The sequence below is a fragment of the Anas platyrhynchos genome, chromosome Z (genome assembly GCF_047663525.1).
Source record: "Anas platyrhynchos isolate ZD024472 breed Pekin duck chromosome Z, IASCAAS_PekinDuck_T2T, whole genome shotgun sequence".
Taxonomy (NCBI): domain Eukaryota; kingdom Metazoa; phylum Chordata; class Aves; order Anseriformes; family Anatidae; genus Anas; species Anas platyrhynchos.
Genome location: NC_092621.1, coordinates 61,124,832 through 61,413,189, shown reverse-complemented (window position 1 = coordinate 61,413,189; position 288,358 = coordinate 61,124,832). Strand labels below are relative to the sequence as shown.

The window sequence follows — 288,358 nt, the reverse complement described above, 5'->3', positions numbered from 1 at the left end:
ATACCAATAATTATTTATATATTGTTTATTTCAAAATAAACAACAACAACAAATCAATGAGGTACCTAAACAATATGGACAGTGTTTTTCCTTTCCTTTCCTTTCCTTTCCTTTCCTTTCCTTTCCTTTCCTTTCCTTTCCTTTCCTTTCCTTTCCTTTCCTTTCCTTTCCTTTCCTTTCCTTTCCTTTCCTTTCCTTTCCTTTCCTTTCCTTTCCTTTCCTTTCCTTTCCTTTCCTTTCCTTTCCTTTCCTTTCCTTTCCTTTCCTTTCCTTTCCTTTCCTTTCCTTTCCTTTCCTTTCCTTTCCTTTCCTTTCCTTTCCTTTCCTTTCCTTTCCTTTCCTTTCCATGTGTGTTTTATCCTTATTATTTTTATTTATTCAATTAGAGACAGGAACTGGTAGTACAAACACTCTGAATCATTGTTATATGATTTCTTTGACAGATCTTTGACAGACCTTACCAGGATTAATTCTCTAGCCCTCAGAGAAGAGACTAGAGACCCTGCTTCTATCTTCAGCCTGTGTGTGTGTCCTGGCTAGCTCATATCTGCAGAACAAGAGTGCGCAGAAGGCTCCCTATGATCCAATTGATTTCAGCCTTTAGAGTGGGGAACCTATAAGAGGAAGCCATGGCTGAGAGACAATGAACAGCACTCACCAAGCTTGTGCCCTGATAGGCTATAAGTATGTGTTTCTAGGACTGCATGAAAGGATCAAGACTGCTGAGCAAACCTGGTTCAATCTGAACAAGAAAAAATAAAATACAAAGTATGAGACAACATTAGCCAGCGTTGCAGACAGAATCCCAGGGAAATCAATTCTCTTTTACTAAGCAGCATCCAAAATAGCAGTTCTGATTTTATACAGTTTTTCACAAAATTGTAATACTCTTAAACACAGATGGGATTAGAATCTATGAGTTAGAGCTCAAACCTGCAGGGTACTCAGGCTTCCTTTGGTAACATCCTGAACAGTAAATGAAACAGGGCCAGGGTCCCACAAGTACTGACACATGTTAATTCACAATGTTAAACTCTCAGCATACTCCACAGAAAAGTTTTGATATTTTTCAGCTTTTATCATGTTATCAGACAGTTACTGGGTGCAGTCTGGGGACTAGGTCATGCCAGGGATTGTTTTTAAAAGGTCTTTACAACATTGCCACAAGGTTCTGAAGAAGAGATATTGGCTGTTGTTTTTTTATTATTATTATTATTATTATTATTATTATTATTATTATTATTATTATTATTATTATTATTATTATTATTATTTAAAGGTGTGAGCAATGCTTTGCCACCTGGTTGTTCCAGAACCAGACAATGGTCCCTGGTGTCCAGTCTTTAGCCTTAGAGTCTACTACACCCATACAGTGTAGAGACAACCCTCCAGTTGTCTCTGCAGACCACATCCAGGATCCTGCAACACTTTGCTCAGATGTCAGTGTCCCACATCAGGCCATTTAATTATGCAGTCCATGCTACTGTGTCCCAGTGTCCCAGTTAACTGTCAGTACCAATATAATCCAAAGTTTAACTCTACTGACACATTGACTTAACTTTCTGCAATATTTGATTACCCTGTAAGATATTTTTATGATATTCATAGCTGGGCTTCAAATTCCATGTTAAATTTCTGATGACACTCATGATACTTCTGTTAACCAAGAAATTACGTCTTTCTGTCTTCTGTTTATTCTTCAAACTTCAGTGCTTTTGATTTTTTATTATTATTTTTATTTTATTTTATTTTATTTTATTTTATTTTATTTTATTTTATTTTATTTTATTTTATTTTATTTTATTTTATTTTATTTTATTTTATTTTATTTTATTTTATTTATGGGGGCACAGCACACCTAAATCTCATTTTTTTTCTCCCCTATTTTACCACTCATATTGCACAAACTAATACGAAATATTCTATTCCTATATGCTTTGTTTTATTCTTAGGAGCCAAATATTTTTTTAAAAACATGTTTACCCAAATCAAGTGTCATAACTTCTAGTCCTATACATTAAAATCTCCCCATTAGTAATTCAGCAAGCATACATTTCTAGACTATATGGTGTTGTTTGATAAGACAGCAGGAAAGAAGCTATTTTCTGATTTAAAGATAGTTTATCTTCTTTGACAGTTTTCATACCAGTTTAAAAATAATGTATCTTGGAAAATACTGACTTCTCAAATAATGAACAGATTGTGGTTGGCAGAGAGAGTATCTAAATATTATTAATATCATAACTTTTTGTATGCTTATCAGGGTCAATTACCAGATAAATTACCAGAACTTAGTTTAGTTGTTAACTTATATATCACAAAGTTAAGCCTTAAACAACACTGCTTGTATGGTACTGAGAAGCCATAGATAGCTACTGTTTCTTCTGATGCTGAATGTTCAAGGTGTCAAAGAACATTCTCCAGAGAAAGGATTGCCAAAACTGATATATTCTACTGGTCATGTGCATTAGGGCTATTTCAAAGAACGTGCTGGTGCATAAATGAGTTCATTTATGCAAACTTCCTTTTCAGTCTCTTTTGTCTGATCATTTCTCCAGTCTTCTCCAAGCACAGTCAAATTTAGAATGCACAAAACTCAGGTATAATGCATTTTTAGAGTATTTAAAAGGCCAGTGAAAATTCATTTACATAACTTATTTTTTCTTCTGATAAATATTGCTTTATTTTTTGTTGTTGTTATTCATGAATTATCTCAGATCAGATTAAAACAGCCAATACCAGCCATGTAATCATTCTTTACTGTTGTTCTTGTTTATTTCAAATCATGAAGCCTTTGTGGGGTTTACATTAATTAGCAACATATATTATTTCTGTTTTTCTTATGCTAAGTTGTATACATTTTCCTATGTTTAAGATTAATCTTTAAATTATTCTGTGCCTGTCTGGTCACAAAGTGGCAATACTTGGTATTCAGTTACTCCATGCCTAAAGACACATGGGAGCTCTACTGCCACTGGCTAATATCTCCTTCAATTTTATATAAAACTTATGGTGTTGCTGGCTCTGCTGTCTTACACAGCCAGAAGCTGCTGGAACTCATTAAGGCTGCCATGTGAGATGAAAACAGCCAGCCTTCATGTGCTGGAGCATGCAATTCCTTGGTTTTCTGCACATCGGCATGTCTCTGACTAGCAGTGTTCAGACCAAAGAGCTACCAGATCTTTGCGTAAGGTTTCATGGACTGTTTTACGATTACTGAAGACACCAAGAAGCTTGCATGTTCTCTTTTGAAGACAACAAATTGTTTTCAGTGAGAAACACTGCCTACAGTAATGCTGCTGCTGTCTCAGCTGGGAGCCAGGGCCATGTTTTATACCTAATGTCCCACATTTGATAGGTCAGGTTAAACATTCACGTGTAACTGCAAATATATTTTGGTTAAGGAACAATTGCTTAATGAAAACTCAAAGGGGTCACCAGAGGTACCTAAGAAGTTCTTGCACTTTTTTACGGCTCGGTATTGATAAATTTTATTGCCAGTTTGGATGACAGCATGTAAGATTCTTCATTAGGCCATCAATTCACGAGTGTCTGCCTTTCAGACTTGGATGCAAGGACAAATTAAATGGACATGAAAAGAATATCATCATACCATGGGATGAAGGTTTTTAGTGGTCCTTCACAGCCAATAGAGATAGCAAAGGACTCTCAGAATCACAATTGCAATTCTGTCATCATGAATGGACATTCACTCTTGGGACCCAGATAATCAAGCTTTAAGTGTATGACAACCCATCACTAGATTGAGCACAGTTTTCAGACAAAGTAGTAGCTGGCAGCTCATAGTTTGTTGATAATTGGACTTTGGATAATTGGATAATTTGGAATAAAAAGAGTCACAGTAGCTCCCATACTCTGTAATACCAAGAGCCCACTTAGGTAGTTTCATGGAGATGGCACAACACAATGAAACTAAGTGCATCAGGAGTCTCCTTGATCCCCACACTGTCATACACATAAGTAGCTGTTTTCCCTACAAAAATACTTAAATCTGGAGCTAGTTTATGAAGCATAGCAGTTGGTAGCATAACCTGCCTTACATCAGAAAAAATGATGTAATCATAAACAAAAATTATGTAAAGAGGCTAAAAAAAAACAGATGCTTATCTGGTTCATTTGCCTCATTTATGAGGGAAGGTCTCCATCAGGCATGTAAATAGAGAAAAGCACTGCCCAGTAAAGCAGTTCCTGACAAAGTCTTGTGAAAATCCGTACAACAGCTACAAAATATTTAGTTTTGTTTTGTTTTGAGGTGAAGACTGAGCATACTCCTGTGTTACTCTGATGTTACTCTTATTTGTAGACCTCTACCTGCCTTTGAAATCACACTGAGAACAGGATGTGTATAGGCTACAAATGTAAGGGAGAATCAGAAGCAAAGAATACAAAGCACAGAGATGCTGAAAATTAGCCTGACTCTTTTACCTATTGAGAGATGCTGAACCCAACAATTGCATTTCAAACTTCAATTGCTACAATATACTCACCTTTTGCCATTATTCTTAGCACAAACCATCTACAGTATCGCCTGGAGAGTCATTCCAACAAAGCAGCTCAAACTTAGCTTCTAGAGCTCCCTTGACATTTTTTTTTTTTCTTTTAATTACACATTACTACTGATTTATGTTTGTTTGTTTGTTTTCTACATGCTGTTACTTTTTCACCTGTCAACATTTCTTGCCCGGTCTTTGATGTGTTCCTCCAGTTCCTCAATTTTTTTTTTCTGATATTTTTCTCTGTCTTGTATTACTGAATGATATTTTGATCTTGGATCGTTATGGTCTTGATCCAAATTAATTTCCATGCCAGTTTTTCCTCAGTCTCATTAGTAGTCATTATCATTTCTAAACTCGTTACTTTTGATTAGTCTTCTATGTGACTTTTTTTTTTTTTCCCTGCCTGTATACTTTGTTTAGATTGATATTTTAGGGTATTTTATTCATTTTATTCAGCTGACATTGTGGGATTTATGGCTTCTGTCTTTTCATAAGCATAAGCCGAATGATTTTATTTACCCTTTCTTTACCCATTAGTTATCAGATGAAGATATTCTAGTGTTTTTAATTTCTCTTCCAGAGTTACGCATCTTTAATCCATCTGTTTCTCTGCTGTATTTTGGTTTCTCCAATATAATTTTACATGGACTGCTATCACATTCTTTCTTTCTCAGATAAATACAATCTTGACAAATAAAGCTTCTGAAAATTGCCCAGACTGACATCACACTCCTTTCACTATAAACTCTTGTTCAGAATATATTTCTCTCCAAATGAAACTATAAGAAAAAGCCTGTAGTGCAGTTATGAAATAACTATTTGTCAGGAGAAGTGCAGACAAAATTCAGAAAATGAGATGGGTCTTGATTCAGCTACTGTTGGGCAAATGCACTGCTGTTGCCTACACCTCTAGGAGATTCTAGCTAATGTACCATTTTAACACCCAGTCAGCACTTGATACCAGATAATTTTTTTAATAGTCATTAATTAATTGTTCATGTCCTAGATTCTATAGAGAAATACATCTAAATGTATTTCTTTCCAGTATATTTTCCTATTATAATTTATGATAGAATATGAGAGTGAACAAGTTTTGCTTTCTCCATTTTCTCCCATAGAACTACCTTTTCAATTTCTTTCTTTATCCTTTTCCGCTCACAAAGTCAGCTTCAAAATCTGTTCCAGCCATAATATTATTTTGTCTATGTAATCTATTTCTCTTACGCATTTTCATTTGCTTTAAAACAAAACAAAATAAACCACCACTAAAGCAATCCTACATTCTTAAAAGGAGCACTAGAATCAGATAAGCTCATCCTTCTTTATTTCATTTTGCTGTCCTTTATCACCCACCGTCATCATCACCTTAATAGTATTTGGTTTGTCAGCTCATTTGGAGAGAGACAGACTTTTCTGTCTTCTGTACAACATCTAGTACCTACTGCTGTTAAATGAGAAAGCCATCAACCTGTGACTGCATGGTAGTAAACAGTTTTCTAAGTTATTTTCTTACTCTGTTGTAAAGTAGTAATTCTTGTAAAGATAGGTTGTACTGTTGACATTTTCTTGAAAGACACCAAGGGTTAGGAGATGACATATAAACTATAGACAAACCTACTTTTCTTGTCTAGTTGGAATCTTTTATAGTATTGTCATCCCTAGTGGTATTTCACGAAGTCTTCCTCTCCCATGACAGAGCTGAGCCATGCTGAGCCATTACATTTTCTCTGCCTTAAGGCTAATAAATAAATAAATAAATATAATAAATAAATAAGAAAAAAAAAAAAAAAAAAAAGGTAATCAAAACCCAAAACTTCAATTTGTTTTCTATAAAGGACAATGGAGAAATACAAATGCTTTGATTCTGATTGCATTTTAATTAGGTATGCCTCACTTAAATATGCCTGGAACACATTACTGGCATATTACCATAAATAAAAAATAAAAAAAAAAAAAAAAAAGAAGTCGAATTTCTCTAGTTTTTTATTGAAGAAGGTGCGGGTTTTCCTCAGGAAAATTCTGAAAATACAGTCTAATAAATACTATAAAAAGATATTGTTAAACTCTCGTGATGTTTTCTGTTCTGTTCCATATTAGCCATTTCTTTCTAACTCAGTTAAACTTCAGAACCAATGAAGAGTGTTATTTTATATGCAGTGAAACTCTTGGCACTGAGTTTACAGATCATCTTCCTCAAAGCGTCTTCTTCCAAATCAGAATTTCAAATGGGTTCACATTAAAGACCGAATTCAGACTGGTGAGGTTTCCTGTAATTAACTGTGATAACACAGGGGATGTTGAATGCCCTTTAAAACAGAGCTGTAGGGTTGCAGCTGCCTTTCTGGGATGTAGTACAGTTTAGTCATTGTAAGGTACATTATGATTTAACACAGAAAAAAGCACTTTCAAAAGATTGGCATGTGATGTGGCAAAATTCAATCAGAAAAACAAACATATAACTGAGTCTTCTTATGCTTTTTTAAAGCACGCTTCTGGTGCTTTTTAAGAGCACCAGAAAACACATTGCCATTGTTAGAGTTTGGCTAGGAGGTTACATATTTGAATTTTGCTAACTATGAATAAGGTTTACAAAAAGACAGAAATAACATCTCAGCTTCCACTTAGTGTCTCACAAACAGGAGACTAGGTATGAAACAAAGCAGTCTAATTACTGATTGCAGAAAAATGGTTTCTTTACCTTGCAGCTTCCACCTCCCCTGCTTACACCAGATTGCCCTCAGTTTATGCTTCAGTCTTATCAAATCCCAAACTATTGCCCTTCTTTCTGACTTGTGGCTCCCCATCCAGAATTAACAACAAGTTACAGGATTAACTTGCAATTAAAATGATAGGTGAACTCTTTTATTCTATCAAAAAATCATGGAGCTGTAACAATAAAATCTGTAAATACCATCCACAGGGAGAGCTAGAGAGTACACTGAGAATTCAGAAGTAAAAATAAGGAGCTCACACAATATATTTGCTGGCATTTAAGCCCAGGACACCCTGAGCATGAATTTTAAGAAAACTGTCAAAAAAGAAGGTGTATCTGCTGCAGAGACAACCTCACAAAATGGGAGCAGGCTGATAGTAAAACATAAACTATCAATAACAGATGGATTAATTGACCATAATGCACTGTTCCATTAATGCCTGGGGACAGCAGCAATGCCTTGAGGAAATGCCTTGAGGTTCTTACTCTAATGAAGAAGTGTGTAAAAAGTTTCTCTCCTGCATTTTCCTCACAAGAGTACCCTTCCCTGCCTCAGGAGGCTGAAGAGAAAATGAGTTATAATGTTTGGCTACCGTTTAGAGTGAAAGGTATCAAAAGAGATACAAATTCTAAAGCCCAAACTGCTTTTTCTAGCTCATTTTCAATGCAGTCTTGATTACACTTATGTGGAATTTCTAGGCACTAAACTGCAGTGATCTGTGTTTTGTTGAATATATGTGTATATATATGTAAAGGATTATCTATGTTGATGCAACAATACCTTCCTGTGAGAATGGTCAGTCAAATTCATAGAAAAAACATTATGCAAATTCTTTTCCTTAAACTCTAGAAGTATTTTTTTCTCACATGGTTTTTGGTTGTTGTTTTTTTTTTTTTTTTCTTTTGTTGTTGTTTTCAGGAGGTATTAAGATTTAAGGTATTGTCCCTTCCATTAGTGACTGGGTTAGTGGTTTAAAGGAAGTGATGCATAAGATGCCTGTCAGTTTACTTGAAATCAGGAAGAAACCCTGCATATTTAAGGCAGCACCAGTATCTGATATGAAGTTAACATTGCTATGTGGATTGGGAGAAAAAAAAATTGAGGCAGACAATGTCTCAATTATGCACTCAGCCCAGAAGAATATCTAAAATTATTTTTTCTCTTTCTTTTAGTTTATTTATTTCCTGCACTTCTTTTTCCTCAGTCACAAAAATACTTACATACAGGTTTTCTTTTTTCTTTTCTTTTCTTTTCTTTTCTTTTCTTTTCTTTTCTTTTCTTTTCTTTTCTTTTCTTTTCTTTTCTTTTCTTTTCTTTTCTTTTCTTTTCTTTTCTTTTCTTTTCTTTTCTTTTCTTTTCTTTTCTTTTCTTTTCTTTTCTTCTCTTCTCTTCTCTTCTCTTCTCTTCTCTTCTCTTCTCTTCTCTTCTCTTCTCTTCTCTTCTCTTCTCTTCTCTTCTCTTTTCTGGGTTGTATGTCTATTTTTTACTCTGCGATATCTTTCTCTTCTTTGACTATCACAGTCATGATTATTATGAAAATCCTCATTTTTTTTTCTCTGTTGCATAATTCTGTTTCATATTACACGAAGGACACGCAGTAGGAACACCAAAAGTGCAATTATATATTTCAAATGGTTATTCAAATAGAGCTGCACATTTTAATAGAAATTTTATTTAAAAAGGGGACAGATATATAGAGACAAAAATAGAAGTCTACACAATAATTTAGTGGAATGAAATAGTATTCTGCCTTGAAATGCTTTGCAGGTTCATTATCCAAAAACTAGCTAAGGAAAGTTTACAAGAAATAAGCTTCCCAAAGCATTAGAAGTTGTACATGCAACATCTTATAAAAACATTTTGAAGTGAATCACACAAATAGAATTTTACCTCTTTTCACTTATAAACCTGGTAAAAACAGCAAACCACATATCTTAAAACCTTTCTTTGGCATTATGTTATTATGCGATGAGATTTATTTATTTATTTATTTTAGTTTAAAATTGAAAAGAAGGAAGAGGAAGAGGAATTGACAAAGAAAAGCATGACTATTAGAAACTGAAGCAATTTCAGACAGTATGACCATGTTTTTAAAGGGTCAAACAAACCCTGAAATGCATTATCCCTTATCATTCTGTTCTTTCTTACAATCTATCATTTTGACAAACACACAATCTGTCTTCATTTTTCTGAATGGTGGATATTGCCTGCACCCAATGAGTTCTCAGTCTACCAAAGCAGCAAAAGCCAAAGCATCTGTGGAAAATTTTCAAGCATAGATGAGTAGGGCTGCCATAGCTGCAGTATGTGCAGAAGGGAACATATGTGCACCTGCTAAGAACCCTGGAACACTCTCCCCTGTGGGGAGGCTGGGTCCTCTGTGCCATCTCCAAGTACACCACTTCTTTCACATGTTGATAGGCCTGCAATATGTGCTGACTGCTCTTTGTCTCAAGTGAAGTGTCCCGTGCTCTTTCTCCATTCATTTTTTTCACCTCTTCCAATCTTGTTGATCTTGTTGATTCCCATCATTGATGGGGAAAAAACAAACAAACAAACAAACAAAAAAAACAGCACTAGTAGAAGTAGGGGTTCTGCATGATGGAAAAGAACTAAGAAAGGATTTGGGAGAACATGACAATAGGCTTTGACATGGAAAGATTCAAAGTGTAGAAAAATAAATAATCTTTTTTTTTTTTTTCCCATCAACTTTGAGATCTTTCCTTTAATTCCTCACTCACTCAGCCTTCTTAACAGGATAATAAATTTTATCTTGCATGCCACACCTAATTCATTACAATTTATTCACGAGCTATTTGGCTTGAAGGTCACACTCAGAGAGTGGTGCTTAATGGCTCTATGTCCAGGTGGAGGCTGGTGATGACTGGTGTCCCTGAGAGGTCCAACTTGTGACCTGTGCTCTTTAATACATGTATCTTTATCAGTGACAAAGACAGTGGGATCAAGTGCACCCCCAACAAATCTGCAGATGCCATCAACATGAGTGGGGCAGTGATACCAAAGAAGGAAGGGATGCCATCCAAAGGGACCTGGACAAGCTTGAGAAGTTGGTCCATGTGAACTGCATGAGGTTCAAAAAGTCCACGTGCAAGGTGCTGCACCTGGGCCAGGGCAATCCCAGACGTGAGACTAGCAGAAGAACTCAACAAGAAGAACCCTGCAGAGAAGGACTTGGGGGTTCTGGTGGATGAAAAGCTCAACATGAACCAACAGTGTGTGCTTGCAGCCCAGAAGGCCAATTGCATCCTGGGCTGCATCATAAGAGGAGAGAACAGGAGAGGAGATATTGATAAAACAAGGAGGAACGGTTTTAACCTAGAAGAGATTTTATTTAGATTAGATTTGTTTATTTATTTATTAAATACAATATATATATATATATTATTTTATTTATGACATTTAGATTTATTTAGATTAGCTGTTAAGAGGAAATTCTTCATTGTAAGGGTGGTGAAGCACTGGAACAGTTTGCACAGAGAAACTGTGGATGCCCCATCCCTGAAGGCTTTCAAGGCCAGGTTTGATCAGGGGTCTTGGCCAACCTGATCTAGTGGGTGGCATCCCTGTCCATAGCAGAGTTGTTGGAACTAGGTCATCTTTAAGGTGCCTTCCAACTAAGCCATTTTATGATGAGATATGATTCTATAATATTAATTGTCCTCTAGGACACCAGTCACTCCTATATTTTTTCCTCATTCTTCACAAACAATCAGGTGCACAAATGAGATAATTTTATCCATGGTAGGAGTGAACTTGGCACATGCATACATCTTCACAAAAATCCTTGTGCGCCCATGTATGCATGTATATACATTTGATGAGAGCAATTGCATTTTTATTATTACATATCCCAGTATCAATTTGAATTAAACTATTACACACTATATACACACACAATACTTTTAATGTATTAGAATCTAAAGTCTCAGGCAAAAACTGCAGTTAATTAAAAGACATTAATGTTTTAAATATTTTGTCATAGTTCATAGAGTTCCTAATTTTCCTTGATGATCTATTTTAATGGTTCATGAGTTATTTCTTCTCTTATTAATTGTTTCAATTATTAAAACATGAGATAAAGAATTTCCAAAGCCATAAAAACTCTACTCTGATTTTTCAGATTGTTGCTCTTAAGAGTCTATGATTTAAGCATTCAGAAGTATTTGAATGTCTAAAGTGGCATCCCAGTTTTCAAAACTATAAATGAATAAAGTACGAAACTGCAGCATAAGCTGAGATGTAGGTAGCTAACATGTTTATGCATTTTTGCCAGTCTTGTTATGGTCAGTCTAAATGCTTTTATAATATAGTCTTGTGAAGTTAACTTTAGTGTTTTTTGTTTTGTTTTTAAGAGGATTCTTCTTAAAAGACAGTGCAATTATAGGAGATGATGACTATATAACTCATGACCTTACGATACTTACTCCTTGTACAAATTAGGTATTTCAAATTTATTACTTACAGTTTTCAAAAACATTGCAGCTTTAAAGATTAGGTTGCCTTTTTTCTTTCTTTCTTTATTCTTTATTACAAAAACACTCATCAACATGTCCAACTGCTATGCAAAATGCAAACTACTCAAAGAGCACTGGTATAAACAAGATAACAGGCATTTGTACTCAAAGTTCAATTATTTCATTGTTCACCTATTCTGAATAAAACCAAAATATTCTAATTACACTGTATTGCAGTAACATCAATGGCTAAAATAACTATGTGTTATTTTCAGTTGAGCTTTACAAACTTCAAACAAATTGATACTTGCATGACACATCTATGTTACACAGAAAACAAAACTTCGGCTGTCTTAGACAATTTATTTCAAAGAAAATGATGTCACATATGAGAAGATAAATACATGTTGGGGAAAAACATGTGGCTGACATGACTTAAGAAAAGAGAAAATAGCTTTTAAAGTATCCATGCAGTAAATAAATACTATTAATATTTTAATAGAGGAGATCATAAAATGGTGAATAATGATGCAGAAATAGTAGAGTCAATACCTCTGCTCAGGATCTGGAAACAAGAACAGTGCTTTATAAATGTCTCTTTACAGGGATGACAGTTTGTTCAATCCATTAATATCTACGGAAAAGTATTAAAGAAAATGTACTAGAATTAGACAGTTTTACATCAGCAGTCGTGTAACTTTCACACACACATTGATAGATAAACAATAAAGACTTTTGTGGACTTCTCTCACTTACATTACATTCTGAGATATCAGAGGCACTCTGGAGGTTTTAGAAAATATTATGAATGCTCCAATGGGAAAATGTGTTTAATCATGCTGGGAAAAATCATGGAAAATATAGAATGGAATTCTATCAATTAAAAATTAAATGAGAGAAATATAATCAAGGGCAACTGATACCATCTAAGAGAAAAAAGCTCCGGTAAATCAAATCAGATTCAATCTTTGTAAGATTAGAATTTTCACTGGTGAATTTATTGCACAAGTATAACGTTTATGAGGCTCTTGACTTCAGATCTATGATCCGTTCATTAAAAAAATAAAGTTACACGGTACCAGGAAAGCATCCATTAAAAAGATCAAGAATTAGATTTTTGATTAGTTGAAAAAACAACTGGCGGTAAATGAACAGTATTAAATGGGCTAGAGGTAAGTAGTATAAAAACCTACATTGCTAAGCATGATTTAGAAATATGCATTAAACAGAACTAAAAAAGTCAATGAGATTGACTTAGTCATAAGACTAGTAGACAAAGCTAAGGCCAAGCTCTGGAACTGACACACAATGCTTTTTAAGAGAGAAATGAAAACTCTCTTCCTTCTCTTGCCCCTCAAAATGGAGGTCATATCTATACAATGAGAAACTACTTCCTGATAGTAGCAAGTTTGAAAAAGAAATTCAGAATCATTGCAGACAAATAAAAAAAGTGTTTCCAGAAAAACATAGACATGATGTAGGTTAATATCTCAAAGGAACCAGAATGGAGGAGGAATAATGAAAAGCAGTGGTGATTTTATGCTTCTAGAGAGAACTGGTGAGATTGATGCTGGCAAACTACCTCCTGTTCTGAATACTGCACAGAGTTCATTTTTAAAATATAATTTTTTTAAACAAAACAAAACAAAACAAAAAAAACAGCTGATATGGAAAAAAAAAATACTAAATTATTCCAGGCTGCAGAAAATTCAGGTGAGCGAGGACTTAAAAATATCAGTCCATTTATCTTATATATATTTAAAAAAAAAAAAAAAAAAAAAAAAAGACTGACAGGCAGGTAGCTTGATTACAGTGTATAAGCAACCTCACAAGGAAGTAAAGAACTCTTTAATCTAGCAGGGATAGATAGAAACCAGTGGATAGAAAAGGAAGGCAGACAAATTCAAAATAGGAATAAGATAAAAAATTTAAAAGTGTAAGTGATTAACATCTGGAACAAACTCCCAAAGGGACTGGTAGATTGCCCATTACTTGGTGCTCTCAAATCAAATCTAGGCACCTTTCCAGAAAATGTACTTAGTCTGGAGTCATTGTTTGAAATTTAATGTCATGTAATGTACAGGACATATGTGACTAGATGATCTAATGGTCTCTCTCCTAGCTTTAAAATCTGTCAATCAAAGATAAGGCTGTAAAATATTGTCACACAAAATTGGATTTTATCCCTCTTTTTACCACACAGCATGCCTAGATAATGTCTAGCAAATCACTTGATTCAAAATATCTATAAATAGTTGCTAACAATTTACCATTTGTTACTTGGATCCCCATCATACAGTCTTGTATACAGATGCTTACTAGCACAACCAAAGTTAGTGAGAGCAATATAGGGAACTGACAGGGTGCCACATAGCACAGTCTGAACACCAGCCTCTAGGAGTTCAGAAGTAATTGATCTTACCTGTTTGCCCCTCATGTAAACGGCACATTTCCTCCCCGTCTAAGTTTCAAGAAAATAAACCAATACACATGAACATTATCACATTGAATATCAAAGAAAAGCCTATAAGAAAAATAGTGATTTTCTTGCTCACACAAAAGTGTCAACAGAGTTCAATAAGTAAGGCATGAAAACATACATTTCATAATGAAGTATAATGAGAGAAGAAACATCCAGTTAATTTACAGATGATTTCAGTCAATGAAAAAGGCAAGGAATCTATGGATAATATACAGTTACAAAAGAATATATTAAAAATAAGACCAGATGCAACAAAAAATTAAAGTTGTATCACTTTACAGAATTATTATTATTATTATTATTATTATTATTATTATTGTTGTTGTTGTTGTTGTTGTTGTTGCTATAACTGTTGTTGTTATTGCTAATATTTGGCACAAATATAGCTCCATCTTTGGTGAATTTCACACTGTCTTGACTGTAATTGGTTAAATGGCCTGTCCTCCAAGTCTGCAGAATTGACAGGAAAGCTATAAAAACAGAAATATTAAATGGACCCAACTAAGCTGCCTAGGACAAAAAAAAAAAAAAAAAAAAAAAAAAAAAAAAAAAAAGTGGTCCAACTATTCCCAGTACAACACCATAAAGAGATAAAAATTACAGAAATTCAGGTACAAGATGTTTCAATAACATAGTACCTGATGACCTATGCACCTTGTGGCTGTAGTTGGAGAAACCTCTAAATCCTGATAAAAATCCTATAGCTCTTGGATACACTACAGTGGATAAGTACAAAAAATCCTATAGCTCTTGGATACACTGCAGTGGATAAGTACAAGACCTGAGGGGGCACCAGCTACCTCTCATGATGCCTTAAATGTTAAAGCAGGAAAGAGGAATATTAGCCCACCATCATTGCTCTGTCTGAACAACACATAAACTGGCACATTGCCACCTGTTTTTCCTTGAATATACTTCTTCTGCAAAGCTTCAGGTGATGGCTAAAACATCCTTTTCCCATGCTTCAGTTCTAACCAGAATACTCTAGAGATCAACCTTAGCTTCCCAAAGAGTAAGTAGGATGCATATGCATAAGCTAATACAGGTTTACAAAGACCACTGAATAGATCATGAGCTAATGAGTAGTGGCTTCCAACTTGTTCAAACAAGGGTGTATGGTGAAATCTAAACTGTTTTCTCAGTATTTGTTTTTGTCTATTTTGTATACAGATAAAACTCGGGCACAGCAAATTTAAATGAATTGCTAGATCTTACATGGCAGTTTAGGGGCAGAGACAAGAAGAGATTTAAACATGGTGCAAGTTTTCATCAAACTATGAAGGAAGAGTTTGCCTTTTACTAAATTTGGGGACAAACTTAATCCATTTGCATTTAGCTATCATTCCTTAACCATGTAAGGAATTGTCTATAGGGTAAGATTTTGCTTGCATCCTGTGCTCATGTATCTTACTTGCCATGCCCACTGATATAGATGTGAATTTAAATTTCATTGTTTTAACTCAACTCTTACATAGATATCAGTAATATAATAAAATTGCATTATTTTCAGTCAGCTATGTTGTCTGTAAGTGGGTGGGATCCCATATGGCTTCACCTGAAGACAAATATAAAAGCTTCTAGTACTGTTCTCTAAAACTGATTCTGAAGTCATGGTAGTATATCTCTGTCTATCCTCTTGTGGGTGAGTTTATTACTGCCATTTTATCAGGAAATCATATGTTTAGGAGCCATCCTTATAGGGACAACAAATAATAATTACTATAACATCAAAAAAGATCCGATTTTAATGCATACACTTGAATACTCTTGCTGAAATTGCAAATTGTGCTTAAGAAGCATTCTGACAGAGCCCAGGTTAGTTGTTCAAATTCAAATCTCCTTCAACTTCTGTCCTGGAAAAACAATGGTATATGTAGACAAAGAGTGTAAGGATGAGTAAGGATGGTCCTGTAGCCACTTTTAAGAACAATCAGTGAAATTATGGCAAACACAAGTGTACAGACAACACGGGCTGCTAGTGCACGCGTTACAATGTGTGGGTGACACCCAGAAGAGTAAAAGCAGGGAAGACCGCAGCTCTTTTCTTGTATACAACCATTCTCTCATTCCCCCTTCCTCAAAGAAAACAAGGGAAAAAAATTGATGGAAAGGGCTTAAGGTTTGAGATAAGGATAAGGAGATCACTCAGCAAACAACATCTCAGGCAAAACATACTCAGCGTAAGGGAGGTTGATATATTTTATTGCCTGTCACAAGCAGGCTAGAACAGTGAGAAACTAAAAGCAAACTAAAACCACCTTCCCCCCATTCACCCTCTTCCACCTCCTCCCTTGAGCAGTGCAGGGGAACGAGGATTGGGGCTGTGGTCAGTCCCTAACTCTTCATCCCCACCACTTCCTCACAGTCCCTCTCTGCCCCTGCTCCCCATGGGGTCCCTCCCAGGGATGCCGTCCTTCCCCAACTGAGCCTGTGGGGGCTGCCCACAGGCAGCAGCTCCTCAAGCACTGCTCACACACGGCTCCGTCCCACGGGGTCCATCCATCCCCCAGGAGCAAACTGCTCCAGCTCGGGTCCCACGCGGGTGGGGGCAGCTCCCCCCAGACACCCTGCTCCTGCGTGGGCTCCTCTCCACGGGCTGCAGCTCCGGCCCGGGGCCTGCTCCTGCGGGGGCTCTCCATGGGCCGCAGCCTCCTCCAGGCCACATCCACCTGCTCCAGCGGGGGCTCCTCCACCCATGGGGGGGCTGCAGCGTGGAGATCTGCTCCATGGGGGACCCATGGGCTGCAGGGGGACAGCCTGCTCCACCAGGGGCCTCTCCCTGCACAGCCCGCAGGGGAACTGCTGCTGCCTGCCTGCCTGCAGCACCTCCTGCCCTCCTGCGGCACTTCTCTTGGGAGCTGCAGGGCTGCTTCTCTCACGCTTTCACAATCCTCTCTCTCTCGGCTGCTGTTGCACAGCAGTATTTTCCCCCCTTCCTTAAATCTGCTCCCCCGTAGCCCACCCAGCAGCACTCCCTGCCTCGGCTCTGGCCAGCAGCAGCTCCTTTTTGGAGCCATCTGGAGCTGGCTCTGCTCTGATGCTGACAAGATGGGGCTGCATTCATTTCCAAACTGGCTGTCATAAAGGCCTTCACCTTTGCATTACATTGAGGCAGCGGTGATCTCAGCCTTATTGTATTGCTCTGCGTAATGTAGCTCCCAAAAGAGATCCCAAGGTCCAGAACAGACATGGAAAGAACTGGGGGGTTGTAAGGAAAACAATTGTATTCCATCCTACAGCAACACCAGAGCTGTCTGGAGAGTTTAGGAGTCATCTGAATTTTGTTATTTGTGTTTGATCTGAACTAAGGAAGAAAGGACCAGTTACTAGAAAAGAATGCATGCCTGACAATGATACAACCAGATGGGAGGCTGTTTGATCTGGGTCTGTGGGTTTTTGGATCTGTATGCTGTTGAGGAGATTGTTGGAATTCTGATTACAGAATCAAGAACCTCCAGAAAGTGCAGGACGCCAGTGCTGGAGAGCACGGCTCACACTTTGACACTTCCTGGGACTGCCTAGCACATTAACAGGTCTCGGCCCCAAATGGCTGTGCTTCAAAAAGGTTTCCCTCTCTCAAGCATTTGCTGCTCTGCACTTCCTTCTCTTTCACTGGAGAGTCAGATCAATTGGTTGCTTTGCACTTGGACATGTTCCTTGGAAAGCTGCTTAAACTCTCTTCAAACCCTGGACTACCTGGGAATTGATTGCTTCCTCTCACTGGCACTGATGCTGTAGCTGGATCACTCGAAATCCCATTTGACTGCTTCTGCTTCCTGAGCAGGTGACAGAAACTTTCACAACCAGAGAGCAGAGAAGAAGGAGTTGGAGTTCTGCATAGGGGAAATATTTGGAAGTTTTGAAGATGTTTCCCCTGCTCAGCTGCCAACCCTACGTTAACCAATCACCTGATCTTTTGCATTCCAGTGTGAGGAAGGTTTTAGCAATTCGTGTCAATAGAGAGCTTGAAGGGAAATGCGTTCCTTTCATACATTGGAAACTTTGATTCTTGCCCTGTTTTGAAGACATTGAGCCATTTATAACACCAGCAAAAGTCTCCAATCAGTTAGGAAGGAAAGTTAGTTCTGAAAATACTCAGTCACCTCTGTGCATGCCAAACCCTTAATGGCACTGTGCAAAACGCAGATTGCTGTGATGAATCGCGTTGTGGAATGAATGGCAACATACAAATTTGGCTCCAGATCCAAAATGTCACTTCTTTGGCCATTTTATTTAGGGTAGCACTCCCCTCCCCTCCCGTTCCCTCCCTGGCCCATTCCTTACTTCCCACCAATACCCACCCCCTCCCTCCCCTCCCCTCCCCTCCCCTCCCCTAAACTCCCCTCCCCTAAACTCCCCTCCCCTCCCCTCCCCTAAACTCCCCTCCCCTAAACTCCCCTCCCCTAAACTCCTCTTCCCTAAACTCCCCTCCCCTAAACTCCCCTAAACTCCCCTAAACTCCCCTCCCCTAAACTCCCCTAAACTCCCCTCCCCTAAACTCCCCTAATCTCCCCTCCCCTCCCCTAAACTCCCCTCCCCTAAACTCCCCTACACTCCCCTCCCCTAAACTACCCTAAAGTCCCCTGCCCTAAACTCCCCTCCCCTCCCCTAAACTCCCCTAAACTCCCCTCCCCTAAACTCCCCTAAACTCCCCTAAACTCCCCTCCCCTAAACTCCCCTCCCCTAAACTCGCCTACACTCCACTCCACTCCCCTCCCCTATGCTCCTCTACAGTTCCCTCCTCTACACTCCCCTCCCTACACTATCCTCCGCTACACTCCCCTCCCCTACACTCCCCTCCCTACACTATCCTCCGCTACACTCCCCTCCCCTACACTCCCCTACACTCCCCTTAACTCCCCTTCCCTAAACTCCCCTTCCCTAAACTCCCCTCCCCTAAACTCCTCTCCCCTCCCCTAAACTCCCCTAAACTCCCCTCCCCTAAACTCCCCTCCCCTCCCCTAAACTCCCCTCCCTTAAACTCCCCTACACTCCCCTACACTACACTCCCCCAAACCCCCCTACACTACACTCCCCTGCACTCCGCTCCTCTATGCTCATCTCCCCTGCACTCCCCTCCCCTGCACTCCCCTCCCTACACTATCCTCCCCTACACTCCCCTCCCCTATCCTCCCCTACACTCCCCTCACTGTCCTACACTATCCCAACGCTATCCTACACTAGCCTACTCTCCCCTACTATGCCCTACATGCCCCTGCCCTGCCCTGCCCTTCCCTCCCCTTCCCTCCCCTTCCCTCCCTTTCCCTCCCCTTCCCTCCCTTTCCCTCTCCTTCCCTCCCATTCCCTCCCTTTCCCTCCCCTTCCCTCCCCTTCCCTCCCTTCTTGTCCTTTTCTTTCCCCCTCTCTTCTCTTCTCCCCTCTTCTTCTCCCCTCTTCTCCTTCCTTTCACGGATCTGAACGCAGAAGGGGGAGAAGCGTAACTCCAGATCGCTTCAGTCGCTCTGGCAGCTTGTGTCACTGGCTGATCCATGGGAATCCATCAGCAGCAATCGGAAGCGTTCCAGCTGCTGTGGGACCAGTCAGGGAACAGTCTCAAACTGGGAAACGCTGACTTCCTTCCGCGGCTCAGACAGGTGACTTTCAATTTCGCCCTGGCTGGGTTCCGTCCCCTTGCTCTGTCCCCACCTACACTGCAGTTTGGTTTAGAAGCAGCAGCACGGTTTGGCAGTAGTTCCACTACTTCCATTTTCGGTGATTTGGCTTGGCTCGCCAAGTGGTTTCTGTCAACAGAACACAAGAAGGAGATTTTGGTTAGAAACAACTACATGAGGAGCTCCTTTCCACATGGGCAATGAATATTTATCCTTTCCTAATGGAGACTACAGTGGAAGAGATAAGGACAGATCATTCCGAGAGATTTTTCAGAGAATTGTCCCTTGGGGGTGCTTAGTCCAGAGGACCAGAGTTAATCTGTCCAAAGTACACCATGGAAGCACTCTGAATTACTTCCTAACAGAAGCATGGCCTTACCATGTCTGATACGGCTTTGGCTGGTTTCAGTGTTCTTCTTCACTTAATAAATACCTAAATTAAGTACTGTCCTATCAAGCAAATACCTTATTCTCTTGCTATCTCTGAGTTGATGGAAGACCCAAGACACTTGGCTCTTCACATCATTGGAAGAACCAAGTGTACTTCCAATATTCACAGCTTCAGAGGAAATGGAGATGAGGTTGAGAGTGGATGAAAAACACCAAGTGTTCTTCCCATCTTCACAGCTTCTAAGCAACTGGAGATGAGGCTGTGCAAGAACCAAACAAACTGCTGATCCAGAAGCAGCCTAAAGACTGTCTTTAAGCAGGGCCTTGCATTCTTCATCTTTATACCCTTACTTGCCTTCAAGGGCACGATCGTTATCTTATTGACTTCCTACCACTACAGTAACGCACCTGCTTCTCTCACAAAAGTTACGGGTGGGAACTGGAAAGATTCACCAGCATTCTGTATTTCACTCCTCATCTCAATTCTCTTTTGGCCTGCGAAGCTTTTCAGATCAGAGATGAAGATCAGATGTAATCTGGAGTTTGGGATACTGCAAAGGAAAAGAAGAATCATCCTGAGAACTCTTTTCAACCTCACTTGCAAGCGCCAAAGTCAAGAATACCAAAAGGAAAAAGGATGCCACTTGATCATGGTAAGCATAAATTTGAGCACAGGTCTCCTCTAACTGAAGCGAGGTTAAACAGGTTCCAAACAAGGTTAAGGAGCACACCCACAATCATTTCCATAAAACTGTGTTTTCAAACAAATGGTTGAAAGATTTAGATTTTCTTACAAGCGACGAATGAAAAAGAAAGAAAGAAAAGAAAATTACCAGGACATGCAGTCTAGCTTACTCTAGCTTACTTTGCCTAGTTCAGAATCTGCGTCTTGGGTCACAATCAGGAAGCAGCATTGTGCAGAAATGCCAAAGCCTCCCCAAACTTGTTCTATCTTCATCAACAAGGGCTTTGATACTGCTGCCTCCTCAGCAACATCGGCAATTGACTAGGAAAGTTGGTGTCCAGCAGGTCAAATCAGGACTAGGAAATCCCTCTTGCCACAACTGCACACTTGCACCACAGTTGGCAGGTCAGAGCGATGGACAGAGAAGCATCTAGAAGAGTGTTAGAAAACAGACTTTAGAACAGATTTCCATCAGCCCAGGAACAATTACTTGCTCATCCCTTCAGACCGAACTCTAAGTAGAAGCAGGTGATCCCAAGCTGCATTCCTGACATCTATGCTGCAAAGTCATCAAATGTGACATGTTATTCTACCAGTCTGTAATGAACATAAACAAGAGTTTGAGTTGAGGATGTTGGTTTAGAATCAAGCTCAAAGTGTTAGTCCTTTGATATGTTTTTGTCTGCAAGTGTTTCCACTGTTTCCCAGACAATGTCTCCAGCAAGCTAGCTGTTTGTTTCATTTGTTCTGTTCTGTTTTGTTCTGTTCTGTTTTGTTTTCTCAGTAAGGTTTCTTAGAGAGATAAGATTGAAGTGATCGTATTGCATGCCCATCCATCCCTCCCCTTTGCTTGTCCAGAGCTTTTACCTCGTCTACCACGATGCATGAACTTGGTCATAGGCACAGTTGTTTCAAAGACATTCTGCTGCTAGACCTGTTGTGAAAACAGAGAGCTAAGTATTTGGACGAGAACATGCTTCCACCTGCACTATGACCTCCACAACTAGATGTGGAGCCATATCAGCCAGAAGGAAGTTTCCTTCACAGCTGCTGCTTCTTACACTATCTGGACTCTTACTTTTACTCTTACTTGCCTTTCCTGCATTAGCACAAAAAAAAAAAAAAAAAAAAAAAAAAAAAAAAAAAATTTGGGAGATTACCTTTGCCATCTGATGTCTTCGTTTCCAGAAACTACCCTGAATCACCTTTATGAGAACTGTCCACACTGCGAGCATGGGTGTTGCAGTCAGGCCAGATACGTCCCTTCTACGTCAATAACCAAATCTGTCAAGTTAAGAACATGGAATTAATGAAAAGGAAATCCTTCTATTTTGATCTGAGTTCACTTTTTTTTTTTTTTTTTTTTTTTTTTTTTTTTTTTTTTTTTTTTTCTAGACCAAGAAGAACCAGCAAAAGTCGGGTGAAAAATGAAATGAAAAATGTTAAGGCCAGGCAGCTTGCTCACTGCAAGTGCTAATCTGAAAGCAGATGGAGTGCATCTTCATACACTCCGTCCTGAGACACTCCACTCAACAGGCCAGCCCAGCTGATGAAGTGCATTGCTGTCCTGAAGTTTCATGTGATGGGCTACTTTCAAGTCTCTTGTTTATGCTGTAGTACTTGAGGTCTATGGCAGGACCACAGCACACTCTTATTTGTCTACCCTTCTTTCTTGATCGTGTGTGGGAAAGAGAGAACGTGCAGAGGCCCTCAGCCACATGTTGCACCTGTCACTCTGTGCAGCTACATCACTGAGCCAAAGTACCAAACTTCATGCTTGTGAAAGGAGTTTACACAAACTACAGAAATCTAAAAGGAAGCATCCAAACACTTACAGAAGGGTGGGCCCTCTCGATGCACCTCCACGTGGGATCCACAAGTCCTCACGTGGTTTCATCCAGCACACTTCTCTGTCCCTCCTCGCTCAACTTGCTCAGAGGCAGCTGTTCCCAAGGTGTCACAGTGACATCATTCAATTCTGTTTCTGAAGTCATCACCGTAGGCCCCTGGCAGCGGCAACACAACACTCTCTGTTGCTAATGCAAATGTCTCAGAAACAAGTAGAGAAGTACCACTCTCCCCAAGCTGACTTGAATTGGAGTAGTTCCAAAATTATTCTCTGTCCCCCTACATCTGGGGAAGGTGTGTGAGAAATCTTTTCCTTAAGAAAGGATTACAAGCCAAAAAAAGCTTGCTTCTGATACGTTCCCCTTACTTTTAGAGCTGTTCACCTTTGATTTCCAAGGAAGAAAAAAGAAGGTGAAATCAACAATTCTCCTCCTCCGAGTTGGGAATAGGAAATAAGCCCAATTATTTAGGAAGCCTGAAAAAGGAAACTCTACATTTCCTTGTTAAACACCTTGTTGCTTCTGAAAACTTTTCCAGTCCTTTGCAGCTGCAGTGCTTTTCGGTGGGTGGGCAGCCGAGCTCCATCACGGCCACTCTCTCCCTCCCCCTCCTCAAAGAGAAAGGGAGAGAAAATACGATGCAAAGGGCTCAAGGGTTGAGACAAGGACAGGGAGATGGCTCAACAAGGATCGTGATGGGCAAAGCAGACTCAGCATAGGGAGACAGGAAGATTTCCGGCCTAACTACTACTACTCCCAGGCTAGACAAGTGAGAACCAAAGGAAAGAAACCAAAACCACCTTCCTTCCCCCCATCTGAGCTCTTCCAGCTCCTCCCCCCGTGCAGCGCAGGGGAACAGGGGGACTGGACTGGGGGTTGTGGTCAGTCTGTAGCACTTCATCTCCACCACTCCTTCTCGGTCCCTCTCTGCCCCTGCTCCACGTGGGCTCCTCTCCACGGGCTGCAGCTGCGGCCCGGGGCCTGCTCCTGCGGGGGCTCTCCATGGGCCGCAGCCTCCTCCAGGCCACATCCACCTGCTCCAGCGGGGGCTCCTCCACCCATGGGGGGGCTGCAGCGTGGAGATCTGCTCCATGGGAGACCCATGGGCTGCAGGGGGACAGCCTGCTCCACCAGGGGCCTCTCCCTGCACAGCCCGCAGGGGAACTGCTGCTGCCTGCCTGCAGCAGCTCCTACTGCACTGATCTTGGGGTCTGTCCAGCAGCAGGTCCCTTTTGGAGCAGCTGGAGCTGGCTCTGCTCTGACATGGGGCAGCTGCTGGGCTCCGCTCACAGAGACCACACCTGTAACCACCTGCTATCAAACCCTTGCCACATAAACTCAATACATTAGAATAACAAAAGCTTTTCACCAGTCCTAGTTCCACTGCAATCTGTTCAAGTTAAATATATATATATATATATATATGTATGTTCAAATATCATCACTGAAATTTTTCTAATGTGGGAGTGTGGTCATTTGTTTCGCTCCTGGTTTTTAATGGCTTGACGGTGTTTGTGGCTTTTTATAACTTGACAGAAATATCTCTGTTTTTATTGTAAAGTAATATCTGTGCAAAGTGCATTTGATGGGCTAAAAACATATCTTGACTAATTTTTTTACAATCAGTACCACAATACCTTAAACATTTTCTCACACCTTGGCAGACTTTAAGAAAAGACTAGGCCCACAGTGGAGCTGACAACACACCAGTTGTTTTCTCTGCTAATTTAGGTCTCTTCTAAAAGATATTTTAACCTCATTTGTTACAATTAATTAAGTCTATTTGTTCATAATGATCATCCCAAGACTCTTGATGGCAATGTAGAAAATGACTGAGGAATTCAGGTGCCAAGTGTGAGGTTAGAATTATAAAGCATTCTCTTAGATCCCCATCATTTATTTATTTACTTATTTATTTCAAAAGAAAATCTTGAGATGATTATATGTATGTGTTTGACTACATGTTTCTATCAGGAATAACTGTGAACACATCCAAAATGCCTAAACAATTGTATTAGAAAAGGCACAAGATAAAATTAGTTGTATCAGCCATCTGTATCAACCACAGAAACTTCCCTTCCTATTTCCTTTACTCCCCTCCTCCTACATGTCCAATGCCAGAAGGATACATATTCTGGTTTATCAATCAGAACTTCCCCAACTCATTTATTCAGTCCCCTTTTGTCTATTTAGAATATGTTACACCAAGGTAGAATCAGCTAATTTGATTCTCACTGCATCTGCTCTTTTTTGTTGCAGTTTTTTCATTATTCCTTCATTTGTTTCCTTTGTCCCATAACAGGTGCCTTATGTGAGGGATTTAGCTATTAGAGGCATAAGATGCAAGATGGCACGAGTGTAACATTTCAAAATCAGATAGTAATGACATTATGCAAGAGACTCGCATGACCTTTTTTTTTTTTTTTTTTCTAGCTACAGCATGCACACCTTCATAGCAAAACTTAAAAAGGATATATACTGTCTCCTACCTTTTCTCTAGCACTGAAGCATTGAACTACCTAGTTACCCTGTTATTCTGCCTCATTCATCTATAAAATGACATCATGCAGCAAAAAGAGAGAGAGATAAATTAAATTGGAAGTTCTAATATAGTAAGTGGTCCCAGTTTCCTGGTATTCATAATTTTTACTTCCATGGCAGTTGCAGTCCAACAGCAGAAAGTGGAATCTCAGAAGAATAAGAAAGTCCTTTATTAGGAGGTATAGTGATATTTTATATGAGGCAGCCACCATGTATAGACATAGTGGGCTTGCTCAATATAAGGAAAACAGAAAAAAGAAAAAAGAAAAAAAAAAAAAAAAAAAAAGGAAATAATGAGCTCTAGTGTCCCTTCTTGCCTTTTTAGGTTGTTACAGTCATGATGTGATAAAACATGCTCATGTGGGAATTAAACACATAATCTTGTTATCAGAAATAACATCTGGTTTGCCTTGTTCTCAGGTCCCAGAGGGTTAATTTATTTGCTTTTGTTCAGAAATGGAAGAAAGACCTGCATTTGAAACAGCAGCTGGAAAATGATCTTCTGGATAGTTACAAAAGTAGTTGCAGTGAGAAATCACTCAAAAATCCATGTTTCTGGGACCTTAGTGTTCCTGGATATCTCTGTCTGCCAAGAAGCACTGACAGGCTGCAAATGCACTTGGCTTGAGACCTCCCTCTGGAGAGCACAAGTCATTGTATAGTTCCTTCACATATATCAATCTTTATTCCTTAGTCTTTGGCATGTTACATTGCATGCATGGCCCCATAGCAGTAAAGGCATGCCCTAGGGAACAGATGTGTTCAGCGAAATGATATTAAAAAATCCCCAACTATTTCTGGAGATGCAAATTCTATGTCTATTACTAAACCAAAGAGAAACTGTGAAAACAGGAATTGGAATTTCAAAGACATAACAGCAAGTGTCACAATGCCAGTACTGATGCTGTAAACCTACATAGAGCAAGCTGGTGAAAAGCAGAAGCAAATACAACGGTTAGATATACTTCCTGATTTTAAATTTGTACATTGTTCTCTTTTAAACACTAAAGATACATGAAAATGAAGAGGAAGAAGAAACACTGGTGCACATGAAACATATCACCCGCTTGTTATAACAATCACCATTTTAATACAAATGGAGATTAAATAAATAAATCCAAAATCTATGTAAACTGTTCAGGAAAAAATAATTCCACTTACAGCTCTGTCTTATTGAGCTTAGGAAGTACAGCAGCTGCAATATTTATTTAACTCTGTATTTTCAAATAGTACAACAGGCTGGTTAGCCAGCCAAATGGAGTCAACATTGGGTATCAGCTCACCTGCTCAGCTGTCCGCTCATGGGACATTGCAGAACTCTTCTCTTCTTTGCTATGATTATGAAGGCATTAGTAAATACAATGAAAGCTGATGTGTGTGTATATATACATATATATATATATATATGTAATATTTTGTTTGTTTATTTGTTTGTTTGTTTTTCCTCTTTGGTAGGACATGTTAGGACCTTTCTTACCTGCCTGTTCTGACGGAGGCAATGTAAAATATTACCTGAGTGTGAGTGTGGCTGAAGTTTTTGAGGTTGTCTTAGATTCAGTTAAGCAATGCTGCAGAAAGATAAAAAAAAAAAAAAAAAAAAAAAAAAAAAAGTACTGCAAATTTTTAAAGCTTTAAAAAGGGAAAAACAAATAACCAACCAAACAAAAACTAGCAACACATAGAATAATAACATTAATAATCTTTAACAATAAGTAGCATTGTTTGTGTCCACTGCAGCACAAATCATAGACAGGAACCTACACCTGAAAGCTGCCATGGAGAAAGCCTTGAGGTTGTCTAGATTAAAGACTTCCTTTTACAGGTACAAAATTAATCTGTTGTTCAAGGGCAAGGAATAAAAATTAAACAAAGCTACAGGTACAAAATTGTCAAGTATGGCCAGCCACTGCCCTGCCCATTACACGATCACGATGAACAGAACACAGACTGGGACAATCCCTGTTGTCACAACTGTCCTGATCCCCTTTATGGTCTGAAAAAATCCAAGGACAGTCACTTCACCCTTGTGTCTCCAGATGGCTGCAACAGAGCAACACTTACCTTGTCTTTTAATTCAAGATAGCAGAAGCAAGCAGCAGAGCCCCATACTACACTTAAAGTAAAACAGCTGTAACTGTTTCATATTATCTTGTACATAATTAATAATAATAAACCAACAAAACAAACAAACATGATGAGGTAGTCTTAGGGGTTGCATGCGACAGGCATTTTTCAGAACGATATGGGTCCACAGAAAGGTGAGAAGCAAGGGCCATTTTGCACATGAAGGCTGACTGGCCACAGTGCTATATGGACGTGATCAGTGCATTTTATAAGTTGAGCTCTCTTCAATAGAAACATGATGCAGACTACTAGTGCACTGTTAACAAAAGCAGAACTGTAACTGCATTTTTCTAAATTTACCTATGCCAATGCAGTCCCATATTGATTTTGCTACATCATGAAAATAAACCATAAGCATAAAGCTATACTGACTGTTTTTGCAACAGTAGCAGATTAAATAAAGGCTATTTCTGGAATTGTTTGCATGTTACCTGTGCTACCTACTTGTTAGTACCAAAGTAAACAATCACAGTATCTTTAATCTGTATGAAAAAGAAAATGATGAGAGTGTAGGGGGGGATGACTGTACAAGGAAAACATTTGCAGAATAGAAAATTTAAAAGATGACAAAGTACATCCTGACTTTTTACTCTAAATAATAATAAAAAAATGAGAAGTAAAAAAAAAAAAAAAAAAAGGGACTTTTAACATTTTACAAGGCTTTCTTCTTCAAAAAAAAAAAAAAAGTAAATATCGCAATTCATAACAAGACACTTGACATACACACATACACGTGCATTTTCTTTGCTGTATTTAATGAAGAATCACTTCCATAGGTGCTTTCCAGCTTGAATATGTGCCCCCACCTTTTCTAGCCCTTTGAACCATATTCCTGTGCAGTTTAGGTAGAATAAACACAAACATAGGGTTCGAAATTTAATGGAGAGCAAAAGTTGTCCCCAAGACTATGCACGAAAGAGAAACAGAGATTAATGCAATGAAATTTCAGGGCTTTCAGCATTTCTTCAACAGAAAAAGTAAAGCTCATGACGAAACAGGAAGACTAGTTAACATACCTCTAAAGTATTTTCCTAAAAAAAAAAATGTTCCTACAACTGATCTCTTGTGACTCACCTTCACCATGCCATTATTTGTTTTATTTCATCTGATCTGGATGCAGTATTATATTGTTTGCTATATTAGCAGTCACCTTTGTCACATGGGTTTTTCTCCCTTCCATACATGGAAAGAAGGAATGTAATTATGTCTTCAATATCTGAAGCAAGCTAATTAAAATAGAAGCATTTTGTTTTCATATACGTATCAGTACAAAAAATAAATAAATAAATAAATAAATAAATTAAAAAGACATCTGCTTTTTCTTCTGTGAAAATCTTCCCATAACTGCACATTTCTAAGCAGAAACATAGCTCACATTTCACTAAATCACAGTTTCAGTTTCAGACTGTAGTGGGATTCGAAGACTGCACTCAGCTCTAGAGAACACTCAGGCTCCATCCCCTACTGAAACCATGTTTGAAAAGCATGCAATTCTAGAAGAAATTCTGTAAGAAAACCCTGTAAGAGCTCAAAAGACCAAAAATGATGTAAATTTCCACAGATGAGATCTGCACACCATGTTGTACCCTCACTGGGGGCTTGTTCAGTGCTGTGTGTTTTTAGTTTACCAGTGTCTGAAGTGTCTGATAGCCCAGCTGAAGTGCCTCTACACCAATGCACACAACATGGGAAAGAAGCAGGAGGATGTGAAAACAATAGTGCAGTTAGAAAACCATGACATGATTGCTACCACAGAAGTGTGGTGGGATGGATCACACAACTGTTACACTGGAACAGAGGGCTACAAACTCTTCAGAAAAGATGGACAGGGAAGGAGTGTGCGTGCTCCTCTCTATGTTATGGAAGGAATTGACAGCAAAGAGATGCTTCTGAGAAACAGTCATGGATGGGTTGACAACTTGTGTGTAATAGTTAAGGGCTGGATCAATAATGGACACCTTGAAGTTGGGGTCTACTACAGGTCACCTGATTAAATAGAGCCCATGGATGAGACCTTGCTTCAGCTACAGGGTGCATCACGCTCGCATGCTCTTATTGTGATGGGGGACTTTAAACACCCAGATGTCTGCTGGAAAAGAAGCACAGCAGAGACTCCAGGAGACTCCTGGAATGTGTTGAGGATAACATCCTGGTCCAGGCATTAGACAAACCAACAAAAGGAGAAATGTTAACTGGACCTGGTGCTCACCAGTGTACAAGAATTCATTATAAAAGGTTAAGAACCGAGACAGTGTGGGCTGCAGCAACCATGCTCTGGTTGAGTTTGTGATCTCAAGGAATATGGGCCTGGCAAGGATCAAAGCCAGGACCCCAAACACCAAAGAGCAAACAGCAAAGAGTTGTTTAAAGACTGGTGGATAAGATCCCCTGGGACACTGCCCTTAGGAACGAAGTTGCTGATCAGAGTTAACAACTTTAGGGACACTTTTCTTAGAGTGCAAGAGCTCTCCATCCCTGTGTGTAAGAAATCAAGCAGGGAAGACAAGAAACCAGGATGGCTGAGCAAGGCCTGCTGGTCAAACTGAGGTGCAAGAAGGAAATGCACAGGCAGTGGAAGCAGAGACATGTGGCCTGGGAAGAGTACAAGGATGCTGCCCAGATGTGCAGGGATGGGTTCGGGAAAGCCAGGGCACAGGGGAACTGAGCTTGGCAAGGCATGCAAAGAATAACAAGAAGGGATTCTACAGGTACATTGGTCGGAAAAGAAAGGCCAAGGAGCGTGTCCCCCCTCTGATAAATGAGAAGGGAGAACTGGTAACGATAGGCATAGAGAAGGATGAGATAGTCGATGAGTTCTTTGCCTCAGTTTTCGCTGGCAGTAAAGCTTCTCGTGTCTCTCAAGTCCTTGAACCTCTAGGCAGAGGCAGAGGAAGCGAAGTCCCTCCCACTATAAGCCAAGAGCAGGTTCAAGATCACCTGATGAAAGCGAACAGGTACAAGTCTACAGGACTCAATGCCATGCATCCCAGGGTCCTGAGGGAACTGGCTGATGTTATTGCCAAGCCTCTCTCCATCCTATTTGAAAAATCGTGTCAATCAGGTGAACACCCTGGTAATCAGAAAAAGGGAAGCATCACTCTCATTTTCAAAAAGGGCACAAAGGAAGCCCCAGGCAACACACCAGTGAGCCCCACCTCAGTGCCTGGGAAGATCATGGAACAAATTCTCCTGGAAGCAATGTTAAGTGCACATACAAGATGAAGAGGTGGCCTGAGACAGCTAGCATGATTTCACCAAGGGCAAACCATGCCTGACCAATCTGGTGTACTTCTATGATGGAGAGACTGCATCAGTTGACAAGAGAAGATCAACCGATGCAATCTACCTGGCCTTCTGTAAGGTCATTGACATAGTCCACATGACATCCTGATCTCCAAATTGGAGAGAGATGGATTCAATGGTTCACCTGTTTTTTGGATAAGTAATTGTCTGAATGGCCACATCCAGAGTTGCAGTCAACAGCTTATGTCCAGGTAGAGGCCGTTGACGGGAGATGTATCCCTCAGGGGTCCAACCTGTGACCTGTGCCCTTTAATATCTTTATCAATGACGAAGACAGTGGGATCAAGTGCACCCCCAACAAATCTGCAGATGACATCAACATGAGTGGGGCAGTGATACCAAAGAAGGAAGGGATGCCATCCAAAGGGACCTGGACAAGCTTGAGAAGTTGGTCCATGTGAACTGCATGAGGTTCAAAAAGTCCACGTGCAAGGTGCTGCACCTGGGCCAGGGTAATCCCAGACATGAGACTAGGAGAAGAACTCAACGAGAAGATCCCTGCAGAGAAGGACTTGAGGGTTCTGGTGGACAAAAAGCTCAACATGAGACAGGAGTGCCTGCCTGCAGCCCAGAAGACCAACTGCATCCTGGGCTGCAACAAAGGAGGAGTGGCCAGCAGGTCTGGAGAAGTGATTTTCTCCCTCTGTTCTTGTGAAGCCCCACTGGGAGTGCTGCATCCAGGTCTGGGGTCCCCAGCACAAGGATGGGGACCTATTAGAGTAGGTCCCGAAGAGGGTCACAAAGACGATCAAGAGGCTGGAGCGCGTCTCCCATGAAGAAAGGTTGAGAGAGCTGGGGATGTGCAGCCTGGAAATGAGAAAGCCCCAGTGAGACCCCGTTGCAGCCTTTCAGTACTTAAAGAAGGTTTATATAAAAGAAGATGAGAATGACTTTTTACATGGGCTGATATTGATAGGACAAGAGGGGATGGTTTTAAACTGAAAGAGGAGAGATTTAGTTTAGATATTAGGAGGAAATTCTTCACTGTAAGGGTGATGAGGCACTGGAACAGGTTGGCCAGAGAAGCTGAGGATGCCGCATCCCTGGAGGTATTCAAGGCCAGGCTGGATCTTATTTATCTTATCCAAGGGCTGGCTTATCTTAATAACAGACTTGTGACCAGAATTATTTGCCATCTTTTGTGGATCCCTGGATAGCTGAACAAATAGACAGAAGTAGCTATGTAAAAGTTATGATTGGAAGAGCTTACTTAGTTCTTTTCTGATTTGCTATTCCCCATAACACAAAAATGATATCATCATTTTTAAAGTGCATATATCTGCTGTACATGGAAAGAAATGTTAAAGCTATTAGCAAAAGAACACAGTTTTGCAAAGGTTTGCAGGTTTGCTTGAAAATGTAGAAATAAACTTTTTATTTCCAGACCAACAAGAGTGCATAAGCCACTGAACAAGCATTTGGTTATGGAAAAGGAAATAAGTTGCCATTCTAGAAACCAAAGAACCCAGTGTGCCTAAGGTAAAGAAAACAGGTCAGCAGAAACATGTTTATCAACAGCTGTGTAGTGGAATTGTGACACAGAAAGAATGAACAAAGACCCTGCTCATAAATTGTTTAGACTGTTATAGTGAACTTGAGCAAAATGTTTACTTTTGAGAGTCTGCTTTCATTACATATCTTAACCTTAAAGAAAATTTCTTTTCACCTGATGAATTCTCTGGGTAAATCTAATTCTTTTGCATAGTGGTGATACATAACATTTCATATCTGTTCTGATTTCTTCCATGGGTGCCTACTATGTGTTGATAGTTAAATGATTCTCAAAATTATAGGTATTGTTAGAAAAATATACTAGGATTTTTGAAAAGCATCTGTATCACTGAGTTGAAAAACGCTGTATAGATTTATCATTCCACCTGGTCCAATCTGCTGTAGAGCACCAAAATTATGAAAGTAAATTCTTTATACCACAGTATCGAGGAAGTGCAGCACCTTCCAAAAAGATGATGTAATGAAGCTGTGTTATATAATTAAAAGTGGTCTACACTTACTCTCCCATGAATTCACAGACACAATTTAGTTCACAGTGTATATTTTGTATGAAGAATAATCCCCCCAAGAAATAAAAGTGCTCTCCCTTGTTGGTGTATTTGTTTACGGAATTCAAACTCTTCCACTTTGAGCAAAAGTCAGTTGCTGTTTTGGCCTTACAATACACATCTGAAATTGCTGTCACATATCTATGTCTAACAATGACCTCCCCTTCAAGACATCTCCTTTCACCTGAAAACAGCATGTAAGTAACTGGCATGTTTTTGTAACTGCTCTTCAGCTGCAGGTTCCTCAGAGGAGTATATTGTTATGAAGTAGTCATCTTCAGCTTTATGTTCCATCACAAGCAAATTCTCTGTGTCAAAGACCTAGAAATAAGACTATCTTTAGTCTTATATCCACAGTACTCAAATATCTGTATGATGTATGCAAAGAACTAAATACTAAGGAAAATGTTTCCATTTTATGAATCGTCCTACTTGTCAAATGTAACTGGATTTGGAAAGGTTGGAGAGTGGGAAGTAAATAGAGCCCATGGGATAATGATGAGGGCTGAAAAATAAAAATGTAAGTAAGGCTAAACAAATTCAAAACAGTATTTCAGCAAGTCATCTCAAGTTAGTGGCTCTGAATGAAGAGAATGGATTTAATCCTTTTAAATTATAGCTTGAGCTTTTGAAATGTTCTAGTATCAACTGTTTGTATTTAACACTTTAGTAACAATGCAAATATGTTATTTATTTATTTATTTTAAGTCAATATGAGCCTGAGGGCAATAACCCATGCTTTAATATGTACTGAGCATAGAAAGGATTTGTGTTCTAGTTATGTTTAGATTAGCTGAAAGTTTTAAATCATTAAGAAATGAGTAGCTCAATCCTGAAATCCTTCCTCAAGCAAAATTAGTAACAAAGAAGGTGAAGACTTTGTCCAATTCTAAAATGAGGATAGTACATCACAAACATAACATAAGCTTACAGTACAGTTGTGCTAAGCTTTTTTTGTGAAAGGACAGTTTTGTTGTTTTTGTTTTGTTTTGTTGCTTTAGTTGTCGTTGTTGTGGTTGCTGTTTTTATTACTTGAAAGAATAAAGTATTTAAATCCCTGAATTTAGACAATATAATGCATGAATAAACCCAGAATTCTCTGAGGATTTTTATACATTTTTTTACTATAATTTGGGATCAGTCTTTGAAATAGGTTGTTTTTGTATTCTTTTAATTAACAGGCAATTCGCTCATATTCATACTTTCCTAGAACTTGAACTTCACTATAATAAATTCTGCAAAAACAAAGTTAATTCCTGGAGAAATTCTTATGTTGAAGTGCAATACAAATTGGTTATTTACTTACCAACTAAATGTCACAAATTTTGAAGTTCTGAGATAATGGACAAACACAAAACAAGCGTTTTTCTTACTTGGCATGAGGGCTCACTTTGGTGTTGTCACTACAGATAAAATTCTCTTTCAGAACAAATTTTTTGTAGAATTCGGTCATAATTATACAATTTTAATAATTATTATTGCACATTTTTAAAATGTAATTCTGATTTTTCTATTTCCAGAATGTTAACTATATCCAGACTTTTCAAGAGCATTCAAGCTATAGACAAAGTTGTCTTTAATAACACAGAGGTCCAAAGCAGAAAGGAAAGAGTTCAATGATCTCATCTCAATCAAGGCAACTGTCATGAGATACTTCAGAAAATGTGATTATTAGAACCAATTTGAACAAACAGATACTGTATAACCAGCTAAAAGACAATATAGTAGTTTTGTAGGCTATAAATAAGTAAGTAAATCTGGAAAATAAAAAAGTGATTTTGCATTAAGCTGTATGGGAAACATACTACCTGACCATTGCTAAAAAGATCTGTTTGGTTTAGAAATTTAGTGCTAGGTAGGTTTGGAGAACTGCTGTTCTTTCCAAAGCCGTTTTCCATTCTGTGATATGAAGCTGTTCATTCAAGAAGATACAAACTAGCTGAGCCAAAGAATGTCTAAATAATGAGTATATTCACAAAATACTCTAAAACTGGATTAGCATAAAATATATGCTGTGCCATTCATACTGTGATCATGTTTGTTTATTCAAATTTTACCATATGGCAGCAGCAGAGACATTACAGTAATCCATGGACTAGAACACAGCTGTTTCTTCCCATCCTTTAAGCTCAATAAAAATTATATTTGTAAAGGCCTAGCAATTACATTCATGCTAAAAGATATTAAATTATGCATGACAAAAAATAAAGACATGCTATAAATAACGAATCAGTTTTATCACAACAATTCAGTTAATATTTATAAGGCACCAAATATCTTCCAAGAATAAGAGCTCAGCAAAAACAAAGGTGGTTCCCTTATGACACAAGCTTTGCTGTATCCTCACAGATAATATAACCATGAAGATGAAATATAATGCATGTAAATGATTGGATGTGGTCAGTCCCTATCTGTAAAATCCTGATAATCTTCAATTATCAAATTCTACTTTGTAAAATGTCAAAAGCATTTGTAGTCTTAATTGTTAAAAAGTAAGCAAAATAAAAGAACTGGCAATACATATCCAGTTTTTCAAAAAAAAAAAAAAAAACGAGCTTTGTCCTATTTTACATAATTATAATTTTGGCTCATTATGTTTCAAAAAGTGTCAGTGAATCCAATTGTTGTAGAAATGACTTGTGGATATTTTGTGTAGACTGCCCAGGAGATCCCCTGCAAAGCATGTTGCTTGGGTTGGGCCAATAATAGGAAAAAATATGGAAATAGCAATGCCAAGGGGCAATCTCATCAAAGACTCACATCAGAGAGGCCTGGACAGGTCTGCAGTAGGCCTTCTGCTAACATGAGTTTATCAGTCAAGTTTCATAGTTCCTAGCAAACCAAATCATGTTTAGAAAGCATATAGAACCACAACACTCCTTTCTGAAAATATAAAAGCTATAGTATAGTATACATATAGTATAGTATAGCATAGCTTTACCTTAGGTAAACAAGTTAATTCAAATTATTTCATCTGATACATCTGATAACAAAACAAAATAGCAGCTATTGATGATATAGTCTTTGAGAATATCTGTCACAGAAAAGACACCTGAAGACTCATGGTGCATCAGAAGCAAATGATGGAATAAAGTTCCTGGGGACATGGCATGTTAATAGACGGTTGCTCTAGAAATGGAAGTACCTAGCTGCTGTGCAGCTTCATGTAATATTTAAAATTAATTCATGGCCTGTTTACCTTCTTTTTGCTTTAGTATAATCTCTAGGATTCAGTATTTGATGTCTTTGTATCCACTCTCAATCATCTAAACAAAGTGAGCTCTTATAAACTCAGGAGAAAGGTTTCCTGCTACCCCAGCTATCTAAGGACCCCTCATCTATACCAGTGTAACTTTCATTCATTTGTTTTTGACTACAGAAACCTGATCTGAACATGAAATCAAGAAAAGGCCTCTCACCCAAGCCCTGAATAACAACTTTATTATTTTTCTCTTTCCTAAAAATTCTTCTCCCTGTTACCTTAGGGTAATACTTGCCTTTTTCAAGACTGGTTCCTGCTGACAATTGACAGTTATTCTATGATCAGTCAGGATGTCCAGCTACTTACTCACTTTTTTTTTTCCAAATGATGAAACCCTATTATATGGCAAAACCTTCTCTTATGGATTCCCAATGCAGGCATCAATAAATGGCCTTAGGCATCCTGATTTTCAGGAATATGACAAAAATCTACAAAATCCAGAACTGTACAGTAAAAATGGGTAAATTACTGAAAATATCCCAATCTGAGGTATCAGCTGAACTCTTAACACCAGGAGAAGCATGCTGTTGGCTTTGTTCTGTTTACTGAGCTTACTTCTAGACAGTCAGGAGCTTGAAGATGTGAAAATTTCCACCAGATGACTGGAAACGTAATGCCAACAAGTGTCTTCACCCATAGCATGCAAAATTTTTAACTTTATTCTTGAAAAAATGTGCAGGGCATAGCACAATACAGTGGTACAGATGGTGTGGCTCACAGTGATACTCCAAGGTGTTTGGAGTTTATTCATACAAATAACAGTTTCTTGCCTTCAACAGGCTTACTTTGTCACCATTCAACAGTAACTAAAGTATAATCATGATATTTTTGTTGGGTGTATGAGAACAGTCAAAGTGCTTTTACATAAAGGCAAAAGATTTCTGGTATTCCAGCAAATTTAAAGTAATGCAGCATCAAGAACCAAAGATTGCAGCAAGACAATCAATGATCAAAGAAAGAACAGAAAAGAGACTAAAGGACAACAGTCTGTATGCAAGCGCAGTACATTAATATTATGTAGATAAAACAAATGAAGAATTAAATGTATTATTATTGATTTTATGTATTATTATTGATATTATTATTGTTATATAACAATACTGCCACTTCAAATAAATAAATAAATAAATAAATAAATAAAATACTTGCACAGTCCAGCTCCATAGAAAACTAAAAAAATACACCCTAATTTCAGCACTAGGAACACATTTTTAAGCGAGAAAGAGATAAAGATGACTCTAAATAAAAAGATAGTAAACCAATCAGGAAAGTGTATGGAGAATAAACAAAAACTATAGACAGTGATTATTTGTTCAAAAGTTAAAATACAGTATTTTAGCTGTTTTTGTCAAAGTGGTGGATGCAAACCCTTAAGTATAACAGAGACAGAGCACTGAATTCTGAGGGACAATATGGCAGAGGGACAAAAGGCTCTCTAATACACTGCCATAAAAGATGAGTACTTATGGTGCTGTCGCTTCATCAGCAAGGAAGGAACAAGTCTTAAGTACAACCACAGCCTGCTTTAAAAAAGCTTTTAAAACCCACAGAGCCAGTTTAAAGTCAGTCTGCAACACCACAGTCAGCTAAATTAAAACAGGTCAAGTATAATGCGTTCACAATTGCACAAGCCAGAAACAAGCACACTGCTCCATTCTAGGCAATCTGGGAGTGGTGGAGTCATTGTGTTTCTAGGAAGAAATGAGTCTTCCAGTCAAGTGATTGGCTTTATAATAATTTCAAGAGATCATTAAACTGCTTGCACACATGGAATCCGTGTGTGACAACTAGCACATGGCAAATGAAACAGGAAGTTAAAAGAAATATGCAAATTCTGAATGAAACTCACCACCCTGATAGTACCATCTTTAGAGAAGATGACACTTTTCAGGCTTGCAAAGAGTGTCAAAATAGTCTCCTCAAACTCACTTGTGAGGAATATGATGAGGTGAACCACAAAAAATAAGTAAAATAAATTCCAGTCCAATTAGACAAATTCTATCTTTGAATGAACAAGTAATATTTTGCAGTCCTTCCTGTCATACACAACAGATTAAAACTTCAAAAGTCCACAAAAAAATAAGTTGTGTCATGCTTCCCAAAAAAATCACTGTTCCATGCATGTCCTGAGTTACTCAGATCAAAGTAAAGGAGTAGATGGCAATGATGCTTTTTTGTAGAACAGGCACTGAAACACATGAGAATGTTAGCTTTCCTTTCTCCTCATTTCCAGCTGATGTATGAACATGAGAAAAGGCAGAAGGACAAGGTATTTGTTGTTCCTTCTCTTATATGCGGTGAGTACGAGTACACATTAGGAAAGAAGAATGAATATACCTACAAAAAAACGGTAAGAACACACAGATTATATGCTGGTGAAAAAAAGGATAAGAGAAAAACACCCAGCTTTCAGGGCTTTTTTTTCTTTTTTTTTAATTATTATTATTTTTCTTTACCATAGGTTACATGGCATTAAAAATAATATAGTTAAAAGAAGCAAATAAAAGCTAAGGTTTGTGAGAGGAGTGAGGATAAATTAGAGGGAAGGAAAAGAAAGTAAAGAAAAACAAACAAACAAACAAAAAAGCAAACTAAAAGGACAAAACCTGCTTTTAAGAGAGGTATTGTGGCTAAAATGTTATAATAATTAAAAAGGAGTATCTCCATTAACTCAAATAATAGAGGTGTATGAGGTGTATACTTTGATTGCTGAAGTGTTCAAGTTTTCATCTCTGTGGACAATTCTGTTATCTAGATTTCTGGCATGACTATATTTGCACCTAGTTTGATGAAAAGAAAAAAAAAAATCTTTGCCAGAAAAAAAATAAAACAATAAAAGAGCCTCTTAAGCCAATACAAAACAAACAAATAAACAACCTGAGACTGTGAATTATCTGTTATTAATTTAAAAAAAAAAAAAGTGAGAGAAAAAAATACCAGTGAATATGCATGAGAAAGTCATCCCTTGTATCCTAAAAAGGTGTGCTATTTTAAATAACATATGTTTTTAATTTGATATTATAAAAGTATGTATCAAACATCAGACATTCTACTGCTGTCTGTGCGTATTTATTTTAAAATATTTCTGCACTCTGAGTAGATGGTTCATCTTTTGCTTTCTCTCCTCCAGCAGGAATGTCACCTTTTATTTCCTAATGGACAATAACTCACGAGCAGTCACAAGTAACATGCAGACATAGAGATGATTTACTTAATTAAGGCTTCAGAAATTTCAGATCCTTCTGAGAAGCTGTTTGGTTGCCACTTTGAAGAATCATATAATATCTGAGTTGGAAGCGACACATAAGGATCATTGAGTCCAACTCTTGGCTCCACAGGTCTACCCAAAAATTCAGACCATGTGACTAAGTGCACAGTCCAAATGTTTTTTGAACAGGCTTGATGCTATGACTACATCCCTGGGGAGCCTGTTCCAGTGGATGACCACTGTCTTGGTGAAGAACCTTTTCTTTATATCCAGCCTGAACCTCCCCTGTCGCTGCTTGACACCATTCCCTCAGGTCCTATTTCTGGTCACTAAAGAGAATAGATCAGCAACTGCCCCTCCACTCCCCCTCACAAGGAAGCTGTAGACTGCGATGAGGTCTCCCCTCAGCCTTCTCTTTTCCAGGCTGAACAGTCCAAGCGACCTCTGCCACTCCTCGTACACCTTCTCCACTAGGCTCTTCACCATCTTTGTAGCCCTTCTCTGGACACTCTCCGATAGCTTCATGTCCCCCCCCCTACTGCGGTGCCCAGAACCACACACAGTACCCAACGTGAGGCTGCACAAGCACAGAGCAGAGCAGGACAATCACCTCCTTCAACCAATCAGCAATGCCATGCCCGATGCAACCCAGGCCAGGCCAGCCCTTGGGGCTGCTGGTGCACATTGCCGGACCACATCCAGACTGCTACTAACCAAAACCCCCAGATCCCTCTCTGCAGGGCTGCTCTCCAGCATTTCACCCCCATTCTGTACGCACAGCCAGGGTTGCCCCTTCCCAGTTGTAAGACCCAGCACCTGCTCTTGCCAAACTGCATGCAGCTGGCAGCTGCCCAGGCCCTCCAATCCACCCAGGTCTCTCTGCAAGGCCCTTCCACTCTCAACAGAGTCAAGAACTCCTCCCAGCCTAGTATCATCAGCAAATCTATTCAAAACACCTTGTAATCCTACATTGTTTATGAAAACATTGAAAAGAACTGGCTCCAAAATGGAGCCCTGGGGGACCCCAATGGTGACTGGCTACCAGCCCGATGCAATTCCACACCTTGAGCCCTACCCATCAGCCAATTGCTCACCCATCATATGATGTCCCTATCCAGCCATATGCTGGACATTCTGTCCAGTAGGATCCTATGAGAAACTGTATCGAAAGCTTTCCTGAAATCCAAAAAGATTATATCAGCTGGCTTCCCTTGAATCACTAGATGGATGATCTTATAAACGGAAATCAGATTTGCTAAACAAACCTACCCCTCGTGAACCCACACGTTGTCTGTGACATATGACTGCATTGTCCCTTAGGTGTGTTTCAATAACTCCCACGATATTTTTCTCCATAATTTCACCAGGCACTCACATGAGACTGACAGGCCTGTAGTTACCAGGGTCTTCTTTTGCCCATCTTGAAAACTGGCACAGCATTTGCCAGCTTCTAATCAACTGGGACCAATCCAGGCTCCCAAGACTGTTGAAAAAGAATTGAGAGAGGGAATAGGGAATACAGGGTTATGATATACTTTTACTGGGCACTCCTGCATGCAGGACACATTCAATCTGAATAATTTGTCAATGGGTACCTGCAGTGGCCAGTGAGGAATCTCAAAGAAACATGCAAGTTTGTGGAGGAACTGTTGGACAAGCTTCTCTGTGTCTGCCAGACACTTTCCAAAAACAAGTTCATGCTGCGGCTGCATCACCCATTGGTGTGGGCAGTACTTTCGGTGCCACTGAGAACGACACCATCTACCACCTGCTCATGCCCCTGAACCCACCTTCTGAGCACACCTTACCCTTGGAGCTGGGCACCAAAGGGCAGACACCAGCGAGGAACTCCTGCTTCTGCGTGGAGCTGCAGTGCATGTGCACATGGGAGCGTCTGGTGGGGGGCATGCTGTGCTTCCTCTGCCATCCTGAGGATGAGCTGCGACATCAGGACTCCAGCCTCCTAGACACCCTCTGCAGCAGCTCCTACTTGGATGTACAGAAAACGGCAAAGTGATTCCAGGAGCTGATGACAGAAGCCTGGGTGGCTATGCCTCAGTCATCCGAACTCCAGCTAATGGTGCTGCCCTTCACCTGCTTCTGCAAGCTCAGGCTGACCAATGTCCTCAAGAAAATCCTCTCCATCAAGTTGATGCTTGGGGTGCAGCAAGACAACTTGGACACCTTCTTGAGCTTCGAGTATGCAGAGGCCATTGTTAGCTGCAGCGTGAGGTTGCCACAGAGCTGCACTATACAGTTCTTTAGGACACACCTAGGCATGCTTGGGGGAACCTTCCACCTCAGACACCTGCAGTTCTGTGTCTATATCCTGTTAGGTGCCAACTTTGCCACCCATGCCTTGAAGACAGCTGTCAATCACCTCCTGACCACCATCCCCTTGGCAAGCATGCACAGAAGGGATTTCCAGCCCACAGCCATCAATGATTACAGTGGCTAAAAAAAAAGATGACTAACAGACACCCTGCTTGCCACATGCCCCAGAGCTGAGCATGCTGGACATGGAGAAAATGCTGCTCAGTCAGCAGTGGGAATTGCTCCTCCATGTTCTCTTCACAGCAAAACCACCCTTGGGGGACGCACACCCCATGCAGCTGAAGAGGCCACTGCAGGGAGACTCCTCTTTCCAGCTGGACAGTGACAACCTGGTCTCCCAGGGATCGCCCATTCACTCCGGGAGCTTTGACCTCTGCAAAAATGCCAATATATTGCTTACTTGAACAAATGCTTTGTCTGTGAGTGTCTGTACCACACTTGGTCAGGAAATGCAGGCATGATGTGCTTACAGCTTGGCTGCCACATTTTGATGAGGAGCTGATTCCTTGGGCTCCAGCTGCACTCATTCTGGAGCTAGAGATCTGCTGCTTGTCCTTGCTCCTCCAGTTGGGCAACGAGAATAGCTCAGCACACTCCACAATGCCACGTGTTGCTGGTGTGCTGTATGGAATCTGAAGGGGGGACTTGGGCAACGTAAGGAAAACCATGCCCTGGGAGCCCAATGGCATTGCCCAGGATGACCGTGGGGAGGCAGATGTCACACTCTCCATGTGGGGAGACCCCTGCACAGGGAACGCCTGGGCTCTGTCTACACTGGCTGCAGCACCAGCACGAGCCTCAGGCACAAGCCAACACAGAGCAGCAGCTGGAGGTGCGGCTAACGCATGTGAGAAACAAAGTTGTGTTGTTGCAGTAGAAGGTGATTTTGCAGTGGAAAACTCCACTAACCCTGCATATTCAAAAGTGATTGTGCTGCTATGACAGTGGCACAGCAGTGGGGAGTATGTTAAGCATGTAAGGGGAAGGTGCCACTGTCCCAAAGTAAAGAGTAGAGCTAAGAAAAACAGGATGAGATTAAGGATGTCAGTAATGTGAGGGTTAAGCAATGCATTTAAAATTGACGAGTGCTCAAACACTACTGAATTATAAGAAAAACATGCTGGACAGCATTGACATGACACAAACACAAGCACCGTCAAACATGACAATAAATCACTCATCACAGGAAAAGAGCAAGAAATGTTTAATGCAAGCAGATGCTTTTGTGATTGATATGCAGCCCTGGTCTTCACCAAGAAATACAGTGAATAGGAAACAATGTGAAGTTTGCTGTCACCAAGGAAGAGAATGCATGTCCTGCAACTGTGAATGAAGCAATTAGACTATCTATTGCACACACATTTATGGATACCAGCTCTCTACAAATACTGGTAGGATTAATGCTGTCTTTAGAATGACAGATCTACTTCCTTTTTTTTGCACAGCATGTGCATGCAGAATTTCTTTTAAAATGTGAACATTGTTTTTTGTTTGTTAATATCTTCATTTATAAAATTTCACATTAAAAAAATAAATAAAATGACATCTCCATAAGGGAGCAACAGAAAATTACTTTAAATCTTTAAGTGATTCAATACTACCCTCTTTGATGCACTTACAGCTTCCTTACCTAGAAATGCTTCAGCTATTTCTCTCCTCCTAAAGTGTCACTTTAGTAGCCAGTATAGTAGCTTATGAAATTCTTCAGACCAGGATGAAAGGCTGCAATTTTTGGATACAAGGTATCCAAACAAAATGTTGTTCATCTACAGTTCTACAAAAACAAACAAGCAAACAAACAAAACTCAGGTATCAAGATCCAGGGTTACAGGTAATTCCAAGTACTTTAAATCTTTGCAACTTTGGCCTTGTATGGTTAGGATATCTGGTCCATAAAAATCTTCCATAGAGAGGTTGTGGAACTTCCATTCTTGGATGATTTCCCAAATTCAATGGGATAATGTCATGAACAACAAGCTTAAACTCGGAAGGTATCCCCATTTTGTGTTGGCTAGATGGGACCTATATGTCTCTTCCAAATTAAATCATTTTATGATCTTAAATTAGTTTTGAAAACAGAACTGACTACTGAATCACATAAGGGTTTTTGTTTTTTCCACAAGTTTGTACAGTTTATGGATATGAAGGTTCCTGCATCTTAATCTGGTCAGATAGGCATTGCTGAAATAATGAAAAGAGTTTACTTCTAATTTTTTTTTTTTTTTTTTTTTTTTTTTTTTTTATGATGATCCTGGATTATCTCCAGACTCTAATCAACAGAAAATGAATGAGTCATAAGACTGGATGCTCTGCATCATCATTAAATTCAGCTTCAAATTCATCTCAACTCAGTGGTAATTCATAGATTTTTACCATCAGAAGTCTGCTTAGCAGTCTGAATAGAAATGGATTAGCCACGCAGTTGCCACACATCCATGCTACATAAATACACTTTCCTTGGTAGATTCAACACTCACTCCTATATCTCAACAAATATAGAATACTTTATTTAGAGATTGCCATTTCAGCCTTTTGTTGCACAAGGAAACCAGCCAAAAGTTTAAACCTTTGCTGCATTTTGTTGTGTGTTTTCAGCAAATAAACAGAACATTCCAGCCTCTGGGGATATTGATCTATTCACAGGCACTAAATTCATTTTAAAAAAAGACAGTATAAGAGCTTTTCCACACTGAATAACTATGCAAAGCTGTGAAAATCAAAGAAAATTAAATTTGAAGAGTAAAGTGTCTCTTGATACTTACAAGCTGAACTACCAACAGAGATAGCCCCATTTATTTGCCAAGAGGAAAATAGATTCTACAGTGGTGGAAAAAATGCTATAGCAAAGGTGGGAAAGGGAGGAAAATTAATAATTCTTATTGATACTTATAGCTGAAAAAGTGTAGGGGGGTTGTGTGTTTTTTAGAAGTCTTAAACATAAGACTACAACAGTAAATCATCACATTGTCTGGCCTTTTCAGTTAATTAAAAAAAAAGTGGGGGGGAGGAGGGAGGGAGGGAGGGAGAGGGAGAAAAAAGATTCCACTTAGTGATGTATTCCACTTGGCTGAACAATTTAATTTAACCTTGATTTAGGACTAAAATCTGACCCCTTCTTAAAATCAGATATTTGTAAACCTGAATTTGGTAACTACCCTTATGAATCTAGCAGAAATTTCAATGAAATCCAAAAATGCTGGATTATGGAAAAGGCACATAACTATACTTGAAAGAATGAACGACAGGTGTGGTATACAAACTACTAGTTCTGAGTAATTATTTGCAATGTTTAATTTCATTATTTTTATACGGTATTAGTTCAAGTACAACGTCATGAAGAAATTTGAATTGTTTAAATTTGTTGACTATACTTAAATTTGAAAAGTATTCTGTGGATTTGGTCTGATTATAATATAGAATAGGAGTCAATAGGGTGGTACAGGTTTAAGTGGAGGTTTATTTGTCCTCCTCTCACTAGCAAAGATGTTCAAAACATCTGGTGGAAAACTGCAAACGTGATATGGCATTTACAGATCTGCCTGAACCTGCATTGTTGGCAGTCTAGAAATCAGCATAATTTAGCATACAATCTAAGCATTTTTGCTACAGAAACAACAGAAAAAATAAAATCCCAGATCAATTTCACTGTGATTTTAGGGTAGGAAACTACAGCATTTTATTACTGCAGAAGCTGAAAAGGTAAAATTCTATGACATACTTAAAATTTAAATTATGGTTTGAGTTCATCCTGTATCAAACACAAAGCAACTTTACAAAAGTATTCTAAGGTACATCTCCTATCAGAATAAGAATTGGATACATTTATCAAAGCAAACATTTTGTACAGAGGTCACACTTTGAAAGTTCATTCTACCTTTGGAGATGTCATCAGTTCCAGTGGTATCCTCCTTTTAACTATATGGATTCTCTCGCAAACCAAGAGAAGGAACAAAAAGAGAATTAACCTTTTAAGCGCAGCCACTGTATGTCAAATCAGTCACCTTTCAGTGAATTACAATGAGTGTACCAGCAATTGAATCAAAGTTATCACCTCATAAATCATACCAGGATCAAGTCAATGTCAGATACACTGCATGGCTGAGTAGTTATTTCCCCCGGTAAATTAAAATCCTGATATCCTACAGCTGCTAACATTTACAAAAGCAATTATATTTAGAACTGAACTGGAATAACTTGCTGGGAAAACTCCTGATATAGTAGTTTTTTAGGAAGTCATTATAATCTCCCTTAGAGGGAAAACACTAAGAGCACTGGATTTTTCACCAATCCAGATCTAATACTACTTCTAACAAGGCCACCATGCTCTATAGAGCAAATTGCTAAGTAACAAATACTTCACTCTTATCTGGCAAGTCTTTTTGCTTCATAAGGTGTACTGTAAAATAAATAGATTAGTGGAAATGCATTTGCTGAGTCTTAAAAAAAGATTTGAGTTTACAAATACTAATTTAGCACAATAAAATAATGATGTCTAATCACACATATGTAACACACACAATAAGATTGCCACAATGGTCTTTATAACTCTTCAAATTTTGAATAGTGTATTTTCCAGACTGAATATTAAAAATGTGCAATTTGATTTGATAATCTAATAATTCATATTTTTATACATTTAAAGTTCAAGTAGTATGGTTTTTCATTATATATAACTCTACAGCATATATCATCTTGTACATTCAAGAGAAATGGATTAAAATAATTTGAAAAGGTCCAGATAATTCTATATTACCCTTATTGATAGAGTGTTGCAAATTTGTGTAATGAAATTTTATACTTACTACATTTGTACTTGATTGTGATTTACTGCAAAAAAGTTATCTAGGTCACTCTAATCTATTTTTTCAATTGTTTCAAAACTAAATATTTTTTTCCAAATCAGAATGAAAACTAGTGTTAAAAAATGCAGTATAGTTTGGGAAATAAAAATCCTTCATCCTATACAACTATTCAAGAGACATCAGTTTGAGGTAATATTCTTAATACCTTCATCATAAGTACTTTTTGTACAAAAAAAGCATACTCTCATTTATATTTTATTTACCACAAAGCTTTTTTTTCTATAATACTTAGCTCAAATATCTAAAGGTGACGCCCTCAGAAACTAGGTCTACTACATTATTCCATTCTCCAAAATGTCAGAAACAGCTGAGTATGAATCAATTACTTTCTGCAGCACAGTTAAAATATTGTACTTTCAAAGAAAAGAAAGTGAACATTCCAAAATAAAAATCCAAATGACAAATAACTGAGATTATCTTAAATCTGCAAGAATTATTATTTTTTTAAATTTTATTTATTTATTTATTTATTTATTTTGAGACAGAGAAATTTCAACTGTAGAGCTGAATGGACAAATACTGATGCATGTGTTTTGACCATCCAAACACATGAAGGAAGTGATGAATTTCAAGTAGGGTAAGCCATTATTTTAACTGCTGGTTACAATAAACTGAATTATGAAGTTGCTGGGAACTCTTTTGTCAGATTTCTCTCCCCTAATATGAATGTGTTGTCTGTTGCAGTGAGAAAAGAACAATAGTTTATGTAGATAACATCCACACGTCTTCTGATTATTAATGTGGACGGTTTTGAAGGTGAAAGCACATAGCAAATGGCAGCAAGAACTTAAGAAAGGGGGCATTAAGAAAATTTCACAAACCATAGTGATGTAATCCCATTTCTTTCCAGGCCACTAGCCCTATAAATTGGGAATAGTTTCCTAAGTCATAAATTTTACATCCTGTGGTGAACTAACAGCTTACATTTCCATTTAAATCCTGCACAGCAGAAATGGTATTCATGCTTATAGGGCAAAAAAACACTGATCCAGCATAAGTGATTTCCAGGATGTAAGAAGCTAGTAGGAAAGCAGACCAACCCAAGCTCTAAGCATAGAATTTTAAGCTTAAATTTTAACCACCTTTCAAAACCTTGCTATAGGTGGAATGAGTGGAATGGGTTTTGGCAATAACACGAAGATCTTCAAATTAACCTTTAAGTGAAAAGAGTTAAAAGAAGGCATTCAATAGAGTACACGGCTGGTCTAGTTTTACTTTATTTATTTAATTATGCGTACGTGCAAGGGAAATCTTCCAGAAGTGAATCTCTAAGGTAGCCAAGTCAGTAAAGGAAACCTCAGGTAGATAAGTGACAATACAGAGACATTGTAAGCATTGAAACCAACATTAGAGCATACCAGAATGACAGCTTTAGGTATATTAATAATCTTCAGGTTTTGGTGAACTTTTTTTTTTCTTCTGAATCTCTCTGAAGATTATATATGTCATTAAATCTTTTCAAACCAAAACAGCATCAGATCAAAGGTATCTAACATGTAAAGCATGAGAAATTCAAGCACATAATTCTATTAAGTGTTTCATAATGTCTAAAATCAGAAGATCAATCTTGCTCTCAGAAAATGCTGATTCCTCAACATCTGAGTGCTTCTTTTAATTAGGAGGTGAAACATTCTTCTATTTTTATAAAGTTGGTATAAAGAAAATACTAAGTCTGATGTCTCTCAAACAATAGTAGGTGGCAGCCTAAAAGAGTTAGGGATTTTCAGAGGGCATATTTACTGAAGCCAACCTCATATCCAAGAAAAACATAATATATGTTTTGTAACGCACAATTTATTTGATAAATTTTCCTGTTTTCTTGCAAATTGGCCACTAATAAATGGCAATGTACTCAGACATTCATTATTCAAAATTATTGGTGAACAGTCAGCTAATAATTTCTCATTGGCACATTGTTTAGAACACTTCATTTGTATTGTGTCATTCATGTATATAACAGACATTATATTATCTGTTTCCCAGCAGAACAACTTGCATAAATAACCATTACCTGTGTGAACTTAAGTTATACATCTCAGTGTTACACTCAACATAAGAATGCTATCTGTGTAGAACAAAATTTATTTTGAGTGAATATTCAAGTTAATTGTTAAGCTTCTCTTGAATATTTCATATACAACCAGATGACTTAACTGAAAATTAATATTCATCAAATATTGATCAGCAGTTTTACAGTATGCATCACATTTTATAGACAAAGCTGGAAATGAAAAGACCATTCTTTTCAAGTTGGGAATCATTAGATGAGAAAGCACAGCCTGCATCTCAAACAATAAATATGTACACAGACATATATTTTCCTCCACAGAGGTAAGCAAACATTAACATAAATTATTCCAGAGGTATACTCATAAATTCAAAAATTAAAGTTTAATGAACTTAGGAAAATTATACCTATATTTCTTTCAAGTATATAAGGAAAAAATGAAAACATTCTCATTTATTAAGAAAGGACCAGAGTGTTACAAAGAATCTTTATTTATCACTGATGTATCTTTGTTTTTTATTGAATCAGTTTAGAAAGAAAATGTTTTACTTTTTAAGACATAATCCAAAACAATTTTTTGAAGACTAATTTCTTAGTACAGACTTTTGCATCATATTTTTCAAAAAAATCTATCCTACTGGCCAAAACTCATCAATTTAAAGTGTTTTTGTTTGCAAGTTTTGTGGTTGTTGCTGCTGTTTTTATTAAAGCACTGCATTTGTTATCACTTTGTTTCTCATAACTGTATGCTGAAACAAATTCGGGTCCAAAGAAGGGCGACGAAGCTGGTGAGGGGCCTGGAGAGCAAGTCCTATGAGGAGCGGCTGAAGGAGCTGGGCTTGTTCAGCCTAGAGAAGAGGAGGCTCAGGGGTGACCTTATTGCTCTGTATAAGTACATTAAAGGAGGCTGTAGAGAGGTGGGGGTTGGCCTGTTCTCCCATGTGCCTGGTGACAGGACGAGGGGGAATGGGCTAAAGTTATGCCAGGGGAGTTTTAGGTTAGATGTTAGGAAGAATTTCTTTACTGAAAGGGTTGTGAGGCGCTGGAACAGGCTGCCCAGGGAGGTGGTGGAGTCACCATCCCCGGAAGTCTTCAAAAGACGTTTAGATGTAGAGCTTAGGGATATGGTTTAGTGGGGACTGTTAGTGTTAGGTTAGAGGTTGGACTCGATGATCTTGAGGTCTCTTCCAACCTAGAAATTCTGTGATTCTGTGAAATACAACAGATGAATAACTGGCCGTTGAAATGTTTAATGTATTTACTTTTCAATTGCAGCCCTCAAAAATTAATTATACTTTGAAATTATTAGGTTTTGATAAAAACTAACTCCAAAATTTTAATGTTTCAAACATTTAAATCCATTAACATTTCAATATGCAAACACAAGTTGGACTATTATAACTTCCACAAGGATGAAACATTCAAATTTTCATTCATCAGTGTCATTCATACTAGGAATATCCACATCTGAAAAACAGATACCAGGTTACTAACATGGGAGAGAATGTGAATATGAACTGCAAACCTAAGGTTAAAGAGATTAAATAATACTATTTAAGTGATGTACTAAGGAATTCTGAACAAACCTAACAAGGAAGTAGATAAATTCCAAAGCGTTGAAGTAGGCTATTGATCAGTCCAAATGCCTGGTTTGTTTGTCAGTTTTTACATTCATCTATTTTTTATGTTCATATATCATAAACATAGAAGGATCAGTGCCTTTGTGTCTCTGATCATAAACAATTCAAACTAACCTTGTTAGGGCCCTGTATACTTCTGGATAATTTAGAAGAGTGTTTCTGTGCATAATTCAGTATCCCTGAGCATCTCATAATGAAAAATTAATTACAACTGCTATTGAATGACAGTATTTCAACTTTTTTTTTTTTTTTTTTACACTGAAACAAGTACTCTATCTTTTTGTACACAAGAATTGCATTTTTTTTTTTTCTTACAAATATTACTGGATTCTAGGGAAATATCCAATAAAACCCATTTATAACTACCTTAGTTCTGACAAGCTTAACCACTGAAGACATAAGTTTCTAAGCAGGTTGTCTGCCTTCAGTCAAACAATTTGAAAAATTTCAGGTTTTACTGTTACTCAGAGTGAGGCTAACAACCAAAGCAGAGGGGACAGAAGAGGGAAAGATATTGCATGAAAAGCTGCTGGAAATAAGCTGAAACACAAATGTAAATGGTAGAACATGGGGTAGCAAGGGATGTGAAGATAGAGATCTTAGATAAAGTAAGAGATAGGGTCCAGCAGCCAGGAAAGAGCTGCTTACTGGAATAACAGTAAGTTGGCATGTAGTTGGCATGTAGAGACAGGAAGAAGACAGACTGATGCAGAAGTAGGGTCCATAAGCATTACAGAACCCACAACTTGTATAAAAAAAAGCTTCAGAGGCCTGCTGCTCATTCCTCTGCATTTGTCAGCATGTATCTATGACATTAACTAGAAACAAACAAACAAAAAAATTCATCACTCTTCAGTGCCAGTTTGTCCATGGAGGATCTACCATTTCCATCAGTTGGCAGTGGTACAAACAAATATGCATATTAGCCTTTACACTGCACACGATCACTTTTATTTTGAGTATTATTGAGTATCGCAGCTATAAAATTGCTCCTTCCTCATCCAAAAAAACTATTAAATTAATTGTCTTCTTTTCAACTCTTCTGTTTACAAAAGTGAAAATTAAAATAAGTTTCAAAGTAAAAATTAACAGAAATGATAGTTGCAGAGGATCATCTCATTAATAATATCTGTGCCTACACAACATACCTGCTACCTTATTTGCATTGATAGAATTACAGAATGGATTGGGTTGGAAGGGAACTCAAAGATCAACTAGTTCCAACCCCTTTGCCATGGGCAGGGATGTCACCCACTAGATCAGGCTGCTCAGGGTCTCATGAAACCTGGTCTTGAACACCTCCTAAACACCTATTCTTCTTGTCTACTTAAGAGTTGGAACAGAAATTGTCTTTTTTTTTTGCCTTTTTTTTTTTCCTTTGCAGAATGAGGGTTTGCTCTTGGTTAAAGTAATAACAAATAGATGACTCGCTATACCTACACACACACATATTTTCTGTGCATAGCTGTGGTAAAATTATATCCAGATTCTTCATTAATGTTTTTGCAGTAGTAAATAAACACCTCTATGACTGGCAACTTCATATGCAGAAGACTGCTGACAAAAACTTGTATGAAATGAGACTGTATGCCTTTTCCTTCATCAACACACATTAAATCACCAGCACTAGATGAACCCTTAAATCTTTGATGCTTTTTACCTCAAAGAACCTCAGGATAAACAAAGTCTAAGCTTACTGTCATTTGCTTCATTCATGACATGTTTTTCTAAAACTGGGTAAATGGCCCCACATTCAGCTATTTCCCTATAGTACATGTTCCTATTGGATCCTGTCCTGACTCCTGACTAACCAGGGAAACCAGATTCAAACAAAGACTGGGTTGGCACTGTCTTCATGTCTGATCTGCATGAGGCAATAGGGTGAAGAACATTGAAGAATATTGTAGAGTCTAGGAATGTCAATGACCTGCAACTCCACAAATATATAAAAGTGCATATTGTGCTTTCATATTGGCTTTAATGTTCTAATATCCTGATAATACATTTCTTCATGGGGTATCTAACCTAGCCACAAATTAAGCAGATGCTTCAGGCAAAGCTAGTTCATGTGCATTGCCATGTAACTGTGAAAGCCAATTTAGATGCTTTGTGATCTGTATATGCTCTGACTTTCAGCTGCTTAATACAATCTTCCAACACTCATCACCTCACCACAAGCAGCCAAACCACAAAGACAATTTGTATCTTTCCAGACAAGTGCTTCACCTTAGCTACCAAATTAGTCACAATTAGATCTCAGCAGAGATAATCAGGCTTCTGTTTTTCCAGATATGAATATGTAGTGTGCCATTTCAAGTCCAAACCTTCATAACACTGCTTGGCCTCAGCCTACACAGCATTGTTTTTGTCTGTCACTCTTGAAAACTCCAGGCATTCAGCCCCACAATAAGCCCAGCTGGCCAGTATTTGGTTGCAGTTATGCAAGCAAGAAAATGCCTTAAACTTGAATGCAGGCTTTTGTTTTGGCAATTATTCACTGAGCAAGCTGATACAATTTTAATAAATATTGAAGTGATTAAAGTGTAAGAAAACTGATATTTGCAATGACAAGATCAAATGGATTAATATGGGTTGCAATAATAAATTATCAAAATTAGCAAATAACCTTATCAAAGAGCAGTTTCTCAACTATAAGAATACTGGCATTTTTCCTGACTGACCTCAAATTAATGTTTAAATGAATGCATTTGCATAATACATTACACAGCGCATACACAGAGTTACTAACAGCTTGTTGAAACCATCCTGTTTTCTCACATAGGCAGAAGCAGAACAGCAGCTGTTTGCATACAAAGCTCCCCACACAGTACTCCCTTACCACATCTGGATGCAACTGATTTGTCTTATTCTAAAAGACAGAGATAGGGGTGACTTGTTGATTAATTCAGTTCATTTCTAAGTATATTTGTTTCATTAATTGCATACAAATAATGACATTTGTGTATTTGACCTATTAAGTGATAAAGGTATTCTAACATGTATCTCATTTTTTGTTGATTATTATTGCAGTGTAATAGGCAATGTTCTGCAACATGAAGTACAGAAACATTCCTCATTGATAAGAAATGTGCAATTTATTGTTTTCACAAGTCTCTGTATTACCACTGTGTTTCTTCATTTTCACAGAATCACAGAATCACAGAATTTCTAGGTTGGAAGAGACCTCAAGGTCATCGAGTCCAACCTCTGACCTAACACTAACAGTCCCCACTAAACCATATCCCTAAGCTCTACATCTAAACGTCTTTTAAAGACTTCCAGGGATGGTGACTCCACCACATCCCTGGGCAGCCTGTTCCAGTGTCTAACAACCCTTTCGGTAAAGAAGTTCTTCCTAACATCTAACCTAAAACTCCCCTGGCACAACTTAAGCCCATTCCCCCTCATCCTGTCACCAGGCACGTGGGAGAACAGACCAAAATTTTCCTTGAATACTGCTGACAATTTCCTTTGCTCTTGAAATTTGTCCTTCATGCATGCGTTTGACATGCTGTTCTCTACCACTGCTGGGTGCTGGGCTCCTGAGGGCAGCAGGGCCATGCTGGTGTTGGGCAGTAGCTGCAAGGGCAGCATCCACACCTCCTCAGTTGCTCAGTCCCTATAGACCTGTCACTTCAGAGCTGGGCTAATAATTAAAGAAAGAGGGAAAATTCAAAGAAGAATTTTCCCTTTCCCTCCCCAAAAATGGCAGCAACAAACTCCATGCCTGAGCAATATGTATCTATGTCCAGAAGGAAACTTCGCATGCCCCACACTGCTCATCTCCCTTTAGTCAGGCAAGTAGCACCACACCTTCCCAAGCAGTACTTCCTCAGCCCAGGGAAAGCTCTTACATTCCTCCTTCAGACAATGTCTCTATATGTGCTTCAGACTCTGCATGTCCAGAGGCATCTTCAGTTCCTGGAAGATGCCATGGAGCGCCATCACTTCCCCTCAGACAGCTGAGCCCCTCTCAGCACTGCAGAAGCCTACCTCTTCTGGGCTGGCTAAGCCCTTGTCTAGTGGGGGCGTCTCTGCTGGCTCTGGAGACCACTGTTCCAGCTCTGGGACCTCCATGCCATGCAGAGTACTAGGAGGCTCTTTTCTGATAGCTGATTCCTCAGGTGCTTGCCCTGTTAGGCCAGGCATGACCTGCCTTTCTCAGTGGGTGCCAGGGCAAGTCAATGGCAGTGGTGATTGAGGAAATGCATGCCTTACAGTGTGCATATCCATCCAGTAAGGGAGAATTTCACCTCATTCTGTGGGATTCACAGGATGAAGTTTATTAAAGCTCCAAAACAAACAAGTGTGTCTTAAGGCAGAATGTACAGACTGACTAGCCAAGAGATGTTTAAAATGTCTTATGACATCTTCACAGCTCCTTTTGCCAAACAAAGAGGAATAAAAAATATAAAAGGAAAAGATGTGTGTGCAAACAAAACATTACAATTCATGCTGAAACTTCCATTAGGTCACAGAATCACAACACGGAGAAATGGCTTTAAACTAAAAGAGGCTAGATTTAGATTAGGTATTTGTAAGAAATTCTTTATTTCAGAGGTACACAACAGAGAAGGTTTGGATGTCCCGTCCCTGGAAGTGTCCAAGGCCATGTTGGATGGGGTTCTGAGCAACCTGGTGTGTCCCTGGATGTGTCCCTGCCCATGGCAGTGGGATTGGAACTAGATGGTCTTGAAGTCCCTTCTAACCCAAACCATTCTATGATTCTGTGATTCTGTGATTCTATGATGGTATGAAATGCCCCAGGTTACAACTGAAGTTTCTGCTCATGCAACTCTTAATGAATATAAAGTATGATATAGTTTAAATGTATGATCACATATAATTTTTTCCTACCGACCTATGATTTATTCACCACACAGAATGGATGGTACTTACTTCAAAAGCAGCTGTTCAATATTTTATTTTTCCTTCATTGTTTGCATGTAGTTATAACATTTTCAAGCCCTGCTCTGAAGACAGAATCTCTAATTTCCCTTTGGGCTCCTTTAGGGCAATCAGCATTAAATACCTAAAACTCTGAGTGAGTGCATTTATTTATTTTCATCAGACCCTTATACAATGAGTATTTGATTAACACAGTTTAGCAGACAAGCCAATTCCTCAGCCCCACAAGAATTTACCCAGTGTAGCCTAGTGCTATCCCTAGCCCTTGGGCCCCTGTCTTTTGGCTACTTTCTCCTTCTGGTCCAGGGGTCTATGCAGGGGTCTTCCCTGATGACATGCAGCTGGTTATGAAAGATCTGAATGTAGCAAATCTATAAATTTTCCCAGTTATTATCTTAACCTACTGAAATCCCTTTTTTTTCTGCACATTGAGGACACTATCAGAATCACTGGTCTCACTCGGGCTTGAGCTGTTGCTTTTCATTTCTTATGGGTATGATAAAGGCACTTCCTCGTAGCTGGAGACTTAGGCAAAGTTGCTTTGCATCTGATGTGTTTTAACAGACATTTAATAAACAGAATTAATAAACTAACCTTTTAAAGCTTTTAAAGTATAAATAAAATAAAATAAAATAAAATAAAATAAAATAAAATAAAATAAAATAAAATAAAATAAAATAAAATAAAATCTTGAAAGGGACAGACATTTCCAGTCAGGCCTCACTTTGTACTTTGGCATACAGCAGAAAGTTCAGACCCCTTTTAATAGTTTTGAGAGTTTTCATATTCAAGACAGGAAAAGGTCTATATCAGAGATGTGAGGATATGATAAGAGTTTATTCCTTATTCATGAGAAAGTGACTGCTCACTGTTTCTTGCCATTAAGCCACAACTAGATCCTCTTTATTATTTAGTAAGAAGAGGTCAACTTTCAATAGTCTTCAGGGCATTAAAGATGTTCCCTCCCATTACTGCTTTGACTTTTGTCTCAGAAGCACAGAGAGCTGGGAGGCTCTGGTACAACCCAGTCAACATTTCTGTCTTTGGCTATTTCTGTAAAAGTCTCACTGCACCACAGCACAGATCCAATGCAAACAATGCCACGGGTCACCTCAACAGTCCACTATGTAATTAAGGGCTCGATCTGATAAGCTTGGAAATAACGTTATTTCCATATGAGGAGACATTTCTAAAACCCTTGTGTATTGGGATTACATGGCAAAGGTTTGGTAGCAGGGGACTGCAAGGGTGGCCTCTGTGAGCAGAGTCCAGCATCTGCCCCATGTCAGAGCAGAGCCAGCTCCAGCTGCTCCAAACAAGGACCCACCACTGGCCAGAGCTGAGCCAGGAAGCAATGCTGGGTGGGCCTCTGGGAGAGCAGAGTTAAGGTAGGGAAAAATACTGCTGTGCTACAGCAGCTGGGAGAGAGGGGTGAGAAGCAGCCCTGAAGACCCGAAGGTCAGTGCCGCAGGAGGGCAGGAGGTGCTGCAGGCAGGCAGGCAGCAGCAGTTCCCCTGCGGGCTGTGCAGGGAGAGGCCCCTGGTGGAGCAGGCTGTCCCCCTGCAGCCCATGGGTCCCCCATGGAGCAGATCTCCACGCTGCAGCCCCCCCATGGGTGGAGGAGCCCCCGCTGGAGCAGGTGGATGTGGCCTGGAGGAGGCTGCGGCCCATGGAGAGCCCCCGCAGGAGCAGGCCCCGGGCCGGAGCTGCAGCCCGTGGAGAGGAGCCCACATGGAGCAGGGGCAGAGAGGGACCGAGAAGGAGTGGTGGAGATGAAGTGCTACAGACTGACCACAACCCCCCGTCCAGTCCCCCTGTTCCCCTGCGCTGCACGGGGGGAGGAGCTGGAAGAGCTCAGATGGGGGGAAGGAAGGTGGTTTTGGTTTCTTTCCTTTGGTTCTCACTTGTCTAGCCTGGGAGTAGTAGTAGTTAGGCCGGAAATCTTCCTGTCTCCCTATGCTGAGTCTGCTTTGCCCATCACGATCCTTGTTGAGCGATCTCCCTGTCCTTGTCTCAACCCTTGAGCCCTTTGCATCGTATTTTCTCTCCCTTTCTCTTTGAGGAGGGGGAGGGAGAGAGTGGCCGTGATGGAGCTCGGCTGCCCACCCACCGAAAAGCACTGCAGCTGCAAAGGACTGGAAAAGTTTTCAGAAGCAACAAGGTGTTTAACAAGGAAATGTAGAGTTTCCTTTTTCAGGCTTCCTAAATAATTGGGCTTATTTCATATTCCCAACTCGGAGGAGGAGAATTGTTGATTTCACCTTCTTTTTTCTTCCTTGGAAATCAAAGGTGAACAGCTCTAAAAGTAAGGGGAACGTATCAGAAGCAAGCTTTTTTTTGCTTGTAAGCCTTTCTTAAGGAAAAGATTGATCACACACCTTCCACAGATGTAGGGGGGCAGAGAATAATTTTGGAACTACTCCAATTAAAGTCAGCTTGGGGAGAGTGGTACTTCTCTACTTGTTTCTGAGACATTTGCATTAGCAACAGAGAGTGTTGTGTTGCCGCTGCCAGGGGCCTACGGTGATGACTTCAGCAACAGAATTGAATGATGTCACTGTGACACCTTGGGAACAGCTGCCTCTGAGCAAGTTGAGCGAGGAGGGACAGAGAAGTGTGCTGGATGAAACCACGTGAGGACTTGTGGATCCCACGTGGAGGTGCATCGAGAGGGCCCACCCTTCTGTAAGTGTTTGGACGCTTCCTTTTAGTCTTCTGTAGTTTGTGTAAAGTCCTTTCACAAGCATGAAGTTTGGTACTTTGGCTCAGTGATGTAGCTGCACAGAGTGACAGGTGCAACATGTGGCTGAGGGCCTCTGCACGTTCTCTCTTTCCCACACACGATCAAGAAAGAAGGGTAGACAAATAAGAGTGTGCTGTGGTCCTGCCATAGACCTCAAGTACTACAGCATAAACAAGAGACTTGAAAGTAGCCCATCACATTAAACTTCAGGACAGCAATGCACTTCATCAGCTGCTCTGGCCTGTTGAGTGGAGTGTCTCAGGACGGAGTGGATGAAGATGCACTCCATCTGCTTTCAGATTAGCACTTGCAGTGAGCAAGCTGCCTGGCCTTAACATTTTTCATTTCATTTTTCACCCGACTTTTGCTGGTTCTTCTTGGTCTAGAAAAAAAAAAAAAAAAAAAAGTGAACTCAGATCAAAATAGAAGGATTTCCTTTTCATTAATTCCATGTTCTTAACTTGACAGATTTGGTTATTGACGTAGAAGGGACGTATCTGGCCTGACTGCAACACCCATGCTCGCAGTGTGGACAGTTCTCATAAAGCTGATTCAGGGTAGTTTCTGGAAACGAAGACATCAGATGGCAAAGGTAATCTCCCAAATTTTTTTTTTTTTTTTTTTTTTTTTTTTTTTTTTTTTGTGCTAATGCAGGAAAGGCAAGTAAGAGTAAAAGTAAGAGTCCAGATAGTGTAAGAAGCAGCAGCTGTGAAGGAAACTTCCTTCTGGCTGATATGGCTCCACATCTAGTTGTGGAGGTCATAGTGCAGGTGGAAGCATGTTCTCGTCCAAATACTTAGCTCTCTGTTTTCACAACAGGTCTAGCAGCAGAATGTCTTTGAAACAACTGTGCCTATGACCAAGTTCATGCATCGTGGTAGACGAGGTAAAAGCTCTGGACAAGCAAAGGGGAGGGATGGATGGGCATGCAATACGATCACTTCAATCTTATCTCTCTAAGAAACCTTACTGAGAAAACAAAACAGAACAGAAAAAAACAGAACAGAACAAAACAGAACAGAACAAATGAAACAAACAGCTAGCTTGCTGGAGACATTGTCTGGGAAACAGTGAAAACACTTGCAGACAAAAACATATCAAAGGACTAACACTTTGAGCTTGATTCTAAACCAACATCCTCAACTCCAACTCTTGTTTATGTTCATTACAGACTGGTAGAATAACATGTCACGTTTGATGACTTTGCAGCATAGATGTCAGGAATGCAGCTTGGGATCACCTGCTTCTACTTAGAGTTCGGTCTGAAGGGATGAGCAAGTAATTGTTCCTGGGCTGATGGAAATCTGTTCTAAAGTCTGTTTTCTAACACTCTTCTAGATGCTTCTCTGTCCATCGCTCTGACCTGCCAACTCTGGTGCAAGTGTGCAGTTGTGGCAAGAGGGATTTCCTAGTCCTGATTTGACCTGGTGGACACCAACTTTCCTAGTCAATTGCCGATGTTGCTGAGGAGGCAGCAGTATCAAAGCCCTTGTTGATGAAGATAGAACAAGTCTGGGGAGGCTTTGGCATTTCTGCACAATGCTGCTTCCTGATTGTGACCCAAGACGCAGATTCTGAACTAGGCAAAGTAAGCTAGAGTAAGCTAGACTGCATGTCCTGGTCATTTTCTTTTCTTTCTTTATTTTTCATTCGTCGCTCGTAAGAAAATCTAAATCTTTCAACCATTTGTTTGAAAACACAGTTTTATGGAAATGATTGTGGGTGTGCTCCTTAACCTTGTTTGGAACCTGTTTAACCTCGCTTCAGTTAGAGGAGACCTGTGCTCAAATTTATGCTTACCATGATCAAGTGGCATCCTTTTTCCTTTTGGTATTCTTGACTTTGGCGCTTGCAAGTGAGGTTGAAAAGAGTTCTCAGGATGATTCTTCTTTTCCTTTGCAGTATCCCAAACTCCAGATTACATCTGATCTTCATCTCTGATCTGAAAAGCTTCGCAGGCCAAAAGAGAATTGAGATGAGGAGTGAAATACAGAATGCTGGTGAATCTTTCCAGTTCCCACCCGTAAGTTTTGTGAGAGAAGCAGGTGCGTTGCTGTAGTGGTAGGAAGTCAATAAGATAACGATCGTGCCCTTGAAGGCAAGTAAGGGTATAAAGATGAAGAATGCAAGGCCCTGCTTAAAGACAGTCTTTAGGCTGCTTCTGGATCAGCAGTTTGTTTGGTTCTTGCACAGCCTCATCTCCACTTGCTTAGAAGCTGTGAAGATGGGAAGAACACTTGGTGTTTTTCATCCACTCTCAACCTCATCTCCATTTCCTCCGAAGCTGTGAATATTGGAAGTACACTTGGTTCTTCCAATGATGTGAAGAGCCAAGTGTCTTGGGTCTTCCATCAACTCAGAGATAGCAAGAGAATAAGGTATTTGCTTGATAGGACAGTACTTAATTTAGGTATTTATGAAGTGAAGAAGAACACTGAAACCAGCCAAAGCCGTATCAGACATGGTAAGGCCATGCTTCTGTTAGGAAGTAATTCAGAGTGCTTCCATGGTGTACTTTGGACAGATGAACTCTGGTCCTCTGGACTAAGCACCCCCAAGGGACAATTCTCTGAAAAATCTCTCGGAATGATCTGTCCTTATCTCTTCCACTGTAGTCTCCATTAGGAAAGGATAAATATTCATTGCCCATGTGGAAAGGAGCTCCTCATATAGTTGTTTCTAACCAAAATCTCCTTCTTGTGTTCTGTTGACAGAAACCACTTGGCGAGCCAAGCCAAATCACCAAAAATGGAAGTAGTGGAACTACTGCCAAACCGTGCTGCTGCTTCTAAACCAAACTGCAGTGTAGGTGGGGACAGAGCAAGGGGACACAACCCAGCCAGGGCGAAATTGAAAGTCACCTGTCTGAGCCGTGGAAGGAAGTCAGCGTTTCCCAGTTTGAGACTGTTCCCTGACTGGTCCCACAGCAGCTGGAACGCTTCCGATTGCTGCTGATGGATTCCCATGGATCAGCCAGTGACACAAGCTGCCAGAGCGACTGAAGCGATCTGGAGTTACGCTTCTCCCCCTTCTGCGTTCAGATCCGTGAAAGGAAGGAGAAGAGGGGAGAAGAAGAGGGGAGAAGAGAAGAGAGGGGGAAAGAAAAGGACAAGAAGGGAGGGAAGGGGAGGGAAGGGGAGGGAAGGGGAGGGAAGGGGAGGGAAAAGGAGGGAAGGGGAGGGAATGGGAGGGAAGGGCAGGGCAGGGCAGGGGCATGTAGGGCATTGTAGGGGAGAGTAGGCTAGTGTAGGATAGTGTTGGGATAGTGTAGGATAGTGAGGGGAGTGTAGGGGAGTGTAGGGGAGGGGAGTGTAGGGGAGGATAGTGTAGGGAGGGGAGTGCAGGGGAGGGGAGTGCAGGGGAGTGTAGTGTAGGGGGGTTTGGGGGAGTGTAGTGTAGGGGAATGTAGGGGAGGGGAGTTTAGGGGAGTATAAGGGAGCGGAGTCTAGGGAAGGGGAGTGTAGGGGAGGGGAGTGTAGGGGAGGATAGTGTAGGGAGGGGAGTGTAGAGGAGGGAAGTGTAGAGGAGCATAGGGGAGTGGAGTGTAGGGGAGTTTAGGGGAGGGGAGTTTAGGGGAGGGGAGGGGAGTTTAGGGGAGTTTAGGGGAGGGGAGAGGAGTTTAGGGGAGGGGAGTTTAGGGGAGGGGAGTTTAGGGGAGGGGAGGGGAGTTTAGGGGAGGGGAGTTTAGGAGAGTTTAGGGGAGGGGAGGGGAGGAGAGGGGAGGAAAGTTTAGGGGAGTTTAGGGGAGGGGAGTTTAGGGGAGGGGAGTTTAGGGGAGGGGAGGGGAGTTTAGGGGCGTTTAGGGGAGTTTAGGGGAGGGGAGTTTAGGGGAGGGGAGGGGAGTTTAGGGGAGGGGAGTTTAGGGGAGGGGAGTTTAGGGGAGGGAAGGGGAGTTTAGGGGAGGGAAGTTTAGGGGAGGGGAGGGGAGTTTAGGGGAGTTTAGGGGAGTTTAGGGGAGGGGAGAGGAGGGGAGGGGAGGAGAGGGGAGGGGAGGGGAGGGGAGGGGAGGGGAGGAGAGGGGAGGGGAGGGGAGGGGAGGGGAGGGGAGGGGAGGGGGTGGGTATTGGTGGGAAGTAAGGAATGGGCCAGGGAGGGAATGGGAGGGGAGGGGAGTGCTACCCTAAATAAAATGGCCAAAAAGTGACATTTTGGATCTGGAGCCAAATATGTATGTTGCCATTCATTCCACAACGCGATTCAGCACTGCAATCTGCGTTTTGCACAGTGCCATTAAGGGTTTGGCATGCACAGAGGTGACTGAGTATTTTCAGAACTAACTTTCCTTCCTAACTGATTGGAGACTTTTGCTGGTGTTATAAATGGCTCAGTCTTCCAAATAGGGCGAGAATCAAAGTTTCCAATGTATGAAAGGAACGCATTTCCCTTCAAGCTCTCTATTGACACGAATTGCTAAAACCTTCCTCACACTGGAATGCAAAAGATCAGGTGATTGGTTAACGTAGGGTTGGCAGCTGAGCAGGGGAAACATCTTCAAAACTTCCAAATATTTCCCCTATGCACAACTCCAACTCCTTCTTCTCTGCTCTCTGGTTGTGAAAGTTTCTGTCACCTGCTCAGGAAGCAGAAGCAGTCAAATGGGATTTCGAGGGATCCAGCTACAGCATCAGTGCCAGTTAGAGGAAGCAATCAATTCCCAGGTAGTCCAGGGTTTGAAGAGAGTTTAAGCAGCTTTCCAAGGAACATGTCCAAGTGCAAAGCAACCAATTGATCTGACTGTCCAGTGAAAGAAAAGGAAGTGAGAGCAGCAAATGCTTGAGAGAGGGAAACCTTTTTGAAGCACAGCCATTTTGGGCCGAGACCTGTTAATGTGCTAGGCAGTCCCAGGAAGCGTCAAAGTGTGAGCCGTGCTCTCCAGCACTGGCGTCCTGCACTTTCTGGAGGTTCTTGATTCTGTAATCAGAATTCCAACAATCTCCTCAACAGCATACAGATCCAAAACCCACAGACCCAGATCAAGCAGCCTCCCATCTGGTTGTATCATTGTCAGGCATGCATTCTTTTCTAGTAACTGGTCCTTTCTTCCTTAGTTCAGATCAAACACAAATAACAAAATTCAGATGACTCCTAAACTCTCCAGACAGCTCTGGTGTTGCTGTAGGATGGAATACAATTGTTTTCCTTACAACCCCCCAGTTCTTTCCATGTCTGTTCTGGACCTTGGGATCTCTTTTGGGAGCTACATTACGCAGAGAACTACAATAAGGCTGAGATCACCGCTGCCTCAATGTAATGCAAAGGTGAAGGCCTTTATGACAGCCAGTTTGGAAATGAATGCAGCCCCATCTTGTCAGCATCAGAGCAGAGCCAGCTCCAGATGGCTCCAAAAAGGACCTGCTGCTGGCCAGAGCCGAGGCAGGGAGTGCTGCTGGGTGGGCTTCGGGGGAGCAGATTTAAGGAAGGGGGGAAAATACTGCTGTGCAACAGCAGCTGGGAGAGAGGCTTGTGAAAGCGTGAGAGAAGCAGCCCTGCAGCTCCCAAGAGAAGTGCCGCAGGAGGGCAGGAGGTGCTGCAGGCAGGCAGGCAGCAGCAGTTCCCCTGCGGGCTGTGCAGGGAGAGGCCCCTGGTGGAGCAGGCTGTCCCCCTGCAGCCCATGGGTCCCCCATGGAGCAGATCTCCACGCTGCAGCCCCCCCCATGGGTGGAGGAGCCCCCGGTGGAGCAGGTGGATGTGGCCTGGAGGAGGCTGCGGCCCATGGAGAGCCCCCGCAGGAGCAGGCCCCGGGCCAGAGCTGAGGCCCACGCAGGAGCAGGGCTCAACCCTTGAGCCCTTTCTATTGTATTTGATACCTCATTTCCTTTGATGACAGGGAATGAGAAAGGAGCTGTGGTGAATTTCAGATGTCCAGCAGGGCAAAACCACCACAACTTGCTCTGATACATGTTGAATCCCCTGTACGGATTATAAAACAGTTCCTTAAAAACCCTCCATTTTTTTACACCAGTGAAGTTCTGATACATAACTAAAGTCAAGATAATCTTTGTAACTTAAAACTGTACAGTTTTAAGGAGTGATCAGGTCTCTTGTGGCTTTTGGAGCTGAGGGGGACTGTGCCTCCATTTTGACAAGATTATTTTGAATTCTTCAGTGTTCTTGCAGCTGCTCTTTGTTTGCCACTGCTCACAAGTGTCCTAACTATGCTTTCTTTTCCATCATCTAGATCATAATAAAAATATTGACTAGAACATCACTGAGGACAGTCCCCAGAAGAATCATATTCAATACATCCTTTCATTCAGGCAATGAAACATCAATAATTCTAGTGAATTTCTGATCCGTCTGGAAATCCTATCCTTCAGAAAAAGTGCTCTGAAGTATTTGGCCATATGATCTCTACAGTCACTGCTAGCTTTGCAGCATTCCACATCATGCAACACACAGCACAAAATAATTTCTATCATTCTAACATTTGAAAGAAAGTAAGGTGTTAGAGATCAGAAAACATTTGGCGTACAGAGGCAACACTATCCACAAGTGGTTGTGGTTGTAGTTTACTGTCTTGAGCTAGGCTGCTTCTCAGGGTGGAATTCAATATTTCAGAATAGAACTCTCTGCTGCAAACTGGTGACTAATCTGCTAGGCTGCCTGGAAAAGTGGGCAGCATTGATCAGCTGAACAGCATGTGGCTTTTTCTGTGATGCTGCTCACAGCCTGGTAGATAATGGTTTCATCTACATTAATACTTTCCTAAATAATCATACTTTCCTAAAACTACAGCTGCCAGAATACTTTGAGTAGCTTACACACATGTTTATTTTAACACAGGAATTAATTCCCAAGGCTTATTTGTAAAGTAGCATCATCAGTCCTGGTGAACTAGGAGTGACAGTCCCTGTGTGTGCTCCTGTCTAGGCAGCAAGAAAAAATGCATGTCCATTTGTTCCTCCCTGCTACATACGTTTTCTTCTCCCAGATTTACAACACCAGCTTTCACCTAACCATCACCTGCACTCATCACAAACTATTAGTCCTCCTTGCTTGCTCATGCAGGCGTAGTTGTTCCAGGCTCTGTATCTCCTTCTGCCTTGCTGGTCCACTTCTGACATACATCCTGGAGACCTGTGGGCCAGGGAGCTGGCAGCTCCAGTGCTAAGCTAAGCTCCTGCACTCAGGGAAGCAGGCAAGAGCTGCTGCAAGGAGCCCCTCGAAGTCTTTCTTGAGCTGCTTGTCTGTTAGTCATCATTGAATCAGCAAGGAGTCTGTAACATGGTGATTACTAAATGCATGTGCTAATGTATAGGACTGCAGATACAGGAAACATCCCTGCACAAGTCAAGTCTGCTGTGAAAATCCACTGAGACCAAGACGTGAGTAGATCTGGTGTCCCATGGTTGTGTTTGTTATATGTTGGAAGAATACCACCAGCCAAGTAGATAGTCATCTGGGCAGATGGCTAAAGAATTTTCATCCCAGGGAAAGATACCAACCATCAAACTGGAAAACTGAACAAGGTTCAATAGAATAAAAGGTTCCCACAGAAGAGAAAGGGAAAAAGAATTGAAAAAATGAAAGGAAATGAGGTTGGGAAAAGAAGAGAAATGAGGTGGGAAAACACAGGGCCAAGAATTTGGCCCCTGCAATAGGTCAGGATGGAATTAGTTTTCCTTGAAAATTTATGTGCAAGTGAAAAAGAATTAACCATGCATCAAAATTAAACAGACAGGTTGTGTCAACAAGTATTTTTCACAGGCAAAAATAACTGGTATCCTGGATAAGGAAAATACTCCAGGTTTCTTCTCTTTGGAATTCAGAGGAGGAATTTGATGCATCGCCATGCAGGAAGTTATTAGATCAAGTGAGAAAGGTGGAAAATACTCAAGAATAGTGAAGGGATCAGGTTTTGCTGGAAAGGAAGATAACAAGCCAAAAAGCATCCTGTACAGGTGGGATTAGTGGACTCCCTGGAAGTTTTAGAAGCCAGTTCCAGGATCTCCAGGAGCCAGAGCCAAATATTTTTGTTGATGATTGACATAGTATGTTGTTGTGTGCTCATGAAATGGAGTTTGGAGACATTCTCTGTAGAGAAGGGGAAACAACTGCATCGTAAAGAAACCAGATAAAGTACAAGTGACTTTTGTTACTGTGCAACTGCTTACAGAGTTCCAACCTGGCAAGAACTTGCATAGTTTTATTAATTTGAGTAAGGGATGGGAGGGGGGGGGATGCTTATGACAGAAATATATAGAAGTTATAACACTGTTGATGGATTTTATTTATTTATTTATTTATTTATTAGTGAAGTCACAAATCACAGAAATGTATGAATTATTGTCCAGTTTTAAAAACAAAGATCAGCCATGCAATTTTCCTACAGATTTCAGCAAAAGCTCAAGATTATTCCTTTAGGGAGAATAAATGAACATGCCAGAAACATGCACCGATTTAAATTTCTTCACATCTACCACTGGAGGCATTTGTATACCTCAGGCTAGAATGACAGAATGATCAGCAACATGACTCTTCAGCTGTGATCTGGGTAGGTATTTGGAGTCATGTGAGATTAGGAACATTACTGTTTCCTTCCCTCCTCTTCACTGCAAATGTACTGGGTTAGGGTTTAAATGTGCAAATATTCACTTACACATGTGAAAATAAAGAGCAGAAAGGCCATTTCAGGTTCTAAATAAGGTATAGAGAAAGGAAGGTATGATTAGAAAGGAAGGTATAATTAGATGATCTTGCCTTGTACCATTTCCTTTCCAAATGCTGTCTCATGTAATTCAAAAATGTATGTATCACATACATCCACACACACATTTCCAGGGTGAAAAAGTTCATGAGAGATCCAGAACCCTTGATGTGGTCATGCCTTATAATGTTAGGTAGTGTAGAAGAATCTCTTGCACCACATCGCAGAGGTAGGATGTATTTTAGCACTTGTATCAGTTTGTGGTAGTATTTTCTATTTGAAAAGTTTGATCACAGCAATACCTGTGATGGCTGAACAGTTTATAGTTTTGAGCTATGGACCTGACCATATTATAGCTTAAAGTATGGAAATATAGTAGCAAAGACAAAAATGAAATGTATATATACATACAATTATTAATTTAGAATCATAAAATCACAGAATATCATAAGTAGGAAGGGACCCACAAGGATCATCAAATCCAACTCCTGGCTCAACTAGACCACACAAAAATCTGACCCTGTGTCAGAGAGCATTGTCCAAACGCTTCTTGAGCTCCAGCAGGCTCAGTGCTGTGACCACTGCCCTGGGGAGCCTGTCCCAGTGCCCAATCACCGGTGCAGAACTTTTCTCCCTAACCCCCAGCCTGACCCTCCCCTGTCCCAGCTCCATGCCGTCCCCTCGGGTCCTGTCACTGTCCCCAGAGAGCAGAGCTCAGCACCTGCCCCTCCGCTCCCCTCGTGAGGGAGCTGCAGGCCACCATGAGGCCTCCCCTCGGCCTGCTCTGCTCTGGGCTGAACAAACCAAGGGACCTCAGACGCTCCTCATGTGTCTTCCCCTCCAGACCCTTCACCATCATCATAGCTTTACTTTGGACACCCTCTAATAGTTTTATGTCTTTATGTTGAGGTGCCCCAAACTGCACACAGTGCTCAAGATGAGGCCGCACCAGCACAGAGTAGAGTAGGACAATCCTTTCCCTCGACTAGCTGGCAGTGCAGTGCCTGATGCACCCTAGGGTATGGTTGGCCCTTTTGGCTGCCAGGGCTCGCTGCTAGTTCATATTCAACTTGCTCTTAACCAGAACCCCCAGATCGCTTTCTGCAGGGCTGCTCTCCAGCACCTTATCCCCCAGCTGTAAATATAGCTAGGGTTGCCCCTTCCCAGGTGCAGAATCTGGCCCTTGCTCTTGTTTAACTTCATGTGGTTGATGATTGCTCTGCTCATTAATTTGTCAAGATCTCTTTCTTGCCTTCAAGGGAGTCAGCAGCTCATCCCAGTTTAGTGTTGTCCACAAACTTAGAATACCTTCAAGTCATTTATGAATACATTCAAGACACTTACACAGAATCACAGAATCACAGAATTTCTAGGTTGGAAGAGACCTCAAGATCATCGAGTCCAACCTCTAACCTAACACTAACAGTCCCCACTAAACCATACAAAAACATTAAAGAAAATTGGTCCTAAGGTGGAACCCTGGGGAACCCCACTAGTAACTGGTCATGAGCCTGATGCAACCCCATTTACTATAATGCTTTTAAGCCTTATTTATCAGCCAATTGTTCACCCATCACATTATGGATTTGTCTTGCTGTATGATGAGCATTTTGTCCAGAAGTACATGTATATTGTGAGAATCAGTATTGAAAGCTTTGCTGAAATCCAAAAATATTACATCAGCTGGCTTCCCTTGGTAAACTAGGTGGGTAACCTTGTCATAAAAGGAAATTTAATTTGATAAGGACTTTCTCCTCATGAACCCATGTTGGCCGTGACCAAGGATCACATTGTCTTTCAGGTGTTTTTCAGTAACTCCCAAAATAATTTTACCAAGCACTGAAGTGAGACTGACAGGCCTGTAATTACCAGGGTCTTCTCTCTTGCCCTTCTTGAAAACTGGGACAACATTTTCTACCTCCCTGTCAAATGAGGCCTCTCCAAATTCCCAAGACCTTTGAAAAACAACTGGGAGAGGTCTCACAATGACATCAGCCAGCTCTCTCACTAACGTGGGATAAATCCCATCAGGTCCCATAGATTTATATGCATCCAGATGGATCAGCAAATCACACACAAGTTCAGAGTTGACTAGGAGTCTGTCATTGCCACAATCACTGTCCTCCAGCTCAGGGCTCTGGGGGTCTCAGGGCCAAACATAGGTGTTGAAGACAGAGGCAAAGAAGTCATTAAACATCGCTGCTTTATTTTCACCCTTGTTTGTGAAGCGACCATCCTTATCAAGTAACAGACTGAAGTTATCTGTGGTCCTCCTTTTGCTGTTAACATATTTCAAAATGTCCTTTTTGTTGCTCCCGTACTGTCCTTAGCCTAGCACGCAATGTTACATGGATTTCACAAATTTTGCTGCTTCTTGTCTCAGGTTGAGGATTTGTTGTGAATTATGTTGTTTTAAAAACAATAAATGTTCAAGTTACCTTATAACAGAAGTACCAGGGAACACATATTAGTTACTTCAGAAGTTAATAATTTTCCAGTAAAAACATTTATTTTAAAACTGCTAGTTGAGCCTTAATTGCTTCACATGAAGCAACACAATTTCAATTACCTTTCACCACATCTAAGATGTCTCCTAAGGGAACCCAGAGGAACTCCTGGACAACTGGAACCTAGAGAGGCCAGGCTCTTATCTTTGGCTCACAGGTAGCCCCAGTGGTAGGCTCATTCTGAAGCTGGACCTGTGATAGGCTGTGATTCCCAAATAGTTGGGTAATCCCAGCCTCGCAGCACTCCTGCCAATCCTCCCAAGTAGATTCCAGTAGCTTTGCAAGTAGATTTGTCTGGTAAGTGGTGCCAGGTAACCTCACGTTGATACTCATTTTGTTGTTGCTGTTGTCATTTTGTTTGTTTTCCTCCTAGTAAGCAGAGCAAAGTCCAGGGTGCTTGCAGTTCACAGGAAATCTACTAGCAAATCTAAAGCATCCCTCATTGTTAACGATGAATTTATGTTAACCAAGTCTTTCTTCTGATTTTCTGACATTTGATCCTGAGACTATATCTGAGGGAGTAGCAACTTTCCATCTATGGTCACTGAAATTGTAAAGGAACGGTTCTATCGGTTCTATTTAGGGCCAGTCCTGTTCAATATTTTTATCAATGATCTAGATGGGGGAGTGGAATGCATCCTCAGCAAGTTTGCTGCCAATAAACTAATAAACTGGGAGATGTTGTTGACTGTCTCAAGGTATGAGAGGACTTGCAGATGCATTTAGGTAGATCAGAGCACTGGGCAATCAGCATGAGCACAAATCTCAACAGAGGAAAATGCCAGGTGCTGCACCTAGGAAGAAGCAATGCCAGACACAGCACAGACTGGGAGATGAGAGGCTGGAGAGCAGCTCAGCAGAAAGGGACTTAGGGTTCTGGTGACAGCAGGCTCAGCATGAGCCAGCAGCATGCCCTGGCAGCCAAGAGGGCAAACCATGTTTTGTGGTGCCTTAAACACAATATAGCCAGATGGTTAAAAGATGCAATGCTTCCACTACATTTAGCATTGGTGCAACTTCACCTTGAATATTGCATGCAGTTCTTGTCTCTGCAGTATAAAAAGGAGTTTAAGATACTTGAAAGGATCCAGAAAAGGACAACAAAGCAGGTAAAAGTGCTGGAAGGTATGTCCTGTGAGAAGAGGCTGAGGACACCTGGGTTGTCTGGTTTGGAAAAAAGATTTTATTAATCTATTATTTTCTCTTCAGTTCTATTCTTCACCTCTCTCATTTACAAGAAATTAGCCAAGAGGAACCTAGATGCAACTTGCTGATCACAGTGTTCCTGTATCTCCTTAGTTTCAGTGAGCAGAACTTTTCCAGCCATTGCTTCTAGAAGAGCCTAAGCCTTTGCAGCAAGCAGACAAAGCACTTTATTTGGGTCTCACAGTCTCAGAGTATGGGCATCTATATCAGGAACTCAGGAATTGTATAGTATTTTCTGCTTTGGTCTCAATCACAGGAAGCCTGCCTCATCTTTCTGCTTTTTTTTTCTCCTGTTTGGATTTCTTTTCTTATTTTTCTCATCAGTTTTACTTTCCACAGCTTGTGCTCTCAAATATTCTTTAACTGGATTTTAAATTTTCTACCAATTCATACAGAAGAGTTTATGTTGTTTAGTCAGTTGCTCTCAGACTTGTGACAAGGAGTTTTAGTCCTCTGGGCCTCTACTCATAAATTTTATTTCTTGCTTTGTTGTACCATCAAATTTTTCTTTTGATAAGCCATTTGAACAACAGACATATCCGTACTATTTAGTATGTCAGCCGTATTTAAAATGCAAATCCATAAATTCTCCTGTCAAACTACCAAACACACCATAATATAAATCCCACATGCAGCAATATAAAAATGAAAGCCATTCTAATTCGAATGAATAACATAATAGTACAATGAACTCTGGGGGCAGGAAGGGATAAACATGAAATGGTCGTAATGTCACATCCTCAGGTTCCCTATAGTAATAAAACCTTGCCATTAGCAGGCAGTCAGAAACATGCTTGAACAGTGTTAGGGAAGTAGCCACCAGTTAGATTGCAGCCACTGTATTAATAACAGTCTGCCCTCACATGACTACAAAAAAGAAAAGGTCTTCCAGAATTTCTGAGCATACCTGAAAGGTCACAGCATAAAGCACACAGCATAAAAAGTCAAATGCACAGAAAGGAGATATTCTTCTTCTCCTTCTAACTTTGTTCTGTGCCACGACAAACATCCTGTATTTGATCTGCAATTTGTAAAGCTCCTTTGACATCTTGGTTGTGAATACTTGCTGTGAGTTTCACAGCTGCACTCAAGGCAGAAATTAACACCCTCAATGTCAGGCAGCTGTGGGGACGACTTATATACTTCTATCATCACTTACCTGTAGAGTATTCCTCTGAAAAATCTTTATTCTGCAGATAACGTGTATAAGCAAATCATTTTAATTTACTTTTCAATCTAACATTTCTAATGCTACTTGCTTTGTTAGATTGCAGCCTAAAACTGCCTTGATCAGTAAAGGATTTTCAGTAACTCTGGCCATGCTCTGAACCAGGTCCCCAGGCTGAACAGCTGCAGAACTTAATCTAGCTTCTCAGTAATGAATTCATTCACCTCATTCATATGCAAGTCATGCATAAGTACCACAACTTTAAAGTAAGACCAAACCCAATCTTTTTAAATGGAGTGAATGTACAGTAGACTTAAACTGAAGAAGCTTGCATAGAATTCACAAAGGATTTTCTGTGTTAGTGAATAAGCTGCACACAGTGCAGTTAGGAAAATTTCTTTCAGTGTTGCTACCTAATTCTCTTTCTTGCCTACAAAATGATATTGGTCACTGCTGTCCCTTGGGCAAAGGGATGAACTATCAACAGTCCCTTTTAATCTGGGGCCCTCTCAGGGTGTCTGTAGTGCAGCCATAGATATGTATCTTGCTTCCTATTTGCCCACTGCAATCTAATCTGGATGCTGAAGTGGCAAATCAGCCTTTCTCTGAGAGTCTTCCAAATGGTTGTCAATGCTTCCCTGCAACATCTGTCTCGCACAGTGCATTTCAGCTGAGCAAACGGCCTTGTAGAGAACTTGGGTCTGGTGCAGCAAAACCCACATAAGGAGGATCTGTGCACCAAGTACGTATATAGCATACTCCAGGGTGTACTTGGAGAGCCTTCAAGCCTAAAGTTTTCTTATATTTATCAGTAGGGAAGATAAAGCTCAAGGAGTAATGGTGGGAAATCGATAGGAAAACTGTGCTAATACAGAAATCCCAATATTGGAATATTTGGTCCTTCTGGTGGGGATTATATTGTTATATTCATGTGTCACAAGATGCTCTGTATAAGTGTAATGGATAGATCAATCAAGATTCTTTTAGCATGGGCTGTGCTAAATATAATCCTCAAATACCATTCTGTTCAGTCCTAGAGATATGTCTATCCATTTGAAATTTATCTTTCCTCTTTTTATTGGTGCCATTAGTTGAGATTCTCATTTGCACCTCTTGTAAATCCATAGCATGTTGAGTGGTATAAATCACTTCATTGTTTTGCATAGCCTTTGTATTGGACTACATATACTATTCTTAAAAGGATGTATTAAAGGTTTGTTAAAAAATAACAGATATACATCAGAATGCCTTTGTCACTTTAGATGCTAATGCATTAAGAACAGTGTTTTTCTTTAAATACCATTTTTTGAAGAGTAGTAATTTCTTGACCTCATAAGAATGTAATTTTGTAAATTGGGTTCTCTGCTTTGTGGAAGACTTTTCTGCAGTTTTTATTTCACAGCTAAAGCTATCTACTTGAGAAAACCCTGAATTAAGGTCACTAACCTGCCATTAGAAGAATTATATTTATTTAGTCCATTCCATGTGTGTGAGTACTGCTTTGTTGTTTGTTCCTAAAAGGCTCTAACGTAGTATTGCTAAGTGCCACATTTATACTTGTTTTTTCCCTATTTTTGTCTCAATTTTAGTGCTTCACATATTTAAACAACTGTTTGAACAAATACTGAAATGGAAAGTCATTGTCATTCCGACAGGATTCAGCAGTGTCTGTATAGCTTTTGTTTGTCAGAAGTGCTACTGTTGCCAGGATACTCTGAGGGAAGATGTCAAAAGACAACATGCTGAAAGGACAGACTATCTGGACTATCCTGAAGTCTGCCCCTTGCATACTAACAAATTTAGAGGCTGCTCCTTTTCTCACTGACTTTAACAAGAACAAAATTGGGCTGCTCGTTTCACTTAGGGACAAGCTAGAAAGGATCCCATGAGGCATTGTTAAATTTCTGACCACAAATGCAGCTAAGATAATATCTCTGCTTCCAATAGCTTCTGTACTTTCTCTTGATATAGCTAAATCATCCCTGCTACAAGCTTATAGGAGTTGTTTGCCTCTGCAACAGGTTCTACTGTATAGTGTTTTCCTGAGGCAAGATCTCTAGAAATGTAGCTTTAAGACCTTCTATAATTGTGCAGATTCTGATCAGGTTTGGTTACTAGTCCCAGACAAAATTTAGTCTCTGATATTGTGCCCTCATTCCAATGGGCAGGTTTATACACTTACACAACTTTCTCAAAGACCTAGTGACTTCAAAGTTAAATTAGCCTAATTCAATTTAGAAAGATAACATGAATATAACTGACAGAAACAAAATTAAACTATTAATATAGCTTTTATAAGAATATGCGTGGACCATCTTCTCCTGAAAGAGGACAACCGGATTTCTTTATCAAAGTGATACCTGCAGCTCAGATGTAGCCAGCCATTCTCATAGTTAAAACTGGCAAATTTCAGTGTAAATCAGTGCTACAGCTGGTCTTTCCTGCAGCTGGTGCACAGCAGAGACAAAAAGAAGACAGGTGTAGCTGTGCTCTCATAGCCACTGATCTATATTCAGCAGTCCGTACAGCTGGTCCCCATTCATTTTCCCTTTACCTAAAAACTTCCCCAGTGCTGCTAAACCTATCTGCCTTCATCTATTGCTCCCTCTCACACTCACAAAAATGCCCTCTCACAACACATACAATGAACATCCTCCTGCCTGGGACTACTGCTGACCTCCCACCCCATAATGCAGTCCCACAGCCACTTCGTAAAGTCTGCGGCTACTGCACATTCCTTCTGTGCTGGCACAGTCACATTTCATGCTTGCTAAATGAGAAACTTTCACATTGCTCCTTCACCTTTTCAGAAAATGAGCCCCTAATTGCATGCACTCCTCTTGTTCTCTGATGAAGGCAGAGGCTATAAAGCAGTATGTGTGCAGCAGGCCATTTCTTGATAGGTTGGCTGCCCCTGCAGTCACCAGTGGTTACAGACCTGATTCACCTCATCACTCCTATGTGCCTGCATTATAAGGCTGTCAGCAGAATAACCTTGATGTGTGCACACCTCTGAAACAGACTGCAAGCTGAGAGAGCATACAGTGTGTATACTGTGTCAACCCCAGGCTTCCCAGGCGCTCACGTGTTCTTCTTCTGCAGCTTCTTGTTGAGTAGCGAGGGGTGGACACCATGCAGTGTTGTCAGTGTCATCAAAACAGATTTCAGAAACAGAATACAGATGTTACTAGAGGATGCCCTTGAGATGCACTGTTTGCTTGGTGGGGAGGCACCTTTCCTTGTTTTGATCATAGGCAAGTATTTTTGTTTCAGACAGAAACCACAGGTTTCTTCATCGTCTGTGGAGAAAACATAGCCTGAGCTACAAGAGCTTATCACAGGCTGTGTGAAAATGTTTAAGGGCACATGTAGTAAACCAAAAAGGTGAAACTAGAATAATATGAAGACTACTATATTTTTATTCTGTTTTTATGGCCGGTATATTGAAACAAATCTATTTACTTGAATTCTCTTGAGGGAGTCAGAATCAGTTGTTTCAGTATCAGCCCCCTCTCTATTTAAATACAGCACTAGCATTCAAGAGGGTGATTTGTTAGTACATATCTCTGATTCACTATCAAACACAATCATAGCACCAAAAATAATGTTGTCATAAGTGTTCATTCAAACCCCATTGAAAAGAGTAGAAAGATTCATTCTGCTCAGTGAACTTTTGTGAGACCCTTCGTAACCAAAAATAAGATTTTTTTAAGCATCCTACTATGTGCTATTCCAGCCTTATTATACAGTTTATTCAGTATGGCAAATGACATCCAAAATATAAGAAGATAAGGCAGTGTGCACGCAGAGGCCGTTCATTAACATTTAAATGTAACTCATTTCTTATATAAACAGTTTAAGATTTGGGATTGGTCAAAACATTGTTTTGAGATATTAAAAAATAGGTACTGAAGCTTGTAAAGTACATTTAAAAGGGTAATTTTAATTTTAAATGGTTTCTTTTTCAGTGTTCATTAAAAATCCAGTCCAAAGAAGTACAGAATTAGGTGTGTAAAATATATTGCGGAAGCTGAATAGTGATTCTTTTGCAACCAATTTGTCACATCAAAGCACCTCCACCGTAAAGATCACTGGACTACCATGACATTAAACAGCCATACTATCATGAGTCTTAAGTTAGTAGTTGGAATGAATATTCTGTGTACTCTTTTTGTTCTCATATAATGGCCACACAAAACAAGGGACTTTGCTTTGACTGTGGTGTCAGTGAATTCAGTTTCTTGATGCTGACCTGAAAGGCTTCAGGCTGTCTTATGAAATGCAATTTTTTTCAGTAAAGGATTTAACCATTAGTGTATGACTTGACCAAAATTATATAAGATAACTTGGAGAGCTGCTGCATTGACTGAGCACAAATGTCTGTGAAATTTGACCTAAAAAATGTCAGTGTAACTTCCTATAAATGTTGGAACAGAACTACACTTTGTGCATCTGGCACTTACAGGCTCAAATCTTACGACTGCTAGATGGTTACTAGCCCCTTGTAGATGTGAACATTTTCAGAAACTCTGGTTGCAGGTGGCAAGATTTATTATTATTGGATGCCAAATTACAGAGATAAACACAGAAAGGTTTGAAATTAAGAATCTCAGATTGCTCCAAGGTTGCAAAAATAAACAAATCATAGTCCAAACACCAAACTGGAGGAGTTCTTGTGCTTCATTTATTGCAACCCCTGCTATATTTAGAAATTAAAATTGGAAGGAAAATAATTTGTTTGTGTATACCTAAGGGTATGTCTTTATCATGGAATGATGCATGTTGCAGTAACCCGTGGGCAAATGTGGCGTAAGCTAGCATCAGAAACAACTGGTTTAGTCCCTTCAGTTCAACACAGTGCCAAAGCTCATGAGCACTGTGCTGTGTGTGGTGTGGACAGTCTATCATGCACTCAGCTAGCACCTGGGGCCCTGTAGTTTGTACTAATGTCCTTCATAGACATAACCAAAAGGCACTCAGTGTCTTAAATCATGTACAGTTGAAGATATAAAACCTGACTTTTATGCAAATGTCATTCTGAGAAGAGAAACACTGTACCAGTGCTTTCAAAGCCAAACATCATTATTGCCATGCTCAACTTATAGTATAGTACATTTATAGTTCAGTCTACTGATTACAGTGACTCATGGCAAATAGTAAATGATAGATGACTGAAAAAAAAAAAAAAAAAAAAAAAAAAAAAAAAGAAGAAAAAAGATTAATAAATAAATAATAAAAAAGAACAAAATAAAATGGGCACAATTATCAGAAAGCTTGTTTTATGTAGCTTCATGTCTTAATTATTTTGTTCTACCACAACAATTTATAGTGTGGTGTGAGTATGTCAATCTCTGTGTAGTGTACACCAACTCCTCCAATCTTGTACATGTTTAGGAATGCTGAAGCCTATCCAGCACAAGAAGGAAAAAAGGGAAAAAGGGAAAAAGTGAAAAAAGGGAAGGGAAGGGAAGGGAAGGGAAGGGAAGGGAAGGGAAGGGAAGGGAAGGGAAGGGAAGGGAAGGGAAGGGAAGGGAAGGGAAGGGAAGGGAAGGGAAGGGAAGGGAAGGGAAGGGAAGGGAAGGGAAGGGAAGGGAAGGGAAGGGAAGGGAAGGGAAGGGAAGGGAAGGGAAGGGAAGGGAAGGGAAGGGAAGGGAAGGGAAGGGAAGGGAAGGGAAGGGAAGGGAAGGGAAGGGAAGGGAAGGGAACTTAAAACCAAATCTTGAAGATAAAACTTATGCTTATATTGGGTACTTGGAAAAAATATATTGTACAAATAAAATTTAACAGAATTTGCTGGCTAAATGTGCAGGTTACTGTCAGATACCTTTCTATAATGATCTTTTCCTGCATCCCCAAGGATATGCATTAGTCTTCTGAATTCCCTATTAAAAACACCCTGCAAAAGCTTAAGTGACAGATTTCTGAAGCAAGATCAAGCAGAAAATGAGAAACTTAAGTTTTTGCTTTGTTTTTAGTGTGCTATGAATTTTCGCATCCTTAAAATCTGGACCAGGAATAAATTTTACACTGGATAAATGCATACTATTAAGTATCATGCTCCAAGCTAAACCTAAGAAAGATTTTAAAAAAATACAGAGTGCATAATGTCAGATTGGAAGTGGAGAGATGACTTCAGCAGCATGAAATAAGGCCTTCAAGTTGCCTTGGATAGGCATCTTTGTTACCTTTCCACAGATGCTGATTTTATAGCATTTTTAAAATACAAATCATGGCATTCTTGAAGTGCTATGGTAGTTCACCCATGTTTCTCATGAGTCTCTCACCATCTGATCTTTCATTTTCAGTCCTTATTGCTTTCAAAACTCACAGCTCTGTCTCTTCCCTGGGTTGCCTTTACACACATTAGCAGCTTTCAGATACCATTTCCACACCTTCTTTTGCCCCTTCCTTTTCAACTGGGGTGACACTGTTTCAAAATTGCCTATATTCCTTCTGTACTTGCTGCCCTCTTATCCTTCCTCCATGCTTTCACTGTTTTTCTTCCTCCCCTTTTACATGCTGCCCTATATCCTTCTCTCTAAGTTTCTGGAATGCACTCAGAACATTCAGAGCAATTAGCATGATTCCTAATTGCTGCTTCTGAGGAACTGAGTCATTCATGACCTCTCAGCTTGCTTCTGTCTGATACTGCCATTCCTGGATCCTTGTGTCACACATTTATTCCAAGACCACCTCATTTTCCTCTTATAGACCATAATTTGGCTGCTTCATCTCTTTCCACATCCTGCCATCTCTGGCTCCATAGCTCCTCTCCTTTTCAGAACAGCATCCCAAAAAACTCTTTCCTCCCTTTGTTCTCATTTCTCAAACAGGGTGTACCTGTTTTCAACCTGTTTCATCAACCTGTTTTCTGGAATTAAACTACTTGCTTTCCTTTTTTTTTTTTTTTTTTTGTGTCTGTGTGTCTGTGTGTCTGTGTGTCTGTGTGTCTGTGTGTTTCTGTGTGTGTGTTTTTGGTTTTTGGTTGTTTGGTTGTTTGGTTGCTTTTTATCTTTTCTGATAATTTATTGAACTCCCAGATGATGTCAATGTTCATACAAATGATCAATCCAACCAATGCTCTGCATGTTTCTACACTCTTATATTTTAATCCACCCAGATTCCACATCCATCCAGAAAGATATTATTTGATTTCCTTCTTCACCAGGTGCTACTTTAACTAAGCTCTCTTTCTATACAGTTCTCCTTTCTAATCAATCCTCAATTTTATTTATTTATTTATTTATTTGTTTGTTTATCACAGTAGCTACTGGTATCACTTTTTTGTGCTGTTAATATTCTGTTGCTTTCTGTCAATAATTATTGTTCTCCACTCAATTCTTCCCTTTTCTTCTGTGTGAAGACTGTTTCTCTCAGTGTGTCACATTTCTCTGTCCAAAACTTCTACTCACCTCTTGCCCATTGGAAGATCCATATTAGTCGTTATGTAGCAGGCACCTCTTATGCTTTACTGTTGCCCTTAACATTTCTTTGGAAATCCTTTAACCAATGGAGATTTTTCTGCCTTCTTCCGGATTTGCTTGACCAAGCATTTTTCCAAGAGTGTGATTGAAACCTCAAAAGCTGGCACTCTAAAACTTAGCAGTAAAAGATTGCAGTCTCTAGATATAGTTGCATACAGGTAGAAACTGAGGAGAAAAGTGACTAAGAATTGCTTCTAGGATTTTGTCCATATGCACAGAATAACCGGAGTCATTTCCACTCCCTCCCTCTGACAGGGAATCTGCAAAAAGATCAAAACAAATAAAAATACTGCAATTTTCTTGCTTCTGGTTCTCAGTTACTGGTATAATAGAAATATTGGCTGAATCCACTGCAGCCTCCATATATGAGAATGCAAGCATGCCAATAGCTTTTGAAGGAGAATTCATGTTATCTGTCTATGTGTGAGCAAAGAAAATAATTCAGATGGACAATATGGAAATAGTGAGTGATCTGACAAGTCTGTGGAGTGTCTACGATCAGGAAGAAGAATCAAGTTCTATGCAATAATCACAGTCTGTTCTTTTAATGTAAGTATAAAAGACATTGTTTCTCCACTTCTCAGAAGTAAAATTTCATGAATCAGCTCAATTTTTTAGAGAAGATGTGCGTTCTTATGCAGGTAGTGCAGTACCTCATTTTTAGACATAAGGCTCTCATTGATTTTAATGACTCTAGGCCCAAGAACTTGCTTGCAAGAACCAGTGTTTCAAACACAACTCTGGTAACTCAATTTGAGTACCTCATTTTGATATTAAGTTAGTAGATTCATAAGAAGTCTCCATGTGATATTTATTCTTGTCATTTTAGGTGAGTTCTAATGTGTGTTTGTGAGATCCAATCAAGTTATCAAGGAAATCTAATCAATTTCTCTGACAAACGTACTCTGGGTTCACATTCACTATAGACTCTGGGCACACAGTCCTGTATCTGCTGTAGGTCCTATCTGTCATTGAGTTGCCTGTGACTGGAGCTTAGGCTGAAGTTTCATCACTTTTTGATGAGCTTTTTTGACCTGTTTGTTAGGACTGCTTTGTAAAGCTTGCCAACACAATTAGAATTAAAGCTCAATCAAAAACTACAAATGTATTAAAGTTTTTGGCACTATATAATGACTTTTGATAGTTAGAAACTTAGTGATTACTTTCAAAGAAGAATTCAGAATCTTATTGAGCCCCTTGTTTGAGAACAGTAATTATAACAATACCGCCTGCTGGGTAACTTTCATCAGTCTGTTTATTAATTTCCATTACTTTGCCTGGAAGCTGAATCCTTTTCTCATCTCAGAGGGGCACATCATTTTGTATTGTATTACAAATATAATATGCATTTTTGGAATATCTTCTGAAGACCTTTTATGACAATAACTATTTTTTGGCATTCGGAACATTTTCAATTGGTGTGTCTCAAAAGGCTCATAAACATAAATGAATTAAAGCTCACAAAACTTTGTAAATACGAACTTTCTATTTTGTATTAGAGAACACTGACTTAAAAGAAGTTTAGTGACTTCTCTAAGATTTCACAAAAATACAAATCTTCAGTTTTCTGTCCCAATTTTTTGATTCTTTGACCAATCTCCTCAATTGTGATCACTATGTAATATAAATTTTCATCCTTTTGAAACATTTTATCACTGGCAGAAAACAAGATACACTTGAGTATTTTGTTTAATGTTTCTCAGTTTCTAGGAAGTCAATCCCTTAAAGATTTATATGTCAGAGAACAAAGAAGAACACAGAGATGGAAAAAAATACTTAGAAGGCCTCTTGAGACAGCTGGAAGGTCATCATCATCATCATCACTTTGGTAGAGAATGCAATCTTGGTTTCTCATATTCCTCTGCAAGAAATAGCCTCTTTACTGAATACATTGGTTCTCATAGTTATTTTTTCACTCTGAAATGTTCTCTTCCCCAGTCAAATCGTGATCCGACAGTTCAGATTTTTACACCAGTAAAGCCTCTAAGTACCTTTTTTCATCTATATAAAAGTGCATAACTTTACAATGCTTTACCATCAAGGGTACAAACATTCAGTCTCTTCTGCAGAAAAGTGTTGTTCTACATTGAAAAGTCCCTTCCAAATCTCTATGGAAAACTGCTAATTTCTACATTCATAAGAGATTTAGTGTTGTAAGGCATCAATTAAATAGTGATAACAGGTTTATATAGCACTAGATCATTAAACACATTCAGTTTATCAGCTTTCTTCCTGAATTAGAAAAACAGACCCAAGCCATAAAGGTAGTGATATCATTTATTCAGCAATTTGACAGACCACGTTTCCATACAATTTATATGCAGTAAAGCTTTCTTGCACAAGAGAAGTCAATTTCTGGTCAACAATGTCTCTGAAAAGAAGACAAAGAGACTCGTGCACTTTTCAAGTTTGCAGTGCTGCCTACAAAATGCAGATGTCCCTTGTGGTAATTAGTTTACACCCTGAAGCAAGAAGCTTGATTACCCCTGCATAATTAAGTTAGCTATGGCTACAAATGTAATTAATGGTCTGAATGTTACCCAGTCTTCAAAAGAAAAAAAAAGTAACATTGTGAGTCAGGGATCTCCCCAGGCTTATACAGTGTACATAGCATAAAGAATTTTGTTTAATATCTGATGCCATTTGTTATCACCATGTGCACATTTCTTCTTGAATTAGGGACTTTAAACTACTTTTACCACTGTAGGTATGTAATATCTAAATTAGTGGTAATCAAAGTCAGATTGAACTCTGCTCATAATTGCACTCACTGATATTAATGACTTAGAAAAGATTTCCTCTGACTGCTGCTTTTTGTGTAAATTTTACTACAGACCAAGTGGTCAGTAGAAAAATCTGGATATGTGACCATAACTAGGTAGTAGTATTGTTTGGATTATATCTAGGCAGATCTGAAGAGACAGTCATCTAGTATGCTGAAGTCTAATATGTAGGCATATCATGATATCCAAAACCTACACATGTAGTAGCTACCAAAACTTGCAGATACCTGAAGTTCTCAAGAGGCTGTTTTCTGCCAGTGGGCATCATTTACATGCTGGCATCAGTAACACAGCCAAAATCAAAACTTCTCACACTTCTCATGCAAGACATCTCTTACCCTCTTTCTCTTGCAGTGTACTATTTGAAGCATGGCTTCAAAACACAGTTAGTGAATTGGGTTAAAGAAATATAACAGCAAGATACCAAACTTTTCTTTCTGCCTGTACTGTATCAAGTGTATCGGTGGTTAGGGCAAGCAAATTAGTATGATCATAGTACTGACTTGAGTGATGTGTATTCATCATGCAGAAAACTTTTAGAGGAGAGAATCCTCATCCAATCCCTATTAAAGCATGTAGTTTAATAAGAGCAACTTTAGACATGTAAATGCCATGCTGCTTCTGAACTCACAGGTACTACATTATTCAAAAAGAGTTTGCCAAAACTGTTTTAAATTAGCTAACCCTGGGCAGTGACTGACTGCAGGAATCTTTCATAGACTGCTGCAAATATATAATGCTGCCCCATAACAGAGAGATAAGCCAGTGTACAGCACTTGTATCTTGGAAGAAGACCTTGCTTATTTGGCATCAGAAGAGTAGTTTTCCAGTGACCAGGTATTTGAAACTGATTTGTCCCTTCTTGTGCTATGTTTTTTTGGCTGAGATATGGCTATTAGTGATAACTCAGCTTAAAGCAATATTTTTATAGAAGGGCATAAAGTAGCGAAACTTTCCAAATCTTTATAGAAATATGATCCAATTAGGATTGCTTTATAATTACATCAGAAATTATTTTGAAGTTTTCTCTCAGGTAAATAGGAACAGTATTCTCACTGTAGATGCAGCTACTAAGTTTGTATTTCCTAAGTGGATTTAATTTTCAAAGTAAACAAGCCCGGAGTAGGAAAGCTGTCTGCTTTAGTTTAGCAAGGCTTCTCCTCTTCATCAAAGTTTAGTTTAATTCACCTTTCTTGATACTGCATAGGAACAAATTTGATGTTATTAAACACTTAATATTTCTAGAAAAGAAACATCCCCTTGCTTCCAGGTAGAAGGAGAGACTAAATACTCCTTTGAAAATAAATTATTTCCTAATCTTTGTGTGTAGATTACTCGGAAAAGTCCACTGACTGAGCACCTTTAAACAAACATTCTTCATGGAATATTATAAAACAGCCAAACTACACTCATGAAATGCAAAGGAAGGTTATTTTGCCCTAATATTGATGTCCTTTTTCTTCAAGGAGCCACTGTGTAGCATGAAATTTAATGTTGTTGTTGTTTTACATAAATACTTCAAGTAAATACCCTTAGATCTAGGATAAACAAAGTTGAATGTCTGCCTGTAGCTTTCCAGCATTTAATAGTTTTTGCTTCACTACCCTGAAGTAATTTCCAAAAAATTCAGAGCTTAACAGATATGGTTAACTGCTTATCCTGGGCAAATTAAATTAAGCTTCTGGCATATGATGAAAAGTTTGTTTCACCTAATTGAGCATCTAATGAGTATGGATGAATTTAAGCTACTCATAGAAATTTTGTTTTTCTGATTAACATCCATTCAAATGAGAAAGAAACACATGGAATCTATATATACATAATCTTTTGAAAGAAAGCTTTAAGTAAGATTCTAATGTCTCTACAAGGTTTCACCTCAATGTGCTATGTCCTGTATTGATAACGGTAATTATTACTGAAGTACGCTGGTCCATTTTTCCTTTTGATTCACACAATTGCTTCTTCTTACTTCACTGGGCTTTTTCATGCAATATTGTGTACATTCACTAAGAAGCTGTGCTTTTCAGAAGCTTTACTATTACTCTGATCAAACTAGCCTGTCAGTTTTTTCCCTCTAGAATATGCACCTGGAAACTAGATATAGCTTTTTTTTTTTTTTTTTTTTTTTTTTTTTTTTTTTTTTTACCATCAAAATGTCAAGCAACCAGGGAAGGGGGTGGATAAAATTTTGGACTCTTTTGAGATTACTGAAAGCTTTATACCTTTGACCTTGCTCCATTTGATGGTATTCCTCTATGAATTCTTCATCTTAACAGTATTGCAAAAGCCTGAGATGGGCACTTTATTCTTTTTTACTCATTATTACACATCAGTAAAACTCTGGGCTGTATCCTGTCTTTTGCATTAGGATAAAGAAGAAAAAATCTTGCAAAGTAAAAAGCCAAAAAATTTATCCTAGAAATCTCATTTTGAGGAAACCCACAGGCTTGTAGACAAAGGATTTTAAATGAAGAGAGAGTGTCCGAAGAAAGTTCACAGTCTGTTTTTCACATCACACAGCTTGGTTGTAGTCCTGTTACTAAGAACTCATGGGGTTATCTGCACTTGTTTCTTTTAATTCCACATTTAAAGAAAAAAAATCTCTTACAGCAAAAACGTGGTTTGACCATGTCTTTTTGAAGCTTGCACTAGCTTTTTCCCTTCAAAACATTTTGTTCTGCCTTCCCCTTCCTTTTAAATCACTACCCTTTGTGATCCTGCCTACATCCGGACCCTAATCCCTTCTTGCAATCACCCTACTGCTTTTGTTTGTACAGGCTTTTCTTACCATTTCCTTTGTCTCAGACTAGGTGCTTTCATTTAATGCTTTTATACTTCCATCCATTTATCCTATGCCTACACTGAAATTGAAGATGTGATTGAAGCACATGGGGGCATGCCCATGCTAGCCTTAATCTACCTGGTTGTGTTGTGTGATTTTTGCCTTCAGTGCAAACCTACCAGAAATTTGAGTGATCTGCTCAAGATGTGACCCTTCTTCACCCTGAAGTCTATGACTTCTTCACAACATTGATTTCAAAATTGCCTGGTTTAGAACTAGCACAGGCATACATCCCAAAGTGTGCCAGTTACCTTAATTCTGGCTGAGTAGATTCATGTCTAGTACATTTATAATCCAGAGCAATGCACGGTTTATTTCTTTGGGTCAGTTGTGTTCCTACCCCTGAAAAGGATTAGTCTCTGTGCCCTGCTTCCATGTGATGACAGATTATGGTTTCCTTTGCTAAGGTATTGTCCAGTTCCTACAGGCATTTCTGAAAGAGCCTGATGTTGTACGCTGATGAAAAAAGCTATTTTTTCTATTCACAGATAGAAATCAGATTCTACGCATTACTCACACATGCTCTACATTTCTCATTTTCAAAGCATTTGTCATCTGAAGCAGGAGTAAGATACAGCTAGGAACCTAACCACGACTTAGTTGACAAACTGGCTCATTTCTGTGATAAGCTCCATGGACTATAAGTTGTACCACACATTCTCTTAATTTCTGATGTGATCATGTTTATGAGAATATTTCCACAAAGAAGTAGGGGAAAAAAAATAGACTACATATGCATTTTTTTCCACATAATCTAAATAAAAATATTTATTTTTCTACAGATAATCATGTTTTCCTGTGGCACTGAATTGGGCTCTTAAAATAAACTGGCCTTTTTAGTTTTGTCAATGTACAAAAGACTAAACATTGGCCATCTAATCCTAGAATAAAACATTCTTAGACCTTTTCAGGATTTTCCATCCCTAAAGGCTTTTTACTCAAATTTGTCCTTTTACTCAAATTCTTCCATAGTACATTATCAATCTGGTTCCTCATATTAGGCCAACTAACACTTAAATATCAAAACACAAGTTCTTTTCTCCAGCTGGCAACATAACCCAGAAAAATACTTTCATAGTTGTCCATGCTAAAAGTTGTTATGCTTTTCTTGTGGTCTCTGCCAAAGCAGTACCTTAACATGTAATAATTTGTGGTTTGGTTTTGTTTTATTTATATTAAATAAGTTAATCAATATTGTATTTGGAATTTTCTACATTTTTTTTTTCTTGAATGCCAGAAGGGCTCCAACTGCTCACAAGTGCCATGTAGCCTTTCTGATGTTTTCAATTAAGATATTTATAACAATGACATATACTACAAAGAATGTTGAGAAATGAAACTGGAATCCAAGTGGGAAAGCCGGGAATCACTTAAGTAAAGGATATTTTTACTCTTTGTGCTTTAAATATCCACATCAATCTGTAAGGAGAGAAAAGAATCCTCTCCATTTTCTCTCAGGGGAAAGAACAAGGAAACGTAAAGTGTGCTATTCTGTAAATCCCCTGCCGGCAATGATAATTTGAGATTTTTGTTCCATTTCAGGTAATTCTTGCCTCCTATAAAGACTTAAAGACTTCTGTGTTCAGAGAGTTCCTCTGCACATATGACATTTCATTTCTGTCTGCTTGCCTCATGTACAGAGCAATGGTCTTCAGTTTTGAGCAGCAGTTGTCACACTGCTAAAAAGAGGATTATGATAATATCTCCTTTGGAGTCATGTGTAGACAAAAGAAATTGTTCTTCCTGCAGTTGTTCCTGACCACTGCTGTTTCCTCAATTAACTCCTTCAGTTTCTTTTATCTTGTGTAAAGTTTTTCATTTAATGTCCACAGGACGTCAGTCCAGACTAGCGTCCTCAGATTACTGTGCTGAGCAGATAGATTAGTAGATTAGGCACACTTCTTATGAATTATATTGTTCCAAGGGATCTTTGCTGGAGGAAAAGTATTGCTGATGGTAACAACTGTTCTGTCCGTTACTCCTAGGCTTTTATTATTATTATTATTATTATTATTAATTATTATTATTATTATTATTATTATTATTATTATTATTATTATTATTATTATTATTATTATTATTATTATTATTATTATTATTATTTCTGGGGTGATTTCTGTCTGTGGTGTTTTGGTTTTTTTGTTTGTTTGTTTTGTTTGGTTGTTGTTTTTTTTTGTTTGTTTGTTTGGTTTGGTTTTGGTTTTGGTTTTAACAGAACTACCTGCATAATACCTATGCCCCCTGCATGTTTTGTTTTGTTTTATGAAAATGTCAATAAGAACTACTTCTGTACTACTTTGTATATCAGTGTCAAGCTAAAAATGATTTAATAAACCATTTTCTTTCAGGATTTAACAGAAAATTTGACTGTTATGCTATTGGTATTTTTGCCCATTTCGTACATATCCTCCAAGCTTTTACAGACTCTTATGATATAATTATATTTCTTGCAACATGTATATGGGTACTGTGCATTGTCTTGGCTCCAATATTCTCCTCAGCTGTTCTCCGTGCTCCCCAGTTCTGAGCTATGTTATTTTAAATTAGGTCTATTTGCATGAGATATTTCAGATTTCTTTCTATTTTTTAAACCATTCTTGTTGCTTTGGAGTGGTGCCTACACTTTATAATCTTCATTCTGGTCTTGATTATTTCTAATGCTTGGCCAATTGCTTTGTCAAAAGTCAGAATGAGGTTCTCAGGTTTTCTTTCAGCCCTTTTCTCTGCCAAAAATTCTTTTGTTGTTCTGGACCTGATCAAGGTTTAGTCTCTCTTTCTAGGGTACTGTTCATCTTTTTGTTCTTAAAAAAGGTTACTTGCTTTTTGAAGGTCCACATTAGTTTCTTCTGTTTAAATATGCTTCCATCACTGATTTTACTTTTACATGAAATGTGAAAATACTCTCCCATATTTTTTATTTTTTTAGTAGTTTCAAGTATCTTCCTGTTTGAATTAACTACTATGCACATCATAAGTGTCAGAAATAGCCGCATGACAAAGTTTTTTCTGTCATTTTTTCTTGCAGATAAGCAGTGCAACAAATAAAAATCCTCCACCCTTCCTCCTTCCACACACACATTTTTTGGTCATTGACAACTATTTTTCCATTCAGGCAGTTTTCTTTGCTCTTTTTTAATTCATTACCCCGTTGGATTCAGCAGCTGCTCAGTGCTTCTAGTGCTTTATCCTCTGTTGGTTAAACTTCACATCTTAAACCAGGCTGAAAAATTCTGCACTCAGACTTCCCCAATTATGGACACAGGCAGTTCCTTTATTGTGGTAGGAACCCTTTAACTTTGAAATGGATGGAGAAGGATAAGGTACTATCTTCTATCTGTGATTCCCACTGGTGTTACACCTATCTCAGAGCTGTGCTACAACAGTTTCAGAAATTTCTCAGGCTCTAACCCAGCTGGGTGCAGCATAGACGTATCTCACTTGGGATGCCAGCAGCCCACATAAACCCATTCTTTTAGAGTAAGAATTTCAAGGAGTGGACCCTGACAACACTCTGGATGTGCCTTTGATATATGTTGACCCCACATCTCCTTCACTGTACCTGATGATATCCCCAAATGATTTATTTTAGTTGCCATCAGGATCCCTATGAAGACCCAACAGAATCTCAATTCCTACTGCAGAGGCCTCAGAGGATCAATTACAGCAGTGCCAACTTTCTTCCTTGCAGCTGCTCATCTGAGTGTGTGTAAGCTTAGGAGGGAGAGTTAAACTGTTCATAAGAGTGAAAAAGTTGTAAAAGATCCAAAGTTTCAAATCAAAACAACAAGCTGTTTCATTAATCACCAACACCTCCAATTGCAAATACTTATTCCATGCCCCACTATACCTTCTAGACCATCTCCTCTTTCCATCTTTTTCAGTAGCAGGTACTATATTAACCTCCTGTCAGTCACTTTGCAAGCCATATGTGGCCTGTAAACACTACTGAGCAACTACATTTCTTTCCAGCTGGTTAATACCTTCCCCCAAATAAAACTTTCTTTGTACAAGCACACTATTTTATGTAAAATATTTCCACTTTGAAATTAAGTGTTCTCTGTTCTTCTGTTCTTGCACAAAATGGTAATTTTTTAAGAGTTGTCATTCTAATTTTAAAATTGCATTGCATGAATTGGAGCAGAACCCAAGGTGCATTTGCTGTTGAAATTTTAGAATAAAGTATTGAAAGAAGAAAAAAAGAAAAAAAAAAAGAGAAGAGAAGAGAAAGAAGAGAAGAGAAGAGAAGAGAAGAGAAGAGAAGAGAAGAGAAGAGAAGAGAAGAGAAGAGAAGAGAAGAGAAGAGAGAAGAGAAGAGAAGAGAAGAGAAGAGAAGAGAAGAGAAGAGAAGAGAAGAGAAGAGAAGAGAAGAGAAGAGAAGAGAAGAGAAGAGAAGAGAAGAGAAGAGAAGAGAAGAGAAGAGAAGAGAAGAGAAGAGAAGAGAAGAGAAGAGAAGAGAAGAGAAGAGAAAGAGAGAGAGAAGAGAAGAGAAAGAGAAGAGAAGAGAAGAGAAGAGAAAGAGAGAGAGAAGAGAGAAGAAGAGAAGGGAAGAGAAGCGAAGGGAAGAGAAGCGAGGAAGAGAGGAAGGGAAGCGAAGGGAAGCGAAGGGCGAAGGAAGGGAAGGGAAGGGAAGGAAGGGAAGGGAAGGGAAGGGAAGGGAAGGGAAGGGAAGGGAAGGGAAGGGAAGGGAAGGGAAGGGAAGGGAAGGGAAGGGAAGGGAAGGGAAGGGAAGGGAAGGGAAGGGAAGGGAAGGGAAGGGAAGGGAAGGGAAGGGAAGGGAAGGGAAGGGAAGGGAAGGGAAGGGAAGGGAAGGGAAGGGAAGGGAAGGGAAGGGAAGGGAAGGGAAGGGAAGGGAAGGGAAGGGAAGGGAAGGGAAGGGAAGGGAAGGGAAGGGAAGGGAAGGGAAGGGAAGGGAAGGGAAGGGAAGGGAAGGGAAGGGAAGGGAAGGGAAGGGAAGGGAAGAAGAGAAGAAAAGAAAAGAAAAGAAAAGAAAAGAAAAGAAAAGAAAAGAAAAGAAAAGAAAAGAAAAGAAAAGAAAAGAAGAGAAAAGAAAAGAAAAGAAAAGAAAAGAAAAGAAAAGAAAAGAAAAGAAAAGAAAAGAAAAGAAAAGAAAAGAAAAGAAAAGAAAAGAAAAGAAAAGAAAAGAAAAGAAAAGAAAAGAAAGGAAGAAAAGAAAAAGAAAAGAAAAGAAAAGAAAAGAAAAGAAAAGAAAAGAAAAGAAAAGAAAAGAAAAGAAAAGAAAAGAAAAGAAAAGAAAAGAAAAGAAAAGAAAAGAAAAGAAAAGAAAAGAAAAGAAAAGAAAAGAAAAGAAAAGAAAAGAAAAGAAAAGAAAAGAAAAGAAAAGAAAAGAAAAGAAAAGAAAAGAAAAAAAATTTTTTAATGCAGTATAAACGTTGCCTGTGCCTTGTACTCTTTTTTGAAGACTTCCATCTATGCAGAAAAGAATACCCAAGCTTTTAAACCACTATTTTCAGCACAAACTGCACAATCAATGGTAAAAGCTGAGAAGGTTCTGACACAGAAATACTTATAACCACTTTTCTATGTATTTGTATGTATGTACACAAAGACGGATATTTTTGATGTTTAGTTTCTAGTAGGAAGCCATTCATTATGCCATGAATTTTAGACTGGGACATACAGTTCTTTATTAAATGAATGACAAAAATGTGAATGCTACTGAACAGAGACATTAATATAAAGACTAATCAGTTTCCCTTTTTATATGACTTCCATTTCAAGGTCTTCCTTTCTTCAATTAGTCTCCATGAATTGATTGTTTAATGCATAACTAATCTTGAACTTGTTCTTCTCTTGCTGATAGGAAAATTAAAGTTAATTTTGTTGAAGTCATGGTGCTTATGTTGCACATTTATCAGATGGTGATATTTTCAAAATCTGTATGGCAGCTGTTCTGCTTCTCCTCAGCAGTACACTGAAGTCAATTTTATTTATAAACATGCAGACCTCTACCCTTTTTGCTGGAAAAAAAAAAAAAAAAGAAAACAACCTACATTAATAAATAATTTTTTCCTCATGCTGTTAGAAATTATTTTTCCTTGTGCTGGGTTTAACAGGTTAAAGTATTATATTGCTTAGGCTGGAAGGTCTAGGCCGCTGGCCAAAAGGGCTAGACAAACCAAAAGCAAGTGAGTACTTCTCTATAGAAAGCACGCACACACAAAAATATGTATGTAGAGGTCTGTAATATGTATATTTGCTACAGCAATTGTATTTTAACCAAGAAGAACCATACATTTGTCAATTATTTGAAATTAATCTGAACCTTACCTCTGTACCTGTTGGGGGTACATGATCACATCCAACCTTTGTAAATCTCCTTTTTCAAGTTTTACATTTTCCGAGGGATTTTTGTTTATAAAGCCCAGGTAAGACATGTCTTAGTCAGAATGTAATTGCAGCTCTTCCATTTACCTTCCACAGATTTTAAACAACTTTTTTGTAAACCGGTTTTCCAACACAAACCTCAGATTAAGTTCCCTGAGGTGGTAAAGCAAAATGAATGAATGAAGGTGAAAGTAATACTACACACAGTATTAAATCCTTTTTACTAAATCAACTACACAGATGCTGTGCATCCCACCCTAGAATATATATGTAGAATGCTGACCACATGCAGAGCTATAACATAACTGCTTAGACAATAACAAAGAAGTAATTGAAATTCAGAATTATTACACCACTTTTGCAAGAAAAAATGTGTGATTATTTTTTGTTTTTGTTTTGTTGTTGTTGCCTTTTTTTTTTTTTCCCAGCTGTGCACTATCCAAGTCCCTCCAAGCCTCCTAGAATCACTTGAGCCATTTGTACCATATTTTTTTGTATACACAGATGCCATGGGCTTGTTTCACTAGATGAAGTAGAGATGGAATCTGCCTCTCTCTCCTGTGCCAGCCTTGTTCTGTGCCCCAAGACACAGCAGAGCATCATGTGCCAGCAGGAGGATGGAAGTGATTCAATTCTGTTCACTCAAGTTTACCCACAAAATTACTCAGATAGTCTAAGCCTTGAGCTTTTGAATTCCCAATCCATAATCTTGACTATATTGTGACAAGCAGATCGTTTCATCAGCTATAATGAACTATATTAGCTGTATTTCCTCTCATTTTAATAACGGGGCACAAAATCTTTACTTTCCTGGTTTATTTGTTGTTGTTGTTTTATTTTGTTTTGCTTACTTAATTAGCTGTTGTGTTTTTTTTTTGTTTGTTTTTGTTTTTTAAGGAATTACTAACGGGTCATATGAAGTTTAGCTAAATCTCTTGACATAAGTGCTCAAGCATCCTAGGACTTAGTATAAAACTAAGAAGCTTTTATCATCATTTGGAGACAGAGAAATAAATATAGGTATCTAAGCATATATAACTGATGAAATTAAACAGCCTGAAAGTATACAACATTAACAAGCATTGGGAATTAATATATGAACTTTAAAAGTTGTTGAGGAACTGCCTGAAAGGGATATAACACAAAGCTGTGATGAGAGGAACTACTGGGCTGGAGAAAGGCAATTAGCAACTTTTCAAGTATTGGTTTTAGAACTGATGTTGTTTAAATATTTTCATCATTGACCTTGGGAAACTGAGTATGAGTATGCTAATGCAATCTACCAGTGCCATGTATTCCTTTTTTATCAGGTCATGGCTACATTCCAGCTACAACATAAAAAAAAGGCCATCTGGGTTTCTTTTTGTTACATGATAAGCTGCTGCTGTGAAAGCACTTTGGCTTTTGGCCCACTCTGCCACTGTCCTACCCAAGTCCCCTCACACGTGAAAAGGGACCAGAATACAAACCTGACAATTCCTTCTAGGGAGGCTGGTGAATATTTTAGGGAAGCTGCACAGTCTCTTTCTTAGCATTCTTTTTCCTGAGAGCCTCTTTATGTCCTCACCTTGACATGACCAGATGTGTGTTGCATAAACAAAGTTCATTTACTTTCAGTTATCCCCAGTCACAAAGCAGACACACATTGAGTCAGGTAATGGGAGCATGCACATATGTCATTCCACATGGAAAGAAAGAGCATGAATGTCTAAATATAACCTACAGACAGGTTAGGAGAAGACGTTTTTGCCAATGCAAAGAATGAGGAATGAATCTTAAGTTACAGACTTAAATGACTCTATTGCCAAAAGTTACTCAAGCTATCTAATAAAGTCTGGGGGAAAGTGGATTGTGAAGTACCTAATTATACTACTTTGAGATGTTCTTGTTGTATGAATAATACCCTTGGATCAATACAACTTTTAAACTCTCTTTCTGATAATTGTTATTTTAGCGGGAAGGAAATATGGAAGATACAACTGAAGTTGCTGTTGAAACAGTTTTCTTTGAGCCAGTCAGCACTCTGTGTGTTAAAAAAAATGTATAACATGTGGGTCTGTCTTCAATAATGTGTTTTAAGACTATGTACCTTTTGTGTGCTTTTGATGTATTCCAGCCTCACAGCAAATGTAACTTTCTTCTTTCTATTTCTGAATTCAAAGGAGGTCAAACCTGCATGATCTTTGAGGACCTGAGAAAAACATACTTGCTCATTTTTCAGATTGTTTTCAAGTTTACGAGAAGTTTAAAATTACGAATAGTCAAAAACTGGAGGAAAAAATAACAGTCCTTTATGTTTCTTTCCCAACACAGGATTTCAGGTGTATACCTGAATTGCACCTATTTTCCTACAACCACTATTTCAGAAAAATTGTGTTGGAGACAATCTTGTCCATAATTTTACATAAATGGATGTAATTGATAAGAATAGACACAAAGTTGTCTAGGGTGATTATTATGTGATATGAATCATGTAAAACGTTTTGTTTAATAGTTGCTAGGCTGGTCAGACTCAGGGTGTATTAACATAACAAACAGTGATCAAGATATTATTTTTAAGTAGAGGATAGCATTACTAGAAGACCACTGTAAAATAATCCATACCCTGATATACTCTGGTTTCCAAAAATTAATGGTTTAGGAATGTTCATAACTGGGGGGTCTAATTGAGCTATTGCTTTTAACAGCACCAGGAAGTCTTTTCTGAATTAATCTAATGTCTTTTTGAATCTGTTTACCATTGGGTTTCCACAGGTCATACTTCTTTTCTCTTAAATCTGTTATTCAATAATTTCACCGAGTTCTTATGACATAAAAAGAATTTTTATGTCATAAGATTTTCTATGTACTGTGTCCATACCCATTTAAGTTTCAGAGTTTTATGAATGTTTTTCAGTTCTGCCTTTGTATTATTTTCTGTTCTGTGTCTTCACTCTTTCCTCAAACAGGAGTCACTCAAATCATCACTGTTAGGCATCCATTAATACTTCTAGTTCCACTATATCTTTTGAAAGATGAAGTAACTAGAACTGCAGGCAGTATTCAAGACAGAGGCATGCTATTCATTTGTTGAAATTCACAACATCTTTTTTTGTTTGTTTGTTTGGTCTGTTTGTTTGGGTTTGTTGTTGTTGTTTATTTGTTTCCTTAACTCCCCTTCTAACAATAAAGCCCAATGTTCTGTTTTTCGTCTTACCTGCCACAAAGCACTGGAACTGACATTTTCAGAGAACCATACACCGTGCCTCCTCGATCTTTTTCCTCTGTAATTGCTAATTTGATGCCTGTAATTGTTTGAATATACAACTTCCTGCATGCACTTAGCCACACTGAAATTCATCTCTGAGTCCAGTTGTCCAGTTTATGATATAAATGTTACAATACCTACTCCTGAATAGTGCCAAAAGAATATAAAAGCGTATGAACTATAGGAGAAAAAATAAATAAATAAATATACATAGGTCAAAAATTAAAACACATGTGTCTAATTAAAGATATTTACATACCAACAGAGAAGCTAAGTTTAAGTAAAGAAGTTTAAGTATCAACTCAATCGGTGTTGTTGCAAGTTTAGTTAATGTATTCTGGACAAAGTGTTGTACCAAATGCCAGAACTGCTTCACAGGAAAGACTCTAGTTTCAAAGAGATCCAGACTACAACAATGTTAACAAGAATTTAATTTTCATGCAGTCCTGAAGCTACTGAAGTCAGAGAACATTCAACCCAGGGAGATCTGATACCAAATATATATCACCAAATGAGGGAATGATGTTTCCCACTGCCTTTCACACCACTGATAATTCCCCCAGTCAGAGAAATGTGAGATCTAGAAAGAAAAGTAGCTGACATTTTTCATTCCATAGTAGATAGAACCTGCCCATTAAATCACATGCATTTCACTATGGGTGAATGATATGGAAGGCCTGAAATAAAAAATTATAATTAACAAAATAAAATCCTTTCCTTATGAATATCAATTTAAGAATTTAGAGAACTCACAAAAACTATTGAAATTAAAATTAGAAAACATTCAAACAGATTAGAATCAGAAGAGACCAATTAAAATTAAACATTTATTTTGCATACACAAAAGTAAGCATATCAACGTAATAACCAATAACTTTGTATTCTCTCTGTTGGTCAAGAGATGAAAATATTAACATGAATGGTAAACTTTTAGGAAAATTAATGAATTTCTCATGCAAGAGTATTGCCCTCTCATTCCATTAAAGTCTTTTCCTAAAACTCATTACTACCTAATGCCTAAAATATATATATATATATATATATATATATATATATATATATTTTGCTAGACTTGAGATCAATCATAGATAAGTACTATTGCTTATTTATGAGTTTAAAAAAAAAAAAAAAACAGAAATAACCTGCTACAATTCTAACAGATATAGAAGTGTCCTCTAATAATTTATGAATATGATTAATCTGGTTCTGGACTTTATTGTTTTTCAGCATACAGGTGTGATCTATTGCCAAGTAGGACAGAGACAGAGAGACTGTCAAAAGAAGAAAAAGGTGGGGAAAAATAAAACAAAACATAACAAAACAAAACTCCTTAGCCCATTAACTATGAACAGCTAAGAGAAAATCTTATGAAAGAACAAGACTATTAGCTATTGAGGTAGCTTTTATAACACGTGAAACAAATGCACCTGGTAGAAATGTCTGAAGATGCTACACCTGCCCAGGTAATGTTATATAGATCAGACTCTCTGCTTATGCTTATGACACTCAGAAGAGTTTTTATTCAATACTGAGATTATTCTGCTTTAGTCTGTCTTTATGCTTTGTTCTTACTGTTAAAATAAACAATACATTTTGTTTGTAACCACTTATATATATTCATACCATGGGTACAAGTGTACTGACATTGTTAAGCAAAGATTGCTACACCCTTATTCATACCAGAGCAGTCCAAGCCTTCTGCTCTTCAATTTATATGGAAATGAGAGGGTCTGGGTAGCTCTCTCCCAATCACTTTCTCTGATTCCAAGCATCTGGAGTCAGGACTATGAGGGAGAAAGGTAGGCTATGAAAGTACTTCTTACCTGGAACTTTCCTGGAGAAAGAACAGTTATTCTTAACTATCCCCTCACTTTTATTTATTTATTTATTTATTTAGTAATCACTCTGGATGGATTAGCATTGGGAAAGGTTCACCAAAAAAAAAAAAAAAAAAAAAAAAAAAAAAAAAAAAAAAAAATAATAATAATAATAATAATAATAATAATAATAATAATAAATCCTGGATAGAGTAGCCATTAACTACCAGTTTAAAAACACACTTGTTGGGAGTTTTGGATTGTGCTCAGTCTCTACAAAAACTGTTGTGTAGGGAATTTTTGTGATGACAAATAAACATATGTTCATTCTACCTAGCATGTCTTCAGAAGCTTGGTCTCCCTGATGAGCTTAACTATTAAAAGAGTCTGGGGCCATGTATAAAATTATGTGGGGGAAAAGACAGAAGCAAACAAAAAGTGTGGTGTCAGTTTTAATACTGATTCAGAGGGAGTTTCAAACAAGCAGATGAGAACTGAAGGATGTCAGTTCCCTTGGGACAAGGGAACATCTTTAAATTATGCACAGTTCAGAGAGTTAAGGCAGCTGATACCAGGATGATATTTATCAGCCCACTTTTGGGTGATTGTCACTCCCAGAGGAGATTGGATCATGTGTGTTCACTAGAAGGTTCAGAGAATGCCAGCTGAAGGGGGTCATCCACATCCTAGCGAATTAAAGAATAATTTCTCTCACCATATGTCAAGCAGGCTATCAAATCAGGCAGGAAGTATAAGTGATGAGCCCTAGACATTTCTTGGATGAAACCCCTTCAGCACCAGAGATAAGCCAGATTAAATCATTTTTACCTGTGGGGGAAACTAAGATCACCAGCCTAGTAGAAAATGAATGGTAACTAAGAATTACCCATTAGAAAACATAATATGTCATTATCAGTTTCCATCATAGTCCCAGAGGCTGACATTCAAGAACCTAAAACACAAATATTTTTACTCCATTAGTTGGCTAATCTACAGTCTTTCGGAGCTGGCTAACTTCCTTAATTGGACAGTTGGTAAACACATGCAAATCACAGCATGCCATAACACACCAGATAAAATGAGAGTAAAAGGGTAAATACAAATGATAGCAGAGAGATACTTGAGCTGCTAAAGAGCAAAGTCTCATGGTAAAGGATATGCAAGTTTAATATTTGTATACATTTTAATTTTAGTATATATTCATTTTCTTATGTATACAGTACTTACTGTGCTCCTCCACCACCATTCTGCTGGCCAGCAGAAACTACCATACAACAGAATTTTAATATCTCAATATTGGGGAAAAAATAAATAAGTAAAAAAATCCACTCTCTAAGAGTCATACAGCAGCCTTTTATTTTCAAGCCAGATGACATTACTTTTAATATTTCATCATTTTCAACAGCTACAAGAAAAAGTGAGGAGAGATCATCCATCTTTTAAATTCTATATATTTTAAATCCTTGGTCCCAGAGAGATATTCATGAGACAAGTATCTCCTTTGAATATTCATCTAGATGAAAAAAAAATTTGCAAATTTGGATCTCTGACTTTGCCATTTGAGCCAAAATGCCTCCCACAATTGTGCTGCTTATGCATATTTGTTCACAGTATTATCCCCCCTCTCCTGCAACTCTAAAGCTACCCTGTGCATTCCCAGCTAAGGAACAGATGTGGTGTGTCATCTACAACAGAGAACATTCTGACTTGCAGTGGTAAAAAATTAAAGATCCTTTGTCTAACAGCTTAATATTAATAGATGTTATTTATTATAAGGTAATAATAAAGAAGCCAAGTATTTAATATAATTGTAGGTATCGATTCTTGATCTGAAGAGCCACAAGCCATTCTGTTTTTACAAAGTGTGTTAATCTGTAAAAGAGGAGAAAAGTGAACTGAACCTCCAAAAGCATCATGCTTTCCTAGTTTTGTAGAGCTGTCCTTTTGGTATCAGAGGAAGCTGACAGAGCTGGAAGAGCTTTGTGTACTGGAAGAGGGGCAGTACCTTTTTTGACAAGCACGGGGAAAGAATCTTTAAATTCACAGTCTAATATCCTTACTTATAGAATCACAGAATCATTAGGGTTGGAAAAAACCTCCAAAATCATCTGGTCCACCCATCACCCTAACGCCAGTGTCACCCACTAAACCATGTCCCTAAGAACCAGGTCCAACCTTTCCTTTACCAGCAGCTGAATGGAAACAAACTTCCTGAGAATCTAATCACCTCTAAGTTTGGCATACCTGTTATCTTGTATATATTACTATACACTAACTTCCATACAAAAATGTTTATTAGATAACTACCTTTAATCATATCTAAAGTGGCTTCTTTGTAAACTCTAAGACATATTCTGATCTAGTATAAAACACTGTGATTGTCAGAAAGATACTCTATTTTTGCTGGAGAGTATTTATTGGAAAAGCCCTACATCACTTTTCTATTGTGTTTTAATCCCATATTCATAAAGGATTTTAGCAGAATTAGGCTCACAGGAAAGGACATATTAGAAAAGCAGAACAAATAAGGAGAATAAAGTTTACTAGAGGGCTGAACTGAACTGCAGGGGTTAACAGCTTTCTTATCTCTACAGCCCTTAAACTTATCCCTTCAGCTTAACAGTGGCATGTCCAAGTCTGAATCCCTAGAAATTCCAGCTGGCATTTGGAGTGCAAATTCAAGACTACGGATGCATTTCAAGACCAATTCAGACAATCCTGTCAATCTGCAGCTAGAAAACCCTAGTGTCACAAAGGACTAGTTGAAATAGCTGAGCATTTATGATTTATACTCATTACTGTCTGATGCGAATAGCAAACTGGCAAAGCTCACTGGAAAGTGACCTGGGGCTTCTCAGAGAAAACACATAGTACACACCCTTTAGGATAAGAAAATGCAAACAAACAAGTTCTCTCTTTCGTAATGACTGAACTCACAGCACAATCTCCACCACGGTTGCCAAAGTCAGCACAGAAGTGGTTTTAAACTGCACATACCAAAGCCAGCAACAGAGGGCTATCTCATCTTGAGAGAGGGGTGTCTGTGAGAGGGACCAAACATGGGCTAAACTCAGAAGGTTCAAGAACCCTGTCATGCTGAAGGACAATACCATCACCATCTTACTTCTTTGAAGGGCAGCAAATGCCCATTACACAGAGTTTGTAGGAACTTACATCAGACTTAATTTTGGAAAGAAAAATGCAACTAGCCAGCCTGATGTGCAATTTTTCCAACACAGCAAGAGCCAGAGATGTTTCTAGTACACTGAATGGATCCAGCACAAATCCTCCCAGCTTTCTTTGAACCACAACTGACTTGTTATGATGCAAGGGGCTATGATCACAAATGCATAGGGTCTTTCTAGCTCTACTACTGCAAACTATGGCTTTTAGCTTTATCTGTGTATCTGGGAAGGCAGATATAACAATATAAAAATGATTCAGAAGTGAGATTCTTCTACAAATGCCATTTTTATTGGATGTGAACAGGAGGTTAATGGCGTTGCCTGTTTAATATATAACTTCCCTTTATCTCTGTGAATCCAACAACTAAGCAATATTTCTGATATCTGCAAGCACTGATTATTGTTCTTCATCTCTCAGACACTTTCTAGGATCTTTCATATGTAAGTTAGATGGGAGTTTTTGACACAGGTGGTTTACTTTCTGCAACATACTCAAGAAAATTTTGGCATGTGATAACTAAATGTTGGGAAAGCAGGCATCCAATTACTAGTAAAATAATCAGTGTAGAGCAAAATATGCATACAGTCTACACTAGGAGAGCTACTGCTCTGTGCTACTGAAAGGACTGTAACAGTGTTACATGGAGGGAATGGTACTATAGGGAATACTCAGAGATTTTTGCCAGTGCATAGTACACTACGTGCGAAGAGGTAGACATCACTGGACTAAAAACTCATAAGTTATTGAAGAAGAAATAGTAAAGCTTTCTTTCATGAACTTAGAATTGTATTTAAAGCCTTGGAGTGACTAGCAGGGGAATGACTGGAGCTGTGTTCTTTTCAGACAGAAGTGAAGATACCATTGCACTAGTTGGCTGTTCATGCAGGAAATATTTAAATGCTGAACAACTGAGAAAGTGAGCTAGAATAGCAAAGCTCTCTGTTGTCCGAGGTGTCAGCATGAGGACACAGTAGAGCTTCAGAAATGTAAATGAGACTTTAATTTGGGTGGCTGAGTTCAGACACAAACCTCATCACATCTTAAATTACAGTGAAAAGTATATAAAAATTCTTATATCCTTCACTGAGTTCACTATATCACCCTGTTTTTATAAAAAGCAAAGATGTATAGACAAGCAAGCTTGGCCATGTGTAGACTTACATTTTAAGGATTTCTGCATTCACAACATTTCCTCAATTGTATTTGAAGGCATACTTACAATCAAACATGTTTTCTTATCTTGTTGTTGTTAGTCTTCTATTAACCTTATCTTATCTTTCTTCATGTGAGGAATTTGGAGCAGTAAGAGCAAGCTGAGCATCAGGCTTGGAGAAAGAAAGCAAACTCTTCCAAGCACAAAAGAGAGACCAAAGCCATTGTCATGGCAACAAGAATCAGATGTGAATACTTCTCTTGCCTATATTCTAGCAGATTGGTGAAAATAATCTATTTATAAATTGGAAGTGCAATGTTCCTGGTTAATGCTCAAATCTCTACATGATAGCCTGACTTATAAATTGCAAAGAGAAAGATTCAGAGAAACAAATTTGTGTATTAATTAAGGATTTTGTAAGGTAGAAGAGTGTATAGGTATAATATAAAAATGAAAATTTTCAAAGGTCTTCTTTTCAAAAAGTGTTCCATTCCAAAGAGTTTTATCTTAGCTTATATTATGTTGAGAAAAAAAGTTTTTTTTTTTTTTTTTTCAGAGCATCTCATAATGAAATAAATTTCTTTAAATTAAAAATACAAACAAGAAAAAGGGAGCAGAACACTACAGTATACAAAACCATGCATTGAAAATAGAACACTGTAATCACTTTACTAAACAATCTAATATGTACATAATTTTTAACTGTAGGTTGTTTTTGTTTTGGTTTGGTTCGATTTGGTTTTGTTTGCTTGGGCTTGGAGCTTTTTTGTTTGTTTTTGTTTTGTTTTGTGTTTTTTGTTTGTTTTTTTTTTTTCTTTTTTTTTTTTTTCTTTTCCTGTCTTCTCATTTTAGGTTTAAAAAACAAAGTTATACTCATTTGAAAAGGTTTTTGGAAGAGCATAGATCCACTGATCCTGTACCACAATGCACCAATATTTGCAGATTATATTAAGCATATAAAAATATTATGTGGTGAATATTTAGCATGTTAAATACTTGGAAAGTATTAGAAAGTACAAAAGAGTGTTCATTTAAAAACTGGGATTCTAAGTCATGTCATCCAGGCGGTACCACTTTAGGTTTAAAAGAAATTATCTTTTCTCCTATTTGAACATGACACAGTCTTGACAGCTTGCCATCCTGACTGTGCTAACTCTTGCCTAATAACAAATGATCTCAGGAAGTCAGAGGGAAGTCACTGCAGACTGACCTGACCACAGCAATCTGCTTTCCAGAGCCCGAGTGGTACCTGCCTGCCTGGCATGGCTGCCTTGCCAGCCACTACAGCCCTAGGGTGCCAGACCATCCTCAACATCTACAGCATTTGTTGGAGGAGGATGCCCATGCCTACCTTCACACCTGTGAGTCGGCTGGGAAAACATCAGGGATGTAAGCAAGCTTGTTGGACTTCTCTCCTGGAGAAAGGAACCCTACAAAGAGCAATGTGAATCTGCATCGTGACTTACTGGCTTTTCAACCACTGAATCTGACAGCAATTCTGTTACAATACCAGCCAGCATGCTGCCTACAGGAAGACCGTTGTTTCAGTGCAAATCAAGGCTCAAGCATTAGGCAGGTGGTAATCACGCAGCTTACTATCTTGGGTGATCATAAAAATGCTCTTATGTTTTCATTACATCAAGTACTGAATGAAAAACTGTGATTCTGTTCAGCTGCAAGAGGGAGGTTGAGTTCATGGACAAAGGAAAAGTAATTTCAGCAGCTTTCAACCACAGCCCAGCCTCGAGTGACAGGAAATACATGCATAAAATCTGCCAATATAGCCTATATGGTAATGTTGATCTTACAGTCTTCACTCCAACTAAATTGTTATATAAGTCTCCAAAAACATTTCATTTTGCTTTTTAGCTTTACATCCTTCCCCCTCTCTCTCTCTCAATATATATACATACATGCTTTTAATAATCTATTGGCTCTGTGAGTTCTGTGTCCAAGCTGTTGATGTAAAATGATATTTCAAAAGATAAAGTTAAGCCCCAGAAGACTGATCTCCCTGTGAGCACCAGTTGTGTATGCACATGAAGAGTGTCATGCAGGGAATGTTTCAGTGCACCTCAGAGCTGACACTTTCTTTGATTCACTCTTCAGAAGGCCTATTTACTCTCCCTGTAGACTGAGTGCAGAGAACCAAGAGACAAATTAGCCTCCAATGATGAAGGTTTTTCTTTCCACAGCAGTCTGTATGGTTGCTGCCATGGTGTATACTCCTACATGCTTTTCATAGTTCGCTTCATGACAAAATGTACCATACAAACATTAAAACGCAACCTCTGCCTTATGTGCTGGTCCTTTTTAAGACTAAGTAACACATAAAAGGTCTCAGTTATAATTTTCAAGGTTCCTAATGACTTGGAACAGAATATCTAAATAAATGGTTTCCATGTCATGATGAAACATTCAAACACATTATGGAAGCTATAGCAAGACTGAACAATAAATTTGTGCAAAAAATTAAAGTGCCTAGAAACCTCAAATTTCACGTGCAAGATATATGTGACATTGCCTCTAAAATAAAGGTACTTCTCTATCATACATCTAAAATAAAGCTTTACACCCATCCAAACCAGCAATTAGTCTTTTCCTGACTGTAGAAGTAATAAAAAATGCTTACTAATATTCATAACTGCTGTTTGGAAAAATGTCATTTCTCTTTCTGCCTTCATCCACTAGAGCAAGACATCTTTCAAGGTCAACATGAGGAATGCTGTGTTTTTCCAAAACCTGTTTATTCTGTCTTTTCTGTATTAATTCACAGGCATGATTCTAGAGCATTTCCTCAGCTAGAACCTCAACATTGAATATTTCAGTATTCTCTTATCATAGAATACTCCTCAAGCAATCTTTAATGAAGAAATCCAGGTAAATGCTTGTGACCCACATTCAATCATTCAAGTTACATGTTGTTTTGCTCACATAGGTCAGACTGGTATGAGCTCTACCTGTTTCAGAGAGGGGTTTCTCTGCAGAGTAAAGAAACAAATCAAATTATTATTATTTTTAAGGACTTCTCCCTTTGGCTTGTCAGAAGTTATCCTCACATGTTCTCTATTCAAATTGAAATGATTTTAAGTGTGAGTTGGCTGGATTTGTCCACTGTCCAAATGAGAGAAATCCATTTGTGCTTTCCAAGATCTCAGACAAGAGTTTCATAGGATTGCCTGCTGATGCTCAGCTATGGGAAATGCTACAGTGTGCCAACCAGATTGTCGCTTACTGTTGTTGTGCAACCAGATGCTGTACACTGATCTCATCTTTCTAGCTTTAGTCAACAAAAGTAGTCTTGCCAGTCCCCACTGCTACCTCCAAATCCTATAGAAGGTTGCACATTTCCTAAGAAAATATGAATTTTTAGAATCCAAATATCTCAGTTTGCCAGAACACTATAGGTTCATATTTTTCCCTTAATCTGTAATAGATTTTTTTTTTCTTTAAAGGGGATGAAGGGCATTCATTATAAATTTTTGTTTCTAGTTAGTAAGTTTCATATCTCTTGTACACTTAACAGTCAACAGGCCAAATCCCAGACATATTAACAGCAATGTAATAGAGTAATCTGTTTTGAGACAGACTTGGCTAGATGCTCACTCAGTCCCATTTTCTGCAGTAGTTATCTACTGTCAGATTTCCTTTATCCTCAGATAAATTCTCTCTTACCTTGACTGAAGTTTTGAGAACTACAGGAAGTCCAACAGTTTAAAATAATTATGTAGTCTCAAACCTTACCCTTCCTGGTATAAACGGTGGACTCATGCTCTGATCATTAAGTGGTTTACTTCTCTGCCATGGCATATTTTATCTCTGAGATCCAAGCATTCTCTCTGTGGCCAGGAACCAGTTCATTTATCACGGACTTGAAGATGAACTCTATTTCTAAAATGGATTATCTCTAAGATGGCCTGTTGATTTGCCAACGTAATAAATTTACATAATTATCTCCCTACCTTAAAAATAAATAAATAAATAAATAAATATGTGTTCTTGAGTGCAGGCCTGCTATCCTATACACATTTACCAGTAGTGAAAACAGAAATATTTTTATTTCTTCTAATTATAAGAGCATTAATATGTATTTCCTCTTCTAGAGCAAACCAAATCTTTTTCACAGCAAATTTGTTGCTATTTTTCTGAAGGGTGGTGATTCAACAAGGACTGAATTCAAAATTGTTGTAACAGAATTTCAGATTGCTAGTCTCTTGTCCCATATATTAGACCACAGAGCTCTGCAGCTAATTGCAGACTTCCTCCCATAGCAAGAGAGATTATAAAATGCAAAAAAAAAAAAAAAAAAAATCTGAATATTCAATTCTCTCAGTGAGTTCTTAAATATTTTAGCTTTTCTTGTAATATGGACATCAGATTTTCAAAAATTCTGTGTTCCAAGACCTGCACCCTGTATAAAAAAATATTATAAGTAGATGAGCATGTGAACAGTTACCATAACATTTCCAACTTTACACTATAGTGTAACTCAGAGTTTCTTATCTAACTGGTGTAGTTCTGAAAACCTGGCAAATCTACAAGCAGATGATGCATAATAAGAGCCTAGTCCAACAAAAATCCTTCCATCCATGGCTGTCTGGGAAGTTATCCAGTTTTAAGCAATTTCAGTTTTCTTTTTGCCCATGGAAATTTCTCTTTGTTGATTGTCTGGTTAAAATAATTAATCATTTCTGACATGATTCACATTTCCTCAAGTTCAATTTCATATCTGCAGACATAGGTTTTCACAGGCCAGTTGCAACTCTATGGACTTTGTTCAAAGGTTGTAGTTAGCACCAAGATACCACCTTTCAGCAAACAAGCCTTCAAACATGGTATGAGGCATTATGCAAGACAAGAGAAATCACTTTGTATTATCACGGATCTGGCATTACAATGAAAACATTTTTCCTTTGCCCTTTGGATTAGTTTCGACTTGCCAATACCTACTTCTAAAGCCAAGTGCAGAACACAAAATTAAATTTAACATCTGTGCCAAGTTACTGTGTATCAGTGCCAGTTGAGAAAAATCCTCTGAATCTCAGTGTCCAGTTTGATCCAAATCTGAAGTGGTGTTCAATTTTTTGTCCTCACTTTTAGAGGAGGAGTACTCACAATTCTACACCTCCCATCAGGCCACAGCCGTCACCTTTCCAAACCAGTCATTCTGTGACCTGCTTGTCAGAGATGCCGTCTCTCACCACAGTCACAAGACTTTGGGCACCTAATGATGCAGGCAGTACCACAGTGAAAGTGAGCATGCCTAGAAAGCCTCGTAAGCACTTTGACCACAGCTTGCAATGTAAAACTTTTTCTGGTCTTTTATTGATCTTATGTTGTTGAATGCTAGAAATCTTGACAGAGGTGATAAGAAAGACATTCCTGCAGACTGGATGAAATATATGTGTTGCTGGTGGTTATGTGCTGTTTTTCAGTGTTTTTAAATGAAACACAGGAATGGACTGATGGAAGACTCTTTATGGGTTTTGATAAAGCCTTGAGCAATTAGATCTCGTTTATTTATTTATTTATTTATTTAATGCTGCTGGCATATACTTAGGTGGTGCCACTTCAACACTTACTCCCATACCTGTCTCATACTAAACAGGTGAAAAATAGCCACTTTTTGCCTTGGATTTAGAAGACTGCTCTTTATTCCTAGCTTGAAAGAACTTTCTTCTTTTCCCCATTCCACCATCAAGGAAGGAATATGTAGCTGTCTTTCCCTCTAGGCTAGTGCTTACATAATTCACTGCTTCATATTTCATATATAAAATTAAAAAAAAAAAAAACCTACAACATGGTACCTACTTGTCAAATATATATATATAAATATAATAATAATAATAATACATCACAAAAAGAATAGAGATTCATTTCTGATCCAGATCTGCAGAAGTTTTAACAGCTAATATCTCCCACACTTTGGTTTTCAATTTCAGCTGTTCCTCACATATTCCATATTGGAAAGCTACAAAGTTTTGGTGAATGAAATTTCACAGCTCGACTTGCCCTTTTTGAGACCAATTCAGTGTATAGGCTGTGGATTTCTGACAAAAACATTTTAAGAGGTTTGTCTTGCAGTTACATTAGGGCTCTCACTTATTCTTTCTCTTGTCCAATAGCCAAGCTAATAGAGTTCATTTACCATGGTACAAGCAAATGCAATGGGACTGATTTTAAAACTGTCAAAACAGATGCTTTCCTTCTGGTGTGCATACCTTACTTCTTTGTCCTGGGTGAAGGAGTTTTATTAGCATGCTCCATTCTGAACTGAAACATTTATAACAGCTGTATTCAATCTTTTGACATATTGTTTTCATCTGACTCATGTTGCTTAATTTATTTTAGCTTGGAGCTGATCCTTGTTCATAATAATTCAAAATATGTGGAACAAAGATAATATTCCTCTTCACAGTCATGGATATTAACAAAGAGGTTTGTGAACAAAGGTCATTTTCCATTTGCAGAGATGTTTTTCTCAGTACGCTGCTGCAAGAGTTTCAGACAGCAAGGCTTATCCTAATGTATTTCATCTCCATTAGGCATTTTAAAGTACAAGTCCAAATTCATCTCTAAACTTGCCAGTTTCCAGTTTTTCCTGGAAATGTTCAGTACTGCACAGTGCACCTGTAAAATCATTTTTTACAAAGGTTGTTCCTACGCTCAACTTTCATCTATCATCTTTGGCCTCACATGTTCAAACACACAAGTAGATCTTGTACAAGTTTGGCTTTTCTAAAGAAGCGTTTCCTTCCTCTGGCAGGAATGAGCCATGAGGCAACACCGAATGACAGAATAGTTGAGGTTGAAAAGGATTTCTAGAGAGTATTTGCTCCAACAACCTGCGTAAGCAAGGCCACCCAGAGCAGGTTGCCCAGGACCATGTCCAGGTGACTTCTGAGATTCCCCAAGGAAGGAGACTCCACAGCCTCTCTGGGCAACCTGTGCCAGTGGTCCATCATCCACATAGTGAAGAAATACTTCCTGATGTTTAAACAAAGCTTCCTGTGCTCCAGATTGTACTAATTGCCTCTTGTCCTGGCACTGTGCAACACTGAAAAGAGCCAGGATCTTTGCACTCTCCCTTCATGTATTCCTATATACTGGAGAAATTACCCCATGAACCTCCTCCTCTTCAGGTTGAACAGTCCCAACTTTCTCAGCCTTTCCTCATGGAACAAATGCTGCTGTAGAACAGAACCACAAAGCCAGGAGAACTATGTGATGTCATTATCAAACCCCCTCTGAATTTTTTCATTTTCACAACTGTTCCTTTTGGTCACCATGCCAAATCAATCCAAGTAAGTCAACAAAGAATTATCTCAAAAGGTACTGGACTTTTGGTTGAGTAGGGCTGAGACAATTTGCTTTGTCCTCCTCAAGATTTTGTGGGAATTGAGAATGACTGCTGTAAACATACAGTGTGGCTGATGGCATTTAAATGGTATCATCAAAAAAAAAAAAAAAAAAAAAAAAAGACCTTCACTGTCAACTGGAACTGCTTATTTTCTTTCAGCAGGGTTTTTTACTGCTGTAATCTTTGAAGATCTTTTAAGCTATTAAATTTCAAACTGGCTAAAACATTGATATCCTCCATTTTCTAGAGAACTTTCTGATCCAGCACAATCAGGTTGCTGATTCTGTCTTTAATGTGACTTGACAGACTGCTTGTTTTATGGCTGTTTCTCAATTTTATCCAACAAAGTCCAACAAAGAATTCATCTTTGCTTACAGGTCATCTTTTTAACTTTTCTAGAATTATTCCAGTTGTCTTTGTTTCAAAAATAGCTTACCTACTTTCAGTATCTTAGAAGATGGCAGATCCTAGTAGTTTTAGGTATTCTGCTTACAATAATGTGTGTGTAATTCCTGTCACATAATTTTGTTCTCAGTACATTATTGCTTGATTTTTACAATAGTACAAGACAACTGCTGTGCAGAGAAATGTTTGGAATTGACTCATGGTATGTACCAAAAATTTCAAAACGTGCAAAAAAACTTTGGTTTCACACTTTTCTTGATGTTCCTCCAGTAAAAAGACTATGGTTTAAAGAGATTAAAGGCAAAAATTCTAATTTCTGGAAAATGAATTGGGCTGTTGTACTGGGTTTATGTGGCAAGGTTGTGGTAGCAGGGGGCTGCAGGGGAGGCCTCTGTGAGCAGAGCCCAGCAGCTGCCCCGTCTCAGAGCAGAGCCAGCTCCAGCTGCTCCAAAAGGGACCTGCTGCAGGCCAGAGCTGAGCCAGGGAGTGATGCTGGGTGGGCCTCTGGGACAGCAGAGGAAAGGGAGGGGAAAAAAATGCAGTGGAAAAGCAGCTGGGAGAGACGAGTGAGAAGCATCCCTGAAGACCCGAAGGTCAGTGCCGCAGGAGGGCAGGAGGTGCTGCAGGCAGGCAGGCAGCAGCAGTTCCCCTGCGGGCTGTGCAGGGAGAGGCCCCTGGTGGAGCAGGCTGTCCCCCTGCAGCCCATGGGTCCCCCATGGAGCAGATCTCCACGCTGCAGCCCCCCCATGGGTGGAGGAGCCCCCGCTGGAGCAGGTGGATGTGGCCTGGAGGAGGCTGCGGCCCATGGAGAGCCCCCGCAGGAGCAGGCCCCGGGCCGGAGCTGCAGCCCCTGGAGAGGAGCCCACGTGGAGCAGGGGCAGAGAGGGACCGAGAAGGAGTGGTGGAGATGAAGTGCTACAGACTGACCACAACCCCCCGTCCAGTCCCCCTGTTCCCCTGCGCTGCACGGGGGGAGGAGCTGGAAGAGCTCAGATGGGGGGAAGGAAGGTGGTTTTGGTTTCTTTCCTTTGGTTCTCACTTGTCTAGCCTGGGAGTAGTAGTAGTTAGGCCGGAAATCTTCCTGTCTCCCTATGCTGAGTCTATTTTGCCCATCACGATCCTTGTTGAGCGATCTCCCTGTCCTTGTCTCAACCCTTGAGCCCTTTGCATCGTATTTTCTCTCCCTTTCTCTTTGAGGAGGGGGAGGGAGAGAGTGGCCGTGATGGAGCTCGGCTGCCCACCCACCGAAAAGCACTGCAGCTGCAAAGGACTGGAAAAGTTTTCAGAAGCAACAAGGTGTTTAACAAGGAAATGTAGAGTTTCCTTTTTCAGGCTTCCTAAATAATTGGGCTTATTTCCTATTCCCAACTCGGAGGAGGAGAATTGTTGATTTCACCTTCTTTTTTCTTCCTTGGAAATCAAAGGTGAACAGCTCTAAAAGTAAGGGGAACGTATCAGAAGCAAGCTTTTTTTGGCTTGTAATCCTTTCTTAAGGAAAAGATTTCTCACACACCTTCCCCAGATGTAGGGGGGCAGAGAATAATTTTGGAACTACTCCAATTCAAGTCAGCTTGGGGAGAGTGGTACTTCTCTACTTGTTTCTGAGACATTCGCATTAGCAACAGAGAGTGTTGTGTTGCCGCTGCCAGGGGCCTACGGTGATGACTTCAGCAACAGAATTGAATGATGTCACTGTGACACCTTGGGAACAGCTGCCTCTGAGCAAGTTGAGCGAGGAGGGACAGAGAAGTGTGCTGGATGAAACCACGTGAGGACTTGTGGATCCCACGTGGAGGTGCATCGAGAGGGCCCACGCTTCTGTAAGTGTTTGGATGCTTCCTTTTAGTCTTCTGTAGTTTGTGTCAAGTCCTTTCACAAGCATGAAGTTTGGTACTTTGGCTCAGTGATGTAGCTGCACAGAGTGACAGGTGCAACATGTGGCTGAGGGCCTCTGCACGTTCTCTCTTTCCCACACACGATCAAGAAAGAAGGGTAGACAAATAAGAGTGTGCTGTGGTCCTGCCATAGACCTCAAGTACTACAGCATAAACAAGAGACTTGAAAGTAGCCCATCACATGAAACTTCAGGACAGCAATGCACTTCATCAGCTGGTCTGGCCTGTTGAGTGGAGTGTCTCAGGACGGAGTGTATGAAGATGCACTCCATCTGCTTTCAGATTAGCACTTGCAGTGAGCAAGCTGCCTGGCCTTAACATTTTTCATTTCATTTTTCACCCGACTTTTGCTGGTTCTTCTTGGTCTAGAAAAAAAAAAAAAAAAAAAAAAAAAGTGAACTCAGATCAAAATAGAAGGATTTCCTTTTCATTAATTCCATGTTCTTAACTTGACAGATTTGGTTATTGACGTAGAAGGGACGTATCTGGCCTGACTGCAACACCCATGCTCGCAGTGTGGACAGTTCTCATAAAGGTGATTCAGGGTAGTTTCTGGAAACGAAGACATCAGATGGCAAAGGTAATCTCCAAAATTTTTTTTTTTTTTTTTTTTTTTTTTTTTTTTTTTTTTTGTGCTAATGCAGGAAAGGCAAGTAAGAGTAAAAGTAAGAGTCCAGATAGTGTAAGAAGCAGCAGCTGTGAAGGAAACTTCCTTCTGGCTGATATGGCTCCACATCTAGTTGTGGAGGTCATAGTGCAGGTGGAAGCATGTTCTCGTCCAAATACTTAGCTCTCTGTTTTCACAACAGGTCGAGCAGCAGAATGTCTTTGAAACAACTGTGCCTATGACCAAGTTCATGCATCGTGGTAGACAAGGTAAAAGCTCTGGACAAGCAAAGGGGAGGGATGGATGGGCATGCAATACGATCACTTCAATCTTATCTCTCTAAGAAACCTTACTGAGAAAACAAAACAGAACAGAACAAAACAGAACAGAACAAATGAAACAAACAGCTAACTTGCTGGAGACATTGTCTGGGAAACAGTGAAAACACTTGCAGACAAAAACATATCAAAGGACTAACACTTTGAGCTTGATTCTAAACCAACATCCTCAACTCAAACTCTTGTTTATGTTCATTACAGACTGGTAGAATAACATGTCACATTTGATGACTTTGCAGCATAGATGTCAGGAATGCAGCTTGGGATCACCTGCTTCTACTTAGAGTTCGGTCTGAAGGGATGAGCAAGTAATTGTTCCTGGGCTGATGGAAATCTGTTCTAAAGTCTGTTTTCTAACACTCTTCTAGATGCTTCTCTGTCCATCGCTCTGACCTGCCAACTCTGGTGCAAGTGTGCAGTTGTGGCAAGAGGGATTTCCTAGTCCTGATTTGACCTGGTGGACACCAACTTTCCTAGTCAATTGCCGATGTTGCTGAGGAGGCAGCAGTATCAAAGCCCTTGTTGATGAAGATAGAACAAGTCTGGGGAGGCTTTGGCATTTCTGCACAATGCTGCTTCCTGATTCTGACCCAAGACGCAGATTCTGAACTAGGCAAAGTAAGCTAGAGTAAGCTGGACTGCATGTCCTGGTAATTTTCTTTTCTTTCTTTATTTTTCATTTGTCGCTTGTAAGAAAATCTAAATCTTTCAACCATTTGTTTGAAAACACAGTTTTATGGAAATGATTGTGGGTGTGCTCCTTAACCTTGTTTGGAACCTGTTTAACATCGCTTCAGTTAGAGGAGACCTGTGCTCAAATTTATGCTTAGCATGATCAAGTGGCATCCTTTTTCCTTTTGGTATTCTTGACTTTGGCGCTTGCAAGTGAGGTTGAAAAGAGTTCTCAGGATGATTCTTCTTTTCCTTTGCCGTATCCCAAACTCCAGATTACACCTGATCTTCATCTCTGATCTGAAAAGCTTCGCAGGCCAAAAGAGAATTGAGATGAGGAGTGAAATACAGAATGCTGGTGAATCTTTCCAGTTCCCACCCGTAACTTTTGTGAGAGAAGCAGGTGCGTTGCTGTAGTGGTAGGAAGTCAATAAGATAACGATCGTGCCCTTGAAGGCGAGTAATGGTATAAAGATGAAGAATGCAAGGCCCTGCTTAAAGACAGTCTTTAGGCTGCTTCTGGATCAGCAGTTTGTTTGGTTCTTGCACAGCCTCATCTCCACTTGCTTAGAAGCTGTGAAGATGGGAAGAACTCTTCGTGTTTTTCATCCACTCTCAACCTCATCTCCATTTCCTCCGAAGCTGTGAATATTGGAAGTACACTTGGTTCTTCCAATGATGTGAAGAGCCAAGTGTCTTGGGTCTTCCATCAGCTCAGAGATATCAAGAGAATATGGTATTTGCTTGATGGGACAGTACTTAATTTAGGTATTTATGAAGTGAAGAAGAACACTGAAACCAGCCAAAGCCGTATCAGACATGGTAAGGCCATGCTTCTGTTAGGAAGTAATTCAGAGTGCTTCCATGGTGTACTTTGGACAGATGAACTCTGGTCCTCTGGACTAAGCACCCCCAAGGGACAATTCTCTGAAAAATCTCTCGGAATGATCTGTCCTTATCTCTTCCACTGTAGTCTCCATTAGGAAAGGATAAATATTCATTGCCCATGTGGAAAGGAGCTCCTCATGTAGTTGTTTCTAACCAAAATCTCCTTCTTGTGTTCTGTTGACAGAAACCACTTGGCGAGCCAAGCCAAATCACCGAAAATGGAAGTAGTGGAACTACTGCCAAACCGTGCTGCTGCTTCTAAACCAAACTGCAGTGTAGGTGGGGACAGAGCAAGGGGACACAACCCAGCCAGGGCGAAATTGAAAGTCACCTGTCTGAGCCGCGGAAGGAAGTCAGCATTTCCCAGTTTGAGACTGTTCCCTGACTGGTCCCACAGCAGCTGGAACGCTTCCGATTGCTGCTGATGGATTCCCATGGATCAGCCAGTGACACAAGCTGCCAGAGCGACTGAAGCGATCTGGAGTTACGCTTCTCCCCCTTCTGCGTTCAGATCCGTGAAAGGAAGGAGAAGAGGGGAGAAGAAGAGGGGAGAAGAGAAGAGAGGGGGAAAGAAAAGGACAAGAAGGGAGGGAAGGGGAGGGAAGGGGAGGGAAAGGGAGGGAAGGGGAGGGAATGGAAGGGAAGTACAGGGCAGGGCAGGGGCATGTAGGGCATAGTAGGGGAGAGTAGGCTAGTGTAGGATAGCGTTGGGATAGTGTAGGATAGTGAGGGGAGTGTAGGGGAGTGTAGGGGAGGGGAGTGTAGGGGAGGATAGTGTAGGGAGGGGAGTGCAGGGGAGATGAGCATAGAGGAGGGGAGTGCAGGGGAGTGTAGTGTAGGGGGGTTTGGGGGAGTGTAGTGTAGGGGAATGTAGGGGAGGGGAGTGCAGGGGAGTATAGGGGAGGGGAGTCTAGGGAAGGGGAGTGTATGGGAGGGGAGTGTAGCGGAGGATAGTGTAGGGAGGGGAGTGTAGAGGAGGGAAGTGTAGAGGAGCATAGGGGAGTGGAGTGTAGGGGAGTTTAGGGGAGGGGAGTTTAGGGGGGGGAGGGGAGTTTAGGGGAGGGGAGTTTAGGGGAGGGGAGTTTAGGGGAGTTTAGGGGAGGAGAGAGGAGTTTAGGGGAGGGGAGTTTAGGGGAGTTTAGGGGAGGGGAGGGGAGTTTAGGGGAGGGGAGTTTAGGGGAGTTTAGGGGAGGGGAGTTTAGGGGAGTTTAGGGGAGGGGAGGGGAATTTAGGGGAGTTTAGGGGAGGGGAGGGTAGTTTAGGGGAGTTTAGGGGAGGGGAGTTTAGGAGAGTTTAGGGGAGGGGAGGGGAGGAGAGGGGAGGGGAGTTTAGGGGCGTTTAGGGGAGTTTAGGGGAGGGGAGTTTAGGGGAGGGGAGGGAAGTTTAGGGGAGGGGAGTTTAGGGGAGGGGAGTTTAGGGGAGGGGAGTTTAGGGGAGGGGAGGGGAGTTTAGGGGAGGGGAGTTTAGGGGAGGGGAGTTTAGGGGAGGGGAGGGGAGGGAGGGGGTGGGTATTGGTGGGAAGTAAGGAATGGGCCAGGGAGGGAATGGGAGGGGAGGGGAGTGCTACCCTAAATAAAATGGCCAAAGAAGTGACATTTTGGATCTGGAGCCAAATATGTATGTTGCCATTCATTCCACAACGCGATTCATCACTGCAATCTGCGTTTTGCACAGTGCCATTAAGGGTTTGGCATGCACAGAGGTGACTGAGTATTTTCAGAACTAACTTTCCTTCCTAACTGATTGGAGACTTTTGCTGGTGTTATAAATGGCTCAGTCTTCCAAATAGGGCAAGAATCAAAGTTTCCAATGTATGAAAGGAACGCATTTCCCTTCAAGCTCTCTATTGACACGAATTGCTAAAACCTTCCTCACACTGGAATGCAAAAGATCAGGTGATTGGTTAACGTAGGGTTGGCAGCTGAGCAGGGGAAACATCTTCAAAACTTCCAAATATTTCCCCTATGCAGAACTCCAACTCCTTCTTCTCTGCTCTCTGGTTGTGAAAGTTTCTGTCACCTGCTCAGGAAGCAGTCAAATGGGATTTCGAGGGATCCAGCTACAGCACCAGTGCCAGTGAGAGGAAGCAATCAATTCCCAGGTAGTCCAGGCTTTGAAGAGAGTTTAAGCAGCTTTCCAAGGAACATGTCCAAGTGCAAAGCAACCAATTGATCTGACTCTCCAGTGAAAGAAAAGGAAGTGCAGAGCAGCAAATGCTTGAGAGAGGGAAACCTTTTTGAAGCACAGCCATTTGGGGCCGAGACCTGTTAATGTGCTAGGCAGTCCCAGGAAGCGTCAAAGTGTGAGCCGTGCTCTCCATCCAGCACTGGCGTCCTGCACTTTCTGGAGGTTCTTGATTCTGTAATCAGAATTCCAACAATCTCCTCAACAGCATACAGATCCAAAACCCACAGACCCAGATCAAACAGCCTCCCATCTGGTTGTATCATTGTCAGGCATGCATTCTTTTCTAGTAACTGGTCCTTTCTTCCTTAGTTCAGATCAAACACAAATAACAAAATTCAGATGACTCCTAAACTCTCCAGACAGCTCTGGTGTTGCTGTAGGATGGAATACAATTGTTTTCCTTACAACCCCCCAGTTATTTCCATGTCTGTTCTGGACCTTGGGATCTCGTTTGGGAGCTACATTACGCAGAGAACTACAATAAGGCTGAGATCACCGCTGCCTCAATGTAATGCAAAGGTGAAGGCCTTTATGACAGCCAGTTTGGAAATGAATGCAGCCCCATCTTGTCAGCATCAGAGCAGAGCCAGCTCCAGATGGCTCCAAAAAGGAGCTGCTGCTGGCCAGAGCCGAGGCAGGGAGTGCTGCTGGGTGGGCTTCGGGGGAGCAGATTTAAGGAAGGGGGGAAAATACTGCTGTGCAACAGCAGCTGGGAGAGAGGCTTGTGAAAGCGTGAGAGAAGCAGCCCTGCAGCTCCCAAGAGAAGTGCCGCAGGAGGGCAGGAGGTGCTGCAGGCAGGCAGGCAGCAGCAGTTCCCCTGCGGGCTGTGCAGGGAGAGGCCCCTGGTGGAGCAGGCTGTCCCTCTGCAGCCCATGGGTCCCCCATGGAGCAGATCTCCACGCTGCAGCCCCCCCATGGGTGGAGGAGCCCCCGGTGGAGCAGGTGGATGTGGCCTGGAGGAGGCTGCGGCCCATGGAGAGCCCCCGCAGGAGCAGGCCCCGGGCCGGAGCTGCAGCCCGTGGAGAGGAGCCCACGTGGAGCAGGGGTCTGGGGGGAGCTGTCCCCACCCATGGGATACCCGAGCTGGAGAAGTTTGCTCCTGGGGGATGGATGGATGGACCCCGTGGGAAGGGGCCGTGTGGGAGCAGTGCTTGAATAGCTGCTGCCTGTGGGCAGCCCCCACAGGCTCAGTTCAGGAAATTCTTGCCCAGCTGGGTAAAAACACCACAGCTGCATCTCAGTCTTTCTAAGGAGATTTGTACACACAAGTTACATGAGCTGGAATTTTTTCCAAACTAGCTGTATCTCTTTGATCATGCGTACCTGCTTCTGCAAAATAGAAGATACGAAACATGTGATAAGGACTCAAAGAGAAAGCAACAAGTACCAAAGAAATCCCTCTTTGTCAGTCGCTGATGGCAGCAGGTCGACCTTAAAGGGTCCCTGGTGCCCAAAGCCCTAACACTGGGCATCACCACAAGGTCTGCAGTTGAAGGTTTCACAGAATCATAGAATCACAGAATCATTAAGGTTGGAAAAGACCTCTAGGATCGTCTGGTCCAACCATCTCTCTACCACCGATGTCATCCCCTAACCCATGTCCCTAAGCACCAGGTCCAACCTTTCCTTAAACACCCTCAGGGATGGTGACTCTACCACCTGCCTGGGCTACCTGTTCCAATGCCTGACTGCTCTTTCTGAGATGAAATGTCTCCTAATTTCCAACCTTAACCTTCCCTAGTGCAACTTGAGGCCATTCCCTCTTGCCATATCATTAGTTAAAATCATCAGATCGTTTAATAGCATATGACTTCTGGAAGGAAATAAGTAAACTTTGGTAATAACTGATAGGTCATTGGGTATAACTGATAGCTGCTCAAATGGAAGTTTCATCATGTTAAGTAAATCTTTGATGAGATTTGAGATCCACCTATGTGAACTCAGCAGTCTGTCTTGATGAGAAACAGTGATTTCTGGATCCCTGATCATGCACAATTCTGGCTTATTAAAGCATAGATTATTTTCTTTTTGGAAATGGGAAAGAAATGAAGGAGGAGAAAAAGAGAGAATGGAGCTAAAGGCTATTCAAGAGCGTTCTTAGATGGAGGAAGAAAAATGTATGTTCTTGAAAAGTACAGTAGTAGCAATGTGAGCCAGCTGTGGCAAGTAAGGCACATACCTCACATGCATGCTCACTGATGTATATCAAAATTGTGTAATTCTTAAGACCTAGCTGAGTGTCAAAATTCTGCACACCTCGAGCTATGGTAGCCAGTGCAGCCAGTCTGAATTCAGACAGCTCTGTAAAGTGCACGGTAAAGAGCTGAAAGGTGGTATACTCGATAAAGCTTGCAGAGGCAGATCTTTTGAGCAGAGTTTGGTCCCATTGCAATTCTAGGTGCATCTTACCAAACAGTCATTGAGGAATAGATAAGGTTTCACCCAAGACAACTGATTGCCATTGTCATGAGCTTGGAAAAAATCCATGAACTTGGATAAAATCTATGAACAGCTTATGCATAGGTAAGTGTTCAAGTGACTCAAATCTTGTTTAAAACATAAAACATCAAGACCTGTTCGGGACAAACACAACCTTGTAGTTGTCCAGTCACAGCTGTAGGGAATGTATTTTCTTCCCCATGACTGACAGCTGTGCTATGTTGTTGTTAGAAAATATAGCATGTTATCAAAAAGTCATCCAGGTTCAGATACTAACATTGCACACTAAAACAAGGTAGCCATAGAAAATGATATTTTGCCATATTACACAAGGATACCCCAATGAAGTGGCTAGAGCTGCTGGAGCAGTCTCCTTTAGAACATTTGTAAGGTATGTGCAGATTCTGAATGATCAATAAAGTTAAAGAGAAAAAAATTAAAATCACCTTCGATTCAAGAAAATGGACTTTGAGAGGGGACTCCAGGAGTAGTACTGATTTTATAAGGAACAGCATCAGGCATATTGCGAGCACTAACCTTCTGAGAACACTAAGAAATATTTTAAAGATGATCCCAAGGAAGATGTGCCTGTGTCAAGAAAAAATCTGGCAATGCTGAGTGTTAGAAACAGAAAAGGAGGCAAAGGCAGCATACATCTTTTCCGTGAGAGAAACATGGTAGGTGTGTCTGAAGAAGTGCCACTGTTACCTTTCCAGAGTGTATGAATGAGACCACCACTGATGAAATTACCAGGTTATCTTTCATTTTCACTGTTTTCCCTGTGGTTGAGCCCCCGACCTAGAGGCTATCATTTCAGAGGTAGATAAAAATTGAGCTATAGTTTACCCTATCAATTCTTCAAAGACTGGCTTCTCTAATGGAGAAAAAAATATACCAAGCCTTTCTTTAAATTGCCTAGACTTATCAGAAGACATGTGTCTACATTGGAATTCTGCTGGTTCTCAGGATATTTCTGCAGTGAAGCCACTAATAATGGAAGCAGTCTGAAAAAGCATCTGGCCCAGCTGGCAAAACTGCCGTGTCCTATTCTCCAGCACATGCATGTATGCTCCAGTTTGAGCCTCAGCAGGGGCATGTAGGACAGAAGTCCAAGTCCTAGGCTTTCCTTCCTGAAGGAAAGGCACAGTCTAGAAGTTAAGTGAAACAGGCTTCATACTGATACACCTTAGATCCAGAAAGAAAGCTGCAATAGATCCAAGGCAACAGTCCCTACACATAGAATTTGTCAGGGATTTGTTTCTACCCAAGCAGTAAAGGCTACATGCAAGACCACTCCAGAGCACAATCTTCTTGCTTCATTAGAGCAAAGTTCAGGACAGCACACCAGTCAACAATTTTGCCAGAGACTATAATACTTCACAGGTCATGATTTGAGAGGAACTGAGGTACATGCCTGCATGACGGTGTGGTGGGAACAGTTCTGCTAAGGCAGGCAGGCATTGCTGGGATAAAACAAAAAAGTCTTCAGTTTAGTCACACACATAATATGAACAGATTCATAGACTGACTGTCAAAAGGCATCCCTTTAGCAGGTAGCAGAAAGAATATGTTACGTGGAGAATCTGAAGCTCTGAAATGTGTCACTGTCTTTACAAAGACACATGTTTTCAAACATCAAAAGTTTACATTCACTAAGGAAATGCTTTATTTAATCTTTTTCTCATTACCCTCAGTGTTGTTAAATAATTTATATAAAAGACAGACCATAATGTAAGTAACACATTATTGCTACTACATAGAAATGCTGGCAGACAAAAGCTAGAGATGCAATATGTGCTGTAGGTATTGATCAGTCCATAAAAATCTGTGTATTAAAAGACTGTAACAGGCTGCCCAGGGAGGTGGTGGAGTCACCATCCCTGGAAGTCTTCAAAAGATGTTTAGATGTAGAGCTTAGGGATATGGTTTAGTGGGGACTGTTAGTGTTAGGTCAGAGGTTGGACTCGATGATCTTGAGGTCTCTTCCAACCTAGAAATTCTGTGATTCTGTGATTCCCAATTTGAGATTATAATTTACAGAAACATCGGAGACATACTTTGTGCTAGTAAGAACTCTGCCAGAAAATCTTAACGTTTCTCCAGTAGGAACAAAGTTTATTTTCAAACACAAATTAAACTTTTTTGCATATTCCTTCTTTCAGAAAACAAATTCAATGCCTTTGGCTGATTTTTTTTTTTTTCAAATTCTTAAAGATGTTATTCTTAAACATATATAACCACATATGAAAATTGTTATCCTTCAATAAATAGGACAACAAATTGAATCTACATTAATTTTACATTTTCTCATATATACATCACAAGTCAGATAATCTGTTAAGTGTGAACAATGTGTTTTAGTGTCCACAGATGTACACTAAAGAGAGATGTTGCATCTGTTATTTTAAAACTTGATGTACCCAGGAATACATCAAATACAGTAAACATTTTTTTTTTCAAGAATTAGCAGATTTTATATGTAACTGGAATGCATTCCATCCAGACAGTCAAGTTGATATTACTGATTCTAGGGTAGGATGACCTTAAAAAAGTGATGTGGTGCATCAGATTGGATCCATACCCATTACTACCTGACAGACAGACAAGTATATTATAAAAGCATATAATACTATACTTTTATTCTTTATCTTGAAATATCAACTCCAAAATTACGGGTACTTATGTGGTACCTATATATGTATACTTTTACATTTATAGCTAAGACTATCCAGTCCAACATCAAACAGTTTCAGGCACAGACTGCAACTTTTACTCAATGCAAAGTTTCTTTTGTGAACGAAAAAGTGCCCACCCTTCTCCCTGTCAATACACATGCTTAGGTCTCTGAATTTAACATCTACCTGTGAAGTAGTCGAGTTATGACAGCTTTTATTTTGTTTTTGAACTGGTTACAGAAAAGGAAATAATGACACTGAACACATCTCACAATAACATTATCTTTTATTAGATCTTATTTTACATATCCCCATAAGATATAAAATCTTCCAAGAGAAAATATCAAAAGCCTTCAATTTAAATCAGTTGTTTCAGACAATATGAGCAGGAAAAAACAAAGATTTAATAGGAATGTAAAAAATAAAAATTAAAACAAAAACAAAAACAAAAACAGTACAGGTATAACTACCATGGAAAGCAATTACAAGGTTTTAAGCCATTTTTTTATACAGCGTTGTCTTTAAAACCATACTGGTTGAAAGTAAGGATGCTTGGTTCTCTTAACCAGTAGTTTTAAAACCAGCAGATAAAAAATAGAAAGAAAAAAAAAAAATATATGTATACATAAAACCAAATTAGATGGTGAATATGTCAAAAAACAATAATTTCACTGAAATATCCAATATAATAAAAAAACTTTGAAAACATCAATAGCCACATTCTAAAGTAATATTTATTTTCAGTCTTTGGAGTTTTGACACAGTTAAGGATTTCTAGAAATAATCCCAAATTGAAGGCTGTTCTGTTGCTACAGAAAACAAATGCAAAAAAAAGGAACATAGACTAAATCTGCTGGTTAAGAAAGATTCAGGCATCATGATTGTACAGCTGATGATAAAAGAAAAAGGTACAATGCTATATGAATTACATTTTTGGAAGCAATTCCAACAGGCAAAATACTTTATTGCATCAAAATTTTACGTTTCTGCGTAACAAAACTTGAAATAGTATTTTGAAAGCTCTCTTGCACAGAACACACAAAGTCTCTGAAGCACTTTAATGCTGAAGATGCAATAAAATAAACGTTATGAGAACCTTCTGCTGGCAAGTTTACCAAGCTTTGAGTTCCAACAACAACAACAAAAAGTATTTTCAATTACTATAGCTAAGAAAACTTACAGTACATGTTTATTGCATGAAAACATCCATTTAGTGGATCCATCTGATTCTTCCATTTGTGGTTAGTGGTTCTTATGTTTTTATATAACTTGCACCAGATTCTGCTAAGTATTCCTTTAACTACAAAACATACAGTAGATTGAATCAAATAGGGAAATCTACGCAATCCTGACAGAAATCCAACCCATGACAATGCATGAAACTAAAATTTCACTTTCATTTTCTTTTAAGATAGCCTGTAGCTACAAGATATAATTTGATACATCGTGGAACAATAATGATGAAATTAAATACAGTAGGTATTATTAGAGTTAGAAAATAGCACACCTCTTTATCAGTTACAATGACTTTCCATGCAATAGTATTGAAGATAAGCAATGATATTTGGAAAGCATAAACAACAGATGGAAGTAAGAAGTGTGAAGATAAATGAAGACTAGTAAATGGAATCATACTCAAGTGCATGTTTATATGTATTAACTGTAAACAGTAGCTCTACTTAGGGAATATTTTTCACACTTGAATGGCTTCAGCACTAAATATGTGTTACTTAACATGTGAAAACAAAGCAAAAAGTAAGACTCCATTTTTCAGTAAATGAACATGTGAACACTGGCAATGTAACTGAGGTTGCAAGTTTGAAAAATTAATATAGGCACATGATTCTGAATGCACAGGTCACACAGTCTGTGTGACAGGCAAGCACATGTTTTGATGGGTTTGCAAACTATGTCTTGCTTACTATCAACTCTCTGCATCAAGTTGCATTTTCCTTGAAAGCAACTGAATTTAGATTTTACAGTAATTTTTTTTTTCATGTTATGACATCATTTTAATACATTCAAATAGTCAAAATGTTCAGAATAAGATAGTACAAACTTGGTGCAGGAGGACATAGATCAGAGTGCGGCCAGCATTGTCAAATAGGAGATACACAGCTTAAGTATTATATAAACTACCTTTCCCCAAAAAACATTAACATAGACACCAAAATTGTAACAAGACATATCAAAAAATAAGGCACATTTATCTTGATATGGTAATCTTGAAATAGAAAACTCATTTCAGAGAACATCAATATCTAAATGAGTTTTATAAAAAATCCTGTATTCATGATAAGTATGGACATTTCTCATCATGTATGATAATGGAGTAATTGCACATATCCCAGTGTGTCAAGTAACAAAATGGGAGTTTTATTAAACATTTCCATTGCAAAATTATTTTGTAGGTTCATGTTTTTCTATTTACATAATTCAGGTGAACGGTAGAAATATTAAAATCTACCATCACTTGTCACAAGTACTGCAGGCTTTCATTTTACCACAATTAAAGATCCCCTTTTTGTTGAATGAATTGAAATTAATTGTGGAATAAATTGAGATTATTGTTATTTTGTATAAATGATTGCAAGTTTTTGGACATTAGCTACTACACAAGAACATTTTATTCCATTTGTTTCCAGGCTGTATCTGGGCTTTCTACTCAGTATTATTTGTACATAAATTTATCAACAATCAGCAAAGAAGGCTGTTTAAAATCCAATACCCTTCTTAGGAAAATTAAAACACCAGAAACATCATTAGTTAGCATTTAACCTGAGATTTAATCTGTTGAGAGGTTAACATCCTTAGAAATTTCTTCACTTGTTGCATTACCTTACACTGATGTTGGTATTTTATGAAAAAAAAAAAAAAAAAAAAAAAAAAAAAGGTTGCTTGCAACATGGCTTTTCACTGTGTTGATCAAAAAAATTAGAGAATGCATGTTTTTCTCACAGTATCCAGAAGCTGGAATAACAATAATGTGCTTCTTATTGCACGTGAAACTCTGAGGAGACATACTTGCAGATTCCTCTTCTCTATCTGAGTATTAAAACCAGATTTCATCTTAGTCGAACCCGGAATGTATTTATCTCCATAGAACTCATATTTATTTCACTTATATTTCTGGCATCTGGAGGTGAATGCATCAAAGATAAAGATGCAGGTGTAAGACTTTCCACATTGAATTTGTTAAAGAGTTTATGCACCTTTACCTGGAGGAAAAAAAAAAAAAACAAAAAAAAAAGAAAAAGAAAATTGAGTATATACCTTAAAATTGACTACAATGTAATCTCTAACATTCTGGTTAGATACTTTTCAAAGTTATCAGCATAACAATTCTTGCACCAAAATCACCAAACATTTCTAAGAACAATGCTTAAGATACTATACACTTGATTAAACCTTTTTAGGCAGTTTGCTTCCACATTTCAAATCAAGTAAGCTAAATCAATATATTAAAAAAGTGATCAGAAATATTTCAAGTTCTCTTTGTTTCTATAAAAAAAAAAAATCAGCTACTCTTCTGTTTTAAGAAAATCCTAAATGTATTCAAAGATTTGATGATGCATTGGGTTTACATGGCAAGGTTTTGGTAGTGGGGACTGCAGGGGAAGCCTCTGTGATCAGAGCCCAGCAGCTGCCCCATGTCAGAGCAGAGCCAGCTCCAGCTGCTCCAAAAGGGACCTGCTGCTGGCCAGAGCCGAAGATCAGTGCAGCAGGAGGGCAGGAGGTGCTGCAGGCAGGCAGCAGCAGTTCCCCTGAGGGCTGTGCAGGGAGAGGCCCCTGGTGGAGCAGGCTGTCCCCCTGCAGCCCATGGGTCCCACATGGAGCAGATCTCCACGGAGTGAGCATGAGGGAGAGGCAGAGACGAAGTGTCAGGGACTGACTGCAGCCCCCATTCCCTGTTCCCCTGTGCTGCTTGGGGGGAGGACATAGGAGAGGTTGGATGGGGATTGGTTTTTTAGTTTTTTTTTTTTTTTTTTTTTTTTTTCAGTTTCTCACTTTTTTTACCTTGTTACTAATAGGTAATACATTACATTAGTCTCTCTATGCTGAGTCTATTTTGCCTGTGATTATGATTGTTGAGTGATCTCCCTGTCCTTATCTCAACCCTTGGGCACTTTCCATCATTCTTTCTCCCCCTTTACCTTTGAGGAGGGGGAGTGAGAGAGCCATTGTGGTGGAGCTCAGCTGTCTAGCTGAGTAAAACCACACAGATGACAAAAATTCTATAGATTTATAACTACCCAGTCTACTGTCTGTAACACAACAAGAGTTTTATGATTTACATTTCATAATTTTTCACACCAATTCAATAGCAATTGCAAACCACTCAGATATTTGTAATGGTGTAGGTCATGTAAGGGAGCATTGGAAGACAAAGGACATGCTGTAATAAACAGTTTTCAAAGTAGCAATCACACAATTTGCAGATGTTAACTAACACTATTCAGAAGAATACACTTCAGAATATGTAATTTGACTATTTCTTTGGTAAAGTTGTTTATACTACACTATTCAAAAACTATTTGAGAAATTTTATTATATGAAAAGGACATTTACGGGAAGTTAATAAGGCTACAGCTGATGTAGAAGTTAACTTGCAGATGCTTACATGGTCATTTCCCCACACCAGTGGATGCCCATCTTTACCAAACGGAAAACAGCTTTCAATTTAGCTATTATCCTGAAACTGTCGAGAAATTACTACCTTTACTTGAGTAATAATTTTACTTAAATATCAGTGTTCCTGCTATACTTGCAAACTGAACTACCCATAAAATGCCAGTATACCTTTCCCTGAGTAGTGGAACAGAGTAGACCCAAGTCTCTGTTTGAAAATCTACAATCAAATCCTTTTCTGTGAAGAATCAGAGCAGCTTCATCAGATGGCTCAGGATCTACCTGCAAATAAACAAAATAAAAGTTACTGAGAAAGTAGCAGAGCCAGCAAGACATTTTAGGACCTCAAAAGATTATTATTACCTTAAAGTTATGGAACCACATATGCCTTAAATAACGTTCAGCTTAGACAGAACAGACATGCTTCTTTTAATGTTTATAAGATTAAATATAAAAATAATTAAATAGCAAAGTGGTATTAGATATACAAATTACTAAAGAATGTGAACTTAAGGAGTTCAGAGATCAGTAAATTCACATGTACAAGCAGACCCAGAATTTAAGAGTAGCTTTCATATCTGTGTTCATTGGCTTCCCAGATACATTACATGGCAAAACGAAACCAAACATATGATAATTACAATAGCTAGCTTCAAATTTATTGTGACTATTTTGTATCAAGTTTGCATTTTGCAAATCCGCTCCCTGAAATCTCACTCATCTTAGGATGTGTGTGAAACCACACACTACTAAAAACATTAAATAATTATAGGTAAGACATACAGTGCTCTTGAGCCTCAGTAGACAACAAAGTAATCCACAATCTCAACTTTCTAGTTTGAACCAAATAATTAAAATCACTTAGGACAAATGGTCACAAGAATAGAGTATAAATGCCACAAGTCAGAATCTTTTTTAGACGTACTTCAGAAAACAAAGTCATATTCCTAGAGCATGGGAAGATTCCCCCATGGCTGGGAAGTTTCAATTGCTACAGATGTTTTCCTTTTATTTTACACTATTGTGTAAAAAAATATGAGAATGTACAATAAGAGTAACAGAAGTTTTTCTTCACATTACAGATGAATATGCATGCAAGCTATTTTCATAGCACATACATGAATGGCCCATGATGAGATGTCCTACATACTGTCACAAGCTGTTAGCATTCAACATTTGCATTTGCCTTCAACATTTGTTTTCTCTCATGTATTTTATTTATTTTGTTGTACTTTTTTTTCATTCTTCAGCTCTTCATCTTATTAAATACTCAATAAGGTTGTAACATCATCAAAAGATCTCCAATTATGCCAGCTCTTTAAGTTATTTTTTTATTTTTTAAATTATTTCCATTGTACTTGAATTTTGTACTGATGCTTTTCCCAACAATCTCTGTCATGAGTTAAATTATTTTCTGCTACTTCAATGAGTATCTAATGCTTTGGAGAATCCTATGCTGATAAGTACTGTACTTGAGGTAATCCCAAGTATACATGTAAATACAGGCTTGGCAGAGAATGTCCTGAAAGTATCCCTGATGAGAAGGACCTAGGGGTGTTGATTGATGAGAAACTCAACATGAGCCAACAATGCGCACTTGCAGTGCAGAAACCCAACCATATCCTACCTGCGCTGCATCAAAACAGCATGGCCAGCAGCATGAGGAAGGTGTTTCTCCCTGTCTACTCTGCTCTCATGAGACCCCAGCTGAAGTACTGTGTTCAGCTCTGGGGCCCCAGCACAAGAAGGACATGGAAGTATTAGAACAAGTCCAGATGAGGGACACAAAGATGATCAAGAGGCTGGAGCACCTCTCCCTATGAAGACAGGCTGAGGGAGTTGGGGTTCAGCCTTGGGTAAGAGAAGGCTCCAGGGGACATCTTATAGCAGAGCCTTTGAGTACCTAAAGAGGGCCTACAGGAAAGCTGAGGTAGGACTCTTTGTCAGAGTATAGTGAAAGGACAAGGAGTTAATGGTTTTAAACAAAAAAAGACTGGATTTAAATTAGATATTAGGAAGATGTTCTTTATTTTGAGGGTAGTGAGGAACTGGAGAAGGCAAGGCTCTGGGAAGACCTTATAGTGGCCTTCCAGTACCTAAAGGGAGCCTACAGGAAAGCTAGGGAGGGACTCTCTGTCAGTGAGTGTGGTGATAGGACAAAGGCTAACGGCTTTAAACTAAAATAGGGTAGATTTAGATTAGATACTAGGAAGAAATTCTTCACTGTAAGGGTGGTGAGGCACTGGCACAGGTTGCCCAGAGAAGCTGCGGATGCTCCATCCCTGGAGGTGCTCAAGGCCAGGTTAGATGGGGCTTTGGGCAACCTGGTCTGGTGGGAGGTGTCCCTGCCCATGGCAGGGGTTTGGAACTGGATGGTCTTGAAGGTCCCTTCCAATCCAAATCATTCTATGACTCTATGATTATTCTTTTTTTGATTTTTAACTCTTGGAGGTGTAACAAACAAAAGGTATCATTAGATTAAGGCTTCAGTTCCAAACAAGTTTCTCCTAATAAAGTACATCTCAGAACAGCCCGAACCAGCTTCTTTAAACCACAGTACGTCACTGCTTCACAGTACAACAAATTCACATTACCAAATACTCATTCAGATGATAAAAAATGGAAAACTGATGAACTTAAGTGTCTTCTAAGGAAATTTCCATTTAAAATAGCAAAAATTTACTCATGTTATTTGGACTTGAAATTAGATATTTTGCAGTAAAACATTTGCATAGTTTACAAAGCCTGAACAAATCTCAGTTTGATAAGATTTTCATAAATAGCTTACTTATAACCACCTAAAATCCTGTTCTTAATTAATGTATGGTATCTACAGTCAGACAATTTAAATAGATTTAATATGTGTAATATATCCTTGGTAGTTGAAAAAGTTCTTATATTGTTTATTGGAACTTCCTATATTAAGTTAATAATAATAATGCCAAAAAAAATTATTTTCAGTCTCCAACTCTGATTCCCAACTTCTTCACTGTCACTGATGTGGCAAAACGTTTGCACTTAAAAGTAGACATTTTTATGCACACAAAGTATTATTATCTGCCTAAACATCGGATTAGAGAAATATTAAAATTCATGCTGCAAAAGCTTGACTTCCTATGGGGTAAATTGATGTTAAAAATGACAAGAGAGTAATGAATATCAACACTTTCTCTATATCCTGTAGAATTACCTTTTTGTCATCTGCATAACAAATGCATTTCAAATGATGGCATGAATATTTCATCTCTTAAGTTTTTAAAATTAAATATTATCTTAATTAAGATTAAAAATGTTTACAACACAAAGGTAATAAACAATTAATGACACCTTCAGAAAGTGAGTTCTGCCAAGTATAAACACCTATGGTATAGCAGACAACCTTTTAGATTTCCCAGGACTTTAACATGCAGATAGCATCCAAGTGTAAACAAAAAAAGTTAAAAAGAAGAAGCAAACAACACACCTAAGCTGTGCTAATCTGTCTTAAGACTGAGCAAACTGCCAGTCTCCACATCTACTATAACTTATCTCTTCTACTATCATCGCTAGGTAAATTATATTAGATCTATGAACGCCTAAGGGAACATCTGAGCAAGGATGAACCCAATTTATGTCACATATACCTTCTAAACATGACTATGCCATCTGCATGAAAACCTGTAACAAATTTCTCAAATTTTAGCAAACAGGAATATCTTTAGTCTTGTGAAGCTTCACATTGTTATGAAGACAAAAATTCCCTAACTACCATACTATCAAATCTCTGACTGCCTTTCTTGGAAGAGCTGTCAAAGCTTGATTTGATTTTGATCTCTGAGAAGTAAAATGCTATCCTCATATCAGGCTGCTAGCAGGAAAAAAAAAATTAAAAATCCTAAGCTTCCTTATAAACAATATCCCAAGGCAATGCTGCTAAAATTTGGATGAGAGAGAAAAAAACATTTAAACATTTTTTATCTGATTACTGTAAGCTAACAGGCATGCATCACAAAGTTCAAATAACATGACAAAAATATGCACTTATATTCAGTATAAATGGACAAATGCAATCAGTTTTTAAATCTTGAGGTCCTGTCTACTTACAGTAGGCAAAATCTTTGACAAACAAACAATAAGACATTGGACTCTTCCATGACAGGATCATGTATCTTAAAACAATAGCATTTTTTTCCCCCTCTGAGAGGAGCAGAAAACTAGAAATTCCCTTTTTCTCATTTACGCTTTAATGCATTTTCATGCATTCTAACTTCTACCTTAAATACTAATACTTTTGTTTTGGTACCCCTTTATGTGAAATTGTAATATCACTTCTTAAAAATCAGTTTCAAGTGGGCAGTCGCATGTGGGGGAGTGGAGGGGCAGGTCTTGGAGCTTGAGAAACCTCATCTACTGGGAGATGATGGGGAGCTCTGTCTGAGGAGAGAAAGAGACCTGCCAATCTGGTGAAAAAAATTTTAAACTGAAGTTTCTGGGGAAGGGTAACGTTGATGTCAGCATTAGCAATGGCTGCTCAGGGATAGCAAAAGGAACAGGAAGAACTCCTGAAGAGCAACACAAAGGAATGCCAGCCACGTGAGTTTTATCAGGGACTCAACTTAAATGCCTCTGAGCAAATGCCCGTAGCATGGGAAATAAGCAGGGGGAACTGGAATTTTTAGCCCAGTCTCAGGGCTGTGATATCATAGACTTCATGATAGAGGCATGGCAGGATGGCTCACACAACTGAAGCACGGTGATGGATAGCTTCAGACTCTTCAGGAGAGATATGCCAGAAAGAAGAGGAGGTGGGATAGCCCTCTGCATTGAGGAAGGTTTGGACTCCGTGGAGCTTAGTTACGGTGATGAAAAGGCTGAGTGTCTCTGGGTAAGTCAGGGAACAGCCAACATGGGAGATACTGTGGTAGGAGTGTGCTACAGACCAGGATGAAGAAGCATAAGAAACATCCTGTAAGGATATAGAAGTATTGCAATTGCTAGCAGTCATTCTCATGAGAGACTTCAACTTCCTTGACATTTACTGGAAATACAGTATGGCAGAGAAGTAGCAAATGGAGATTCCTAGGATGTGCAGAGGATTGCTTCCTGACACAGGTAGAGAGGGAACAAACTAGGGAAGGTGCCCCACTTGAACTGTTGTTTGTCCATAGCAAAGGCCTTGTGGGTGATGGTTGGAGGCCACCTTGGAAACAGGGATCATGAGATGATGGAGTTCTCAGCCCTTGATCACAGATGTTCTGCAGGGATGTCAATTCAAAGGGACAATGACAGCTAGAGTTTACCTTGGCTACTACACCGAAAGACAATTAAAAAAATGTTTTTATAAAGATAGAAACAAAAAAAAAGGGGGGGGGGGTTTAAGGAGAATCTCCATCCTTTATTCAGTGTGGGGGAAAACATAGTGACAAGAGCTGAGGTACTTAATGCCTTTTTTGCCTCAGTTTTTCTTAGAAAGTCCACTTCTTCTCAGGGTACCTAGCCCACTGTGCTGGAAGTCAGAGACAGGGAGCACAATTAAGACCTTGTGAGCCTGGTGGAAATGGCTAGCGACCTACTACACCATTTGGATACCCAAAAATCTATAGGGCCAGAGGGGATCCACTCAAGGGTACTGAAGGAGCTGGCAGAAGTGTTTGCTGAGTCACTTTCAAAAATTTACCGTCAGTGCTGGCTAACAAGAAAGGTCCCAGATGACTGGAGGCTGGCAAATGTCAAAGCCTTCTCCTACAGAATCACAGCCTTCTCCTACAGAAAAGGACTACTCATGGCTTGGAAGGATGAACTGTCTAGTTGGTAAAAAAAAAAAAAAAAAAAAATAGTGGCTGGGCTCAAAGGGTCATTGTTAATGCAGTTAAATCCTGTTAGCATCCAGTCACAAGTGATGTTCCCCAGGACTGGGGCCGGTTCTCTTTAATATTTTATCAACAATCTTGGTGAGACGATCAAGTGTACCCTCAGTAAGCTTGCCAAACACACCACGTTGGGTGGGAATATTGATAGACTTCAGGGCAAGAAGACTTTGCAGAAGGATCTGGATAGGCTGCACCGAGGGGCCACGGCCAATTACACGACATTCAACAAAGCTAAATGCCAGGTGCCTCGTAACAACCCCATGCAGCAGTACAGGCTCAGGCAAGAGCATCTGGAAAGTTGCCCAGCAGAAAAGGACCTGGGGGTGCTGGCCGACAGCCAGCTGAACACGAGCCAGCTGTGTGTCCAGGTGGCCAAGAAGGCCAATGGCATCCTGGCCTACATCACAAATTGTGTGGCCAGTGGGACTAGGGAAGGGTTTAGTCCCCTGTACCTCGAGTGCTGTGTTCAGTTTTGGGCCCCTCACTACAAGAAGCACATCGAGGTGCCGGAGGGTGTGTAGAGGAGACCTACAAAGCTGGTGAAGGGACTAGAGAACAAGATGCATGAGGTGAGGGAACTGGGACTGCTTAGTCTTGAGGAGACTGAGGGGAGACCTCATTGCTCTCTCTATAACTACCTGACAGGAGGTTGAAGCGGGGAGGGTGTCAGTCTCTTTTCTCAGGTGAAAAGTGATAGGACATGAGGCAACTGACTCAACTTGTGCCAGGGGAGGAAGAATTTCTTTACGGAGAGGGTGGTTAGTTATTAGAACAGGCTGCCAAGGGTGGTGGTGGAGTCACCATCCCTGGAGGTATTCTAGAAACATGTGTGTGTGGCACTTAGGAACATGGTTTATAAGTGGACTTCTAGAGTGATATGATGGTTGGACTTGATGACCTTGAAGTCTTTTCCAACCTAAATGATTCTCTGATTCTATGACTCAACAGCTAAAGCAATATATAAATAATCTAAATTCTGGAAAAAATTGCACTGCATCAATTAGCCAGAATTATGGCATTCGTCATTCAGATTCTTGGAAGATGGGAAAAGGAAGCAGAAAGCGAGGAGGAAACTAAAAAGGTCCTTTTGGCATGCAAGACATTCTTTGCATAGCATAGTACCATTTCCGCTGTGGGGAAGAACTGTTCCGTACCTATAATGATAGTGCCTGTATCTTATGAATACTAATAATTTTCACTTTGAAGTGCACAGCATAATGCTGTGAACTTGGGAGCTGTCAGTCAAGTAACCATTGAACTACACTGTGGTGGACAGGGAAAAAGCATAGCCTCTAAAAATCTTCTGCCAACTGGGATAATATGGCTGGAATAGCACAGATAAAGTAGTAAAATTCATCTATGAGTAATATTGAACAAAATGGTTGATGCAGAGCCAGTCTTCCATTTCACGGGTTTCATTACCAAATTATACAAACATGGGGAAGAAATTTAGGCCCCAAAATGGAAAAGTTGTCATGTTCATGAAGGTCTGTACCAGACCTGATGTGCTGAAGAAAAAAGGCAGTGCTGAACTGGCTGAGGAAAATGAAAAGATTTTACAGCAAAGTGTGGAACATACACTTCACATAACGATTTAATTCAGTATGAAGCTTCTTCCTAACTCTTCAAAGACATAAGACCCACAGAATCAAGAGTTAGTTCACTTTGAAATTCAAAATAAGAAACAGTCATAGCTGAAGGAGTTCATATGACATTGAACTACTAACAAAGTGTGAGAAGTGAACTGATTGTTTAAGTTCTAAAATAAAGAATGAAAATGAAAATGATGAACTGCGTAACTGATACATTTACAGTAATTAATGGAAAGTTTTGCAAATATTCTGAATATGATTTGAGGTCATTATTGATGAGCAGTTTTACCTCAGCCACCATAGAGGCTCCAAGGGAGCAGGGACAACTGTAGTCTGTAAGTATCTAAGTGTGGCAGAATTAAAAAGGGATTTCATCTAAGGTAACACCACTGGTGAGAAATACTGAGATACAGTGTGAAGTTTAGACGCCCACATTTTAAAAGGTGTTGAAAAAGCTGAAAAGAATTTTTACAAGGCCTGGTGGAAGTAGGAGGGACAAAGCACTTCCTCTGTGGCTTATCAAACAGAAAAATTACATATGATGTTTACAATTGTGTAAGTTCTTTTGCAGAGAAAAACAAAAACAACAACAGCAAAAAGATATGGAACAGGTTTGGATTTGATTTTTAGACATACCAGAGAACAGTTTCACAGGAACTATAGAATATAAGCTGTTGTTAGCATAATTAAAATAGGTCTTATACCGAAGCTTAAAAATACTGTAAGAATTTATTCCAGTGGGTGCTATAATATGGCTATTTTTTGTTAAGCCTACCAAATGGAATCAGAGGGATTTTAAACAACATGCTTTATTAAAAGCAAAAATGATTGTACCCAAAGTTTAATAACCTTAAGAAAAACTAGTAATTACTATACAATTTATCAAATAAGAAATTTATAAATTACTTTCCTAGAATAAAGTATTTGATTGGACTATATTAAAAAGTTTGCTTGTTAAAAGATCCTTTTGACCTTACCTTTGACTGGATTGTCCTCAGATTAACTATATGAATGTCACAAGGCATAGATGACATGAGTGGAGAAAAAGTATTCAGCATCTCCGGGACACCTGAATCTGCATATGTTGTCATCACAATTACAGGATGATTTAAGAAAGACGAAGTCATATGGCTAAGAAGTGAGGGAAAACTGACTGATGCCTTCTCTTCATTCTGCAAAACACAAGACAAAATATTTTCAAGATCAAGTTACTATACCAACATGTCTAAAATTCTAAATACTTTCCTTTACATATGAATCCACTAATTTAATAGAAAATTTTATAGATTATCTGTTTAATTACTTTTGGAAATTTCTGATTATACACAAATTCTCTTTTTTCTAATATTAGGAAACCCTCATGATTTACAAGTATTAGTACATCTTTCAAAATGATAATTAAGGTATCTCTTTTTACACAATTGTGCAGTCTTTCAAGTTAGCTCTCGCATAAACAACACAGTTTAGCGAAACAAGCAAGTTACTACTCTAGTAACTTGCTCTATATGTTCCAGTATTTACCTGAATACTGACAGCAAGCTAGTCTTCTGCAGGCTTCTTTTATTACATTATTTTTCTATCCTATATTTCTTATTTTTTCTTCCTTTTTCAGATTCATCTAACCTGTATCCTACCTCTCCCTTTCTTTTTAGATCAAAAAAAGAAAAAACTACATCCCCCCTTCCTCCCCCCACCCCCTTTTTTTTTTTTGGGGGGGGGGGGGGGGGAGAGAGGGAATAGGGAGGGTTGTTGTGGAGTGTTGCAACTATTATCTTTGCCTTGGTGGCAATAAAAAAGAATTCACATTCAGCAGTTTCATTTCAGCATCACACCAGCAGGAAGTGAAAGGACTCCGTCCACAGTTTTTACGAAGTTTTACTTGGAGTGCTTCGAACACGGCTGCAGAAACTGTGTCACAAGCCCTGAAACGATTAATTCCTCACGTTCACAGCAGTAATTCAAAGCTTTACAAAAGCCAGAAAAGAAAACAACAAAACTTTACAAGGCACTTTCAGTTTTAGAATGTTAGGAAAAACAAGGTAGGAACGTGAAAAATTGCTTTTGCACTTATTTTTCTTCACATACTTCATCAGACAAATCCCTACTTATTTGTAGTTAGGTGATTTTTAGTGAAAACTCTGAAGAAAGTTTACCGACAATACAGCATCCTAAACTTTGTGATCTTAAATTTGCATTTTATGGTGGGTTGAAAACATGGAAATAATAAATGGGAGACACTTAAAGCAAAGGGGGGGGGAAGTATTTATCAGTTTGTAATGAACAACCATAATAGTAATTCCTGTTTTGAGGTGTGCATGCATATTTATTTATACCTTTGCACAAGCATTAAATGCATCTGACAGTGTAGCAATTTAACATATGCCAGAGCTGAGTTGATGTAACTGGGTAATCTCTGCTTTGTTCTTGGTTCTTTTCTCAGTAATGACTAACAGTGTCAGCCTCTTATGCAGCTACTAAGCACTGAGGCTAATATTGTTATAGATTTATCATGATCCCAAATTCCATTCCAAAAATGGCAATAGCTAATAGTTGTGGAGGATTGCTCCCTCATGTGCATCACTGCACACATTTATCTACATTGACTTCATCTGCCATTTTACCGCATGCTTAATCAGTTTGAAGTCCTTTTCCAATTCCACCGTTAGCCTTGATTTTTTTCTATTACCTTAAATAGTTCAGCATCTCTGGCAAACATTCTTGTCATTATTCTCCCCTTTCCCATTAAAATATGAGCAAGCTTGCTTTAAATACAGCTAAAGCTGTCTTAGTTCAAATGACTGCATGAATTCCCTAACCACAAGGAAACATGCATATACATGTTTTTTTAAAGAAGAGTTCACTGTTTGACCCCAAAAGGAACACTGACTGTTTGCTCTGTTGCCATTTATGTGCTAAAGTAGGTCATATTATTCTATCATCGGTTTTCTTATTATTCTTCAAACATTTTTCTTCTGTAAAAGAAGCTGATTACTTGCATCTGAATCAGTCAAATAATATATTCGTCCTACTATCCAGAGCTCTTGCAGCTGGTTCCTAATTCCAGGTACAGTACCCGAGAAACAGCAGAAGAGAAAATGACCATCCAGCAACCACCATTACTTAAGATTAGTTCCTTATGTGCATTTTTGACCTGTGGGCATGCATACTCCAAAGCATTTGAGATCAGAGATCCTGCTAGAATTCAGGTTTATCCATTCCCTTCCCTGCTTTTGACCACTACCTAACATACACTACAAACGTGTCAAAAAGCAGCATGCCCCATATGCACCAATGGTCTCCTTAACTCTAGATTTTTCAGCTATAAGGGACTCAAAAGTTGGAAAGAGGAAGAATGGTAAGCCTTCACAAAAACAACTTATTTTTCTCTCCTTTTACATGTTTTACCTACATGCAAATTCTTACTGTAAGACATCCCACATACTTACCTGGAGAAGGGCTACAGTTCACTAATGGAACAGTGACTTGAAAATCATTCTGCTAGCTCCAACTTTACAACTGGAAGTACAGCACTTGGCAAAAACAAACAGAACTCATTTAGATGCCCTGAATTTCAGAAGCAGATGTTCCTCAGAAAATGCCACCAAGGTCATTTGAGATGAACAGAAGTGAGAGCTTTCTGAAATCTTCTGCTCCATGTATAGAAAAATATCTTATATGTTAACACAAGCATGACATCCACGAGTCAAGATCTTTCACAAATCCCAGAGATCAGGAGCACAGGAAAAAAAAATGGGAGACAAATCTGTGCATTAGCTGACATAAAAGTAAGAAAATGCTCAAAGTTTTAGATGAGTTCTCAGCCATGGCTAGAAGTTGACCCTCTTGAGGGACAAGAGGCATTGCAAAGGGATCTAGATACATTGGAGCATTGGACAGATACCAATGACATTAATTTCAACACAGGAAAATGTCAGACACTGCACCTGGGATACAGTAATGCTGGACACAAGTACTAGGAGACAAATGGCTGGAGAGCAGCTCAGCAGAAAGGGGCCTGGGGGTGCTGGTGACAGCGGGCTTGGCATGGCCAGCAGTGTGCCCTGGCAGCCAAGAGGGCAAACCACATTGTAGGGTGTGTTAAACACAGCATCACCAGCCAGTCAAAAGCGGTGATGCTCCCACTATATTTAGCATTGGTACAGCCTCACCTTGAATACTGTGTGCAGTTCTGGGCTCCACAATGTGAAAAGGATCTCAAGGTACTTGGAAAGTGTATAGAGGGCAGCAGCAAAGCTGGTAAAGAGGCTGGAAGTCATGTCCTAGGAGAAGAAGCTAAAGGTACTCGGGTTATCTAGTTTGGTGGAAAAAAAAAAAAAAAAAGGCTCAGAGAAGATGTCATGGTCTGTACAACCTCCTGAGGAGGGGAAGTGGCGAAGGAGGTGCCGGTCTCTTCCCCCAGTAACATAAGGACAAAACACATGGTAATGGCACAAAGCTGTGCCAGAAGAGGTTCAGACTGGACACTAGGAAAAATGTCTTTACTATGAGGGTGGTGAAACACCGGAACAGGCTTCCAAGCAAGGTCATTGATGCCCCATGCCTTTCAGTGTCCAAGAGGCATTTGGACAATGCCCTGATTAATATGTTTTATCCTTTGTTTGGCCCTGAAGTGGTCAGGCAGTAGGACTCAATCTCTGTAGGCTTCTTCCAGTTGAACTATTCTAATTCTAAAAGATAGGGCAGGACAATCTTCTAGGACAGAATCCTTCAAGGCCTGCTCTAAGGCTAACAGAAGTAATGTAAATAAGAAAGGTATTTTTACGATAAAAATGCGGCAATGTAAGTAGCAGTTGAGAAACCAGGAAAGATGGGAGGAAAGGAACCGAAAACCTTCAGGAAGAATGTGTGTGGGAGAGAATCATTAACTGCCAGTGGGCAAAGGGAAAAAGTTGTCAGAAAACCCTTAACAAAACCATAAAGAGTGGCTCCTATCTTTCCAGATTCTTCAACTGATGATTTTAGGGAAACACAGTCTTGAAGTACTCTGGCAAATGCTAGAACTAGAGCTGAATCAACTTGTCTGATCTTTGTTCCTGCTGTGTTTACTTATTTTATCACAGTCATAAACATTCAACTTGAGCATTATCCAAAATTCAAACTTTTAAAAGCTGCACTAAAATGGAGATTTTTATCACGAATCTTGTATTCCCACATCTGGAATGACAGTAAGCACCAACAGAACAAGTGCAGTCATCTCTTCCCAGGGGAGGTAATTCAGTGAATCTATGTCTGTATTAGCAATAGGAATGGAGAGTAAAGCAGGTATCAAAAGCTGCCAGGAGACTAAATAAAGAAAAGGGGTTTTACGAACATTGTCAAGACAGTGCTATTACAAAAGTTCCAGAAGGAACACTTCAAAGCCTGTTCCCCTCCTATATGCATCACAGTCATAAAAGGATCGGAGTATGCCTTTGTCCTCTTAATAAATTGATACAAAACTCAATGCCCTGAGGAAAGCCAGAGAAAATAAGGTTCTTCATGTAAACACAACAGATTTGGAAGAACAGTTACTCTGTATCTACATTCACAACCTGGGTAGCTTTCAGCAGTACCCTGCTAATACTACGTAAAAGTCCCACAGTCTCCATCTAATTAAAGTACTGCTCTCAAAAGTGGCATTGTTTCCTCAACTTCAATGACTGTGTTTAACACTCAAAGTGTGAATGGAGCTCCACTGGCAGCTTTACAAACATTATGTATTGGCAAGATTCTGACAAATGCCACTGATATAGCTGAGTGCTGGCTTAATGAGCTCTAATCAAAGTAAACACTGCCTTTCTAAACTACCTTGTAGCACATGCATATACAGTTATCCAATTAGAAACAGTCTGCTCTGAAATATAGCCCCCCCAGTGACTGAGTAATAATGAATACAAATCCCAAGGACCCTTCTTTCTCATCAGAAGTAAGCCAAATAATTCTGAATTTTATTTTTAGAGACAAAAGAGAAAAAGAAACCACACACACACAGAGTCCAATAGAACCTTAGGTAACAGCCAGCAACAAGTTCTAAAAATGGCCTCATCTATAAAGAGTGTCCTTATGGAAGACAAGAGCTATTCTATCAATAAAACAAAGATGGAACTTATTAAGAAAAGACTCAAAGGGTTTTCTGTTAAGAGCTTAAACTAAGGAAGTGGGGTCCTTAATTAGAGGGGAAAAACATTAATTAGACTCTTCAGAAATCCTTTAGTAATTGAATGGAAGAAAGAATGGAAGACACTGTAGAGAATAAAGTAAAGCTGATACAGTTGATAATTGGGCTTCAGTTGATGCTGACAGAGAAACAATTAACTTCTCAACACAGGCAAGAAGTCTTAAAAAATAAGGAAAGCAAACTGGGGCAGATGGAATATCAAATCACAAATCTTGACTATTTAGTCCTCTTCTAGATTTTTCTCTGTCAAGTACAACTGCCCAAATCTGGAAGGAAACTTGCTTACTACTCCAAAACAACCAGCATCCAAACAGTTTCATGAAACATGCTGAAAAGTGGATGCTGACTTTGGATCTCAGTACATTCAGACAAAATCTGGGAACAGATGCAGTTCTGGGCCTGCTAAATCAAAGGATGAAGATCAAAAGAGTCTGATACCAAAACATCTGGACTATTCCTGGTAGAAAAGTCTCTTACTCTCATGTTGTGTGTTTTTTTTTAATCAACTTTCTCTTTTACAAATTCATAAAATCCACCACTGGCAGAAGAAGAATGCTTTTAGACTGGAAAATCTAATCTGTGAAGTAAAAAGACTCTTCAGAGCATTTCTAGTCCCAAAATAGACACAGGCAGTGTTATTAAATCTCTCTCAATCATAATGTAGCAACTGACAGCAACTGATATGGTCAGCCTCCAAAGACAAACACAGAAAGAAGAATTTGTTTCTTCCTGTGCAATTCAAAGACTGACAATTTGTCTGTATGTCTGTTGAGATGCAGCTTCTATGTAAGAAACTGGGTGGGTGATACTGCAGTAGCCAGCTTATAAATGTGAAACATAATCACAGACAACATTGACTATGTGAATAAGCAGTCTTAAAACATGTAACAAAAACACATAATAGGTAAGGATAGCTGCCTTACCTTTAAAATGCATACATTCTTCCCCAAGACCAAACATCGTGAATCCTTAACTCTGTAAAGGGTTCTCTATTTCAGGAGTACTCAAGTACCATGTTCAGTTTTGGGCCCCTCACTACAAGAAATATCGAGACCCTGGAGCGTGTCCAGAGAAGGGCTACGAATCTGGTGAAGGGCCTGGAACACAAGCCCTGTGAGGACTGAGGGAGCTGGGGATGTTTAGTCTGGAGAAGAGAAGGCTCAGGGGAGACCTCACTGCTCTCTGCAACTGCCTGAAAGGAAGGTGTGGGGAGCTGGGGGTCAGCCTCTTCTCACACATGATAGGACTAGAGGTCTCAAGTTGCGCCAGGGGAGGTTAAGGTTGGAAATTAGGCGAAATTTCTTGAAAAGAGTAGTCTGGCATTGGAACAAGTTGCCTTGGTAGGTGGTGGAGTCACCATCCCCACGAGTGTTACAGGAAGGGTTGAACCTGGTGCTTAGGGACAAGGTTTAGTGGGTGACGTTGGTGGGAGGGGGATGATTGGACCAGACGATCTTGGAGGGCTTTTCCAATCTTAATGATTCTATGAATCTATGTTTAGAAATTCAGATTTTATTTGGGAACAATATTAGTCAAATTCATGATATATAGCACTAAATTGTTTCAACTTGTGTGTAGGCTTTACATGCAAGACTGCCTGGGCGTTACCTCATCAAGCAAAAATCCAATGTACTTTTTTAAAATTCATTTGAAGTTGTACATTGTAATGCAAAAAGTATGGTTGTTTCTGGCAGGTTCTGAGATCACCAAAAAGTCCTCCAGATATGGATGCATAGGTATTCCCTTTTGTTTGATGTCTCTGTCTGGAACTGGATTTTAGTGTGCCTGTAAAAACTGATGCCTTTGAGATGGCAAGAAGGGTATCAGATAATGGGGTTTAAACCCACTGTGGAACAAATAGCAATTAGACACCAATGCAGACTGAAAGAAAGAATCTTGCATGTTAAAATGCTTATGTCAATCCTCCTTCTAAAGCAGTTGGATTATTCACAGCTCTGTATTAACCCTTTGTGAAAAACATATTCAGATCTCCTTCAGTGTACAATGCATCTCCAAACATTCATCTCTTTTCAGAAGCAAGAAGTACAATAGAAAAATCTTTTTTTCTTCTGATGCAAATATATTTTTTTTTTCAGTGACCAAGAGTGCCATGCTTGGCCAACGTAACTGCAGGTCAAATAAAACACTGTTCATCACTTCTATCAGCTTCCAAACTGGCTAGTGGTTGTAGGGGGATATACCAAGATTGTTTGGAAACCAGATAAGGCAATAGGAAAATCTTCTTTGGGGATTCAGAACACTTAAGAACTTGAAGCTGCACAAGATTCCTCAGCAGAACAATTTTCAAGTGCTTTGTAAAAAAGCAGAAGCAGGTCTTCTACAATGAATTACACTCTTAGGGAAACCTAGATAAATTGCAACCAGAAATACCAGCCACAAATGCGCCTACTGAACAGGCAGGTACCCTGAAATCTTATGAGGCCTATAAACAAAAATACTAGTGCAGGTTATTTTCTGCTATAGTAGAGCATTAAAGTATTTCCTGAAATCCTGGGGGACAAAGATCCTGAAAAATATAAATACTGGATCTGTCTGAATAGTGCACGCACACACACACACACATATATATATATTTGTTAGCAATGAAACATTCATCAGTTATGTTACAGTTTTGCATATCAAAGCATAAATTCTTTTGGTGATGTGTTTCAAGTACTTTTTTGAGAATTTTGATGTGGATTTCATTTTTTTTTTGATAGCTTAGTTTTTTGACCAGCAAAGGACTGGACTGAGCAGACGAGAATTGATACAATGTTTTTATCTCTCAGAATGTAATATTTTCCATCAATTGAGTTGAAAGCTATTACACTAGGAACATATTTGTGCCACACAAGGTGACAGGGGTCCCTGAAGGCTGATTATAAAGGAAATAAAAATTGAGGCACTGTCCACAAGGCTGCAAGTTGGTTCACGGTAACTCTAAAATCATCACAAAGTTTCTGTACCAACAGAGCTGGTACTAAGACTGCAGGTGAGGAACCCTGTGATGTCTACAAATAATCAAATTCAACGAACTTTGTACCCATGGAAGTTGCTCTTCCCCAGTCTGATAGAATTAAACTTGGGGGTCTTTAAGACCAGAGTTCTCCTCTGATCCCAGTTTGATAAGTGGCAGACTGCTGTGGTCCTGTGTTCCAGTCCAGGCAGGAGCAAGGCATAGCATGTATCCTCGGTAGGCACACACATACCACATATATGACCGGCCACACAAATGAAAAGAGAGCAGAGCCTTTACCAGCACCCACAGAGCACTCAGAAACATGAGCAGAACAATCTGGTCCTGCTTTTACCCTACAGCTGACAAGGTCTGAAGCTCGCTAGTCAGACACCATCACTTTCTCGATTCACAAGTACACTGCTGATGCCTCAATAGTCAATGTGGACTTTAAGTCTGGCTGATATCCAGGCTTGGATCTTAGGCTTCTTAACCATTCACCATATCAGACTTCACCTCCTTGTAGGTGCAAACCCCCTACACGCCAGTTTGAAGTTTTCCAGCAGTTCTCATGCATGCATAAGAGACTTTCCAGTAACCATCAGACGGTTCTGTTGATTCCTCAATCCCATGGCCTCTCTCTTCAATAACTAAAAAGTAGACCTCTTATTCTACTTTCCTAATCTGACATGAAATTATTTAATTACCCTTACAAGCTCAAACTAATTGGTGAGCTAATAAAAGAATCAGGATAGACTGTAGTGACCAAGCACAGATCCTTGTATTTCCCTTTTCCCTCTGTATTCCCACATTTGCTTGCCTTCAATTATTCTCTCTCCCCTCCTATGTCTTTTCCACAGAACAACCCAATAACAAGTATCTCATATTCTTTTAGGAGATAACCTCCCTAGTCTTCATAAAGCGTTTTCTGATGAGTCACCTTGTCAGGTTTCACACTAGTAACAATTGTCCTCATTTGGCAGTCTCAGGTGTAGCCAATTCAGTGTGTTCCTTTCCTCCCTGGTTAGAATCCTTGGGTTGCTCCATTTATTGCTGCTCCTTTGATCACTGTCAGATCCTCATGTTTAATTGAGTCGTTAGTCAGATGCCATAGTCAGTCACACTCCATAGAGAACAAACATATATTTTCTGGAGCAGACAAAGTAACTAGCCACTGGGACCATAAGCACACCACCATACTTAGAGGCTGACAACTATGCAGGACATCAGTACAGCTATATGAAAGGGATCACAAAAGCAGGTAAGCAGCATGACATCCTTTTTCAAGAAAAAAAATAAAATTTATAGACTCTCCCAACCAATTTGATTTCTTCTTTTCTCATTATTCTTACAGTGTTTGTGTTTTCCAGTAATGATGCAGGAGGAAGGAGGATGGACTTAAAATCTAAAGAAATAACCAATGCCAGAGATGTGAAAGGACATGGTTCCAGATTTTGTTTCCTACTGACTGGCAAGACCTTATGCTCCCAGTTGAACACAGAGATCAGAATTTTTCTGGGGTTCTCCTTCAATGGTGGAGTAGCTCACCAAAGTGATGATCAAGACAGAAGTTACCCCATGATATGTCCTAATTTTTGTTTTCCAGAAAGGCTATATTTGCATTGGAAATTTGCTGCTGATGGGGAAGTTCTTGCTTCCCCAATAGAAATTACTTGAAAATATAAAATATAAATTGTTTGTTCTGTATGCAAGGGGATTCTCTCTCTATAGTTATTTCAGTTGAGAATACAAGGAAAAGAAGACCGACTCACAGACTTTCTCCTTCCTTTATGAAGGACTCTGTCCTACCACCAAAGCTTTCAGAAGGAATTACTAGGTCTTTCTAGAAGAGGCGATACAGCAAGATTTAGATTTAAGAGCTCTAACTGCACCAACTCAGAGCAGCTGCTGAAAAGACCTACACTTCCACTTTGTCCAATTATGTGGGCTAGTGGGAAAAACAGCTTTAATACTATGCATACTATGAAGCAGAATATTGTCCTTCTGAACAGAGTAGGCAGATGGGTACACACAAGTGAAGAGAAATAAAAACACCCAAAGGAAATAATGTAACTCATTGCATCTGTATGTACAAAAAATGAGGCACAGCTGTAAGTCCAGAAATCAGAAAAAGGCTATCTATCCTCTCTGCTACCTCTTTAACAATGAGCCAGCTACGAGTGGCTGCTGCCCTGTTGGAGGATGAGGACTTTCACTCCCTATAGTTCTGGCCAGTATGATGATGACTAGAACTTGGAGATAAATCAGTCTTTATTTAGAATCCTTCTATAACACCTCTAAGTGTCAGGAAAGAAACAGTATTTGAAACAATTAAGCTGTTAAGCTGTTATGCCCTGGCATAAAAATGAGGATGGTGTTAGCCTGAAAAAAATAGTGTTTGCACATAAATGTTAACACTGTTGTTGAACTGCAGACACAAACTTCCATCATAAGAAATAAAATACCATCTACTTCGTAGAGATAATCATCATTTAAGTTTAGTATTTTAAGAAAGGCTGTCAAGAACTAGCACACAGCTGAATATCTCTTCAAACAAAGCACTATATGTATGTATACTAATAAAATCAATAACAATAAAAACACCAAACAGCTAAATTTACAAGGCAAGGCTCTAGAAGAGGATGCATTGTGTTCTGGTATGAAAGGGATGCACAGAAAATGTTATTTGTTTCTTCCATGATCATCTCAAAAGCCTCAAATTTTGAAGTCTTTGTTTATATTTGACAAGTTCAATACAATAGTCATTATTAAAATTGATACTGAAATATCATAGAATTGCTTGGGATGGAGAGAACCTTAAAAAAACCTCTAGTTCCAACACTCCTGCCATTGACAGGGATACCACCCACTGGATCAGGTTGCACAGGGCCCCATTCCACATGACCTTGAACATCTCCAGGGATGTGCAGTTATCTACAGTTGTCAAACATGAGCTTGGAAACGCTTCTAAATGGAAGTAGAGTTCCCGCTTTTTTTGAAATATCAAGTCAGTTACATTTGTTATGGGTGTAGTAATGTATAGCAATGCATAGTAAAGTGTATACCTAGAACACAAAATACACATACGCATTATAAATATGCACTCCATGTAAGAGGCAAGTACAACTCAATAATCAGACAAATGGCTATATCATCAAGCATGTATTTTCAGAGAAATTGATTATCTGACTGCCACATATTTGTGATTTTATTAACTGCCTGTATCACTGTTTCTCTAAACAGCCTCCCCCAAATCATAGCAGCTATGTGAGCTATTGAATCCTGGCTCTTTGCTTGGGACTGGACTATAAATCTGGTTATATAAATCAAGCAAATCAAGGCAAGATATGAAACAAAAGTCTGAGGAAGAATACGTGTGCCTGAAATAGCATCTTTTTCTCCAGCTATGTCATTGATGAAATAAAGATATTACTTCTTCCTATAAATTATGTGTACTTCATTTTCCTATATGAATATAACATACTGAGGTATGGAGTTAAAAAATGTACCAATGCTTATTTTTACTTAAGTTTACAACAAATGTAAAAGAAAGAATCTGTATGTTCAAAAACAAAGATGCATTTAGGTTTTTTGACAAACAGGTAGAGATAATTGTGCTCAGTGTCATTTTCATCTACATAATAATCCCTTGAATTTAAACCTAAAATGCTTTTAATTCTTGCTGAATAATCTGATGAAAAATAAATGAATATTAGGAGAGAAGTCAAAAAGATATACAGAGCTAATCAATACTTGCAAGGAGAAAAGGAACTTAAGCAGAATTAGTTACATTTAGCAGGAGAACAAAAAGTATCTAGAGATGTATCAAACAGTAGTAACATCAACAGAGGTCTGAGAGACAAAGTTGTCAATAAATCAGGTGAGTGTAACCTAAAGCAAAGTGGTATCTGCACAGCTCTTGTTATCTATGTACGTAACTTACTTAATGAGCAATACTGTCAGTGAATACACCTTTTGTACTATCCAAATTTGGGGTGGGAGGTTAGGGTGTGTGTTGTGGAATCAGTTATATCAACCTGAAGCTGTTTGTACAGAGCATGAATACTTACTACTGGTGAGATAAGCTAAAATTCAACAGCCAAAACGCAGGAATTACTACGATTAGAGACTTCATAGAATACAGGTTACTTGAATGTGACAGTAATTGTTAAGAACTCTGCCTACCCAACTGGACAGATCAAGTTTACACTTCAGCACATTCACCATGGCTTGTCTCTGCCATTAAAACACACTGTTCAGGGTTGGGGGTGAGAAAGGAAAAAAAGATTTTGGAGATGCAAAGGAAAAGAAACTTTTGGCTTATTTTGCCATAACTTAAAGTGATGCACATTTATTTTAGTTAATTGTAAATAAGTGTATATCCTACACTTCATACACACTCCTCCTAAGGAAAAGTTTCCCAAAGAACAGAAAAGCTACTCATCAGAACTGTTTTTGAGAAAACACAGAATGAAATATTTTGGAATCCACTTTGGGAAACGCTTGTACTGGCAAAGATAACAAGCGATCAAAATTCTCTTCTTCCTTTCACTGTTCCTTAAGTAAGTAAAAAAAAAAACAGGTCTTGACAACAAAATTAAGGTCAGTGTATGAGTCACACATTGCTGTCCGTCACATAAATAACCTGCATACAATTTCTCTGTAATTTTTTCTGACAGGACTATTATTAAACTATCATAACAACTACTTTCTAAGTAGCCATGCACTAAAAATGCGTTTGTATATTTCACAAAATGGAGAGAAAGGGAAGTACTATTCCTTCCTTATGTTAACAAATCTGAAAGTTACAAGAATCAGAAAATATTACAGACCTTTAGATAAATTTCAACAAACAAAAAGCTAAAACACTCTAGAGGGGAATTCCAGATATAACACCAGAAAGATATTGCATATTTCCTTAAAACAAACAAAAACCCAACAAAATCAACGTGCTTAAGAGTTTGGCTCCTGTGGGTAGTGCACGCTGCATCAGTTGAAACAATAGCACCTCTCTGACTGATTTAAAAAAAAAAAAAGGGAAATACTTTGTTACCTCATGGAGATGTCTGATTGGAATTCCAGGCAAACGGTAAATATATGCAAAAAGCAATGTGCATCTTCCACTAACCAGGTAGCCCTAAACAGAGTTGCTTACTCTGCCTGTCTTTCAGTAGAGGTACCTTCAAACTGCTTTCCACAGGCACATTTTGGTCTGAAGCAGCTGTGCTTTTTTTTTTTTGACACTTTTGGTCAACCACACTTAACCACCCACTGCATTAGTTTGCAGAGGAGTCAGAGTGTGCACGGGGTAGTTTTCTTCTGTAGGAAAGTAACAAAAATTCCCCCAAAGGTCTATGGAAATTACGCTCTAACCTTTGAATCAGATTACAATTTGAATCACTGACTAGTTCTTTGGATAGTTTTGAAGTCTACGCTGATACAGAAATAGTTCTGTTTTGAGCAGGGACTGGACAAGATGACTTCTAGAAGTATCTATTGAAGTGTTTTATGATTCTATGATGTAGATGCATGTGCCATGGCACTAACTGATTTGATCTGCTCCTGTTGTTCCATATTATCTGCTATGTAAACATAGCTTTCCATGTCCGATGACTCTAATTTAGCAGCTTCACATTTTAATCTAATACAATACAAACTACCTTGTGTACAAAAAAAAAAAAAGGAAAAAGTTTATTGTGGCAGTACAGATCTCCCTATAGGTCTCTTTTTGCTAAGGTAGATTAACCTGTGCAACACTCATTGCTGTCAGAACTAGAATGCTTCCAGGACTTTAGTTAGCTCCTTTCTGGTTCAAATATTTCCACACCACACTGATAACAGCCATTAATGTGCTGCCTGCGTTATAGAGGATGAAGAACTAGAAAATCGTAATGACATGTACAACCTGAAAAAAACTGTCAATCATTAAGTAGTGGAAATTAGCTTTAAGCTTGATATTATCCTCTCACAGTGCTTAATGATATCCATTATAAAACAGAATTAATTCCAATTTATCTGCATATTCATTAGCAGCTTAGTATACAACTGCTCATCTTTAGCCATGTTGTGATTTTAAAATCTGCTTGGTGCTGTCATCACGATTCTACTGTCTCAGTATGAAGAAGTATTTCTCATTTTGTCCTTTTCAAATGATAGGAGAAAAAATTAAAGAGAAAAACGCAAAGAACAGAGAAAAAAACTGACAAGTAACTCAAAAGATTAATATATAAAAGGGTGAAACAGGATGAGCTATATCTAAACAAGATGAGCTATATCTAAACAAGATGAGCTATATCTAAACAAGATAGCCTCTAGTTTCACAAAATCGTAATGAAATAAGAAGGTTTAATGTTTGGCATCTACATATTTCTGCTTAATTCTTATTTCCTAAAAAAAAAAAGAAAAAAAAAGCTAAGCTTGGTCTTCTTGTTCCACCTATTCATCCCAAATTATTTTTCACCTTTTTTCCCCACTTCCAATAAACTCTGATATGAACCATAACTCTCACCAATTAGGAATCTCTTATAAGCTTCCTAGAAAAAAATAAAAAAGCCAATACTTACTTAAAGAAGAGACTTTCACAATAGTACTTCAGTGATATGCTGAAGTGTGAACTCAAGTTACCTGTTTTACTTGGCTTCCTAGTTATGCAATCAATAAACATATAATCTCCAAAACCTACCAAACACATACCAGTTCTTACCCAAGTGACAAAAATGGGAAGTAGATGCGTGAGAAGGGAAACAATGCAGGCATTTGTGTGAGGAATAATGAAAGATGCAATCCTTATGTTGAGAATGTACAAGCAATTTCACAGAACTCTTTAGGAAGCTATGTTTTCTTAATTACACTGCTTGTGGAATAACTTCTTTACTAAGTTCACTGCTTCTAAAACAGAAATAAACATTCATGTCTTAACTAGCCAGAAAAATCCAGACAATGATTCTTACCACATCTGTTCCATGTCTTCTTTCCAGCAGAAGTCGGAAGACATTAGCTGTAATCTTGTTATCTTGGACACCTTGTCCAAGGCCACGGTTGTCATCCTGCATAAGTCGACGATCCATGATTACTTCCAACTGACCTGAAAAAGTAATATAAGAGTTGTACTTGTAATAGGAATATGTTAGATTTCTATTAAATGTAAGGAAAAAAAAAATCAAAAATATAAAACTGTAAAAATTCAAATTTTTCTCTTGCACACAAAAGACTAATAATGAATCGATATTGTTAGGACTGATTTTGAAAACAGTTAATGCTTTTGGATGTTTATAACCTTCCAAAATTTTAGCATACCTTTCAGAAGAAGGTCCTGTGAATTTTTAACATAGAAATCTACATTGAAATTTAGCATAAGTTACTACTGTTAAATATTTCTTGTAACAAGTATGCTTGGAGCATCAAACTTCAAGAGAAGAATCGCCCCAGGTAGCTGCAGCTGTATGGAGAGAACTTTGGTAAAGTAACTATCCTCATCTAAGAAAAATGTGCATGAAAGATTGCAAACCCCAAATACATTACAAATATATTTCTTCCTTTTTTTTTTTTCTTGTTTATCTTAAAGTTGGAGGCAGAAGAAAAAACAAGTAGGTAAAATTAATAATAAATACTGATAATCACTCTTTCTTGGATTTTTTCTTTCCCACTTGTGGGAGAAGGAAAATACTTTGCACCAGATGAAAACCGAGTATGAATTTCTGAGCTTATTCCAAACTGTAGCACTGCCATTCAGAATAGCTCAATTATCATGATGTTAAATCATAAATAGCCTTATGGAAGATGAAGTTCACATCTTTTCAAGTTTATAACTCCAAAGGGAAACCAGCCCAGGGCATGTAATTAAGGCTGTTATGGTGTTTGCACACTGAATCTTCAAACAAATATACTTGTTTCCTAAATAAAATGGCAAGACTGACACTTGTTTCCTAAACAAGAATTGTACAATTCCAGCTACAATAAAAGGCTGTTTAGCAAAGCAGTCTCCTTTATACTTCTCCAATATTCTTCAAATACTTATCCAATTTTTCTAAATACTTTTTCTTACTTTTCCTCAAGAAAAGTAACAGAAAACAAAACAACAAAGAAACAAACAAAACAGATTTTGTGTACCCAAGTCAGATTTCGGGTGGAAATGACTAACAAAAATCCCCATTTTGTACTATGGAATAAGGCTAGGATTGTGCCTCGAATTGATGGATTTTGTGGAACACAGTATGAACACAGACTGAAAGACAAATATAGTAAATCTCTGAAAAAAAAAAAAAAAAGCTAGATCCACAGTCAGAAGGACAAATCTATGATAAACTTTTTCTGAAACTACCTAAACACATTTTCAACATTCTTCAAGAAGCTAGAATGATTGGTGGGTGACAAAAGAAAGCTTAAGGTGATTGTGAACAGAAAACAAACAAACAAACAAAATGATCACTGCTATTGAAGTTGGATAAAAAAAAAAAAAAACATTTCCAAATTGGTTCAAAAGATAAAAAATAGGAAAATTTCTGGCTTAAAATGACAGAAAAGTATTTTGGTAGGCTTTGGGACCTAAGTGATCACTGCTACCCCAGTAATTATCCACCAGACTGCAGGAAAAGCCACTTCTAAATGACAGTGGTGCATATCATCTATCTGGATGTGGTCTTCCTTATTGCATGTAGGATAAACCACTCAGCAGTCAATTAGAGGAGAACTGAATGGGACTTCCAAGATGACGGATGTTCAACATCTAACATTAAAAAAAAATTACACATCCAATCCAACAACAGGGAAAAGAGATAGAAAAGTAGGAATAAAGTTCTAGCTTATGTATCTTACAGTTTTTGATCAAGTTTCTTAGGAACTGATATTGAAGACCGGTGACTATTTAGTGAGAAATCCAACTCCATTCTGCTGGGATCATCTGACAGTATGAGTGTTAACTGTTCCATAGTAAGAACCTGACTCTAGTACAAAAACAGGAAGTGAGAAATATTCAGCTGCCCAGATAAAACTCGGATGGTAAGTTATGCCTTGAGAAGTTTCTCAGCGCACTACTAAAAGCACCTGCTTAAACTGCAATTTTGATTTTTTCTTCCAGAACCCCTTCAAGATCTTGAAGAACCTTCAAAATAAGTTTCATGAAACACTGGACATGGTCTCACAACTTTAAGTTTCATTTTGGTTCTTTATTAAGTAGTCCCACATATACTCAGGAGAAATTTGGGAATCAAAGTTCTTTTATAAAATGTTACCTCATGAAAACAGATGAGATTAATGCATTCACCCCCCTTTTCTAATGACTACAGATTAAATTTTTCATGTTGCTAACTTGAGTAGTATACTAGTTTGCTAAAAATTGTCAATGGTCAATGCCATTAACAGGTATGGAAGATACAACTTGCACTGTATAATATAAATTTTTGTATTGATATAAATGGAGAAGAGGGAAAAAATCCTCAACTGGCTTGAAACCAATGCTCACAAAAAGCCAGTTTTCCCCTGACACTTATCTGAACTGCTATACGGCACTACCCTTAACTTTCCTGACTTGAAGGAAGAGTAGGTCTCTTTGTGGACTTGCATGCCGCACATCTTTCTGTGATGCAGAGACTAAAGAACAAATACAGACACTATTACAAAGCAAATGAGCCTCTGAAGACTTGTTTAGTCTCCATTACCTATTTAATTAATGCCTGTATATGTTAAGTGCTGCCAAGTTCATTCACAGGATCAGGCCAAAGGGATTTTTTTTCTAGCAACACAGGAATGAGAAAATGTGTTTTGGATCTTGTATCAGGTGGTCTTAAAACAAAAGGTAGATATTTTCCATTATGGACTTTTTAAAGCATCAGCATATAGGCCCGTGTTAACTAGAATGGTAAGTCAAACAGTCCCTCTATTGCTCGAAGTAAAGGAAAAAAAGGGCACACTGAATAACAATGACTGGATATGCCCCTTACCTCTACTATGACAGCAAACAAGTTATTTCCTGAAACACACAAGACAACACAGACACCCTGACTAAAATAAGGAATGGTTTAATATAGTTAATCAACAGCTTCCTGTGTTAAGTATAACTAAGGGGTCACAAAATGCAGCAATTTTTTTTTACGTTCCCTTTCCTGCCTTTCCACAGATTTTTGACACACTGTACTGGGAGAAAAGCATCATTGCATAGCATCAAGGGATCATACACACTACTTTCTTTGAAAGAAGTCAAGCCACACTGAAAAAGTACATTGCCTGAAGGTATTTAAGCATATCATAGCTGCTTTGTGACAGAGGGTATCCAAGAGGTACACCTGTTCTAGCATACATGCAGATTAACTGACCCAAACATAGGACAGATTTCCAAGGCAATTCTGTATATCAACAGTAGTGATACAAACATTATACAAGTAAATATTGTTCAATTTTTTTTCCCCTTAAGTAGCTGTGTCAATAATTGAAATTTTTGAAACAACCTAGAACTGTCTCACTGAAAAAGACAGGGATGCATAGGATAGAACTTGATATTGAAAGGTTAAGTAAGTAATTCCCCATTTAAAGTTACCGAAGCTATTTTTTTCAGTTATTTTAGCTGAGGTCATGCATTAGCTATGTGTCATTATAAAATCCTGTTTCTTAAATAAACAAAACTTTTAAAACAACAGTGTAGTCTCTTATGTTGACAATACAAATGCTCTAAAAACTACCCGTGGTCTTTTTTATTTGTCTTGTGTCACAAGTCACAACACCTGAAATTAGAACACAACACTATCTAAAAATCTTCTGCTTTTCTTGGGGTTTACTCCTTAGGTAGAAGATTTGTGAGTGGAAAGAAAAATACCTGCATGTACTGCATGTATTGCTATCACAATGAGGGTCAACAATGTGCTGAAGAATGGCAAAGGATATTCTCACTTGAGTGATTAGATATAAATTAAATCATATCACTAGCTCTACCAATATCTGAAGTCCTCTGGTTGGCTCTAGTACCATAAATAAATAAAAATGTAAGACTGCTGTGATGAGTTTATCATTTGCAGATGGGATTTTTACACCATTTTGAGTTTCAGGCAAGGAAGACACCTCAGAAGCCTTAGAACATTCATAACCTTTAGCCAAATAAATTTCCTTTCTCCTTCAATGATTCACGAGCAGGCAGATCTTATCACTGATGAGGACTAGAATCTTTATAATGATCATCAGTATTATGCTAAGGTCAAACAGAAGGTTCCTGAAGGAGAAAGGGCTGTAACTCACAAGACAGGTATGTGTAAACCTCAATCACACTGGGGAAACAACTATGAAGTAAGATTGGCATTATGAAAAACAAGTGTACCTCTCAAATCATCTATGTTCTGATACCAGGAAATACCAACATATAAAAGCTCTTTGCCCTAACGTGAGTAAGACTTGACAATATTGCTGTCATTCTAGGACAATATTTATGTCTTGTCAGAATAGATACTAAGATGACAGTTCCTAAAAAGAAGTAAGCTTTGGCATAGTTTCTGGTTGGCTGTTGTTTATCTATTTATTCATAAGCATTCATTCAGTAGTTTTTCAAAACTATGTAAACTTAAACTTACAAGATATTACACCTAGTAGTTATACATCTAAAATTTTATGCCTTATGTTGTCCACTACTTTCCATCTTTCTATCTTATACTTTCTTGTTCTGGTAATGGTATAGATGGTGAACAACTGAACTGCGCTTCCATCCCTCAAACCTATTTGTCATAGCTTTCTCTGTGGTGAGCAACAAGACTGAGTTCCTTATGAAATTCTTAATGTGAATTGATTTTTCTTGTCAACATATTCATCAACTCTTTCATAGAACTCCATTAAATTTGTGAATTATGATTTTGCTTTAAAAGAGCTATGTTGATTTTTTACCACAGTAATTTTTATTCTTTATTTCACTCATTCTAGGCTTTCAAAAAGCAACTATTGTTTTCCTTGATAGGAATGTTAGGCTATGTCACCTGCACCTTAAACTCTCCACTTTGTAACAAACAAACCAAAAGACACAATCAAAACCAGAGGAGTACAAAAGAGTACAAACTAATGAATGATGCTGTTCCATCCTTGAGTTCCATCAGAATTCTTGGGTGAAAAATACCTGGTTCTGACCAGTAATAGTTCATTTCATCTCTGTCCTGGTTTTGGCTGGGATATAGCTAATTTTCTTCCTACTAACTGGTATGGTGCCATGTTTTGGATATAGGATGAGAATAATTTTCTCATGTTATAATGTTCTGATCACACACCTATGTTTTAGTTGTCGCAGAGCAGTGCTTACACAGAGCCAAGGACTTTTCAGCTTCTCATGCTGCCCTGCCAGGGAGGTAGCTCAGGGTGCACGAGGAGCTGGGAGGGGACACAGCCAGGACAGCTGGCCCAGGCTGGCCACGGGACATGACGTTATGCTGAACGATTAATATGGGGTGGTTGACTGGGGTGGGGATGGGGCACTGTTCAGATACGGGCTAGGTATCAGCCAGCAAGTGGTGAGCAATTGCACCGTGCATCACTTGCTTTGTATATTCTTTTATCATTATTATTATTTCCTTTTCCCATCCCATTAAACTGTGTTTATCTCAACTCACAAATTTTTATTTTTTTTTTCCCCCCCAGTTCTCCCCCCCCATAGCACTGTGGGTGGGTAGGGGAGTGAGCAAAAACTCTATGGTGCTTAGCTGCCTGCCAGGTTAAACCAAAACAGTCCATTTCCTAATCTCCTTCCTCTGACTCATTTTTGAGACAGGTCTTCCAATTTAGATGATAGAATCTCATGTAGGAAAAGCCTTCAGCTCTTCCTCTACGGACATATTTTAGAACTGGTCAAAGCTAGAGAAACTTATTTGCTTTCTTCAAAGACTGGTATGTATGATAATCTCCGAATGAACTATTTCGGATAATCATGAAACATAGACCGTTATAATATCCATCACCTTATACTTACCATTTTTCAAGCTTGCAACACCTAGAGACTGAGCTGAATGAAGTGTCAAACGAACACCAACATCTTGGATATAAGCCATTGTAGTCATAGGATAGACATTTGCTTGAAGAGGCAATTTGCTCATCGTCAGTCTGGGCTGGATCTGGAATACGAACAAGGACTTCAATAAAATACTTTATTTTTAATGCATTTAAATTTCAAAGACCTTTTCAGACATTAATCCCATGTGCTTTGGAAGTCATGATTGACAACTAGCACCAAAGTATTCATTCAACTGTATTATTTAGCTTTTTAGAGATTTGTGGCTAAAACTACCACTTTGGAAATGATAACTTCAATGTACTTTTAGATCAAAGAATATTCTTTAAAAACTGAAAGATTCATCAAGGGAACCTGCACACAGGAAAAAAAAAAAAAAAAGAATATTAACAGTTATAGAATAAGAGAATTTTTTTTCTCCTCTAGAGAGCCAGCAGTGAATAGATTCAAGGTAGCAGAAAAGGAATTGCTTTATAATGGGAACTTATTTCAGTGCTAGTGAAATTCTTGAATGGTACATGAGGAATGAATAGTAGTATTAAAATTATTTTCACATTTAAATTTTCACTTTGGTGTCTCCAGCAAAATGCAGTACTACACACCAACTGGCAAAACAGCAGTCTCTTACTCAGCAGGTGCTTTTCAGTGTATTCGCAGTACCTATTTTTAACAAGGAAGCAAGGCTAGGAAAAGAAAATATGCTTTCTATTGTCTGTGCTGAAAAGTCCAAGTTATAAAAATAGTCATGCTATTTCATCAGATACATTACCAATAGATTAAGTTATTACACTGCAAAAGTACTTTATTTTCTGACTTCCATGACAGGACTAAGTTGTTTGGTATGTCTTAGTTACTGGGCAGTACATATTTGTCTTGAGTTTGACTACCCAAAGGACTCAAATTAAATAAATGAAGGTGAAAAGACATGCAGGTATACAGACAACTGCAAAATGGCATACCATATATTGCTGTATTACAATTCTTTTCTTAAAAAGGATATACGAATATTTAACAAATTTTGTAATTTCCTTGAAAGAAAATAATTGCTACTTCATTTGATCTAAATCAAAGCTTTTACTTGGGAGAAACTTTTTACTTTTAAAAGCCCTTTTCTGTTTAAATGAGTAATGGACTTTAAGAGTTTGTAACGTAAGAGTTTAATTAATATGACTCATTCTTTCTGATACTCTAGCCTTTTATAATTAGGAGAGAATAATTACCTGATATCCATTAAGATCAGTATAGAATCTATTTTGACTGTTTATGTCAGATGAAATTCTCATAGCAAGCTCACGATTATATTCTCCTCTGATATCCACAATATTGGAAACTTCAATAGACTGGCCTTCCAAACCTGCATGAAAAAGATGCTTTAAAAATATCTCAAATTTTAAAAGCTATTGTCACATATGTAAGATTTCCTGTGCTCCCAGAACACAGTCATCTAGTTTTCCTTTTTATATTTAAACAGATACTTGAAGCCAGTTCAGTTATATACTATATGATATAGAAATGTTTCCAATTCAGTACTCATTAAAAAGTCAATGTGAAACCTTCACTGAAGTAGAACAGAAACAGAAATCTGATGATGAGAATATTCATGATAAAAACCAATGGGGTCTCAGTAGGAAATACAGAACTTTTAAGTGCAATAGCTAATACAATGGAACGAGATCTGTTCACAGCCTCTTGACAACAACTGTTCTACAAGGCAGCAAGCTGGTTGTTTAACTAAAACAGAAATCTTCCATAAGGACAATGAAATACATAACTGCACACTGATATGACCACAACTGGGATGTAAGTCTTCATTAGCTGTCAACAGATGCCCAATTTATCAAAGGAAGAATTAAATATCTGACAATGCAGTCAGATGCTCAGTAAGAGTTTTCCAGTGCCTCACATTGAAAGTTACATACCCTTTATAATAATCTGACTGTTTTAAACAGTTTAGGACAGAGTTTGGACTGGAATCATACTATCATTCAGTATGACCACCTCTACCCTTTCTGTAGTCTAATGGGAGTAGCAGAGAAAGAAATGTGCCAAACAGAACAGAGAAATGAAATTTCTCTTTGTAATCATGAAAGTATATTGTGCTTGCCTGACAGGTTGTAAACAAAGAATGGTAGAAAGTGAAAAAATGATTAGCTTAGTTCTGTAAAATTAAATATACTGTATTTAAAATTTTAGCTTCTAAATTCCTCCTTTTTTTCAACAGTTGACTTAATGTCAATTCACCCAGGTGACATGATCATCACAGTTTGGGCTCTTAACCAGTCAAATCTTATGCAAGAGGGCAAAAGATATTCAAAAATTCCTAGATCCCTAAGCACACAGACACTAGCACAACCTTTTTTATTTCTAAATTCAGATTTTTCCAGTATTGTTTGCAGTTTTGTTTGAGAACATGATAGAATGCTCATTAAGAAAGTCCTTACTTTAACAAATTCTTAAAAACCCTGAACCTTTCAAGATTAGAATGCTGAAAGTGTCTACTTTCTTCAATTTTTATGCTATTATTTGATGTGTATAATATAGTAAGGGTTGTGATTTTATCACCTGAATGAGAAAGGTGTCAAAGTCTGTATTTGTTTCCTCATCTTTTTTTTTTTTTTCTTAAAATCTCCAGCCAGCTGCAACAGTACCAGCAGCTGCTAAAATGCTAATATTCATCAATGGCTATTACACCACAGTGCTAACTGAAAAATATTTGGTTTAGGTAATTCTGTTTTTCTGTTTTTCCAGACCTAGTCTGTGAAAAGTGGATCTAAATGCTCCATTTTTCATGCTTTTAGTCATGGCTTTTCCAACATGAAGTAGGACCATTAAAGCATGAGGATATACGATATAGTGTTTTGGTTTATGGTTTTAAAATTACTAGAGCAGGAATTACACTCAGCTCTTCCCTACTGCATAAGTTGAGCTAATGCACAAATAGAGTTATGGAAGATAATGAAACCTAAGAAGCCTCTGATAAAAATATTAACAAAATTATGCTGGTTTCAACAACAGATGCCAATGGAAACAGAAAAAAAAAACATTTAAAATCCACTCATTGTTCAGTCACCGAACAAAATTGTCAAGCCAGATGAATCCCTGCTCAAAATCGCCAGAAGTATAAAGGCAGTAGATAAAGCATTTTTTCACCAAAACTGCTGAAGAAGCTGTATGACTCAGAACTCCTGTCAGCTGGATTAGCAACATGGTCAGGCTTTGCATCCCCTTGCAAGCAGGCAGGTTACAGTAGGAGTATCATGACTTTATTTAATGACAAAATATAACATACAAATGCACATGTATATTTCTGTCCACTTTCTTTTTTTACTGTATAGATCTAGTAAGACTTCAAGACATTTTTTTTTCAATAAATAATACTATATATGTGGAATTTCTTATAAAGCTCAGGAAACTGACTTCAGCAAAACAATGATGTGAACTCGATCTTTAAACTTTGAAAAATGCCATTGTATAGAAAGAAATTTAAATAAAAACACACAATAAAAGTAAAGAGGAACAGTACAAAACAGTTAGATGCTCTTTGTAACAGCTGGAAAGATGGTACAGGACTTACCACAATGTTGGGATAGGCAATGATGTAATTACTGAAAACAGTGTGATAAATTGTAAATAGTAAAGAATATAAGTAAAGTAACTAATGCACTCAAAATAAAATAAAACTTTGTGTGTTAGGAATTGGCTAGCAAGTGATTTTTACTGATAACCCATTTCCTGTGGTCTGTGAAACAGAAGTATAATATTTCTATCAGGCACTTACTGACAAATTAAAGAAAAGGGAGTATTACAGAGAAAACATGTTCCAAAACAGCCTCACCCAAGACAAGAGAGAGATTTTCATTCAGGCTTTCTCCCTTTCCATTAAACATCCTTCTTATCTAAGTTCCTGCCTTGCTAGGTAATTTAATTTACTGAAACCCACATGGCAAAATAACTTCCTTCATACATATTTGGCAACCCAGTACGCCTAGACTTCAAGGTCATCACCCCCTTGGTTTATTGGTTACATAAAAGTATCTTCAGTGTAAACACTTCAGAATCTTCAGCAACATATTACTATACAACCTCTTTGCTTGTATTCAATAAGGAATGTGATCTGGAGTTCATTCTGTGATTACTATATCCAAAGAACTGGTAAGGAAACTCTGATAGTTAATGAAATGTTATATGGTGTACTGGTAAACTCTAGCAACTTCAAACTTCAAAGTATGCATTCATATCACAAAAAATGAGACATATGAATAAATGTACATTCAGAAGACAATAATACTACAATCTAAAAATTTTTTAAAAATCAAATGGGTTAGTTCTGTGCGACTAAATTAGGTACTATTTGCCATGCTCTTTTTGAAATGTATGAGAAATAGGGAGATTAAGTATATTATAGATCTATTACGTATTTTAGAGAGTGTACAGAAACATAAATATGGTAAATAAGATTTTCAAAACTAAATAGACGATTTTGGCATCTACAGTAGAAGTAGTGATAATATGAATATGTTTCAGTTACCTCAATTATTGGAAATATTAAGCAATGTTTCTGTATTTCAGAAACCATCAGCAGAGTAAATAAAAACAGATGAAAAACTAAAAATGCATATTTAAGCATATCAAGTCAAATTTCTGCAGCAAATTTATACAATTGCACCTTTGCCTTTTACTCTTCCCACTGGCCAATTTCACCACCCAATTTGGAAAGCACCAGAGCTTCCAAAGTTATTTTTCTAGAACTTTCTGGGAAAACAGTAGCTGAACAGAAGAGAAAAATTAAAAGCCTCACTGAAGCAAAAGCAATCAAAACTGATATATAAGCCAACAAGCTAGTGCTGATGCCTCTCAGAGGCAGACAATGCTGTCACGAGGTTTGCTAAGCAGGTGAAGGAAGTTCAGTGGAAGACCAGTGGAAGTTCACAGGTCGTTAAAGCACACCTGCAGTTGTGTAATAAAACAATAAAACAGACATAACCATTAACGGTGCTTACAAAACACTTGCCATTCTTTGTGACTTTAGAGAAGATGATGTACTTCCACCAGTAAGTCTGAAACTATGAAGGAAAGTAACATTTTTAAATCATCTCCAAGATACTTTTGCAGAGTTTTTCCTCATTTTCATAATTTGCAGCTAGGTATACCATTCAGAAGGTTCAGTAAAGCTTGTGAACCCCTGTAGGTAACTTATACTATAAAGATTTCCTACTACTGAGTGATCTCCAACAAACCTGTTGAGTATCAGCGTAATAACTGGCTTAAGGCCCAGAAAAGGATCATATTGATTGCACTGGACTCAGTGAAGATCTCAATCTAAATAATTGTCTAATAGGTCAGAAATGCATTTAAACATTGCAAAGACAGGTAGGGTCCAAGACCATAGCAATGAGAATCCAGTGATTCAGACAGCTTCACAATTCTTACCTTGGACATTATAGAGTCGCATAGTATGCGTTACATGGTGGAAAAAACACACAATTTCTGAGAAAATCTTTCCATGAGCAACTCTTACAGTAGGTGGATCTGCGAAAATGTAAGGCTACAAAAATAAAATAAGAAGTTAGAACAATTATGCTAAAATTTTGCATTAAAGTTGCGCATATAAATCAAAGTATTTAATAATTGTTAAATATTATTGTTTTTAATAACTATTATACTGCACCTACACTGTCTGAAATGTTGGAGGTAAAAACAAACAAACAAAAAAATAACTCCTAGTCCAAAATTCAGCGAGTTTTTTTTTAAAGTTTCACTTTTCCTTTAGCTAAAGGTAGGATAAGCATCATTACACATCTCAGTGGTGTTCTATGAAGATTAATGTATACAAGACCTACAGACAAACATAGTAATGTACTATTACTGCAACTATCTGAATTCAGTTCTATGCTAGCAAAATTGTAATTCCTAACTACCTATCAAACATCACAATTTCATAATGCATGACAGATTGTTTGTCTATTTTGTTTGCTCACAGTTTACTGTATCAGTGGTACAAACTGCATGATGAAAGCTTCAACCGTACTGTTTTAAGGATCAGCTTGCATAACTCTTTGAAAATAGAAGAAAGGGGAAACTCTCTTCATCAAAACCAGCTACAGTTGCCTCAGCTGGGGAGCCTCCTGGAACTCAGGGTAGAACAGGGAACAGATGAGAAACCTCAAGTGGAAACATGGTTCCTCTCTCAAAGAGGTATCAGAATGTGCATCTAATGTAGTCACAACTATTCCAAGTCTCAGCTAAACAAACAATGACATTTTCAAAAACAAAATATTCCAAATTTAACTACGTATGCTATACAGTGTATAAAAGGAAAAATGGATTAAATACTAAGTGTATGCAAAGCTGAAAAGAAGGAAAATACAACAATTAAAAAACTACTACTACAGGGCAGTATCATTAATAAAGACTTCATTAAAAACAAACAAACAAAGACACCTTGAAAAGCACATTATATTCTGAGAAACCTAAACAGAAAGTTCTTGAAGGGTGACCATCCTTCTCCTATATGCACAACTGTCAGAAGGACAGAGCATGTTCTTCCTTCTCAAGCAAGGACACCAAAAATCAAATTTATCTTGAGGAAGACAGGAAATCACAATTACATACACAAAAGACACAACATGTCATAGAAGAACTACAAATATATCATAGACTGGATTGGGTTGGAGGGACGTTAAAGTTCATCTTGTTTCAACCCCCCTGCCATGGGCAAGGATACCTCCCACTAGACCATGTTGCCCAAAGCCCCATCCAACCTGGACACTTCCAGGAATGGGACATCCACAGCTTCTCTGGGCAGCCTGTTCAAGTGCCTCACCACCCTCAGAGTAAAGAATTTTTTCCAAATATCTAACAATCTACCCTCTTTCAGTTTAAAACCATTACCTCTTGTCCCATCACTACCCTCCCTGACAAAGAGTCCCTCCCCAGCTTTCCTGCAGGCGCCTTTAGGTAACCATAAGACCACTGTGAGGTCTCCCCAAAGCCTTGCCTTCTCCAGGCTAAAAAACCCCAACCCTCTCAGCCTGCCTTCATAGGAGACGTGCCCCAGCCCTCTGACCACCCTTGTGGCCTCTTAGATTTGTTCCAACAAGTCATGTCCATGTCCTTCCTATGCTGTGGGTCCCAGAGCTGAATGCAGTTTTCCATGCAAGATCTCACAAGAGTAGAATAGGCAGGGAGAATCGCCTCCCTCAACCTGCTGGCCACTCTTCTTTTGGAGTAGCCCAGGATACGGCTAGCTTTCTGGGCTGCAAACGTACGTTGCTGGCTCATGTTCATTTTTTCATCAATCAAAAATCCAAAGTTTTTCTTCTCAGTGCTGCTCCTAACTGATTCAGTAACTAAGGAATTACAGTTCCTTAGTCCTTATCTATGACATGTAAGTAGAGAAGACAAACTCATTTAACCTGTGACTACTTGCTCCTAAAAGTAGGTGTTTATATTAGAATACCACAGATGAACTGCATTACTTACAAGAAAGTGGAATAATCAAACCCTTCAAAATCCACCCTGCAAGTCAGGGCAATATAAAGGTTCTCAAGTTGGCGATCAAAGACTGAAACAACAACTAAAGGAACTCAGAAAATAACCTGGAGAAACCTGAGGTCTTCAGGCCAAACAAATGCCCTTACCAATTATTGCATAGGAGAACATTTCTTATATCAACAGCAGACTGCCAAGTACATTTCGTTATCAAAGTAACACTTATGGGCTTATTTCTATTGTTTGAAAGAACATTTCTCACTAGGACCAGTCCACTGCAGCTCTGTGAGCTATTCTGCACCAAACAAGCAAAATGGAGTGCTGCTGCATGAGTGATAAAAGAACAAAAAAGGCTGTGTACTTAGCACAAAGAGCAAATGTTTCCCAAAGTAATTATTTAAAAAGTAAAAAATAATAAATACCTGGAGGAAATCAGTGCAAAAGTTAGTACTAACGTAGCTTGTTAACATAAAACATGATGGTGACATTGATAACTACTATGAGAACGTATTGTTCCAATACCAGCAGAAAGTGGAAACGAGATGCATTTAACATCACTCCGATTCTGAGATTTTCCTACAAATGCTACATTTATATTTCGCAGATGTTGTCAGAAACTAAGGATTTTATTTATTTATTAATCTGAATTTGTGGTTTCACTAGCACATGCATTGAGAGATATGTATTAAAACCAAGTTTACAAGTATCCTTTTTTAAAGATAAAAAAGGAAGGGGAGTTACAAAAACACTTGATGCCATGAGGTTTTAGGGGGGAGACAAGTTTTTTGATACATCAGTGGATATATGATATATAGTAAGCCCACAAAGATTCCTGCTCCTTCCTAATTGTTGGGGAAAAGGGAAAGATGAACAAGTATGGTACTGAGGGCACAAGGAAGTCTTAGAAAAGCGCTAATCTTCTAAAGTGATGTCTTAATAGCCATCTGGAGATACACTGAGTTCAGAACCAGTAAAGAGACAGTGACCAGGTTGGCCGCACAGGAAATACTTAAATACTTCAATGAATGAGGCTTTTTAACAGAATTTCTTTATGTACAATTAGTCTAGTACCATCATAAATATCCCTAGAGAGATGCACAGAGGCCACTGAACAGATTCCTACTCTGAAAAACAAAGACAATTTTGATGTGAAAGTTTGAGCTGCAGAAATAAGACTGCTGCTGTTCAGACACAAATCACTTTTCTTTCCAAGTGAAGGGAGCAAACAATGACAACGCCATTTGCAAAACTGACTGGATAAATCTCTGGTTTGAATTCAGTGTTTACTCTGCCTTGTCTGGAAAATTGGACTAAATGACTGAGCAATTCTATGATTACTCTATGATTAAATTTGGAATAAAAATATTTAAGTCTCATATCCAGTCTCAAGACTCTACTTCTTAAACAGTTAAAATGAATAGTTGCTATATCATCTGTTTCCTCAGCATCAGTAGAATTCAATGTACAAAACTCATCAGCCTGCAAGTTTTGTTAAGCCTGGAAGGCTGTATTTTTCAGAAACAGGATAACAGAACTATGGGTCAACAGGTCCAGAAACCATTTTTCAGTACTCATATTCAAAAGAAACATGACAACATGCCCTTGGAATGAAAAATAAATAAATAGTGAGGTAGAAATTTTAAGGGAGATAATTTGGAGCAAAATAGCATTCCATAGCTCCCTAATATATCTTAAACTACCTGGTACCGAAGTTTACACTACCGGTGTGCCGAAGTATTCAAGGGAGAACTGGAGACCTGCCTTCACATACATGTTTACTGGCTTGTGTAGAAGCTGGTATGATGTATTGCAGCTTGAATGTATGAAGCATGGTCAATTAAAGTTTCCATCTGTAGTCAACTAAATACCACCAACAATCTTACTGTGGCCTAGAAACCTCTGGCAGTACAATGCACAGTTTGACTTCCACACCAAAAATATCCAGAGGAAAGTTTTCCAGCACAGACTGAATTGCTCTTGATATACTTGAGATTTAAAACAAGAATTTGAAGTCTTCATGAAAAGTGTCTTCTCAATAGTTTATTACCCTTAATTTGTCAGAGCCTGAGATTATACTAATGTTTTGGGAAAAAATAAAATGCTATGACCTCTCAAGAACTGTTTAAAGGATTACATAGCATAAGAGAGAAAGCAGTCCTTTTACATCTCCAAAAAACCAAACAAACAAACAAAAAACACCACTTGGGGCAGACCTCTGAATGATAGCTGTGATTCTTGAGGGAAATGTGTAGCACCAAGGAGAGGAGAGAACAGACATTTCAGATGCACCCAATACTGGAGTAATGTGAGCATCCTCCAGGTAGTTGTCCCTGTTATCTTTTCCTGTTATCAGGCATGTAAAAAGACAGAAAGCACTAAAAAACAGGCTTCTGTGCTTGAATGTGGGTCCTCTGTTTTTTGAGATACGAGATCTGAAGGCATACACAGTGGGATTTTCTAAATGGACAGTCTCTCTCCATTTGTGCAGTGGACTATCTGGCTAATAAAAATGCAAAAAGATTACAATCTTTTAGACTTGAAAGCCAAGTAGTTAGATAGCACAAACAAGTAGAAGCACTAGGTAGGCCTCATTACAAAAGGATCTGTAATGAAAAAAAAGGTTTTTAAACTAGTAACAACTTTAGCTATACAAGCCAGGGACCATAATCAATAAAGGAAGTCCAGTCATGGAGATGAAGTGTGAAGGGGAAATGGACATGGAGAAAAGCTCCAGCACTACAGATTCTGCAGTATAAAACACATCTGTTATTATATTTTCAGGCAGTACGTAAGTACCCACAGTACAAACGTGTGTGCAGACACAGTTGCCTGAGGGAGAACTGCAATTTCCCCATTTTGGGCCTATCAGAAAAGTCTACATTATTTCCGAAAAAAAAAAGTTCTTAAAGAAAATGAACCACACACAATGATCGCAAAAGCAGTTAGCATCTGACTCTTTGGGAAAAACTGTTTTGTTTTATTCCCTATTGGTATTGAACATGGTTATAGAGTGAATAGGTCATCATAAATTGACATATTTTTAATACATAGCAGAAAACAATGAATTGATTTAAGGGTCCCTTGGGAGACAGTTCTAAGGAGCAAAGGGGTTCAAGAACATTCTTGGACACTGTAAGACTGAAATCTTGAAGGTGCAGCAGTGGGCTGTCCTTATTTGCCAAAAGCCAAGAGAGAGGAAGAAGACTTGTCTGGCTTAACAGAGCTTCTTTTGTAACTCAGCAGTTACAAAAAAAAAAAAAAAAAAGTTTACCAACTTTGGAAGAAGTGACAAGAAACTCAGGAGGACTACAAAGGTATTTTGAGGTTCTGTAGGCAGGAAATTCAAAGTGCCAATGCCCAGATAGACTTTACCTTGGCTACTAAACTGAAAGACAATAAAAAATGGTATTATAAAAATATAAATAACTAAAGAATCTCCACCCTTTATTCAGTGTGGGGGGAAACTGACACCAGATGAGGAAAGAGCTGAGGTGCTTAATGCCTTTTTTGCCTCAGCTTTTATTAGTAAGTCTACTTCTTTGCCGGGTACCAAGGAAACTGTGCTGGAAGTAAGAGACAGGGAGCACAATGAAGACTTGTGAGCCTAGGGGAAATGACTAGCGACCTACTACACCATTTGGATACCTGAAAATCTATGGGGCCTGAGGATTCACTCAAGGATACTGAAGGAGCTGGCAGAAGTGTTTGCCAAGTCACTTTCAAAAATTTACTATCAGTCCTGGCTAACAAGGAAGGTCCCAGATGTCTGGAGGTTGGCAAATGTGATGCCCATCTACAGGAAGAGCAGGAAGGAGGATCCATGGAATGATAGGCCTGTCAGTCTGGCCTCGGTGCCAGAAAAGATCAGGGAGATCACCTGGACTGCCATCACAATGGCATATACAGGACAAGCAGGTGGTCAGACCCATCCAGAACAAGTTTACAGAAGGCAGGCCCTGCCTGACTAACCTGCTCTCCTTCTGTGACAAGATGACACGCTTCAGGGATGGAGGAAAGGCTGTGGATGTTGTTTACTTGGATTTCAGCAAGGCATTCAATACTGTTTCTCACAGCCTTCCCCTATAGAAATGAGCAGCTTACAGCTTGGAAGGATGAACTGTCTGGTTGGAAAAACAAGCTGGCTGGGCTCAAAGGGTCATTGTTAATACAGTTAAATTCAGTTAGCATCCAGTCACAAGTGATGTTCCTCAGGACTGGGGCCCGTTCTCTTTAATATTTTATCAACAATCTTGGTGAGACGATCAAGTGTACCCTCAGTAAGCTTGCCAAACACACCACGTTGGGTGGGAATATTGATAGACTTCAGGGCAAGACGACTTTGCAGAAGGATCTGGATAGACTGCACCGAGGGGCCAAGGCCAATTACACGACATTCAACAAAGCTAAATGCCAGGTGCCTTGTAACAACCCCATGCAGCAGTACAGGCTCAGGCAAGAGCATCTGGAAAGTTGCCCAGCAGAAAAGGACTTGGGGGTGCTGGCCGACAGCCAGCTGAACACGAGCCAGCTGTGTGTCCAGGTGGCCAAGAAGGCCAATGGCATCCTGGCCTACATCACAAATTGTGTGGCCAGTGGGACTAGGGAAGGGTTTAGTCCCCTGTACCTCGAGTGCTGTGTTCAGTTTTGGGCCCCTCACTACAAGAAGCACATCGAGGTGCCGGAGGGTGTGTAGAGGAGACCTACAAAGATGGACTAGAGAAGAAGACTTATGAAGAGAGGGAGACTGTTTAGTCTTAAAGAGACTGAGGGGAGACCTCACTGCTCTCTCTATAACTACCTGACAGGAGGTTGAAGCGGGGAGGGTGTCAGTCTCTTTTCTCAGGTGAAAAGTGATAAGACATGATGGCCTCAACTTGTGCCAGGGGAAGTTCAAATCTGATACCAGGAAGAATTCCTTTACAGAGAGGGTGGTTAGGTATTGGACTAGGCTGTCCAGGATGGTGGTGGAGTCACCACTCCTGGAGGTATTCAAGAGACATGTGTGTGTGGCACTTAGGAACACGGTTTAATAAGTGGACTTCTAGAGTGATGTGATGGTTGGATCTTATGGGTGTTTTTCAATAAATGACTCTATAATTTCAGGATACAATTACTCTTCACAAATTTTTCAATAATACATGGGAAAAATTAGAAAAATAACTATCTAGCCAAAAACAAGAAAACTGCCTGTACTTTATCCTACTGCCACGTCCCACAAGGACTTGGAAAGTGTTAGTCAACCCACCTCACACTGAGAGCTGTGAACAGATGGCATTTCTTTTAGACAGAAACCATTAGTTCAAACTGTTTCAGGAACTACTACAGAATTCCACTGTTATTCCCAGTAGGATAATTTAATTAATGTTATTAAAATTCCAGCCAAATGAGCCTTATGGTATATTAACAAAAGCAGAATTTTTAGAAGTATCATGATTTCATTTTTATCGTAGAAGAAGTTAAAAAAGCTGAACATACCACCCTTTATAATGTTACGTAAAAATGTAGTTTAATTTCATTGATCATGGAAGTTCAATGTGTACCTTATTTTGTAACTGTGCTTGGATTTATGTGTACACTTCTTACTGATTACTGTTTTTCTAAGCAAAAGATGAAGTAGCATCTAAAATAAAACTAATTAAAGTTCGAACTAGTAGCTGCTGAAAAGTAAGAATAAAAAAGTGACTGTGTTTACATTTTGTTCTTATATTTACCAACCAAAAGCACTAACATCTAAAACTTAAGAGTAAGTGAGCCCTGTTGGACAAACCTGATGCAAAAATATGGGACTAAATACACGGCCATCTACAAGAAGGGCAGGAGGGCAGACCTGGGAAACTACTGGCCTGTCTGTTTGACCTCAGTGCTAGGGAAGCTCATGGAGCAGATCCTCTTGAGAGTCATCATGCACCACTTGCAGGGCAAGCAGGAGATCAGGCCCAGTCAGCATGGGTTTATGGAAGGCAGATCCTGCTTGACGAACCTGATCTCCTTCTATGACAAATTGACGCGCTGGGTGAATGAGGGAAAGGCTGTGGATGTGGTCTACCTTGACTTCAGCAAGGCTTTTGACACCGTCTCCCACAGCATTCTCCTCAAGAAACTGGCTGCTCTCGACTTGGACTGGCGCACGCTTCATTGGGTTAGAAACTGTCTGGATAGCCGGGCCCAAAGAGTCGTGATGAATGGAGTCAAGTCCAGTTGGAGCCAGTCACTAGTGGCGTCCCCCAGGGCTCGGTGCTGGGGCCGGTCCTCTTTAATATCTTCATCGATGATCTGGACGAGGGCATTGAGTGCACCCTCAGTAAGTTTGCAGATGACACCAAGCTATGCGCATGTGTCGATCTGCTCTAGGGTAGGAAAGCTCTGCAGGAGGATCTGGATAGGCTGCACCGATGGGCTGAGGTCAACTGTATGAAATTCAACAAGGCCAAGTGCCGGGTCCTGCACCTGGGGCGCAATAACCCCAAGCAGGGCTACAGGCTGGGAGATGAGTGGTTGGAGAGCTGCCTGGCAGAGAAGGACCTGGGAGTGATGGTGGACAGTCGGCTGAATATGAGCCAGCAGTGTGCTCAGGTGGCCAAGAAGGCCAACGGCATCCTGGCTTGTATCAGAAACAGTGTGACCAGCAGGGCTAGGGAGGTGATCGTCCCCCTGTACTCGGCTCTGGTGAGGCCACACCTCGAGTACTGTGTTCAGTTTTGGGCCCCTCGCTACAAGAAGGACATCGAGGTGCTTGAGCGGGTCCAGAGAAGGGCGATGAAGCTGTCGAGGGGAGGAGCAGCTGAGGGAGCTGGGCTTGTTCAGCCTGGAGAAGAGGAGGCTCAGGGGCGACCTTATCACTCTCTACAGATACCTTAAAGGAGGCTGTAGTGAGGTGGGGGTTGGCCTGTTCTCCCACGTGCCTGGTGACAGGACGAGGGGGAATGGGCTTAAGTTGCGCCAGGGGAGTTTTAGGTTAGATGTTAGGAAGAACTTCTTTACTGAAAGGGTTGTTAGACACTGGAACAGGCTTCCCAGGGAGGTGGTGGAGTCACCATCCCTGGAAGTCTTTAAAAGACGTTTAGGTGTAGAGCTTAGGGATATGGTTTAGTGGGGACTGTTAGTGTTAGGTCAGAGGTTGGACTCGATGATCTTGAGGTCTCTTCCAACCTAGAAATTCTGTGATTCTGTGAAATGACAAAATTTCCAACTGACAGATCTCAAAAGGCATGCTTCTATAAGAGACTGTTAGAGGGAAAGGAAATGGTTCTGTCCACTTCTGATATACACACATAAATAAAATCAGAATAGTAACCTTTACTTATCTCCTGGAGGAGTCAACACAGAAATCCAAGTTTGCCTTATACATGGAACTTTACTTTCCCCAGGAGAAACTGGGCAGAGGAAATATTCTGCAAACTACTTAGGTTCTTTAAGGTGTTTACTAACTTTTATCATTTGTTTTCTGAAATGCCACCTTTCCAATTTCAAAAGTGGTACAACAGATTTCTTATGGTTATATAAAGCCAGTACAAAAACACTGTAATTTCTGAATTTCCAATTTGAAAACTAATAGGAGTATGCTGTTGCCCTCCAATAATTATCCAGCTAAGAATACTGATAACCCTGAACTACTTAATCAGAACATATGCTTGCTACTCTGTGTGTACACTCATCAGTCGGGACTCTGTATTTTAACTACTATATTGAACAACATATGCTAATCCCAGCCAACAAATACTACACTCCAAACTGGAAGCTCCTTCCCTCACATTCAAAAAATCATCAGAATCAGAAAAGTGAAGAAATTAATCAGTATCTCTGATATTATTCACCATATGAAGTGCAAGTGATTTTGTTGAGAGTAATGGTCACAGCTCACAGAACTTGCGAGGATAGCATCTTATTTGAATGTTTTAGCGAATCGTAAATCTTCTGTATATTTTTGCACTTTCAAGTTAATGCTTTTTTTTTTTCCTTCCCCCTTTTTATTTTAATCTAAGTCAAGGATTATGAAGTATGAAGTTCTGTCAATCATTTCAATAACTGACATGATTATTTCCAACCACACTGATGTATTTTAATGCTGGTGAAAACTTGTTTTTCTAAGCTGCATTTACAGAATGTTTCAGTTTACTTCAAGATCAGAATCTGTGCAAACAGAAGTTTTACCTTGGCATCCCCATCTGGTAAGAAGAGGTAAGCTCCACTCTTATCCCGGTTACTGGTAGTTCCATACCAAGCAAACTCCACCTTCATTTGGTGATTTTTACCATCTTCTTTTGTATTTATTTTCTACAGATAGAGAATCATGTTTGAAATAATTGGCGCAGTTAGATTTCCACAAGTAAGAACAAAAGTTCTTAAAAAAACCAAAAAAACTGTTTTGAACTATAATGTAGTATACCTCCAGTAATCCAGACATTCCAGAAAACCATAATTTCATATAAGAATTTTCTAAGATTATATTATCCACAGAATTTGGCATCTCTTTTATCTTGAAAATTCTGTCTGGCTTCTCCTGCACACTGTTCCTTCCACTCAAGTATATATCATAGTCTGTTAAAGTTGTTTCTGAACTCGGAACTTCCAAAAGCTGGTAAACTCCAAGGCCCAAGGGTGGTAGATGAGCCAAGAAAGAGATCTGTTGGGAGCAAAGAAGATGCTGTTACTAAAAATACAAAAACTTTTTATAGCAAATGCATGCTCAGTTTAACTCATTCTGTTTCAACAGGCAAATGAATATGAAATTACAAATAGCATTCCAAATTCAATGGCTGAAGTATGTGAAGAATTAGCACACAAAAATGTCTGTATCACTGATTTGCTTAGCATCAAAATTACTGTTTATTAATGCAATAATTATTTTGAATCCTGGTAAAAAAAAAAAGAATGTAGCTTGTGATATATATATTTCTAAGCATATATGCTATTATTTAAAGGTATGTGTGTAGCATATCAGTTGAGCTTGGACCCTACATGTCACCAAATATGCATTTAAAAATCCACAAATTTAAACAATAACATTTTATTTTTAGTTTCTGTTCTTTTAGGAGTAGAAAGCCATCTATACAGGAAAGTAATATTCAAGGTAGATCTCCAAAACAATTTGCTTAGAAAGTGAGTTACAGATATCTTTTTTTTTCTTCTTTAGTTTCCGCAATTCCCACGTAATGATACTTATCAATAATAATCTCTTCAGAGGACAACTGAAAAACATTAATTGAATTATCTTTGCAGGAATGTTATGCTGAAATAACTTCAATTTGGCTCCTAAATCAAAAGAAATCAGGCTAAGAATGTAAGGTTAAAAAGAGAGCTCTATGTAGTACTGTTATATCATTAAGAATTTCATAAAATACAGTTTCTGATGTGTGACTGTTGAGGCCAGTCTTCTGTAATAACATGTCAAAAATTCTCAGAAAATATTTAGAAACAAAGGTGGAATCAAAGCCATCTGTCAAACAGTGCAAAGTAATGGAGATTACTATCCAGTCTGTACGCACCCAGTATTTGCTGCTCATGCAGCTGAAACGGATCCCTAATGTATTATAACGTATTACAGAAGTTTAACAACTTATCAGTTTAAAAATATTTAAATTTATGTTGGTTTTTTTTCTTTTCCCTTAAGGAGACTGAATTAGTGTCATAATCTGCTGAAGGCAGAAATAACAATATTTGAAGTGTGCTTTCATTACTGTATCATTTTATTCCACTGTGAATCTACAGTATATGTCAAATAAAACTTCTTTAATGCTTAAATGCTTTTACTTAAAGCAACATACCTGATATGCTTCATGTGATACTGTAGTTGCTCCATCCCAAACAGCACTAATCTGGACAGTAACAGGTTTTCCAAAAGGTGATAATAATTTAACCCTTGGTGAATTCACATGGACTGAAACCACTGAAAATCGCTCCTGTTCTGTAGGATTATATATCAAAAGGTACCTGCAAAAATATATTTACCAAATTATCTTTTGGCAAATAAGTTTCCTCCTTCATTTTTAATATTATAGCACATAAACTTTACATACGAAGCTTTAAAACAATGTTAGAACAACAGGTACGTACCACAACAAATAAATATGCAAAACCAACCAGAAAACAATGGATAGTTCACAAATTCTTGGCAGACTTTTCCTTAATGATATTATTATACAGATGATTCACACAATAGCATTTTTAAAAATACTATGCAATCAAAATACATTAATTTCAAATTTTAACTACTAAAGTATTGCTATTAATAATTACAATTACACATATTGAGGTTATTTTAGATTGATTTTTCTGGCTGAAATGTTTTATCCATAGTTGCTTTCCCTTGAACATACCTTAGAAATGAAGTGACAAGCATAATCTGGAGAACATACACATATCTGATTTATATTCTTTAAAGAAACTACTTTCTCTCTGCTATAAGGGAAACTTCGTAATTATTTAAACTATAATTTACCAGAATTCCCTATGACAGTTGTCTGCATATACACTGAATCTTTTCACTAGGCCTGCACAGAATAGATAATTTGTATGTAATCTAATGCCTGTTCTTCCATTCCAGTACAGGTTTAGGTCACTAACCAAAATAATTCACCTTGAAACCGAAAAGAAACATTTCATTCACACATACATATTTTTTCTTACAAGGCCATATATAGTAAGATATATAAAAAAAAAATTGTACCAGAACATCTGTGCCTCACACATCTGTACTACTGCTACTTTATTTCCCATCTTCTCATGTCAAGCTCAAAGAATGCACTATTTACCCTCTTTTCCCTTACCCTCTGTTTATTTTATCCTTAAGAAAAAAGTCTTCAGCAATGAAAAATGTTCTTGCCAAGATCTCTAATTGCATCTTAGATACACAGCAGAAACAATATTCTGTCTTCAACCTCCTTGAACCTTCCCACTGTAAAATGCTGTGTATTTCTTCATGAAATCTTATCTTTCATCAGATTCCACCTCATCCCACCTTCAGCATTTCTTCTAAGTAGAATCTCCCCATTCTCTGTGGCATTTTCTACACAGATTCCTCAGGGTCTTGTCAGTGGTTTTCTTTCTTTTCCTTCCATTTCTTAGCCTTCATCAAATTCAACTATCACCTTTGAACTGCTTCATTTCGAACTCTTTCCTTGAATCCAAATCACAAATCTCATTCTGTCACCCTCTGAAAACATCATCTGTAGTGTGAGCCTCATTTAAGAACCTGCTATTCTGATTGTAACTCTTCCAGATTCCTTACCCATACATTCAGGCACTCTGTGTTCCATTATTAGGCAGCCTAGTACTTTGGTACAACTTTAAGACCCAGCTAACAAGTTGCTTATATAGCTAAACCCTTTAAACTTCCTTCTTTTCCAATATTAGCTCTAAATTGACTGAGGGAGCTCTCCTCTATCAGAGGAGAGTGAGGCCTCCTGGCACCTTTGATCTACCTTTAGAAAAGCTGGGCAGGCAGTGGACAAAGAAATGCTGAGATTACACTTCAGGCATAGGGAAACAGCAAGATTTCAGTGCTGAAAGGCAGCAGCAAACTGCACAGAGTTAATAAGGAAATATAAATTTTAACTCTTCATTTTGAGAGAAATGACTTCTACACAGGATCAGTGTCAAAAAGAGAGATCACATTAATCCACCACTAAGGTATGGTTGCAATACAGACACCCAAGGAACATCCTTCCTTCCTTCCTCTCTATACTGCTGAAAATTCTCATCCACTCTCCTCCCACACTGTACGCATATTTTTATTTACTTATTTATGTAAATGTGTTACTTTAGTTTTAAGCTGTAACTTTGTGTATTATGTTACTTTAATTTTAACAAATTCTGTTTTGCTTTACTGACACTGGGAATGCTTATGAACACTAACCAGGCAACTATTTCCCATTATCTTGTCACTGGCTCCCTCCTTTCACATTCATCAAATTTTGTCTGTTTTCAATCTCACTGCCCATCAACACTAACCTATTATCTCAAAATCAGTAGAAAAGGTGAATTCCAACTTCTCATTAATTGAATAAAATAAAACCAGAGGCTATATTAGATTTTTCTATTAAGACCCTTCATACCTGACATACATAGAAAGTTTCCTATAAAAATATTTTCCTTCTTTAACTCCTTATTTGAAGCTTCCTGTACTGAAGGACTGTTAAATTATGAGTGCTGTGCATAACAATGATTTTTCTTGCATATCTATGCATCTAGCCATGGTAAGCTCTCTACTAACACAACCAGAATTACACCAGGACACTTTTTTTGGCCTTGTTTCATGTTGAGGACTTCTAGATTACCAGATAAGACATTAGTTAACATTATGCTAGGTTAGCTTTACAAGTTGTCTTTAGCAACTTCTGCAGGACTCTCAGCCTTCCCTTGTCTTACATAGGTAATTATTACACTTTGCTTGTTCTTTTCTTTTTTCTTTTTTAATATGAGTTTAAGTGTTAACATAACTGTTTTTGTAACTGATGTGGAACTAAAACCAAACTAAAACACTGTTCTAGAAGCCCTAAGAAGTGGGAAGACAAAACAAAACAAAAAAAAAAAAAAACAGCAGGTTCACAAAATTTTTTCTTTTTTAAAGATTCCTCATATACTATGAAAGAAGAGTGCAAGGATTGTCAGGAGCAATATAGATAAGAGATGATACAGCACAAAAGCTCCGAGTAAATCATCATTCTCATCTATCAGAACATTATAGGATTGTTTTATTTATACTTGCTATACATCTGAAACTCTGAGCTCTTATGCTTCTAAGTAAAATGATAGCTTATACTTAACAATTCATTTTCAGTGATGCTGTACATCCTCAATAAATTTACATTATCCGCTACACAAAATTTTCATGTGAAAATACTGCAAGGAATTTCTTCACCTGCCCACTGATATAAACATGTTTCACAACTTCGATTAGAGTTATGTCAGAGCTTCCCATAACAGAAGCCTCAGATCTTAACAACTGGCATAGTATTCTTGTATTTCATTTGACTACGTATTTTTTTTTTATCTATTTGGATAAGAAACTTTTTGTTTCAAGTTATGTCTTACACCTTCTTGAATCAATGTGTTTTAAGTTCATTATGTACATGTCAAGTGACACAGCAGTCAAAGGTATTAATGGCAAGGCAGATTTTGTGCAGTAGAGATAAGGAATTTTGTCCAGACACCAGTATTTTGTTTTCAGCACAACTAAACTAAAATACTTATACTGAGATATAAATATTGTGCATTTGCAAAAGCACTGACTAATGTGATTAAATTGTGTTATTTCTGAAGTACCATTCAAGGTTCACTCATACATAATATTCCACTGTAGCTATTTTCAATTCTATATGAAACAATTAAGTCACACATTTCAGTTAAGCTGTATCATTACAGAGAATGTCATCTGCAAATGCAGAGTACACCTGCTTAATATATTGTGGTTACATTACATAGACTAGCAACATGACGCTATTTAAAGGTTTTCTATTCCAGAACTGAAGCATGAATATGAGAAGTACCAAAGCAGTAAGCAGTTATCCAGGCCACTGGTATTTGGAAACACCACCAAGAAAACTACCAAAATTTACATCTTTTGTCAAAAGAAAAGATAGAGGTTGGAAAAGAGTCTACTGGTAAAATTCAGAGGAAAAAATTAACCCAGACACTTTAGAAACACCAGCATGTCTAATTCCTGACTACCTTTTCTTTAGTTTATTCCAGAAATCAAAGAATTCTGAAACTATTAACTGTATTGAAATGAAATTAAATCATATAGCTTTTTACTGATAAAACCATGGCCGATTGTTTCACACAGAGACCAAGTTTCCTCTGTACATCAGGACTAGAAGTAAACTGCTCTCAGTTTACTCATTTTCAAAAATGAGAAACAGATGCAGATCTGAGCTCTTAATCCTTAATAGTATGCATCTTTTATGTACAAATATTTGCAATTTCAGAAAAGCACATCCTGCCACCTGCTTTTCAGACAATTTTGTAAAGATACACCTTGAATTTTTTGATCCTATACTTCTTGGATATCTAAAACCCAAAGTCAGTATATTTTATTCATATATGCATAATAATTTTCCCTAGATTGTATAACATATGGCATTAATAAACTCTTCTACTAAACATGTACATTCAAGTGTCAAAGAATATCTTGATTAGTATCTGTAGTAAAAATTAAACTGGCTGTGAAATACTTTCAGCCACAGCTGAAAAAAGCCACCCCACGTTTGTTTTCAGATACTTTAATAAGTTATCAAGAATACAAATAAAACAGTTCAGCTATATTCATAGGTAAAATACGAAAAAGCTGTTGCAGATCTCTAACAACTTTAATCTTGGTCTTCTAGAAGAACGCTAGAGCAAGTTTTGTTTTTTAAACCAAAAAGTTTTCATGACCATTTTTCTTTTGTTTCACTGATGTGGATAAGCATATGGGCATACATATATGTCAATACATGCACACATCCACAAGTAATACCTGCAATAACAGTTACTATTTTCTTTTGAAGTTCATTTAATGTTGTCTTCTTACATGATGCCTCCGACTGATGTGAGAAAAAAAACTAATTACTAGTAAACATTGGAAAGCTAGTGACAAAGGATTATTTGAACCACCAGTTCTTCAAGACACTAGAATATACAACAGCTTAGGACATCAGACTTTGAGAACCAATTACCTGAGTTCATACTCTGATCAATTTTACTATCCCAATGACAAATTTTCACAGACAGATTTCGGCATTTCCCATAACTCATCAGAATCATTTCACTGAACACATATGCTCAATATCAGTGCAAAATTGCAGGAACAGCACCTCTGAAGCTGGTCAGTGTCCTTCCCTTTTCCATAATAGAGACAAAGCTAAAAAAAAATAGCTAGGTGGTGAAAACATCTGAAATACTAGAATTAAATCCAAGATCAAGGAAAAATACAAGCCAAGAAGGCAAATAGTATGCTATATAAATAGTCTTGCACTGAAGGATGAGAAAGAACAAATAGAAGCATGTAAATTATCCTGGAAGTGAAAGGAAGGTATGTTGGGGTGGGAGGCAAGTGAATAGGAAGGAAAATTGTTGAACCCACTTTAAAATGCTTCAAGCCCCAAAAACAATTTGAATCATGTCTACATATGCTAAAACTCAGAAAAATCACCAGAAGGACTGGTGTGTTAGAAACCAGAATTCAACTAGAAAGATAATCAGAATTCCAAATAACTCAAATTCTCTGAACATAAACATCTCACTGGAATGATAGAACAGTAAAAACTGTCCAGACATCAAATGAGTGTCCAAAGAAGAATCAAAACTGATCCATAGTTGAAAGTATGCAAGAAAAGATTACTCTGAAAGATGTAAGACGACTCAATAGATAGCAATTTTGTCTAGTTAGTAAACATTTAGGCATAAGGGAGAAACAAATTAGGGATTAGTATTGAAACTGTGCAAGGCACCATCTGCCATGGTAGATGCCAAAAACACAACTGTGTGACTTCTGCTGTATGTTGGGGGGAAGGGGAAGAAGAAATGGGAGGAAAGGCTAGAATCCTTAAAAAAATATATAAATAAATAAAAATACATAGTATGTTTCTTTGAGGGTGGTGGTGAAGGGAACAAACAGAACCAAGACTATCCACTTAAAACAGATATCTCCATTTGTACATTGCAAATATGTATGATTTCACCAGAAGAAAAGAAACTTACATTGTTTTTGCACAGATGCCCATGAAAATAGACATATTTTCCTCAGATTGTTAATACAGAATGGAATTAAAAACAACTAGACAACAAAAAGGGTTTATTGTGTTATTGAAGAAGCTCTCTCCTTCTTTCTATAGATTACGGGGAAAACAAAAAGTTTTGAAAAAGAAAAATAAGCATAAAAATTCCTTCTCATTCAACTTTTCTTCTTATATTTTACACAAAACACTAGACAAAATAAAAAATCGTATCAAGTTACTTAGTTCTCTTCAAAGTTCTTACGGTTTATTATAAGACAGTCAAGCCCTCCTTAGTCAAAAGTATCTTTTAAGGGATTTTTCAATTATAGGTTACTTCACCCCATTTTTTCCCCATATCTAGCCTAGTTTGCATGCATTTCTGATATAAATTACTAAAGATGGAAAGAGCATATGAAACAATTCTTCTGAAAGTTAATGACATTTACCTAAATTTTAGCATCCTATAATTCAACTTCAGCTTTTTTTGTTTTGTTTTTAAAGGGATTCAGGGTATTATCTGGTCATCTTGCCACACTACTCTTTTGGTTCTTCAGAAGTTGGACACACTTGCCTTCATTGAAGACTGGTATTTTTTCTACAACTCCGCAACTCCAACTGTTACTAACATGAGCTTAAAAACAAAGTTACACAGCATTTCAAGATACCTTTCTGTTACAATGAAAAAAATATTTAATGTGAAATTTTAGTAACAATTTTTTAAAGAAAGTCTTTCAAAATCTGACATATGAAAATCATGTGTCCAGTCCAGTGCCTGAAGTTATTCAAATCTAGTTCATACTTGTTTCAAGGAAAATTTGATTCTGCAGGTATTATTTAAAAACACTCCTCATTTTCACATCTGCCTATGAATATTTACTTCTGAAATGCATAAAGCTCTCCAGATTTCATCCAAAATATACTTTTTCTACTACATGTTACTCATAAAAATGAACTATACATAAGCCTCTCTCTTAAATTATCAAGAATCCCATTTGATTGACAATTTTCTTTTAATAGTGGGAAACCCTATCAAAAAAATAAGAAAATAAAACCATGAAATCAAATTGTCCGTTACTTCTGAGTTTGGAAGTTCTTAAGTCCTTAAGGAGTTATTGAATGCATTTTTGCAGATATTCATGGATATTTAATTGTCCAGTAATATGTTGTTACATATCCAAAGATCATTTTCTTCCAAATTTATGTTCAGAAAGGAACCAAAAAACAATAATACCCATACATAGAATAATTCAGCATTAGATTTTATTTTTTTTAAGAAAAAAAAAAACATTTCCATGTCAAACCATACCATCAACCATACAGAAATCTGAAGTTAGGAATTTAGAATACTTCCTCTATGAATACAGCTGGATTTATTTCCTTTATAATACATATATATAGTATATATGCTACATTGATATGTGGGAAGATCAAGTATTTTCCAATATTAGGAAATATCCTAACCTTGGCATTCCTAGTGAGCAACCGATGTTGCTAATAATGTAAGTAGTTACTACTCAACATTTTTCACCTGATCAGAAACCTACCTATCCATAGTAAATCTATATAGAGAGAGTATATTTACTGTAACTCTGTACAGAGCGGTACATATAAATGTAACATTCTGCAAACATTTAGTATGTGAAATAGTTAAAATATCCAGCACTCAGTCAGCTCATCAACTCTTTCATGAAGAAGTAGAGAAACACTCTTCATTTTATAATCAATATTATTTACCAAGTGTCAAAATAAAGTTTGTCAGAGGAAAAAATATTTATCCTAATCAGGAAACATTGCCTGCACAAAAAACTGAGAATAAGGTAGTGTGATGGTGCGCTGGGAACAGCACTTGTAAGCAGAGCTGTTCTCTCTCTAGATCGAGTTCTCACACAAAGATCAGGTTAACGTTTCATATCACTGGATGTTCTTGTATGCCTTAGAACACTCCACTGCTCTGGTTATTCCAGTTGGTCTAATAAAAGACAACTTGTACAAAGCAGACTATAACCTTACTTACCTGGTTTGCATGTTTATACATGTAGGTTGGTTTGCTGCAACTCTGAAGAGTAACTTCAAGACAGAAAAGGCATATCTATCTAATCATAATAATAGGTCTAGAAGCTTGCTTTTCATTGACCCCTTAGCCAGAATTAGTATTCAGCAGGACCACCTTTGACAAAAGCTACAACTACTGCAGCTTCCAGAACTGTCTATACGTTCATCTCAAGCATCCATTTTGGTAACAAACAGTAACGCTTTTATTACTTCAAATTAAACATTTCTTCTAATTATTTCTTCCTTTCTTCCACTGCAGATAATAACACAACTGTTTTTCTTTGTAACAAACCTCTACGTAAAGTCTTATGTTTCCCATTATTAGATTTTCATGTTTTGTTTGTTGTTTTTTTTTTTTTGAACAGATTATACCCATACAACACCTCTTTGTTTGCTTTCTTCAGCTTATTACTCCTGCTTTCCTGCTAAGACTTCCCATACCTTCATCTTACTACATTTTCCAAAACTAGATACCATAATTTTGCTGAAGCTTTCACCATTCTAAGTACAACATACTATTTCAGTTATGTTTTACACAGAACACTTCCATTTAAATAATCCAAAGGCAAAATGGCCTCTGACACCATACGAATAAGGCTCTCTGAACCTGTGATATTCTGCAATGCCTAGTCTTTTTCTGCTTCTCTAATGTCTAGTTGGTTAGCCCCCACGTTATTTTCCATCTGATGTGTAATACTTCTATTGACCTATGTGCTAGTGCTCTATGAAGTACTAGCTCTAGTTTATTAAGATAGTTTTAAATTTTAATCCTATATAGATTGGTTATTCCCAAGAAGATGAAAAAATTTGTATTTTATTTAAATTCTATTAACATATGACTGATACAAATAGAAAGTATTTTGAAATTTCATGATCTGATCAAAAGAATTCATTGCTTGCTTGTTTTTGGCCTCACTTTGCACAAAAAAACTCCACCATCCTCAGATGGATGACTAAGGATACAACTTGAATCATATGTAATATCTAACATTTATAGATGAGAATCAGAATTATCGTTAGTCAACCAGCAAGCTTGCTACTCAAGTGAATGAAGGTAAAAAAGCAAAAACATGCTCACAAGAAACTGACCTGAAACTAAATAAATGTGTGGAATTAAAATATGATGTTAAAGTCTGACTTTCTGCTTCTCAGTTTTAATAAAAAGGGAAGAGATCAAACCTACTTTATTATTCCTCTTTTGGTTAGCAGTTTATTTTATGTTTGTTTTCCTTGTTTGTTTTGATCAGCACATTATGAAAATGAACGTTCAGAAAAAAGCTACTGCATGTTAAGCTCAGAAACTACAGAGAAACTGTTTTAATCTGTATCAGCACATTCTAATTATATTACAACATTTAGTTTCAATAATTGCTACAGCTTTAATATACCCCTCCTTTGAGATAGAGTGGACGCTGAAACCATTAGCTTGCTGACTATACAAGCCTGGACTTTAAATGAAATGTGAAAGTGGTTTGAGAGGAAAACCTTAGGATTGAAGAACTGCAGTCTCAGACACACTTTCAGAAGTAAACATAAAATTTAGGTCAGCACAAGTATGAGTGGTTTCATAAAAATCCAAGTTGACCATGCAGTCTTACTCTCTATTGTCAGAGAAAAAAAGGACAAGTTCTCCGTTAAAGGAGATTCTGATAGCTTCTCAAGGTGCTTTTCATTGACTGTATAAAGTCTAAGGATATATTTCAGCTTATGTAACTGGGTAAGCTAAATAATACCAATATAGTCATCTATACCATGTCCAGCTAAGCTTCTTGTAAATTTAAGAAATTGACTTTGAGACTATCCCTATTATCATAGATGTAACAAAAATTAATTTACATCTCAGCTACAGCTCTTATAATCTAAATAAACTATTTATTATGCGTTAGAATGCCTTGAATATACACATGTATATATAATCAAATATTATCAAATATGAACAGATTGAACAGTACAAGGTAGAATGAGAGGACTAGGGGAAATGGTTATAAACTAAAAGAGGGGAGATTTAAATGAAATGTTAGGAGGAAATTCTTCACTCTGCAGGTGGTGAGGCACTGGCACAGGTTGCCCAGAGAGTCTCTGGATGCCCCATCCTTGGAGGTGTTCAAGACCAGGTTGGATGGGGTCCTGAGCAACCTGATCTAGCAAGTGATGTCCTTGCCTATGGCAGGGGGTTTGGAGTTAGATGATCTTGAAGGTCCTTTCCAACCTGAGCCATTCTATGATTCTACGATTAAGATTTTTACCTCTTCTTAAAATGAGACATCTTTTCCAGTTTATGAAAAAGAAAAAAATTCCCCCAGAAGAATTAGCAGGAATCTAATCTCAATTTGGAATTATAGGCATAAAACAGAATGTGTTGTTTTCATAAGGTATGAAAGCAGAGATGTAAGTAAAATATATGATCCACAAATCAACTTTCCATTATAGAATGAAACTGGTTACATCGAGAAATAAAAAGAGATGCTAGCAATAATTCAATAGTACCACAATAACTCAGCGGTGATTTGGTTAACACAAAATGGAATTATCCTATGATTATGGCCTCCTCTTTAAATGCTGTTAAATACTTACTTTGGCAATAAAGCCATCATGTTAAAATTACGTATTCTTTGTAAAAGCCATAAAGGCTGACAGTTCTGATTAACATACAAATAATTAAAAACGGTGATTTTGTGCTTTAAAAAAGATTCCATTATCTTATCTTGACATTTTAGATTTCTGTATTACTCCAGCAAGGCCTTCCTAATGACAAACCTGAAGTCATTTCTTCCACCATTAACACAGGTAAGAGAACTCACAGACCCATCAATTCTTTCTGTAACTGTACAGATGTATCTTCATTATAACTATAGCTCATGCAAAAGGCAGAAAATTAAGTACACTACAAGTATTTAATTCTTCTACTCTCACAGGGAATACAACCTTAGCATAGCTTTCTCAAGAACAAACTATTGGACGTCCTCAGGTAAACAGTGTTCACAGTAAACACAGACAACATCACAGTAAGAACTATAAATGTTGAGAAAGAAAAAAAAAAAGGAAAAAAGCCACTAACACCAACCTAAGACAAGACTTGTAAAATGTTATGTACCTACTATATATGCCATATACATTCCCGTGACTTGAATGGATTCTAGTGGCACACAAATCCTAATCTGGAGCACATAACTACTCTCCAATTAAGGATAAAAGGATCAAGTCCAAAGGCACTATTTTAAATTTCTCTTTTACCACAAAGTTGTGAGGTCTGAAGTCCAAGATGGGCTTGAAGCCCCCTGACTTTTTCAGGATCAGGAAGTGCCTTCACTAAAATCCTTTCCTTGTTCCTCTTGTAGTGCAGGCTTTCTAAATCTGCATTTAGAAGGGAAAAAAAATCTGGTTCAGAAGAACAGAAAGACTTTTAAGTATGCCGTATCACTTCAGCCTGTGCCTTGAGAGCCTTGGGCTAACTGAAGTGTTGCCTCAAAGCAACTCCAATAAAAAGGCTGAAGGGAACAGTGCCTGGAAATAGTAATAATAATTATAATAATAATACACAAGTATACTAACATACTGAATCTGTGGCTTCTGCTTCCAACACTGCTTCAACAAGTATTTGCACACAATCCAGATCTTTCAATTGTATTCAATTCTTTACTAGCATATTCCTTCACAATGATCACTTTTTTCAAAAACAAACCCAGTTTTTGTTTCGTATTTTTTTTAGACACACCTCTCCCCTGTGTGTTTACAGAATCACAGAATTTCCAGATTGGAAGAGACCTTAAGATCATCGAGTCCAACCTCTGACATAACACTAACAGTCTCCACTAAACCATATCCCTAAGCTCTACACCTAAACGTCCTTTAAAGACTTCCAGGGATGGTGACGCCACCACTTCCCTAGGCAGCCTGTTCCACTGTCTAACAACCCTTTTGGTAAAGAAGTTCTTCCTAAGATCCAGCCTAAGTTGTATCTTTAGTTAGACTATTCATTCTGCCTTTCGTATTACACTTCCATTACAGGCTGTTTTCAACAGAATTCAGAAAAAAATTACCACCTAGTTGCAGGAGTTTTAATGTTAATGTTTAATGTTATTTTTTTAAACAACATAAGCAACGAATACAAGTATCTGACAAAGACTTCACAATCTGATTGCACTATCACTACAACCCAAACAAAAAAAGTTGAAATGCTGTATATTGAGCTAAAAATATTAAACTTGGGCAGTTTTGAGAAAGATACAACACTACAAAATGCATCACCTTATTTTCTGGTATATCTTTGGAACTGCAATTTCAAAATGCAGTCAGTAAAAAAAAAACTATTCATGACAGACTATCATGGGTTTATCAACAGTAATACAGACTGAAAACTGAAAAAAAAAAGGTTTAATATACAATAATTTTTATGTGTTGAAAAACTTATGATTAAGTGTTTGAAATATAACAATTTTTAGAGCTTGAGCGCAGAGGCATGACAGTCAAAACTGAGTTTTGAAAAATAAAGATCAATTCCACAGAAAGCTTCTGAGTGCAACTAATTGCAAATCAAAGCTCCCGCTTTCTTCTTGAGAAATAATAACAACACCTAAACAACTCAAAAAAATGAATCTCAGTTTTCAGTTTTTAAGATCGAACCATTACAGCAAAATAGACCCTCATCTCTTCGCTTATTTCTTGTTTTGCTTTCAGAGTTCCCAAGTAAAACTTTTAATGAAAAGTCAATGCCCCTACAGATGCAAGAAGTCAGTTATATCAGCACAAGTAGTAGGAAACCTCAACACAGTAAAAATGGAAATTTCTGAAAAAATGTTTTGACGATACAGAGTGGGAATTAAGGTGTTGCTAGCTCTTTCACACCCCTCATTCCCTCTTATCTGTCAATGCAGAATTTGCACCCCTTGGTCACAAAGGTAGTTGCACAGCCATATTCTACCTATGAAGCACAGTAGATGTATCCTGCTTTTGGTTTTGTTCATTCCAAAATCAATGTTTTCAGTAGAATAATTTTTACATAAACATTTATTTCATGTCAACATCAACTGATGTTTCAAGACTCAGCTGCCTGAGTTATGCTGTATTATCCAAGCTTCTCTTTGCCTTTGCAACAGCTCTCCATTCATGAAAATCAAGAGGAAGAATATTTTTTAACTACACATTCAATTTAGTCAAAATGACCTTGAGTTTAGAATGGACATAACTTTTTTTTTTTTAGCAGTTATAGAAGACCTGAAATCTAGTAAACTGATCAGACACAATTAAACACTGAGATTAACACTAAAAAAATGTTTAAAGAAGTCATTAAGTTGTAGTCAGCCTAAGCAGACAGGGCACTGGAAACCAGAGATGTAGCTTTTCACATATGATTTCAAAGGATTTTCTAATTTTTGTACTACTGTGCTAAGGAGAAAAAAAAAAAAAAAAAAGCTTAATTAAGAGATGTTTCTTAAGAAAAGAAAGTTGTCTTGAGGATTGATTGAATGACCACTCATTCATCCTGTCCACCACCCTTGCGTTATACAACAAAGGTATTAATGAGAACACAACAAGCTTGTGCATAGTTCTCCCACTATTTCATGCAATTAAAAACTAAAAGGGTGCTTTTTCCCAGGGAAGAAGTGTGCTTATTAATAACATATAAACTCCCACAAATATTTTGGCCTCATTTTAAATGCTATTGTAGTTTTTCTTGTTTTCTTTCAAATTTCCCACCCCACCATTAACAGTTCAAAATATCATTGTTTCAACGGTCTTTTTTCCCCCTGCTGTTTTAGTACATACCTAGAGATACACATACATACATATATATATCTTACCTCAAAACTCAGGCAAGCAAAATAGTTACTTAAAATGTCAAATGCTGGTAAAGCATTCTGTCCCCGAAACTACATTGGACAACTGTTTAGACTACTTGTACCAACACAGATAAACAAAAAGAAAATCAACAAAAAATCCACGACTGAAGCTGCAGTTGCCAAACAAGAGTATTAAAACATTACCCCAGTCCATGGCTAACTTCTTAACTCAGAAAGACACTGCTCCTTTGCTGTGAAGCTTTAGTCAATTGCTTGAAATCATCAGGACAGCATCCCTTTTTGGCAACTCACGCCAACCAGGTTTCTTCCTCAAGCAAATTATGTTTCCTGACATCTTATAACCAAATACAGTAACACCCACAATGCCAAGCAGAGTTTTGTACATGCTTTCTCCTTTGCACATTTATATTTTATTGTACATTACGCAATCAAAGCTAATGTCATAGCTTTAATTCTACATTATGATGCGGTGTTGAGAAAGCAGTGGTTACACCTGTCAAGTGAATTCTTGAAAATGTAACCAACTTGCAAAATTTTAAAGGTAAATCAGAACTTTCATTCTCAAAAAAAAAAAAAAAAAAAGATCAGGAAGTCTGTATACAACTTCTGTCAAACCCCTGTTCCCAGATACTAAAGTAAGGATAATGTCACAGATAATTAAGCCTACTCAATCAGGAAAACGAATCTTTCTGTCATGAGTTGGATGTCACTAAAACATTTGGTTCTTTCACAGAACTTTGAAGCAATCATTTATTACAGTGTAACTTGTTCAGAATTAATTTCCCAGGATTCACTCCTAGGTTAATCATTTTTTGCCAAATATTTATACTAAAAAATCTACACTGGTATAGAGCACCAGTTCAGGTATTTGAACATTTATCACATTGCTGTGTAATACTATCTCCAAGAAATGTCTGGAAATCTACACTGTCAACCCTTTATCAACAGTGTCAGCCAAACTGAGTGGCAAGAGGTTATCCCCACCCTGAAGTCCAGTGAGTGCAAGTCTCTTGCCATTTGGGAAACATGACCTTTGGTAGCTATAACCTAGAATCATGGACTATTTTGAACATTTGAACAGGACTCTCACATAAGTATGGAGTATACATGCAGTATCCGATTTTGTCAGCGCACAGACAGGCTGTCTGTTAGACATACTATAGAAATTGCTAATTTCAGAAAAGGATAAAAGCAGTTCTGCATATGGTTGGAAAAACTATATGCAAAAACATTGTGAAAGCTTTGTTTTCCAGCTAAAAGTTAAAATTACAAAAAAAAAAAAGAGCGGAACTTCTTTTTCTTTATGTGCTAAGTAACTAAATAACAACATATGAAGTCCCCTACACAGAAGTGCAGAGCGTGGTGTTTACCATAAACAGTTTTAGTGCTATTTACTTATTAAAAGCAAACACAAAATTAAGAACTGTCACAGATTTAAAACAGAATAAATAAAATTCTCCTATTCAAACTGGTCAATGTTCTAGAAAAAAATGGTTTAAACTTCATCACCTTTCTTAGCCTTAGTTACCCTTGAATTCTCTCATCCTGGCGTATGGTCCCTTAAGCGAAAAGAAAAGGAACAACATAACCAGGAAGCCACTGTGTCAATTCCCCACAATGAGCAGAGCTGGCCACAATCATAGAGTCAGCAGCTTTTTGCTAGCCTTCTATTAAATAAATAAATATCACCTGCTGTGCACAGGTTTTTATTTTAAGTTCCTAAGAAGGAACAAAACTCTAACCTAGTCTAGTGGGGAAAAAAAGTCCATAAAAATTTAACAGAGCTGAAAACAATATACTGGAGCATCTTCCAAGAAGAAAGAAGTCAGAAATTAAGCTACATTAAACACTAAGTCCTTTATGGAACCATAAGCCAAGCATGAGAACATCATACAAGATGAGGCTGACCCCCAAACATTTTAGATCACAAAACCTGAAAGATTTCACTCTCCTGATTCTGAAAGGCCTCTTAGTCAGCGCAAGCTCTTACTTTTTGCTTCCCTTTGAACCTCCATTTTAATTCTTCAACTCTTTCTTCCAGTCTTCTTTTGCTCCTTGATAACAACATACTTACTAAAAATCAGACATTCTTGCTGCTCCATATTAAAGCCTTCTTTAAGTTGGCAAAAAGCAGTCCAAAAAAACTTGTCAGTCTGCTAAATCTAAAAACGTTATATTGTTGAAATCCAGTTTTTCTATCAGCAGTGTCAGAATTAAAAAAAAAACAATAGCTATGTGCCTCTTTCAATTCCTTTTTTTCTTCTTTGACATTGCTTTGTTTAAAGTGGATAGTATTGACTTAGCAGCAGCAGCAAGAATTTCAGTTTTTTTTCTACTGAATTCCCATCCAAGTAACACTTCCCACAGACCACTACTCTGGTACCAATAATTATATGAAGAATTACATAGTAAAGGGAATAGAGGGATATTGTCAAAATGTAGTCATATTAGTATCTTGTATTTAGGGTTTGTTAGTTGGGTTCTTTTTCCCCAAGCTGTGAAAAGGAATTAACTAGGCCTTAACTTCAGCACTCATCTATCAACCGTAGGCTGATTTGAAGCATTCCGTGATGGCAGAGTTGCAGTAAAATTTTAAATACTTTACCTATTTCATTAAAATCAAAACATAAAAAACATCCAGATTCAGAAAAATGATGGCGAAAGAGTATTACAGAGTAATGAGATGTACAGGTAGGCTACAAAACAATACCTAATATAATAAAAGCTTGAACCAGCTTGAAAGACTCTTCTAAGCTAAACAATAATCTGAAGATACGTTGTACTAGAACAAGGATTTCTGAAAAATAGAACTTTGTCCTCTCTTTTTTTTTTTCCATGTAAGTTCGTTGTACTATCTCTCCTACTGTCCAATGAGTCTGTCATTTCCACTATTAAATACAACTTTCAAAAGCATTGAGAACTAAACTAAAAACTGAAAGGAAGGCTGAACAAGAGAGAGGCAAAAATATATAACTTTTCTGTTGAAAAGCAGATTTGAAAATGACAATATCATCTCTGTAGAAAAAAAGGAAAATGATTAATTATCAGATTGAAAAGAAAATATTGCATGAGCTTTCCATCAGTAGTCTGTTACTGTAAATTTATAGGTAATATGAATCAAAACGTTATAACGATCAATTGAGAATACAGAAATTTTTTAAAAAACTTGACAAGGAAATGCAGAACTACAAAAAGCCAAATACTCAGCCAATTAAAGAAAAATAACAATTTGTTACTTTGTTACAATGACCTAACTTCTATACACAATAATGGTATATTAGAACACAGTAACAGAAAGAAATCTAGATATTTCATGCTACAGACATGGACAATAAAGACTGTTGTGAATAGACAATAAGCATATAATAAAGTTTTGATGAGAAACAGATAATATTTTTCAATGGCCTCAAACTTCTAATTGAAAAATCAATTTCTTTCAGAAATTTCAGTCTGGACTTTTAAACTTAGAAATCCTGAATAATAATTTATCAAGTTGTGTTTAAGATTCTACTGAAATAAACATCTCTACTGATTACCTAGATAACTCACATGGAGAGTCATAATATTCCTTTAAATTCCTTAATATAACCTTTAAACAAAAGTTACAGTCTCAGCTAACATTGCACTTTTCACAATGGTTATAATGTTAGTGGAGCTTCAGAATATATCCAGAGATTAAGTTAGAAAGCTAGAAAAACTAAGCTCATGTTTATAAGACAAAATACCTGAACATACATAGATTTCAAAGAAAAACTTGACAACAGAGGAAACATTCAGTAAAGTTTCCTTATGCATTGCTTTAAAGTGTTTCCAAACAGGAAGCACACAAGCAGCTTTTCAGGCAGCAGTATCAATATTCCCTTGCCTTCTTTCTCCTCCCCTTTACCACCATGGTTTTTATTTCTATTTTATATCCTATAATTGTGATTACACACTCTCTGGAACATTATCTTATCTGACTTACCGTATTTTCAAAATACCAGACAAGCAGTCTAAATCAGCAGTTATTTACCAATGTTACCTTCTTAGAAAGCTAAGACAAGTTCAGAGAACAGTAGCAAAAGACTCCTAAAATAATACTAATTTTAAAATAAAATTTTTGACGTGAATATCTACTTAAGGTAGAACTACAAGGAAAAAAGCAAATGCTTGAAATGCACTGACACCAAAAATTTTACTAAAGCATACTATGTAGCGGCATAAATGGTACACTGGATGCAAACAAAAGACTTATCAGGGTACAGAAGGGAAGTAGGAAATATTTCAACAACTACACCAGGCAAGGGAAATCAGAAGCATGCAAGAGTCGTGGTCAAATGGCAAACAAAGTCTATGTTATAACTTGCTTCCAGTCAAACAAGTGTTTATATACAATATATACCATATGCACCCAGAAAAAAATATCTGGACAGATGCTGAAAAAGTTGAGAGATTTTAGTTAAATTAATACCTAGGCACCTACATTTTTGATCATCTCGAACAAGCTTAAGATAATCTATTAGCACCTATTTAGCATCTATGCAGTCCAATAAGAGAATAAAACTCCTATGTAAAAAAAAAAAAAAAAAAAAAAAAAAGCATGTAAGTTTACATGACTGCCCTAGAGACAAGGTTGTATCAAAACTACAAATGCGCACATATTATATACATTTAACTTTAAAGCACTGAAGACAGTATCCCCCAGAAGCTCACACGGTCCTTCCTTTTCTCATTAAAGTTTGAGCTTTTAAACAGCTGTAGTTATAAGAGTCGAACACCTTCATAAGTTAGGCAAGTCTTAGTTCTAGCAAGCTAATAGAGAAATTAAACACTAACAACAGCAAAATAATATTCACTACTTTTTAAATGAATTTTAAATATTTTGCTGTATAACAACAAAAAAAGGCCTTATATTACTAGATCTATACACCTAACAGCTCTAATATCTATAGATATCTCTTATTCACTTTAGTTGGGTGTGCCATCTTTTAATGAACTTTTAAGTTATTTCAGGTTGGATAGCAAAATGTCACTTCCACTGAATGTTCTAAAACTAAATTTAAATACACAAGTATGCATCCTTAATACAATGGAAATGTAAGTTAAGATAAAACTATATCATGATTTTTAGATCTTATAAAAATTAAGATTTCTTTCATAGCGTTAGTTCAGCCAGCTGTAATTATGTTCAATTTGTTTCCTTTATGACTGTTCTCAGTCATAATGTATTAAAAATTACAGTGCTGCACAAGCATACAGTAAAGAGACTACGTGTTGCACTACAATTGAATTCATGCCATGCGGGTAACCTCCATATTTTGAAAGTGCTATATCCTTTTTCAAATACACATAATAATACTAGCATAATAAGCTAGACTGCATTTTACATTTAAAGTGAAACTTAGAAATGAAATGGCACAAGAACTACCAGGTAGTGAAAAAGAAACACAGTATTACTAAAAGATCTCAGATATTCAATAATATGTGAATTACTTACCTCGGTTGCAATGTCAGCTTTATAACTGTCTTGTGTGGCAAAGAATCTTGGGAAGATTGAATATCATCCTACAAGAGAAAATCTATGAATTAGCTTTTGAATACACATGATTATATGTTATGAGAGTAATGTCAATTATAAAAACTTGTTGAAGTACAAAACCATGTTAGCCGTAACATAAACAGAACCCTGTTATATCACACTACATGAGAAGATGTCAACCTTCCTCTCCTCAAAAACTGCTTTGCAATTTTTATATTTTAGTAAGAGGATCTTTTTACTAAAGATCCTAAAGAATTTAAGACAGAGAGAAGAGAATAAAAGAAAAAGAAATAAGAACTCACTTTAACCAATTCAATGGGACATCTTTGCTCCCATTAACTATCCCTTACTGTTAGATACCTTTATCTCATTGTCACCCCTAATTTTCATTCTTGCATACAAGAAATCATAATCACCAGCCTCCTTGAGATTTTGCAAAAAGTTATCAGATCTTTATACTAACTTCCTTTTGCTAAATATTTACTCTCTGAAACTTTACCATCCTGTATTTTTGTCACAAGGACTTAACAGTTTGGCATTTTGGCAGATCTTGTTGTTACCTTATATAGCACGTAAAAACATCTTTCAGAAACAGTTTGGGGTGTGTATAATTTTTATGAGATATAAACTACTTCAAGAATTGTTTCACAGTATAGAGAAATCCGTTTTGTTATTGGTGGTGGGGTTTTTTGTTTGTTTTTCACTGTTTTCGCTCTTTTCTTAAATAACAAGGATCCATCTCCAGTGAAATAAGGTAGTGATGAGACATTGCTACCACCAGACTGCTTAAGTCTTAAAGACTGCTTAGTCTTTGTGCAAGAAAATAGTTCAGCAGCAGTGTTGAATTTCTATAGGTTCATATAATGGTGACCAGTACAGAATTTGCAACTGACGTGAAAAGCTCCTAGTTCCTCAGAGTATTCCAACACATCCTCAAAATCATGCTTTTTAAATCCAACTTTTGCCATATACATGAAAGCTTTCTTTCTGCACCCAATGAAACAATACTAATATTCAGGACTGGTCCAATCAGTTACATAGGGTACACAGTACACTTCATACATTGGATCTCAGATCATTCAGATATTTATCTATATTTTTTTATTATTATTTTTCCCCTCTGATTATATCTCCTGGAATACTGCTACAGTCTCCTGCTCTGCTCCTTCACCCATCAAAAACAACAGCTGTTTTCCACCGTGAAGTCTGTATCATTTGTCTTACTTGACTTTCTTGGTATTCATTGTGAACACCAATCTATGATCAGTTCTTGATATCAGCTTCAATGAGCAACTTGATGGTATTTTAAAACAAGTGCCTTTGAACTTTCAACTTGTTCAAGGTTTGTATATTCTGAAATATGGGAAACTTCTCCCATTATTATTATACAAGGCCTTTTGGCCACAGTATCAACAGGAGTGTTGGGATATTAGGCTTTTGATGTGCTTTAGTTACTGTATATAATATAGATAAACAATAATCTACTTCTGTTATCAGCTTTTTTCCTCATCTTATACAAAGATTATAATTCAGTAAGAGAAGGTCTTTCTTTTTCACGTCTGCTTTCACATTATCTGCTGAATGGTTTTGACTATTAGCATGCTCTTAGGCATATATGGTTTAAACAGCACTTCCACGATCTAGTGATACTAATTCCAACTCATATAGAACAGAAGTAATGAAAGTTTAGTAAACTGCAGTATCACAAGATCCTCCAATATAATTTAGGGCAGAAGTAAAAACTGAAAACTTCAGTCCATGAATGACTTCAAAATATTTTTACTTTTTAAACATGTACATTTAATTTAGCCTTTCCAACCAACAGTTAGCTTTTCCAACCAGCAGAAAAATTATGTTTGTGTCGTATGTAGAATATGCATATACAGAAGATTCAAAGTCAAAAAATACCTTAAGAACTATTTTAACAGACTGTTTTAATGTAAAGACTTTAAGAATAATTTGAGTTGGCTTACACTGGGACATGTCAGCCAGTAGAATACACGTCAGTGTGCTACCTTTTGTTATGTTAAAACCATGACAATCTAAATGAAAATCATGACAAGACTACCTTAATCCTGCTACATTGACACACAAATTAAATCACCTCGTTTTCTATCTACTCCAGTTGTAGGACTTCCTAAAATTATCTAGCTACAATAGCAGATAATTTTTTGATTAGAAAATTATAAAAATTAAGAATTATGGAAGGAAAAAGTATTAGTGTGTTTCTTAGGGTGCTGTCTTCTTCAAAATGAGTCTCAAAATGATTTATGGAGATCTGTTGCTGACTTTATCCTGAGGAGATACCAGTTTCGAATGATCTCAGATAAGAAAAAAAGTACAAGACTTGTCCAGACTTTGTCCTGCACATCCAGCTTAGGTTTATGTTTGAGATATAAATTTTTATCTTCCCTCTTTTTTTAAAGTAGCAAGCAAAGTCAAATTATAGCAGCACATACCATTATATATTCACATATCGTATGCATTTTGCTGAAATCACCAACAAATTTATGTCCACAAGAAAAACACCCAATTTTACTATGTCATTCACCAAGCGGAACAAAATAAGCCCATTTACTTTAGCCATGAACTCTTCAGCATCAACTGCTGAAGTTTTCACTTTTTATTTTCCAACACCTTCAATTAATATGAACAGTGGTAAGGATATTCCTGAGAATGCATTAGATGTAAATTTCAGTATGATTGTTTCCAGGCCACTCAAACTGCATTGAAAAAAATACTATTCACATTTTTAGAGAAAATTAAGAAAGATAGCTCACCATCTTAAGGAATGGAGTTGATGTATCATAACTATAAGCACCTTTATCCTTCAGGATAAGAATATGAGCAGAGTCAATTATAACTTTTTTCAAGTTCATTAGTGAGTGGAAAAGCCTGTTAAAAATTTTAAAGTAGTATTAGTTTACACAAGTTGTTTTCTCTCAATGTGATAACAAAACTAAAAACAAACAAACAAAAAAAACACAAACAGCATTTAAAAAATCAAAAATATAAGTTTCAGAAAAGCATTATTTTAAGCACTGATATAGGTTGAGCTTATAAACAGATGGTTGCAACGGATGCAAAATGACCTGACTGCAAAACGTAGAAATATTCTGCATTACACTACATTTCTAGCTTGCATCCTGAAAATTAGGTACATTTCCACTCCACTGTTATATCACAAGATGTATGCCCCCTAAAGCACCAGGTATTTTTTCAAAATGTTGATCTCAGGGAAGTTTGTTTCTTACACATTTAATTACCAATGTCTGAAGTAGACATAGGCCTGAAAAGTTGGTCTGACTAAAGATTGTTTTTAAGCAGGATTAGAGAAACTATAAGAAACACACAAATAATTAAATTAATTGTGTACCAGCACTTCCATTGTTTCAATTGATGCAAGGTTTACAAATTCAACACACACAGATGTGTAAATTTAAAGTAAAGGGTTTTCTTCACTTTACAAATACTCTCTCACAATTAAGTGCATTGTACATGCTTATATCTCTTTTAGTCTATGATTTTAAAAAATAACACATTTATTGAATTTAAAAATACTCCACATGAATGTAATAGGTTAAACAGAGAAAAGTAGTTCAAAGACATTTTAAATAATAATCTATTCAAAGCTATGCTCTACCATCAACAGTCAATTACCCACCTCAATTAATCAAATTCACTAATGCTTAACATTCCAATATGTAACCATTTTCTCAACTACGATATAATAAATGTATATATCTAAAAATGGGCATATATCATACACTTTTTTTTCCCCCAAATTCCACAAAGTAGCTAACAGAACATTTTGCCAATACTGAGAAAGCACATACCTACCAGATATACGAGGAATAAACAAAAACATACCAATTCAGTATACAATTGGAAACATTCAAAAGATTTTCCATGTTGAGAAAGAGAACATTATAGAAGGTATAGGATTTTCCAAGCTCTACTATGAGATATTACCATATAATACAATGAAGAAACTACAGTAACCAATAATACTGCAGTTTTAGTACTGAATATTTTGCTAGCGTGCATTTATGTTTGAAATAATTACCTAGTGCCATAATCCACAACTACCCAATCTTTTGCTGTTCCTGTAATAGCATCATGATGCTGGAAGAGTCCAAGGTTCCTTCTAGCTTCTGTCAGCAATTTATAGTTATCCACTGAAGGAAATACACTCATCTTCTCAGATTTACTGGACTGTACCAAAGCCAAGTAGTACAGGATCTCAGCTGTCCTGGAAGCATAAAGAAAAATCAAATATTTTTAATAGGTTTAAAAAGAAAAATGCAACACACATTTTACCTGATGAATAAATTTATGTTTTCTCCAATCTTTCAACATATCAACAGTTCTTTAAATGAGTTATTTAAATGTTCATCTTGTATTTTTTAACCTGTTGCTAGCTTCAAACAGTTAAAAATCCCTACTGCACTTCATCAACTTCTAGTTTTATACTTTGTAAGCTTCCTGGAAGGTTTTTCAGTAATGGAAAATAGAGCTATAAAACAAAAATATGCCAGTACAAAATGCTATATTATTTTCAAAAATGTGTAAGGTATAAAAATTAGATCTTAAAGCAATGCAGTAAAATAGAATGTCTTACAGAAGACATACAATCTCCATTTTACAAATCAACTTTTAAATAAATATTACCTTTAATACATAAATCCACAACTTCTATGTAATTTTGTAAATACCTGTATTGTATAAATATAATATGCAGTCTGTAAATACCTACATAGGTTTTCTATATACCTTTTTTACTGTAAGCAAAATACATTTTTCAAAATACTTATGTGGTTCATCCACAGTAAGCATTCACCTGATAGGTAAGATCTCTGTATACAAAAAGTTTATTTTACAACAACATCAGTAACTATAATTACCAGTCTTCAGAATATCTAACAAATACCCATTAAAAAAAAATCTTAGATACCACCTGTTAAATTTTTTCCTATATACTTTTCCTAAAATGTTAGGATTCTGTTTTTAAACATTAAGTGTTTGAAATTCCTTTTCAAACTTTGAGGTTAATGAAGGTTTCTCATAGTTTAAGGAAACCAAGAAGTTACGGATTAATGTTATAAAAATCAAAGAAAACAAAATAACACATTATTGAAACAAATGTAAAACAAACTAACTAATATGTAAACTTTTTTTTTTTTAAATGTGGTAAATACCATAACTTCTACATTTACCCAAGTTATCAATGAGTGTATGTGTTGAAGTTTAAATTAGGTATTAAAACACGTAGGAAACTCAGTCTCGAGTTCACAAGAAAAATGCTGATCTGTTAGAGCGGGTCCAGAGGAGGGCCACAAAGATGATCAGAGGGCTGGAGCAGTTCTCCTGCATAGAAAGGCTGAGAGAGCTGGGGGTGTTCAGCCTGGAGAAGAGAAGGCTCCAAGGTGACCTCATTGCAGCCTTTTAGTACTTGAAGGAAACTTATAAAAAAGATGGAGAGCAACTCTGTGTTCAATCAGGTAATGACAGGACAAGGGGGAATGGTTATAAACTAAAAGAGGGGAGATTAGAAGTTAGGAAGAAATTCTTCACTCAGAGGGTGGTGAGGCACTGGCACAGGTTGCCCAGAGAAGCTGTGGATTCCCCATGCCTGGAAGTGTTCAAGGCCAGGCAGAATGGGGCTTTGAGCCCTACTTTGCTCTAGTGGGTGGCATCCCTGTCTATGGCAGAGGGGTTGGAACTAGGTCGTCTTCCAAGGTCCCTTCCAACACAGGCCATTCTATAATTCTATGATTCTCAGGTTGTGCATTGTTATCAATTGCTAACATGAAAAATGCCTTTGGATGCAGTTTGGTCTCTGTTTTTATGCATTGTACATATAAGAACTACGTAAAAACCTCATGTGGCATGTGGCAAGTCATTTTATAGGAATAAATTCTATAAATGAAGGATGAAAGAGAAGGTTTACTTCAAATAATCATCACTGAACACTATCAAACAAAATTGGAAGATAATAGCCCTGTTCATTGTCATATTAACAGTATTTGAGGAAAAGGATTATATCCTGATCTTGTAGGTAAGATAGCTGTTGAAAAAGTTACATGTAAACTCAAACTCCTGTGTTATAAATTACATTTCCTTTAATTTCACTACTAGTAAGCAAGCTTAACAGCTATGATCTCAATGCTGTTTAGTGTAATTTCCTACATCTATGCATTCCTTTCACTTCACCCTAGTAAAACTTAACATGAAAGGAAAACACATATGATGTAGATAGAGAGGCATTAGATGCACATTCATCATCAAGTGGATAAACCCAATCTGAAAGCTTTACTTTTTTTTTTTTAATGGATTTAGCCACTAAATATTGACTCAACTGTAGCTATTAGAGAATTATATGTAGAATTAGAGAACACGAAAAACTTTAGACTTCCCTGACATTTTGCCTCCATATTTGAAAAAAAAAAAAAATAAAAAAAAAATCACTATTTATAAACAAAGTCACAACTTTAAAACCAAAAGTTTTAAAATTAAAATGAAGCTGTGCAGTAAATATGGACATAGTTCCGTTTCAGCAAAATCTGAAGCACTTAAGTTCATCCACCTCTTCCACACAGCCTCAAAAACTGAAGGAAGTTCCATTTCTAACACATGGTTTTCACATATGGTACTGATAAAATGTGCATAACCTTTTCTTTAGGAGCTGTGTTCCAAAATAAACATCAAATATTTGGGATCTAATGAATAACGGTCTCTTAGATGCAGACTTTTCCTGTCAAGTCTCAATATTATTATAAATGTAAAAATACTTTAAGAAGAAAGAAGAAATATTTTAAGTCAAAGAACAAAGACACCCACAAATAAAATGAGAAGAAATACTATATTAGAGAACAATAACTTATGAGCAAGAGTTTACCTCTCTCAGATATTTCCACATATAAAGCTGTATAAAGTCTCGGTATTTCTCACCTCAATTTCAAACCACAGCACATTAGAAGCATGTCTAAAGCAGTTACCTACAAATTATCCAGTTTGTTGTAATTTCTCCTTGTACCTCTAACTTGACAAGACACTGCAAATAGAACAAAATTGCTTCACTAATTTCTCAAAAACTATACCATGTTATATTTAGGTCACCTTCACATGTAACCTATATAAATAATTTTACAAAGAGTTTCTGAACTCTTAAGATGTGTCCTGTTTTACCTATCTGTACAGATAAAAGCATGACCAAGCTCTAGCACACACACATGCCCTGAACCTGAATTATTTCAACAATCTTTTTTGTGGACTTCAAACAATTTTGCACATATTACATCTCTAATGAATGAAACTGTAGAATGCCTTCCTAACTTGCCCCCAGCTATGTTGTTGCTTTTTGAATCTTTCTGTTAGTACATTAAATAAAGTTCTGGGCACTGCTATCACCACCCTGCACAAACTATTTCAACCTATATTTTATTATAGGTTGAAATAGCCTTAATATTAAAATAATCAATCTGTCTAAAAAAATTAACAATAACAATCTCCATTATGCAATTCTTAAACTTTCATGCACTTTCACTAATGCACAAAGCCAAAATCTTTCAAAACAGGGGAAAAAAAAAAGAAATGATGACTTCATAGGCAGTCATCATAGAGGTCCTGAAGCTGTATGCTGCACCAAAATTTCCTGGATATTGAATACCAGCGGAGTACTCTTTAGTCCTGGTACCCCTAGCAAACCTAAAATTTTCCACCCGTGGCAAATGAGGGGTGAACCTGGAATGGGAGATAGCTATTTGTTCTTCTACACCTATATAGATAGGTATTTTTCATTCCTGCTTCATTTCTCTACGTGCACAATCATATTCACGCTATACAGACAGACAGAAGAGCTCTTACAATGGAAATTTAACCAAGAAGCTTGGAGGAAAAGGCTTATTAGTGAAATATGATCAGAATATATTTCTTATTATTTTAAATAAAAAAAAAGACAAACTCAAATTCTGCTCTTTACTTAGCTAATATGCTGTATTTGAAGCTTCTCCAGGCTCCGACAGCAAACTTTTCAGAAAGACATATATTAAACTGGCAAGAACTCATTTATACATCTTGTTCTTAAATGTCATTCACAGATGCTATTGAAGGATGAAAGCCTTTGCAGGTACAATATTAGTAACGTGCTTTGATTTAATTTAAAAGAAATAGAAATAGAAAAAGAAATTTTCTCCCAGAGACTCACATATAAATCTAGCAACTTTTTCAGATATTGAAGTTAACTGACACTCTTACATGAATGAATATTTTAACAGTGTAAAGACAAAGTTGTAAACACCACAAATAAACTTGAAAGCCATCCACATGAAATTTTCTGCAACATAACTAATGAAAAACACAAAGATGAGAATAAAGTAAGTATAATATCTAAAACATTTGAGAAAATTTGACAAAGCTAAAATAAAATTTAATTCTTGGCCTGCAGTCAATGAAAGCAAAAAAATAAAAAATAATAATAATAATAATAAAAAAAAAAACAACAACAAAATGAACCACTGCCACCAAAAACAGGAAATAGGAAATTTAGAGTATGAGGACATTGTCTGTCCTGTTTTCCATACATCTTGTCCTCTCCACCATCAGATTTAAAAAAGGCCATGTTTTCATGGATGATCAAAGATTCTTAAGATAATTACATCTGTCTCATTAGCTTTTTTATTATTCATAATGTCAGTAAAGTAATCAAAAAATAAAGTGGATCTAAGAAAATCACCTTTTGGTGATGCTTGGTACTCTATTTGTACAGGTTTGGGTTTTTTTGAATGAATAGCTGCCACTTACCAATCACTGTTAGCCTTACAAATGCTTTCTTTTACTGTAAGGATGTTTTACATCCTTGTTTTTGTACAGAAAGTAAGCATAATGATTCTAACATTTCAAATTAACATCTCAAACATTCTGATTAGATTTCCAAAAAAGGTTTTAGCAGGGTTTTCTTTTAGCACACACACGAAAAGATATATATTATATATAAAATACACTTAAAATTAGATGTTACATGTTTTCTTCTGGGTTTATGCATTATTTGACCATATAAACTGTCAAACACACAAACAGGTTTATTCCATCTGCCAGAACTGAATTTGCATAGATATTTTCATAGTTCTAATACAAAAATGAAGTCTTTAATTCAAGATTACAATTTCACCTGTGTTATGCCACCTGAATATAAAAATTTATAGAATAAGTAATACCTTTTCTGTTTTGATTTCCTAAATTTTAAGTAAACAGAGTATGCTATTAGACATTTCTGTAAATAACTAGCTTCAATATATTTTACAATCTGTACATATTCAATATCTCTAATTTCAAAAGTTGAATTGTTTTAAATTTTGCTAAAATTTGAATTTTACAGAAAACTACATCCAGCATACAAAAAAAGAAATCAGAGTGAAAGTCTTAATACAGCACACTTTAGCAATCAGCCACCTGTTCATTTCAGCACCCATTCTAGAAATTCAATTTTGTGGCATACTACAGAGCACTATGAAATGTTGAGCGAGGTTAGCAGCATATTTTTTAAACAAGCTCTGCTGAGCATAACAAATAGTAAAGCTGCTGTTTAGAACTACTCTGCAAAACCTAAAATAATGATCTGAAAAGTACAGATGGGAGAAGAAAACGAGGTCAGAATCTCAAGTCTTTAGTTTTCACAAAGCAATAAAGTCAACATCTGTAAGACGTGTTCCAGATCTTTTTTTTTTTTTTTTTTTTTTTACAGTAGAATGAAATTAAGGTAAGTATTGAAACTGATACCAACCAATCTGAGTAACATTTTTAAGCTCTTTTCAAAGAAGGCCACAGACTCACCACACAATTGTTTCTCTCAAAAAATTGTCAGCCCTACAGACATTTAGCCACAGATAAAATATCAGTCTTTTTTCTTCACATACAAAAAAGAAAAGGTCAAAGGTCTTATCCTGTCCAGTGCAAAAGTTCAATTCACACCATGAACCCTCTTCAATTTATCTAGTAATAACAAGTGAACTAACAAACATCTTGTTAACTCAACAGCTTTTGACCACAGGTTCCAGTAATAAACTAGTTAATCCTTTCTGTAAAGCCTTCCTTATGAAACACAACTCCCCCTTCATAATTTAGTCAGATTTCAAAGCAACATTACTCAGAAAACAAAACACTGCTTCCAGGAAGGGTCAGAATGTAAAAGGGACTATAATGTGGGTCTGATAGTGACTGATAATCTCATAACACTACAGAAAGAAAAATAACAATGGCTGGTAAAATCACTACAAGAAAAGCAAACTGGCATATATCTTTGTAGCCCTACCTCTAGAGATAATCAATTTTAGCTTTAAGTTAAAGCAATTCCCATAAGGTAAAGTACTAGCAGAGTACAAAAATATCATTAGTTGACATAAAATACTACAATACCAAGCTTTTATGGATCCAAAAACGCAACCATGGAGTTAAGCAAATAAGAATTAAACACAAAAATGAAAGTCCTGGAACATATAAATATTTCAGATCACTCACTAAAGAAAGATTACCATTATTTAATTTATATTGGGATTGAGTAAAACATGTGAACACTGACAAAACAAAAAATTAATTTGCGTTTCTATGACACTTGTAATTGCTATCAATGGAGATCTAATCCAATTCACAGCTGCTTTCAAAACACCCTGTCAAATACTGAAATTATTAATAAAAACAACTTTTGTTATTTGCTGAGAATTTGGCTGCAAACATGTGGCAACATACAAAGATATGTTTATCCAACTCAGAACTGGCATTTAAAAACTAATCTTGCAAAAAAAATAAGTTCACAGTAAGATATAAATTCCCATTAAGAGCTGTATCAAGCTGCAATTTTGCTACATTGTTGGCAATATTTGAATTTTGCAGACCTCAATACAAACTTGTATTTTTTCCTGAACTAGGTAAAGATAAACAGTTTCCTAACTAGGTAAAGATAAACAGTCAATTTTAAAAGGGACCAAGAAGAGCTTTTTGTTTTATACATTTTAACCTCGGACTTGAAACCAGCTGTCAGCAGTCTCCAAAGTGGGGTGCATGCACCTCAAAGGATGTGCAAAATGATTCACTGGAGTGCAAGAATATTTTCTACCATTAATAAATATTTTACTTGATAATAGATAATATTAATAATTCATTAATATTATCCTGAGAGGTGTCAGTCTCAGCTCCCTACTGAGAGGACACAATGGGAAGAGCACAAAGCTACACCAAGAGAGGTTCAGACTGGATATTAAGGAAAAATATCTTTACTGTGAGGGTGGTCAAACAGCATCCTGGCTTGCATAAGAAGCAGTGTGGCCAGCAGGGCTAGGGAAGTGATCGCCCAACTGTACTCGGCTCTGGTAAGGCTGCACCTCGAGTACTGTGTTCACTTTTGAGCCCCTCGCATCAAGGTGCTCGAATGAGTCCAGAGAAGGGCGACGAAGCTGGTGAGGGGTCTGGAGAACAAGTCCTATGAGGAGCGGCTGAGGGAGCTGGGCTTGTTCAGCCTGGAGAAGAGGAGGCTCAGGGGCAACCTTATTGCTCTCTACAGGTACCTTAAAGGAGGCTGTAGCGAGGTGGGGGTTGGTCTGTTCTCCCACGTGCCTGGTGACAGGACAAGGGGGAATGGGCTAAAGATGTGCCAGGGGAGTTTTAGGTTAGATGTTAGGAAGAACTTCTTTACCGAAGGGGTTGTTAGACATTGGAATGGGCTGCCCAGGGAGGTGGTGGAGTCACCATCCCTGGAGGTCTTTAAAAGACTTTTAGATGTAGAGCTTAGTGATATGGTTTAGTGAGGGACTTGTTAGTGCTAGGTCAGAGGTTGGACTCGATGATCTTGAGGTCTCTTCCAACCTAGAAATTCTGTGATTCTGTGAAACACTGGAACAGGCTTCCTGAAAAGGTGTTTGATGCCCTGTGCCTGTCAGTATTCAAGAAGCATTTCAGTATTGACTTGAATAATATACTCTTAACTTTTTGGTTAGCCATGAAGCAGACAGACAATTTGAACTGATATCTTTAGGTTCCTTCCAATTCAATTATTCTATAATTATTAATGCACAAATTTGTATTGGGGGTGCCTGGTCACAAGTGGGTTTTTTTGTTGTTTATTTGTTTTTGTTTGTTTGTTTGTTTGTTTACTGACAGGATGGAAGATGTTTGAAGACCTCTGCTATCCCTGATCATCCCATTCTGCTAAAAAACACTACTGTTTTTGAGACCTCAACCAAGTATCTCAATTTCAATTTGCCTCTCATATTTTATTTATTAAATAAAATATAGCAATAACGTTACAATAAAACTAAGACTTTAAAACATTCTTGTATCACCTGTATAAAGGTTAAAAAAATCCAAGATAAATAAAGCATAAAAATAAATCTAGTTATACAGTGCACACACTCTTTGCAAGCACACCATATCCTACTAAAATAGTTTTGACTCCAAGCCCAAATACCATTCCTTAGATTTCAGCAACACTGTCTCAGATTTGTGTCAGATAAAAAGGTATCTTTTCAATGAGATTTAAAAACTAGTGAAAAAAATGCATGCAAGATATTCTGAAAAGCAGCATGTACAGAATGAAAGGCTCACACATCAAGAAGAGCAACATTCAGACCAACTGGTGAGCAAGCAGACCACACTAGATAACACAGGCAATAAGAAGAAACCACTAAGCCAATACTGAAAACATTTCAATATCAAGACAATACGAAGCACAAAAACACAGCATCATTTTAATAAGCTTTAGGCATATGCAGTGATCATTTTCCAAAACCAAAACACTACAGAAGTCACTTCTCTATCTTTACTGCAGTATTTTTACATTCTTCTGCTGAAGGGAATTTGTCATTCCTCCTAACTTTGGTCTTGTTTTTCTTCTTTTTGAAGACTCTTTGGGTTCCTTCCTCCCTGCTTTGAAACTTGTGAAGCTTCTTTTCTCCTTACTACTCACTGCAATACATTCAAAGTTTTTGTTACATCGTCTCTTCCTAAACACCTTTTTTAGTCTCAGGCCCTTACTTTTACATTTCTTAGTCTTCCCATTGTTCCCATTTCTTCTTAACTAATTTTCTTGATTTCCCTCAGGTCACTTACTCTGTAATCTTATGAGTTCAGAGAGAAGACTAAAAAAAGCCACTTTAATTACAAGAAAAACAGACATTAAAGACCATGGAGAAGCTGCATTCCAAGTTTGCACAGCCTCCACTGCCAAAGTAAAGACTTGATTCCTTGGAAGGAGGGAGAAAACGCTGCTTGATACACAGTCTCTCTTCTGAGGCTCCCTCCACCACAATACAAAAAGTTGTAGTACTCAGAAATACTTTTTTTTTTTCTTTAAAGGACAGCTTAGCATTATGCAGTTTTTCTCTAGCCCAAAAGGGTCTGAACTGAAAATAGAAGCAGCACAGGAGGCAGGATCTATGCTCCAGAAGGTGCTTCCACAAGACAAAATATATCCTTTGAGAAAGCTTCCTTTGAACAGTAATCTTTTGGAAATAGAATTCCCAAGTTTTGGGAAGAGGTGAGAAATCCAAAGTTCACATCCCATGCACCTGTCCAAAGTATCTTTCTGGAGCCTTAAATTACAATTGAGTCTTTTTGCAGTGTATCCTATCTACTGCTCCCACAAAGGAGAACCGTTTAATTACTGTTACCAAAATTCAGCAATAATTTTTTTCTTAAAAATAGATGCAAACACTTTTCAGGTCAGTCCTCACAGTCTGAGGTCACACAATGTTCCTGGCTACTTCTAAACTGCCTCTGACCCTTGCAGAACTCTGAGACAAAAAACTGATCTGATTGTTACCCAAATCCAACACAAAGAAATAAAAGACATGCTACCTGCTATTTTTCATGGATTCAGGACTTGCTGGTAACTTGAAATACCTTAGAACAACTTATTTGCTTGAATGGAAAAATGTAACTATATTTCTGTGTATTTATTAAAATTTTAGGTACATTGATAATCTTCATAACTAGAGAACTGCAGTTGGAAGCTATTAGACTACCTTTATTGTAAGTAAAGGTAAAATATACATATCAAATTAAGTTTCCATCTTTCCAATATATTTTTTCATATATTCATCTCCCCATGTGTTAAGACATACGTTATCCATTTGCTGGAGAGTAGTATTTACCGTAAATAGGATTCTAGGACTCTATCCAGTCGTTTATAGAAGGGTCGCGATGTAAAGTATCCACTCCAGTAATGATGATCTCTGTCTGCATAGGTGAAGAAGTCTCCACTTACAACAGGGAAAAGTGAACTGCTGCTCTTTTCACCCAAATCGCTTTCTTTGCGCAGAGCTTCAAAGTAATCTGATAAAGTTCCAAACTGTGCCTGAAAGAAAATTAAAATTACTATGACATAGTTAAGACATCGGAAGAGAATTAGCATCCTTGCTTTCGTATTCAAGGAATATGCCAGTCTTCAAGCAGAATTACAACAGAAATGCAGTTTCCCTGCACAGTTTTCAGACAAAGGGAATAGTTCTTCCATAAATTCTTCATGAATTTCCAATCTAAGTGGTGTGATTTATTTTTTATTTTTTGCTTTTTAAGTATGCATCAATATCTAAAATACATAGCTAAATGTTAACAAGGAGCAGAAAGCATCCTTTTGTGTCTTATGACTAAGTCTAATATATGTGCAAAGTACTAGTTCAGTATTAATTAGAGGTCTGGACTAAATAAGTAACAATCTAATTCAACAAGAACATAGCTGTCTCAATCTTGCTTTTTCAAAATTAACATTATTGTGTTCCAGAATCTACAATATACGTTTAACCCATGATGACTCCTGATCAGAATATAAAAAAATAAAAATTAGCCTTTTAATAGCTTTTTTTTTTTTTAATCTACATTCAAAGAAATTGTTGTTTATTAATATGTAACATAACAGAGGGGCATAAAAATTATATATTTTTTTATTAATTATAAAATCAATATTTAAAATGTTCAGAAAAAAATAATGCAATAATGTTAGCCCTCTACAGGGTACTTCAAAAGACTGTACCTTCAAACTTAAGGGGCACAAAAATTGAAAAAAGGGAGCAGAAGGAAGTGATGTCAATGTTGTCAGCATTAAGAGATATTGTCAAAGCACCTAAGGAAGGCATACTGGATTTTGGTAGTGGAAAAACAATTAGTGAAGTAAGAATAGCACTGTGCAGAAGACCATGTTACCACAAGCATCCTTAAAATAACCTTTTCAAATTAAAACTTGTAGTTATCATTAAGTTATGGAATGTCCATGTATTTTAGTTTCAACAACAAGCATACAAACTAGCATGCTACCATTTACAATAACAAAATCAAGCTTTTGAGAACATTTTTTTTTTTAAATTCAGTTCCTTTGACTTGAAGTAACAGGAACTTAACTCTGAAAATAAAGATGTCCTATTTCAGCATTTGGTATTCACTTTTCAAAATTATTCAGAAGAAGCAAGTATCTGTTAGGTGGACAGAGTGTGGTAACTTCCCAGTGCAAATGGCAGTAAAGCAAAGAAGATGACATCACCACAGAAATCCAAGTATTAGTGATCCTTGCCTTAGCAGTCACTTCCTGGAAACCTGTCCCTCACTTTCATGTACCCATACGTAGTTCTGAAGAAAAATGAACAGACCAAGAGAAATCCCAAATCTGCATGCTGGGTTACACCAGAAAAAGGAAGCCTCACTGGAGGAACCAGCAAAGTTGAAGAAAATTTAAATTCAAGTCAGGTGAGTGAAAAAATGGTGAAATAACCTGGAAGAGTCCTCTACTGGCATATTAAAAGTCTATGTTTAATAGATCTCCATGAGAGGTTAAACTACCTGAAAAGCTAAATAGTTCTTACTATTACTATGGTACTTGTATTGTATGTATTACTACTGATTATTATCCAGCATATAATCTTTGGACCGTCAAATAGCTGGTAGCATGAGGATCTCAGTGCTACAGACATATTGTACTGGGTCTGGCTGGGATGTTAACTTTCCCTGCAGCAGCCCATACAGTGCTGTGCTCTGCACTTGTAGCTGGAACAGCAGTGTTATCACACCAGTGTTGTGTCTGCTGCTGAGCAGTGCTGGCACAGCATCGGGCCTCTCCCTAACCCTCCTAGGGGGTGGGCAAAAAGTGAGAAGAGAAACATCACCAGGGCAGCTGACCTAAACTAACCAAAAGGATATTCCATACCATGCGGTGTCACACCCAGCAATAAAAGGTGGAAACAGGAAGAAGAGGGGAGGGGTGGGCTCTCGTTGGGAAAACGTCGGTTCTCCTCCCGAACACCGGTTACGTGTGTTGAGGCACGTGGTCAATCATCGCTCATTTGTGGGAAGTAGCGAGTAATTTCTTTCCTCTGCACTTCCACATAGCCTTCATTTATTTTGTTTGTTTTCCTCTTTCCCCCTCCCTTTTCCCCTTTCCATTTTTATTTCCCTTTAGTTAAATTGTTTAGTTCATAATAATCTTTATTTAATTATTATTATTATTTCCCTTTAATTAAATTATCCTTATCTCAACCCGTGAGTTGTTCTTTTCTTTACTCCTCCCCCTCCTCATCTAGAGGAGGAGTGAGAGAGCGGTTGTGGGGTTTAGCTGCCCAGCACGGTAAAACCACCACACATACCCACTACATAAACATCTCAAATTTGACTGAAAGGGTAAATAAGATTAGAGAGGCAGAGTAGACAGTCCTCTAGGTAGTCAATCATTTTCTCTATTCATTTGTATATTATATTCCTGCACCTTTTCTTCACAACAAATGTCCTAAAAACAAACCAGGATTATTTAGAGCAGTTGAGTAGTTAGATATGGCAAGCAGTTATGTGAAAATGATCATCCGTTTGCTTCTTAAGACCAAGACAAAACAGGAAACTATCCTAGACAACAAAGCTCTTAAGGAAGAACTGTGAACTCTTTACGTAGAACCTTTACATAATCAAGGTTCTTAGAAAGTTGACCTTGACCTCTTAATTGTCTGTGGAATTAAACTCCACTAACGAAACTGCAGAACAAAGTGAAATTTCTGCTGCTAAGCTTGTACTGCCAAGCGTGAATGACACCTGTTTCAAAAACTAAAATAAGAATAATACGGAAAAAAAATACTACCTACACAAATAAGGAGACAGGCTGTAGTGCCTGATACGCTAGATGCATACTTCTACAAGGACGCAAGGGTTGATGTGATCCCCAAGGCTTTAATTGAGGTGGACAAGCCAAGGCTAATGAAGTAGACTCCTAGAGAACCTGACAATGGTCAAGCAGAACCTTCCAGACACAGTCCTTGAAGAACAAAAAACAGAGCTAGAGCCTACAACTTCTGTCCCAGTGAAGAATTCACACAGCACAGGTCAGTAGGAATCAGAAATCCTATTGTTAGTGTATGAAGAGTAACTACCTGTACATTCTAGTAAAGTGTGATTGCAAGAAGAGCAAAGACCACTTTCCAGGCCTATCCCCTTTCACTAAGGCATAGCAAACATTCACATTTGTCATGTCATCTATATCACATAGTCCAGAAGCCAGCAGGAAGAACTAATGCAATACTCAAATCTCCATGATTAGATGCATGGGGAAAGAGAAGGTGTGTGAGGGCAACACTGTGCACACACCCAGAAAAAAAAAGTTTGAAGAATAGTTGACCAGGTTTAAAAAGCCCAAACATGAAAGCAGCAATAAAATAATGCTCTCAATTGACACTCAAGAAAAAAAAAAAAAATCTATTTTCTACTACCTCTCATTCATTCCCACGCTGGAAAATGATTAAAAGGTGTCAGAGCACAGAAAGCATCAATAGTCCAAGTCTTTGAAGTACCCAGTTTACACATTAGAATGTATGAATACGTATATTAACACTCAAAGATAGCGATTTAAAATGTTGTCTCATCTCGTAATTCACTCGTTTTATAGTCAGGTTAGTCTTCAATTTTATTTTATTCAACAGCATGTGCCAGCAATAGCCTCTCTGTATTCTTTTTCTGTTTGTTGCCACCAGATGACATCAAACCAAGAGGACACAAGCAAAGCAACAGAACTTTCCTTAGGTTCTGATACTAAAAACAATAATTTTAAACAACAAACTTTTAAATAAAAACAAACCCTGTTAGTTTTAAAGAACAAAGCCTGAAGCCTGTGTGGAAAAAAAAAATACTAGTAAACAAATCAAACCTGAAGAACTGCTTTCTAAAATAATCTAGTTTGGACATTATTTATAGGTTTCAAGCAGACAATACCAATTTTGCTTTGGAGGGAGAGGAAATGTTAAAGCTAAAAAAAAAAATCTGTCTAAACAAACTAACTTCTATTACATACTAGTTAACTAAATCTCCACCAAAATAAAAGTAATTTTAAAATATTAATAAATACTGTTTTCTCCACAATCCATAAAAAATGCATTTACCTTAACATGCAATTCAGGATGAGCGTTCATATAATCAAACAGCTTCTGATAATTCTGGTACTGCTGATCCCACTCTGAGCTCTCAGCATAGCGGAAATCATCCCCTAGTGGAGCCAACAGAACTTTAGTACGGAAAAGCTTTGACTTCTTTCTGTATTGATCTAAAATCATCCAAGCCCTTGGAAAAACAAAACAAAACAAAACAATGCAATTCAGAAGACAGAAGAATAAAGTTCAGTATTTGAAACAATTCTTAGATATCAACTTGTACATTAGGATAACCCTAAACAAGGCATACAACACTTTTTGATTCATTTTGTAACAAAAAGCTGGATGCAATTCCCTCCACTGGGACACCACATTCAACCAATTATTGCTGCAGACATTATGCTAATTAAATCCTACAATAAGCTTATCAAGCTCCATCTTAAACTGTAGGTCAGTCTTCATCAATTTGTTCCTGTGCCAAAACTAACCTTCGGTTTAAATGATGTTTACCTGTTTTATATTTAGATAACAATCCTAATCCTCTCTAGCCTTTATTTAAAATAATAAGCAAGCTCTTCTCATCCCCTCCTGTAATTCCCTTGGACACCTTGCTTTATATCTGCATGTCCTTGACAGAAAAAAAGCCCATAAATTAATCTTCTAGGAACTCCAGCCTTGCAGAAAAAAAAAATCTGGTGGAAGACCAACAAAAAATTATTTATTGTTTCTTATATTAATTTATTGATAACATTTATTCATTGTTTAAAATTTAATAATAAATTATAATAATGAATTTATTGTCATTATTAATGCAAAAGTTGCTCTCAATTTCTTAAATTATTATTTTATTTCAAGTAGAAATTATTTCTGATGAAAGAGTCATCAGGAACACTTGGACAGAATTTGCTGAAGAAGAAAAAAAATCTGTAAAAAACGAAATAAAACAAAACAAACACCTGAGATTCTACCATGATTCATGAATTTTGTCCCCTTAGGTAAAGGTGCATTCTGATATATGTTTATCCTACACAGCTGAATAAAAATCCAGAAACCAACTGAAAAAAAAAAAGTCATGATAAACTTTTTCTATCCCTGTAATAATAGCTATACCATATCAGCAGCAACTCCATTTTAATTGCTTTTATTTTACAACAAATTTGCTTTCATAAAGTTAAAAATTCTGCTAACTAAGGACAAGGGGGAATAGGCTAAAGTTGCACCAGGGGAGGTTTAGGTTGGATATTGGGAAGAACTTCTTTACTGACGGGGCTGTTAGGCATTGGAATGGGCTGCCCAGGGAAGTGGTGGAGTCACCATCCCTGAAGGTTTTTAAAAGATGTTTAGATGTAGAGCTTAGTGATATGGTTTAGTGGAGGACTGTTAGTGTTAGGTCAGAGGTTGATCTTGGAGGTCTCTTCCAACCTAGATGATTCTGTGAAGATACATTATGCAGTTCTTAGTATTCAGAGCAATACGAACTGCACCTTAAGTTGGAAATACTGAATATACATCAATATGTTATTAATAGAACAATTCAGTAACAGCATCAAGAATAATTTTAATCTTTCTTTGGGAAGCCTTCAGATTATCTCTGAATGCTAAACACATTTGCAAAATCATGAGAAACTCTTCACGTCACAAGTCTTTCCTTTTAAAACAAAAATTCCAAATATTTGTTTATAACATATCAAAACCAATTTAAAAGACTGCTTTACCTCCTCCTTCTGTCAGAAGACGAACAGCAGCCATCTGTCTGTGGGAATCACAAGAGATTTTGCACCAGCGAACAGCATGTCCAAGGTGACACATTTGACAATAGGAACTCTAAAGTCATGACTACTACTTAAACCTATACAGCACATTAAGCACTAGGGCCTCACTCCTTGCTCTGTAATCTCAACTAGAAAACAAAACCATTTGGATGATTTGCAATTTGCTGTTTAGATGATTTTGTGAAGGAATTTTAATGCAGGATAATTACTTCCTAATAGGGTGCCAACCCCAAGAATTGGAAATCAAATGCAATCACGAACCACCAATGCCACGTCAGCAATCTAATTCTACTCGCCAGTTGCATGTTAAGCAGTAGGACCAATCATACACAGAAAAAAGCTGAAGGGTGAAATTGTTTTTTGAACAGTAGGGGGAGAGAGAGAAAGCCCATTTTCTACTCCTCTGAAGTACAGAGCTTGCGGCATAGATTCTTTCCTATTTCCATGCATGGGAAAGACACATACACCAAAACAAGCCATGCTTTCCCTAATAAAAACAACTCCTTTCTATAAAAGGAGGGGGAAAAAACCTGTTTTGTTTTGTTTTCTTCCTGGTGTAACCAATCTCATAACACAGATAAAAGTTGTTTGCTGAAAAGACAGAACTTCAGAATTCAGCATAAAGATGCGTATGACCAGTCTTTCAGCTGCAACAACGATCTTTATAACCTACACTGTTCTGAAGTTTAATTAAACAAGTACAGACTTTCAAATAGACTGCTGTTTCATTCCTTCCTATCAAATCACAATTAAAGTTGCAGGGCAATTAAAAATCCAACAGATACTAGTACTAAGTTTTCAATTGAATATTTCTTCAGTACATATGTTTGGCCATAACAGTATTGAAATTAAAAGCTATCCTACCTGTATACATAAGATCTGTTTTACCAATTTAATTGCAACTCTAGCATTAAAAAAGGTAAGTGAACTAAACATTGCCTCTGAATTAATGAAAAGTATATCAAACACTACTTTATTCAGATTCACATAGAACAGACCTCTTGTATTTTTCCAGTCTTAAAAAACAAACCAGAGATGTGAGACAGATTAGTGTGCTACAAATCTTTGCCTTGGAAAGCTTACGATGTAGAGAGAGATTTTTCAATTACTCCTATATTTCTCAAATCCCTTCATCATAAGAACCGTAAAACTTGTTCTGTTACACAGGTCAAACCAGAAAAGTTTTTGGTTGCCTGCAATATTCCAACTTTGTCTTTTAAGATGAGAAATATTTTTAGCATTATCCAGCAAAACAGCATTTCCTTTATTTTAATGGATTTACTGAAACCAGGCTTTAAAATTGGAAATTCCCATGTTCTTTGTAGTATATCAAACATAGATAAGCCAGGCCCAACTCAAAAACAATGTGTTAGCTTTACTTTTTTCTTAGATATCTATCATCCTATTTCAATTCTGTGTTAGACACTAAGTTATCTACTGTTTCCAGTTGTCCATTGAAAACTGATGCAAAAGATTTTTTTTCAGAGGTTGTATTGAGACTTGGTATGCTTCAACTTGATCATACCTTCATTATATGCTCACCTCATTTCTTTTATTGATTCCATATGTGATGAAAGAACTGTTTCTTATACAAGGTCTAATTTAGATTGTTATGCAAAAGTTGCATCTTGGAAACTCAGAGAGATTAAAACAAAATAAATAAATAAATAAAAATACATTCCAAGCAGGCTCTCTACATTACTCTTATAGCCTACATATAAATATTTGTTAAACAAGAACTGTTGCTCATATACTTACATTTGACTCCAATAATTGTGGTACTTACTCAAGATTCTACTTTTTAAAACTGACATAAAAATGTGAGCCTTTTTTCACTATTGATGAGCACTAGCTATCGCGATATGATTCTTCTGTCTACTGCTCTCATCACTTTCACCTTTCATTTTTGTACTTTCAAATTACTTTATCATAGCATTTCCACTGCCAAAATATTACAATTATGTTATATTTTAATGTGTCATCATCACAAATCACATTTCTGATGACAGCAGCTCACTTCAAAGCCGCAGCATCAAGACTAAGATCTAAGTCACCCCTCTGACTGTAATACACCATATTCGGCAATTTGCAATAATTTTAAACACCTGCAAACATTTCCAGCTCTTGAATTCACAGATGGTTTTAGTTATACAAGGCCTGAAGACAGTAAACAGGACCATAGAATACAATCTTTTTCTGCAAAAACCTTCAGCTGTTCCATCTTCAATTTATTTATTTTCAAAATAGAGAAGTGGTTTTGTAAAACTTGACAATTTGGTTCTGACCAGTGCTAAAAAAAAATAAATCAATATTTGTATTCTAAAAACCTGAATTGGATTAAATTTCACTTTTTTTTTTTTTTTTTCCACAGGACACGGATTCATTTAAACTTTCTAGTCCAGGAAACCTAGGCCACAATTGTCAATTACTGTGAATATATACCATGGAAAATATCTGACTGTATTGCAGTTACAGGATACTAAACCATGCTATCCCTGAAGTCTTCCGCAGGCAGGAGACAAATCATTGTCTATTCACAAAAATTACAGTAAACCAGGAGTTATATATCTAACAATTGGATTTTGTACTTGAAGCCTATTGCCAGTGGATTAGTAAAAACCAAATATAGATTTGGGGGGATTATACAAATCTCAATTATAGTTCTATATAAATTTGTTCCCAAAAATCAGGAAAGCTCTATTTCCATGCTGCTTTCATTTATTACTCAGTACCAGAATGTTATATCTAATGACCTGAGAACCTTAAAAAGAACCCTCTAAGCAGAATGTTTTGTAACTTCTAAAGTAGAAGCTTAAATATTATAAAACGCATATGAATTATGACTTTCGCCCACATCAAAGTAGCTAAAACCTATGGAAACGCAGTAAAATAAAGAACAGTAAAGATATTTGATAAAGATGCAAAGCATTAACTCCACGCATTTTGTTCTTTCTGCTTTTCATATGTAAGGAAGTTTCAAAGAATTTTGAGAACTGTGACCACCTACAATTATTCTGATACTGCAGCAGCTGATACTGTAGCAGATAATAAGCCACCTGCACCCAAAAGCCACTTACATACTTTAACTTTTAATATACTGGCACTTCAGGGCAGTAAAATGCTCACTGATGGTGACAGTACTGCCCTGGCCAAATACAGATCCTGAGATGTGTCAAGTTAGGCAAGAATTCTGATCTGTAGTTAAAAAAACAGTGAAACAGTAGTAGGAAAGAAGATCTTTCATGCAAAAACAAAACAAAGAAACCAGGAAAGTTGATGTAACTCCAGATTCTTTTAAGGTTTGTGCTATCAACTTACTAACAAACCACAACAACTTTGCTGTTTGGATTTCTGAGGTGGACCAGAAGGGATAAAAAATAGGGAAAATAAAGTATTTGAAAATGAGATGATTCGAAGCGACATCCTGTAACATGTATCTTTGATCAGCTTTTTAAGTTTTTCCTTTTTACGATGTGTAAAAACCGTACCTGTGTTGAATGTTTCCAGCATGAATGGCTTCAGGTGGAACTCTCCACGGACAGCTTACTCTTCCTCCAGGAAGACGTTTGAAATCAAACTGGCAGCAGATTTTTGGATCTGGACCACAAGTATGAGGAACATCATAGCTATAGAAAGGCATCATATGACAAAGGATATCTGTACTGGATCCCAAATCTGGAATTAAAAAGAGCACACTTTTACTATGAGCTCTCAAGTTTGCCAAAACTAAATCATTTCCACCATCTTAACCAAAGAACTGCATTAAAAACATCAGACCAAGACAACACCTACTTTTGAATATCTGTATCTGGAGTTTATATAGAGAATAAACTTTCTCTGTTTCTGTTTTACATAATAAAGAGTCTAAAATAAGATACAACAAAGAAAAGAATCCCAATCAAGCACTAGCAGCTTTAGAAAGATATGAAAAAAGTTGTGTTTTTTTTTCTTCCAAATAGATAAATCTCATTATTTCCAGAATTTTAGAGATGAATAAAAGTCATCTTTTACACTTCAAGTGAGTAACAGCAAAATAAATTAAAATTAAATAAATAAAACAAATGCAGCATACCTCCAAAAGAATTTAAAAAAATAAATAAAAAACACCAAAAACAGGTATTGTTCTCATTTTAGCACAAAATCTGAATTGGTCAACTTTAGCAGTATCTCAATTTCTCAAACACACAACTTCACTACATTACCAGTATGATTCTACATAAGAATACATAGATTTCATGTACATGTACATAGAAGTGCATATACTTCTATGCAATCCTGAGACTACCTCTGAAATCTTAAATTTTCCAACTAGTCAATGCATCTAGTAAAGAGTCTTTCCCAAAGCCTGAAGTGCCCTTAGAGAACCACTTCACCCTCCTGCACACTGAAAAGAAAGACCCATTGCAAGCAGTGTGTGGAGCTGAGTAAGGCAGCCTGGTCTGCTCCGTACATAACAATCAGTGCAACTAAGAAAAGGCAATGGAGGATAGTCGTAGGCAACTCTCTCCTGAGAGGTACAGAGGTACCCATCCACCAACCACTCTTGAGGGAAGTTTGCTGCTTACCAGGGGCTCTTATCAGAGATATTACCAAGAGACTAATGAGACTCATAAGGCCTAATGACTATTATTCACTGCTGCTGTTTCACATGGGCACCAGTGATGCTGTCAGGAGCTGTCAGCAGAGCATCAAGAGGGTCTATAGAGCTCTGGAGCAGCAGTAAAAGACTTGGGAGAACAGCCAGTTTTTTCATCAGTCCTCATGGTCAAAGGGAAGAGGATTGTATTTTACCTAAACTTCAGCAAGGCCTTTGACACAATATCCCATGGTATTCTCCTGGAGAAGCTGGCAGCCTATGGCTTGGACAGGTACACCCTGTGCTGGGTTAAAAACCAGCCGAATGGCTGGGCCCAGAGAGTGGTGGTGAATGGAGTGAAATCCAGCTGGCGACTGGTCACCAGTGGTGTTCCCCAAGGGTTGGGGCTCATCCTCTTTAGTATCTTTGATGATTTGGAGGAGGGAATTGAGTGCACCCTCAGTAAGTTAACAGACAACACCAAGTCGGGGGGGAAGCGTTGATCTGCCGGAGAGCAGGAAGGTCCTGCAGAGGGACCTAGACAGCATGGGTCAATGCGCAGAGACCAATGGGATGAGGTTCAACATGGCTAAGTGTCGGGCTAAGTGTTGGGTCCTGCACTTTGACCACAACAACCCCATGAAATGCTACAGGCTTGGGGCAGAGTGACTCAAAAGCTGTGCAGACAAAAGATGATCTTGGAGGTTTTTTCCAACCTTAATGATTCTACGAAAGGGCCAGTCAGATCTGGCAAATCAACAGATGGTTACAGGAGTGTTGTCTCAGACGGGTTCAGCTAATTAGATGACAGGAATAGCTTTAAGAAACATGGTCTGCTGGGGGCTGATGGGGTCCACCTCAGAAAAGGGCAAGAGCATCTTCATTCATAGGCTTGCCAAGCTGGAAGATAGTGAAGAGGAATTTAAAGTAGAGTTACCAGGGAAGGGGAACCTCACTCCATCCTATTCCTCCCCATTTGATGCCAGTGTTAGCAATAGATGCCCAGAGCCTGGAGAATGGTCATGGGTCAGCAGAAGAGCACCTGAAGAGCAGCACAAAGGAATTCCAGCCACTCCAGACAGTCAGTCAGCTTCATCAGCTCTACTTTGCTCTTGTGAGACCCCACCTGGAGCACTGTGTTCAGCTCTGGGGCCCCCAGCACAAGAAGGACATGGAAGTATTACAACAAGTCCAGAGGAAAGCCACAAAGATGATCAAAGAGCTGAAGCACATCTCCTACGAAAACAGGCTAAGGGAGTTAGGTTTGTTCATCTTTGGTTAAGAGAAGGCTCCAGGGGGGACCTGACAGCAACCTTTGAGTACCTAAAGAGGGCCTACAGGAAAGCTGAGGGACTCTTGGTCAGAGAGTGTAAGGAAAGGACAGGGAGTTAATGGTTTTAAACTAAAAAAGACTAGATATAGATTAGATTTTAGGAAGAAGTTCTTTATTTTGATGGTGCTGTGGCACTGGAACAGGTTGCCCAGAGAAGTTGTGTATTTCCAGGGATGGGGCATACACAAGTCTGGGTTGGATGGGGCTTTGAGCAACCTGGTCTAATGGAAGGTGTTAGAATTAGATGATTTTTAAGGTCATCTTAAAGTTGGATCATCTTTTTGATCCAACTCAAACCGTTCTATGAGTTCAAGTGAGGTAATGTTGAAAAAAGGGATGAATGTTGTTTATATCTTAAGGAACGTGGCTCCCAAGAAAAGTGTGTCAACAATACTTAAAAAATACTCTTTAAAACCTTGTAATCCTAAATTTTTGCATTTACACTCCAGACCTTTGTTAAAAACTCTTACTACGACTTGTGACGTAAAATGTCATTATCCATGAATATATACGTTTACCTTTCAACTATAGGAGTTCTCTATCTCAAGCAATATATCTACATATTATACCAGATCAGTGATCTCTGATCTCTTTTGAAAGCCTTCTGAAGCCAAAACATTAGATCGTATCATACACAGGATTTATGTATGCAACCATTTAAAATGGCAGGTCAATTAAGCAACCTGTAAACCAGATGGCATATGTCAGCATTAAAAGAAAAACCTCTGAAGTGTTTTTGTAACAGAATTTCTTTCACAAACAGTTGTATGTTTACCTCAGGAAAAGTTTGCTTGTGCAGATTACTTTCTGCACAATATATATAGAAAATATATAGAAACTGTAGAACTTCAAAATCATCACAACTTTTCAATAGTAAATACAAAATAAACCTTTTTCTCCCTATATTGATAAAGCTGTGACATATTAGTTTATTTTAAAAAGCAGGAAGAAAACCTCCAATACATATATTCATCATATTGCTTATTAGAATGCTGGTACAGTACACTAAGCAAAATAAAATTCACACAGAAAAGTACATTATTATTTTTTTTTTTTTACAGACAGAGTCTACTATGATGTAGTTACTACATTACTTATGAAACCCTTCAAACTGTGTAACATATACATATAAATTACAAAAAAGCAAGTATATTTATTCTAATAAAGTAAAACATACTTTTTGTATGCTTGAAAGCAAGGTGAACCTTTGTTCAAAATTATTTACTGGGAAGTAGCACAACAAACCAAAAACCATAAAAAACACTTTTCCCCTTCCCATATAAATATTTTTTAAGAGGGATAGGAGAAGGAATATTAGAGAAAGTAAAAACACATATGAAAGTGAAGTAACAGCAAGATCTGAGGAGCAATAGCAACACCACAGCTTTCATATTTTAACCCCTTCCCTAATACACAGCTTTACCTTTTTTGTTACACAAAAATTCCCTTAAGTTTTTGAACAAAATGATTTTTTTTTTAAAGAACTGCAAGTCTAACATTTATATACATATACTTTTTAAAATTCTAGACTAACTTCTCTAAACAAGCTGTTCTGTAAAGATTTCCAGAGTATTTATTCAAGTTAATTCCATATTTTACCTACACAAACTAATAAAATAAATTGAGATAAAGGAAAAATACATACCCCAGTTCTGTCTCCAAAGAAATTCTAGTGTCTTTTGAGTTGAAAAATGTTTTTTAATTGAGTAATGAACTCTCTGTATCAGCATATTTGAAAATCCTGCACGTTTCAGTAGGTAGGCCATTGTTGGTGAATGCCCAAAAGGATCAACTGCCCAACCAGACTTTGGTTTTACTCCTGTTGACAAGGTAAGAAGTTTAAAAGGAGGAAAAGGTTTTACTGTTCACCCAAACAAAGTTATACCGATATAACTCAAGTCCAACCACTACAGATAAAATTTCCAAGAAAATAAAAGAAAATGCACAGCTGACTATTAAGCATCCTGCAGAACACACACTGGAATTAACAACCTAGAATAAAACAGATAATTACTTATGAAAACAAATCAAACATTTAAGAAGCAAGGTATTCTAGCTACATTAAAGAAAAAAACATTGAGATTAGTACTCTACACTTTTATACTATTTCAATTTTGTCTCAAACATCTTTACACAGAATCATAACAAAACATCATCTTTTTCATTTAAGTAGTTTCCAGATGTTATAATTGGAAAGAAAAGCTGAAAGAAAATGAACAAATGAAGACAGCTGTTGTAACTTGTTGAATTTTCAGTGTAATTTAAATAATTTTCACCTTTGCTGGCTTTGGGACTATCTTTTCTTTCAAAATGAATTTATTTACTTGAATGACAGTTATTAGAATTATACCAATTACTATTGCCTTTTCACTGAATTTCACAGAATCACAGAATCATCTAGGTTGGAAGAGACCTCCAAGACCACCTAGTCCAACCTCCGACCTAACACTAACCAGTCCTCCACTAAACCATATCACTAAACTCTCCATCTAAATGTCTTTTAAAGACCTCCAGGGATGGTGACTCCACCACTTCCCTGGGCAGCCCATTCCAATGCCTAACAACCCTTTCGGCAAAGAAGTTCTTCCTAATATTCAACCTAAACCTACCCTGCTGCAACTTTAGCCTATTCCCCCTCATCCCGGTACCTATAATGTACCAATACCTACCTGTACAGGTACCTTATAGGTACCTATAATTTCATACCAGCACGTAAATTTCAATTAGCAAGTAAAGAAACTGTATCTAACTCTTGTTTAACTGATTCTTTAACATGGTTCCTTAGATGCATTTTTACTTTCCCATCAAAAACAAAACAGAAAGAAGCATAATACAATGATTCAGTATTATCCTTTTACTAAACTTGCCTTCTACCCCTTCTACTCCACAGTCTTATAATTATGAGGAGCTGTATTTATAGAAATTGCAATCTAAAAAAGAAAGAACCATCATAGAATAGCTTGGGTTTGGAAGTGACCTTAAAGATAATCTAACTCCAACCCCCCTGCAATGGACAGGGATACTACCCACTGGACCAGGTAGACCAAGGCCCCATCCGGCCTGGGCTTTAACACCTCTGGGGGTGGGGCATCTACAGCTTCTCTGGACAACCTGTACCAGCGCCTCATCACCCTTACAGTAAAGAATTTCCTCCTAATGTCTAGTCTAAACGTATTCTCTTTTAGTTTAAGAGCATTCCACCTTGTCCTAAAAATGACATCATGAAACAGCTTTTCAAAATAATTTAATTAAATGACGTACTGTTATCAATAAAATCACTACACAAATAATGCCAATGTAAAAAGGAATTCTCTATTTATGCAACTAACAAAAAAAAACAAAACCAACTTTTACAACAACCAAAGCAATTCAGTCAACTTTACTACAAGAATTCCCCTAAGCTCTGAAAGTGAATGAGTTGGCTTCGTTTCTTTTTAATGCAAACAATTCTAACATTACATTGGGTTTTGGCTTTACAACTACTACTAAAATTCATGTTTGTTTGTTTTTTTGGAAATATCTAAGAACCTAATAAATACACAACACCCAATAAATACAGCCTGCAGAAGAGATCCAAACAAATAGAAGGAAAATAAGTTTTTAAGTAATTTGAAGGTCTTTGTCATGATTTTCACAAATAGAGATGTCAATACTGGAAACTAAGTCTTTTGGCTTTCAGTAAGTAGTCTGATTTAACATTTCAGGAAAGAAAAGCAAGGAAAGCCTGCTAAGGACATAAGAGATATGAAGCAACTTGCTGTATTAACACAGTTATATTTTAGATCAATCTACATACCCAGGTTCCTTTCTAGCCACTGATGTCCTTCTATCATCTGGTCAATTACAGCAAAGTAATGAGCAGAGGCTTCATCAGGCATGACCCATCCTCCTGTTACTATTTCAAATTGTCCATCTTTTATTAACCTGAAGAATATGTAAATTGTGTTCAGAATATTGCATATGAAAAGATATTTTTAAAATCAATTTCTGAATACCTGACAGGTAGTTGTAAGGGACACAATCACAAAGTCTAAATTATGTTACTTCTGACGTTGGCCTACATTTTTTAATCAAAGAAAGAAAGAATCAACGTAGAAACAGTGATTTTTTTTAATGCCTGTTTGCAGAACAACAACAACAACAAAACTAGTACCTCTTCTGCATGTGGTATATATTTTTTTTTGTTTAAATCAGGAAGATAGCTACTTCACGCAGACTACAAAAAAGAAAACAGTATGTTGCACAGTGCTGAAGACCAATTGATCAAGATGCCTAGACACTGCACATTTAAAGCACTACTGCTATCTTCCATCCTTAATCTACCGTTCTTTTTACTGTTTTAGAGAGCTTGATAGAGCTTCAATGTTTATTATATCTATAAACGCTTCAGACCATCTCACTCATTAAAATGCCTTCTTGAAACACATCACAGGATGATCCAGTCTCCCTATTAAGATGCCAATAAACATAACTATCATGCTTCCAGCATCAGGCTGTTCCTATAATTAAATAATTTAATCTTGTTAATTATATTGTACGCTAGCATATAACTGCTAAAAGAATCCAAGAAAGAAATACAGTAAATATCAGAAATTAGTCATATTATAGATAAAGCCAATAAGAGCACTGTAAAATATGCAGGAACAATAATCTCTAGTGCAGTTTCAGTAACTGTTGCACCAGTTTAACTAAATACCTGATTTCCCTTAGGAAGGTACATAGTTCTGTAGTATCATTTACTGGTTAGTGTTCCAAGGCTTTTTTTTTTCATCTCAAAAAACAAGCAACTGTACTTTAATACTCATACATTGTACATAGTTCCTTTAATAGTTTTTAAGTCATTTTCAAGATTTCCAGGGTTACTTAAGCTTTGGAGCTATGAGGCTTACATTACTATAATGCATCCCATGCACCTTAAAGGGGGGCATGTGAAGAAGGGAATCACAGAGATGAGTTAGGGACTGTTGAATACTGTCTCGAGGCAGATTAAAATAAATGAGAAAGGGTACATACTACTTCACAATTGAAGTTGCCACTTGTTTATCAAAAATGCTCATTTAAAAAGGAAAAGTCTCATTTCATAACTGTGTTGTAACTGAAGAAAGAAGTACATAAATAGCTAGTATGAAAAACTATTCCATTAACAGCGCTTTAACATGACTTCCAATAATGGAGTTAAGTTTGTAATCACAATCCATTACAATTTGAATGGCTCTTAAATGTTGGACATGGAAACTTTTACTAGTAATTGGGGTCCATTTGTCTGAACAGTTTTACTTTATAAATGAAAAACAGTACACACCCAAACAATCAGAATTTGAGTAGTGTGATTATTCTAATAATTCTGCACTACAAGGTGAATCTCAAGTTTACAATGCAGTCAATTACACACAAAGTTGCAGAACATGCCACATTGAATGTAAGAAGCAGCAAAGGTGTTCAAACCTTTTAACGGCATCCTTTTTCTGGCTATCTATTCCATCCCACCACTTTGAAAAGTAAGAAATCTCAGACCATATGAATTTCCTTCGGTTGTCTTCTTGCAGTTTTATAACCATGTTATTTAGGATATGTTGTGTCTGATCTCTGAAGTAATCATCAAAAGTCTTCAGCCAGCCTAAGTAAAAGAAAAACAAAAGGAAATGCATATTACTTTCCATTTTTAGTGACCTGCCTTCTCCCCCTCCCCTTCAAATAATTAAGTGGAACATTTTTTTCAATTTTGAATTTTTTATGCTGTGGACAACTTCTAGTGCTACACTCTGGGATTTTTATGTTGTTGTTCGGTTGTTGTTTTTGTTTTGTTATTTTCTTTATGAAGTTTATATGCTTTATTGCCTTGAAGTATAAACATATGCATTATTAGGCATTGTACTTTGATCAGCTGAGAATATGCAGATTTTTAAATTTTCAATTTCCTACTGCACCTCATCACTATAGTCTACGTAAAATGACTGGACTGAAATTACTAGCAACATAGTGAAGAGAAAATGAAGAGACACTACTGGTATCCCACAAAGAGTATAAAGAAATAAAATGAGGGTTATCTGAGCATCAGTAAACCCTACTGCACATGTCCAGCATCATTTATGAATAAGGGGTTTTGTAGCAATGACTGAGGAAAGAAGTATGTTGCAGCTGCAATCCCTTTTCAGGAAAGCTATCAACTCAGTGAGATACAGAGTGAATGAATATCCAACTTCAACAATGCATTCAGGCCTTGCAGTGCAGAGCCTTCCATGAAATTCTTTAACCTCTCCCTAAAACCTTGTATGAAGAAGCACATGCATCTTCCACCCCAGAATATGGAAAGGCTGTTCTTCTTTCTGTAACTCTAACTAGGAAAAGGAAGCAGATAAACCTGTCTACTTAATACACAATGAGCATATTCCTCTTCTTCATACCAGGTCTTGCATTGCATGAGTGTGCTGCCAAAAGGTTCTCAGCAGCTGTATTTAAGGAACACATAATAACTACTGGAGAAAGCAAATGATGTTATAAATCATCCCTAAAACATCCACATTTTAAGATTTTGTGAAAGCTTCCATTAAATATGAAAATTATTATCCAGATAAATCTGACCATATTGATTCCACTCTGATTACAAGTTCTCCCTCTCATTTCTGCTCTGTGGATGCACGGCCATTCTAACTCAATGCCAGTATGCTTAATGAGCATTAAGTTTTTCTGGATGGAGTTAATATTGTTTGAAAAATAGCTTAGATTAATGCTTAAGATTTTAGTATTAATAAAATCATTTTAAGTCTAAATTTATTATTGAATATATCCTTTCTGAATCAATATTTGTACTCTGCTTTATTTTAAGGATAATAGATAGATGACATTCATCTTAGGTAGAATTGTAGAGCCAATATAATGCTCATTTACCTTTTAACAAATCAAAGAAATATTTTACCAATACTTACATGAAAACAGCCACATGTAGCAGACTACATATTTATGGCTTTTTTAGTAGGAATTTATTCTGTAAGATATAACATCCTTATACTAGCACAAAACTAATGCAAAATGAACTGAAACTATTGAAACAATACTATGTTTTTCATATGCAGAAATATATCATAACAATAAACTATATTAGCATGGTTTTATTACCCTACTATATTGCAGAAAAAAAACAAACCTACACTGAATTAGTCTTAAAACATTGTTGAAAAACTCATTAATAAACCAACATAAATAAAGTATAGGAATAAATGACAAAGCAACTGGCATAATAACATATTATAATGTAGGAAGAACAGAGTTATGCGTAAAGTCTCAATTTTAATATATAATCAGTTAAGCTACAGAAGAAGGGTACAACATGGTTAGCATACTGAATCTTGAGCAAGTCTTAGGAAAAATTTAAGTGTTCATAGCATTAGTTGCAAGCCACCAGAAAATACTCTGAAATTTCATTACCGTGTCTGGTACCTTGCACTTAATATAGTTCATTATAAATCAATGCTAAAACATGCTTAAACATAGCTACTTGTGGAGACTGTCCAACTTTGCATAGAGCTATAAAGATTTTTAAAAAAAATTATCAAAAGCTGAAGAGAACAATGAATTAATTTGCAATTGCTTCCCAGAAGCTGAATACTAAAGACTAAACCATGTTAAATATATTATTTCACATTTCAGCCCCTATCACTTAATCTAGTACAACTCAAGTTCATTCTGATACTTAATGAGCTAAGAGCTTATTCCCAAACTGAAAGAAAAGGCTTACCAGTGTATTTGGACCAGGAAAATTTTAATTCTAATTCTAATTTACCTCTGGAAAAAGTATATTAGCTTAAAGCTGCAAGTACCAAAACTAAAGCTAGTTATATCACCAAAATCACTCTTGTTGGTTTCAATTTATAGCAGAACCTTTGCCAATGTGAAATTGTAAATAAGAAAAAATATACTGCTTTTAATGCCCTTATGCTAGTCTTGACTTAATGAGTACTCAGGACTTTGCCAGTTACTTTCATTTTCTGAAAGTGTGATAGCAGTAGAGCGTGAGTGCTGTTAAGCTGCTTTTCTTTCAATTGCCTCACTCTTATTTATCCTCAGATGTGTGGAAAGCTGAATCCTCTGCTCTACACCCTCACACCTCCATCCAACCCCACCTCCCCATTTATCGTCACTATGCACTTTTTTAATGTTAAAACTGTTTTCTTTGTTGGACATAACAGAATTCAAGTCATGTCCAAAAGTCAATGCAATTCACTGCTATGCAAAAAATCCTGAAGCATTTCACTAACTGATTTGGCACTATAACTGTCTACACTTTCCAGCTCAATTTTCTTTCTCAAGTTCTACTTAAGACACAAATGTAGAGAAACAGGCAAAGTTTCAGAACAAAATCAGAACACAAACAGACAAACTAGTATTATAGTTCTGTTTAACACTCAGCTAGCCAGTTCGTGGAAGAAGACACAATCACGTATGCTGTTCCAAAAAGTTGAAAAACAGATGTCTTTTTTCTTATTTGCCTATACGTTGGAAAGCTTAAAAAAGGAAGTACATTTATACTGATCAATAATCAAAGCATGATGTGTGTAATGGTACTCTCAATTTCCAAAGGAACTGTCCTAACAAAAAAAGAAAAAAGACCGCCCTCCCTAAACGTTGCCTAATACTTTACATGCAAACCACAGAAATATTGAGAAGCCAGCAATAAAAACTGTGATAGCATGTAATTCAGCATGTAAAAAAAAAACAAAAAACAAAAAAACAACCACGTGCAATTTCACATTCTATTCCTAGATCTCTTCTTCCTCTACAGTAATTAAGTGTTCACCTCTTGGATTATATTGTGTAGTCTTTACATAGACTGCTCTGTGTTTCTAGAAAAGAGTATGCTGCAGCTCTGTATTAAGAAGAAAACAAGTTCTAGATGAACAGTAGTAATTGTACTTTAATTTTCCTATTAAACATCAACGTATCAACCAATGAACTTTCAATTTCATGGTCTACAGTCTGAATTTTTTTTAAAGGTAAACTTCTCAAATTTAATTCAAAGCATTTTTTCATTTCTGCTTTAGTGTTATCCTACCTTGGTCTTATACTTTGGTGGATTAGAACAATCTTAATTACTATTCCAAACATGTCAGGAAAACTAAGTCACGCGAAAAACATATCCAGATCCGGTCAACTGAAAGAAAACCAACCTGAAACTCTGTGGAGTTAAACTCCATGTATTAAAACTTTATGCTTAAATCCTCCTTTATCTTATCACTGCAATAAACTTCTTAAAGCTATACAGATTTCCACCTGGGAAACAGAGATCATTTTAAACAATAAAAATGGGTTGTAAGATAAAATTACTGATGTTAAAAATAATTAATGCACTTTTTAAAAGCAGTATTGGGACCTGATATATGCACATACACTTTCACATGCATTTTTAGTTAGGCAGAAATTTGGGGGGGAGGGAAATGAATCTCCTTTAGTTCTGTTTATGATCTGCTTGTACTATGTGTGTAACAATCGCATCCAGCAATAAAGAACTTCAGTCTAATTCAAACATGTATTACAAAACTCACAAGTCTCAATTCTAAAATAATTAACTGAAAAGACATTACCAAGATCGCTGTCAACATAGCCGTAAACGTTAGAAGGGTTGGCCAGTTATCTTTGAAGGCTTTTGACCTCATTCTAGTGAGGTGCTCTAATCTTCACCAAATACCTTCAACAGAATGAGAATTATTCCTGACGCTGATCATAAGTATGAGAGGTACCCATTCTCTTATCTGTTTTCCCAATAATGGGTAAATATATTATTTACTGAAGGAAGAATCACAGAGACTCCAATTTTGTACATTCTGGTTGCAATCATATGGATGCAGGCAATCCAGATTTATCAGAATCTAGTTATACCAAGCATTTCAGAGCATCTGAGCACGAGCCATTCCCAAAAACAGAGCTTAAAACTGAAGAGTACCTTTCCCCTTTCTCTACAGGTTCTGTTCCAAGGCAGTTTCTTTGCCTTTCAACTACCGATTTCACATGCATAACTGGTTACATGAAAAGCTTAAACAAAAGTAGCCTCAGATGAGAAAAGACAAAATGGAAAGAGAAATTAAGGCTTCTGGAGCTACAAGTTATATCTTTACCAAGCAACTTCTTTTGTTGATAAGTATTTTTCATGTATATTGTTACAGTGTAGGTATACCTTGAGCTTTTCTGGCATAAAGAATTCTCTTTGCACCATGCCTTTTAATCCTCTGTGAGAAATGAATAATGTAACCATTAGCTATACAAGAGATTTTACACCTCTGGTGTAAATATATTTTCCCTAATTCAAGTGCTTATTAACAAGCATTTTCATACTGCAGACAACTCCACAGAAGTGTCCTTACCAAAGATCTGAAGATTTCTGTGATAACACTCCTTCCAAAAGTAAACAATTCAGTTTCACACGATCACATATGGTAACGGAAGGGGCTACACATACCAGGGTAACAATATCATACTATATACCTCATTCTAACACTATTTAATAACAACTGAGAATTCTGAACATGATGGAAAATTTTATGCACAAGGAGATGCAGATTTCTTGATTTCACATGCTAAAAGTGAAAGGACAGAAATAAGATTATTTAAGAGATATTTAAGACTTAAGAGATTTAAGTCAATTCAATTGTGGCTTTCCATAAAAACAAGCAGCTTCACCAGCATCTCATGGTCAGCGTACACGTACCAGGAATATGCTTAGCAGCATAATTCAGTTTTTGGTTATTTTGAAATGACTGGAAAATGCAAGTGATACTTGTCCACTTTATTTATTACACCATGAACATCTTCTTAAGATGTTCACAGAAACACAGAAAAATGTCACCTTCTAATAACACCACTGAAGTTCTACTCCAGTTAATGGACGTGTACAATTTCTATTGTAATAGTTGTCCCTTGAAGTCCATGGCATTACAATTATGTATGTTTGACTGCTTTGCTAGATCTAAATTTAACATACTATGCAGAAAAAACACCAAGATTTTATATATGTATGTATTTTAATTCAAAAGCCTCTAGATACCCAAATCGATATGGTTAAAATATTACCTGGGTCATTATGCGAGTGAGGCACAACAAAAACTTGAAGCGGTTTGCTGTCCCATTCATTTTCATTGTATGTGATATCAAATCCTTGTTTCCAAACACCACCATCTGGATTATCGAAAGGAAGAATGTCATAGACATCCAACATCTAAAAAAAGGGTAGAAGAAATATAAAATATAAATCCATAAAAAAAAAAAGTTCTGCAATTTAAACCAAAGCTGTTTTCATCAAGTAACAGCAATAACACTGGATTAGCTTGTTCATTACAAGGAGAGATGAATTGTAAATTAATAGAGAATTGACAAATAAAAGCACGTTTCAAGTCGCAGTAGGACACCCAAGACAAAAAAAAAAAAAAAAAAAAGGGTGATGAGAAGTACTTGGCAAGCCCTATTCTAAGGAAACTGAAACTTTACACAAAGGGTAAGAACGAAAGCCTTAAGCCACCAAAATGACTACAGCTTGCAATAGCAGTGGGTAAGGAAAGTACGGAAGACATTATACAGAAATAGCACAAGATACTTAATAGGGAAATGTAAGTGATGAAAAGGACAGATTAAGAAAGCAGTAAGAAGTGATTACAGTGTGAGAGACTTAGGCAAAAGTCAAATTCACAAAAGGGAATTGAAAAACTATCACGTAAAAATATTCAGAAATATAGCCAATTGTTATAATAAAGCTCCTTTTGTATATACTGTTGACTGGTACACTAATTATACAAGGAAGAACATTTCAATTGTTAATGCAAATAAGATCTCCGGTAAATAAAGTAACTCTAGAGTAACTCTAACACATTCTTACAAAATTTAGATACCAGACAGCTTCTAAAACAATCTTCTAACATAAGTTTAGACCAAAGTTACCATACCCAATTTTTATTTATTTAGTAACATTGTCTTAGTTCCTAAAAGCAGACTGAAACTGATAAACAATCATCTGGACAAGCTTTTTACTTTTTGTACGATTTTAAAGACATAGTTCCCTTGCACACTTCTAAAATTCACTTCCTATTTTTAAATCATGTAAGAACTTTACAGAAGAAAAAATCCATTTAACCGGCATTTTTCTCAAAGAAAATCCAACAAAAGCTTTCAATCTTTCTGATTTATCTTTAACATCTGAAGAAAAGCTATAAATTTACAATAAGTGTACAAAAAAACAGCCTTTATATATAAATATATAAATAACCTTTTAAAAAATAAAGACAGTTTATTTAAAAATTCCACAAAACTAATTAGCTTTAACCTTTCCTCAGCTTCAAATAAATTGTATAATACGGTCATCTGTAATAACAAAGGACTTCATTCAAAGAAGTTCCTTCCAAAGCTATGCATTTGGGTGGTAATTAAAAACCAAGAAATACTTTCAAAAGGTAAGAGCTTTAATAATTTCAGTGTAATTCCACTGAAAGTGAAGCACAGCAGAGTACAAATTTATTTAAACTGAGTAAATAACGTGTTTATTTAAACATTAGTCTCAAAACAAAACTAGAACAGAACCTCAAGATGCCATCTTGTATCTTCCCAAACAGAACAAGCCAGCTATTTTGAGCTGTTGCTACAGCAATCTAGCAGGAAGTCCAAGAGCATAAAAAGTCTTTTCTTTCCCCCAGCACATAAATTTTATGATATTTACAATCCCGTGGGAATGAAGAAAAGATTAAATGAACTATAATGAACTATAATGGAAGATGTAGATTACATTTTCCTGTTTAAGAAACACCTTTAATCTCATAATGAAACTGTGGAAAGGAAGATCACCAAAACTGGAGTTACTCTAACACATTTTCTATATGGACTTTGGTTCTTGAAAGTGTGCAAAAGCGTTTGGGCACAGAGTTTCCTGCTTTGAACAGAGGACATGTTCATACCTGATAAATACATGAAGTGTGATTACGAATTCAAATACAAACAGAAGTTTCCTCTAGGAACAGCATATATCTCTAATGAAGGTGCAAGAGCAAGACTGAGTGGAAGAGCACTATAACTGATAGCATAAGAGTTGGAAAGCAAGTAGAAGATGTGAGGAAATGAATGAAGCAGAAATTGACTTTATTCTTTGGGGGTAACAAAACTTGGAGTTATTTATGAATCCTCCAAGCAGGTCAGAATCTTCTCTATTAATTAACCAAGGACATTGATTTCATGTCAAAGGCATAAGCTCTGGAAATGTGGGATCCACTGAAAACTATGAGAGCACACAATAGCATCAGACACTTGCAATGCCCAGTGAGCATTCCGGGCAAAAGCAACGCCCTGAAGAGAGAAAGGTAAAACTTTAAGTAACATAGCCAGCCAGGAAACTAGACAGAACATTTATAAGTTACCATACAAACACAATGCTTTGGTAGTATTGACCTAAAAGGACAATAATGCGCATGTAGTCATGTCAGGTCCTTCACTGGAAGCTGATATTTTCTGTTTCAACACAATGTTTGTGATTGCCAATGTAAACACGTCGCTGAATCACACTTATGACTGCAGAAAGTGCAGCATTATAATGGTAAGTATAAATTGTTCTAAGACACACCAGGATAAGAGTTTTTAGTTTCTAAAAGCTTTGAACATTGTGGTTTTGCAAGGTAAGTATATGTATAAAGTGTTTACTAAAAGTCCCATTGCATGGGATACTTTTACATGATGGTATAGTAACACAAGAATAAATCGTTACTCATAACAGGTCAAAAACTTGATGTGTAACATAAAAGCTCGGTTATTAAGCAGTTTCTTCCACCTATCAGTGTTGAAACCAGTGACTAGCTACCTGAAGCCAACCTTCAGCAAATTTCTGTAAATAGATAAACTGGCTTCTATCAAATTAAGTTTTCTAGATTTTTCACTATTTCCTTTAGCTTTTAGGACATGGGCTTTTTAGAAATCTGTATCCTGCATTCTCAAAGCACAGATTAGATATATGTGTTTCTCATCTGTTTTATTTACACAGTTGGAACCCATAGTTGGTGCAACACCCAGCTTCTCTCCTTACTTATTTTATTCAGAGTATCTAGCAAAGGTATATGTTTCAGAAGTTGTCTTCTAATATAAAGAAGAAAATAATATAATAATATAAAGAAGAAAAATGATCAGGCACACAGCCTTTGGAATTTTACGTGTTCAGTAAAAGGTAGTCAGCTAGCCATTGAACCTGACCTCAACTTGGGAAAACAATCTAAACAAAAGGAAGGCATCTACTCAGGAAAAAATGTAATTTAAGTACATTAAGCATAAAATTCAAAAGATTCTATATGCAGATAAATGCAAGCTGTAGAAAAATAATTTTAAAAGAAAATTCAATATGAGCAGATTAAAATAAGGAGACAGGAATAAAATGGAATAAGCTCGTTTCTCAGAGGTGACCATAAAAGACTTCATTAAGGTCTTCTCTAGAGATCTCTTAACTCTTCTTTCTTTGTGACCTGATATACGCCTGAATCTCTCGGGCTCTACTACAAGTAAAAACACTACCTGTTCTATCTGCTTCTCAGAGTCTGTAGATAGAGTTGTCTGCTTGAAGGTACATAACTTCTGCATTCACTTAATCTGGTATCTGAGAAAACTGTTTTATTCTACAGACAGTAGTATCATAGAACACTAAAGCCATAAGTCAGATACATGCTTCTGAACCTAGAATAAAGAATCATGCAACCAGCAGATGCATTCATTGCAAATTCCTAAAACGTCACATTTAAAGACATAAGTATGGGAACTGAAGAAAAAAAAAAAAAAAAAAAAAAAACTCTTCAGAGCTATTCTCTCAAATTTCTTCTAAAATGTTCCCCCACAGAGGGAAAAAAAAAGCAACACTTAACTTATATAACCCTCTAACCCTCTGCACAAAGCTCTTAAAGGCTAGCTTCACTGAAGAGTAAAGATGAGTTTCATTAATGAGTCATCAGGAGCTTCACCATTCACAAGAAAAGGAGGCAGATCCTGCTTCCCATCCATTTCTGCCTTTTACCTGATGTCAGCTCTTATGCTCCTCTCATGTATCTCCTTGAATTAACTCAAATCATTACTACAGGAAAATAATATTAAAAAAATAATCCATAAAAAGGCTTCCATGGGGTTTACAAACTGAATTGCAACAGTTTGATAAGTGCAAGAGCTGAAACTGAACCAAATACATAGAAGTGGAGTGAAAGAAGGAAATGAGCATTGCAGCTCGTCAATCAAAGCTATTTCAGTAGCAGATGGCAAGCAAGGGAGGGCACTGTAAAAGGAGATGTTTTTCACATGTTACTCTTGTGATTTAAATTGGATAGAGAAAGAAGGATGAGCTGCTAACAGTAGCAGGATTTAAATGCTGAAGATAATGGAGAGGAGGAGGAAAAGTGACTTCAAAGTTACTTTACACATTGTTAAACAAAAGTCAGCCACATTTAAAACCGCAGCTCCTGATTTCTCAAGCTGACCATGTTAGACACTGTATACTCCCCAGCTGCTTCAACTTAAACATAATTTCACTAAAAATGATATATAGAAAGAGGACTCAAGAACTTTTTTTAAACACCATCTCCAGAGTAGTATCTCAATGCAAAAAAAAAGCGTGTGTGTGTGAGGGGGTGGGGTGGAGTAATGAAATACAAATGTACACCTGACAAACTTTCTTCAACAAACATTTGAATTCCACAAAAGCGGCCTACAGGAGTCACTTACTATATGAACATCGTAAGAGTTAAAACGTTCCAGTGGTAGCAGGTTTCTGTCCAGCCAGGTAACTTAAGAAAAAAAATAGATCTGAAACAAACATCTGCCTGAAGAAATTAAAGTTTTGAGTTGAGTCGACCTTGGCTTGCTGCCAGATGCCAGCCTAAGTGCTCTCTCAGCACCTCGCCCCTCTAAAGGACAGCTGCCAAAATAAGATGAAAAGCTCTGGGGTCAAAATAAAGACAGGGAGATCACCTACCAGTTGCTATCACAGACAAAATAGATTTGACTTAGGCAACATTTTTTTAGTTTATTTTTTATTTTAAATGGAGTTGGATGGAGAAAAAGACAAAATCTAAAGCAAAAATCAAGATCTAAACCTCCTCCACATCCTCCGTTCTTCCCATGTCCACCTTCACTCCTTCATTCCCAATGCTTTTAACTCCTCCCAAGAGGTTGAGGCGGGGTGAATGGTGGCTGTGCCCAGTGTGCTGCTGCTTCATCCTAAGGAGGGGTTGTTTCCACAGGCTGTAGTCCTTCACAAACTCCTCCAGAATGGGTCCCCTGTGGACCACAGGATCCACATACTTCCACATCCTCCACAGACTGCAGGGAAATACCTGCTCCTCCATAGGCTCTCCCCCGTTTTAGCAGCTGGAGCACCTCCTCCCTTCCCTTCCTTTGTGATCTTGGTTTTCAAAGGGTTGTTTCTCACACATTTTTTTCCTCATTCCTGTCTTTCACAGCTCCTGCACAGCAGTTTGCCCTTTCTTAAACACACTCTCCCAGAGGCACCAGCAGCTTGGTGGAAGAGCTCCCTTGTGCCCTGCAGTGGGGCTGTTTTGCAGCTGGCTGGAATCCTCTGCACCACATAGCCCCTGGCCAACACCTTGGCACCTGTATACACAATATATTCCAACCTCACCTCTGTGAAACATATATTTAAGAACTCTTATTTAAATGAAAATCATCACACACTCTTCACAGACTTGGTTACATCTACAAAAATAGACCTACAACAAAATCGTAGAGACATGATCACAACACTGACGAAGGTGGACAATATACAAACACGGTGAAACTCTACCCACTGTCCCTTCAGCAAATCACAAAACAGATTCCCCGCAAGTATTTCAGTCTTTGGCAATGTCCAGTCTGGGTTTTTCCCATTACCTCTCCCAGTCACTGTCCTTATCATGTCCCAGGTGGAGGACTGCAGTGCATTGACCTTGGCTGGATAGGCATCTGGTAGCCAACCAAGGTCCACCCACCACAGGCCTCTAGCATAAGATATGAAGAAAAGCAAGCAGTGTTAGACTGGAATACAAGCCACCATAATGCTAGGATTAGCAGTGCCTCATCTGGGCCTACACTAAATATCCAAGCTGTATGAGATGATGTCACATCACAACTCTGCAGAAATTGCTTACACCTCTGAACATCACCGCTGTTCACACGTGTACAGTGCTTCCAGACATGCATTCTGTATTGCTAGTTCAAGGAGGACAAATAAGGTTACATGAATATTAGGTTAATACCATGTTTTCTTTCTATTCTATAACTTTATTTTTGAAGAACTATAATTCTTCTATGAAATGAAACTTTTGCAGAAAGTCAAGTGTATACTCAGTAAATTTGCCAGTTACCGATGAGTGACCTTAATACTGATAAACTCTTTCAACATTTCAGACATGAAGACAAATTTATTTAAAAGCAACAATTCATGGAATTGTACACATTCCTGTGAGTTCTTCTTATGGATCGAGCTTGAGTTCCACAAGTAAGCTTCTGCAGTCTGCAAGATACCAGTTTCTACAGTCCAAAAAATACATAATTTTAAGGTAATACATATCAGGTAAAAAGTGATCTCAATCCATGCTCACATGAGTTTTTGTGCAAGTTCTGGGAAATGCAACTCAGGAAACAGATCTTGCAGATCTCTGAAATAAATGTCTCAATGACCCAACATGCCACCTAGGGAAGTTTGCTGCCTGTCAGATTCCAGACCCAGGATGTGGTAGAGGGACTGCCATAGCTTCTCTGACCCTCTCACTGCCCATAGGGGCAGCAATGATACTGCCAGGGGGAAAGCATACCCCATCAGAAGTGACTACAGAGTTCTGGGGGCAGCAGTGAAACGGGGGCCCAGATGGTATTTTCTTCAATCCTACCACTAAGGGGAAAAAGGTATGGGGAGGGTTCCAAACCCCCCTGTCATAGGCAGGGATGCCATCCTAACATAAATCTCCCTTCATTTAGTTTAAAATGGTTCGCCCTTGTCCTGTCATCTGTCCTAACACAACGTTGCATTCAATCTTTATATAAACTCCCTTTAAGTATTGAAAAGATGAAATGTGGTCTCCCTGGAGCCTTTTCTTTTTCAGGATGGACAGGCCCAGCTCTCTCCATCTTTCTTCATAGGAGAGGTGCTCCAGCCCTCTAATTATCTTTGTGGCCCTCCTCTGGACCCGCACTGACAGCTCCACATCCTTCTTGTGCTGGGGGCCCCGCACCTGGATGCAGCACTCCAGGTGGAGCCTCACAAGGACAGCGCAGAGGGGGACAGTCCCCTTCCTACACTTGCTGCCCACTCTGTTGATACAGCCCAGGATGCAGTTGGCCTTCTGGGATGCAAGCACATACTGCTAACTCATGTCAAGCTTTTCATCCACCAGAACCCCCAGGTGTCTCTCTGCTGGGCTGCTCTCAATGAGTTCTTCTCCCAGTCCATGCTCACATCTGGGATTGCTGACCTCACATGGTTCACATGGGCCCACTTCTCAAGCTTGTCCAGGTCCCTTTGGACAGAGTTCCTTCCTTCTGCTATATCAACTGCAGCACTCTGCTTGGTATCATCAGCAAACTCGCTGAGGGTGCACTTGATCTCACTGTCTACGTCACTGATAAAGACATTAAACAGCACCAGTCCCCAGACAGACCCCTGAGCAATACCACTTTGTCACCAGCCTCCACTAGGACAAAGAGACATTGACTACCACTCTCTGCATGTGACCTTCAAGCCAATTCCTTGTCCATCCTTCAAATCCATCTCTCTCCAATTTGAAGATCAGGAGGATGTCATTCAGGACAGTGTCACAGGCCATACAGAAGTCCAAGTAGATGATATCAGTCAGTCTTCCCTTGTCAACTGATGCAGTTACTTCATCGTAGAAGACCATCAGATTGGTCAGGCACGATTTGCCCTTATTGAAGCCATGCTGGCTGTCTCAGATCATCTCCTGGTCTTGCACGTGCCTTGACATTGCTTTAAGTGGTGATGACAACAGGATTTTGGGTTCTGTGACCATTGAAGCCTATTTGCAGATCAACATCTGCTTGGGAGAGACAACTGGGAATGATGGATACAGGAGAAAGTTACTAGCAGCCCTATGAGAGAGTGACTGACAGGGTTGACAAGCACCAGGCCTGAAGTGAGACACAGCAGGATGGCTCCAGTGACAGGAGTGTGGCAATGGGGGCTCCTGAGGAAAGATGGCCATGAAGACAGAGGGAAGAAAAAACTGCCTTCCTTAAGATACTAATACAGAATCTGTTAATGTATGGGCTGGATGGTCGGCCTGTAAGGTAGGTGGAAAACCAGTTGACCAGCAAGTGGTGATCAGTAGCACACAATCTAGTTTGAAGCCAGTAACTAGCAGTGTATCTCAGGGGTCAGTGCTGGTCAGTGTTTGTTGCAAAGAAGACCAATGGTACTCTGAGCTGCATTAGGTAAAGTACTGCCAGCAGGTCAAAGGAGGTGATCCTTCTCCTCTGTTTGGTACTGGCAAGGCCAGGCCTGAAGTATTGTGTCCAGGTTTGGTCTCCCCAGTACAAGAGAGACATGGACACATTGGAGAGTCCAATGAGGGGCCAAAATGATGACAAAGACTGTAGCAACACTCCTACAAGGAAAGGTTGAGAGAGGACAGACTCTTCATACCAGAGAAGAGAAGACTCAGGGATCTCATCAGTGTAAATAAATACTTGAAGCAACAATACAAAGAGGACAGTGTAAGGCTATTTTCAGTGGTGCCCAGTGACAGGACAAGAGGCAATGAGCACACAGTGAAATACTAGGTTCCCTCTGAACACTTTCTCTGTGAGCGTGATGGAGCACTGGCACAGATTGCCCAGAGAAGCTGTGGAATCTGCATCCTTGAAGATATTCATAAACTGCCTGGATGTGGTCTTGGGCAACCTGCTCTGGGTGGCCCTACTTGATCAGGGAATTGGACCAAATCATCTCCAGAGGTCCATGCCAACCTCAGCCATTCTGTGATTTTAATATTGATCAGCATTGGTTTAAAGAAAAAAGCCAGGAAGAAAGTAGGATTCAAAAACTTTCACTGGCGTAAACCCAAGCCAAATTAGGCCAAACTCACTGCACTTATGACAAAACATCCAGAAGACAGATGCCATTTTCATCTTTTAGTGCAACAGCATCCACAGTAAGAATGGTCAAAGGCATTAATTAAAAGTTACCTCTTCACTTGACCAGGTTACATGACTGCAAACTATAATAAATTTGGAATACCTAGTCAGTAAGAACCACAATAAAAGACAAGTACTTCCTGGAGATATTTCAATTTCTTTTCTATTTATAAAATACTGATAAAATAAGAAAGGTCTTGGTAAGAACAGTCAACAAAATTAATAAAGGATGCACCCTGATTTCAGTATGGCTGCTTCAGAAGACAGTCATATTGTTACAGGCTTTTCAGTTAAAGCATATGAAAACTTACCAATTGCGTGCTTTGTTTTTCTTCCCTAAAACAGCTTATTGCTTCCCTATACTGAGGGACTCAAACTGCTGAAGTAACACAAGTCTTGAGCAAGCACTTGCCTCAGTGAACACTGAACAGAATGAAACACAGTTCATGCCTCTTCAGGACACCTTTTTTGTTGTTGTTAGAAGTGATTTATGCCTTGTTTTTAAACAGAGAAACATTGCTGAGTACAATGTTAGATGGTTCAGTAGTTGAAAGGGACAACAAGGACACACCTCACCATCAGTTACAAGACTTTCCAGCTCAGCATGATGGCTGTTGAGATTTCTGTCTTCAAGCACAAATTCCAGACACATCTTGAACTACTGACATAAAAAAGTGTCAAGTCATAACAATATTTCATCCAGAGTTCTTCACTTTGTGAACTTAGTTCCATTCTCAGCCCTTTGAAAAAGTGCACATTAGCCTTCCATTTAATCTGAATTACATCAATTCTCAATTCAATGTTATTTTGAGCAGTCAGCTCTATTACAACATCCTTCCTACTTACACCATATGTAATGGTGTGCATCATTTCTTGTTTTACTTTTTTTTTTTTCCATGAGAAAAAATCATTCAGCTATCCTATCCAAGAATTTTTGGGCTCTCATGCTATTAGTAACTGGTTTTCTCCAACTTATGCACAGAAAATAAATCTCTTGGAGTAACAAGACCTGGTAATATTACTCACTGAAATGTTAGAGGTTTTTAATCCATATTTGAATCTATTCTTATAATGCTCTCTCTATTATGTATGACTAAAATGGATTTCCACAATTTATTCAGCAAAGTATCTTTTGCCTTCATTCTCATTATCCAAATACCAAGTCTCACCTATGTTCTCTTATTTTTATTTTTTTTTTTAAAGTTAATGCTTAGGAACACAGTTAACATAAGCTGTTTAAGTATTTAAAATATTAAAAAAAAAATCAATGTTCTTCAAATAATCTGCTCAGAATTTCTCAGTCTTTATAAAAATCTAGAAGAAAAAAATCAACTAAACTTGCAGAACACCTCAGGCTTGGTGAAGCTTTAAATAGTAAAGCTGGTATTCAGGTGTAACAACAGATTAGTTAACTTAGGCTAACTTATTATTACCAAAATTCTGCTAAAATCAAGGTCTTCGATTCTTGTAACTGAAATGTAGGTCAGACTGATAGGATGAGAAAAATCAGTATTAAAGTGACTTAAGGATGATGGCTGATAATCTGCTGAGTACAAGGTACTGATGCAGTGACATGAAGAATATTACAACCCTCCCAGCCTGGTAAGGCAAGGAATAAAGTATGAGTACAGGAAGAGTAGGTACATTAAATGATAGCAAGTACACATTCTGACATGCCACATATGTGATATGAAACATACAAACAGTTTTAGTATATACTTTCCATTCACAACAGGTTAACAGGTCCAATAATTTAAGCCAAAACATTTCACCTGAAAATTCACATCAATTCACATTAGCTTATTTCTAATGTACCTAAAAAAAGTGCATTGTTAACAGACTGTGTGAGGAATAACCTGTTAACAATCCAGTAACTTGAAAAGATGTAAAGGCCCACCTACTTCACTTTCCTGCACAGAAATTATAATATATAATACAAATACGAACAGTTAGATACTACTGCCTTTAAAAAACTGCTTCCTCTGTAAGAGACATATTAAGGTAGTGCCTATCCCTGAAGAGCTTAAAGGCATTATAAATGATAAATCAGAGGTTACAATTGTTCTGATGCATACTTATTCATCTCAAGTCCATGTCTTTCTCCTACAATAGAAATACTTGCATTTTCAGAATGAGAGAAAAAGCTGGTATTCAGAATTTAATCTTTGCTTTAGAGTAGTTGAATATTTATAGTACTCCCACAAGACTCCCCAAAACAGTACAGATCACAGACTTCACACAGTATTCATAGCACTCCTGAAACACTCCATTAAAACTGAATATATAAGAGTCAATGAACTCACAGGCATCACCAGAAAGCAAAATAAATTCAACTTGAAGCATTTGACTTTAAAAACTTCAACCAGCCCAGTTCGTGCCAACCAGTTGACATAGTATATGTTCCTCCTTTCTGATCAAAGTGCCTATAAAAACTGGAGACACACTGGAATGCCAAAACACAAAAATGGTATTCCAAAGGGCAAACAATACTGGATATTTTCTTAAATGATTACTTTTTAAGCACGGTTTGTCTTACCCTCAAGACCCATCTACACATGTAATCCTCAAGTGTAAAACCTGCTTATAAGTCTATATACTATTTCCACATTATTTTATATCAGCTTTAGAAGAATCTGGGAAAATAGACTCTCAAACTCTTTCCCCAGAGCTTCTGAGAGTACTGGACAATAAACAGTGATTAATCTTAGGTTGTCTTCTCTTAATAACTTTAAAGCATTCTGATATGTTGGGTCACCTTAATCACATACTATTTTCTAGACAGCTTAAAAAAGGTAAAAGGAACTGTTTCATATCATTTTCCTTTAAACACAACAGGCACTTGAACATTCTATTATATCTTCTTAGATTAGGTGATTAGTCCTAAGCTTTTACCAGTACTTGGATATTTTGAGAATTATGAAAGGTAGTACTCCAGAAGAATAAAAGAAAAAAGATGTACTTACCTGTACGTCTGAACTACGGCTTCCACTTTTTGAAGCAAACAAACAATCCTCAGAATCAACGGCAAGTGGAACAGAAGCAGAAGGAAAGAGCTCAGAAAGAGACCCTTGACTGAAGTTTATAGCCTCTGGATTTTTTTGACCATCCTTTACTGATTCACTCAGATTGATCACAGAATCTCGTATATTTGAAATAATTTCATTATTTTCTGCCAACAGGCGTTCAAGATGATCTATTTTTTCTTGCAATATTGAAAGTTGACCCTGTTAAAAAAAAAAAAGTCGATTATTTTCTCAGACCCATTCTTGACAATCTTTTAAAATCAATTTCACAGTAGTATATCATCACACAGAATAAATAATCTTTATCCTATGTCTTACATAAAGACAAACCAAGAAATTGAACCAACATAAGAGACCTTCTCCTCTCAGAATAAGGGAAAACAGCAAAAGTGATAAAAAGATATTTTTTAAAAGTCACATTGTTTTAAATACTAATTATGCCAAATTCAAATTTTCCATGTCTATCAAACATCTTCAAAAAAATCTAATATTTTCATTTGCCATCATATTAGGACACAAAAGAGAAAGCTGTTTTATAGGAGGCAGTCCGTCCCATCATGGTGGAATTAAAAGGATGTAAACATTTTAATACTTTACACGTACAAGGAAAAACTGTTTCAGTATATATTAAGTTTCTTATTTTCAGCAAAATTTGGAGAGAAATTAACAGAAGCTCATAAAAGATTCCTTAACCACTTGTTCACAGGAATAATCTATGTAACTGGAGAAACATCAATATATTCCTTCAAAAGACAATTCAAACTAATAGTAGTTTCATTTAGATCATGTTCAGTTGCTGCAGAACAGGATTCTAAAGATGCATAATGTATACCATGAAAGGAAGGACAGAAGATAATATCAACATGCACTGAAAGAAGTCAGCATATCTCCAAAGGAACTTGGAAAGAGAGGGGCAGGCAGACAGCACAAAACAATTCAAAGCATTTAATCACCATATTATACCAGGTACAGGAGGTAGCATAGGAGGGGAAAATGCCTGGAAATGCTCTCTGATGTACTAGCCACCCATTCCAAATGATTTGAGGTATGATTTTTTCAAATATTAGTGTGTTAGCTTTTCCATACTCACAAAAGGCCAGATCATTTAAAATGTTTTTAAGGTTATTTCAGCTTAACAATAATTTATTTCTTTCCTCGGGCAGATTTCAACTTAACAATAACAAAAGACAGAAAGTAACCGTGTGTTTGTTCTCCATTATTAAAGTCGTGGTCAGACCCCAAAATATACAACGTCTGATTAAGTTCTGTCAAAAAGCTTTCATTGTAATAAAACCCACTGCAGATTTGGGTGTTCACATTTTACCCATTGCATTCATCACAAATAACACATATTCAGTAGACAATTATTCTGTGATCTATGCTTTTTAATGACAAGTTAAACTTTTCCCTGACACCAATGCTTTTCCTGTTTTTTCCCCTGACACCAAGTAATACAGAAAATTATTAGTAACAGCCTTGGTGCATGAGACTTTTTTCCCCCTTTAGCAATCATTCACTTGAGGCCTTTGCATTTTGCTTTTACGATACAATTTGCCTTCCTCAAATGCCAATTAATTCCAACTTCTGTAGTTAGGCTGTAGTTTGCAAAGGACTAAGCCTCCTTTGTAAATTGTAATGGGTACTTTCTTTTAAAACCTGTTCACTTCAAGAAGTCTGCAGGAATAAAAAACTTCTCTTAATATGAGATACCAATCAACCTCTTAGGATCTACTAGCCATTTCTGCAATTTCATCTTTATAGGAGTTGTTTATAATTCCATAGAAGACAAGGTGTAATATTTTACAGTTGGTAGGTTTGTCCCCTCCTTCTCTGGGCTGTGTAAAATGCTGACCCAGTGTTTTTCTTTGTTCTTATCTCAATACATCCTGAAAATGATAACAGGTTTTAAAATTCAACACACGTGAAACCTTTTTATTTCCCAAAAGACAAAAATATATTTTGACAATAGATCCAGAATAAGTTAATTGAGATGAAGGACCAAAATCTTAGAATCTAAGCTGCTTAAAGACAAATACTAGAAACAGAATAACTGAAAACAGGAGATCAATATGCAGATGATAGGGCACTGGAAAGAAAAAAGTGTAGTCCCATGCCCCCTGGTGGCACAAAAGAAACAACCGAGACTAAAATCTTTCTAACGATACATTAAAAATGGTATGTACCCATTTTAATAAAATTAGTACTTTCCCTTTCAAAAAGTACAAAAGAAAGGTTTCTCTGCTCACATAATAGCCTGTTATGCCACTCACTCTTAAAGTAAAATACATAAAATAATACTGATTGGGACTTTACAGGCTGCCCAACATAACCTCTGATCTTTAGATTCCTAAAAAAACTAAAACATAGCTATCATGTACACCAGCTATTACCTGCTTCGCTGCACACAGCTCTAGTTCAAAGTTACCAAATGTGTAAGCACCTAAAATGCTGTTCACACCTACCCCACCAGTATATATTCTTCCTTTGAACTGTAAAATCAGAGAACTGTTTAAAATTTAAGTTCTCTTTCATGTATGTTCTAGAAATATTCTACCTACAAGAGAAGAATATTATATTGCTGAGCAACAGCCTGTCAACTACTTTGCAGTAGGTTACAAGACTGATCTGTTCTATGTTGTCTAGCTAAGTATTGTCTCTGTCCAAAAGTTACAAGAACACTGAATACATGGTTAGACTGATCCTTCCATTGGCATATACTGCCAACTTCTGTCAGTCAGACACAAACTTCCAAACTTGGAGGTCAATTCACACTTCTCGTATCTATTACATGGACCATTCTTTTGATTTTTATTTTTTTTATAATTTAAACCTTAAAATATCTTCATTAAGTTCTACCATTTCACTGTGTATTCTGTGGTAAAATTCTTTTAAATTAAGTTACCTGTTTCTTGTGTGCTGAGACAGCAGATTGTTTCCTGTTCATTTTCCAGTAAAAAAAATATACAGTTATATAATTCCAGCAATAGTTTATTTTTATGGTGGAGAGTTCAAGCCTACCTTGAACACTGGGCAGCAGTGATTTTTAGAATATTTGGCACAGAACTTTGGAGACAGATATTCTGTTAGCTGGAGATAGAAATCCTTACCAGAATTCCCACTGTAGAAACTAACAAAGGACGCTAATTAAGACTACCTGCTTTCTTTTTTTTTGAAAGACTATGAGATGCATCATGTTTCTTATGAAGATTTTAAACTGGACATGTACCAACTCAGCTTGAAAGCAAAATATCAAATAAAAAGCTACAGGTAAAAATACGTAACTATGGCCTCATGCTGCAAACTAACTATCAGGCAACAAAGTTTTTGTAGACACTAAAAAAAAATATTTTAAGTTTCCATTGTGCAACACACCAGCTATTAGAATTAAATTTCAGAAACAACTGTGTCTCAAACTAGAAATGGATCCCAGTTTTCACTCAATATAAATACAGTGAAAGCAGTGTCAGGAATCCATTCTCAAATTTAAAAACAGTTCAAGTATCAGAAAGTACTTTTTTTCAGTCCTCACTCCTTACTCATTTTAAGTAGGCAGGAGTAAGACAGTGCTAAGAATGTAGCATTCAATAGTAAAATTTCTTTAAAATTCAAAGATGAACATGGAAAATGTTCAAGAACAAAACAAAATTTAGTTCAACACTGTTAGAGGAAAATAGCTGATTCACGCTGCCCCTTACTGATTGCCAGTAATGGGTGTTGATTTACTATTAAAACAGCTTAGAAACATACCAGAGAACCTGACGGGTCTAATCAAAAATGAAACACACAGGACATCTTTTCATTACTAAAATCATCAGTATTTGTTCTAAATTAAGTTTGAAAATTTTCCAGACAATTGGAAGTGGGTGTTGTTGTATTTTTAAATCCAAGCAGAGATGTATCTATTTTACCTTAAGCAATTCTGCCTGAAATGTTGTAATCTACATAGCTTTGTGAATACTGGATAGCAAAATAAGAGGTATGCTTTCTGGATAAGTCCAAATAGACTGAGGCTCAGTACAAATGTAGACCATTAAAAGGATGCTCTGTGAATCTATATACTTGTTTGGAATAAGAAAATGCAATGTAAAATTACAGGAATCACCTGACTTATGCAATCAGTCTACTAGTTTTTATTAACTTTGGTATAAACTTCTTTCTTTCATCTCTCTCCATCTTCACGTATCGGTAAGGTTGTGCAAATAAAGATTTGATTAAGAAGAAAGGCAACCCAGCTCTCACTCCACAACAACAGGTATTAGTGCATGAAGTGGAAAGTACCAACAAATCCAAATTGTATCCTGGAAGTAGATACAGCTGCACTAGTAAAATAATGGCATCACACAAGTAGTGCATCTCTTTGCCATCCCCATGGTTACACAGGGTTGGACTGAAACAACTGAACCTTCCCAAGTGAGGACAGACCAGATCAGCTCATTCTCCACCTGTTTGGAACAAAAAACACCCATACCTGTTAGCCGCACTGAGCAACCTGCTGTTACCACCACACAATATAGCTACGTAAACAGTTCCCTATGCTTCAGTCAGTCTTAACCCTTCAGTGGTTTTGAAGCCCCAAACATCCCAGAATGGCCTCTGCTTCCCCACTGCCCTCTGTTTTGTCCTTGTCTATTTGCATTTGGTACTGCTCTGATACATTGCAAGGACTCACTCCAGAAAGGAGTGTTGGTACCCGGCACAAGTAGGCAAGTCCAGTAACACAAGGAAAAATAAAGTTGCTTTATTCTGGGCAAGGCAGAGCAGCTTCTCATATCTAAGCACTGCAGAAAGGGGTATTGAAATTTTCATTTCCTCAGTGAATGCTCACTCACTCCTTCTTTAAATACACGACCTTTCAAACAGGCAGCTGCTGACCATTTCAAGGAAAAAGAAAGGTAGCTCAAATAATTTAAGCGGGAGTATGACAGGCCCATGAATGAGGAATTCTCACAGAAACTGGCAGACAGAGGACAAATCCACATGAGAGACTTCTGAGGTTAGGTCAGCTAGAAATTATTATTATTATGTATCCAGAGAGTGAGCCAGCAACCACCAAGCGCTTGGTTCAAAACCAGCCAGAGCCCATTCTCCTTCTCACCCACATGAACAAGCCGGAGACCACAAAAGAGCTGGCAGAGTCCTGTTGAAGAGGCTCTGGTGCACAAACGAGCAGTGGTGAAGACAGCAGTGTACCACAGCGAACAGGGTTCTCCTGGGGATGCGGAATTCAAGTCCAGATCATTGCCTATACAGGTTCACAACACTGAGCATTTAAGAAACTCCACGTGTACTTTTCTGACTGCACTGAATTCGCAGTAATCTTAATCACTTCCTGTTTCAGCTTCTTATACCTGGAATTAATTATTGATATCTTCACAAATCATGTACTAACTTGACTAAAATCTTGATATAAGCCTCTGACCAGATGCAGCATACCAAGATGGTAAGACCAGAAAATATTCTCAATTCACTGTGCAATCTGAGCACTGTACAGTGAACAGAGCACACTAAATGTAGAATTTGAATGGTCACATCCTCTACAGAAAAAAAAAAAGCAAGCAGGTAGAAGATAAAAATACAGCATGATGTTGCATCAAAGCTTAATATTTGAACACACTGCCCGTTTCAGCATGTATTCACCTTGTGAGGTAGGACACAATGAAAAACCAAGCATACAGTACAACAGTTAAAAGCACAAGTCAAGGTTTAAAGCCTTTATTAAGCTAGGCAGAAGGTTTCTGTGCATTTTTAATCATGAAAATTACATAAACAACCTTTTTAAGGATTTTCTGCCTTTAAAGTACCATTCAAAACAAGCTCACTTTGTGAAGACACTGGCATTCACCTGAATTAACTGAACTAAAAAACACAAGTCTACTCTCTCAGATGAAATAGTTGTTCTAGTCCAAAGATAAAGTAACCTAAGAAAACAGGTTTTCAGGAGCTGATAGACTTTAAAATCCTTTTAACAAGTGTCACAATAAAAAATAAGCATTCTACATACTATTACTCTAGATTTAAGTTTCATGTAACTTACAGAGATAAAAAAAAGACATTGTTAAGGCCTAATTTGACACCATTATCACTGAGCTGAAGGCTGGGAGAAAGAAGGGGGAGATGGAGACAAATCTAGAAGCATTCCCTATATAAAGTCAGTTATCTGAAGGATGTTCACTACTTGTCAGGCTGGTAAGTTTTAGGTTCATTTCCCTTTTGGTTCCCTTCCCGACCCTGTACTGAATATTTATTTCTGTAGTTAAAATGGCTATCAGTACAAAACTGAAATGCAGTTTACATGGCATCTGAGTACAGGCATTTTAATTATTTTTATTTGAACAAGTCAAAACTTAAAATAACAAAATCATGTAGCAGGCAGAAATAAAGGTCAAGCTAAGAGCAAACAAGGAAATGCTCTCTCTCCATTTAGTTTATGCAGTTTAAGCAGGGCATTGACCGTAAGTAGCAGAAAGGAGTTCTGCTTTATGGGAGGTGTTACTACTCTTCTGAAGAATGTATTTTGTACAGCATTTTTCACTAGATTTAAAGACTAATTGAAAGAAGCTATTAGATTCTGCCCAACTGCTGTTTAGCCAGAACTTCACTCAAAACATACAAGAAACAAAGACAAACACACTCTGGAACACCAGGAAGTACAAGGGTGGTGTGTTTTTTTTTTTTGTACTTTAGTACAAAACTAGTTACTGACCGACAATTATACTTACTATGAGAACCCCTCCTCCTTTACAATGCACCAGAAGCTCAAAAGAAAAAAAAATCCTATTTTTTTTATTTTATACTCAAGAACATTCCTGTGACGCTCAAAGTCTTTCAGATAGTGATTGCTGTTAATCAGGCTTTGTTTGTTTGTTTTAAGTAAGCAAGTTTCAAATCCAGAAAAATGGTAATTCCTTCTGTAACTATTCTGATTCAACATTCAATCTTCTCCGACACAAAACTCCTAAGAATGCTACTAAAAGTCACTGCATTCACAATTACTCAGTGCTCAGACAACTTAAACTACGTACAACCTTAATTACTACTACTTACATTTCAGAGTGATAAAAGTATTTCCTGATCATACAGTTTCCTATACTGCTACATGCAGCAGTGCTTGAGCTTGTTATACAACACAGGTCAGAAATGAACCCACAAAAATAAACCCGCAAGAACATGAAGCAACAAAAGGCGTGTATTTATAGTTCAGGTAAGCCACTGATTTCACCTACTTCACTACAGCAATGTACCTAACAAAACCATAGCTGGGAAATGTATTTCTGGTGTATCAGGAGTTATTTCAAAAGCAGGAAGCGTGAAGACTTGCTGTGACGCTGGAGGGAGACAAGATTTGTTCTGCACAGAATTGGGGCACAGCAACTGTCAGGCATGAGCTGATACGCTGCAGTTGCAGCCACCCAAAGGAGACAGAGGGTTATCTGACGGAAGGTAAGGCTTCCTTAAAGTAGGGGAACTTTCACTTTGGAGTACTTTTGAGGTAAAGCTCACAGGATGCCTTTGTTCAGTGCACAGATTCATAGAACTGCTGATGTTTCTGATGTGTTTGGCCCTAACATCCTACTGTTACTGCTCCACCCTACCATGATTCATATTTTGGCCAGGTGATACTAATTCCAAACTATTGGCAAGTACAGATGAAACAGCACTGCACACTGCAACAATCACTGCTTGTGCCATTTACAAAGAAGTACGTGATGGATGCCTTGAAAACATGAAGCCAGCAGAGAAGCATTAGCAGAACCACCAACAGCCAGGCCTTAATGTTTTGCGGGAAGGACAGAGGAAATAGAAAAAAAAAGCCAGCTGCTTTTACAAGAACTGTATTTGATTGTCTCTGTTCGATGTGAGGCAGCTACAAGGCCTGTAAAGGCAGTTCAAACACATGAGAAGATCAGAGTCAGTTTCAAATAATGATGGTCAAAGGCACAAGGGTAGGAGGGGTGAAGGATCTTATTCAAAACAAAAAAATATATATAAAAAAATGGAAAACCCTAAGGATCGAAGTTGCTGCATGCTTGTGCTTTCCTTCTAATAAAATTTAAGAGAAATGCCAAAGATACCAAAAGAGCAATCCCTTGGTCCCATTCCAGTTACCAAGCAGAACCGTGGCAGACCTGAGTTTCAAAAATTTGTTTCCAGAAACAGCCTTGCACACCATGGGGATACGTCCCGTAAGAGCCAAAGCAAGCTGCGTGAAAGTGGTTAGAAAAAGCTCATTTCCAGAGCATTGCCTATCAGGTAGCAACAGAGGACGCTGTGTTGCTCTTCTGTTTTGCCTTGCTCAGGCATAAAATGCACTAGAAATGAATTTTCGTGTGAAGACTACACAAAGGCTATATATTTCTGATGCAAAATATTCTTACCCAAAAATAAATCCTCCACTTAATTTAAAATACATTGGATTTTTAATGTTTTTCTTTGTCTTACACCTTAGCATGCATGGCACACTTGAATGAAGCAAAATTTAGAATCAGAAGAAATACTCCACCAGCCTGTGTAAATGAACAGCTTTTATGGATTTGTTCAAACTCAAGGTAAAGTTAGTTGATAAAATATGCTGTGTTAGCCTAATGTTTTTTTTTTTTTTCCGTTTGGACCCAAAATACCAAATAGATTAATACGTGCTTATCTGTATTTGGTTTTCATCTGTATACAGTAACACCGGTTCTTCAAGTGAAGTTGCTTATGGACTTACTCCACTTCAGACTCAATTTGAATGAAGCTTTCATTTAGCTGTATCAGTTTAGTCCAAGGACCACTTGTACTTGACACTCAGTGCACAGGAGACAGCACAGGACTCACCACTTCAAATCTCCATCCACCACACAGCCAAAAGATTTCTGAAACAATTCTGTTATTGCAGACGGAAAGAATATCCTCCACCACTCTTCAGCAAATTCCACCAGAAGACTTACACTATAATCTGTAGTGAGGGTTGATATGTTAATAATAAAAAAAAAAATGCATCTAAGGCTCCTGCACCTTAAGCTTGCCTCTGTACAATGCTGCAAGGTTGTTCCTCTTGTGAGACAGGACACTATGACATATGGTATCTTGATATGTGTTCTGAGACAGGAAACATCTTATTCTGACACAGGATGCTAGGTTATGTAGACCAGCTACACAGCTCGTCCTTCTCACTTTCAGTACCCTTCATTAGTCTTCTCAAACTCAAATGATAGCTGGAACATTTTCCTCTCCATTCACAGATACAGAAGTTTTAAGACAACCATACCGAACTGAAGTACAGTTCAGTTTCCCTAGCAGCTTATCAATTTACTTATCTAAAGGAGCAGGAGGAAAGAAAGGGGAGTAGTGTATTTTAAATCTCAACCAGCAACATTTCTGCTATTACTCCCAAGAGTTTTTAAAACAAAAGTAACCACTGTAGTAACACTGTCTACACTGAGAAGGGTGAAATAAAGTACATAGCAACGCTTGAAACTTCTAGAGCAGGTCATCGTCAACTGCTGATGAGCCCTCTGAGGAGACTCTGAGCCAAATGCTCTTTCAGAGCGTTCATGGGAAGCAGTTGCGATAACAGCTTTGGAAATCCACCCCAGAGTCACGCTGAAGGAATACAAAGCAAAATAGCAAGGGAGAGGCAGGGAAGAAGGTCTCTGGAAAAGTATCAGAGTCCACGCTATACTGCAGCAGACAGAAATCCTACAGTGACTACAAATAAGGTCTGAGAGAGAGTGCTTGTGATATGGCCATCTTCAGAATAATATATTGCTGACAACCAGGCAGGGTCCATGAAGTTACACACAGGATTTAGAGAGGAGAGGCAAATAAGGCAATCTCCATAGGTTGTACCTAATCTTCCCCAAATTAACGGGGATTTCAGTTCTATGGCAGCATGCAGATCTTCATATATGATTTAAATGCACCATCAGTGATGACAAGGCTATAAATCACTTCATTAGCTCAGGTTCTATTACGGCTGCCATGATGTCACCTCACTACGGAGTGCGGGCAATGTGCACTTTACAAGAGACCACTGATGCCAACTTTTGCAAATTCAACACCTAAAAAGACAAGATATTACCAGTACCTCCAAAGTCAGACCAGAGATGCTCTTTAAGACAGCACTGAAAAGCATTTACAAGCACCTGGATAGAGATTACGTAAAGGCTCCTGCTTAGGGGCATTCACACTTCCTGAGAGATCTTCTCCAAAAATTACTTCTGCAAGACATTCATTCCTGTTGGCACCCTTGAACAACTACCTAAACTCTCAAACTAGAAAGCCAGCTCAGGAAGGGGAACTCTTGACTGCAATGGCAGATAAATCCGAAAAAAGGACAGGTTCACAAGCCTCAGCCTGATGCACACGACCCTGAGATCATGCAACGAGAAGGCATATGGAAGAAACAGCAGAAGTGAAAGTTGAGCAGCAAATCCCCATCCTGCATTTTACTACTGGTATTACACACCACGATTCTCTCAGTGAATACAGACCAACAGGCACTACCAGCTAAAAAAAAATCCAACTCTATTCCTGGCAGAAATTAAAGTAAAGCCTAGATAGACAAATGCTGATGAGCTACACAGGAAACTGCTTCCAGAAGAACCCACTCCTCCTCTCTGAGGCTACTGTACACCACACAGCTCAGGGAGAGCAAGCTAATCAATACACAACTTCCAGGATATGCAAGGTGAAGGATGCTCCTACCAGAGCCGCACAGAGAAACAGCAAAGTTGAAAAATTAGCACACTGTCAGATCAGAAAGAAGTAAGAAGTGAAGCTATCTGAAAATCTGTGGGGAAAAAATAATAAAAAAAATCTCAGTTCCTCCGTCCAAGCAGTAAGAAAAACTGACCTTTCTCATCGTGAAAGAAAATGTCTTCTTAAATCCATGGACACACAATATCCTGCTGCCAGAGCTTTTCGCAAACAAAAGCAGCTTGAAGTTTTTACATCTGTGGCTGGTTTCACTTACAGTACATTGAGTTCCGACAACACCTCACTGACATGATTTTTTGTAAGCTAAGATAGTGTTTTCCTTTCCAATATTGTTGGTGGCTTCTCTTCCCCTCTTCATCTTTCATATCGACTTTACACTGACGCATTATATGGCTTGAAAACATTTGCTAGGTTCCAGAGGTTTCCCAATTAAAAAAAAAAAAAGTGAAAAATTCTTATTCAGAACCCTACAGACAGTAAAAAGGAAATGACAAAGTCACATTGGCTTCACCTGTAACTTCTTCGAAGGATAAAGCAGCAAGAAGAAAAAGGGTAATTTTTCCACCCAAAGGAAGGACTGAAACAGTGCTAAGTAGTGAGAGTGAGCAGCCTCGAATGAATTTAGGTATAGGAAAAGGCAGAAAGAGTAAATGCTGGCGGAATGTTCTAGGAGTCCGAGGGGAGGAAGGAGGAGGTGAGGAGAGATGCTTGTCTCCTTACGTTGTATAAAGAAGAGATGTTACAGCAGACTGAGGCACTAGACCTTGCTCGTAAGAGAGAAAGCATTATGCTGTAGGACACTGACAGGAATTTCAACTGCAAGACACTGACAGTGGAAAACCAAACACATCTAATACGTTTTCCACGTTTCAGTATTTCAAAGCAAATCCTGACATTAAATAAAAATAAATAAAAAAAAGGCCACCCATGTACCAGCTGCCCTGTCCTATTCTTTATCTGGATTAAACTCAACTGGTGAGATAAAAGCACATGAGGTGCTCTGCTAATATAAGATACTGACCATATCACCAAAGCAGCACTTGTACTAGCTTTTACAAGTATGACACTCAGTATTACTCTCCTGCCGGAGCTGTATATTGAACAGATGCAGCCGCAGTAGTCCAGCCTTGTCTCGCTTTCTTCAAAGCTTCTTTCGTATTCTCTTAGTTCCTGAAACAGCTAGCGGCTGACCTCTGAACTGTAACTCGAAGAAACAAAGGCAGAACTGATCCGTGCTCCTTCCATACACTTCAGCCAAGGTTTTTTGCCGTGGCCAGAAATAAAGTGGTGCCAAGTATTATCTTTACATTACACGGAAAAAAAAAAAAAAAAAAAAAAAAAAGGTTCTATCAGGAAAAAAAAAATAATAATAATAATTTTACTTTCTCGGTGAGCGACCTGAGGTTTTTAATATCGCCCTGACACCTCACTGCTGCACTCCAACAACGTCCCTTTGTTTTCCTGCCGTCAGGAGGGTGCATTCCGCGCAGGCACGGGCTGCGCCGCTCGGCTCCCCACACTTTTTATTTTGCCCCACGAGGCGCAGCAGCGTGCGGCACAGCCCGGCACAGCACAGCCCGGGGCACTCCGCACCACGCCGCGATCGCTGCCGCCAGCCCCGCGCCCCGCTGCTGCGGCTGCGGCCGGCCCGGGACACGCGGCGGGGCCGGGGCAGCGCCTCCCAGAGGCCGCCCCCGTGCCCCAGCGGCCGCGCCGAGGCCGGAGGCCGCCGGACGAGCTCGGCGGCGGCGGCGGGGCGGGGAGGGGGGGGGGGGGTGAGGAGGAAGCGCTGGGCGGCGGCGCCCCCGCGGCGGTCCCGTGCCGGCGCTCACCTTGGGGAAGGTGCCCTCCCGCCGCGGGCTCTTGGGGTGGTCGAAGTGCCCGCGGTCCAGCATCAGGTAGAGCGAGAAGATGACCACGCAGAACACCGCGCTGCCGAACACCGTGAACTGGCGGCTCAGCTTCATCGCCGCCGCCTCCTCCTCCTCCTCGTCCTTCCTCCTCCTCCTCCTCCTCCTCCTTCTCCTCTTCCTCGCTGCCCCCCCGCGCCCCGCGGGGAAAGTTCCGAGCCGGCGCCGGGCGGCGGCACCGCGGCGCCGCGGGGGCTCCTCCGGCGGGGCAGCGCCGAGCCCGCTCCCAGCGCCCGCGGCCGAGCCGGGAGCCGCGGATCAGGCGGGCGGGCAGCCCGGCAGCGAGCGGGGAACTGGCGGCGGCGGCGGCAGCAGCGCCGCGGGGCCGACCGAGCACCGCCGCTGCTCCGCTTCCCCTCCTCCTCCTCCTCCTCCTCCTCCTCCTCCTGCGGCCGCCCCGCTCCTCCTCCTCCTCCTTCTCCTCCGCCCCGCGGCCCGAGCGCTGCCGCCGGCGCCCGCAGCAGCCCCCTCCCGCCGCCCGCCGCCGCCGGAGCCCCGCGCTCCGCCCCCGCGCGGGTGGGCGGCGCCTGCAGCGGTGTCAGCGCCGCGCCCCCTCCGCTCCTCTCCCCGCCCGCCCCGCGCGGCGGCCGTTGGGCGGCGGGTAACGGCTGCCCCCGCGGGATCCCCGCCGTGAGGCGGCCGTGTGGCGCCTGCCCCCCGTGTGGCACCGCTCTGCCGCCGCGCTCGGCTCCTTCCCTCCCTCCTTCCCTCCCCACGGTTCTGGCAGATGTCAATGGTGCTGTGGGGATAAGGGGTGCTGCTGAGGGCTGCCCGAGTGCTAAAAGCGTGTTTTTGACCGTGTTTTAGCCGCACGTCACGCACCGCGGACAACTTGTGCTGGGAAGCTCTGACACCCCTGCGATTTGAAGTCCGAAAATAGGCGTTAGCACCGCTGCTCGGCTTTTCCCTTCTCATTAAAATCCCCCCCCCAAAGTTGCTAAAACTGTAGCACCAACACACTTCTGGCCAGCAGAGTTCAGTAGACTTTTGAAGGAGCCAGGAAATTTAAACCTGTGCTAAGTTCGTCCATATTTAGAGCCTGCTCCAGTATCTCACAGAACCTACTTCAGGGATCGATAATGCATAACTTCTAACCCCCTTCCTCCCACTAGGCAAAAAAATAAAAAATAAAGTGTTAGCTTCTGGATGTGAAAGGCCTTACAGGACTCCTGCAGTCACTGGATATGGATGTTATCAGCTACCATGGTGGGAACTGCTGACAGCAGAGAAACTGTGCACTTTTGTGCGTATTGACCGAGTTTAAGTTTAGAAAGACCGATTTTAATCAGGGGGTGAGAAACGGAGGATGAAGAGTGAAGCTGAGCGCTGGTGACAATACAGGGGAAGGACAAAAAATGGGGCAGGAACAGAAAGGGGCCAACAGCAGGGAAAAGCGAGGAGTAAGAGACAAAAGCAGCTCAGCGGCAAAAATGACGGTGGAAGGGCACAACAGACGGAAGATGCAGGTGGATCTCCTACAGAACTGAAATAAAACCCGGGAGTTTTGAAGCCTGATGCTGTCTGCTCTTCAGCAAAAAGCTGTAAACGCGTGGACCTTACCTGTTCACATTTGCTCCATCCCCCCCTCTAGCGGCAGATGCACACAGAAAATAAAAAATGTTTATTTTCCCATTTGTTACTTTGTTAGTGGAGTTCAGATACCTTCCTCAACCAAAAATCCAGCGTTGCAGTGATCTCTGTAAGATGCCATTTCCAAATTTCTTTTTCCTAAGAGGGAAATTGTGTTTAAATCTGCAGTAAGCTAACAGTAAGATCTCAAAAAATGGCATCAGGATCTGGAATATGTATTATTAGGGCTCACTCCGAAGCCTTTGCTCATCTTTTACACGATCAGACAGATAGTATTTTTCCTCATTTTTTTGTGTAGTCGATTCTTTGAGCAGGGTGCCTAGAGGGAAAGACAGAATTGTGAACAAACCAGTGATCTGTAGACCTTCTGTTTCCCTTGTTGGAAAAGCCAGAAGCAGTTTGATGAATGAGACAAGAGTACTGCAGAGACAATAATGGTCAGGTGGCTGAGAGAACTGAAGTGCCGCAGACAGTCCGACACTGTTCTCATCTCCGTTAAAGGGCTTCTTGCTGGTACTGTGTCACACAAACCAGTGTACCCACAGAAAGCTGGTAGGGGTTCTTTACCTCCCGGGTTCCTTCCCAAGATGTAGGTGATCTAACCTGCAGAAGTACACAGAACCCGCATTTGCAGTTGAGGCCAATGAAAGCTATGAACCTGGACTTTTGCTCAAGAATGGTCTTTTACAGATAAAAATAGTACTGTATAAACTATGATTTCTTCAAACACCATTAAATGTAAGGAAATTAACAGGTGCATTGCCACTTCACTGTTTCATTGGTGTGTATCAAGTAATGAGAGGCCACAACTGAAGATGACAGTAAAACCCTGTGTTGTATCACGATATTTTCAGCAAGTGCAGACCACTGAATCAATAATACCTTGGGTCATGTGCAAAGTAGTATCCGGTCTTGTGCTTTAAAACTGTGTAATAATGTCTGAGGGGACAAATTCAGGTTACATAAAACAGTGTTCTGGTGTATATATGGACCTCAGGTTTTCTTGGCAACATTTTGACATGTTTTCTGTGTGTTTGATTTTGCAACTCTTCCTATTCCTGTTGTGAGATATCTGCTAGATGACAGACACTTAACATCAGAAACCATTATCTGCTTAGATACCTGTTCTATTTTGTTAGATACACCACAGTATCCTAATATCTAGTAGCTGATAAATAAGAATGTATCTTGTATTGAATTGACAGACTCAGCTAGGGTGGCATAGGACTAAAACCTTTGGTCTATCGTCAGTCGATCTAGTACTGGTAGCATGAAGAGACAAGTACTAGAACAATGCTTCCAGTTCTGTTTCATCTTTGTGGGTTCTGCCTGTGGGTGTGTGGGTGTTTGCTTGTTTGTTTCTTTTCACACAGAATGGGAAAAGGATATCAGTACTACGCAACGCTAAAACATATGCAGGTTCTGATTTGCTTAGAGATGCAGTGCCAGGTCCAAGAAATTCTTCTCAAGTAGAACTCAGGTTCCTTTGATAGATACCTGAATTATGTTTTGGAGAGGATAAGGAGAACTCTGTGCTTCAGAAATAACACTCAGAAATCTGAAACTGTTCAGGGAAGATTCCTGGGCAGTGAACAAGAAACACTGAAGACAGTTGTTTATGTAAAACCCAGCCCTTTCTCAGGAATTAAGCATATTAGTAAGGGCCTAGAAATGTATGTTTTCTTCTGCTCAGACTCTGTGATTTTGATTCCTCTCCTAAATATAGATGTCAATGGCTTGTTTTTCAAACAATTAATGAATATATCAACTTCTGAAGTGTGGAAGGAAGAAAATGGTGATGCTGACCACTTTTATAAACTAGCCATGTTTACTAAAGGCTATCTGCACATATCTGTGTGTGTATGATACTACAAATAAATGCATATTATATATATTTTTATATATGTGTGTGTAATCCACCTATGTCAGTGTTATTTGTGTACATGAACACTTTTTGTGTGTTGAAGCATTTAAATACTGGCTAGAATATACTGCTGGAACTTTGGTCTCCTGCCAGTAACTTCTGCAATAGGCTACAATGTGCTAGCAACACATAACAGTGTTTCTGCCATCCTTTACAATTATTATTATTATTGTTGTTGTTGTTGTTGTTACGTTAAGAACTACATTCTCTGAGGAATGCAATCTTCTGGCTGTATCTTCAGCCATGGCCATGTTTTTTCTACCCATTTAGGGTTAGACGGGAACGCGGGTAATGAGGGTGGGACAAACCTACACAAAAGTTCAAAAACAGACCTGCAATCATATGAAAGACATATCTTAAGTACAGATATGTCTTCAGCCATAAGCAGCTGCTGAGTGATTTTTTTTTTTTTTTTTTTTTTTTTTTTTTTTGTTAGATGTCAGGTTTGAATTTGGACACCTAAAAACATACTATTCCTTTCCTTAGATGCCAAACTCCTTTTCTGGATCTAGCCTCTAATAGGAAACAGAGGAAACTGGTTTTGAATAGTTATTTTCTTACTGACCAGTCTGATGGTATCTAAATTACATTTTCCACTACAGACCACAGAAACCTTATCTCTGGCTGTTCGGAAACTATACAGTCAAGTAAACTCCATACCTGAAGGCATCTGCTACCCAAACAAAATAGAAAATATAAAAATATTGCACAGGTGTAACTTCTATAACCCCCTTAACTGCATACTAATTCACAACAGCAGATAAAGCTATAATTACTGTTGCTAAAAATATTGTAAAAAATATATAAATAAAATAAAATAAAATAAAGTAAAATAAAATAAAATAAATAAATAAAATAAAATAAAAATCTGTGAAAATACTTATTGACTAGAGTTTGTTTCCACACCAAGCCACACCCCCGCTTTTCCCTTTTCCTCCTCCTTTTTTTTTTTTTAATTATTTTTTTAAACCAATAAGCCTTCACATTCCTGCCAGGCTATTTTATTTTCATTTGATGTTTCCTCAGTGTCAGATCAATCACTTTTATTTAAATCCAAATGAAAAATCTACCAGGAAACACTTTAGCAGTGCCTCATTGCCTACTATTAGTATCATGGAGAAGTACTTGCCAGTCTTTGCATTTATTGAAGGTGTAAGGCTCCAGCCTGCAAAAATCAATCAATGTTCATAGCAGTCAGGTCATTCTTCTCTAAAATATTAGTAACTAGTGAAGCAAAATAAGGCATTGCTTTCAACACCATCGAATTTCTTTGCTTGTCTTTGGTATATAACTTTTAAACATTGCATTTGATCACTTGATTGAATCAAGGACCAGAGCCATGTAAATTTTAAGAAAATCATTTGTTTGTATGTGTATTTAAACTCTGATGGCTTTAGAATTAGTCTGCATTGGCCTAGTATAAATCTTGAAACACTGTATAAGTGAGCACTGGGGACTTTATGAAGCCTCGTGTATTCTCAGCTGAGATACAGCTGAAAACATGCAGGTGTGCAGCTTTCTTAAGTTCCTGGTGTTATTTGTAGTTCTAATAATAATAATAATAAAATAAAAAATAATTAGAAAAAAAAAAAAGGAATATAGAACAAATGTGGAAGGTCCAGTTTTCTTTGTCCTTTAAATTTTTGTAATGCAAATTTCTGCTTATGTTTTTTCTTCAAAATATCTTTGCAAAGGCTGCATTTCTTTGAAGAAATGTAGTATAATCTGTTGGCATCCTCCTGTTGACAAGTCTGATGTGAACTGCTGCAAAAATTTGATTTTATATGGTACTTATATATATAGTCTGAATTTTTTCTTCCCTTACATACTGAAATTCCCTCCAAATGCTTTTAGAGTGCATGATTTGAAATATATGTTTACAGTTTCTGTCTTTATGTAACAATATATTCTTTGGGGAGGAAAAAATGGTGTTGTACTTCTTTGTTGAAATCAGAATTTTGAGACTATATGTTTGCAGAAAGTTAATATAGAGGCAACAATCAATTACTTCTGTTATCCTGATAGGTTAAATAACTTCATCATCATTTTAATATATTATAGATCACAATAAACAGCAAAAAGGCAGAAGGAAACAAGTTTAAGTGTATATGCATTAAGATTCTGGGCTCTTTCAAATCCTTGGAAGGCTTTTTGTTAGTCTGTCTTGACACCTACAAACAATGGTGCTGCCGGTTCTCAGAGGACATACTAGAACTATTTGATCTGTCTCACCAGGTGCTGTCTGACACCATTTTCTGAGCTTTTTTTGTGAGCCATACACGATTGTTTGCAATGAGCATTGAATTCATTTTTCCTGATCAATGTCCGGTTTGCCCACTCGCTGTAACAAAGCCTTTTTCTACTGGAGAACCTTGAACAGCCTTAATCCTCTCTGTGCTGAATCAAAACAGCTGGACTCTAGGAAGCAGATAGCTTCACAGTCAATGTTAATTTAATAAGCATGGCATGACAAAACATCAAAAAGTTACCTTGAAAGATCTGAAAGTAAGCCATGACAAGCCACAAGTAAGTCTGTCCAAATGTGTGTGAACACACATGAAAGCTTACTGAAGTTCCTGTGCAACAGTAGTAGTACAGAATAACAAGAAACAGTCACAACAAAATTTTAAATAACAGAAAAAAAATATTGGACAAGCTTGTTCATTAATGATGAATCTAGCTGTTAAACAATACATCAATGTGATTTTATGAAATGAAAGAATGCCTTCATTTTTTCTGAATGCTGTTGGATATCTGTATTTTATTTAGGTACTTAGTCATGTGTTTAATTATCTGGAAATACAGTAGAATAAAAACACACAAAAAAATGAACAATGTATCTGCTATAGATATACATACATTTTTCAAAATTAAAGTTGATTCAGTACTCAATACAAAGTAAAGATGGAGCACAGCAGAAAACGAAATATTCATTGTAAACAACACAGCACTGGCTTTAAAAGTAAAGCATAGGTTACGCTAAGGAAAGAACAGATTAACATCATAGGACAAAACCTTCAGTGGGCTTTTCCAGTGTCATTCAGATCTCAAGAAAAATAGTGATCAGATGTATTACGTAATACTGGAGTTACATCCCCAAAACAGAGAGAAACAGTCTTCTGCATCTCCAAGGATCCTAAACATACTAAACACCATCTCTAGGAAACACAACTGGGAGGCTTTATTGATGAAAGACAAATTTAATGAAAGACAAAGAACACAGTAGTATCCTGATTATTCTCAGAGTTATCCAAACCTGGGAAACCATTCTGAGAAGTGCAAATCTTCAAGCATTAACAAAGGTTAAAGGGGATAAACCAACAACTAATGGGTGGAGATTCTGCATTAGCAACATCAAAGTAAAAAATAGTGTCTCAAATTTAAGAAGTCACATAGAAATAGCAGTTAAGATTTTTTAATTAGCTAATATCTAATGAGTGGTAAAACAAAATATCTTCAGCACAGCAAATGTCATACTTGTTAAAAAGGCCAGTTACAAGTGTGAGCTTGGTACTACCTAATTCAGAAAGTATGTTTTATCATTGTAAGTCTAGTGACAGAAATAAATGTAAACCAAGTTACACTTACATGTTCCTATGGTACACTTATTTAATATATACATATATATATAATCTTGACCATTTACTTAGTCCCAGAGTATAAAAATTGGTCAAATATAATCATAGTCTTCTGTATTCGTAGAAAGACTCGGTGTAGTAGAGACATCCACTATATACAGATTTGCAGGAGCTTGTCTCCCTTCACAGGATTGTGGAGCAGGTTTTTTAGATACTTTTTGAACTTTTACCTGGGGCAAAAACCTAATTATTATGGAACCTCACTAATGCTCTTATTTATGTTTTTAATCCACAAGTTTTAAACCATGCAAAGAAAAGCTGAGCACATGTACAACTCCCTTCATATTTTTTCTGCAGTAACACCCTAAGTTGTTACTAAGTCAAGGTGGTCCAGAAGTACATTTGGTACTGGATATTTTGCCAAGTTTTGGAATGTATGTGAGTATAAGGAAATGCATTATTTCCTGGCCCACCTTGGTTGAAAATATTTGTTCATTTCTGTAGAAGTTCTAGATCCTTATTTGATGAGAAAATTCACCGTAACTTCAAGTGCAAACATCCTTAAGAATATCTCAGATGAATCTACCATTGCATACATGAACTAATTAAATCATGACATATATTCACAAATTTACTTATCTTGGAATGATGTTGACAATATGGGACAAAATTTGCATATTTTATGTCTATTGTTGCTTATTGCCTATGAAAGCAAAGCTTCAAAAATGTAGAAATACAGTACAGAGTATTTTTGTATGACATTCTGGTTCTTTTTTTTTCCTTTGACCTCTTTTCAATTCAGCTCATAAAAAAAATCTTACAAATTCATGTTATAAAAAAAAATCTTACAAATCAACTTATATTTTGAGAGAGACTTTTTGTTTGTTTGTTTGCTTCTTTGTTAATGCATTACTAAAATGAGTAGACAAAGAGAAATGGTCAAAAAGTAAATGACAACTGACACCATCTGTGTAGACTTGTGCAAAGCATTTGACACTGTCTCACACAATATCTTTCTCTCTAAATTGGAGAGACGTGAATTTGACAAATGGACCACTAGGCAGGTAAGGCATTGACTGGATGGTTGAACTCAGAGTTGTGGTCAATAGCTTAATGTTCAGGTGGAGACCAGTGATGACCAGCACTCCTCAGGGATCAGTATTGGGACCAGTGCGGTTTCATATGTTTGTTGGTGACATGGACAACAGGATCGAGCACACCCTTAGCAAGTTTGCCAGTGACACCAAGCTGTGTGGAGTGGTCAAAATGCTGGAGGGAAGGGATGCCATATAGAGGGAACTGGACAGGCTCTGGGGCCTCCAAAACAAGGACATGGACGTATTAGAACAATTAAGAACACTTCTGCTATGAAGACAGGTTGAAGGAGTTGGGTTCTTCAGCCTGGAGAAGAGAAGGCTACAGGAAGACCTTGAAGTGGTCTTCTATTACCTAAAATTCTTCACTCAGAGGGTGGTGAAGCACTGGCACAGGTTGCCCAGAGAAACTGTGGATCCCCCATCCCTGGAAGTGTTCATGGCCAGGTTGGATAGCCCACCTGGTCTAGTGGGAGGTGTCTCTGCCCATGGCATCAGGGGTGTAACTAGAAGGTTTTGAAGGTCCCTTCTAACCAAAACCATTCTCAGGAATACAGGTTTCACTAGTTGCAGTTCTTCAGACCAAGGTGATCCTTTTTGCCTTCCAAAACATGCCTAAGAATATTAGAATCACTTCCTTTTATGTTTTACTTCTCATATACAGAGATTAAAGATTAAAGTCCATACAAAAGATTATTTCTAAATGAACAAACCTATTACACTATTGAAGGGAATTAACACCATGTCTCCACCTGCCCCAGCACACCCAACAGAAGAGAGTGCTTTCCACAGTCACTGGCTGCTACTGTAGGCTCTTTGATGTTGACAGAGGCATGCCAGCCATAATGCTTTTTAGCTGGTTGAGATTTCAACAAAAAGTTTTGCAGTAAATATATGCATGCATTTTTGTGTGCAATATAATGTAGTATACACTCAGGAGAACAGTAATGCAGAAATGATGAACATTCACAACATGAAAATATTGTTCGTTATAAATTGGAAAACAAAAAGATCATACATTACCTTGCAGAGTACATTGCAACTTCCTCCCACTGACCCATTTTCATGTTTAGAGTGATTTGCCACACATCAACTCTGTCAGAAAGGAGATAGCTGGCCCACTATGGGCTATTGGGAAGCAAAATCCATGGGCAAGAGCTCTGTAAGATGTTGAAGTGTTAATTGAGAGAGAGAGAAAGAAACTGTGGGAGTTTGTTAAATGTTGTAACATGCCGTAACAAGTTTCTATGACACAGTACATGACCTACATTGTACAGAAGCACAACGCGTGGTTGCATTATTCCACTATTTCATGTCACAATGCAGAAAGTAAAACAAAGGTTTTAGCGAGATTTATACAGCTCTGGTGAGAACAGCCCCACAAATCCTGCAGGAGACAGGTGAAGGAAGAATTTTGCAACAGTTTTCTGCAGTTAGAGTGCTTCAGAATTCTAGTTTGAAAGCAAAAAGGGAAAGCTAGGAGGCTGCAGAGAGGAGGTTCTGTTGGCAGCAGTATAATTTAGTTTTCTATCAGTTTGCTCTTTCTTCTCTGATACCCTGTAATTTAATAAAGAACAAGCACTGTTTTCCACAGTTGTGGCATTTATTAGCCTATCTCTCCCTTAGAGTACCTTATGTTTATAAAGAGGAGTTAAGTTCTGTAGAACTTCTCCATCAGATAATTGTTAATCTGGTGTCCATCTTCTACCTGAATGCCCACTTTTATTAATTTTGTATGCCATTATATCTTTTTTACTTTTCTGCAATATTTGATTTGATGTTTACCAGTACTTTTAAACATTGTAGAATATAGAGGACATTTGCTTTCTGATCATAGGATTTCATTTTTCCTTGGGAAACTAGGCTAAATAAGAAAAAGTAGTGACACTTTTTGAGAAAATGTCATTCACGGTTATGTGAAGATGTAATAGGTGTAGTGTCCTCTTCCACCACAGTGTAGAAGATTGTAAATAACTACTAATAAAAACATACACAATCAACTACTGCAACTATTCTCAACTCCAGTGGTCCACAGACAGTTCATTATCAAATGGCATTAAACAGGAATCACTAAGTAGTTATGATAACATCCTGACACTGTATCTTGGCTTTTCTGTTGGTGGTGTTGCATTTCCTTAGTCAGTGATTAATTAGCTCCTTAGCTTTTTCATCTCTTTCTTTCTGCTGTGAGCAAAAATGTGTGAATGATGGGGAGGAAATTATCTCTCAATCTCCTCTCTGCTGGAGGCAACAGGGAGAGGATTGACTTCTATAGTTTTTTCTTCACAGCATGCTAACTGCATCACAAGTAATCACATGCCTGTCAACATGACCATATCTGCTCCATGACCACATTGCCAATGTCAGCAAGACTCAATTGGCACTCTCTGTGGTGATGACAAGTAATACAGGTGTCTGATCTGCATATAAAAATTCACACTATCATTTTATTCTTGCATTTGTAAGAGTTGTATTTAATTTGCCTGCTCATGCCTATCACAGAAGGAAACAATTTGAGTCAACAAAAGTAACTTCACTGAAGATACGGGCTGAAGTTATGAATCTTTACCTCTATATTTGTTAGGACCAAAATCTGCTTTTCAGGAGAATAAATTTGAGGAGTTTGTGTTAAGTTTGTGTTTCAGAGCTTCTATCTTCTTATGCTAGAAGGCAATAACATCAATTGCAAAGCTTACTTGAAGATCAGAGAAAATGGAGATGTTAAAGCTTGTCATTCAGACTACTTTAACAGCTGAATAGAAGCATACAAGCATGCATAGATAGATCAGGTACAAGTTCTATACAAAAAAAAAATAAAAATAAAAAATGGGGATAATTTAGGATGATCAGGCATGGGCTCTGAACTTTTCCACGAAGAAAGATATATTAAGATTTTTTTTCTGAGGAGCTTGCTCAGTACTTTACAATGTGACAATGTGTTCATATGAGATGACCAGTGATGTCAAAGACACTGCCCAGGATACTGGAAAGCAAGACTTCAGGTGAGACAAGCATTAGAAAAATCTAGTTCAGGCCTGCTGTACTTCCAGGAAACCAAGAAACCCCTTGCTGCCCTTTGGATAAAACTTTATTCCAATGTGTGCCAGTCAGCTAAGAAATATCTTAACCACGGGCCAATAAAATGCAGAATAGTGAGAAAACATAATTTCAGCAAGCATCACAAGCTTTCTTAAGAATACTTTGGAAGGGACTGACGATTTGCGATAGAATCTCAGAGAACCATTTAATGAATATTCACACTCATGCATTTAAACTGCACAGCAAGAACACTATGGCTGAATTACGGAGTCCTGCGCATGCAGTGCTTTTGTGCTTCCAGTTATAACAAAATTATGTCTATTATGGACTGTGACTATTCCATTGAATCTGATGTGCAACTTATATATGTTTTACAGACTAAGGATGCCTTTTTCTTTGCCATTGATGTAATTCATTGATGCCAAGACAACGGACATATTATTTGCCATAATTGGATGAAAGTATGTAATATGTAATTTTGGAAATCATAGTGGCAATACAAATCATTAACATTTTTTTCTCTTTTTAGAATGTTTTATTAGGTATAAATTGCACAACAGACTATTCACTTTTTAATCTGAGCACTCTGTAGCACACAGAATGTAGAGGCAAACTTGGAATTTCACTTTGCGGTTTTAAATCAAGTACTTTATTAAGGTTTAAAGCAGATTTCAGCTGTTACTTCAGTTGCATCAACACTAAAGTAGAAGGTAAATACTCAATAATTCTTTTGTAGTTAGAAAATCAAATGACATTAGTTTCTGTTGTTAGAAACCATAAACAATCTGCCACTACCGTATACTGAAGAATACAGAAGTAGTCTTCCATGTTTATTGTTTATGTTTTTGTGTGTTTGTTTTTGTTTTGCTTTGTGTTCTTTGTTTTGGCAGCATTTACTGAATCTTTTATAAATCCAGGAAGCAGGAAAGTGGTGAATCTGAAATGTTAATGAATTAGTAGTTTTGAAGTTCTTATCACCCAGCAGGAAGAACCTCTGTTTTTATTGTCATCACAGAAGCGTTGTTAGGGATACTGCCTCAACAACAACAAAAAAGGTTTCTTAGATGGGAAAGTATAGCCTTATTCCAGAATTACTCTCATAGTTAAGCTGAGGCAGCAAATCTTTGGCTAGATAATATGTTTCTTGACAGAGCAATTCTCTTTCCCTGCTTTTTAAGACACATCCTGCTTTGGTTTAGAGCATTTTATTTCTACAAGTGCTAATGCTATCCAATATCTTAACTGTTATTTAACGGCTAGCCTTTCCACATTTACACAACTTCAAAAGGGTGATAATTAATTACATTTTTCTGAATATAGCTCACAGAAGATGAGATATTGGGCCTTTAATGATACTGTTTAACCTTTCCTAAGTCTGAACCAGTGCTAACAGAGTTGGTCTTACTGTTTACCCCATATCTGAATTCCCATCATTGGTCCTATGCTGGAGCTCTAGAAATCATGATGGTGCACAGACAGTGCAATCAGGCAACAAAGACAGCTGACACCTATGGAAACAAAAATTAGTTTGTTCTCAGCCAGGCGTGGTTCTGTACATGACTACCTTTGATTGCACAAACGCTTGTGCTGTCATAAGCAAGAGAACATAGATTTATATTAGTATATGCTAACAATTGAACAACACCTTCCATTGTAAAGCACTTCAACTAGCAATAATAATAATAATAATAATTTATTTACAGTTTTAAAACAGGGATGTAGTGATATTAAAATTGGGAGTGTTTGGATTTTGTGTAACAATCAAATATGCAAGGCTGACATTTATTACGGGTTCCTGGATTTGTTGGATTCAGGGGTAAAAAGAAAATATATCAGTATCTCTGTTCTTCTGACATATCCTGCCTCTGCCAAACTGAGATACTTTCTAGACAGCTTAAGCCTTTTGAGACATCTTTTCAGGCCCAATGAAAGAAACAATGTGAATTTTGAATTCCAAGTGCCATAATGGCTAAACGTAACAAAACACTGGAAAGCTTCCAAAATAAGTAGAATGAAGCTGAAGATCACATTGGACAACAGAATTTTTCTTATCACATAGTATTTATACATTTATGTGGTTTTGAGAACATCTGCCTAATTATTCAAAAAGTATAAAACTTAGTGAAACTGAGTGAAACTACTTAATCTATCTAAAAACAGATTGAGTTCTGGAATGGAATTAATTAATCACAACACATCTTTCAGGACAAAATCTACGTGGAAGAAATAGAAACAGATTATTTCTATTTTAACCTAGCAGTTGAAAGTCCAATTCATAACCTCATCCCTAGGCCAAGTTTATGAAAATATTTGTTCTGAAGCTGTTCAACTTTCAATAAGAAAATACAAATCTAACAAATCTGAGGAACGTTGTTCTTTTGTCACTGTTTTCAGAGTAATGTATCAATAACAAAAATAAAGAAAATTATATTATTGCCACCTGTTGTCTGGACTAGATTAAACCTGGGTGCATAGAGCAGTCACCTTTAACATGGTGAAAAAGTCAGCTATTAAGCTCTTTTTATTTATTAAACAAATAAATCAATAATATAGTTGAGCAATCAGTACAGGTCAAAGTACAGTCTTAAGTAGCATATACAAGTCTGTAGAGCCTCTAGCGTCCTTACGTAGGCTCCTCCTAGTATCTGAATGAACAAACAGACACCAAAATATTAGTCTTTCTAGTTTTTCTTCAAAAAGAAGAAAAAAAAAAAAAAAAGAGAGAAAAAAAGAAAAAACCTTTGAGCCAGACTTTACTGCTTACGGAATAGAGCTGTGACCAAAGCAATTATCAATTGTTTGATTACTCCAAAGTTCTGAAAAATGACTTTGTGCATTCCTTGTAAACAAATAAAATAAAAGGGAGTAGATTCCATTATCTTCTCTCCCTGCCTTTTGTTTTGTTTTGTTTTGTTTTGTTTTTTAAGGGAAATGGCCTGGAGGACTTGGACTTTGCTGTGATTCAAAATCTAGACAACGCAGAGGACAAGTTAGTCATCACTCACATACACATGTACGGTTTTGTAACTGAAACATTTGTCATTTGATAAATAGCTCAGGAAAGAAATGTATTTTTAGTCTTGTAAAACAAAACTGTTCTTCAGTCACAGAACTCAATATGCATCCAGAAATATGTAAATATATATTTATAAGTGTTGGCGAAGATGCAGTCAGCAAAATGATGCATACTACAATAATTATTTGGCATTTAGAAAGCTGTACATTAAGATGCAGTGTGGAATAGCTTTACAATTTTTTAATGTTGATAATAGCAAGTGTAACAGAAGGCAGATATTTTAGGGAATATCAACAGGTTGAAAAATGAAGTTTGGATAAATGAGATTATCAGTAGTCTTTTTAAGTTACTGTTTTATGACAACTGTGTGGGTTTTTTCTGCATCTCAGTTAGTCTGGACCCATTTTGCTCAGTCTCGGATTAAATGTTACAGTTACACTGCATTTCTACAGTGAATTATTCTAAAAGTGTAATCTTACAGCTTGTCTATGATTACAAACTGAAACAAAGAACACCAACAAAAATACTATTTACCTCTTTAAGCATCACAGTTGGCACACTTGCTCCAAGTCTCAGCAGAATTAAAGATTATGGAATCCAAATTATATTTCCTGTTGGAAGCATTTTCTTCAGCCTTGTCATTACTCTACAGATTTTTCAATGGCATTTGGCATCTTTTAGCACAATTAGTCTGTATACATACAGTTCTCTGAATAATTGTTGTGCATTTGCCAGAGAATATAAACGTGTTACTCAAACAAAATAAGAGCTTGTTAGTATATTTACATCTGTGTAATGCCTAAGTGGACAAAGAGTGATATTGCAGGCTAAACAGTTCCTCCCACCCCCATACGCCCTCCACCTGTAAACTGACAAAACAGCTCTTCCTGCAGCAGTAATTTCTCTGGTCCAATATTGTAATTCTACTTCACATGGCAAAGTGTGATTGAAAGCCTGGATGCCAAATCCCATCACAGCTTTCTGGAAATTATATCTGCTCCACCTCGCTTTACGCTGTTAAATGCTTTAGGTAAAACTTTGAAGAGAAAATTGTATCAGTAATACATGGATGGATTCCTGCAAAAAACAGATTTTTTTTTGTGGGAATGGAATGCCAGGAAGCCCAGAGGTGCGGTAGGACAGGGTTTATGCCAGCTACAGAGAAAGGAAATGTAACAGACTTATTAAGGAGCAAAAATATAAGCCTGATACTCCTGTTGAGATATGGTTTTTTACATATCCATCACTGACATGATAAATTGGAATCTTGGTACCTCCCTATTAGAAATAATGGACAGTGATCTGATCCGAACTGAGAGGTGTCCTTAAAATGGTGCCTGTGGGAAAGTTGTAAATGCAAATGATGTTGAGAGCAAGAGTTAAAAAATTGGAAATATCTCCAGATACAGTAAAAAGGGAATCTGAGTACCTGTGATGGAGAAGTGGCTGCTTCATGAATATAGACAGCTTATTTTTCCCAAAATCCTTTCTCCACTTTCTTCTCAAAATGATAGCTGTGTGTGCTTTCTTATTTGAACTTGGATATTTATTTTCATTTTAACATGGTCCTTGGTAAGAGTAGAAAATGAGTCATATTTTGCAGAGATGTTTGCTGAGTAGTTATCTTTTGTTATACTGTAAAACTGGGTCGGAAAGACAGATCCTGAGTTCTCAAAGTGATCTTGCATCTTTTAGAGCAACAAACTTAAATGTCAAGAGTGCACTATTGATCAAAATATCAGCAGGCTGACAACAGAGCAGCCGCTTGACAAGGCAGAAAAAAATCACTCCTGTCCATGTTATGTAAAACCTTTCATCAGATTTTCTGTCTTCCTAGAAGTATACCTATCATCTAACTCTGGCAGACAATAAGAAGAAGTGCTATGAATAAACTTACTGTCAGTTGCAATTATGCTCTGCTTGGACTATTAAAGAGCAGACAGCAATCTGGCAGAAGACAGCCTCCTACATCTTGATAACCTGACCAAACTGTCGAAGAATTAAAGGCTGGCCATTAAGCCTAAGAACTGATATGTGTCTATGCGAGTTCCACTGCTGCTGTATTACTCAACGTGCCAATTTGTATCAGAACCAAAAACGCAGCCACCCTTTTCCTGAGGCCTGCTTGGCCTCTCAGCTGACCAGTAATGACTGCTGCACATCTGCCTTCACCATTTTTCTTGTCTTTCTCGCTAAACATCTCAGGACCTGCCTTGCAGTTTTAAACTTCTAGGATTACTGGCAGCTGACTTGGGTGCTGAGCAGGCTTCTGCCTTGCCTTTGGCTTTGTCTTCCTGACCTTGGTCTTTTGTGATTACAGCCTCCACTCTTTGTACCAGCCTAGTCAGACCAACTGTGACAGCCCATGCCTTGGTTATGATCTTTTAACATCTACTGCATACAATGAGAATCTTGCATATTAACAGCCTTTTAAGAGAGCATTTGCCAGAAAATTCCAATTGAAGTGAAAATCCAATATATTTCCTTCATCCTGAGATACATGATACATGATATTGTACAATATCATGTTCTGTCAAACCATCCTTTTAAACCTTACCTTGGACACATAGCAAAATATTGGCATATCTCATATTACTTGAAGTCAGCAGGCAAATTGAACATCTTACCATCAGCCTTGGAAATAGAATGTCCCCTGGGCCTCACAAATGCTATGAAATGCAATCATGCAGCAATAGGATGATGGATATTTTTTGTAATAATGACTGTCCTAGGCATAAGCCATTTTTTGCCAGCCTTCTGTCTGCCAAAGATACATGTCACTACTTGCAGTGAATCAGGTGATGGTTAAATCTTAGCCTGAAAATACTGTCTTTCCTGATGCTGTCATTCTGCAAATAGAATAGTACCTCTCAGTCTCTCAATATATATGAGACGGTTCCACTGATCAATACAGCATACGTGTTACTATCAGCAAGACATGTTAAGGAGGATAAATGGCACTAAAAGGAATGGAAACACGAATTTCTTGGAATTTTGCCCAAGTACTCTGACAGATTTGTTAGTGCTAAGCTTGCACCAACTGCACCAATTCTAAAATAGAGAGAAGAAGACCCACAGGATACTGAATCACATGTCTTCCTAACAGACACAAGGAGGCCCTTGCCGAAATCCATATATCTTTGGCTGTAGTCTTTTTCTTTCAGGGCCTGATGAATCTGGGAAAGGCAGACAGCTCTGACTGTACTCTATCAGAGGAATGATGCTGGCTTCACCATGTCTGCTGGTAAAATCTAGACAGCAGACATGCTTATCTTAGCCTGAAGTATATTATTCAAGTACCATTGGAAAATGAACCCCTCTGGGAAAAATAATATGATCATTTAACGTTTTTTCTACTTTTCATCAGCATTAAAAATTGGTTGACAGGACGAAAATTGTGGGACTGTTAAGAATATCCATAAGCTTCCTTCGTTTTTTCATTGTTTTGTAACATTCACCCTGGGAGCACACAGCACCATCTGAAAGGTTGGTTAAAAGCTAAACAGGTTGTGAGTTTGTCTTTATAAAAATCCTTCTCCTAAAAGCAAACCTAATTAACTCTTAATGTCTAAGCAAGCTTCTAAGGAGGTATGCATTTGAATCCATATCATTCTAAAAAGCTGGTTTTTGAATCAGCAAGACTTGTTTGTGAAAAGTAATACAGTACAAAAAGCTATATTATTATTTAAGGTTTTGAGAGGCTGTAGAAGGAAAGTTAACAGAGTACTATATCACATTTGTATTCAGAGACTAGCCACAATCCAGTAGGCCTGTGCTTTCACTGCAGCAGAATAAATCACGATTGATATTAAATTTTTGTACCTCTGAATTCTGAAAACTACACTGTGCTTCAAAAGGTCGGCAGAAATGGCACTCTCTTGCAATTCAGACTTTTGGATGTTATCCAAATGCAGTAACTTTATAACATGATAAATAATATCTTAGTACACTGCATTGACCTGTGTTACTTCTGTATGTTTTCTAGCTTTTGCTTAATGAATTGCATTTATCTTGCCCATCTGTTTTCCGTTTTGTCTAGTTACCAAGTACCATTTACCAAGAGAGTAGATAATAAAGAAAGGCCCATTTAGTACTTTCTAAATAAGACGGGCTTCCACAGACTGAAATGTGAAAGAGAGGTGAAACCTCTATCAGATTTCATTGGTCTGAACTAAAAAATACAGGTGTTTGGGTGGCTGATCCACTGAACAGAAATAACTGCTACCTGCCTCTTCTCCAGTAAATAATGAAAAAAAAAATCCATTGGTTATTATTTTCTTTAAAATCTATTATTTCTTGCTTTTGTAGTGTTTGTTATTTCTTGATATTTGTAGTGTTGTTCTCGCTGAATGTGTTTTCTTTACAATGAATGTATAATGAGTAACATGAAAAATGAATATCTATCATATGAATCTAAATAGATGACTAAAAATACATTATTGTCTTTATGAATAGAATTATCATCAGTTTCTGCTATATCACTTAGGCACTTACTGAATTATTTCTTCAGTTTTTGGAATGTGGAATGACATTAAATCTTAGCACTCATGATTTAGAAATATACCAGAGCCTAAAACTAGGTAATAAAGATATAAGTTTCTTTAATATTACAGACTACTCTGTATATTATTATTGGCAATGCTGGCTGTACTAATTTGGCCAGTTTGAGTCACTCGGACCATTCCTAGAGTCCTTTCTCACAGTAGCCCTTGGATAATGTTACCAGAAACCTGTTCATGCAGATCTCCCATAGAAATTAATATAACAGAGCAAAAAAGAATATGCTCTGATTAGTCAATTCTGTCAAATATACCTTTATCACCATATGTTTTTTCCAGGATTTGGTTCGAAATCCAAAAAAGTGAATGGGAATTTTTCAAAGAAAATTTTTTCATACCATTCCCTTTCTTGCCTGATTCTCTTCTCTCTTTAGTTTTGTCCTGCTTTAGCACTGAACAAGCTTTCAGTACATAGGGCAAGTCAGTCATCTATCATGTATATAATAAGAGTTTCAGTTCCGGTTAGGCATATTCTTTCCTAAAGAGAAATACGTTTTAAAGGTAATGGAATATTGGTAGAACAGTGCTTACTGAAAAATAAGAGAGACATACAATTAGGATATGCCAAATTAGGAGTGCATGAACAGTGATGACTAGCACCCATTTCCCTATCAGTGGATTAACCTACATTCTGAGGGGCATAACAAAAGCAATTGCTGTTAAACCTATAGTTCTCATGAATATTATAATACCATGAAATGTGGAGACGGCAACTAAATACACTTATCATGGAATTATAGAATCATAGAATCATAGCATGGCATGGGTTGGAAGGGACCTTAAAGATCATCTAGCGCCACGGGCAGGGACACCAGGTTGCCTTGTCCAGGGATGGGGCATGCACAACTTCTCTGGGCTACCTTTTCCAGTGCCTGACCACCCTCTGAGTGGAGAATCTCCTCCTAACATCTAATCTAAATCTCTCCTCTTTTAGTTTAAAACCATATGCCCCTGACCTGTCATTATCTGACTGAGCAAAGGGTTGCTGTCCATCTTTCTTATAAAACCCCTTTAAAGTACTGAAAAGCCATAATGAGGTCACCCCAGAGCCTTCTCTTCTTCAGGATGAACAACCCCAGCTCAGTCAGCCTTTCTTCATAGGAAAGGTGCTCCAGCCTGATCAAATGCATGGCCTTCCTCTGGACGTTCTTGTGCTGGGGGCCCCAGACCTGGATGCAGCACGCTAGGGGGGGCTTACAAGGGCAGAACAGAGGAGCACAATCACCTCCTTCCACCTGCTGGCTGCTCCCCTGTTGATGCAGCCTAGGATGCAGTTGGTCTTCTGGGCTGCAAGCACAGACTGCTGGCTCATGTCAAGCTTTTCAACCACCCACAAGTCCTTCTCTGCAGGACAGCTCTCAATGAGTCCTTATCCCAGTCTGTGCTCATATCTGGGGTTGCCCCGACCCAGGTGCAGGACCTTGCACTTGGACTTGGTAAACCTCATGCAGTTCACATGGGCCCACTTCTCAAGCTTGTCCAGGTCCTCTCAGGGAAGTCTGCTGCTTGCCAGGGGCTCTTATCACGGATGTCACCAAGAGACTATCAAGACTCATAATGGCCTAATGACTATTATTCACTGCTGCTGTTTCAGATGGGCACCAGTGATGCTGCCAGGAGCTGTCAGAAGAGCATCCAGAGGGACTACAGAGCTCTGGAGCAGCAGTAGAGGACACAGTAGCACAGGCAGCTTTTTCGTAAGTCCTGCCAGTCAAAGGGAAGGGGATGGAAAAGGCCTGTTGGATGTGGCAAATCAACAGATGGTTGCAGGACTGGTGCCTCAGACAGGGGTTCAGCTACTTAGATGACAGAACTCACTTTGAGAAACATGGTCTGCTGGGGGCTGATGGGGTCCACCTCTCAGAAAAGGGCAAGAGCATCTTCATTCATAGGCTTGCCAAGATGGTGAAGAGGAATTTAAACTAGAGTTACCAAGGGAGGGGAACCTCACTCCATCCCACTCCTCCCCATTTGATGCCAGTGTCAGTGATAGATGCCCAGAGCCTGGAGAAGGTTCATGGATCAGCAGAAGAGCACCTGAAGAGCAGCACAAAGGAATTCCAGCCACTCCAGACAGTCAGTCAGCTTCATCGGGGGACAACCTAGATGTCCCTGTGCTAACACAGGTAGCGTGGGGAATAAAGAAGAGCAGTTAGAGATGTGCGCACACCTGCAGGGCTATGGCCTAACTGGCATTAGGGAGATGTGTCGGGATGGCTCCCTTGACTGGAGTGTTGTCATGGAAGGATACAGGATCTTTGGGAAGGACAGGCAGGGAAGGCGAGGAGGGGGCATCATGCTTGATGTCTGTGAGCAGCTGGGGCATATGGAGCTCTGCCTGGGGATGGATGAGGAGCTGGAAGAGAGCTGTCAGGTCAGGATTAAAGGCAGGCAAATAGATGACATTACAGGGCACAGGGCACCTGACCATAAAGAACCTGCTACAGGGCACCTGACCATTAAGAACAAGAAGATGAGGCCCTCTACGGACTTAGAAGCAGCCTCACTTTCACAATTCCTGATCCTCATGGGGGGCTTCAACCACCCCATCTGTTGGAGGGACAGCACAGAAGGGCACAGGCAGCCCAGGAGGCTATTACATAGAAAGTCAGCAGCTTTCTCGGATTTCCTCTCCTCTCCTCAGATCTGCTTCCCACAGCTTATGCCCCAGCTTCCTGACCACCCTGACTGTACCTGCAGAGGCCTACAGCCGCCAAGTATGCCAGTGAAGGAGGGTCCTTGCCTGACCCTGTATTGTAGAGCAGGGTGGTCACCATGTCACCTCAGGTATGCCAGGGTCTGGATGCATGAGAAGTAGGGACACACCTTCCAGGAAGAACTTCTTCCACTAATCCATGCACTCCTCGCCTTCTCTTCAAACATGTTCATGGTGGCCACCCTGGCACCCCACGACATTAGTGAGGGAGGCTGGTATATTCCTGCAGTCTTACTGGCATTATGACAACAGGAGGAGGCTATGGTGACGAGCCACACAGCCACAATGTGGATTAGGGCGCTCTGCCAGATAACTCACGCCTGGATCTGGATGGGATGCAGCATAGCAGCTGCTGCTCACCCTCTGTGAATCTGTGTGGTGCTGAGCAACAGCCATGTTCTGTGTGCTACCTTCAGGGGTGCTGAATGACACAAAGTGCAGCTAATAAGCAACAAAGTCTTGATTCTTTTGAAAGCTGTGTGCCACTTCCAAACCATCTTCTAGCAGCACCAGAAGCTCAAGCCACTCTCCATGCAGAGTGGTCTCAGCAAATGAGCACAGGGAGCCTCTCATGGCTCCAGCTGAGACCTCCCTGCTCCCTTTGTCCTTGCCCCTGTGCCTTTCTTCTTACAGTCTTGGCAGCAGCCTGTACTCATGGGGCACAGCTCAATTAATTAGCTTGGTTGAGAATAGTTCCTCTGCTGGGAAACACTGAGATCTTCTTGGGCCATCCCATCCTTACACTGACCTGGCAAGGGCAGGACAGCCTAGCTTCCTGTTACAGTTTTGCAAGGGATTTGAGGAAACAGCCTCTGTTATCAAGCACTGCAAGTGTAGGATGAGACTTAGTGTGCAACTTCTGGTGAATCTAATCATGATACAAGTATGATTTCATCCAAAATGACTCCTCCTTCATTACCGAAACTTTATCATTTATCCTTTGAAATTCACATTATTTTTATGCCATTTTCTTTTATTTTCTGTTTTAAATTAGCTTTTAAATCTTGCTTGAAGAATTGTTATAAAAGAAAATAAAATACAAAATGTCAGACATTTCTTTAAATTTTATCGTAAAATAATTTTTAGGGAAGTATAAGAATAAAATTATTCACATCAAAATAAAAATCAATTGGAATTAAACTTTCTGTTTTACCAGATGAATATGTTATTGTGTTTCAAATTTGAGACATGCACCTGCTAGCTGTTTTTATTTACCTTTATGGCAAAATGGCACCAAACATACTCAGTCTGAATCCTTCCAATTTGCTACAAAACCTTTCATTATCCCTTAGAAATGTATGCAGTTGTTCGGTTTTAAGAGTTTTTGGTTTCAAAATTAATCTTTGATCTGCCTCCCTTTTCTTATAATTTCTAACGAACCTGTAAAGTTTCTTTCTTTTGATCATTCTGCACTCTTTCTTGAGAATATAAAGCTGCTGAGACATTAAGGTCCCAGTAGTTAATGTCTCAGTGCATTCTGCACTAACCCCACTTGCAGATCCATTCTATGTAAGTTTGACTATTTGTCTTATTTCTGCTGGCAGTTCTTCAAGCTCACTCCCAGATATCCAAAACTTGTGATAGGTCACTATGCAATAAGTCTGGATGGCTTAATTAAGTCATAAACATTCTTTAATTTGCCTTAATTAACATTCAGGCAAAATCTTCGGTATAAAAGCAGAATTCAGCCGGATTTACATGAGACTAGATAGCTGCCACAATAAATGTGTATTCTAGTCTCCTATGTTCACCTAATAAGTATGGATATGCACGGTAAAGCTAATCAAAATGAGACATATCCTGAGCATGGCAAACATGAGAGAACCTGTAAAAACTCACCCTTTTGCCTCTGCCTTGCTGTATCACGTTTGTCCTTCCTGCAAGGCCTCCCACCTGCACCCGCCACAGGGCTGGCACCAGGCTGCTCCTGGGAGCACAGGGAGCAGGGCCGGCGGGGGCAGCTCCAACCCTGGGCACCGGGCACGAAACTCCCACAGCTGCCAAAACTCCAGCAGTTCCAGGCAGGGTGGCTGCCCTGATGTGCTCTTCATTGCCCACTCTGAGGGTGAAAAGCAATTTTCATGAATTTTCTGCATGGAGCAGCAGAGTTAACAGCTTTGCCTGCTCCTGTCCTACAGAGTTAGGCAGAGCCAATTCCCTTACTTAAAGTGAGAATGCTGGGTCAATTATTTCCAGGATTGGGTCAGAGAATGCACCAGCACTATAGGCAGTCACCAAAGGCTGTTCACCTCCAGTTTGCTATCCCGCATCTGAAACCTGACAGCTAAAATATGGCAGTACATTCTTATCTGTCTTTATCACTAACTTTCGAAGCAGGCAAATACATAAATAAAACCTCAGCTCCCTAAGACTTTGAATGTGCTTCAGGTGTATTATCAGTGAGGAAGTAAGCTTTGCTTGGACTTTACATAAGGTATTTTAAAACCTTTTTTAAACTTGTTTTGTCTGTATTATTTGTCATGTTTTACAGCAGTGAAGGAGGTCTAGCTGCAATTAAAATCTTTTGATGTCAGCCAAACAAATGGAAATTCGCTTGGAATGGCATGAAGGATGGAGCGGCCTGATCATGTGTATTTATTACATACAGTTAACAAAGAAAAACTCTTTGGGAATTTGTTGTTGTTCTTTTAGAAAAGCTTTGGCTTTGCTGCTCTATTTCTCCAAAGAATGATTCATTTTCTACCTTGACTATTTGTATCATATTTCACCAGCTTTACATAAAACAAAATATTAAGAATATCTTCCAATAACACCAATAGCAAATAAGAAAACTTTTTTTTTAATTAATTAAAGTACAGCAGAATTTAATTTAAAATCATTTAAAAGAATTAATCACATCTAATATTCTTCATTTTCAGCCTGCTTTTAAAATAGAAAGCTTTTATGCCTTTGCCCTTTAAGGCCAGTCCTGCAAACAGCAGAAGAATGTGAAGGTATTGCTTTAATGAAGTTAAACTTGCCTTAATGTTTGTTTAAATTCCTCTACTCTGCCAATTAAATTAAGAAGTACCAACTGATATAGAGCATTTCTTACATTTAAAAACATCCAAGTTAGGCAATATTAAAGTACTTTCTTGGATGAGCAGCTAGGAGATAGGAAGGACAGACTATTTCTTTCACGGATTAGCAGAAATGGATCAACACTTCTGTCTTACTTGAGGCTTTGAATAACGATTTGTAAGCAGGTCAGCAGGAACCTGACCCCTAGTGTGTTTTTTTTTTGTTTTTTTGGTTTTTTTTGTTTTTTTTACTTGGATGTGCAATGCTGCCAGGAGGCTGTGCAATGCTGGTAGGCCTGGTGTGTGCAGAGAGAGGCCAGCGACGTGGCTTCCTCCAATGCACCTGCCCCCTGCCATATCTCAACTGAGAACTAATAAAACTGTCAAGGAGCTGAGTCCTTCCCAGTGGGACCAGTGAGCTGAAGTAGCCCAAGAAGAGGGACCAGAGCCCATGCAAGACAGGGCCAATGTGCACAGGGGCACACTGCAGAGGGGCAGGAGGAGGCAGAGGGAGCAAGATCACCTCCCCTCAAAGCATTGCAGCTCTCCTGTGTCATGTAACCCTGGGACATGGAGCACTGGCTGCACGGCGGCAGCCTTTCTTCGTGTTTGTCAAACATACGACTTATCTTCAGACCTTCTCTGTCATTGGAAGGTACACATATAAATCAAACATTCTTTAATAGGTCATTTGCAGCTGACACAGGTGCTTATCTCGTGTATAGCAAAGTGAGACCAGGTTCATGGTGAGGACTCCTAAAAGCTGCAATACAAACAATAAGTGCTGAGCATAGTGGATTTCTTTTACCTCACCAGCAAACACAGAACTTGCAGATTCAGGAATTACTTAGAAAATATGATGAGCACAATAGAAATATTCCATCCTTTTGCTAGATCAAGCTATTTGAAAATTGTCTTTGAAAGATCAAGCCCTTTATGGTGGTTTGAGAGCAAATCAATTTCTTGGTGCTGCTGGAAGAGATTGTGCACTTTCGAATGAATCTGGAAATTGCTTCAACCAGTAAAAGAAAACAAAATGGATAACTAAGCTCTTCAATTCCATACTTTCTGCTCATACCTAGCTTTAATTTTTATTTTTATTTTTGAACATTATTTTGACCTGTCTTCTTCATGTTTTCAGAAAACACAGAAACAAGAAAGGAAACATAAAATTGCAAAAGTACAGTCTTAGTTACCATCAATCTTTCTTAAAATGTCTGTTCCAACTTCTGAACCTTGTATTATTTTAGCTCATAGCAACTAGGATTGTTTTGAGCACCCTTTTTCATTATCTTACTTGTCTGCACACTAAGCTGAATGAGCTACTTTATCGGCCTCTAAGCCTAATCCAATCTGATAATTTTCAAATGGTTGTCTCACTCCTCTATTTTACTAGACCAGCCCAATTTAGCATTATCAGTGAATTTAGGTACGTTTGAAATCACATACTCCCTTCAAGGTCATTTATGTCCACAAAGAAACCTGCAATAAAAGAATATTAATGAGACAGAATAAAAGAAATGAAATTCACTTACAGTTGAAATGTACCTCATATGTCCTACAAAAGAGAAGTATAATACAATACTTTATAAAGCTGCTCAGGTGGCACCTTGTGGTGGTTAATTTAAAAAGGGATGTAGTATGTTTCAGTCTTGTTTGTGATTTTTCTACCTCTTATTGCTTTCTCTCATGACATTTAACCTATCTTTAGCAAAGCAATAACAAATTAATGTCCTTTCTCAGCTGAGTCTGAAGCATGAACGTGCATGGAAAGCCATCTTTTCATAACAAATGACACTTGGAAGAACCTGATTATATATCTTTTGTATGATGACATCAAAAATCTTAAAAAAAAAAAAAAAAAAAAAAAAAAAAAAAAAAAAAGTACTATATCTACCTCCTCACTGCATTTCTTTTCTTTTTCCTGCTTGGTAGACCTGAAAGGGTGAAAGGGAAAAGGAGTGGAAATTCGCCACGCTGCAGGAAGAAAAGGTCAAAATGAAAGGACTTTCAGGGAGATAAATGTTATTAAAGATGGATATCTTTGCCTACTCCATGGTGTGCAACCACGTGTAGGAGAATCTTGAACAATGGATCCCAAATTGAGCCATGTTTCTGTGAAAAAAAGAACCTTCCCAGGCAAGGAACAGAAGTCTAGAGAAATAGCTGTGTCACCTCCTGAAAGGGCTGGCCTGTTTCAACTGCAGATGTCTTATTCTGTGGACACACTTCAGAAAATAAGTTTTCATACGTAGAAATATTCTTCAGTCAAAACAAATTCTATCCATAAACATCTTTCAAAAGCAGCCTTTTACAGAATTTGTTTTAAAACAGATGTCACTAAAAATAATCAATCAAACAAAACAAAACAAAACAAAATAACCAACCAACATGAACTTAACTGCCCAGCTTTTGACTTCTGGGATTCTTTTTAAAATCTTTCTCTGGTAGAGTGAAAATGAACTTCTATGCTTACTGCTTCTTGCCTGGTCCATTACTTTCTATACTATCTTTGTATGGGGTGTATGTCTTCCCTCCCTTGCTTTTCTGTCTGCCAGTGAATGTGTAGGGAGGCTACCACAACTGTACCCTGATGGCAAGTCTGGGTGAAGGGTCTATCCTGGAGAGCTCTGCTGCTGCCCTGGGCCTGGTGGCCTCCAGCAGGTTGCTTCACTTCTCCTTGGCTTAAGCCTCCGTGGGGGTGAGCAGCCCCTCTATAAAATGCCTCAAGATCAGCCAGTGAGATTGGAAAGAGTTAATTCAGTTTATTCTACCTTTCTGGGTTGTGTTCCAATTTTTGTTGAATATGATGCTGTTCTTAAGTTTGGAAGTCAGTGTCGTAATGAAATATAGATAGACATTTTTCACTAAATCGGCAAGATAATTAAAGAATTCGAGCACAACCGTAAGACATCTTTTTTCCCCCTCAGGAATTTGTAATGAATGTTCATTAATAAATTACAGCCTAGTGGTACATGAACAGATGTGCCTATGTGGACTGTTATATCTGCAAAGAATATAATCATATTCTGCACAGATCTCAAAATCTTTATTACTACACCCCTGTTCAGATCCGAAGCTTTTGTAATGTTGGGCCTTGAGACTTTGTCATTGTTTTTATCATTCCAAATAACTGTAATCAAGTCCACAGGCTTGCAGTTTACCTAGTCTCCAAAATTTTAATTAAACAGAATAAGTACTGTAGCCCACCTTTATCTCTTTGCAATGGATCATTTTCACTGTACTCCAGCTTGCATTTGGGGAGTCTCCTGTGCTATAAACTTCCTAATTATTTGTCTTTGCTCTTTCCTAAAATTAAGATCAGCACATAAAAATTCCATGCTATTGCCTCCACAGAATAATAGAAAATTGTGAATGGTGATTTTACTTGATTTTCTCTTCTCTCTGTAGGGTAGAAGGTAGAGAGGATTTAAACCTTTAAGTTATGTTACTGAGATATAGAAACAAGCAAACAGACAAACAAGAACATTGAATAAACTGTCGGAGTACAAAAATAACAAGTTAAAATTATTTAAGTCAGTTTATGTGTGCATATGCCACAGCACTCCTTCCTGAGTGGCCCTGAGATAATCCTAAATAAATTATATTAAAAAATGGAAGCAATCATTTGCTAATCACAGAATGGCTGAGGTTGGAAGGGACTTCTAAAGATCATCTAGTCCAACCCCCCTGCCAAGCAGGATCACCTAGAGCACATTGCGCAGGATGGCATCTTGACAGGTTTTAAATATGGAGAAGAAAACTCCACAATCTCTCTGGGCAGCCTGTCCCAGTGCTCTGTCACCCTCACAGTACAGAAATGCCCCCCCATATTCAGCTAGAACCTCCTGTGCGTCGGTTTGTGCCCACTGCCTCTCATCTTGTCACTAGACACAACTGAAAAGACTGGTTCCATCCTCTTGACACCCACCCCTCAGGTATTTATACACATTGATGAGGTCTTCCCTCAGTCTTCTCTTTTCCAGTCTAAACAGACCCAGGTCTCTCAGTCTGTTCTCGTGCAACTGGTGCTCCCGTCTTCTCATTATCTTCATAGCCCTCCTCTGGACGCGCTGCAGTAGCTCCATGTCACTTTTGCACTAGGGAGCCCAGAGCTGAACACAATACTCCAGGTGTGGCCTCACCAGGGCTGAGTAGAGGAGGAGGATCACCTCCCTTGGCCTGCTGGCAACACTCTTCCAAATGTACTCCAGGATACCACTGACCTTCTTGGCTACAAGAGCGCATTGCTGGCTCATGGTCAGCCTGCTGCCCACCAGGACCCCCAGGTCCCTCTCTGCAGAGGGTCAGACCCCCTCCAGCAGGTCAGCCCCCAGCCTGTGCTGGTGCTTGGGATTATTCCTCCGTAGGTGCAGGAATGTGAAGTTTGGACCCAAGTAGCACTTAATAATGGTGAACCAGAGTTGTATATTTTTTCTAAAACTCAAAATAAACTTAAAAAAAATGTTTTCCTAAGTATTACAGATATATTTTCAGTGCCTGTGGAAATAAAGGAATATTTACTTTAAGTGGGTCTTCTGTGTTTTTTGTTTGTTTGTTTGTTTGTTTTCATTCTGCAGTTGAATGCTAAAGTATGCAAATAATTGTGGTTTGTTTGTTCGTTTGTTTTGAAGAAGTAGAAATAAACAGGTGAGTATATTCATTGTTAGAATAAATCATCATACATCTTTGCTGTCAAATGATGCTAGTACTTGTTTTGAGTTCGACAGTTTTATAATTCATATACCCTTATATCCCAGGACATTTAAAAGTTTGTATTTCCAAAGTTTCTTTTATTGCACTGAAATAGCATGACAAATAGTAAGGGACTGAAATTTTGCAGCCATTATTCTGTGAAAATGTACTCCAGATATTAGCACTGCATAGCACATTTTTCAGATAGTTAGCAAGATGGAAACTATCTGCCTCTGTTTCTTACACTTCCTCATCTCCTATACTTTAAAAATATCTGATATTCATATTTTAACTCAGTAACTGTTTCTTCAAGATAGTCACTAAATAGATGTGCAATAAACATTAACCTCTGCAACACTTTTCTTCTGTACTCTCCAATTACTCAAATTATTCCTATTGATTTTTTAAATTATTCAGCTTGTTCTTATGTGCAGTAATTTGTTGGATCAATTTTGGTTTAATTTCCTATTACAGTCCCATAAATCTTCTATGCAGTGCTTTGCCTTAGTGATATTGACTCTGTGCAAACAATTCAGGGGCTTTAGACATTTTTCAATATTCATCAGTTTAAATATGATCAAAACTTTTTCCTCAGATCCTTATTTCTGGGACCTGAAATGTAGGTGATAACCTATTTAGGACTCAGAATATTTCTTGCATTTCAAATATTGGTACAAACAATTTAGGCACTTGAACAAGTGAGAAAGCATGAAGCTCATTGTTCTCAGTATATCACAAGTCACGCTTCTGCTGTTCTTGCATACTAAATTTGCTCTCACTAGGAAAACTGTGAGAAAGCCATTTTTTGCATCCTTTTAATTGTACAGTGGAATACTGCTAATCTTTCATCTTGATGGCAAAAAATATTTGAGTCCTCAAATACATTTGATTGCCTGATCTCTCAAATTTCAGTTTGTTTGCTCTTCCTCATAGATTCCACGTTTCTTCTTCATTGTCTCTGCCCCATGCCAAGCTCTATGAAGACAGAAGTAGCATTCTTTGTAGGCCAATAGGAGTCATAGGAGCTGCAAGTTCAGATTCATGGATTCTCCCATCAATAGTCGTAGTCTATATGCACTGGCTATCCATATGCAGAAGAAAAGCATGGCCATACCTACTTATTAAATGTAGGGTCAGTTGTAGAGCTGCCTGGAGTTTGACCACATCACTGTGTGGATGAATGACAGGAAGAGTCATTTAACTATCATAGCTGCTGTGCTATATCAAACCTGTGCTTCCTAAATCATTTTCTCTAAGAAGACCACAAGCTAGATGGCAACCTTCTGTAGGTGGAATCCATCCTACAATTTAAAATTGCAAATGAAGCCTCCTTTTTTCACTGAGCCCAAGCCCTGCCCCCTGTACACTTTGTTACGTAAAGTGAGAGAGAAGAGGTGTATTAAGTTTGAGCAGGAACAATTCTCCTTCATTACAGCTTGCCAATCACCTGAGCGTATGGTGTTTTTTTTTCATGAATCATTACTTTGTGGCTTCATTTGAAGAGCATGGGATATCAGCAATCAGAATTCTCAAGAAAAAAGTATATGAACTTTCAAAACGTTGAAGTACTGCTCCTGACTTCACAGACATGCAAAAATATAATTGATGACTTCTGACAGCTCAAGGAAGACAGGGCATTTCCCTAATTATACCTGAGTTTGATTGCTAGGTAAAGGTGAACACTGACTGAAAACTAGAAAGAATTCATAAACTTACTGAGAAAAAGATAATTATACATTTTATTTTATTTTATTTTATTTTATTTTATTTTATTTTATTTTATTTTATTTTATTTTATTTTATTTTATTTTATTTTATTTTATTTTATTTTATTATTTTATTTTATTTTATTTCATTTTATTTTATTTTATTTTATTTTATTTTATTTTATTTATTGGGGGGGGGGGGGGGGGGGGGAGGATGTGGGAGGATCTGGCTCAGCTCTGGCTAGCAGCAGGTCCCTTTTGGAGCAGCTGGAGCTGGCTCTGCTCTGACATGGGGCAGCTGCTGGGCTCTGCTAACATAAGCCACCCCTGCAGCCTCCCACTACCAAAACTTTGCCAGGTAAACACAGAACACATCTCCTGAAAGTTGAAGTTCATAATGTATGAAAGAGTACTTCCAAGTACGCATTCTGTAGCTCTGAAAACTGAACATACATCCCGACCTTTAACATTTTAACTGTGTGCAATCCCACACTCTTTTTCATGACATTTTGACACTTTTAAGTACCTGTATCGCCACAATGTCATATTCCTGTGATCCTTGATTCCCAGAGTCATAGAATCACGGAATTTTTAATGTGGAGGGGACCTCTGGAGGTCATCTGGGCCAACCTTTCTGCTCAAGCAAGCACATCCACACCCCATGACCATTGCCAGGAAGTTTATGAATACCTCCAAAGAGGGTGACTCCAAAGCCTCTTTGGGCAACCTGTGCCAGTGCTCCATCACCCACAGAGAGAAAAAGTGTTTCCTAAAATTTAGAAGAAACCTTCTCTGTTGTACTTTGTGCCCATTGCTTCTTGTCATGGCACTTGGCACCACTGAAAAGAGCCTGGCTCTGTCTTCTTTGCATCCTCCCTTCAGATATTCATGGATATTGATAAAACCTGCAGCACATGAAATCCACCCTAAGCCCCCGATCCTCCTCTTTTTCAGGCTAAACAGCCCCAGCTCTCCCAGCATCTCTTCAAAGGAGGGGTGCTTCAGTCCCTTGATCATCTTTGTGCTCTCTGTTGGACTCTTTGCTGTGGGTCTAGGTCTCTCTTGAGCTGGCACAGTACCCTACGTGTGTCCTCACCAATACTGAGTAGAGTGGGTTCCTTCAGAGAACCCCAGTAGTTGTGTAAGGTGACTTCTCTTTACAAAGTTGTGTTGACTCATCCTCAGAATATTGGATACATCCATATGCCAATTAATTTTATTCTTTAGAAATATTTCTGCTCATTTGTCCCACATGGATAATGCAATTTAAGTCTATATCTCACCAGCTCTCCAGTGAGATCTCTCAAACAGTTCATTAACATTAACTGCCTTCCAGTCCTCTGGTACACAGGCAGTTTTAAGCAAGATATGATGCTGCAAGGCTGGCAACTCTTTGTGTCCCTATCAAACCTGATGTGTGAATACAATCTGGTTCTAGCAATCTGTTATTGTTCATTTTAGTTCATTTTGCCTATGTGTTCTGTAATCTTGTCTATCAGCCCACTGCCTATTCCTATTTGCATGTTGTTTCTCAAGTTCTTTTTTGGCCTGTCTTATGTTATCATCCTGAACTTAAGAGCACTCACAATTCTTTCTATTTTTGGCATTTCAATACATCATTATCTCTGGCATTCAGGCATGCCAGCTTTCTTATGAGTTTCCTAAAGGAAATTTTGTTTTGTCTTGTTTTGTGGTAAGTGGTGTTTGCTCTATGCCTCCATTAGGGAGTTTTTAAATTTTAAATGTCTCCCAAAGATTTTTCTGTCTGTTTTCTCCTAATAAATCTCATATTTATGTAACTTCCTCCCTTTGGGGTAAAAAAAATGCATAAGATTTTTTGCTTTCCTAGATCCTGCAAAGGATTTTGAGTACAAGTATCCTATGATCATTGTGATGCTGTACAGTAGTTTTATGAACATAGTCTTGAATGCTGCTCAGGACCAGCTGAGGTGTTGGTTTGCCCATTGAGGTTCCCTGCCTAACTCTTCCACAAAGCAGTTGTTTATGGTATCTAAGAATTTAGCCTCCACTTCATGATCCAACAGGACACCTATTCAAACTACATGGGAGTAGTCTCCTGTTACTATTGTGTTTCCTGACCTCCCAGACTCTGCTGTCATTCAGGATGTCAATCTTCTATCAAGCTTATTGTCACATCCTCATTTCCACTCTGCTTTGGGGAGGTTTATCAGGACCTATAAGATGGATTAATGCCAGATTGTTGGCTGCAGGGTTGATAGCCTAGGCACAGCTAAATAGGGGCTGTCAGTAGGTGTTTTCACAGTACTGCTTATTGTTGTCTGATAAATTTAAACAAAAGAAATACTCATTTGAGGACAAAGACCTGATAAATGAGAGGGCAAACAGGGTGTAACAGGATTAACTTTTCTAGGTGGATTGCCGAGTAGGTGTTGTGCTGCTGTCCATGTGGTATTTACATTGAACATGTGTGCTTAAATTTGTTGTTTTTAAAAAGCACAGCAACTGGTCACTCTACCAATTGTTTATTGGTTATGTTTTAAGTTACCTATGACAACTTCATGATTGCAAATTTATATTACCCCATTTCATAACTAATCCTGAAGTATCTGAGGACAAAGTTTCAGTAGCATTAGCAACACTTGTGGTGGTTTTACTCAGATGGGCGGCTGAGGTCCACCAACAACCCCTCTCTCACTCTACTCTCCTCATAGGGAAAGGGGGAGAAAATACAATGGAAAGAGCTCAAGGGTTGAGATAAGGACAGGGGGATCACTCAACAATTATCATCACATGCAAAACAGACTCAGCATAAAGACATTACTGTAATTTATTACCTATTATTAACAAGCTAGAGCAGTGAGAAGCAAAACAAAACAAAACAAAAAAGCTAAAAACACCTTCCCCCCATCCACACTCTTCTACGTCCTCTCCCCAAGCAGTGCAGGGGAACAGGGAATGGGGGCTGCAGTCAGTCCCTGATGCTTTGTCTCCTCCGCTCCCTCACGGTCCCTCCCTGCCCCTGCTCCCCGTGGGGTCCCTCCCAGGGATGCCGTCCTTCCCCAACTGAGCCTGTGGGGGCTCCCCACAGGCAGCAGCTCTTCAAGCACTGCTCCCACACGGCTCCGTCTCACGGGGTCCATGCATCCCCCAGGAGCAAATGGCTTCAGTACAGGCTCCTCACTTCCCCAACTTCCCCGCTCCCCCCCTACCTCTCCAGCCTCCACAACTGCAGTACAGTTGGTCAAACAATGGGTAGTCAAGTCAGTTGGATTGTCAAGTCAGTCTATTTCAGGAAGTTCATCTTTAAATTTCTAGAGTTGAGGAATTAGTACACTCTGTAAATTAGTTAAATCTATTTAATATGTTTTGGTGTATGATGTTCAGAATAAGAATGTACCCAACATTTCTTGTGATATATCTTTTACAAAATGTTATCACCTGCATACAAAAGATCTGTCTGACTTGCTTGCTTTATATATAAACACATGTCTTACCCACATATGCCATGTAGTATTGTTTCAGTTAAAAATTAGTCATTGCATTTTTATTAATGCATGTAAACTCTACTTCAGATTTTGCCTGTGTTTACCTGACTACAGTCATGGCTGATCATAGTAAAAAAAAAAAAAAAAGATTGAAAATAAGCAGAAATTAAGTATACTTAATGACTGATCCAAAATAAGCATGAAACAATTTCTCTACTTTTATTAAATTATATTTTTTGCACTGAATTTCAACTACACTAAAATTCAGCTGCACAACAAATAAATGTGATTGTGAGCCCAGTATTCATGTCAGTGCCAGCTATATTTCTAAGTGTGAACAGCTGATTGATACTAATATCTGTCTAACAACACCCATCACATATGCAGCTTGTATTGCCTGATAGATAGAGATATAGCTAGGTAGAAATAACAAGGGGTAAAATATTTTATTTCATATCAGTTGACTGAAATCATCTGCTACTAGTGATATCACTAATTGGACACCATAGCTTTAGTTACAATCCATGTGCACAGGTGTGTTTAAATTTTAAATCACTTATAAAAATGATAAATTGGTTAGGAGATCTGAACAATGTTATTTATACCAGTATCTGAACTTAGGACCACATGCTTTTTTCTGGTTAAGAAACAACATGCATCCTTCTGCAATTCTTTTGAGATTTTAATTAATTAATTAATTAATTAATTAATTATAATTAATTTATTATAATTTATTATAATTTATTAAATAATTTTAATTTATTGAATTTATTATAATATTATTATAATTAATTAATTTATTTATAATGATAAATTATCAGGCATGTGCTTCAAGCTTCAATTTTTTAATTCAAATTATGAAAATATGATTAGTAAACAGTTGTTTACTTTTTTTGTTTTATTATGAAAATATGATTAGTAAACAGTCCTGGCTTATTTATTTTTGAATGGCTCTAAGTGAAAATTTTTGACATACAGTATTGCTTTTACTTCTTTTTAAACATTCTTTATATGGATATTATTCTGAAGTATTCTGATCTTTTTAATTTTATCAATTAAAGCAGAGTATTTGAGAGTAGAATTGTTAATTATAAAGACCCATAAGGTATAATATGACATAAGGACCCAATGATCTCCAGAGGCCCCTTCCACCCCTACAATTCTGTGATTCTGTGATACATTTCTATGCAAAATTTGAGACAAATTTGCCCAAACATTTTCCTTCTATGCAAACTCTGTTAAATGCTCCAGAAAACTGAAAAAAAAAAAAAAAAAGTAATCAAATCAAATAAATGACTTAGATAAAACCCGTATTGTTAGTGAACTTGTCTTACCCACTGTTTTTACAGGGAGAACAAAATTGTTGTATTTGTTTCTGAACATGTAAAAGGGGCTACATTGTAATATAAAGCAATCAACCACTTCTCAGTTTTATATTTTTAACATATTATAGCATTGAAATTTATAACAAAAATAATAAAGTAATCCTGTGAAATGAATGTGCCTTCCTTATATCCTACTTTGTACTGGATATGGCTATTTATGATTTCAACAATGCATTGTAGAAAGTAAAATCATATAAAATGCTGTCTTGTAGTTGAGACTGTAATCCCATAGCTATATTTCTCCATTGATTTTACAGATTTAATGAAATTAAAGTACTTGTCCATCGGCTTGTCCACCTAAATATCCATTCTGCATTTAAACATTAATTTAATGTCATGTTATGGATAACTGGACTTGTGTCAGTATGATTTAGGGACTGCTTGTACTGCTGTCTCAGTTGGACTTACCTAGAATAATGTACTTTATAAGTGCTTTTTGTGTTGTAC

At 38.1% G+C, this 288,358-nt stretch overlaps 1 protein-coding gene and 3 long non-coding RNA genes across 8 annotated transcripts; 1 reads left to right on the top strand and 3 right to left on the bottom strand.

The window, feature by feature from the left end:
* Positions 1 to 19,531: 19,531 nt before the first annotated feature.
* On the bottom strand, positions 19,532 to 22,854 carry LOC140000810 (uncharacterized). 4 transcript variants are annotated; one of them, XR_011806037.1, is made up of 6 exons: positions 22,711 to 22,854; positions 22,036 to 22,159; positions 21,743 to 21,809; positions 21,046 to 21,305; positions 20,599 to 20,741; positions 19,532 to 19,929 (listed from the first exon to the last, which is right to left on the bottom strand). It is a non-coding gene; the product is annotated as an uncharacterized lncRNA (long non-coding RNA). The 4 variants fall into 4 exon arrangements; XR_011806039.1 differs by having other exon boundaries at positions 21,056 to 21,305; XR_011806038.1 differs by having other exon boundaries at positions 19,883 to 19,929; positions 20,621 to 20,741.
* A 34,342-nt stretch (positions 22,855 to 57,196) lies between these two features.
* LOC113840303 (uncharacterized) lies at positions 57,197 to 60,826 on the top strand. 2 transcript variants are annotated; one of them, XR_003493091.3, is made up of 6 exons: positions 57,197 to 57,657; positions 58,184 to 58,307; positions 58,535 to 58,601; positions 59,054 to 59,303; positions 59,618 to 59,738; positions 60,430 to 60,826. It is a non-coding gene; the product is annotated as an uncharacterized lncRNA (long non-coding RNA). The 2 variants fall into 2 exon arrangements; XR_011806061.1 differs by having other exon boundaries at positions 59,054 to 59,313.
* Positions 60,827 to 119,834: 59,008 nt separating this feature from the next.
* MAN2A1 (mannosidase alpha class 2A member 1) lies at positions 119,835 to 252,372 on the bottom strand. The gene is made up of 22 exons (XM_038170407.2): positions 252,045 to 252,372; positions 239,455 to 239,715; positions 227,417 to 227,561; positions 221,801 to 221,972; positions 220,152 to 220,279; positions 218,001 to 218,174; positions 213,935 to 214,121; positions 208,687 to 208,864; positions 204,436 to 204,638; positions 194,361 to 194,546; positions 193,075 to 193,189; positions 190,253 to 190,320; positions 170,993 to 171,158; positions 169,615 to 169,851; positions 169,380 to 169,502; positions 159,168 to 159,282; positions 154,958 to 155,091; positions 153,699 to 153,840; positions 147,721 to 147,854; positions 132,614 to 132,808; positions 124,367 to 124,477; positions 119,835 to 122,784 (listed from the first exon to the last, which is right to left on the bottom strand). The coding sequence occupies exons 1-22, from the start codon at positions 252,177 to 252,179 to the stop codon at positions 122,632 to 122,634; spliced, it is 3,462 nt and encodes a 1,153-aa protein (XP_038026335.2). The 5' UTR covers positions 252,180 to 252,372; the 3' UTR covers positions 119,835 to 122,631.
* A 6,005-nt stretch (positions 252,373 to 258,377) lies between these two features.
* Positions 258,378 to 275,857, bottom strand: LOC140000724 (uncharacterized). The gene is made up of 2 exons (XR_011805897.1): positions 275,478 to 275,857; positions 258,378 to 273,039 (listed from the first exon to the last, which is right to left on the bottom strand). It is a non-coding gene; the product is annotated as an uncharacterized lncRNA (long non-coding RNA).
* Between the last annotated feature and the right edge of the window lie 12,501 nt (positions 275,858 to 288,358).

Bases quoted from the DNA above. Each gene is read 5' to 3' on its own strand.
- MAN2A1 (XM_038170407.2), bottom strand. From the start codon at position 252,179: ATGAAGCTGAGCCGCCAGTTCACGGTGTTCGGCAGCGCGGTGTTCTGC. The intron at 169,852-170,992 runs GTATGTTGCTTT...TGCTCCCAACAG, and splicing joins TATCACATGAAGCATATCAG to ATCTCTTTCTTGGCTCATCT. The intron at 124,478-132,613 runs GTAAGGTCAAAA...GTTTATTTGCAG, and splicing joins TGAGGACAATCCAGTCAAAG to GTAGATCCTGAGCCATCTGA.